The following is a 288,358-nucleotide window of genomic DNA, read 5'->3' as shown; positions in this document are numbered from 1 at the left end:
GTCAGCGAACAGGGAAATCTAACTACGCTTTTATTTCCAAGCTAGACGCATGGCGACTAATCGCCAATTATTCGTCGATTAATCGGTTATTTATAGAACAGATTCATCATTTTGCTGCCTTTTTCCACATTTAAAATTGTCCCAATTCCCAGCATCTTTGCCTATCAAGGGTAAAAATGCAGAGATTTAAGTTGGAATAAGTCATTTAAATTGGAATAATAATACAAAAATACTCATTATATGACAACAATGTTAGTAAAGCAATACAACAGTTCTGTAAACTCATTTTAAAAATAAATGCAGGAAAGCCAAATTTCACAAAAAAATGAAAAACATCAAAATGAAAAACAGTTTGCTCATCTTAAAATTGTATTGATGTTTGTTGCCTTGAAATTTTGAGTTTATGCTTTTATGCATTAGTCCATCACAATTATCCAAAACAAATTATTTTATTTCGGACAAGAGTGATGAGATTTGATTTTTCGAATCCTAATTAATTTTAATTAACTTCTACACTTTCGACTCAAAGTAATATCATGTTTGCTAATAAGAGTGTGGCCATTTAAACGTTTTCCCCCAATTCGTTGATTAACTAAGAGAACAATTGATCATAATAAAATAATTAACAGCTGCAGCCCTATTTCAAAGAGAAATACAATTATTTATATTTATGTTCATGATCGTTCATACTGCTTATTTGCCATTCGAATATTGGAAAAAGCACATTTATGATTTTTATTCTTTTTTTCTTTTTTGTTAATGAAATCATTCATTAAACAGCTTTGAGGGCTATTTGGATTTTCTTTCCTTTGCTCAAATCTGTTGTTTGGTGTAACATTTCACGCAACATTTGGCATCTATGCAAAAGCAGAAAAAAGCGTTTCGTATTTTTCCTCGTTCTTGAACTGACCTGTTATATCCTATTTTTTTTCCATTTTCACTTCATAATTATTTATTATTGCTTCCGAACGTCTATTTGTTATTGTGTCCCGCCTCCCCTGTTGTTGAAATGAATAGTGAATGGATACTTGTTTATTTATTCATTTTCCCCATCCGGTCCTTAAATTTTGTATTCAAATCAAACTGTGAGGCATACAAATAATTACAATAAAATGATCAACTATGAGCTTGCACAACTTGATTCATTTGCATTATTTTTTACTCGCGTCATATTTCCACCCCACTTCGATCAGAACTTAAACGAAGCGATTAGTAACGTGAAAGCCTCCTTCACCCGCCCCCATGTTGGCATTATTTTCCTCCCCTGCGCGAGGTAACTTGGCACCCAAAATGAATCAGAGCCTCACGCGTGCCAGATATAGTCATATTTTTACAAAACCGTCGTTTAAAATACAACTCTGTGTGTATCAGTTTTAATTAATGCGGATTTTTTTTGTGTGTGGTGGATTTACAGAACGGCGAATTTAACGAGGTCGGTGATACGTTCAAGGTCAACCGGTTAATTTGGGTGACAGACGTTTTTTTTTTCTTTGCAATTCTTTCGTTTTATTTCCATACGTGTTTCAAATGCCTTGTTTTAATTGTGTTTTTAGTCAATTCATAACTTTGCTGCTGTGAAATGTGAATTAATCCACTGTGAAAATAATAAATGTAAATCCAATCCAATACAATTTAACTCCGCCATTTTGTGTAGGCCTGTACTTTTTTTGGCTTTCAACAATAATTATTACATTTCAACGATCGCAATAAAAAGAAGCGGTGGTTAAATTACATAAACATGTTTTTGATTTGGGAATTTTCATTGATGTACATTATTTTTATTAGTTGAGAAAACGTCACTTGACAAGCAGCGCTTTCTACTGTATCATCACACACACACACACACGCATATAAAACAAAAGAAAATATAATAGACAATCTGGCGCATCCGTTGCCACGTCAACTGCTTTTGGACCGATGCCCCAGAACCCATATGCCACTCCGCCCGGCAAATAAATAAATAAAATAAAATACAAGAGCCGTTTCATCGTGACCACCCGCGAATTAAATAGAGTAAGGCCTTACAAAGGCCCCCCTTCGATCCTTTGAACGCAGCATCCTCATCTTTACGGTTATGCAACTCGATTTAAAAAAATATATTTCCAATTTAAATATTATTCATTGTAACAGTTACATTTAACCTTTAATTTTATTTGATGCCTTTTGAACGTTTTTGCACATCACATATCCGCATTTCATTTTAATTCCGGAAATGTTCGTCACAAGGCCTCCCCACATCAAAAATGCACATCGTTCTATTGTTACATTAATAACGACAGTTGGAATATTCTATATAATATCGTTTAAGGGAGAGTAGGTGACAACATTTTCAATGCTGCCATTTCATTGCTACTGTTTTAACAACAATGATTCCCCAATTAAATTATTTTTATTTAAATTAAATTTAAATTGATGAATTCCTACTTTGTGCACGCCTTATTTTTATGTGTGTACGTGTGGAAAACAGAGAGAGAAATAGAGAGTGAGAGAGAGAGCAGGAAGAGCCAAGTCCCTTAATGTTCCTCGCAGTATAGCAGCAGGGTTCTCAGGCCAAAGCGGGAGTGGTCTGGGGAAGGGGGAAGCGGGGGTCTCCATCATCCATGTCGCCTTTATATATTTATTTTTGGGGGGAGTGGGGGGATAAGCATCTGTTCATAATCCAACAGTGTGTACACATTCAGCATTTACAATACAATACATATTACCAGTTTCCAGCACAACTTTAGTTGGCTGACGAAGCTCTTCGGATGAGGAGCGAAATGTCGACATCTTCAAAGGAGTACAGATGATGGCTGAGGAAACCTTTTCCTCAATACATATTGATTTATATTTAGAAATATTCTCATTTGTATTTTTATCCTGCACACTTCAGTCTTGTTTTCCATGTATTTATATTTTAACCCTGCACATGCACAAGCCTTACTTTCTACTTTTTCTGCATGCTATTTTTTCTCCTCTTAAAAACAATCTTAAAGTTGCGGTGACAACGTGTGTGTGTGTGTGTGTGTGTGTGTGTGTGTGTGTGTGTGTGTGTGAGTGATATCACTGTTTAAATTATCGTGTACTGTGCAGCCAGCCCACTCTCTTTCTCACTCAAACTTGAGAGTTTGTCCGACATGGCCATGAGCAAAATGTCACAAGTACAATAGTGTGAAGTCCAATTAGCCACCAGAAGACCAGATAATTATTAAATAAATCCATACAAGTGTGAGTGTGTGTGTGTGCTCTTTGCTGATATTTTTAGTAAGAACAATATAGAAAGGATGCAATAAATCAAAAATATAGCTTATATAGCTTGAAATCAAAGTTGAATTTCAAATTAGCTTTCCCCCCCAAAAAAAAAAATCATGTAAATGCCATAAAATGAACACTGGCGCGTGTGGCTGCCGCTGCTCACCCACAGAAAAACTTATCCTGTGAGAGTAAAGTGACCTTGAGAGTTTTGAAAGGCGCTTAGAAATGCAATGTATTATTATTATTATTATTATTATTATTATTGTTATTATTGAATGATTCTCGCTCCACCCGAATGACACCTTGCATCTTGAAATTTTAAATAGTCTCAAGACCCCTACCCACTTTTGAGGACTTGCACAGTAAATGAAACAATACAAGAGCGCAGAAATTTCAACTGGACCCTCCACACCCTGCCCACCACCTTTTCCAGCTCCTTGTCATATTTTCAATTCCCGAATAAATTGGTGAATGGCAGTGAATGAGTTAAGGACCTCAATGCCCCCGCGCCCCCCAAATATGGACCACTAAATAAAGAGGGGGCAAAAGTGCCGAAACAGATGAGGAGGAGGATGCTGATGCTAATGACATTCAGCAACATCTGTGTGTTTACGCACACTCAAGTGAAGAAGAAGAAGATGATGAAGAGCTGCAGGTCCTGCTCCAGGGAGAAATTCCAGGACAGGGAGGGGATGAAAGGGGGTCTTTTTGGCGGGTGGCCAAGAACGTTGAGGGGCGGGGGAGCAACATCTGGCAGATGTGCAACAAAAAACACTCTTTTTATTTTTGGACAAATGAGCACCTTGTCGTCATCCTCACGGAATGCGGGTGTGACGTGGAGGTGTGGGGTCAGTGCAAGGGTTGTGGGGTGGGGGGTCTGGCCTCAGTTTAGGAGGTTAAGTAGGAGCGTGTGCGGGAACGCAACTGGATGGGATGGTTGGGGTGAGGGGGCGGGCTTTGGTTGCTGGTCTGGACAGATGGCGTGCGCGTGGGTCCATTATGATAGGTTTGGAGGATGCCCTCGTGGTCACATGGGCAGCAGTAATTGGCCTCCATATTGACCAGTTTGCAGCGCTGAGGGGTAGCAGGGTGTTGGGGAGTCTGGGGGGGGGGTTCTCCCAGCTGGACCTGTCACATGGCATTGAGCATACCCCACTGATCACCTCCCTATACTCTGCCTTGAACCCTTCAAACAAACCCTACCTACGCTTCACCTACTTTGTCTGGATGCCTTCACAATCAGTTCTGCAGGCCCTGGAGCATCAAATGTGTCGATCAAACTGTTGCTCTAACCAATCAGATTTCGAGTTGGCAACACAAAAAGGGGTACCAAGGTCTTCTTGAAGGCACAGGTCAACGTCAGAGTTTTCGCAAACTATGATTAGTTATTCGCTAGCCAATCATAGTTTGCGAAAACTACTCTGATCACAAGTTGCTAGTGACAAGAGTATACTGGCCAGAGTTAGCATACTGTATCGGTAGCGAGCGGCATAAGCAAATATATTGATTTAATAGCAGTTTTGTCACCCCAAATTGGCTGAAGGAGTAGAAGAAACGGATTTGGTTGGAGATTTACTGTTAAAGCAATTTTCAAGACGGACTTTACAAAAAAAAAAAATGGACATACAGTAAAGTCTCGTTATATCGATATTCAAGGGAGTCCGAAAAATATCGATATAACCGGGACTATCGATATATCCGACCCTGTTTGCATGTAATTTTCTCCGTGCGTCCATAGAAATAGTATCGATATAACCGGGACTATCGAAATATCCAATATCGATATAATGAGACTTTACTGTAATTAAGAAAGGTCGGTCAGCTATTTCCCGGCTAATGGTACCCTCTAGTGGACTTGTAGTAAATCACACCACACTTTTTTCAGTCCGGATTGATTCAGACATAGCACTACTGAAGGCCTACTGATTTCAACACAAGGAAAACTCCGATTAATAGTGTTTGTAAAAATATTAATTAAAACTAACATAAAGGGGGTAAAATCCTTAGCGGCTGCAGACCGGAATTGCTGCCACGGCTGAATGTTGTGCTATCGTGGCTGATATGCTTCATAGAAAAATGGGTTTCAGAAGCTGTGTGAAGATATTTCTTTTTGCCACAGTGTGACAACAAATCCATGAACACTCTGGAACACTCATTTGAAACATGTTGCAAAATGAACCACCATGCTTTTGTAAAATGGAACCCAGAGAGAAAGAATACAATGAAAACAGCAAGGGCCACAAAATTGAGCCTTGTGGAACACCATACAGCACAGGTGTCAAAGTCAAGGCCCGCGGGCCAAATCCGGCCCGCCATATCATTTTTTTCGGCCCGCGAAAGCAAATCAAACTTGTTAAATTCCATGATGATTGCTAAAATCTGAGCCAAAATTTCATATTTTTGGATGTCAACCACAATAAAAGTCATTATTCTTGACTTCAGATTTGAAAACGAGTTATTCATTAATTTGCTGTGTGCTCTATATGTAATATTTGAAGGGATTTAACCATTCTAATGGGTTCCCCAAATTCATAACGGCCCTCGAGAGGAAACCATAACTACAATGTGGCCCGCGGCAAAAAATGACTTTGACACCCCTGCTATACAGTATTGATGTAGAACGGGACTATATTTTTCATGGACATAGAACTCTAAAATTGATGCGATGGTTAAAACCAGAAAAAAATGGATTTTCTTTGGACAACTGTATGGCCAATTGGATTAGTTTAGATCGGATTAGCCTTAATTAGTGTCGCAGTGGAGAAATTTACATTTCACAGCAGCAAAGTGATGAAAGTAAGAGGAAAGGAAGACTAATATTGACTCATACACGTAAAAATAGTTGAAACCCTGCATGAGTTACTAATCACCAAATACACTGAGGCCTATTGAAACCACTTTTTTAAAAATAGCGTGAGCTCCAAACACCTCTCTTGATGTATCTGACCAAGTTTTAGCAGTATCACCCTCCCACCTGGCATCTACGCGGACGTGCGTGTGTGTGTGTGTGTGTGTGTGTGTGTGTTTTTTTTTTTGCCGCGTGATGCCCGACTGCGAGGGAGTTAGCACTGGAGAGCGCTTCTCATCTCAGACTTGGCACGGGAAGGGTCTCCGGGTACGAGGAGAACAATGGTCTTTCCTTGGCTGCTGTCAGCCAGCAAACACACTACGCTGGCACGCTCTCAATGACGGGAGAAGGGGGGGGAAAAAAAAGGAAAAAGAGCGGGATGTTGACAAGTGGGATGGATGGGCACTCATGCACACACGCACGCGGGTGTACGCACATGCACCAAAAATGTGTGGTATCAAAAACGGGACGGGATATTGCGCAATGTCATGAATGACGCTTGTAATAATGACTGCAATGATAGAACAATAAAATGGGTGGCATCACATGAGAGTTCAGATCAGCGAGCAAAAATGATATTAGATTAGATTAGCCTTTATTAGTCTCACAGTGGAGAAATGTACAATACAATACAGTTTCTAGAATTTATCCTGTGACTGTAAAGTGTCCTTTTTGAAAGGGTTTTGAAAGGTGCTTATAAATGAAATGTATTATTATTTAATTGGATTGGATTAGCCTTGATTAGTATCGCAGTGGAGAAATTTACATTTCACAGCAGCAAAATGATGGAAAGAAGAGGAAAGGAAGAAATAGAAAAAGAAAATATAGGAGCTGCTGTAAAGGCAATCCCTCTCTTCGGCGCCATCTTGAAGTCAAAAGATCAACAAAAAAACTAAATAACAACTAATGTGACACAACACGAAAGACACAGTCATTCAATTTTAAGCACTTTCTGCACCCTTTGTTGTATGAAGCAGTTCTAGGTGAAAGAGGAGAGCATCAAAGCGTCCTTTTCACCAGTGGCTTTAACAACAGATAAAGCTGGAACAAAGCATTAACATGGAAAAAAGGGAAATTGAGCCCCCTTGTGGAATTGAAAAACATTGCCAGAGGCCATGGCCAGCGCTTTATCGGCACCCAAACAAAAAAAATAAAAATAAAAATGAACACATTCGGGAATGGCGCTCTACGTCGTGTTTTCAATACCCAAATACATTTGTGAATGGCAGTGAATGAGTTAAAATGTGATGATGATTATTTTTTGTTTGCACAATGACAACTTGGACATTCACAACATACAAATCCACTTTGATTTTAACGTTCCATATGTGAAGAAAAACAACAAATCGGTGGACCTTAGTGATATTTTCTTCTAGGCGTGAACCGTGCGTGCATCCTTATGAGCGAGGATGATGATGATAATGAGGAAGACAGGAGATGGGCTTCAAATATGTACGAGTGTGTGTTGAAAAGGGGGGTGGGCGCTCTAGAGGTAGTGGGAGTGGGAGTGGGGGGTTAAATTCTGTGACATCTGTTCATTACAACTAGAGTGTGTTTATTTTTATACAGCCACAAGCAGCGAGCTCAACTGGCACCGCTGGTTAATGTACCAGGCTCGCACTGCCAATGAAATATTCACCAGCAGGCAGAACGGGAGGAAGAAAAAAAATAAAAAAGAAATAAAAGCCAAGAGAGGACAAAAGACAGAAAAAAAGAGAAAACAAAAAGATGTGTGGCTAATGCCTGTTGTTGTTGACACGCGCAAAGCCTCCATTTTTGTGCAATTACAAAAGAAGCAGATGAAGATCTATCTATCCATCCTACCTACCTACACCCACCCCCCCCCACTCCCCCCCCCCCCCCACACACACACACGCACACACACACACACACACACACACACACACACACACACACACACACACACACATATAAAATAACCAATCTGTATGTATTGTAGTGTATTTTGGACAGCCACCCTCATTTCAAGCTCATATAACTCCAGACCCATATAATTTAGGAATGAACTACAGTAAAGTCTCGTTATATCGATATTCTCGGGAGTCGGAAAAAATATCAATATAACCGGACTATCGATGTATTTTTCTCCTTGATTTTCTCCTTGCGTTCATAGAAATAGTATCGTAATAAGCAGTACTATCGATATAACCGATATCGATATAACGAGACTTTACTGTATTTTGTTTTAATGAATGAAGAGGGACTAAGATTTCTAACGCCACATTGAATGTTTATGTAGTCCTAAAACGCAATATTCTGTGGGTCTTGCAATTTGAGTGACAATGACAAAAACCCTGGCAATGGAGTGGACATATTTTTGCACATCATCTGGCAGTGAATGAGTTCAACAAATCTTTAGTAAGTATCATGATAAATCTGACAGTCATATGTCAACAAAATAATCTCTTTTGAAAATGTGCTCTCTGACCTCCACATATATAACTCTTGGACTGATTTTTATTTTTGTAATTATTTCGCCAACATTAGGAAAAAAAATCAGTGACAGAAGGCGGGACAGATGAAGTGTCAATCATTTGTTGTGCATTGGCGGGCAAACTCATTGCTAGTTTTCAACACGTCCACTACCCCCCCGCCCTCTTTCCCTGACCTATTTCCTTAGGCGTCAGGAGTTTAGCTGAAAGTCTGTCGGAATATCCACCTCTAGTTAGCAGCAACAGTTTAAAAAGAAGGAAATGAAGTTGGGAAATGAATGATTTTAGGTTAAATTAAAATTTCAAATCCAGTGGAATAATATTGAGACAATTTTAACAGGAAGTAGGTACGCTACAGTACGCTACAGCTCCACCACGATTGTTTCTGTCCAGTGAACCGAGCGCACTTTGTACTCACAGTCGTATATCATTGCATTTTTGTAAAGTACGTAATCGTTTTTCACTGGATTTTCCAAGCTAAGCAGCTTATGATGACGTATTACACGTTTCCCTCTATTCTGGTTCTTGAAATTTCCGAATACGACAATGAGAAATGGGGGGAAAATTTGATTGAAGTTTACGCTCTTTTTGCTAACACTACAGTTTATAAAGGTGAGTAAGTTGTATTTTTATAACTCATAGAAGTGGTGGAATATATATTTTTCTCCATAACTGCCTAGTTTCAATCAAAAAGAAGCATTAGCATATACATTTCTAGAGCTCACAATTTTCTTTCCTAGTATTCAGTGACAGCCATTTTTGATATCCGACGAAATTCTGCTTGCATTCGATCGTTGATATTTGCTAATTTAGATTTTGAATCTTTGCTTGTGTTTTCTGTTCTTGTTTAAAATTTCAAAAGCTTTCCAATGGTACCTAACTTGTTCTTGAAAATCTGCCAAAAATTGAGAAAGTTATGATAGTTTCAACTGCAATAAAGAACGGTCAGAGATTTTTATTGTTTTAACTGTGTAATTACAGGCAGAAGATCCCCTCATATTTCGAAAATTAAAAATTCCATTATTTCCTTATTATATGTCACAGAACAATAATCTAGACAACATTTGAAAGCTATTTAAAGGACAACCGACATCACTTTTTTGTTTCCTAAGTGACATCAGAAAAACGTTTTATAGCATCTAAAATACCCAGAACACACAGTATGATATTTTTAGTCAAATGCAAAACACCAATAAAAATGACTTAAAGTGTCCAAAAACTACTTCAAATTGAACCCGGAAGTGGCCAGTTTCAGAAGGTCCCGCCCCCTTGTTCGTGTCACCCCAAGACGTCTTGCTGGAGAATCAAAACTGGCTTCAGATTCGGAGAATATGCTTTCTTGTTACTCATCCAGTTATGAATATGATTCAAATAGTTCTGAAGAGGAAAGCATACATGTTTGCAATCGATTAAAGAATTTATTCCGGTCATTTTGATGCATCCGGAGAGAAATGTAGTGACAAACTCTTTAGTACTCACAGTACCCAAAAAAAAGGCAGAAGAGGCGACAAAGCTCCGTGTAAAGATCAACACAAAGTTTTCAGACCAAACAAAGTACCGCAAAATGCATTGAGGTGATGCAAGGTATGTCCTTTCTCGGTTAGGGGCATTCCTTTAGTGACGTCATGTACAGACTCGTCACCAACTCAAAAACAAGACTTCCGGAATATTCAGCGCGATTCTTAAAACGTAAAATATCGCTATATGCAATGGAATCTTTGTAAAATACGCTCAGTGGAAGTCATTTGAAGCGATTTTACAAATTATAGACACAACTTGTCGTCGGTTGTCCTTTAAATGCACTTTAATATGGTATTAGAAAACGTGTGATGAATTATTATTGAAACATTTTGTCACATCTCTATAGGAAGACATTTGGAGTTGTTAGAAAGTTCCGATCGTACATCTCCTGAAAGACGACGCAGATTCCAGCCAATAGTTGAGGACAAGCCCCCTCTAATGAATATCTGATGTGCAGATGCACAGGATCTCTTAATTCCCCCTTAATCCCCCCCCCCAGCCCAGAGTGTCCTGAGCCTGTTAATCACAACCCTTTAAACCTTTAATCTGTGGCACTCCAACACGCCGACCTGCCAGCGCCCCAATGCACCACCTCGAAACCCGTCGTAGGAGGGACCCCCCCCCCCACACCCACCCCTTGCGCAGACACATGTGACATATTGAACGCCCGCAGCCAGATTCTTCCCCATGAGCAGCATTCCAGAGCAGGCCTTCCCGCGGGAGCGTTGGTAGTCCGGAGAGGTTCGGGGTGGGGGTGAGTGGGGTCTGTCAGTGGCGTCGAGGGCGGGGTTGTTAATGGTAACGTGTGCTCGGTCACGATGATTGGATTAATTCTCTTATGCTACTTCAATGGGGAGGTGGGGTCGGTGAGGAGGGTCTTTCACAATGTTCATGGAATTGGAAAAGTGTCACGGGGAAATGATGGAATAGGCAGGGATTTTTTTTTTGGCAACAAATCAAGCAATTTTTTAAAGTACAGTAAAGTCTCGTCATATCGATATCGGATATATCGATAGTCCCGGTTATATCGATACTATTTCTATGCACGCACGGAGAAAATTACATGCAAACAGGGTCGGATATATCGATAGTCCCGGTTATATCGATATTTTTTCGGACTCCCTTGAATATCGATATAACGAGACTTTACTGTATGTAATTATCTCAAGTGTATACAGACGCTCCCCAATTTACGAACATTCGAAGTACGAGGTTACGGGGCCCCTTGGCAATAGTCTCTGTAAATTTGGTATACAATTTCATTGCTTTGCGGATGACACCCACCTCTATCTCTCCAGCAAACCCGACGCCTCTCTTCCACCTTCTTCCCTTTCACTCTGCCTCTCTGAAATTAAATCCCGGTTTACCCATAACTTCCTCAAAATTAACAGTCAATTCGACCGTTTCTACCGCCGATCATGTCAAAAGCCAATGTAGCTCCCAGAAAATGCACAAGATGGCGCACAAGCTCTGTTGGAAATGGGTTGATTTGTCTGCTGGGAGTTTGTGTCAACTAGTATCTAATAGTAGTCTTGGTGTAACACACAACGATTCACCATTGCGTTATTTGTGTGTTTTCCTTCTAATTTCGCCATCAACACGATTGTCATGATGCTAAAAGAAATGTTAAATAATTTTGTGTGTTCTGGATTTTGGATGGGAGAAAGGTGCGCATTTCTCCCCATCCAAAGCAGTCGAGTTGGGCGACCACTAATTGACTGAGACTGATTGAGAAGGTGATTGCAACCACCTGGTAATGGCCAATTGCCGCTGGGATCTGATTGGCCAGAAGCTCAGGTGAAGCACCTTTAAAACTAGACTGAGCCAGTCACTTTGAGGAGGAAGAAGAGGGACAAAGGACAACCTGGAGAGCAGTGTTACCTGGGGCCTGCCGAAAACTGATATCAACTTCAAATAAAGAAAACTCACAATACCCTTCCTGTATCTGGCTGAGTGAACTTTTATCAACTTTCCACCTGCTTGCTGTCTCGCCGCACGACAACGATGTTTTCAGACCAAAAAAGTACCCAAAATGCATTGTGTGTCGCTTTCTTAGTCAGGGGCGTTCCTTCACGTCACGTCAGGAATCGTCACCAACTCGAAAACAAGACTTCCTGAATATTCAGCAGGAGTTTTAAAACATCAAATATAGCTCTATGCGGTGGAATCTTTGTAAAATACGTTCAGTAGAAGTCATTTGAAGCCATTTTACAAATTCTGGACACAACGTATCCGGAGACGTCGGTTGTCCTTTAATGTTAACACAACAAGTCCTCAATCTAAATCCATCCTGACTTTCAAATGTGGTGAATAAAGGTTAAATACGATACTTCACACTTGAAATAGCGTTCCATCAAAAGTTTACCACCGTTGGATTGTTGTGTTTGTTTCCTCGAGTGCCAAAAAAGGAAGTAAATCCTTCCTCCTCCTTCCACCGTCGTAGATTAAAGGGATTAGCAGCCAAGGCGAGCCGCTAAAGCCGGCTAATTCTCACCCGAGCTCACAGCACAGGGAGAGACGAGGCTAACGAGAAGCTACGAGACGCCGTCGAGTCCCCTTTGGAGCAGCTGTGCTACGTGGCGCTGCTAATTTAACTCTATTAGAAGTAAAAAAGTTTTACAGGGGAAACTTTCTTTGACTCTAAACTTTTTAATCTCTACAGTTATTTATGATTTGAATACTGAGCGCTTTGCTTTATGTATTTCTGTCCATTTCCTCTTCAAATTGTTTCTTTTATTTAATTCCCAGCTGCATTTGTTGTTGACGCGAGCTGTCGCGCATTCTGTTACATGGTGATTTGATTGTTTTTTTTCTGTCAAATGTAATTAAATTAAGCGGCTTTTTTTTTGGTGCCCTCAATTTACAATATGCATAAAAATGAAAAATATATATTTACAGCATGGTTGGTGATAATGTAATTTCCTCTTGTATGGGGGAGAGTCCAGTAAAACAATACCAAATGCTACACTAATTAAAAGTGTTTTATTGTTTTTGTTTTTTGATTGTCTTGAGACAGTTGGCATTCGTTTATTTATCGTATTTTCCAGTGTATAAGGCATACCCAAAAGCCGTGATTTTTTTTTTTTTTTTTCAAAAGATGACCCTACACACGCGACACATTTATCACAGGTATGCATTTTGGAGAAGCTGGCACGTGTGCATTGGTCTCAGTGTATTGCAAAGACAATAAAAGTGAGTGGGCGAAAGGAGAGGGGTGGGGGCATGTTTTGGGCACACGCTCTCCAGCAGGCAGCGGACAATGTGGGGCTGGCAGAGGGGCTGCTTGGTGCCAGGGGGAATAAAGTGCCACATGGTGCACTCTTATGAGAGGGAGTGGGAGGGGCGAGCCCTGGAGGCGGGGGTGTGGGTGACGGGGGGGTGGGGGCAGTGTATGTGCACAAGATGCATCTATTTAGTGTAAAATATGAAGAGAAATGTGCCGCAGGAGGTGGGCAAAGTATGGTGCACGAAAATATTTGATTACAATACAATAAAATATACCTGGCTGGCTATCTATTTGCTATCTATTAGCTGTCTGGCTAGCTAGCTAGCTAGCTATGTAACTGGCTATTTATTAGCTATATGGCTGTCTATCTATCTATCTTTTACCTATCTGTTAGCTAGCTAGCTAGCTTTATATCTATTTGAGTTACTTCCAGGTTGAGTGAACACTGGCGCATGTGGCTGCTGCTGCTCACCCGCAGAAAAACTGATCCTGTGTCTGTAAAGTGACCTTGAGAGTTTTGAAGGGTGCTTGTAAATGAAAGGTATTATTATTATTATTATTATAATACAATGCAATACATGTTGATTGATATAGTGCTTTAACAACAAGTGAAGTTGTGACATGGACAGCTATCCTATACAGGACATAAAACAGTCACAAAGATAGTAGAAAGCAGCAGGGAGTAAAACGAAGTCTAAATAGTGCTGAGTCAAATGTCAATATTGCCAATGCCTAATTTGCCCCACCCTCACTGCAATTAATTATAGATGAATCAATCACTTGCTTCAACAATTCAAGGTATGTATGTATGTATGTATGTATGTATGTATGTATGTATGTATGTATGTATGTATGTATGTATGTATGTATGTATGTATGCAAGCATGCATGTATATATTTATTTTTGTGTATTTATTCATTTATTTATTTGTTCATGTATGTATGTACATGTATATATATTTATTTATTTATGTATTTATTTATTCATTTGTTTGTTTGTTTATTTATTTGATTGTGTATTTATTTATGTATTGATTTATGTGTTTACTTATGTATTTATTGTATGTATGTATACAATTATCATTATGTATTCATTTATGTATTCACACATTCATTCACTCATTCATTCATGTATTAATTCATGTATTTATTCATTCATTTATTTATTTATGTGTTCATGTATATATGTATGTATTTATTTATTTTACGAAAGGGGCTGTTTTTTCCTACAATGTATCTGCCATTTTCATATAAAATGATTATCAATGCTACTCAGCATTTTTTCCCCACAAATATTTTGTATGTGAATTTTGCATTTCAACACACGTCAATCAGCGCATGTTTTCGCTCTTTGTCATCCATATTACCAATGAATAAAGATACAAATCAAATGTCGAAAACTAAAACTAATCCAATTTCAAAATGATGAATATTCTAAAACAAAAAATAAATGATAAAGTTGTTTGTTTGCCCCCCCCCCCCCTCTCATCTCTTTTTTCCAAACCAAATGGAGCACCAGAGCACCAAGTTTGCTCAGCCCTGATGTCAAGTATGAAACTGATTGTGTGTGCGTGTGTGCGGAGAATGGTTGAGCACACCATGGGGGGGGGGGGGGGGGGGGGGGTTAGTGGGGGTGGGGGCAGTCCCACTTCTCTTCTGAATCTTAAATTCCTCAACATCTGTTCAAATCTTCTTGGGTTGCAATGTTTTTTTTTTACGCGTCTGCGTGTGTGCACGCTCGGCTGAAGGTGCTCCTTAATGAGACGCCGGCTCATTTTCTGTAACATACAGGTGATGCCAGGTGCCCGAATGCTAAACAAGGCGATCGCCTCAAAAATCTGCCGCCAACCTCCACGAAAAGTGTCAAACGTGAGTTTCCACAACAACTAGGTCAAATAAACGGCCCAAGAGTGAATACACTCGAGTATTTTTTGTGTATGTACACAGCACAGATTGGAAGATGTGGGTTAGCATTAGCATCCCACGTGCACGTGTGAATGCAAAATGACAACGGGACATGAAATATTTACAACGCGCTCTCTGGAGTGAGCGTGACGGGTAACGGCAGCTGCGCGAGACTTTTGATGCCGTGTTTCGGCGCGTCGCTCTTCTGTCATGTTTACCAAAATTACGTTGTTTTTTTTAATTAGGCTGCGATTGCTTTCCACAAACAAAATATTAGCCGCGTTAAAGAACGTTTGTTGACAGCGCCATTCTGTGTTCTTAGAAGGAATCAAGAGCTCTACATGTTTAGACTTTCCGAAAAAGAAGAGAAACTATGCTGTCTTTTTTAAGCTTTTCCATATTATTAAATGCGTATTCTTTCACTCATTCACTGGCAGACGACGTGCAAAATGGTTGCACTCCAGTGCCAGGGTTTTTGTCATTGTCACTTGTATACTAGGACCCACAGAATATTGAGTTTTAGGACTGCATAAACATTCCATACAGCGTTAAAAACCTTTGACAATCGTCTTTCATCAGGAAAAAAATAGTTAATTCCTAAATTATATGGGTCTGGAGTTATGAGCTTGAAATGGGGGCGGCTGTACAAAATACAATCCACACATATTGATTTATATAGCGCTTGAACAACAGCTGAAGCTGTGATAAGCGCTAACATGCACAAAATGCAAATGTTGCCCCCTCGTGGAAGGGAAAAACATTGTCAGAGGTCTGACCAGCGCTTTATCGGCACCCCCCCCCCCCCGCAAGAAAAACCAAAATCCTAATAAATTTGGGAATGGCAGCTCCCCTACTTAAAAACATTTGCATTACGAACAACGGTACATCCGAACATTTTTGCCGATATGTCGAAAAAATGTTTGGACAGAGACGCTGTAAGATAGATTTTGTATTGCGCGCCGTTTTCCAAGTAGTGCTTCTTTCCGCCGCTACTACAAACGTGACGCTTTCCTTTGCCCAGTTCGTCACAGTGCCAGAGTATGTAAACGTTATCCCAACATGCTAAAAACATTTACATTAGTACAAACCATTCCAGGTTACTTATACAAGCTTTAAACATACTTATATAAATCTTAAACACAATTAAATGTATTATTATTATTATTATTATTACAGTAAAGTCTCGTTATATCAATATTCTCGGGAGTCGGAAAAAATATCAATATAACCGGACTATCGATATATCCGATCCCGCGGGCATGTAATTTTCTCCTTGAGTTCATAGAAATAGTATCGTAATAAGCAGTACTATCGATATAACCGATATCGATATAACTAGACTTTACTGTATTATTATTATTATTATTATTATTATATAGGCCTTAAACATACATTCCATACAAAATATAGCAGTGAAGCAAATTATGAACAAATTCACCTTACGAACATATCTTGTTCGGAAGTGTCTGTATATAAAATCATTATTATTATTATTATTAATACATTTCATTTATATACAGCCTTTCAAAACTCCCATGGTCACTTTACAGTCACAGGAAAAGTTAGCTAGCTAGCTACCTAGCTAGCTAGCTAGACAGCTTATCGACCCTGATTCTTCGGTTTTAGAGTAGTGTGAAAAATGTAAGAGACCCTTGGAAGAAAAGGTCTGGACACGCTTAGTCGCAAGTGTCAAATGGACATACGTTGAAAACAACAATCTCGCTAACCCGGTGTCAGTCTCGCGCCACCTTGACTCCAGGCTTGCCAAATTTGTGTCACATCCGATCAGCTTGTCATACGACCCGACGCCAAAGTCACGCTGCGGTAGGAGGCCATCTTGAGAAGGTCAAACCGCAGCTTGTGACTTGGACTTGAAAGACAAGTGGGAGGCGGTTGTCGTCCTCCTTTCGCAATTAGCGGCACAATCGAGTTTATGAGCTCTAATCTGACAACGTCTAGCAGCACCGTCTCCCGCCGAAGCCCCTCACCTCTGCCTCTCCTTCCCTTGATGCCTGCTGGCACTTTGGGAGCGGTGCCCCACCAATCCCTTCGCTACCCCCGCCCCCCCGCCTCCTTTTCTGGATGCCAGCCGACGGGCCTCGCAGTGTGGCACGCCATCTGCTGCCGCCCGCCCCGGCAACCCATCCTACCTACCCCTCCCCTTCATCACTGACTCGACTACACCACCTTCACCGCCCCAACCCCTGCAGACAGCCGTTACCCACAATCCTCCTCAGCCTCGGCGCATCGAACAGGAGGCTTTCGCACAGATCACTTCACCCCTTCCATGCCCCCGCCAGAGAGGAGGACGATGAGGAAAGTGTGTGCGCGTGTGTGTGTGTGTGTGTGTGTGTGTGTGTGCGCGTGTGTGTGTGTGCGTGTGTGCGTGTGTGTGTGTGTGTGTGTGTGTGTGTGTGTGTGTGTGTGTGTGTGTGTGTGTGTGTGTGTGTGTGTGTGTGTGTGTGTGTGTGTGTGTGTGTGTGTGTGTGTGTGTGTGTGGCCGCCTCTCGGGCAAAAAAAGAAATAAAAAAAAACGCATCGACAAATAAGCATCTATTTTTAGTTCCTAGAAAAGTTTTATGTTATATTTGGTTCAGAATATCACTGACTACATTTTTAAATTCTATATCATATAGCTCATTGTTTCCCAACCCTGATTGTGCCAAAACACCTATTTTTCCAGACACCAATTTTTACATAAATGATAAAAGAAGAAAAACATGTATGATACAGATACATGGCGATGGCATTGATATTCTATGTGTCAACCATGGGGAATCCATCATACATTAAATGCTAGCTGCTAGCATAGCGGGCATCAAGTACATTATAAAAAATTGAAGAATGATATTGATATGACGGTATATAAATACGATTTAAATACATTTCGAGAGAAATACTGTATACATCACCTAGGGGCAAAGGTTAGCTGCTAGCAAAGCTAATGTCACTTTTATTCGTCAAATTTTGAATCACTGTACAGTGATACCTCAGTTTACGAACCCCTTGGTTTACGAACTTTTCGGTTTACGAACGTTAAGTTTATGAAAATTTTACCTTGGCATACGAACTATTTTTCGGGATACACACGGCGCTGCCACAATGAGTGATGTGTCGTTCGCGAACGAGCCCGTTCTCCTAAAATTAAATGGCAGCCGGCTTGTTTTGGTCCTCTATTCCCCGCCCCCAGTTGTCGGTTAAAGCCACATGATTGGTCAAGAAGGCAGCAATGAGGGGGTGGGGGGGGGTTACAGATAGAGAGAGAGTGAAGCCAATCTCCAAAAAAGAAAATGGCTACGTTCCTCCTCAAGTGTTTAATGCTGATGAAACCGGCCACTCCGTTCAATTAAGCCATCAACGACCATCACAAAGGTAAATAAAATGACTTTTTTATTCAGTAGTTTATTTCTTAATAATAATAATACCATAGCACATTTATTATACATAAAATAAGGTATATTTGGTGTAGTTTTAAGGCTTAGAAAATAGAAAATTATGTTTTATGGGGACCTGAGAACGGATTATTCTCATTTTAATGGTTTCCTATGAGAAATTCATTTTTGGGATACACACTTTTCGCCTTACACACTCTCTCTGGGAACCAATTAAGTTCGTAAGTCAAGGTATCACTGTACTGGATTTTTTTTAAATTCTTTTCATTCCATTTAGATTCATTTGTGCCTAAAGAATGCCAATATCATACTATTAACATGACGAACATACTGATATTTGGTACTACGAACATTCACACGCTAAGTATGGATGTTTTTGCTCATCAAAGTCAAAATACGACAGCGACGGCGGTAGCAGGAGCGCTGGGAGGGGGTAGGCAGCTTATTCTGCCTCTATCTTTTGTGTGGAGCCTCTTTGCTGGCACGCTATCCATCAATGAGCGCAACATTTACTCTTTGGATCAGAACCAACGTTACCAGATATCTCGCTATCGCTCTTCCCCGCCCCTCACTCTGCTCAAACACACACACAACAGCCGCATTAGTATTCAGTTGCCATCCAAGGGTTTTATTTCCTGTTCCCATCCCAAATTCTCCTGCTCTGTGTTCGGGGGGAAATTTTTTTTTTTTTAAATCGACGCTTTGACGTGGCCTCTTCCACACACTCAGCCGATGTTAATAATTTATCCAGTGAGCTGGTGCAGAGCTGGCTGGCATCCAGGCCCGCCGTCGCCACTCAACCTCTATTTATGACACCGTGTGTATGAATACGCGCATCCGACGTGCAGGAAAATTTGCATCGGCAGCCATGAGATGGAAATTTGAAGTTTAAAAAAGGGCGACATGTGCTTTTTGTATTCCTGGTCCAGATGGGTCTGGTTGCTGTGTCATTTCGCTTCATGTTCACTCACACAATGTGGGCTTGTGTGACTGTGTGCTGATTGCCAAATTTCAAAATAAAATGGTATTAATAGCTCACGGCTAACAGGTTATTTCTGGTCCAATGTAGGTGCAATGTTGGTTTGTTTTCACACATTTGAAACAGAACATTATACGATGCGTTCACAACAAGTACAGTGATACCTTGGCTTACGAACTTAATTGGTTCCCAGACAGAGTGTGTAAGGCTAAAATTGTGTATCCCAAAAATTAATTTTCCATCGTAAACCATTGGAATGAGAATAATCCGTTTCCAGGTCCCCATAAAACATACTTTTAAGCCTTAAAACTACACAAAATATACCTTATTTTATGTATAATAAATGTGCTATGTTATTATAATTAAGGAAATAAACTGTACTATATAATAAAGTCGTTTTATTTACCTTTGTGACTAGATGGCTAGATGGAATGGAGTGGCCGGTTTCATCAGCATTAAACACTTGATGAGGAACGTAGCCTTCTTCTTTCACCATCTTGAGGAATGATCCCTTGTAGGTGCTTTCTCTGCGATAATTTTACCTAGTTCCTCATCAATAGTGTTCTGTTTAGCTGGGTTGATAGCTTTTTGCATCAAGGGTACAGATAACTTGTGCGGGTTATTTGTGGAGCATGATTGATGGAATATTTTAACCTTTCAGTCTACACTCTGCAAAGTTGAAACAAGTCCAAATTTCACTGTCTTCTATCCATTTGCTCATTCTCTCTCTGTCGTCTGCCTGTCTCTTTAACAAAAACCTGAACAAATTCGCGAATTGCGCTCTATGTCATATTTTCAATTCCCGAATAAATTCGTGAATGGCAGTGAATGAGTTAAGCGAGCGCAAAAAAGGGCAAATATTTTGGACTCCTCCCAGGCCCTCAAAATTTATATTACAGTAAAGTCTGGTTATATCGATATCGGATATATCTATAGTCCCGGTTATATCGATACTATTTCTATGCACGCACGGAGAAAATTACATGCAAACAGGGTCGGATATATCGATAGTCCCGGTTATATCGATATTTTTTCGGACTCCCTTGAATATCGATATAACGAGACTTTACTGTATTATAAAGTACAGATTAAGGGTAGAATATATAACCTATCTATAAGTAAACATATCCGAGGCCTGCCAAGCTCCGGATTTGATCGCTCATCGGATCTTCTCACACGGCAAAAAAAAAACACGTCTGCCGGCGTGCAACCTGCACTGTCATTTAGCTTTTAAGATGGCGGCGGGTCAGCGCGCCAGACGGTGTTGGCGCGTGTGAGCAAGCAGCGATGGACTCGCACGTATGCAAGGATGTCTATGAGAGAGGGGAACGAACACCCGCACACACATATGACTCATATGCGTACGCACACCCGCATAGCGATGTTGACAGGTGGCTGCGGTAAAGAGGTGGTCCCTGAGCTGGGGTCCGCCTGTCTGAGGCTGCGGCAAAGAGGAATAAAAAAAGCTCCCGGCAGCTGTCGCCCTAATTCCTCTAACACGCTGCTTGTGCTCTGATTAGAAAACAGATCTGGCCTCTAATTTACTCCTGACACCAACTAATGCGAAAATATCTCAATCGCCACGGAAGAGGCGGGCAGCGGCCACGGGTGTGGCGGCAGCTGCGGTCCGGAGCGAGCCCAATAGGTCAAGTGAGACGCCTCACCAGGGGGCGCCGCCTGCCAACTTCCTGGAAACATCCACGCTTGATTTATTCGCCTTCTCATTTGTTGTCACCTTTGGCAAGGCATTTTGATGACCAGCCTGGAATGTTTAGAAATGTTCCTGCGGGAGCCCAAAACTCTTTGCGCAATTTTTGAACGAGCCAATTCGACAAAATTCTGCAAAGATGTTTTTTTTTTCCTCTCGCTATGTTGTCGTTTTGATGCGAACGGTACTGGATGTATAGTGGGATTGAACTGGCGATTTTCCCGGCTTGGATAGGGATACCTCAAATTTGCAGTATTGGAGGCCAAAAATACATTATTTCTTGGCGCACCTTTAATGAATAGAAAATGTTTTCCAATTATAATATATAAATAGATAAATACATAAAAGTTTTCCAAATACAGTGAGACCTCAACTTATGAACGGAATTGGTTCCCAGACAGAGTGTGTATCTCAAAAAAGAAATTCCCATAGGAAACCATTAAAATGGTAATAATCCGTTCCCGGGTTTCCATAAAATACACTTTTCAACTAAATAAGCCTTAAAACTACACATAACATACCTTATTCTATGTATAATAAATGTGCTATTGTATTGTAATGAAAGAAATGCACTGCACTGTGTCATAAATTCACTTTATTTACATTTGTGATGGTCATTTATGGCTTGATGGAATGGCGTTGGAGGTCGGAGGTCAAAGGGAATTGCTGTTTGGAAAGAGAGGCACATTACATGACGACTGTAATTAAAGAAATAAACTGTGCTGTAAAATAAAGTTTTATTTACCTTTTTGATGGTCGTTGATGGCAAGATGGAAGGAGAGTCACCTTCCATAAGGACTGTTGGTAACTTAACCTCTGGTGCTGTTCGGTTGTGTGCTTCCGCCGAAGATCACTCCGCCAGCCGTGGTGGGTGTGTATTATGAAAATAGTGCTTATTATAAGGTTTAATTTTCATAAATTTGACGTTTGTAAGACAAAAAGTTTGTAAGTTGAGGTGTTTGTAAGTTGAGGTCTCACTGTATAAGGCACACCACATTATAAGGCGCTATCGTAGTACACCTGTGTATAAGGCACAAGGTCATCTTTGGTAGAAAAATCAAGGCTTTTGGGTGCGCCTTATATACCGGAAAATATTGTACATGTAAGGCAAAATACTATCGCAATAATATCATAACTGCAAAATTTACAACATATATTGCATATCTTAACTTTTACACAGTCAAACTGTATGTAGTCAAAATTAAAATAGAGCCAGAGAATGTAAATAGAGGAACTGGAGCTAGAGTTAGGCTTTTTAATCCGGCCCGCCGAACTTGTCTAAATTATAGTAAAAACAGTGTCTGAAACTCATGACAAAAAGCTAGCGGACACCAGGGCAGACAACTATGAAAAGTTGCTGGCCCCATATTCCAGGTATCCGCGAAATAGTATGTAAATGCCATATATTGCATATTCCGTGAGACAAATGTATGAACTGCTAAGGGCTATTTTTCACGTTTGAAAGAAAGTTAATAAATTGGGTTGTAGTGTTCTTACTGTGCTGCACACACTATATTTAATGCTTTATACACTCCCTCCAAATGCTCCTGGCCTGGCCGACCCCTCTGTCAAATTTTAGAAACCATTATGGCCCGCCAGTCAAAAAGTTTGCCCACCCCTGAACTAGACCATATAGAAAACCATATCATACTTTATGCGTAGATGCAAAAAAAGTTGTAGCAATAAAGAATTCCAAAGTGATATTCACTTCCCACAGAGGAACATGAGGAGGAGGTGTCATGCTGTGTGTGTGTGTGTGTGTGTGTGTGTGTGTGTGTGTGTGTGTGTGTGTGTGTGTGTGTGTGTGTGTGTGTGTGTGTGTGTGTGTGTGTGTGCGTGCGTGTGTGTTTTTTGACGGGTCCAGCCCAGCAGGGGGTAGAGGTGTGATGCAAGGGAAGTGGGAGGTGACAACTCAGTGTCACATGATGGCACACTAGGTGTCACCTCACTCGGGACCACCAAGACCCGGAGAGACAGACAGACAAGAAGGCGGAGAGGGGTGTTTGGGGGGGGGGGGGGGGGGGGCGGCCATCTTGATGCTACACTAAAATGGGCAAAAGTATTGTGACAAAATGCCCTTTTTCACCCTCAGGGAGCTGACGAGAGTAAAAAGGAGTTGGTTGTATATAAGCTACATGTTTTTTTTAAACTCATTCATAGCCAGACGATGTGCAAAAATGTGTCCACTTCAGTGCCAGGGTTATTGTCATTGTCACTCAATTTCCAGGACTAACAGAATATTGAGTTTTAGGACTTTATAAACATTAAATGAAGCGTTCGAAACCTTAGACTCTTTTCTTTCATCAGAAAAAAAAGTTAATTCCTAAATGATATGGGTCTGGAGTGATATGATCTTGAAATGAGGGCGGCTCTCCAAAATAATAATAATAATAATAATAATAATACATTTCATTTCTAAGCACCTTTCAAAACTCTCAAGGTCACTTTAGTCGCAGGATCAGTTTATATGCCAGTGAGCAGCGGCAGCCACATGCCTCAGCGTTCACTCACCCCAGAAGTAACTCAAAGAGACAGAAAGCTAGCAAGCTAATAGATAGCCAATAGATAGCTAACAGATAGCAAATACAATGCAATACATGCATATTGGTTTATATAGCGCTTTAACAACAGCTAAAGCTGGAACAAAACGCATACAGGGGAAAATAGGGGAATGCTGCCCCCTTGTGGAAGGTAAAAACATTGCCAGAGGTCTGGCTCGCGCTTTATCGGTATCCAAGCAAGAAAAAACAGCGCTCTACGTCATATTGTCAATACACGAATAAATTAGTGACTGGCAGTGATTAATGTGTATTTCTACTTTTTTTTCTCTTTTGTGACGACTGTGTGCGTGCGTGTGTGTGTGTGTGTTAAAAATCCTCTTTTTTTATTTCCTCTTCTGTCTCTTCTATGGGTCCCAGGGGACTTGCTTGGCATCTCTCCCTACTTTTAATTCTCACTCAGCAAACTGCTGCTGTCTGAAGGCAAGCTGGCATCATACACACACACACACACACACACACACACACACACCATTGCGCTGGCATGCTGACGCCCTTCTTTCCCACTCGTCACCTCCTCAAAAAGACACGCCACGAAAGAAGACAACACACGTATCCTTCCCACGTCTGACTCCGGTGGGGCATTTTTGTGTCATTGTGTGTGTCGAAGAAGAAGCGGTTAAACACACACACACACACAGCAACGAGAGGTTACAAGTGGAACTCAAAGAGACTAGTGCAAATATACACACACACACACACACAATATGCGACTTGGAATACAAATCTAGCGTGATAGCAAACACTAAACGCGCTCGGCGAGCCCTTCAAGCGTACAATCAAGGAACTAAAAAGACGTTATTGGTTCATCGCCATCCATTCGAGCTTCGATGTTTCTTTCAAAATAAAACATCAGAAGGGAAGCTCTCAAACACACAAACACACACAAATACACTTCATCAAGCCCGACTTCAAAAGCGAGGGATGAATAAGTTAAGGATAAGACTGATGGGGGATGAATAAATAACACGATGGGAACCAAACAGGAAGCAGGAAGCAGGAAGGCGGTCGACTCGTGTCTCATGCGCGCCTAAAAACAGAGTCACGCAAAACACATGCACACCCTTCCAATCGCATTTATCGTCGTCTGATATCCAGCGGCGCCATAAATAAGGTGGAGGAATGTGCATGTGCAGCGTTCGCTCACCGGACTGATTGACTTAAAGGACAAACGACACCTCCGGACAAGTTGCGTCCATTATTTGTAAAATCACTTCAAATGACTTCTACTGAGCGTATTTTACAAAGATTCCACCGCATATAGCTATATTTTACATTTTAAGACTCGCGCTGAATATTCAGAAAGTCTTGTTTTCGAGTTGATGACGATGCCTGACATGACGTCACGTCAGGAACGCCCCCTGACCGAGAAAGTGACACACAATGCATTTTGGGTACTTTATTTGGTCTGAAAACTTCGTGTTGATGGCGAAATTAGAAGGAAAAACATAAATAATGCGATGGTGAATCGTTGTGTGTTGCACCAAGACTACTATTTGATACTAGTTGACACAAATTCCCAGCAGACAAATCAGCCCATTTCCAACGGAGCTTGGGCGCCATCTTGTGCATTTTCTGGGACGCTACATTGGAGTCCTGATGGCTCAAAATGATACGAAAAGACTTCTTTAATCGATTGCAAATATTTATGCTTTCCTCTTCAGAACTATTTGAATCATATTCATAACCGGATGAGTAACAAGAAAGCATCTTCTCCGAATCTGAAGCCATTGTTTTGATTCTCGAGCAAGGCAAGACGTGTTGGCGTGACATCACGAACAAGGGGGCGGGACCTTATGAAATTGAAACTTTCTGAGGTCAATATGAAGTAGTTTTGGGACACTAAGTCATTTTTATTAGTGTTTTTCATTGGACTAAAAATATCAGCCTGCGTGTTTTGGGTATTTGAAATGCTATAAAACGTTTTTCTGATGTCAGTTCGGAAACAAAAAAATTGTGTTGGTTGTCCTTTAAAGTACTGTAATGTAGTGACTTTAGCTGCCATTTGCGGCTTTTTTTTTTAGGTTCGAAAAAAAATCCCTGCGATTGGCTGGCAACCAATTCAGGGTGTCCCCCGCCTCGTGCCCAAAGACAGCTGGGATAGGCTCCAGCACCCCCGCGACCCTAATGAGGAATAAGCGGTACGGAAAATGGATGGAAAAAAATCCGTGACCAAGATAACCGAACCGCGAATTCGCAAGGGGTTACTGTAGTTCAGGATGCCACCCAGCAGGGGGCAGTATAACACAGGCATATAGGTATGCAGAGTCACAGGCGTAATTTGGCTTTCTCCTAAATCAGCTGAGACAATATCGATTTGCCGTTTTCGTTTTTATGTGTGTGTGTGTGTGTGTGTGTGTGTGTGTGTGTGTGTGGACAACTATAAGATAAGCAATTTTATTTTTTTAAGAGGAGGGGGGGGGGGGGGACAAGGCGTGAGTATGAACACACATACGCAAATGAAGCGGGGTTATTATTATGTTGCTCATCAAGCAAGGCGCAACGCGGACATTAATAAGCTGATGAATATGCATGCAGAATTTGTTAATTAAGCTAATTATTCCGCCGCAAAATGCATTCGTCTTCCAAGGACATCTTCCCCAGAATTCCAACCTGCTACGCTCATTAGTCATGCGATAGTTTACACCGGGCGGTGGGACAAGAGGTGGCGCAGGGAGGGGCCATGAGGGGGGTGGGGGCGGGGCGTGAATGTGGGAGGGAGTTTTTGACACAATATAAGGTCATCGTGGCTTTAAAGGAACGTGGCGACAACCCCTGAAAGGCGTATAATGGAGTTCTAATGGCAGCTTGGCCATTCATCACCCTCTCAAAAAAAAGTGAGAGGTCAATGAGAACGACTAAAAAAAAAAAAATAACAGGGGGCGGGGCTTAGGGGGGTTTCGCTTACAGTCGGATGTGCCAGACATTGGCGCAGGCTAATTCCCCCCTCTTCGCTGCTTTTCCTCTAATTGCTTATTAAAACCCTCTTAAATGAACTTTTGGTGCCAACTTTCCAACACATTAATTAATTGTTGGAGCCAATTAAGTGTCGCTGCGTAAATGAGCTTCAGCGCAAATGGTCCTGCAGGGCTCCTCTGTCAGAGCCGCCCCACCTCACCCCCCTTCTACACACACACAGAGCTACTCACCAGAACCACCAACATGGCCGACTTGTTTCCCCCATCAGCACCTCTGCCTTAAAGCAACGTCTGCACGGGGAGTAGAGGAGCTATGTGATGAGGCCTGGTGGAAACGTTGCATCATGCAGAGGACGACTCTGGAAATGTCGGAAGGAGATTGGAAACAAATGAGTAGTCATTGACCACGTTTTTCTACTTCTTTCATTCCTTTCATAACTTTGCTGCTGTGGAATGTAAATGTCTCCACTGCGAGACTAACAAATCCAATCCAATCACCTCAAGAAAAAGAACAATGTCATGATGTGAGATCTCAATTTCAATAGTAGAATTAACTCACGATATGATATCATAACAGCAGCAAAATCAGAATTTTGATCCGATACCTTGTTACATATTTTATCAATAATATCAATACAAGGTACAAGATAGCAATTGTGCAATGGCGGAAGAAAATAATGTTTTTGTAAACAATGCTCTTTGTGTATCATAGTGGCAAAAATTCATGTAGCTAAATCAGTGGTGGGCCATCAGGGCCTGCAAGGCCTTCTCTGCTAGCCTAAAAATATCTGAATCACAGACTAAGGTTAACTCATTCATTGCCATTCATGAATTCATTCAGGAATTGAAAATACGACGTAGAGCACCATTCCTGAATTTGTTCCGGTTTTGCGTTTTCTTGATTGGGTGCTGATAAGGCGGTGGCCATGGCCTCTGGCAGTTTTTTCTTTTCCGCATTTCTGCATTTCCATTTTTTTATGTTAGTGCTTCATTCCAGCTTCAGCTGTTGTTAAATCGCTATATAAACCAATACACTTTTTTCTACTTATTTCTTTCCTTTTCATAACTTTGCTGCTGTGTTACAGTTAGAGTGAATGCTGGCGCGAATGGCTGCCGCTGCACACCCGCACAAAAAAAAAGTCCTTATCCTGTGACTGTAAAGTGTCCTTGAGAGTTTTGAAAGGCACTTAGAAATTAAATGTATTATTATAAATATGTATGTATTGTTTTTTGGACAGCCACCCTCATTTCAAGATCATATAACTCCAGACACATATAATTTAGGACTTAACTTTTTTTAGGACGAAAGAAGAGAGTCTAAGGTTTCGAATGCTGTATCGAATGTTTATGTAGTCTTAAAACTCAATATTCTGTGGGTCTTGAAATTCAAGTGGCAATGACAAAAACCCTGGCATTGGAGTGGGCATTTTTGCACGTGTGGCAGTGAATGAGTTAATTATATTTTGTCCATAATTCTAAATTGTTCATCGTAAAAAATCAAACAGTTCTTTCTTCAAGTCACAAGTTATTTCCTGGCTAACGGAATCCTCTAGTGGACGTGTGGTGAATCACACCACACTCGTAGCTATGGATTGATTCAGACATAGCACTACTGAAGGCCAATGGTTGACATGCACGGCCATCCACTGAGCTAAATAAATTCACCAAAATAGCATCAACAGCTTTCAGGGTACAACTTCCTGGATGATAAACCTGCCAGAACATCTCATCCAGACTTGGATTTATTCCAAAAAGCAGGAAGCCGTTATCCCGGATTACGCTCGTCGTCTCCTGACCTGCCGTCTGTGACATCAGCGCACATCTGCACCTCCTAAAAACTCCCAGTGTGGCATCGCTGCCGTGGAGCGAAGGCAAAATAATAATGTGTGTGTGTGTGTGTGTGTGTGTGTGTGTGTGTGTGTGTGTGTGTGTGTGTGTGTGTGTGTGTGTGTGTGTGTGTGTGTGTGTGTGTGTGTGTGTGTGTGTGTGTGTGTGTGTGTGTGTGTGTGTGTCATGGCAGACGCTTCTATCAAGCAAAACTATAAAGTTCAGAGCGAAGTGAGACACAGTTAGGGTGCCGATAAAACAAACTGTGTCAGTCGCAGTAAAGAATATTTCACTGCTGGGAATCATGGCGGACATTTTTAAAGGGGGGAGTAGATGACAACTATTACGTGACTTCGTTTGAACAGAATTATTGATTAAAGAAGAGATGGATAATGGAGAAACAGACATCTGTACTTCTTTGAAGGTGTCGGACGTTTCGCTTCTTATCCAAGAGGCTTCGTCAGCGAACTAAAATCTTTTTGCTGGTAGTTTTGGCCCTAACCGATAAACATTTTAAGGCAAAAATTAGTGCATCCAAAAGATAGGCTGCCAAATGAAAAACAAAGTAATGTACTTTATTCAATACATTGTAAAAATGAAAATTGTAAAGAGCAATACATTGGGGAGACTAAACAAATTCTCAAAAAAAGACTATCAACATCGCAGGGATAATACCAGTGGCCCTCAATCTGCAGTACATATGCACCTAAAAGCTAGCTACCACACATTTGACGACAATGAGGTTAAAATCTTAGCAAAAGAAAATAGATGGTTTGAAAGGGCAGTAAAAGAAGCTATTTTCATAAGACAGCAAAAACATTCACTAAATCGCCATGGTGGGGTGAGGTCCAATTTGGATCGTTCCTACAACCGACTTCTTAGGCAACATAGGCTTAGTTATGCTGATGAGGTGATACCAGATCAAATGGGGCAATCAGGCCAGTCGTAGACCGCATACTCAGGCAGGACAATAGAAGTAATCAGTCAGGACAATACACTGCTTACTTCACTCCCCCCAACCTGAGAGCAGAGACCAATCTTAACAGAGTCCGGGACCACCACGTCCGGACAGTAGGGATGTATATGGGGCCAAAACTACCAGCAGAGATTTTAGTTCGCTGACGAAGCCTCTTGGATAAGAAGCAAAACGTCCGACACCTTCAAAGAAGTACAGATGACGGCTGAAGAAACCTTCTCATCGATGGACCACTCCTGTCTGACTGAGAGCTTACACGAACGAATTATGGAAAGGTGCATCATGGCATGACCAATCGAGGAGACAAACAGGCCCTTGACCTTGATCACAATGAAACATTACAGTAATGCGCCAGTCAGCCATCTTTGTTTTTTCCCCCCTGTATTATAAATCACCTTCCATCATCCTAAACGAATTAGCCGCCAAATGAAATACGCTCACTGTCCAAATCTGCATTGTTTGAAGAACAACTACGGAGATTGTCGCTAAATGCCATTCAAAGCATTAGCCATTAGCTTTTGTTCGTAGTCAGCTTTTAACAAATCGCACCAATCATCTTAGTTGGTAAACACATTTGGGCCAACGAGGGAGTCCATCTTGTTGAAAGCAAGACACTTGACAGCTATTGTTTGCGAAGCCCGTCGACAATTGCTCAAAATGGAGGCCACGTTCCATTCCTGTGTGCGGAATTGAGACAACATGCTCCAACCTGGCACGTTTATATGCATTCAAACCCCCCCTCACCCTTATAAGGTGCCCTTCTGATTGATGGCGCACGCCTCCTTCTCTCCACCCTGCTGATTTATTCGCCCGATCTCCGCGACTTGGCAGCGGCAGTGCCATCTCCTCCCTACAGACACATTCACTATTATTTCCAGTCCCGGCGGGTGAAGGCATCAGACAGAAACATACACAATAGTCACGCACGCGTGCACAGCTGCACACACACTGTCTGGTGTTACATGCGCATACAGCGAACTGGTGCTGGAGGGCAGGTGAGCTGCTCAATGAATGCATCTTTCACCCAGAGGCCTCAGCTGCACGCTTTGGGCCAAGAGGGCTAAGCGTCTCTGTTAGCCTGCCAAGTGAGAAGCTGGTGTTTGTGTGAGGCCAATCCACATACAGACACACACACACACACACACACACACACACACACACACACACACACACACACACACACACACACACACACAATGTACCTACACGCAGCCAGAGTGCATGCAGCTGGCAGGCTTGCCAATCAGTAGTTTATGATGCTTGTCTGCCTGTCAGGAGGACCATAAAGAGATCAAACCTCGCTTGATATTCAGAAACAATGCTACTTGGTGCTTTTTATAAAGTCATTGTCACTTGAACAAAATTTTATGATGGCAGAAAGTTTTTAAAGTTGTATTAATATTAATAGCCCTGTCAGGGTTATTTTGTCAACGTTTCATTAAAGGAAAGCCTACTTGTAACTAATCAATATTAAGACAAGTCAGCGGGTCGTACCTGAAGATGCTAAAGCTAAGGAGCTAACGGGCTTTCGGTTTCAAAGAGAAGCAAAACAAGACTGACAACGAAAACAAGAAATGGAATATCTAAAATTTCTTCAAATAGAGATATGATATCTCTGTCAATTAAAAATAAATACATACATATTATAAAAACGCAGACTATCAATGTGGAGGCCGGGCGCCTATGTTTGAAATACGCACCGTTTCCGGGTTTACTTCCGAGTGACCGCTGATTCGTCCACACACTCACGTGACCACCATCGCGTACATGTTTATAATAAAAAAATATATTTCGTTTATAAGCCCCTTTCAAAACTCTCAAGGACGCTTTACAGTATTCGTTTTTTAATTATTTTTTCATAGAAGTTAAGTCTCACGATTTGGTTGGAAGACTCCCGATTTTGACCACAATACTCACTTGATAAAGCAACTATTGACACAATACAGACAGTTCATTTGTAAGGTGAAACAAAAGAAAATGTAAAAAAACTAAATAACTTTTTATACTGATTGAACGTATAAACAATGAAAGCATTTTTATGTACTTCTAATTTACACTTTTGTAACGCTCACATTATTTTAATACACACCACAGTGACGCGAGTACAAAAATCTCCACATTTATGATTTCTGTATGTACTGCGGTGTAGTCAGAGTAATTGATTAGTTTGACATATTATATATTTTTTTTAAGGGACTGTGATTCAGTAAGTTTGTCTGGGTTACAACTTGCAGAGAGAAAAGTGCAGAATAAATTTAATTGGATTTAAAAGAAGAAATATTAAAAACACAAGACACTAACACTTAGCATGACTTCCTTTAATAAACTCAAACAAAACATATATTACAAAATATTTGCTTTCCTCTTCGACAGGTGAAATGTACTTGTTTGAAGAGAACCTTTGACCATTTTCTTCAAATGTATTATTTTCTTCATTTAGAAAATAACTGCACAAAAAAAAAAGATTTTTTTGCACACATACAGGGAGGCAAAGAGCAGCTTTGTCCAGGAAAAGCACTTGAAGTCTTTTTTTTTTTTACATGACTACACTTCACCAAGCGGGAATCCTTGTTGCCGGGCGACTTATTTTAGGTTTTAAAGAGCAGAGCACGAGCGCTACTTGCATTCTTAATAAGGCTTCTCACAAAACCAATGTTACTGTTTTTTTTTTTTTTTTTAATCGATGGCAAGTACAGAGCAGCATCAGAAAAAAACAAACAAACAAACAAACAAACAAAAAGCATTCGGCCTTGCAGTTTGCACCATTCAGCTTTCAGGCAGAAGATGAGGGAGCTAAGCAAAGCGTTTTTGCCAAATAACTTTACCCCATTTCCAGTGGCAGACAAATGCGTAACCATTCAAAAAACAAACAAACAAAAAAATCAAGGAACTGATGATATCAGCAGCCCACATCCTCCTCAGATGATTCTAATATTCACTTCCTATGTGTTTCTCTCAGTAATGAAAGTGTGCTCAAGTAGAGGATCAGTGGGTAGTTCCATGGGAAAACCGAAGGTCCTGATCCTTGAGGAACTGTGCTGCGTTAGAAGAATCACTAAGAGCGCTCGGGGCCTCCGTTGCGGACGGGGCCCCTTTGCTGAACCCTCTGTGTCAGGTGACATACCCTCAGTATCGGAAGAGGCCCCGTCTGAGATGAGCTGGAGGAGAGCCGCCGCCATTTCTGATGTGCTGATGTCTTGGCTCAGGCAGGGGGACCTGGGGGCCGGGGGCAGTGCCGGAGGAGAGGGTGGACGTCGGTCACCACGTTGGAGTGCAGGGTGGGTGCTTAACGGGTTTCTTTTGGATATATCTGGAAAGGAAAACAAACGTTAGCAGTCACCCCCAAGGACGCGAGGGCACGCGTAGTCCCTACTTTAGCCACAAGAGGGAGCCGTTCAAAAGGTATACTGTACAACATGCAGTCATTCTTGTGAGCTTGAACTAATAATCCAATAATCATGTTAGTATAACATAGAAATTGATTTTTAAGTGAGCATCTTTAGTGGGAAATATTGGTACGAATTTGTCATTAGAATATTTTTAAAGCAGCAGGAGTGGGCAATGAGTGAGAATGGACAGGGTGACAATTACAGCACCCTGAAAACCAAATAAAAGGGTGACTGCTGTCTGGAAAAAATTAAATAAAAACTAATCTGCTTCTCCTTCATGGCTAACCACGTTTATTCATGTTGAGGGGAAGAAAAAAAAACGTAAAAATGGTGTGTGGGTCAAAGTAAAAAGAAGCACATGCATGTAAGGTCTCTAGATTGAAAATATTTATTTCCACTTGATAACTTACGAGTGTGTAAAATGGCATGACAGTCTGAAGATATCTGCAGCTGAGAGGTTTTGGGTGAAGGGGGCGGAAAACATGACACAGAACCAATGAGTGTGAAGAAACAAGGAAAAGTGGGAAAAGGTGAGACGGATGAGGTTGGGGGGGGGGGGGGTGTAAATGGATTTTTTTGTAAAAACTTTCTACAAATGAATGACACTTGACTTTGTGGTGCGTTTATTATATACACCAGCCAGCTATCACCAAGTGCAGCAAACCGTTACCTCGGTAACGTGAGGACACTTTTTGTTATATACATATTAGGGAGTGGAAAATTTAGAAATTTCAGGGAGTTAAAAAAAAAGGTGCCAAAATCATTTTCCCAATTAAAAATAATTATGCCGATAATTTCACCAGAACACACAGTACAGTAATCCCCCGCAGTTTTGCATCATCCTTTAGTTCTTGAGCAGGGGTTTCTTTATTTTTATGTAAGCTATCTTCTTCCTGAAAAACTGTTGACTATTGAAAAAATGGCAAATCAATTACTTTGCACAGCTGAATGCAAACACTGCAATCTTGGTGCTGTTTTTGGTGTGGAAAAAAAAATGTAGCTCCAGCGATACTGCTTATTTTTAATGGAACAAGAAATGAGAGAAAACAGGTTTGAACTACACACACAAACACACACACATGCAGTGTAACGACTAAACAAATAATCAATTGTCAAATTAATAGTTCATTATTTTTGATAATGGAAGTGTATGGATACTTTTATACCTTTTTTTAAATTTAAAACGTGTCCCAAGTGCTCTGAATTTTTACTTGAAAATAGTAAACACCGTGCAATTTGACTCATTACTGATTACTTTTGTATTGTTAAATTAAAAGAAACATGTGCTTTTACTTTGAGAAAACAACAATTGACATTTTTGCCATCTCTCGATGATGAAGAAATCTTACCGGATTATCAAATGTGGCGTTTTTTTAATTTCATGAAAAGTGAATGGTTTGAAGATGAGAAATTTAACTGTATACACACTGAAGTGATAATAAGGCATGCCAAATGTATTATGATAAGTATAATAATTATAAGTATAATAATTAGAATTATTATACTTATAATAATAATTTTTATTATTATTATTAATATTATTATTATTTATTTCCTGCCTGGGAATATAATTTTTGTTGCGAAAGATCATGTGACCCAACACTGGGTTTTCTATTGGCCATTTCCTTTGTGACGTGGCAACGCGTTTCAAAACATGGCTTGGTTTCCTATCCCTCACAAATAGCGGGGGATTACTGTATGCCTATTCTGTTGATAGAAATCAAAAGTAATAATACTTTTTCCTTGTCCTACTGAAGTTCCAAGTGACGACATCTGCCCGTGTCACCTCCTACAGACTAAAACCAGACTTGCCCTTGCGCTCAGTTGCGGAAGCAGACGCGGCGCGAGAAAGAGCCTCCCCCGACTGGACGCCGTTGCTGCTTTCGTCTGCCTGATCCTCGCCCTGAGGCTTCATGATGTGGCCCAGGATAAGCGCCAGTAGGTTAGCCTGCTCCTCCGGGAGTTGCGCCGCGTCCCCGGAGGCCGGGGACACCTCGGGTGGCTCTGAGGCCGACGCGCCACCCTGGTGATGGTCGGAGACCTCGCTGAGCGCCGACAGCGACTGGCTGAGCGTCTCTGCGTTGGACAGGTTAAGGAGTTGGGAGACCTGTTGAAGGGAGATGTCCGTCTGGCCTTGGAGGAGGTTGAGCAGCAGGGTCATCTCGGTCTGGTTCAGTTGCTCGGCGGCGGCTCCCAATGCTGGACCCACGTTCGGAGAGACATTATTAACACAGGAAGATTAGCTCAGGCTTATTTTTCATCTCATTGATAGAAGTCCAAAATGGCGCCCGAGTAGGCAGCCATCTGCAAGTACTCTCATGAGCCTTGCTTTTTTTAAAATTGTTTTATTTTTGTGTTTTCTTTTGTCACTTTGAGTTGTTGTGCGTCATAATATTAATAATAATATTAATAATAATAATAATACATTTCATTTCTAAGCACCTTTCAAAACTCTCAAGGTCACTTTACAGTCACAGGATCAGTTTTTCTGCAGGTGAGCAGCGGTCGCCACACTCAACCCGGAATAACTCAAATAGATAGAAAGTTAGCTAGCTAGCTAAGAGATAACTAATAGATAGCTAGCTAGCTAGTTAGATAGCGAACAGATAGTAAATAGCTATCTAGTTAGATAGCGAATAGATAGCAAATAGATAGCTAGCTAGGTCGTGTGGAACAGATACAGATTTCTTTTTCAGCATTTTTGGCCACGACACCGCTGAGCGGTTGCGCCTTTTCGGCAGCACGAATATGTCAGCACCGTTTTTGATTTGGGAGGAACGCCGGTGGCATTTGACTGTGATGGCTGGACAGCTCTCGGGCCATTGTGCTTTTTTGCCCCTGTAATGGGTAGCATTTTCACAGCCCCGCTATGTTCAGCATCAGGAGCTTTGATGCGGATATGGAACTGTCGCGGTTCGGAATTGAAGCAGATTTACGTGGGAAAGGAGACAAGATAATTTCTTTTCATCAATGGATGCTACAGCTTCGCGTTTGCTTTCAACATTTAGCTTGTAGCAGATGTGTCCAATCCACCATGACATCCCTGATCCACTGGTGAAAAGACGCTTTGATCATCCTCTTTCATCTAGAACTGCTTCATACAACAAAGAGGGTACAGAAAGTGCTTAAGATTGAATGAGTGTCTGTATCTTTTATGTTGTGTTTCATTATTCTTTTGGATGTTTTGATTTCAAGATGGCGCCGCGAGAGTGGCTATTCCAGCAACTCCTGTATTTTGTTTTTCTATTTCTTCCTTTCCTCACTTTGCTGCTGTGAAATGTAAATTTCTCCACTGCGAGACTAATAAAGGCTAATCCAATCACATCCAAAAGTGGGGGGAAAAAAACAATCAGCACAAAGAGAGCAGCTTCCATCAACTTGAAATTTCCTACACAATGTAAAAATTCTAATATATATTTACCTGACAAATCATTATCCTGAGCCACGGCCGAGGTTGGCTTCCCCTGCGCAGGAGGGGGAGGGGGAGGCGGCGGGGGTGCCAGCGCTCCGGCTGGACTCGTTTGCGGACGACTGTTCTCTCCGCTCACGGTGCCTGAAATGTCCTTTCGGGGTGCTTTGGGCACGTCCTCGGGCAGCCCGCTCTGACGCGCACGCCGCCGCTTCTTGCTCCATAGCTCGTGGCAGTCTTGGTGATGAGGAAGACTAAAGGGGTGGGGGCGCAGGGGGGAAGCACAGTATTAAGAATTTAAGCACTCTATCGAAAAAGTCCGTGTCTACTGACTCTGGTGGCGGCATGTTGTTGGGGTCCACATCGGACAGGAAGTCGCTGTTGAGTGCCCCTTCTGAAGTGCACCGGCGTGAAGGGTCCAAGGTCAGCATTCGGTCCAGCAGGTCAAGGGCAGGAGTTGGCAAGCTGTAAAAAAAAAAAAAAAAAAAACACAGGGAGGGGTCTTCCAGTTGTGCAATAGATGACGAATCCCGTTGGGCGCAACTTTAGACAAGGACGTACAAAGCAAATTCCTCTCGCAGGCGTCGTCTGTATTGTTTCTTGGGCTTCATAGTGTTGAAGAGGGGGAGCTTGATCACGTCAGGCCAGGCTGCGGGGCAGGGGGAGCCACACAGCCGACTGCAAGGCGCATAGAGAATTATTTTACAATCAACCAAACATTTAATCATCAATCTTGGTTGGAAAGTACAATGAATTGTAAGATATTGTTCGTCACTTCAAATATGCACATCTAACCTGCATTCCTATGGGTTGACAAAAATCACTATAAACAAACTCAAATTACAAGCTCGCGTCATTTTCACCTTTTCTTGAGCGAAGTCTGACGCCTGGAAATGCTTGGGAGTATTCCTCACGACCTGGTTTTCTTTTACTTTTCACACTTTTTGTTGCTTTTTCTCCGGCAGATGCCATTACATGACAATGATAAAAACGATGCGAACTCTTGACGCAATTCATCTAAACGAAGCTAACAGATGGCACTGTGTTGATCGCCTGTTCTAAATTTAGATACAAGCCTTAGCAATCTAGTGTTTTGAATGAATGTTGGGCTAGCTATTAGCTGGCTAGCTTTCGAGTGAACGCTGGCGCGTATGGCTGCCGCTGCTCACGCACAGAAAAAACGGATGCTGTGACTGTAAAGTGACCATGAGAGTTTTGAAAGGCGCTTATAAATGAAATGTATTATTATTTACTATTTTGACCATTTTGACTTATTGTTTTTATTGGAAACTGTAATTTTGATAAATAAACCGTAAACTGCAATGGGTTAATGAAAACCGTACTCATTACGGCAGAACCGGAGTAGCTGGCAGGTATACCATTGCAACCTCAGCCATGCTATACTCACTAGAGTTGTACTACTCAAAAACAAGACAAATTATATTCCCAAACATATATCCAATATTATTGCAAGCTAGTCCATCGCCATCCATCGCCGCCTCAATATGACCAACCTGATGAGTTCGAGCTGCAGTAGCTCCTGATTGGCTTGAAAGATGGGCTTCTTGGTGAACAGCTCTCCTAGAATGCACCTGAGCCGCCAGAGGCAGAGATAGTAAAAAAAAAAAAATGCGTCAAAATATAATACAGACTACGCAAAGAAATAAGACCCCCGCCATGGAATTATTTTTTTTTTTGATTATTATTAGTTTACACTCACCCACAACTCCATACGTCGATGGCCGGAGAATACCTCTCCTCCCCCAGCAGCAGCTCAGGTGGGCGGTACCACAGTGTGATGACTTTGTTGGTGTAAGGGCGACTGGAAATACAGAAAGTGTCAAAAAGAGTAACAGTGGCATCTATAGGCGAGTCGGCGGTACTGAAAAGGGAAGCTGTCACGGCCCAGAGGAATCTTAATGATAATAACCTACCTCTCTTCTGAATTATAAAGTCGAGCCAAACCAAAGTCAGCCAGTTTAATCTGCCCTCTAAAAGAAAAATATGAGCACATTTCATATTGAGAATAAGCCACAAAATATTTCCTTTTTGTGTGAGTTGTACCTGTTATTGAGCAATATATTAGAACACTTGATGTCGCGGTGCAAGAAATTGTTCTTGTGGCAGTAGTCCAGACCCTCCATCAGTTGGCGCATGAAGCTTCGGATGTGCTCGTGGGAAAACTGGACCATGCCCGACTCCAGCAGACCCATAAGGTCATGGTCCATGTACTCAAAGACCAGGTAAAATGCTCCTAATTTTGTGACAGATTAAAAAAAAAATGATATTTTAGTATGTTCTGTTCAAATCTCAACTGAAAACGTTCTATGTGGAATTTGCAGGATCTCCATACGCTTACTGACGACCGTTCAACAGGAAGTATAGTGGCTTGAAAAAGTATTCAAGTCTCCAGATGTGCAAAGCTGGTAGAGATACACCCCAAAACACTTGCAGCCGTAATTGCAGCGAGAGGTGGCAACATTTTTCAGTTTTTATTTAAAAAAAAAAATGTACAAGCCATGAATAATTTTCCTTCTACTTCACAATTGTGAACTGCTTTGTGTTGGTCTTCACAATAAAATATATTTATGTTTGTGGTCAGAATGTGATCAAAATGTGGGAAAGTTCAAGTGGTATGAATACTTTTTCAAGCCACTGGAGTTTAAATAGTATTACCTGTTTACTTTGATGTACAAGTTACAAAATGAAGACATTTGCACAAACAACATCCAGAACAAAATATTCTGACTTTGGTGAGCTGATTGTAACTCAAGGAGTCCAGATTGCAGCTTGTCACAAATACAATCTGGTCTTTTTGTCTTTTTAAAAACAGTTGCTCCCAAAATGGATTCACACGTACACTCATTGACCAAAAATATGGAAACAATAAGCTTTTGCGCACTTGCTAAGTGCTCATTGACATGCGTGTTAGTCGAGATCCATTTCAAGTGCAAGAATTTGAGAAGATTAACACTAATGGGACCCAATCTTATCTTTGGTAGCAATCACTAAATATTTTCGCCAAAGACTTCATAAAGGCAAGTGACACCGCAGTTTTTTTCACCACTTACCTTTGTCCTTTTTAAAGTCAAGAGCGTCCTGCTTGTCAGTGACGATCTCCTTCATATTGACGACACTGCAGTGTTTGAGCTGACGCAAGATCTTGATCTCGCGAATGGCCGTAATGGGAAAGCCCTCCTTCTCGTTGTCTAGGCGTACTTTCTTCAGGGCTACCAGCTCGCCTGGCGACAAAGAATGTGTACCAATTACGAGTCTGCGCGTGGCGGTGGCGACGACGACGGTCTTACCCGTGTCTTTGTCCTTGGCCTTGTACACTTGGCCGTAGGTGCCCTCTCCGATGATGCCGATGATGTCAAACTTATCGACACATCGCTTGCCCCAGTCGCTCTTGGTGTGTTTGCGTTCGCCATAGCGAGGGCAACAAATCCTGCAGGCGGTTATAAAAAAAAAGCGGTTTGAGAAAATTCAGGCACAGGTCGTACACTTTATTCCAACGGAAACCTAAATTTGAAATTGCACTTTTTTTGTGGGCTTGATAGTAGAGAAACTCACTTTGGTCTCTTTTTAAGGGCGGGCAGTGGGAGCGACAATCCCTGATGGGAGGCCAAATGGAAGGGTGACAAGTCACCGCCGGGCAGGGTGGGCGGCAGCGGGAGGTCGATGATTGACGGGCGGCTGCGGGTTTCCTTCTCCTTTCTGGATCCTCGCTGAGGATAAGTGGACTTCTTTGGGCTGAACAAGGAAGAGAAAAGAATCGTTATGTCCAGGCACAAAAGGAACTTGCAGCCATATTAATTTTTCTAATGTTATCCTGCCTGTATCTATGCTACAATTCCAAATGTATTTACTGTATTTTTTGGTGTATAAGGTGCACCCCCATTGAGTGGTGTAATTTCAAATGTTTTCCATATATATAAGGCGCACCGGATTATAAGGCGCACCTTCAATGAATGATAAAAGTTTTACAAATATATGTTCTGCATAAATATCTAAGTATTTCAAATATAAGGCACACCACATTGTACGGCGGTATTATAAGGCTAGGGTTACACACTACTACTTCTACAGGAGGGAAATGGAGTCGGTGGCTGCTGACAGTAGTTGTCAGACCTGTTGTGGCTCACCACATACTTCACATATAAGGCGAACCCTCATATAAAGCGCAGGGTCAACTTTGGAAGAAAATAAAGGATTTTTTTGATGCTCCTTATACACAGGAAAATACACTAATTAGATTATTTTTCCTCTGGGTGATCCTCACCTGTTCTGAGAGTTTCCCAGCAACAAAGGGGGCAAAGGCAGGGGCGGCAAAGTGGAAGCCTTGTGGAGCGGTGTCTGTCGAGCGGGACTCCGCGCGGGGACGGGAGCGGGCGATTTGGATGGGGCGGAGGGCACGGGAGGCAGAACTTTAGCGTCAGCATGCTGGGGCTTAGGCGGTGGTGGAGGCGGTGGAGTTGAGGCGGATAAAGCGGGAGCCTCGGTGGGTGACGGTTCAGGGGGAGCAGCTGGAGAGAAGGTGGTGGAAGCCAAAGGTAAAGGGTCAACCACTGCTTCCTCCAAAATGGGTTCTTCTTGCGGTGAATGCACAGAAGGCAATGGCTGAGATTCATTTTCTTTAGAGTCTTTTTCCTGTTGCGGGTCCTCCGCTTTAGGTCGCGAGGAGGAAGAGGAAGAAGAGGCTGCAGGTTTCTGCGTGGCGGGGGAAGCGGCGCCGCTACTGCAGGCACGAGCTGCCGCCGCCGCCTCGGCAGCCTGGCGCTCCTTCTTCCTGCGGCTGAGCTCGGCGCCCAGGCTGGAGTTGAGCGGCAAGCGAGTGGCAGGGGGCGAGCGGCTGGCAGGCCGGCTGCTGTAGGAGCCGGCGCCCAAGGCCGCCGCTGGGGGGCCGTGCCGTTTGTTGCGGGAACGGGACGAAGAGCGATGAGGGGCGAAGAACATAGGGGATCGACTTCGGGAACGGCCGGAGCGTCTGAAAGGGAAAGTTGGAAACTTTATCAAATGAAGAAAGCAGATTCACAAGTAGCTCAACCGTGTTGAAGTTATCGTCATACATATTCGGTCACGCTTCAATTTGCCCGTGAACTGTTTTTTTTTTATTGCGCACCAAAAAAAAATTCAAAAAAAAAAAACACCTAAAACAGAATAATACAGTGTAGTAACTTTATAATTTCTTTAGGTATTTCGTCCATCTTTTTTTTTTGGGTCCACAATTTGAATAACCTTATCTCCGATTGGCTGAGAAGTTATACTTGAAAAAAAAAGCATGCGTAGACCTTAACAGGCCTCAATTCCAAGTACAATATTTTCTGCACTATGAACTGACTTGAGAGTTTTGAAAGGCGCTCATAAATGAAATGTAGGCATGTGCACCTAATAGAAAATATTTTTTTCAAAAGCTGACCACCCACCTCATAATCCGGTGCGGAAAAGGTTTTTAAATATGTCATTCGTTGAAGGTGCGCCTTATAATGCGGTGCACCTTATGTATGGAAAACATTTTAAAATATGTCATTCGTTGAATGTGCGCCTTATATTCCAGAAAATAATTCTCCAAATCCAGGGGTCGAAATTACTCCACTGTTTTAAACAGCATTACCCACCCTCAAAACGTAAGATAAAATGGCTATGGGACCGGTCAACTACTTGTGCAATCAGTTGTTTTTCTCTTGAATTTGTTTTACAGGATTTTAGAGGTACAGTAAAGTCTCGTTATATCGATATTCTCGGGAGTCGGAAAAAATATCGATATAACCGGACTATCGATATATCTGATCCTGCGGCATGTAAATTTTCTCCTTGCGTTCATAGAAATAGTATCGTAATAAGCAGTACTATCGATATAACCGATATCGATATAACGAGACTTTACTGTATTTGAAGTCCTCATTCAATTTTTTTATTCCAAAAATGGTCACCGCTTCTCAGATTTCCTTGAAATTAACTTAACAACCAACTACAGGAGTTACTATGTCAACAACTGGTGAAATAAATACTACAGACTCACTATCAAGGCAGAAAGTAGCTAACTAGCATAGCTCACATCAGTTCATCTCCACCATGACGCCATTTTACAAATTGGTCAAACTTAACTCGTTTGTATTTGAAATGTGCTGTTTTTGCCAATTTCTCAATTGTGGGACTATTAAAGGCTTTCTGATTCTGATTGTTTTGGTCACCAAATGGACTTCAAGCAATCAAAATTGAACTTGAAATGGTGTTTGAGCACCCCTCCCTAAGTAGCTATAAAAAGCCTGTGTCGTCTTATTTACTCCAAAAAGGTGAGTTTCACAACCGAAAATCCCATTTATATTTGCTTACTCCAGGGTGACTGTACTACTGTGATATTTATGCTAATATTTTGGCTAAAACTCAGTCGAACCTCTTGTGACGGTGTTTTGTCTGTGTTGGAATATTTAATGAGAATGAAAATTTAGTTAAGTGTCCTTGAGAGTTTTGAAAGGTGCTTAAAAATGAAATGTATTATTATTATTATCATGTGTTGATGTTTTATGATCCACTTATTTGTACGTACTTGATTGACATCTACATGCAATTACAAACCCCTTACGCGCTGGCTAAAGCAACTGGAAACATACTTACCGAGACAGGGGGCTGGGGCTGGTGCTGGAAGAGCGTTGTGCCGGATAGGGGCTGATGGATCGCCGTCTTGAGTAGGGACTGCTGTCCCGCTCAAAGCTGGACGACCTGTGTCTGCTGCCGTAGGGGCTGTCCGATCTCTGCCTACTGTGCCGGGTCATGTCCCCGTAAGGACTTGGGCACTGCTGGGTGACCTTGCGCCTGGTGTAGCCATCATCCAACATTGGCCCGCCAAGGGGGCTCTCTGCCCTTCTGGGACTGGGTGACAAGGCAGCACTGGGAGCTTTCCTGCGAGGGCTACCTCGACTCGACTTGCCTTTGGGGCTGGACTTGTTGCTCTTGGAGGACTTGCGGTGGCTCCTTTCTCCACGTACCTTTTGAGAGTCGTTGTGAGCGCCTTCTAGCCGCGCCTCTCGCCTTTGCTGCTTTTCCTTACGTGATTTTCCGGAACGGCCGCTTTCCTTGCTACGTGATGATGATGAAGATGCAGAGGTACTACCTATGCTAACCATTGTGTTCATCTGGGAGAACATGGGATCTCCTCTTTTAAAGTCAAGCTCCTGCTGGATGTGCCGCTTGGATGATCCAGAAGATAGCAATTTCTCCTTGCCTACGTCGGACGCGCTCTTGTCACGGTCCTTGTTGCTTTTCTTTTTGTAGCCTCGTGCTCCATTACCATGGGTTCGAACTTTGTTAGGGTCCTTGGACTTTTTCCGGGAGCGTCTGTGGCTCTTAGTCTCACGGATGGGTTCTTCCATGACGAATTCGGGCGATGGCTCAAGGCGCTCCATCACCACAACCCTCTCAGGCAATCTGGTGCCAGGAGGGTCCAAGAAGGTGTCTGAGTCCGAACTAATATCATCATACTCCACCAGGGGCTTCATCAGGACGCTAGGGGGCGCCGTGCGGCTCAGCGATATATATTCGGGAATCGTTGGTGGTATCACTGGCGATTCCCGAACTTTTGTCGACTTATGTCGCTTACGTTTTGACGAGGCCATCAGAGATTTGCAGTGCAACTTGCCCTCTTTGCTGGTCATGTCTCCCGCAGCTGTTTGGAAGGCGGCGTGAGCAAAGCCGCTGATGATTGATTCCGGCTTCTTCTTGGTCCCATGGCGTCGGTCCGAACCAGGCATCCCTCAAGCCGGCGTCGGTACCACCTCTCCCGCGGCTAGTCCTGGGCGGTCGAAGCAATACATTAACCGCCGATTCAAGTACAAATTATAAAGTGTTCCTAAGCAAACAAGCATAAACGAAAATCAACACAGTAGGCCGCTGTCGTCCAGTTGGCCTCTTCGGTCAATGTCGATTCATTCCACTAGAAGTGTCGTCCAAACTCGACAAAGTAGATGAATATCCCACCGCTTTTCTCCGGGGAAACACAATAATCACTAGGAGCGAGTGCGTAAATGAAGTTTTCCTACCAAACGTTGGAGCATTTTGTTGTCGTCTTCCCGTCCAACTTAGCTAGCACAGCTAGCTAACGCTGGGCCAGCTAGCGAGGTGAGCCGTAGAAAAAGAAAAAAAGTCTCCTTTGTCAAAGCGGTCCTTGTCCGGTGCCAATTTGGGGAAAGGATTATTGTATTCCACAGAATTACTGTTTTAGCGTTCACAAATTAGAAAATGTCTTCACTTTTAAAGACGCTCATCTCTCGAAAATGAAAACTTGACCCGGTTGGTGCTGTTTACATATTCCCTTTAATGTAAGCTTTATCCCCTTTTAAATCCAATATTGATAAGAAATCATAGTTTTTTCGTGTGCAGTAGATGTTCCAGTTTACTATCGATGGCTCTGGAAATCAACCAGGCCTATATTTAGGGCGATGCTAATGGATTTTAATAACATCCACAGCCCTAGCCGCAGGAGACTACAAACGCCATTGTGGCTCCTGTGACTAGCAACTTCTGCACACGAAGGATTACACCGGAACTCGACATTGTGTCAATCAAAGACGTTTACCAGGGACAGCCAATCATCTTTAAGAACCCGCCTATTTTCCCGTTGGGGGAGTGACAGTTAGAGACGGCCATTTTTGGAGGCGTAATCAAACATACGATAAAAATGCAGAAGCTGTAATTCAGGTTAAAAAAGTACTTTAGATTCGTTTCTTTTTTTTATTGTATTAAAGTTTAAAAAACATAATGTGATCTTCATAATGAGAAAAACTATTACCACAAATTCTCATTTGTGTAGTATAAAAGATTTCAATTAAGACACATACGAATGCCGTTAATAAACTAAGATAATTTTAATAATTTTAAAGTTTTTAATCTTGGAAGAAAATTAAAAAGCACAAAGTGACTCGCAATATGACGAGAGATAGGGCGTGGTTAGGGACAAACTAGAAGTGACGTATCACACTGCAATGAAAAAGTTGCAAAGAACCTTTCGGCAGCGGGGGTGGAGAAAAAAAAGTTTGAATCAAGTCAGTTAATATGCAACCGTTGAAATATGTCATTCGTAAATCAAATACGTTATACGTCATCTATAAGAAACATCTAAGAGTATGACGAATGAATGCAATTGGGCAATGCTTGAACGAGTTTTGATGTCCCCACGCGCGGATATATAATTAATTATTAATATGTGAATTTAAAGCAGTTCAGACAATGGGTGGGTGGATATTGTTCATATATAAATCCATGCTCACAAGGCAATAAAATTTCCAAACAACGATCGTGGGAAAGAAAGCCGTTGGAATCAATGCAGCAAGCACCGTGATGATTTGTGTGCAATTTCTGATATGACATCAGAAATAACAATTTCAGCGTCAATATTTGTGATTGTGAAAAAAAAATGTATTATGGCTCTTCTGATGACTCTACAGGCTAGACATTGCCACGTTTTTATGAACAATAGAAGTAAATTTGAAAGGAAAATCGAAAACAACATAAAACTCTGAAAGCAAGTTGAATAAGCAATGTCAAAAATATTACTCCATACCCAACAATAAACAACATCTAAGACTTTTAGTTATGCGAAATAAAAATAAAACACATAATCAGCACCGAAAAAGACCACAGCCGCATTTGACAGTTTCGATGCTAATTGGCTGTCTCCTCGCAATAGGGCGTGGCCTAATACAAACAAGGAAGTAGTATTTTCCATACCAATAACTAAAGTTCCTGGTGGAAAATACATGTTTTACAATCAAACCAGCAAGCATGAATGCGTTATTTGTGTTAGCAGGAAACAAATGCGGACTTTGACAATGTATGTCATTGTGGAAAAGGGGTGATTTGGCCCTCATTTTAAATATTTGAGTCGTGCACCAGTGGGCTACTATAGTGTAATAAAAATGACACGAATTGGTGAATAATATTCTGTGTGGACGTCCACTTTAGATTCCTTTGTGATATATGAGTGTGCGTGGATGGGAGGGAGCGAGTGAGAAAAGGAGAGAGGGAGGGCGAACCAAAGCCAATAAGGGCCTATTCCGGCTACTGCCCGTCCACACGGCGTTTTATTTTTATTTATGCCGAGAGAAAATCTGTTACTCGCGTTAGTAGGCCAGTCCGTGGCTTCTAAAAGCCAGCTACCGTCTCCGGGGAGGACGGTAGCATGATAGCCGTGGATGGGAATCGGCTGGAAGTGCGTCCCCGTCTGCTGCATTCCGACTGCGCCCGCACCCGAAGCCACAGAGTCGGCAAGCGGCGGCGTCCGACATGGGGAAGGAGGTGAACGGCGTCTCGCGGAGCCGCTTTGAGGTGAGTTCACCTGGGTCCCTTCAAAACCTTTGACACGCAGTTGCATCACGTCACAGAACCTCGTTGAGGACAACCATTATTATATTCGTGGACGAAAATAATAACCAACGGCGACATTGGTGCGGCTCAAGCACCGTTTGGGATTAGCTGCAGTGCTTTGTGCTAACAACAACAAGGCCTTGGCTGACTTGTCAAATCGACCAGGAGGATACTAAGCGGTATAAATGTCGGCTCTTGCTGTTGTTGTCGTGTGATGCGTTAAATGTCCCTGGATTTCTTTTCCTTTTTGCGCCATCAAAACAAAACCCTGCCAAGCTACATAGACATCAACAGCTGACCGGAAAATCACAGTACATATCGACGTAACCGGTTTTAGTTTACAATTTCAGTTCGTATTGGTGTGTTTTGCACGAATTTGAGTTTTTTTAGCTGGGGTTTGTGCTGCTGGATCATGGGTTTGGTTTAACATCTCCAGTCCTGATTGACAGCCGAACGTAGGCCAAGTACCTCATGAACGAGGGCATTTATTTAACAATAAAGAGCACAACCACTGTTTGTGTAAACGTCAGTGGTGCCCTTGCGGTTGTAGAAAAAGTAAACTTGATTATCTACTTGCGTTAGATGTGTTTTTTGTCTTTATTCGGACAACAACTTTTTCCTAAAAACTGCGGCAACGTCAGTGTTGCGTTCGGCCCTCAAGTGAGCGTTGGGATTATGTATTTTGTTATTGTGTATTTGTTTGAAAGAAACAAATGCGTGCAACAGATGCAGGCCGTTGTCCTCCAGCCTGGAGAAAACAGCTGCGAGCTAAACCAAGCTAGCGCACAATCAGCAGGCTAAAATCCATGTCTTCCTTCAAAGTAAAAGTTCAGGTGTCTATTTTAGCAAATGGATTTCCGGTTTGGTAAGATCTATTCTTTAATAGAAATGTATACAGCACAGTGTTTGTGTACATTACGTGTTGAATTCCTAATTGAACAATGGTTTATTATTGGAAACGGTCTTTTAAAATCACTGCTGTCATTTTGTTTGTTTGTTTTTACTTGCACAAATGGGTTTAGTTTGGTATTTTCTTTACTTTGAATATAATAGCTGGCCTTTTCTGTTGTCATGTCAAATGTTATTTGTGTTGCAATACAAATTTAAATGCAATACATGCATGTCACACTTTACCACACAAGAAGAGGATTAAGCATACATTTTTCAACTGTATGTAAGTCTGATTTTGATCGGTTTAATGTCTTTGTGGTGTTGCTTCGGTATGGTTCTGCAGCAAACCGTTATTGGCTTGCTTGAGGATATGGCTCTATTGGCTTTTATGTCTGTTTCATTCAATGACCTCAGCTGGCCTGCCAGAGAAAGCATAACACTCACATTCAAGCAGCGTCGGGTTCATTTTATGTTGGATTACAAAGGAGCGGCTGAGGGGGGAGGGGAGCCAATGTCTGCATGTCAACTGTGGAAAGAGTCGTGGATTATTTGGCCAGGGAGCACAATCCGAGCTGTCAGAGTCAATTTGCCCTAAATCTAAATAACAAAAATATCCAAGCAGTCGGTGAATCTGTATCCATGCAGTATACATGTATGTATGCATGTATTATGCACGTTCTTTCAAAATGGACATTGGCTGACTCTGACCTAGATCCCTATACATTTTTAACCGCCCTTTTTACACAACTACATTAATAGATCTGTGATCTTTAATTTACTCTTCAGTAAATTTTCAACTGTTTTGTGCACCTCGCAGATGTTCACAAACAGCGACGAGGCTGTCATCAATAAGAAGCTACCCAAAGAGCTGTTGCTGCGGTGAGTCTTGTTGATTTTTAAGCAGATAACAGAAATGGAATACATATTCTTCACATTTTTTTAAACTATACTAGGCTATGTTAAAATGTTTGTGACATAAATGCCCTCTGGCGATGACATCAACCGAACATAAGGATGCACATTTCTCCCTATTCTCAAGCGATCCCTGGGTGCTTCATTAAAACCAGACGCCTTTAGGTTATACAACATTCAAATTGTTTTCAGACTCAAGGGGTGAGGGGGAAAAAATAAAATGGCTAAGCCTCTTAGCAAAATGAAGGCCGTAATTCAAGCCTCTGTCTCACTCGGCCATACTAGCTTCAATACCTCCAAACTATTACACTCTTCACTGGCTCACAGCGTCCTATTGTGACGTTAGCAGCCCGTGAAGTTGGTAGATTGAAAGGTGACCTTCACTATGGGATAATATAGTGTGTGTATATATATATATATATATATATATATATATATATATATATATATATATATATATATATATATATATATATATATATATATATATATATATATATATATATATATATAGTATAAGGCGCACCTCCAGTGAATGGTGTATTTTCAAACTTTCCATATATAAGGTACACTGGACTACAAGGCACACTTTCAATGAATGAAAAACAGTTTTCCACGTATAATATATTAAAAAAAAAATCCAAATATAAGGCACACCACATTATAAGATGCTACAGTAGAGACTGGGATTACGCACTACTTCTTCCACAAGGGGAAATTGAGTCGTTGCGAGACCTGTTGCGGCTCAATCTGACTTCACATATAAGGCGCACCGGCGTATATGGCGCAGGGTCATCTTTTGAGGAAAATGAAGGGTTTTGCGTGTGCCTTATACACCAGAAAATACGGCACGTGTGGTAAAATAACAAGTTTTGACTTTTTTTTTTCAGTTATTTTCAGCGGTTTTGCAGTATTGTAAATAACTTGTCCTCTTCTTGCCTATCTTGTAGAATCTTCTCCTTTCTGGATGTGGTGACGTTATGTCGCTGTGCTCAAGTCTCACGGGTGAGTAAATGGGCATATAATCGTAATTCTACTTTTTTTATATATTGTGTTCAATGACAACTGTCCGTGTATGCCCTCAGTCCTGGAATGTTCTGGCTCTGGACGGTAGCAACTGGCAGCGGATCGACCTCTTTGACTTTCAGCGGGACATTGAGGTGGGCTTTGCTTTATTTGGCAACTGGGCGCGTATGTGCTGATTATCGAGGTGAATGAGGAGACATTTTGTGTGAGCGCGTGTTATTTGTATTTATTTGTATTTTTGTTCCTGCAGGGCCGAGTGGTGGAGAACATTTCAAAGCGATGTGGAGGATTCCTGAGGAAACTAAGCCTACGGGGGTGCCTCGGTGTGGGCGACAGCGCCCTGAGGTAAGAAGCCAGCCTGGAAGAGGAGAGAGGTGAATTTAAATGTTGCTGCTTTTGTGTCCCATGTGAGTTGTTGTTATGTGTGTGTATTTTTGTAGGACGTTCTCACAGAACTGCAGGAACATCGAGCTACTCAGTTTGAACGGCTGCACCAAGATCACTGACAGGTATCACCTTCACAAATTATCTTGAGGTAGGGACCATGTATTGGATTGGATTGGATTTGCCTTTATTAGTCTCGCAGTGGAGAAATTTACATTTCACAGCAGCAAAGTTATTAAAGGAAGGAAAGTAGAAAAACAAAATACAGGAGTTGCTGGAAAGGCAGCCACTCTCACGGTGCCGTCTTGAAATCAAAATAACTTTTTTTTTAATTGCCTATATTAGCAAAAAAAAAGTGTAATTGTGGCTTCCCAATATGTTTTTTCTTTGTGGTAATAGTTTAAACCAGATGATGGTGAACTTAAAGGACAACCGACGTCTACGGATAAGTTGTGTCCATAATTTGTTAAATGGCTTCAAATGACTTCTACTGAGCGTATTTTAATAAGATTCCACCACATATAGCTATATTTTACGTTTTAAGACTCGCTCTGAATATTCAGGAAGTCTTGTTTTTGAGTTGGTGACGAGTCCGTACGTGCCGTCACAAAAGGACCGCCCCCTGACTGAAAAAAGAAACATTGTAGCAGTCCTTCCATCACGTCAATGTATTTTGCTGTACATGTTTGGTCTGAGAACCATGTTGCACCTAAAAGCCACCAGAAGAGGGCATCCAAGCTCCATATAAGGAATTTATCAGCCTGTGGAAGCGGAGGTGGCCACTGGATGTCACCATTTTGTGCCTCTTTTTTTTTTGGATGAGAGATTTTCCCCCAATGTTGCCTCAAAATGGCACATATAATTCTTTAATCGATTGCAAACATGTATGCTTTCCTCTTCAGAACTATTTGAATCATATTCATAAAATGCCCAATTCGCAGCTCAATTTTTTTGCAGATTTTGGACACCTTTAGTCATTTTTATTGGTGTTTTGCATTTGACTAAACATATCGTACTCCATGTTTTGGGTATTTTAGATGCTATAAAACGGTTTTCTGATGTCAGTTAAAAAAACCAAAAAGTGACGTCGTTTGTCTTCTAAATATTCATCGGGACTATTGGGGGTGTTTGCTGATTGATGTTTATATAGCAAAACATGGTTGTCCTCTTCTCTGCAGCACATGTAACAGCCTGAGCAAATTCTGCCCAAAGCTGAAGCACCTGGACCTCGCTTCCTGTACCTCAATCACCAACCTATCGCTCAAAGCCCTCAGGTGCGCACTACAATTATTATATTGCTTGTATAAATAAACATTGTCACGCTATCATTTTCCTAAGGCCTTATAGACGCATTCGCAACCAAATCCAAATTGGATCCAGATAATTTGTTATGGCCTCTGATGGATGGACAGAACACATTTGATCTGAACACCTATGTTAATAAGAGTCCTTACACCGTAGCAGGGATGCATCTGGGCCCTTGCGCCATTTACGCATTTTGACAGCCACTGGCGCAACTTTGTAACTCCACAAGTCTGTCACGATTAGCGCATCTTGTTACATGTTCTGCACCACATATGGCATAGTTCTGTGAAAATAGCTAAATAAACTAATTTACTTTAACAGCAATTGTAAACTGTTCGTTTTCCTTCAGAGGTTTTAACTTTCGTTGTCTGCCATCTTGCCTTACAGATATGTAGCTGGCTATCTGGCTATCTTGCTAGCTATCTTGCTGGCTATCTAGCTGCCTTCCTAGCTAGTTACATCTATTTTCCTATCTATTAGCTATCTAGCTAGCTATGTATTACCTATCTATCTAGCTACCTAGCTATCTATTAGCTAGCTGGCTAGCTTTCTGTCTATTTGACCAACAGAAAAACGTATCCTGTGACTGTGACCTTGAGAGTTTTGAAAGGCACTTATGTATGTATGTATGTATGTATGTATGTATGTATGTATGTATGTATGTATGTATGTATGTATGTATGTATGTATGTATGTATGTATGTATGTATGTATGTATGTATGTATGTATTATTATTATTATTGTCGTTATTATTATTATTATTATTGTCATTATTACTATTGTCATATTACTATTACTATTATTATTATTATTATTATTATTATTATTATTTATTATTATGCGACCCCTTGAAGGGAAAAGCCGAAAGGAAAAGAAGAGCTTTTCCGTGATCCGCCTGAAACTGCCAAAAGAGCTAATCGAATGTTCATTTACCCACAGTGCATTGCAATATTTACATCGAACAACTGGCCCCCCTTTTTAATTTCCCAAATGCATCCCTGCAGTAGCTCTTTTAATCATCAGATTGGTGCTACAAGTGTAAAAGAGACCTGGCTTTACAAAATGGCTTTCTTTGTCTTTCTCTGTCACTTATTCCCCCCCCCCCCCCCCCCCCCCCGCTCCTTATTCAAACAACCACTAGTGAGGGCTGCCCTTTGCTGGAACAGCTCAATATCTCCTGGTGTGATCAAGTCACCAAAGATGGAATCCAGGCTCTGGTTCGGTCCAGTCAGGGTCTCAAGGGTCTTTTCCTGAAGGGCTGCACGCAGGTGTGCTTGGACCTTTGCCCCCTTTTTATGTTCAGTTTCACTTTTGATTCTGTGAAATATACACATTTCCACCCCCCCCCCCCATCTTTTAGCTCGAAGACGAGGCGTTGAAGCATATCGGGGCAAACTGTCCCCTGTTGGTGACGCTCAACTTGCAGACATGCTCAGTAAGTGCAGTCTAGTATGAAAACAGAATATGGCTGATTGGAAGCTAACGTTACTCTAAAGCATAAATTCCAAAGCTAACGTTGTAATCTAATTTACAAAGCTAGTTTATGAATCAAAGTTTTAAAGCTAACGTTGGGATCTAACATTGGAACGTGGCCTTACAGTGACAGAAAAAAACATGTCTGAAATACGCTAGTCAGTTGTTAACGTTATGCTAGCCTTGGCTAATGCTATTGCTAGCTTGATTCAACAGACTGACGGCTCAAGACAAATAAATGTGGTCAAACGCTCTTGTCTTCCATTCATAAGTCATCAGATGTGTTATAATTTTGGGATCAGACTATAGGATACGGTATTTTGAACTGTTAATGCATTTTTTTTTCTCATATTTTAAACCACATTTCCTGTATCCACGAGTAGCAGATCACAGATGATGGCCTCATCACTATTTGTCGAGGCTGCCATCGTCTTCAGTCGCTGTGTGTATCAGGTTGCGCCAACATCACGGACACCATCTTGCACGCGCTCGGACAGAACTGCCCCCGCCTCAGGTAACTCTCAAATCCAACTCCAAATCAAATAATGTGTGATGAATGTAAGTAACATTGATTACTTCTGAGTTATTATTTTGGAACTCAATCCCATTTTGCCTTATTTTATTTCCATATTTTTTTTAGAATATTAGAAGTGGCCCGATGTTCTCAACTTACAGACGTGGGCTTCACCACACTAGCAAGGGTGAGTTTAATTAGATTATGATATAGAAATGATCACTATATATTAGTGGCGAGCCGTGGATTTCATCGCTAGGCCTTCAGTAGTGCTACATCTGAATCAATCCAGACTAAAAAAAGTGTGGTGTGATTCACTACAAGTCCACTAGAGGGTACCATTAGCCAGAAAATAACTGACCGGCCTTTCTTAATGACGTCCATTTTTTTCTTGAAAAGTCCGTCTTGAAAATGGCTTTAACAGTAAATATCCACGCAAATCCATTTCTTCTCCTTCAGCCATTGTGGTTTCACAAAATTGCTATTAAATCAACAGCTACCAATACAGTGTGCTAGCTTTGGCCAGTATGCTCTTGTGTATGCTGCTTGTGATCAGAGCAACTTCTGCAAACTATAGTGACTAGCCAATCATAGTTTGCGAAAACTCTGATGTTGACAAAGAAGGCGCTGGTACCCCTTTTGCGTTGCAAACCTGAAACCTGATTGGTTAGAGCAACAGTTTGATCCACACATTTGATGCGACAGGGCCCGCAGAACTGATTGTGCAGGCGTCCAGGTAAATTTCTGACCCTGGTAACAAATAAAGGCTAAAATGTGATTGGTTAAATGCTTAAATATGAAAACACACATCTGGAAGCAGCGCAACAGGGGAAAAGTAGTGAAAGGAAGCTGAAAGACAATTTGGAATTATTTCATAAGAATTCATGGACAAAATAAAATTATCATCAGTTCGTGATTCAGATCTCTTTAGGCCAGCAGAGAAGGCTTTGCAGGCCTTGACGGTCCGCCACTGCTATATATTGATTATTTGGCGCAGTTTTAGATGCGGAAACACAATTTTGAAGTAAACGGTCTATTGAATGTCTTTATAGAATTGTCACGAGCTCGAGAAGATGGATTTAGAAGAATGTGTGCAGGTAAGTGTTATGCTTTATCGTTGTGGTATGCATTTTCGGGAATTTGTATTGTAGTTCATGCACCGCTGCGCAGATTCACGGATTCCACATGGCTTTTTGTCAAGTGTGCTATGATGATTTTTCCTTCTTCCTCTCAGATTACAGACGGAACGCTCACCCAGCTTTCGATCTACTGCCCTAGGCTGCAAGTTCTGGTGAGTGTCGAGCTCATCGTTTGCCGACTCATAGCCGCGCCGCAGTCACCGAATTATTCACCCCTTCCCAACACCCGCAGAGTCTGTCTCACTGCGAGCTCATCACCGACGACGGTATCCGCCACCTGGGGAGCGGGCCGTGCGCCCACGACCGACTGGAGGTGATCGAATTGGACAACTGCCCGCTTATCACCGACGCCTCGTTGGAGCATTTGAAGAGCTGCCACAGTTTGGATCGCATCGAACTTTACGACTGCCAGCAGATCACTCGCGCCGGTATCAAGAGGTTAAGGGTGAGTGGCATATATTATGTGTTTCATTGCCGTTTTATGAGGAATGAAAGAGTTAAAGGAGAAATTGCTGTGATAACTCAAAAGATTAAATTAGTTTCTGTTTGGAAGAAAACCTCATAAGAATTCAATACAAAAAAAAGTCAAAGTTAGCTTTCTTGTCAAATATGCTAATATGCATGACATACAGCACAGATGAAATTACTGTCCTCTCGGACCCAGCATGCAAGGCACTTATAATGACTTTAACAAACATAATAAACATGAAAATTTGCCGGGAGAGGGGAGCCGCTGCGTGTTCACGCGCCGCCATCTTGGGAAAAACAAACACAAAAAAAAAAACAACAAACAGTATAATCTGGGTCATATGAAATCTCAATACAATGATCAGTTATGATTTTTAATTGGTTAATACTGTATATTTATTTTATGTATTTCTGAACCAATCAATGTATTTTACTAGCTTGTTATTTATTATGGATTGGATTAGCTTTGCAGTGAAAAAAATTATATTTCACAGCAGCAAAGTAAGAGAAAGGAAAGGAAGAAGTAGAAAAACAAAATACAGGAGCTGCTGTAAAGACAGCCACTCTCCCGGCGCCACTTTGAAGTGAAAAAAAAAAAACAATGTTAATCTCTATTTTTTAACAATATAAATTGCTTTACATGTTTAGAATCTAAATATTTCACTGCATTTTAACTCATTTACTGCCATTCCCGAATTTATTCTGGACTTGAGAATATGACGTGGCGCGCCATTCCCAAATTTTTTTGGCGGGCATGCCGATAAAGCGCTGGTCACACCTCTGGCAATGTTTCCCTTCCACGAGGGGGCAGCATTTGCCTTTTGTACTGTCGCCCCCATTTCAAGCTCAGATAACTCCAGACCCATATAATTTAGTAATTAACTAGAGATTAAAGTCTATTCTTTCCTACGCTGCATTGAATTTACACTAATTAGTCCTAAAACTCAATATTCTGTGGATCCTGCAATTTGAGTAAAAATAACAAAAACCCCTGGCACTGGATTGGACACATTTTTGCACATATCTGGCTGTGAATAATAATAATAATAATAATAATAAATTTCATTTCGAAGCATCTTTCAAAACTCTCAAGGTCATTTTACACTCACAGGATCAGTTTTTCTGTGGGTGAGCAGTGGCAGCCACACGCGCCAGCTTTCACTCAAACCGGAAGTAACTCAAATAGATAGAAAGCTAGCTAGCTAGCTAAGAGTTAGTGAATAATCACTCAACCTCGAAGTAACTCAAATAGATAGAAAGCTAGCTCGCTAACAGCTAATAATAACTCAACCCGGAAGTAACTCAAATAGATAGAAAGCTAGCTAGCATATTTGGATGAAAGGGTAGATTTGACCGAACCTGCCGTGGTGGTTTGAAGTCGAATAAATGAGTTAATGAGAAAAATTCCAATTGAAATATAAATAAAATGAAAAATCTTAGATGATGAATTTAAATGAACAGAAAGCATCCGTTTAGTGCAGGAAAACAACACAGCATTCGGGATAACCTATTTCTCTTTCATTCGTAGACCCACCTGCCTAACATCAAAGTTCACGCGTACTTTGCCCCCGTGACTCCTCCGCCTTCGGTGGGGGGCAGCCGCCAGAGGTTTTGCCGCTGCTGCGTCGTGCTATGATGCAAAAGACATCCACATCCACCCACCCCACCTCCACCGCGGAGTCCCTCCGATTCAAGCTTCTCTCCCCAGGATCCCCCCCTTGGTCAAACAGTACATTCATTGCTGCTTCCCAGTCACTTTACAAGCTGCAGAGAGACCAAACAGTGCAGGGTAACACACACTCCACACATTCATTTTTTCATGCTAATGTTTAGCATGTTCACCTAAATAGCTGCGAGGTTTGGATCTCATCTCCAGCCTTTCTGTGTTGGAGTTTGCTTATTCCGCCTCGGCTTAGGTCTGGCTTTTGTCCCATGTTCTGAAAATATGTTACGTTTATTGAAGACTCATAGGTGATAATGTGAATAATGGCAGAAGGTATCTGACAAATAACCGGATTGGAAATTAAAAAAAATGGAATATTGCGATCGCAATTTAACTCATTCGCTGCCAGACATGTCCAAAAAAGTGTCCACTCCAGTGCCAGGGTTTTTGTCATTATCACTTGAATTGCAGGACCCTGAGAATATTGAGTTTTAGGCCCACATAAACGTTCAACGCAATGTAAGAAACCTTAAACTCTCTTCTTTCACCAAAAAAAAGAGTTAATTCCTAAATTACATAGATCTGCAGTTATCTGAATTTGAAGTGAGGGTGTCTGTCCAAAATACAATGCAATACATACATGTTGGTTTATATAGTGCTTTAACAACAGATGAAGCTGGAACAAAGTGCTAACATGGGGGGAAAAAGGGAAATGCTGCCCCCTTATGGAAAAAAACACATTGCTGGAGGCAATGGCCAACGCTTTATCGTCACCCAAGCATGAAAAAAAAACGAATAAATTCTATGTCATATTTTCAATTCCTGAATAAATTCGTAATGGCAGTGAATGAGTCAATATTCTGTGAATTCAAGTGACAATGACAAAAACCCTGGCACTGGAGAGGACACATTTTTGGACATGTCTGGCAGTGAATGAGTTAACCGCGAAAAACGAGGACTTACTATAGTTCTAATTTTGACAAATAGGGTGAAGGCCATGAGAATAATCTATACATTTCCCAATACATCCCTTTTTGAAATTGGCTACGCCTGCGAATCCAGGCTCCAATTCCCTAAAGTCGAGGTCCATATAAGGTGCACCGCATTATAAGGGGCACCTTTAATGAATGATATATTTTAAAACATTTTCCATGCATAAGGCGGACCGGATTATGAGGCGCATGGTCAGCTTTCGAAAAAATATTTACTTTGAGGTGCGCCTTATAGTGCAGAAAATACGGTACAGTGATGGCTTGTCTTACGAATTTAATTGGTTCCCAGACAGAGTGTGTAAGGCGAAAAGTGTGGATCCCAAAAATTAATTTCCCATAGGAAACCATTAAAATGAGGATAATCCGTTCCCAGGTCCACATAAAACATAATTTTCTACTTTATAATTTTCTAAGCCTTAAAACTACACAAAATCTACCTTATTTTATGTATAATAAATGTGCTATGGTATTATAATTAAAGAAATAAACTGTACTGTATAATAAAGTCGTTTTATTTATCTTTGTGATGGTCGTTGATGGCTTGATGGAATGGAGTGGCCAGTTTCATCAGTATTAAACACTTGATGAGGAACGTAACCTTCTTTCACCATCTTGAGGATTGATCCCTTGTTGGTGCTTTCTCTGCGGTAATTTGACCTAGTTCCTCATCAATTGTGTTCTGTTTAGCTGAATTGATAGCTTTTTGCATCAAGTGTACAGATGGCTTGTGCGAGTTGTTTGTGGAGCCTGATTGATGGGATATTTTAACCTTGCAGTCTCCACTCTGCCTTTGAACTATCAAAGTTGAAACTCTCTCACTGTAGTCTGCCTGTCTCTTTAATGTTTAAACTACCCCCCCTCACTGCTGCGTTCTTGACCAATCATGTGGCTTTAACCGAAGACTGGGGGCAGGGAATAGAGGACAAAAACAGTCGGCTGCCATTTTGTTGTTAGAAGAACGGGCTGTTCGCGAACGACACATCACTCATTGAGGCAGGTCTGTGTGTATCCCGAAAAATAGTTTGTATGCCAAGGTAACATTTTCATAAATGTAACGTTCGTAAACTGAAAAGTTTGTAAGCCAAGGGGTTCGTAAACCGAGGTATCACTGTACTTCGAATTTGATGATTGTCCGGTGTAACGTTAAACATGATCACCACCAGTTTTTCCACAAGTAATCATTGCTCCCTAAATGACCAAGATACAAAGCCTCATCAAATTTTGCATCACTATATTGTAAAACGACCGCCCAAAAAATAGAATTTTACTACTCTAGTTCTCAATGGCTGAATGTGTACCCCAGCGATTGACTGGCGAGCAGTTCTGAGCCGACCACCATTGTCACCCTTGATAGGTCGCAGTGGATAACCAGTTAAAAAAATGGATGAATGGATAAATGTTAGGTTTAAGATTTAAAAAAAATGGAAAAAACTAACAACAAACCTATTGACCTTTTTCTTCAACATCCAATCATAAGTGACCATCAGAATGCACTTTTCTGATTGGATCACTCAACACGGCCCCACCTGGAAGAACTTTGTTGTTGAAGTTCGTTTTTGTAGAATGTATATGGCGGACAGGGCGGATGGGGATATAAAGCGATGCCAGGAGTATTTAAAAACATTCCTGCTGTGGATGGCGAAAGAAAGCAGAGCTTCTCATCTCACATCCTGCACTGTTGGAAAAAGTCCAGAGTCAGCGTCTGGTTCCTACCCCCATTTTCTCAAAAAAGTGACAACAGCCAGTGAACAGCAGCAAAAAAATGTATTGAAAGAAAAAAAAAGCAAGCGATCTTTTGCACCTATTGGGGGAAAAAAACATCCAGAATGTTTACAAAGAAGAACATTTTGTAATACTCCACTCACTGGTTACACACACTGAGGTTGTCCCTTGTCTATGCTGTCTTTATGTGCGTCATTGGCGAGGTGAAGGGGGACTGGAGAAAAAAAAAAAAAAAAAACTATTTTTCTAAAACAAAAAGCAGCACACATTTGGGGGACTGAAAAAAATGCCAAATGTTGCATGTGACACCTATTTTGTATTTTATTATTTTTTTTGAAACCCGGGTGTACAGTACATCAGTGAGGACTTGGGGAGTTTCGACAGATGACATCATCGAGAAAAAAAAGACGATGAAAAAAAGATGACGACTGGATTTAAAGGACAACCGGACTCCATTAAGGACTTTGTATTTTTATCATTGTCGTAAATCTCCAGGCCAGGTGCAATTGTAAGTAGGATTTTTTTTTACTCGCACTCTTCCCAGATATTACTTCTCATATGTCCCTGAATTGAAACAACTCCTTGGGGCATAACAGATGGAATAATTATACAGTGATACCTTGGCTTATGAACTTAATTGGTTCCCAGACAGAGTGTGTAAGGCAAAAAGTGTGTATCCCGAAAAATAATTTCCCATAGGAAACCATTAAAATGAGAATAATCCGTTCCCAGGTCCCTTTCAAACATAATTGTCTACTTTCTAATTTTCTAAGCCTTAAAACTACACCAAATATACGTTATTATTTACCTTTGTGATGGTCGTTGATGGCTTGATGGAATAGAGTGGCTGATTTCCTCAGCATCTAACACTGCATGAGGAACGTAGCCTTCTTCAATCACCATCTTGAGGAATCATCCCTTGTAGGTGCTTTCTCTGTGATAATTGTATCTAGTTCCTCATCAATTGTGTTCTGTTTAGCTGGGTTGATAGCGTTTTGCATCAAGTGTACAGATGGCTTAAGCGGGTTGTTTGTGGAGCCTGATTAATGGGATATTTTAACCTTGCAGTCTACACTCTGCCTTTGAACTATCAAATTTGAAACTCTCTCACTGTCTCTTTAATGTTTAAAACACCCCACCTCACTGCTGCGTTCTTGACCAATCACATGGCTTTACCCGAAGACTGGGGGTGGGAAATAGAGGACAAAAACAGTCGCCTGCCATTTTGTTGTTAGAAGAACGGGCTCGTTCACGAACGACACATCACTCATTGAGGCAGCTCCGTGTATGAAAAAAGTTTGTATGCCAAGGTAAAGTTTGTATAACAAGGTAAAATTGTCATAAATGTAACGTTCGTAAACCGAAACGTTCGTAAGCCAAAGATTTCGTAAACCGGGGTATCACTGTACTTTATTTCTATATGTTGGCTTATTTTCTGCTATTCCCCTACACCAAATTCCCTAAACTGAAATGTGTAACGTTAAAGCCTCATCGGTGTTCCTAAAATGGATTGAAGGAGGCAAAACAAGCGTCAGTCAATATTCTCATATTTTTTTTTTTTTTTAGGATAATGCAAAGCAGGATGAGCCTCATGTAATCCCGACGTTTTGTTCGAGCGGGGGCTCTACGCGGAGGGGATTAGGGACCGTGTCAAAATGGCCGCCGTGTACTCCCGAGAAAGGAAAGCGGGATTGATTTTCCTTTGGCCCCATGTGTCAATATGAGAAAAACGCCTTAAGGAGCTTGCGGACCAAAGTGTCAATGCTCATTCTGAAAAGCTTGAATCAGCCCACTGACCCACGTGTCAGCTCTAACTCAGAAAAAATAGAGGAAGGAAAATGCAATGGAGTCTTTTTGCCCATGCGTCAATGCTGCTGGTCCAAATGTCAATACTGACTCTGAAAATGGAAGGAAACTTCTGGTCAATCCGTTAACGTGAATTTTAACGATCGTGAAGCCTAATGGAGTCCGCTGGCCTTATGTCAACTTTGGAAGAAAGTGGAGGCGGCGTGACAGATCTTGTGTCAATGCTAAGAATGGATTTATTGGTGGGAAAAGCACAAAAGAGCCTGTCGGGCTATGTGTGAAGGCTAACTCTTGACTGGTGTTAAGATGTCTGTTGTCGCCGCTCACTTTGAAAAGCATCAAGGCAGCTCACAGAAAGCTAGCCTTGAAAATTCCAGTCAAATCGGTCTTGGCTAATGCGTGAATGCTAACAGTTGGCTCGTCAATTAGCCCATGTTTCGACACTCACTGTTGTGAAGCGAAAGTGAGTCCACTGACCCTTGTGTCAACATCATCACAAAACAAACACACGGTTGGTCCCCCCCCCCCCCTTGCATTTGAAAACGTTAATTTAGCCACCACCCGGTTCCCCCAAAGCAGTACACCTTCTGTATTGAAATCTGGGCGCTATTTAAAAAAATGACAATGACTGTAGTTCATGAAATTACTGTAAATCTTTTCCTTTTATTTTTTATTTTTTATTTTTATTTTTACAATTAATCGATATAAATGAATATGTCTGTATAAATAAATATATACCTATATTATTAAGGTTGGCGTAGTTTTGTCACTCAATCCTCGGGTTGTTATATACCCTCATATGGCCACGAGATGGCAGCATTGAACTTGTGTGGAATCGTGCTATCCATTCAGACCACCCGAGTAAAAAAACTGCTAATGAAAGCGCCATTGCGAAGAATGCCACTCAATTGTTGAGACCCCCCAAAATGTCACGTCAGACCATTCGAAACCTTTTAGATAAGGTTCCTGACCACAAAACGTGGCAATTTAGCTTAACTCATTCACTGCCAGACGTCCAAAAATGTGTCCACTCCACTGCCAGGGTTTTTGTCATTGTCACTCGAATTCCAGGACCCACAAAATATTTAGTTGAAGGACTACATAAACATTCAATGCAGCGGAAGAAACCTTAGACTCTCTTCTTTCATCATAAAAATGATATGGGTCTGTAGTTATATGAGCTTGAAATGAGGGCAGCTGTCCAAAATTCAATGCAATACATAATAATAATAATAATAATAATAATACATTTCATTTACAAGCGCCTTTCAAAACTCTCAAGGTCACTTTACAGTCACAGGATAATTCCATAGATAGCTGATATAGATTTGACAGCTAGCTAGCCATCTGATAGATACTGTAACTAGCTATCTAGCTATCGGATTGATAGCTAGCTATCGAGCTATCTCAGAGATAATTATCTTGCTATCTGCTAGATAGCTAGTAATCTAGCTATCTGATAAATATTGGTTTATATAGCACTTTAACAACAGCTAAAGCAGGAACAAAGCGCTAACATGGACAAAAGCCAAATGCTGCCCCCTCGTGGAAGTGAAAAAAACATTTCCAGAGGTCTGACCAGCGCTTTATCGGCTCCCACCCTAACAAGAAAAAACAAAACCCGAACAAATTCGGGAATGGCACATCACGTCATATTTTCAATTCCCGAATAAACTCGGGAATGGCAGATGATGTGCAAAAATGTATCCACTCCAGTGCCAGGGTTTTTGTCATCTTCACTCAAGCAGGACCAACAGAATATTGAGTTTTAGGACTATACAAACATTCAATTCAGCGTAAGAAACATTAGATTCTCTTCTTTCATCAGAAAAAAATGAGTTAATTCCTCAGTTATATAGGTCTGCAGTTATCTGCGCTTGAAATGGGGGCGCCTGTACAAAATACAATGTATACATATTGATTAATAGAGCGCTTTAACAACAGCTGAAGCTGTAACAAAGCGCTAACATGAAAAAGGGGATATGCTTCCCCCTTGTGGAAGAAAAAAACATGGCCAGAGGTCTGACCAGCGCTTTTTTAGCACCTCCTGCAAGAAAAACTGAACACGTTTGGAAATGTCACTCCACGTCATGCTTTTATATTCCCAAATAAATTCTGGAATGGCAGTGAACGAGTTCATTGCTTCCGATGAGAAAATCATCCTCAGACTTAAATGTCCTACTTTCATGGTCCCACTGCGACATGAACGTTTTACATAGTCCATAAATTTCATCTGACAGCCAATTATCCTTAACTCTTTTTTTTGTGTGAGCTGTGTATCTTCCTATATGTAATGGAATGTGATCTAGCGTCTTGCTCTGCGGCCTTCTGCTAGCAACGGTGACGTCCATCATCGTGACGACGATCCCTTTCCTGTCTCCTGAGTCCTTTTTTGTCCCACTTTTGTTTTCTCAGACAAGCTTCAAGGAGAATTCAAAGTGTGTGTGCTTGTGTGTAGGCACGTGTGTGTGTGTGTGTGTGTCTGCAATTCTCACGGATATTTTGCGCGGGAGGATCAGTTTGCAGCTCACGCAGCGGCTGTCTGCAATCGTTTTTGACAGCAACCGTTTGACTTTGCAACTATTTTACCTGAATTGATTTTTTTTTTGTCAAGACAGCTTCATATGGCAACAAACTAGGAAAAAAACACTTAAAGGACAACCGACACCTCCGGCCAAGTTATGTCCATAATTTGTAAAATCACTTCAAATGACTTCTACTGAGCGTATTTTACAAAGATTCCACGGCATATAGCTATATTTTACGTTTTAAGACTCGCGCTGAATATTCCGGAAGTCTTGTTTTTGAGTTGGTGACGATTCCTGACGTGACGTCACTGAAGGAACGTCCCTGACCGAGAACGCGACACACAATGAATTTTGGTCTCTCATTGGCAGTTTGCATTGGAATTAAATACAATCCGTCTCTTTACGCGCTCTTGGTTTGACGTTTAGTTTGACATCAAATTTCAAGTTGGGGGAGGAAAGCAAAATCACTCTTGATACAAGGAAACATTATTTATTTCATTCATTCGTTTTCCAGACCGCTTCATCCTCATTAAGGTCACGGGGGACACCCTGAATTGGTTGCCAGCCAATCACAGCACACAAAGACAAACAGCCGTTCGCACTCACACCACAATCTAGACTATTTATTTATTTATTTATTTATTTATTTATTTATTTATTTATTTGTATTTATTTAGTTGTTCTTTTGTCTATTTAGCCTTTTATTTCTTTATTTAATGTTTATTTATTTTTCTGTCTTTATTTAATTGTTGATTTATTTATTTATTTACGTATTTATTTTATTTATTATTTTTCTTTTTTTCCTTTTTTGTCTTTATATTTCTATTCATTTGTATTTACAGTAAAGTCTCGTTATATCGATATCGGATATATCGATAGTCCCGGTTATATCGATATTTTTTCGGACTCCCTTGAATATCGATATAACGAGACTTTACTGTATTATGTTTGTATTGATTTATTATTTATCGATTTATTATTCTATTTAGCCTTTTATTTATTTAATTAATTGATTTATTTGTTTATTTTATGTATCTGTCTTTTATTTATTTATTTGTATTTTTATTTGTGTTTATTATATCTTTATTTTTAGTATTTGTATTTATTATGTTATTTAGCTACTTACGTGTCTATTTAGTCTTATTTATTTATTTAATTTGTTTGTTTGTTTATTTATGTATCTGTGTTTTTTTATTTGTTTTTGTATTATTTCTTTGTATTTTTTTTGTTTTATGTATTTTTTTCTTATTTTTTTATTTAGCATTATTGTCTGTTTATTTATTTATTTATTTATGTCTATTTAGTCTTTTATTTTGTCTTTTATTTATTTATTTGTTTTTTTGCTTACTTATGTATCTGTCTGTCTTTTTTATGCATCTGTATTATTTATTCGTATTTATTTTATTTATTTATTTATTTGTTTATTTATTTGTTTATTTATTTATGTATTTATTTATCCATCCAAATCACAAACAAAAATCGTGGGGCAGCCGTTCATGTCATGCGAATAAGAAAGCAAGAGCAATCCACTTGACACTTAGTGAGTAGTATGTACGTTTTCTCTATTTGGTGCTGACGTGCGTGCGTGGCGTTTCGTGGCGCGGTTGTAAAGCCACCTCACCAATAGCGCGACTCGTACGCATGAGTGGGCGTGTCTCGCGTGCACTCGCACTCACCGATTTTTTTTAGTTTTATTTTTACGCGCTCCATACGTGCCCAACCAAAAAGGGCAAGACAACCAACCACAAAACAAGACGAGCCACACACGACTAGCTTGATTTGGGATAATTTGTCAACCAGCCTGAAGTGATATTTTGCATCTTTTTTCGGGTGTGAGGGGGGGAGCGCGCAATGCGGGATTAGATGTGCCATCCACGGCTGGCGTGATATTCCCGCGTGGCTCACATAACTGTATTGTTTTTTTTTTTTAATATTCGTGTGTTATTTTTATTTGTTTTTATTTAGTTTGTGTCTTTTACTCCAATCAGTTTAACCATGACAGACATCAATGAGATGGAGAACGACTGTCACATCCAACTGACTAGCCATCCGCTGCCGTCCAAGGTAAACGAACGCGTGCACCCACACACGAACACACGCTCACACGCACACACACAAAATTGACCAATTTGTTACACTAATGGAGTGCCAATTTAGACTCCAATTTAAAATTATTATGCGTGTGTTTGCTACCTGCTCTGGTGTTCTTGCATCGTTTTTTAAGAGTATCACAGATTTAGGTAGTTGATTAAGAAACGTGACAAATTTGACAATAGTAGCGATCGGCGGTAGCATTGTCGTTGGCTACCAGCAATTGAGACAACTGAATTTGAAACAAAATGCTCTTTATAAAGTCGGTTCACAATTTAAAGTGTTTTTTTCGTATAAACGTTGTAGTACGCCGTACATTATTTGAAATTATATCAAAAAATGTATAAATAACTTTTACGTTGACAGGCATGGTCACTCTGTCCTCATTGAAATGAATGGAAATATGATTAATCCGTTCCATCTTTTTGATACATCCATGTATCCATCCATCCATTATCTGTACGGCTTATTCCTCAATAGGGGGGTGGCGGAGTCTATCCCAGCCATCTTCGGGCACTAGGTGGGGGACACCCTGAACCGGTTGCCGGCCAATTGCAGGGAACACAAACACAAACAACCATTCTCTCTCACACTCACACCTAGGGACAATTTTGGAGTGTTCAATCAATCCTATGCAAGTCGGCGTGCTAATCACGCGACTACTAGGCCACCCTACCTATTAATTAATTAATTAATTAATACACAAATTTATTTATTTATTTATTTATTTTTTTTAATTTCTTTGCACTTATTTTTATTTATTTATTGAGCTATTTGTTTGCTTATTTAGCCTTTTATTTAATAATAATAATAATAATACATTTTATTTATAAGCGCCTTTCAAAACTCTCAAGGTCACTTTACAGTCACAGGATAGGTTTTTCTGTGGGTGAGCAGCGGCAGGCACATGCGCCAGCGTTCACTCAACCCGGAAGTAACTCAAATAGATAGAAAGCTAGCTAATATATAGATCGTGAGGTAGATCGATAGCCAATAGGTAGCTAGATAGCTAATATATAGCCAGCGAGATAGCCAGCTAATAAATAGCAAATGGCTAGCTAGGAAGATAGCCAGATAGCGAGCTAGCGAGACAGCTCCATAGCCAGATAAATCAAAAGAAGTGAAAAGAGTAAAAAAGAAATACAGTAAAGTCTCGTTATATCGATATTCAAGGGAGTCCGAAAAAATATCGATATAACCGGGACTATCGATATATCCGACCCTGTTTGCATGTAATTTTCTCTGTGCGTGCATAGATATAGTATCGATATAACCGGGACTATCGATATATCCGATGTCGATATAACGAGACTTTACTGTAACAATAAAACCATTGGCGTGCTATAAAAGCTTATGTTAGCATCAAAATAAAAGTATTGCAATGCTTGATGTTTGTTATTTATTTCATTTGTTTATTAATGTATATGTGTCTTTTTATGTATTTTGGTATTTTAATTCTATGCCATTCATACTGATTGTGCATTTTTTCGCTAAATTGTCCGGTTGTCAGATCAAAAATAGTTTGTCTTATCATATTTTAATTTCCTTCTAAATTATATGAGGATAGAAATACCAAAGTATCCTGCTTTCATCCAAGCATTGTATTCATATCATGTTTAATGGGACCAAGATGATAGAAAATATCATTGCGATCATAATTTCTTCCTAAAATTCATGCTGTGCGCCAATGACACGTTTTTTAGCTTCTTCTCTCTCTCTCTCTCTCTCTAGCCACGGGTGCGTTGCCAAGGCTGGCAGACGCGGACGAGCGATCGCTCATTGTTGTTATTTTAGTTCGTTGTTAGAATATAATGGGAGCGACTCATGCTGCCGTTTATAGTCCAGTCGCTCGTCTTCAACCGGAGTGCTTGCCTGCTTGATCTTATGCGCCGCTTCCTTATTGGATGGGGATGAATCACTCAAGAAAATGAAAAAAAAATGCTTTTTTTGCGACACATTAGGGATGATAAATTTACAAAATTTGAAGAATACACTAAAGTCTCGTTATATCGATATCGGATATATCGATAGTCCCGGTTATATCGATACTATTTCTATGCACGCACGGAGGAAATTACATGCAAACAGGGTCGGATATATCGATAGTCCCGGTTATATCGATATTTTTTCGGACTCCCTTGAATATCGATATAACGAGACTTTACTGTAATTGAAAACTATTCATATATTCTTTGTAATTCTCTATATAACCGAACCTGTGATCCCAAAACATTTTCATATTGCATTGTAATGACGGACTACAGAGAATTTTACTTGCAAAAACATTGAAAGTACACCCAAGAAGTAGTGCGTACCCCCAGCCTTTACTGTAGCGTGTAATAATATGGTGTGCCTTATATTTGGAAACTTGTATATACAGTGATACCTCGGTTTACAAGCCCCTTGGCTTATAAACCTTTCGGTTTCCGAACGTTACATTGATGACAATTTTACCTTGGCATACAAACTTTACCTTGGCATACAAACTTTTTTTGTACACTCAATGAGTGATGTGTTGTTCGCGAACGAGCCCGTCTCCTAACAACAAAATGGCAGCAGACTGTTTTTGTCCTCTATTCCCCGCCCCCAGTCTTCGGTTAAAGCCACGTGATTGGTCAAGAACGCAGCAGTGAAGGAGGGTGGTTTAAACATCAAAGAGACCGGCAGACGACAATGAGGAGCTTGGGCGCCATCTTGTGCTTTTTCTGGGCGTTACATTGGAGTCCAGACGCCTCAAAATGTGACAGAAGGACTTCTTTAATCGATTGCAAACATTTATGCTTTCTTCTTCAGAACTATTTGAATCATATTCATAACTGGATGAGTAGCAAGAAAGCATCTTCTGCGAATCTGAAGCCACTGTTTTGATTCTAGAGGAAGTCAAGACGTCCTGGCGTGACGTCACGAACAAGGGGGCGGGATCCTATGAAACTCGGCATCTCCGAGGTCGTTTTGAAGTAGTTTTAGGACACTTTAACTCATTTTTATTGGTGTTTTGCATTTGACTAAAAATATCAGCCTGCGTGTTTTGTGTATCTTAGATGCTATAAAACGTTTTTCTGATGTCAGTTAGGAAACCAAAAAAATGGTGTTGGTTGTCCTTCAAAGCTAGTTTCACTTAGCAATCTGAAATTTGATGAGCATGTCTATGATAAGCAGACCGACAAATATCCATTATCCAAGCCGCTAATCCTCATGAGGGTCGCAGGTGTGCTCAAGTTTATCCCCTCTGTCTTTGAGCTTGAGGCGGGGTACTCTCTGATGGATACTCGACCAATACATGCAACTAAACGGCCGATCATTTCAGTTTGCTTTATTGCATGTCTTCGGAGCATGTTTGACGACTTCTATGGCGCCATGCTTCTTTATATCGGATCATATTTCCGCACAGTGGAGCTTGAACACTGAATTATGTCTGCTGTATGACACATTGATTGGCTTTCTGTCGATGAGAATAATGGGCTATTTCAGATCCGTGGGGGTCTTTTGTGGAGAGGATGCCCTTACGTATTGATTGATAACACTGAGCACATTGCGCGGTTGCCCCACAGGGGGTGCTCAGTACCCCATATTAAGGAGCTAATTCCATCTCAGCTGTCAACATACAATAGTCGCGTGAGATGACCTTCGCCGACGGAGCTAATGGCGAAACGGAAGTCCAGAGGAGAGCTCTTTTCTCTCCAGCTTGCCATGGATTTGATTAATTGTAATTGAGACGCTGGTCTCCAGTTCTGTGGTCATTTGTTGTAATGGACAGAGACATGGCACGATGCTTTTAAAAAGCACCGTGGATTACGCTGACCGAGACCTCGGATTCGCTGCGCTCAAAATATCAAAGGCAGCCAGTGCGAATAAGCACATCGTGAAATGGATCGCTCTCTCCGACAGTTATACTCAGCTAACTTTTCCCATGAACGTTATATTAAATTGACTTCAAGGATAATATACCAAGTGTCCAAAATTGAATCTTCAGCACTTCTGTCTATTCACATTAGACTGCGATTCAGATATTTTTAGGCCAGCAGAGAAGGCCTTGTAGGCCCTAACAACCCACTACTACAGTATAGTATCATATTCTCTCCCACTTTATCATTCTGGTTTACAGTTTTAATTTGATGAGCAAAACCCTTGGTTGTAACATTTTCTTATTTTTCATTTCATATAAAAAACACTTAATTTGTTCAACCAAATAAGCAAACCGTGTTATCTCCGCGATGGCCTATTTACTTCTGATGAAGCGTCACTTAAACCATTTTACTGGGGAAGTGATGCGTGATGATGTTCCGCTTTTTAATTCAAGCGTGTCCATACCACAGCTTCATTTGCATTCATGGTAAGTGAATCGTCATAAAGCTGCCGTGTTTTGTTTCATGTACACACACACACACACACACACACACACACACTAGTAAAGTAGCATTATTGGCAAATGGCTGTCAGCATGCTCGCAATCCGCTTATCTTTCTGGATCGATACGACCGACCTGCCGGGGCCTCTCCAGTGTGATTTTTATGGAATCCGTCATACGGGAGCCTCCATAGCAATCGAGGTTGCTTTTTTGTCCATCCGCCTGACACACAGGGTATTTTTTTAATGCCCTTTCACAACACCTACCACGGAGATTTACAACACCGGTAGCTGCTGTTGGTTGATGATAAACCCCATTTGATCACAACGGCCCAGTCGCCTTCAAGGAAATGATATTTACACATGTGAGCCTCGCCCCAACACCTCCCATGAGTGACCGGGTTCACCGAGGGGATTATCTGGTTCAGCCCTGTTTGTAACAACGCTAGCTATAAACCAGGGGTGTCAAACTCTTTTTTTTTTTTTTTTTGCTGTGGGCCACATTGTAGTTTAGCTTTCCTTTCGAGGGATGTTACGAATTTGGCACGCCAAGTACGTTTAAATGTACTCGAAAGCTAGCTATCTGCTGTCTATCAGCAATCTAACTCACTAGCTGGCTATTAGCTAGCTATTTTCTGTCTACTTGCTATCTAACTAACTCGATGGCTATCTAGCTAGCTATCTATTTGCTCTCTATCAAGCTAGCTATTAGCTAGCTAGCTAGCTAGCTATCTAGCTATCTACTATTAAGTAGCTAGTAGCTAGCTTGATTTCTATCTATTTGAGTTATTCCGGGTTGAGTGAACGCTGGCTTGTGTGGCTTGTTTGCTGGGCAAAATGCTCAGAAAAATTATGTTTTTGTGAAAATACTATTGTCCAGCAGAACAGTGCCTTTAACTCAAATTTCCATAAATTCCTGTGGACTTGCACAATATCTTCAAATATCAGTGAAAATCTCTTCTAAAGTCTGATACTTCTTATGGAATTCCTACTTTTATCTAGAGCTGATCTTGCTACTTCTTTCCGAGGTTTTATTTGATTTGGGACTCGTGTTCTTTTCATCCCACGGTGCTTGTAACACGGCAGAATGAAACTGCAAAATTGTTCTCCTTCCCTCCCATGAGCCCAGTTCGATTTTTCTTCAAAAATGTGCAGCTTTTTACCCTTCTTTTTTTCTGAGTCCTCACAAGCCATTACAAAAAGGTGTGTGTGTGTGTGTGTGTGTGCGTGTTTGTATTAATACCCTAGTGAGGACCGCTAACATTTTATACCATATGTAGTGAGGACATTTTGACAAGTGAGGACCTTTTGGCCGGTCCTCACAAGTTTTTCATTCTACGGGCTTCAAGAGGGTCTATATATGCATCTGTTAAAGTTTCAGAGAGGTCCTCACGAATTCATCCAAAATGATTTTTTGGCGTGTGTGTTTATCTGTGTGTCTGCGTGTTTATTGAGAGGAAAAAGTTCATACCACAAAAAATAAAACAATATTTTTACAAAATTCACTACAGGCGTGAGGACTTTGAATGTAGCCATTCACAAACCTCACGCCTGCTGTTATTTCAGTTTCAAATCCACTTTTTATTTCTTTGTTTTTAAATAAGTTGAAGGGGGAAATGGGGTGACATTTAGTGTTCAAATGTAACACTAGTTCTTCTCTAAACTTATCAGCAACGGTGCTCCACACTCCTTATCTGGAGTTATCCGGACCTCACAAAACCATTGAAACAGGAATTTGTGTGTGTGTCTGTGTGCCTGTATAGTTACAGAGACTGAAACGCTCGCTGTCATTCATGCGCAGTAAGAGCGTTGAGAACTTCTTCCAGCGCTCCTACAGCGACGCCCGCTTCCCCCCCGAGCTCATCACGGACCCTGCGCCGCCATCGTCGCCCTCACCGCCCCCGTTGGAGCCGATGCCGACCGGCTCGCCCATTGGAAGCTCACGGCCCTCACCTTCACTGTCGCCGTCGGTCAGTCCCAACCCTTCCATCGCCTCCCATTCGCCCTCGCTCAGACTGTCCCCGTTGTTGCCCACCAAGCCCCCCCAGCCAGCTCAGATCAGGCACTGCTTCCACAATTATGTCTTTCGTAAACCAACCAACTGCCAGCTCTGCAAGAACATGATTCTAGGTGAGTCCGCCATGATATCTTGACTCTTATACACACACTCTCTTCATTCTCATTGACTTATAGATATGCAAGAGGGTAGAAAATTTCTATTCTTATTTAAAATATGAAATTACAGTGATACCTTGGCTTACGAACTTAATTGGTTCCCAGACAGAGTGTGGAAGGCGAAAAGTGTGTATCCCAAAAATTAATTTCCCATAGGAAACCATTAAAATGATAATAATCCGTTCCCAGGTCCCCATAAAACATAATTTTCTACTTTCTAATTTTCTAAGCCTTAAAACTACATAAATTATACCTTATTTTATGTATAATAAATGTGGTATGGCATTATAATTATATAATTTGTATGCCAAGGTAAAACTTTTCATAAATTTAACGTTCGTGAACCGAAAGGTTCGTAAGCCAAGGGCTTCGTAAACCGAGATATCACTGTACTCTTCTGCTCTCAAAATTCACATTTTTTTCCCTCCTACCATGCATGGTGTCTTCATTGTTATTACGTGATGGATCATCCGACCCTCCTGCAGCCTTCTTCACTCACGCTCTCCCCGTCCAGCTTCTAATCAGCCCATCAGAGGAGTCAAAGAAGCACTCATGTACAATTAGGACACAACTGGCCGAGAATAAGGAGTTAAAAGCGCTTGGGAATCATTCACAACAGCGAAGATTGTTGTATTGCAGAGCTTGTGATGGAAACGTAACCAACCAATCATTTCCCCTCTCTTGCTTCCCGCATAGGAAACTCCAAACAGGCTTTGCGGTGTAAAACGTGCAAGCTGGCGGCACACCTGTGGTGCACTTCAGAACTCTCGCAGCAGCCGTGTTACGGAAAGGTGTGACAAAACACACTCACACAGGATATGTTTACTACGCAGCATCAGGGGTTGTGTGCGATAAACTACGATACAGGAAGCCATTGGAGCAAAAGAGGCTCACCTTCCTGTAACTTAATCCTTTTCCAACAATCACATGTTGCTAAATGGAGCCAATACCCAAAGATGCAAATGTTACATTGCTTCGAATTTTAGATCAGCACCGCTTTTGAGTAGAAAATAACGATTTGGTGATGAACCTTGTCTTGTTATGTTGAAAATGAGGAAGTGAGATGTTAGAATTTTATAATCGTTAGCTATGACTTTTCCTTGCCCGTTTTAATAAAAAAAATGTCAGGACTTTTTACATGAACAGTGCTCAAATATATTAGAGGAACCAGTGGCGGGCTGTGGATTTCATCTATGGGCCTTCAGTAGTGCTATGTCTGAATCAATCCACACTGAAAATAGTGTGGTGTGATTTACTACAAGTCCACCAGAGGGTACCATTAGCTAGGAAATAACTGGCCAACCTTTCTTAATGATGCCCATTTTTTTCGTGAAAAGTCCATCTTGAAAATGTCTTTAACAGGAAATCTTCAACCAAATCCAATTTTTTCTTCTCCTTCAGCCATTTTGGGTTGACTAAACCGCTATCAAATCAACACATTCTATTTGCTTATGCAGCTCGTTATCGATACAGTGTGCTCGGATAATGGATTTTTGTCGGTCTGCTTGTCGTATACATGCTCATCAAATTTCAGATCACTAAGTGAAACTAGCTTTAAGGGGTTAAATTTTTTTCAATAATTAAAAAATGATTCTGTTATTCTTTGAACTTATAACGTTTTAGTCTGTTTGACATTTTTCAGTCATATCGCTGCTGAGTTTCCTAACAATACATTAATTATTGACATGTGATACCAAATGGTCCTAATATTATCCAGTGGCAGCCATAGATTTCATCGCTAGGCCTTCAGTAGTGCTATGCCATTTTTCTTGAAAAGTCCATCTTGAAAATGGCTTTAACAGTAAATCTCCAACCAAATACATTCATTCTCCTCCTCCAGCCATTTTGGGTTGACAAAATTGCTATTAAATCAAGACATATTTGCTTATGCAGCTCACTACCGATAGATACTGTGTGCTAGCTCTGGCCGGTATGCTCTTGTCACTAGCGGCTTGTGATCAGAGCAGTTTGCGAAAACTCAGACTTTGACCAGGTCCTTCAAGACGGCGTTGGTACCCCTTTTAGGTTGCCAACTTGATATCGGATTGGTTAAAGCAACCGTTTGCTCAAAACATTTGATGCGACAGGGCCTGCAGAACTGATTTTGAAGGCGTCCAGGTAGATTTCTAACCATGGTAACAAATGATGGCTTAAATGTGATTGGTTAAATGCTGAAACATGAAAACACACACGTAGAAGCAGCGCAAGAAAAGGAAGCTGAAAGACAAATTGGAATTATTTAATCAGAATTAACAAAATATAATTAACATCAGTCCTTGATTCAGATACTTGCAGGCTTTGAAGGTCCGCCACTGAGACGACGAACACATACCTAGAGTAGTACACCCAAAAAAAAAAAACATGGTGTGAGCTGTGTATGCAAGCTCAAGCGTGAACAAAGACTAAACACTGATTACCTCACGAATGCGTTCTCCCTTGCATAATGTGACAGAGTGGCTCATTTGCAAGCTGAGGCAGCGATGGTTATTTGCTTAATTCAGTGTGAAATGACAGCTTGGTGTTAAAAAGCCCCACGTTGCAAGTCGCTGCTACAGCCGACTGAGATGTTCCTTGGCGCCAGTGCGTTTTCCATTTGAGAGAATCTCTTCAAATGACTCGGTTAAAGTCTCCCGTAATGGAGGCGTGAGGTGCGGGGGGGGGATGCTTGAAGACAGGATTAATGGAAGCCGAATAAAAAAATCATTACGCTCTGTGTTCTCCTCCGTTAGTCAGGCGCCTTCAAGCGAAACTTCAGCTCGCCCATGCTCGTCTCCGAACAACTAGCCGTTGTCAAGGAAGTCCAGCACAGTCAAGGTGAGTTTGTGTGTTGTTACAAATACAGCGATACCTTGGCTTACAAACTTAATTAGTTCCCAGACAGTGTGTGAGGCGAAATGTGTGTATCCCAAAAATTAATTTCCCATAGGAAACCATTAAAATGAGAATAATCCGTTCCCAGGTCCCCATAAAACATAATTTTCTCCTAAATAGGTCTTAAAACTAAACAAAATATATCTTATTTTATGTGAAATAAATGTGCTATGGTATTATAATTAAAGAAATAAACTGTAATGTATAATAAAGTCGTTTTATTTACTTTTTGATGGTCGTTGTAACTTGATGGAATGGAGTAGCCGGTTTCATCAGCATTAAACACTTGATGAGGAACGTAGCCTTCTTCTTTCACCATCTTGAGGAATGATCCCTTGTTGGGGCTCTCTCTGTGATAATTTTACCTAGTTCCTCATCAATTGTGTTCTTTTTAGCTGGGTTGATAGCTTTTTGCATCAAGTGTACAGATGGCTTGTGCGGGTTGTTTGTGGAGCCTGATTGATGGGATATTTTAACCTTTCAGTCTACACTCTGCCTTTGAACTATCAAAGTTGAAACTCTCACTGGCGTCTGCCTGTCTCTTCAATGTTTAAACCACCCCCCCCCCACTGCTGCGTTCTTGACCAATCAACAAAAGCGGATACAAATACAGTAAAGTCTCGTTATATCGATATTCAAGGGAGTCCGAAAAAATATCGATATAACCGGGACTATCGATATATCCGACCCTGTTTGCATGTAATTTTCTCCGTGCGTGCATAGAAATAGTATCGATATAACCGGGACTATCGATATATCCGATGTCGATATAACGAGACTTTACTGTATCATACATCAGTAGCAAATGACATTAAAAGTAGCTGACTTGTCCTCAAACAGGCCACCATACTGTACGAAAGGTCAACACATGGGTTCATTTGTCACTCCGAATCAGACTTTAGCGCCTGGCGCTGTCACTTCCTTTTAAGTCTCGGTGCCAGCATTACCCCGCAACGTCACAGGAAGACAGGGATATTTTAAAATCAATGTTTTGAGTATTCGTAAGGGATGATTTCTCAAGAAAATAATAATAATAATAATACTAATAAATATAATAATAATAATAATAAACACATTTCATTTATCAGCGCCTTTCAAAACTCTCAAGGTGTCATCATGATGTCCAGCTATGTCGTTTGTTTAGCATAAGCTAACAAGAGGGCTTCTGGATCATTTTGTTCCGTTTGGCGGAATGCAAAATGGCTGCTAATCTTCTCCAGCTAACCTTAGCTGTTTGCTAAATCAGCCTGTTGACGTTTGGTAGAATGCAAAATTGCTAATGCTAATGCTAATCTTCTCCAGCTAACCTCAGCTGTTTGCTAAATCAGCTTGTTGACATTTGGCGGAATGCAAAATTACTAATGCTATTGCTAATCTTCTTCAGCTAACCTTAGCTGTTTGCTAAATCGGCTTGTTGAACCACTGCGATTCTTTATTGAAAGCTAAAGTTCACAACAATCTTTGAAGACCACGGTGCCACCTGGTTGGATATATTCGACTTTTTGCTAAATGAGCACATGACAAATGATTGCGAGCCATTTTTTTTATCGGAGTGCCATCTGATGGGGCATTGTCCCATTTTACCAAAATTGAAATTCACCATGATCAATCTTTGACTTTTTTTCATAATTTAACTCATTTAGTTATAAAAACACCTGATCGGGAAACAGAACACAATTTTTATAACAATAATAATAGTAAAAAAAAAAAAAAATTTCATTTATAAGCGCCTTTCAAAACTCTCAAGGTCACTTTTCAGTTACAGGATGAGTTTTTCTGTGGGTGAGCAGTGCCAGCCACACGCGCCAACGTTCACTCAACCCAGAAGTAACTGAAATAGCTAGAAAGCTATCTAGCTAATAGAAAGCTAATAGATAGTCAGCTAGACAGATAGCTGGCTAGCTAGCTAGATAGCCATATTACTAATAGATAGCTAATAGTCAGCTAGACAGATAGCTGGCTAGCTAGCTAGATTGCCATATTACTAATAGATAGCCAGTAAGATAGATAGCTAGCCAGCCAGCTAGCTAATAGATAGCAATTTTTTTGGATAAGACGATATAAAAAGCAGCCTTTGGCCAATAAACGGTTTTACGATTTGTGCCTGAAATGAAACCATGCCGATTTTTTGTCCCATCTTGATGCTTTCTCAACTTTTGGCTCCTTTCTCAAAGTCATAAGTGGGTCAGCCCAGCTAAATTTAGACTCCCTACACTATTCTTCCTCCCCACGCTGACATGCATGCACTAAATGGCCACCGTTTTTCCCGTGTGTTTGATTTCAGAAGTGGTGCGGGCACGTGTGGACCCGGTCTACGCCGCCTTGCGCTACGGGACGTCGCTGGCGCAGATGAGCCGATCCAGTTTTGGCAGCATGTCGGATTCGCCGACGCGCAGTTTGGTACGAGATTAGGACAGAGAATATTGAGTTTTCGGACTACATAAACATTCGATACATCGTTAGAAACCTTAGACTCTCTTCTTTCATCAGAGTTAATCCCTAAGATATATGGGTGTGGGGCAGCTGTACAAAATACAATACAATACAATAGATATTATTATTGATTTCGATAGCGTTAACAACAGCTAAAGCTGTAACATGGACAAAATACTACTACTACTACTACTACTACTACTACTACTAATACTAATAATAATAATAATAATAATAATAATACATTTCATTTATAAGCGCCTTTCAAAACTCAAGGTCAGTTCAGAGTCACAGGATAAGTTTTTCTGTGGGTAATCAGCCACACGCGCGATAGAAATAGCTAGCTAAATAGCTAATAGATAGCTAGCTAGCTAGATAGCCGATAGATGGCTACCTAGACAGCCAGCTTGATAGATAGCTAGCGAGATAGATAGCCGATAGCTAGGTAGATAGATAGCCGATAGCTAGCTAGATAGATAGCCGATAGCTAGCTAGATAGATAGCCGATAGCTAGCTAGATAGATAGCCGATAGCTAGATAGATAGACAGCCGATAGCTAGCTAGATAGATAGCCGATAGATAGCTGATAGCTAGCTATCGATGAAAAGGTTTCTTCAGCCGTCATCTGTACTTCTTTCAAAGAAATACAGATGACGGCTGAAGAAACCTTTTCATCGATGGACCACTCCTGTACGACTGAGAGCTTATACAGATGGATAGCTAACTAGATAGCTAGCTGATAGCTAACTAGATAGATAGCTGATAGCTATCTAGATGGGTAGCCAGCTTGATAGCTAGATAGCTACGTAGCCAGCTTGATAGCTAGATAGCTACGTAGCCAGCTTGATAGCTAGCTAGCTAGATGGATAGCTAGATAAATAAAAATAAGTGAAGAGAGGAAACTATTCACACACGCCACCTTTACTTCAGCGCAATGACCAGAGTGGGCGGGAAAAAAAATATTTTTGGGCCACTTAACTACTCGAAATTGAAAATCTCAGAATCTAATGTGGATTTTACTATTCAACGCGTAACACATCAAGCAGTACAAAGATGATGAAATCCAAGAAACATTTTCAACAAAGACTTTTCAACTCCTAACTATACTTTGAAGCCATTAACATGTAGTATGTTGCTTGTTGTTGATCACAGGGTGAGGTGGGTGAGGAGAGGCAGGGGAGACAGTGCAGCATGGATGACGACGTCCCTCAGGAGGCAGGAGGTAATATCGCCGCAGTGTGTACTCATGCATGCGTTCACACAGCTTTGAACATGTTTGCGTGCATTTCATTTACCTTAAGCCACAACTTACATGCTAATGGTCCAACTGACACATTCAAAACACATATTTAATGTTATGTACAGTAATTGGACTTCAAAATCCACATTTGTTGTTTTTTTTCCCCCATTAGAAAAACTATAGGGCTGTATTTCTAATACATGTCATACATATCCTGCTGAATAATTCGAATAAAATAATCGTAAAATAAATCATGTAATTGCAATTTTTTTTTCTCCCCCTCAATATTTCAATGCAATTAAATAAATGGTTATTTTTTTCATGTCTACCTCCCATGTATAGTACTGTATATTTATTTCTTTTTTTGCAAACACAAGCAATAAATTAAATCATTCACTGCCAAATGTGTCCACTCCAGTGCCAGGGTTTTTGTCATTTTCACTCAAAATTCCAAAACCGACAGAATGTGAAGTTTTAGGACTTCATAAACATTCAATTTAGCGTTTAGAAACTTTAGACTCTCTTCTTTCATCAGAAAAAAAGAGTTAATTCCTAAGTTATATGGGCATGAGGTTATCTGAGCTTGAAATGTGGGTGGCTGTCCAAAATACAATACAATACAATACAATACATATTGATTTATATAGCACTTTAACAACAGCTGACGCTGTAACAAAGCACTAACATGGACCAAAGGCAAATGCTGCCCCCTCGTGGAAGGGAAAAAAAATGGCAGAGGTCTGACCAGCGCTTTATCAGCACCCAAGCATGGAAAACGAAAACCCGTACAAATTCGGGAATGGCAGTGAATGAGTTAAACTCTATTTCAAATGCCAAAAAGCTACATTCCACAAACATTTCCACGCCCAGCACACATGAATGTACTCATCACGCGTGTGCGTGTCTATTTCCAGCCATGTGTTTCCACACAAAAGCGTTGTCTTGGCATGTGTTCACACATTTTCTATTCCAGACTCGGTTGCTGCCGACATTGAAGTGGAGAAGGATCAAGACGAAGGTGCCAGTCAGGCTGAGACGCCTGCTGAGGTGCGCATGTGTGGCACAGCTGATGCCACTTTTTGCAGTTTATTCAATGACTTCAATAATAATTAAAATTTTCCAAAATTAGTCACATTTGAAATGTCGAGTGTAACTTGCTATCTAGCTGGCTAGCTATTAGCTATCTGGCTGTCTGGCTAGCTATATCACTATATCTAGCTATCTATATATATCTAGCTAGATGTCTATTGGCTATCTATTAGCAAGCTAGCTAACGTTCTATCTATTTGAGTTACTCTCGGGTTGAGTGCACGCTAGTGCGTGTGGCTGCCGCTGCTCACCCACAGAAAAAAATTATCCTGTGACTGTAAAGTGACCTTGAGAGTTTTGAAAGGTGCTTATGAATTAAATGTATTATTATTATTATTATTATTATTATTATTATTATTATTATTATTGTACAATTACTTTCATACCGGTCAACCGGCCGTATTTTAAGAAAAAAAATTGAGCCGTTAGTAAGGTCACAGTATCTCACAGGTTGACATGTACAGTGATACCTTGGCTTACAAACTTAATAGGTTCCCAGACAGAGTGTGTAAGGTGAAAAGTGTTTATCCCAAAAAACTATTTCCCATAGGAAACCATTAAAATGAGAATAATCCGTTCCCATAACATAACTTTCTACTTTCTAATTTTCTAAGCCTTAAAACTACACAAAATAGACCTTATTTTATGTATAATAAATGTGCTATGGTATTATATTTAAAGACTGTAAACTGTAATATAGAATAAAGTGGTTTTATTGACCTTTGTGATGGTCGTTGATGGCTTGAAGGAATGGAGTGGCCGCTTTCATCACCATTAAGTTAGGAGGGAGGTGTTACGGTTTCCGGGTCTGCTGATTCCCACATAAATCCCTCCTTCCTCTTTTCCAGGTGCCTCCGAAACGTATCGAGGTGCATTCCATGCATACTTACGTAGCGCTCTACAGCTTTCTGCCTCAGGAACACAACGACCTGGAACTACAGTGAGTCATTTGATGAAAAATGTACGCCTGACTTCATCACTGAGTACACTTTTTAGGGGAAACGGGGGCTCCCATGATGACTAATTTAGCATTTTAGAGTTTGTACTTTCGTCCCTTACTCTACTTTCCATCCACATTCCTAAAATATAAATATCCTTTAAAGCTTTTTCAGGTAGCCCACAAGCACTTTTCTACTATTTAGTACTTGACCTTTTGTCCCACATTTCCAGAGTAATTCAACTGCCCTTTGCCAAGAACTTTTTTTTCCCCTGCGGACTTGATATTTCTCCTCCTTTTATGTTCTTATCACAAATCCTTTATTCATCTTTCTACTGTCCTCAGAGTGTCTCTTTTGTCCTTTTTTTTCTCTTGCCTTATCATTTCCAGCCCGGGTGATCGGGTGCAAGTCACAGACGACTCCAACGAGGAGTGGTGGAAGGTGGGTGATGAGACTGAATCGGTCATTGAACCATTGAAATGAACTCATTCACTGCTTGACATGTGCAAAAATGTGTCCAATCCAGTGCCAGGGTTTTTGTCATTATCACTCGAATTTCAGAACCGACAGAATATTGAGTTTTAGGACTACATAAACATTCAATACAGCGTTAGAAACCTCTTCTTTCATCAGAAAAAAAGAGTTAATTCCTAAATTATATGGGTCTGGAGCACTGCTTCTTAACCTGGGTTCGATCGAACCCTCGGGCCCACTTGGCCATCACTTGCTGCAAATGATCACATGACATTGCTTGCCCAATCAGTGTTGTAGGAAATGTAGTTTGATTTGTAGTCAAAATCTATACTTATCTTTTGACATATCATTAACTTTTTCATGTTTTTAATAAATACTGTACTTTTTTTTCTAGAATTTGTAAAAAAGAAAATTATGAAAAAGAACTATTTTTCACTCATGAAGGGTTCGATGAGTGTGCGTATTTACTGGCTAGGTTCCCAACCTCCAAAAAGGTTAAGAACCACTGGTCTGGAGTTATATGAGCTTGAAATGGGGGCAGCTGTCCAAAATACTATGCAATACATACAGAATGGTTTATATAACGCTTTAACAACAGCTGAAGCTGGAAGAAAGCGCTAACATGGAAAAAAAGGGAAATGCTGGCCCCTTGTGGAAAAGAAGAAACGTTCTGAGAGACCATGGCCAGCGCTTTATCGGCACCCAAGCATGAAAAAAATTAAACAATAAATTCGTGAATGGCGCTCTACGTCATATTTTCATGTATGTATGTATGTATGTATGTATGTATGTATGTATGTATGTATGTATGTGTGTGTGTGTGTGTGTGTGTGTGTATGTATGTATGTATGTATGTATGTATGTATGTATGTATGTATGTATGTATGTATGTATGTATGTATGTATGTATGTACGTATGTATGTACGTACATACGTACGTATTTATTTATTTTGTCACCGGCAATATTGAATAACTCATAGAGTAACTGTGTTCCTGTTGTTTTGGCCTCCCTCAGGGTAAAAGCGGCGACAGGGTGGGCTTTTTCCCCGCCAACTTTGTGCAGCGAGTGCGTCCCGGCGAGCGAGTGTGGCGCGTCATCCAGGGAACATCCACCAGCAGCTGCGGGAGAGGACACATGGTCGTTAAGGAAGCGCAGGTAAGCCATCCCACAGGTTCTGCTTTATGTTCCATTTTATGAGCCCCTACTTTCCTTGTGTCACCGTCACCATGGCAACCAAGTGATGAAACTTTGAGCTGCTGCATCCTTAATTGCACCCACACGCAAATCCCCATCGGTTTGGAGTTTTATAGTTTTTGGTTTTGGTATGGAATAAAAACAGAGGGGTGATAAACATTCTTGTCGAATGGAAATGTTGTTTTCCATCGGTGTATATTCCAATATAGATTCAGCCAAGCTTATAAAGCACAAGCTAACACTTGAGCAGGAAGCTAAACGTCCACCCGTGAGTCATTGGTAAAGGGTTAACTTTATTAGCATTAATAATAATAATAATAATAATAATAAAAATAATAATAATAATAATAATAATAATGGTGATAGTACATAGTAGTGGTAGTCAATAATAATAATATATAATATAAATAATAATTAGTCATGAATAATAAATAACAATAAGTAATAATAAACAATAAGACAAGACAGATTAAAAATGATCAATAATAATAAATAACACATCATAAGACAGTGGCTACCTGAGATTGTACAAAAGTTAGAAACCCAATTAACTAAGACCAAATATAGTAATAATAATCATAACCATAATAATAATAATAATAATAATAATAATAATAATAATGTTAATAATAATGTTTATAATAATGTTAATAATACTACTACTACTAATAAAAAAATATGTAGTAGTGGTAATCGATGATAATAATACAATAATTAATAATTAATAATTAAATAAGACTAAGTATCAATAAACAATAAGAAATATTAATAAATATTAAAACACATATACACAAACACAAATACATAATAATGAATAATAATACATACATCATCAGACAGTGGCTAACTGAGATTGAACAAAAACAAGAAATCCAATTAACTAAAACCCAATAATAATAATAATGTTAATAATAATCATGATGATAATAATAAATAGTTGTGGTAATCAATAATAATAATAATAATAATAATAATAATAATAATAATAATAATAATAATAAAAAATAATTAGTAATAAATAATACATAATACTAAGTAATAATAAACAATAATCCACAACAAGAAATAAAAAATAATCCATAAACAATGAGTAATAATAATAAATATCCTGTATTGTGTTTTTCTACTTCTTTCTTTCCTTTCCCCTTCCTTTCATAACTTTTGCTGCTGTGTTACTTCCGGGTAGAGTTGGTGCGAATGGCTGCCGCTGCTCACCCATACAAAAAAAAAATCCTGTGACTAACGTGTCCTTGAGAGTTTTGAAAGGTGCTTAGAAATTATTATTATTATTATTATTATTATTATTATTATTATTATTATTATTATTATATAATAAATGCATCATAAGACAGTGGCTTACTGAGATTGTACAAAGGCAAGAAATCCAATTAACTAAGACCCAATTCAAAGCCCACCCACACCTCATCTTGCTAAATATAATAAATAAATAAAAATAAAAAAGCTCAACTGATACTGCCTTGAAGTTTGTCTTCATTTTTTGACAGCGGTCTTTGACGTATGAGTCATGAATTTGTCTTTTGTCAGATCTGCGTGGGCAAGTGTGAGGACGGCGACGCCTTGGTGAAGCTGAGCAGTGGCAAAAAACGAGGCCTGGTGCCTGCACAATCCATCGAGGAGATCTGATCTCAAGTGGACCACGAACAAAAGGTTCCGACCCAAAAATCTCCTCACTGTAAGTCTTAACGGAGAGCAAAATGGACTCTTTTTTTTTTTTTCACATTTTGGGCCACACGATTCCTTTTTCCTTTCCGCTTTGCTGCGTTTCACTACTTCATGTACATTTTAATTCAATTAGAATTGAAGTGCATATTGAAGCGAAATGTTCATGTTCTAACCGGTTTAATGTTGCCGTAGTTTCGGTCATGCATGGTAAATATCCAAATTACAGTGATACCTTGGCTTACGAACTTAATTGGTTCACAGACAGAGTGTGTTAGGCGAAAAGTGTGTATCCCAAAAATTAATTTCCCATAGGAAACCATTAAAATGAGAATAATCCGTTCCCAGGTCCCCATATAACATAATTTTCTACTTTCTAATTTTCATTTTCTAAGCCTTCAAACTATCCAAAATATACCTTATTTTATGTATAATAAATGTGCTATGGTATTACAATTAAAGAAATACATTGTACTGTATAATAAAGGCATTTTATTTACCTTTGTGATGGTTGTTGATGGCTTGATGGAATGGAGTGCCCGGTTTCATCACTATTAAACACTTGATGAGAAACGTAGCTTTCTTTCTTTCTTTCTTTCTTTCTTTCTTTCTTTCTTTCTTTCTTTCTTTCTTTCTTTCTTTCTTTCTTTCTTTCTTTCTTTCTTTCTTTCTTTCTAATTTTACCTTGTTCCTCATCAGTTGTGTTCTGTTAAACTGGGTTGATAGCTTTTTCCATCAAGTGTACAGATTGGATTGGATTTACCTTTATTCGTCTCACAGAACATAATTGATGAGGAACAGAAATTGACATTTCACAGCAGCAAAGTGATGAAAGGAAGAGGAAAGACGGCTTGTGGGGGATAATTGTGGAGCGTGATTGATGGGAATTTTAATCTTGCAGTCTACACTCTGCCTTTGAACTATCAAAGTTGAAACCAGTCCAAATTTCAGTTTTCTATCCATTTTGTCACTCTCGCTCTGTCGTCTGCCTGTCTCTTTAATGTTTAACCACCTCCTCACTGCTGCGTTCTTAACCAATCACGTGGCTTTAACTGACGACTGGGGGCGGGGAATAGAGGACCAAAACAAGCCGGCTGCCATTTTCTTGTTAGGAGAACGGACTCGTTCGCGAACGATACATCACTCATTGTGACAGCTCCGTGTGAATCCCGAAAAATAGTTCGTATGCCAAGGTAAAATTTTCATAAATTTAACGTTCGTAAACCGAAAAGTTCGTAAGCCAAAGGGGTTTGTAAACCGAGGTATCACTGTAGTTTTTTTTTAAGTCTTGTTTGGGATGAACGTTTACTCCTACTATGCTACTGTATTTTAATGGTGGCCTTGATGTTTTTTTTGGTAGGTAGTACTAAAAAGTTTTAAACAAACTATTCAAGACAGATGGGTGACACGAAAGTTGTTTTGCTTCTCTGGCATCAAATTTTTCCAATCATTTTGATGATTCGCCATGAAAAGGAGGCACGAAGGCCCATTCATCGCTTCTTGCGGCTTTTATTGGCATTATACTGTAAATTTGTTTTTTCTCAACTCAGTTTGGGAAAATAATGTTTTTCTAATTTAAAAAAAGGACAACATTTTAAAAGAATGGCAAAAAAAGAAGACAAAATTAGATGTTTTTCATTGGACCAACATAGCCCGAAACCTTGTTGCCTTGTTTGCTCTATGATACCCTTGGTAAAGACACAACACATTATTTAAGTGCCGTCTAATGAACTGAATTTAAAGGACAACCGACGCCTACGGACAAGTTGTGTCCATAATTTATAAAATCACTTCAAATGACTTCTACTGAGTGTATCTTACAAAGATTCCACGGCATATAGCTATATTTTACATTTTAAGACTCGCGCTGAATATTCAGGAAGTCTTGTTTTCAAGTTAATGACGATGCCTGACGTGACGTCACGGAGGGAACGCCCCTGACCGAGAAAGCGACACACAATGCATTTTGGGTACTCTGTTTGGTCTGAAAACTTCGTGTTGGTCCATGTTGATGGCGAAATTAGAAGGAAAACACATAAATAACGCGATGGTGAATCGTTGTGTGTGACACCAAGACTACTATTTGATACTAGTTGACACAAAATTCCACACAGACAAATTAGCCCATTTCCAATGGAGCTTGGGCGCCATCTTGTGCATTTTCTGGGCGCTACATTGGAGTCCAGACGCCTCAAAAGGAGACGGAAGGACTTCTCTTAACTCAGTAAAGTTGCAAACATTTATGCTTTCGATACCTCGGAGAAAATTCAGAACAGGGTCGGATATATGAATCATATGAGTAACAAGAAAGCATCTTCTTCGAATCTGAAGCCATTGTTTTGATTCTAGAGCAAGGCAAGATGTCCTGGCGTGACGTCACAAACAAAGGGGCGGGACCTTCTGAAACTCGCCATCTCCGAGGTCATTTTGAAGTAGTTTTTGGACACTTTAAGTCATTTTTATTGGTGTTTTGCATTTGACAAAAAAATATCAGCCTGCGTGTTTTGGGTATTTTAGATGCTATTAAACGTTTTTCTGATGTCAGTTAAGAAACAAAAAAAATGGTGTCGGTTGTCCTTTAAGAAGAAAAAAAATCAAATTAAAAAGGGGGAAGGTAAAGATAGACTTGCGAGGATGAAAATCCATTTTGGTCTCATTTCCATGCAAAGGATGTTATGGCACGCAGACCGTTTGTATAAGCTGAAAAAAAAATCAAGTAAAAGTACCGAATGACGAATGACGTGTGTGCCGAAGCGTACGCTCAGACGGTGTGTGCGCAGATCCTCTGAGTCATCACCGATCCAAAGTCACTCACCGCTCGGCTTCCCGTCGTCTTGCTTTTATGTGGGAACGATCACCGATCAACACCGTTCCCGACGTGAGGCCGCGTCCTGATTCTTTCATCCTGTTAGCTTCTCATTTTTACCTACTGATTGTTGTATTCCGTTGAACTGTGAAGACATGAGCACAACCGGATTAAGTTCAGATGTGTTCACATTGTAGCGTTCTAAACACCACTATTTTGCTTAGAAATAAAATGTATTATTATTATTATTATTATTATTATTATTTTGTCAAATGTTCTCCACATCCTTCAGATGTGCTTAGAATCTTTTTTCCCTTTCAATAAATGGCTCAAAGTTCACCGACTCTGACTCTCCTTGATTAACTCATGCCATTCACAAATTTATTCGGGAATTGAAAATAGGACGTAGAGCACCATTCCCGAATTTGTTTGGGTTTTGTTTTTTTCATGCTTGGGTGCCGATAAAGCGATGGCCATGGCCTCTGGGGTTTTTTTTTTTTTTTTCCACAAAAGGGCAGCATTTCCCTTTTCTCCATGTTAGCGCTTTGTTCTAGCTTCAGCTGTTGTTAAAGCGCTATATAAACTAATATGTATGTATTGCATTGTATTTTGGACGGCCGCCCTCATTTCAAGCTCGTATAACTACAGGCTCATATAATTTAGGAATTAACTCATTTTTTTTCTGACGAAAGAAGAGAGTCTAAGGTTTCTTTTCCATGTTAGCGCTTTGTTCCAGCTCCAGCTGTTGTTAAAGCGCTATATAAACCAATACAGAGACTCCTCTACTTGTGAAAATTCAAGTTACAAACAATGGTACATACGAACATTTTTGCGGGTGTGTCGAAAAAATGTTCCGACAGTGATGCTCTAAGTTAGTATTATTTTGTATTGTGAAATTGAACTTTATTTTATTTATTTATTACGTACATGTACATTCTGTGTTTGTGTGTGTGTCTCTCTCTCTATCTCTTACATATATATAGTATTCTCTCCAGTTGTACATCTTCATATCCTTATAGAGCATATACATTAAAGTCTCGTTATATCGATATTCAAGGGAGTCGGAAAAAATATCGATATAACCGGGACTATCGATATATCCGATATCGATATAACGAGACTTTACTGTATTTCATGAAATGTTTATTTTTCAGTACAAACCAATACAGGTTACTTATACAAGCCTTAAGCATACTTATATAAACCTTAAACATACTTATACAAGCCTTAAACATACATTCCAAACAAATTATAGCACATAAGCAACTTATGAACGAATTCAACTTACAAACGACCGTTCGGAACCTATCTCGTTCGTAAATTGGGGAGTGTCTGTATGTATGTATGTATGTTTTGCATTGTATTTTGAACAGCCACCCTCATTTCAAGCTCATATAACTCCAGACCCATATAATTTATGAATTAACTATTTTTTTCTGATGAATGAAGAGAGTCTAAGGTTTCTTATGCTGTATCGAATGTTTATGCTGCCCTAAAACTCAATATTCTGTGGGTCCTAGAATTCAAGTGACTGTGACAAAAACCCTGGCACTGGAGTGGACACATTTTAAATGCAGCTGCAGTTGAACTGTGGGTCACCTGTTTGCTGATTTAATTTGTTATTTTTCCTTTTATAGTGGGTCCACCGCTTACTCACACACAGACACATACAATTGCCAACATGCCAAATTGCAGCTGGCTAGAAAATTTAGATGCAAAAATACAGCACAGAAAAATAAATGTCGCTCAGGTAATTACATTTTATGCAAATACAGGCGCACGCACACACACACGCACACAGATCGAGACACGTCAGTGATAGCAGTTGACAGAAGCGTCAAGGAAAAACCTTTCATTAGCCTTTCAAGCTCACCCACACACGCATGCACATGGCCGTGCAAACACACTCATACACAAGCTCGCATGCGAACACAATCTTTTGTCTTGGCCATTAAGCTGTCAAGTCGTAAACAATAGACCTCCTTCATGTGCTCCCGTGCAAAACTAAGATTTAAGTCTTGTTTCTTTTTAGGAATAAACCATTAAGATGACATTATCTTTGTAATGAAACAACTTGGTTCACCATTTGTTGTCTTGTAAGGGTATTAAGAACGTTTTTTGTAAAAAAAAAAAAAAAAAATAGACATTAATTTGTCATAGTACTTTTTTCCCTCGACAATTTAATATCGCAAATAATTATTATTAGCTGTAACCTGCATCCAAAAGTAAAACATATTTATACTAAAGCCATAAAAAATATTTTACATTTAAACTGTGCAACCTTTGACAGTTTCTGCCACCTGTCATGAGACTCAACTCCCTCCCAGCCCTGTCCCCCCCGCCCCTTCCCACTGCCACACTCACTGAACTCTGATTACACGCGACATGCTGTACTATCATCCTGAACTATATATTTTTTCTTATTTTTCTGCAAGACCTCACTTCAACCTTTTTTTGTTTTGCTTTTGCATTACGACACCATGTCACTTTACATACGACACTACCTCACTTTACATATAACGCTACCTCACTTTACATTCACAAATTACATTGTCTGTTGTCAATTGTCTTTCTTTTTTATCCACTTTATAAGTGCCTTGCACGCTGGGTCAGAGAGGACAGTCATTTCATCTGTGCGGTATGTCATGCATATTAGCATATTAGCATATTTGACAAAAAAAACTGACTTTGACTTTGAACTTTGTTGGTGAATTTTGCATAAATAATTATACTGAGATTGGAATCAGTGTCTTCAAAATGTGGGTATATCAGATTAGCATTAGCTAGCTACTCAGTATAGGGTAGGATTGGATTAGCCTTTATTAGTCTCGCAGTGGAGAAATTTACATTTCACAGATGAAAGGAAGAAGTAGAAAAACAAAATACAGGAGTTGCTGTAAAGGCAGCCACTTTCGCTTCAGATTATCATTAGCTAGCTAGTTCCTGGATTATTTAGAAATATACAGTACAGTATTTCCATTTGACACTAATTACGGACACACACACACATAAACACGTTTTTGCCACATAGTGGGGACTAGGCGATTTGCCCCATGAGAACCCAATTTTAAACATGCAAAAAATATATTTATGAAAATGTGATTTTAGGAAACATTTTTAGAACATATGCTCAGTCAGAAGTCACCTTCAAATGGCATAATTCTTGTTTTAGTTTTTTTCCTGATTTTGGTCACCTCGTGGGGACTTCACAAATCATGTCACACACATCATTCAAACTTAACGTTGGTTCACAGGTGGATTAGAAGACTTCATAAGTAGTTGTTTTAGACAAGAAGCACGACTTTCGTCTTGGCTTAAATGAGTCACAAAGGCTTTCGTGGTCTCGAGTCAGTTAATTCACTTTACTTTGTTTATGGCTCTGCGGCATGGGCACAAAACACACACATACACACACACACATCCGCACACCATCTCTTCTTTATCTTTGTGACGGTCTGTAACGAGAAACAATCGAATTAGCATGTCCACTAGCGACTTGTTTGTCTGCTCGTCGGTCGATGTGACGTCGCGATGCATTTACTGGACACGTTTGTTTTTATCTTTGTACACTTGGAAATGAACGCCTTCGAGTGATGACTCGTTTTACCGGCATGATGACGTACAACGTCAAGGCTAATCTGCGTTGCGGTCATATGAGACTAATAACCACCTGGAAACATGAATGACCAATCTTTTCCATTGTAGCTATTCGCTGGCTAATGGCTATCTATTCGCTGGCTAGTGGCTATCTATTTGATGGCTGATAGCTATCTATTCGCTGGCTAATGGCTGTCTATTTGCTGGCTAACGGCTGGCTATTTGCTAGCTAGCCATTAGCTATCTATTCGCTAGCTATTAGCTATCTATTCACTAGCTAGGTAGCTTGCTATCTATTTAAGTTACTCCGGCAAATAAAACGACTTTATTACCTGTAGTGTATTACCTAACTATCTAGCTAGCTAGCTGGCTAGCTATATAGGTGGCTACCTATCTAGATAGATGGCTAGCTATATAGATGGCTACCTATCTAGCTAGCTATCTGTTGGCTATCTATTAGCTGTTATATGGGCTTGAAATGAGGGCAGCTGATTAAAATACAATGCAATATAAACAATGGCCCGTTTCCACAGGCTGATTAATTCCTTACACGGAACTTTGTCACCCTCATCTGCCTCTTTTTGGTGCAACACGAAGTTTTCAGACCAAACAAGTACAGAAAAATGCATTGACGTGATGGAAGAACTGCTACAATGTGGCATTTTTTTCTGTCAGGGGCGTTCCTTCAGTGACGTAGGGTGAGGACTCGTCACCAACTCAAAAACAAGACTTCCGGAATATTCAGCGCGAGTCTTAAAACGTAAAATATAGCTATATGCGGTGGAATCTTTGTAAAATACGCTCAGTAGAAGTCGTTTGAAGCCATTTTACAAATTATGGACACAACTTGTCCGGAAATGTGACTTTAGATGTGCTTGTCATCCTCTTGCTGGCCTCAAACTGCAGTCTGAAACAAAATCCAGTCTGGTTGATTGCGCTTCTTACCCCTCATCATCAACTCGCTACTGCCCCTCACAAAAGGGTGCTTAAAAGCATCGATCTCGCACAAGAATCAACGACCCACCGCTGAAAAACTAGACTTTTGTTGTCATGGCGACTGCTTGTTCGCCTAAACACGACGCAAGGAAGCGGCACGTAGCAGGACATAAAACAAAAAAAAATAGATAACATACAAAATGAAACAATTTAATGTTCCTCCTTGACCAAGTACGCGTGCAGGCGAAATTGTTTTGAATGACTACTTTGTACTCCCCACTAGAAAAATGATGTAGTCCAGAAGGTCATAGAGGTCACGGTAAAACCAGCCAAACGTTTTTTCATCACGATGCTCGTCGAAAAAGCGATTGAAGTAGGTTAAGCATAAAAGCGTCACAGCTGAAATTAGATTGTCCTCCAAAATAGATGACCCAAAAGTGCTCCGCGCCCTTCACTCCCCTCGATAAACGGAATGCATCCCCAGAAATGAATCAACTTTTTGCTTTGTGTGATAATGCACTTTCGGTGCCAACTAATTGTTGGATTTAGACTTTTGATTTTATTTTTTTTGCTCACAATTGCCGTGATTGGAATACACAACGTGATAGTAGACATAGAAAATGGAGAGCAAAAACTTCTAAATGCACCTTGAAGCAGTAATTCATACTTTGGAGTCAGCCAATCCTCCATGAAGCGTCTCCAGCTGGTCCAGAATGCTGCTGTTTGCCTCTTGACTGGTACTTGTGAGAGGGAGCATATAACCCCTCCTACTCTGGTATCCCTTTACTGGCTCCCTGTACATTTTAGAGTTCTTTTCAAGATCTTATTTGTCTTAAAATCCTCGCACGTCCACCCTTATACACCTTTGACGCCTCAGGTGTGCTGATCAGACATTATTAAACGTTCCAAAAACTAAACGGAGGCTCAGAGGGGATGGAGCCTTTTTCCGTTACTGGTGCCACATTCTGGAAAAAAAAAATGAATTTGACACCTCTCCTTTAGACAAAAGATTCCAATTTGTTCCCAAATGCTTTTTGAGTACGTGAGTACAGAAATGACAACTTAGCATTTGCTTTGTTTCACGTGTCAGCCACCCCCAAAGTGCCAGACATTTTGTGACTCAGCACTTAGTCACGCGCCGTGCCGCTTTGTTATTCGGATTAAACAAGCGTGAATGTGTTGGAGTCAAAGTATAGGACAAGTGCCATTTTCAAGCAATTTCTTATATTTATTTTAATTGGGTCAATACCATTTTTGTACATTTGCAAACACGATTCTCCGTTCTTAATGACAACGAATCATTTAAGCACAAATTAAAATATCAATGTATATCCAATACATTTAACCATCAACAACCGAAAAAGACCCAATTTCCCCAAAAAGAAATTAAGTTGGCTTCAACTCAGCCCTTGAGGGACGCCACCTCACTATGGACGGGCGGCAGTCGCTTGATGTTGAACAGTTGACGCAGGTTGACCTCTGGGTCGACCAAGTGCGGGACTTTGCGTTCGTTGAAAAGGCCCGACAGGTTCAACTCCACTTTGGCTCGGCGGGAGATGCGCATGCGGAGTGCAAACAGACGGTTCAGGTTGTCCTCCACCAGGGGCAGACGATTGCCATTCAAACGTTTCTGCCAGGTCTTTTTGGGGCGTGGGCGATTCTGTCCCATAACATATACATACATTATATAATTTATACACGCTGTATATACACACACATAATTTATATAATATAAATATAACATATACACAGATACTGGCATAAACACACATATACACACACACACACACACACACACACACACACACACACACACACACACACACACACACACACACACACACACACACACACACACACATACACACACATATACACACTGGCATACACATATATATACTGGCATACATACATATACACACATTTATATACACACACACACACACACACACACACACACACACACACACACACACACACACACACACACACACACACACACATATATATATATATATATATACACACACACACACATTGAACATACACATAATAATAATAATACATTTAATTTATAAGTGCCTTTGAAAACTATCAAGGACACTTTACAGTCACTTATTTTTTTTGTGCGGGTGAGCAGCGGCAGCCATTCGCGCCAGCGTTCACTCTACCCAGAAGTAACATATGTACGAAGTAACACACACACACACACACACACACACACACACACACACACACACACACACACACACACACACACACACACACACACACACACACACACACACACACACACACACACACACACACACACACACACACACACACACACACACATATTTTTGTTCAGGCACATTTTTGGGGAACATTTTTGAATACCGTACATTTAAGGATTTTTGTCATCATTTACCTTTTGTTTGCCAACATCAGGATCATGTCGAAGCAAATGTCTGATCATGCTTTCCTGTGTGAAATATGCGCATGTTTAAATTTAGCATTGAGAAACACCACACAGCATTCCCTTAAAGGTCTCAATCAGCTTTTTCCCCAACACAATCAATCAAAATCTCGCATTTGCCTCTAAAGGTTATAGGTCAATTTCCATACCCGCATGGCAAATGTGCGCGGGCAGTCTGGGAAGGAACATTTGTACTTGAAGACTTTGAGGTGCATCTTGCGGATGTGGTGCTGGAGATTGAAGGTTGTGGAGAAGTAAGCCTGGCAGTTTTCACGGGGGCACGCCAACACCGGCTTGTGCGAGGCGTGGACCCGCTTGTGACGCCGCAGTGCGTTGCCCTTCTTGAAGGCCTTTTTGCACACTTGGCAGGTAAACGTCACTAAAAATAAACATTTACATTGAATTTCCTTTTACACGTATTAGTTTTTTTTTTTTTTTTACTTTATACCTACATGGGTGTTTGACCATGTGTTTCTGAAGCATGGTCCAACTTGAGGCAACAACCTGACAGTTCATCTCCACGCAGCGATAACCTACAATAAAAATCAGAATCAGAAAACCTTTAATAGTCCCACAATGGGGAAATTTGCAGAAAAATCACATTAGACACTCTCCAACTTACGAATGAGATACGTTCGTAAAGTGAATTCGTTCGTAAGTTGCTTCAGTGCTATATTTTGTATGGAATGTATGTTTATGGCTTATATATGTAGCTTCAAGCTTTATATAAGTAAGTTTAAGACTTGCCTGTATTGATTGTCCTGTAAACATTTAATAAAATATTTGCTCTATAAAGATATGTACAACTGGAGACAATACTACATATCAATAATTAGCTATCTAGCTGGCTATCTAGCTATTAGCTTTTCTAGCTGGCTAGCTATTAGCTTTTCTAGTTGGCTATCTAGCTATTAGCTTTTCTAGCTGGCTATCTAAAAATTAGCTTTTCTTACTGGCTATCTGGCTCGCTATCTAGCGAGCTATCTGGCTATCTAGCTAATTTAAAGAAGATTCTTTACTTACAGTGTAGGTGTTCAAATACCTGACATGTTTCGGCGTCTACTTCCGCTTTAAATTAGATATCAAGTAGACAGGATGAACTTAGTACAACGAATGGCTATCTAGCTATTAGCTTTTCTAGCTGGCTATCTGACAGGCTATCTGGCTGGCTATCGAGCTAGCTATCTATTATCCTTTCTGGCTGGCTATCTATTATTATTTTTTTTTTTTACTTTGTTACTTCCAGGTTGAGTGAACGCTGGCGCGTGTGGCTGCCGCTGCTCACCCGCAGAAAAAAACTTAATCCTGTGACTGTAAAGTGACCTTGAGAGTTTTGAAAGGCGCTTAGAAATTAAATGTATTATCATTACATATGCTACTACAAAAATATTCGTTTGTAACTTGAATGTTCGTAAATAGGGGAGTGTCTGGATACACTTTTTGTACACTTTTTTGATACGCTAAAGGATTGACCACCTGCGTGCTTCTTTTCATGGGCATTTCGGTCCACACGGGAGTCAAACATGGCACCGCATTCCTTCTTTGAACACCTGCGGGTGATGATAAAAAGTAAATGGACTTCATTGATGTTTTTAATACGGCTTGATACACCATAGACTTTAACCAAAATGGCTGTAGTATGGAGTAAAATGTCACTCCACTTAAATAATTGCCAACAATGCGTTGGTCATCTTGCACATTTTAATCATGATATCTCTTACAGGTTCGTTAAAGTGACAGATTGTCTCAATGGGCATTTTTTTCCCTTAATGTTTTAGCTCAAAACGTACTTGAACTTGGCAGCCAGGCCATGTTCCTGAAGGTGCACCTTGAAATGAAATCTCTTCTTGAAAGTCTGGGAACAGCCAGTCTGAGGACACTGGAGACATTGACAAGATCAGGCTGGACATTTCTTGCAACGATGATAGCATGTTGGTTATATAGCGCCCTCTGGCGGAGATTACCTTGAAGTACTTGTCTTTCTCGCCGTGGGCATAGCACATGTGCCTTTTTAGAGTGTCTTCCTGGAAGAAACTCTTGGTGCAGGTTTCAAACTCGCATCTATTTTGCGAAGAGGCAAACGCCACACACGCATATGTATCACGTTTATTTGTACAGCTATATTTTTTTAATCACAACAGAGTCTCAGATTCACAAATCCATTACTGAAAATTACATTGGTCGACCGAAACAGAACACTATCTTTTCACAACGTTTTCATCTGAAAAAAAATTTGGTTTCAAGCAATTTCAAGGCAATAAAAAACGAAATTTGAAAAAAAAAATTGAAAGTTATGTAAAGTGGCTTACTTGAATTGTTTATCACCGCCATGTTGCCTCATGTGGCGACTGAGATGTGATTTCCGTGTGAATCGACCACTGCAGCCACTCACTGTGCACTGCCACGGACGCTAAGTACATTCATTTGTCACAAAAAAAAACGTTAAGTCATCTTTACCAATCTTATATTACATGATTTGTTAAAAGTTCTTTCTTACAACTCCGGTGTGAATTGCTTCGTGTTGCTGTAGCCTGCTCCGCTTGGAGAAAATAGCGCCACATGATCCGTGGGGACATTTGAACTGCCGGTTTACTTGTGGACAACCATCTAAAGCTTCTATCTCACACATTTTGCTCATGTTTTTTTAAACCTTTGTCTTTTACAATTTGATCTTACGAATATAATAATTGAGCAAGGTTCTTGCCTTTTTATAGCTTCTTAATTGGCTAAGTGGCACCAGCAGGTGAGAGTCTCTTGCTTGGACATCATTCTGTTCATTAGGGTAATAGAGGTGTGTCGTTCGCGAACGAACGGACTTCAGAAGCCGGCTCTTTGACGCGAACGACCGGAGCCGTCTCTTAATAGGGAGCCGATTTAGAAGCTGATTCCCCCCCCCCCTTTGGTGAAAGCCGCACGTGATTGGTCACAATCCGTGGTAGAAGACAGAGGGGAGGGTTTTACACACACACACACACACACGCACATCACACGCACAACACACGCACACGCTCACACGCGTTGAGTATGTTCGGAGAAATACACGTTAAAAATGATATAATGTATATATTTGCATTAGTAATTCCTTTTACATATGATTATACATAATGTTTTGGTAGTAAATTAATTCAAGCAAACAAAAAAAATATTTGGCCATTTCGGAGCCGAAAGAGCCCGAATTTCCATGAGAACGGAAACCAACACGCGCATGCGCATGCGCAATCGGTACTCGCCTTTTTTTGTGACGTGTAAAACAGGTGGTTTGTATTACGCCAGTCAAATCAAGCGAGACCCGGAAAAGGAGCAACACCCGGAAGTACAACAGAGCACGTAATGCCGGTATGTAATCAACTTTTCCTCGCGCATTTCGAGTACCAAATTGGTACTGTGTGGTTGCATCACTGCTGTTTGTTTGTTCTGTGTATTATTATTCATTATTTTCTGGCTATCATAAGAGTGGTACAGAGAAAATATAACTTTTCAGGCTTGACGTGCAGGTAAGTGCCTTGCATGTAGGTAGGTGCTAATGTTTAGACATCGATTGCATTGAATGGTTGCACTTACTGTCAATGGTGCATTAGCAAAGGTAAATTAAACTGGTAGCTTCTTTTGAAATCCCCCCCATCCCTCAATAATCTCAGACCTCATCGCTAAATCCAATAACTCCTCCTGTTATATATTCCTCAATATCCACTGGAATCCTCTCTCTCTTCGTGCATATATGTGTATATGGAAAATATGTGTTAAAGCTTTTACCTGGATGCTGCTTTTTTTTCTTCTTTTTGTTACACTAATTTTAAGGAAAAGAAGTTTTACTAATTTTAATTTAGAATTCGTTGTGTGGTAATCAAAGTTTACTTGTTGTTTTACCGTAGATACGGTAGTTACGTTTATAAATATACACACCGGTTGGATTTTTTTCCTTGACCTTTTTTTGAGATGATTCTTTGTTTTTGTACTTTATATATTTTTTTTTTCGTAGCACTCATGTTGTACTCTGTGTTGAATATGTTCAGAAGACTATAAATAAAGCTATTTTGTGCTTAAGATTGAATGACTGTCCTTTTTTGCTGCTGTGAAATGTAGACTAATTTAATCTAATCTATTACTTTTTGTCTCACTCCATGTTGAGTATGTTCAGAAGAATATAAATAAAGCCATATATTTTTTTAAAAGATACATTTTATGTTTTTTTTTTACATTTTGTTATTCATTTTACATGTACTTTTACCTTATTTTTGGTAGTAAATTAATTCAAGCGAGGAAAAAAACAAACAACCCATTTGGGGAGCCGAAAGTTCTTTTGGCACCAAACAGGGCCGGAATTCCATCACTATTAGGTAAGGCTGTGAATGGTGACACTAATTACATTTAACTCAACTCTTCAAATATAGGCTCTACTAGTAAATGTTCCTTATTTTAAAAAAAATGTCATGATTTTCACGAAAAATATCAAATATCTTGAATTCAAATGAATTACATTTGAGTTTCGACATTTAGTTTTATTTGTATATTTTTTAAATTACTATTTAAAAAAAACACATTCGTGGGGAATTTTCATCAAATGGTGAGTATTTCTAATTTATTTGAATGTTATTGTGCCGATAACCATTTTATATTTGAGTTCGTGGGGTGTGATTTACTTCCGGGTTGAGTGAACGCTGGCGCTTCTGGCTCCCGCTACTCACCGGTAGAAAAACCTATCCCGTGACTGTAAAATGTCGTTGATAGCTTAAATCAACGACATATAATCACTTATAAACGAATTATATTATTATTATTATTCGTATTATTATTATTATTAGTAGTAGTAGTAGTAGTAGTAGTACATATACTGTGAACGATTTTGCGATGTGTAATACCACTCTTTGTCCAGCAGAGTGTGCGGTAGCTTTTAGCAACTAGTCTTTCAGGCACGACAGTACCGACTGTAATGTATTCTTTCGCCCCAAAGTGGGCGGATCCCTTGGCTTCCCCACGTTCCCTGGCACGCCGCAGCGCCCTCTTCCGCATACCGCAGGCACGTTTACGTACGCACGCGCACGCTGCGGAGAGATACTTCCGCGGTGCTGCGCGTTCTCCTCCCGCTCGGTTCTTCTTCCCCGCTGATCGTCACCATCTATCCTCTCATCCGTATTGATCTTCGCCAGCGTTGAGATAGAGAGGGACAAAATGATGCTCCCATGTGATCTTTATATCTAAATGTCTGCTGACGAGAAAGAGGAGGGGAGATGATAGCACCAGGCGCAACGTAGCTCTTTGGTCTTTTTACATCCTTATTTTTATTTTATTTCACAAAATTTTCTCCATTCTATGTGCTTTCGGTGACGTTTCGTGGGGCCTGGATGCGGTGACCGGTGGGAATGTGTGACGACCATGCTGGTGGTGAGGTGCTTCTTGGTCTTTGCTGCAGTGGGCGAGCGACTGGTGGTGGCAGGTAAGAGGAGACACGATGATTGGCAGGCGGATGGGGGGGCTTGGTGGAGTGTACACAGTTGTCCAGTGCTACTCTCTTCACCCACTTGCAATATAGCCTCAACATTGTGCTTCAATTAAATGGCGACAGGGTGTCCTGGAGGTGTTGTTTTTTTGCTGCATAGACACATTACGACTGCAGCCCCCTGATGTGCAAGCAACTCCTTGTTTTTAAGCCAATGGGGATGCACCGCCACAACTTGTGCAGCACGGCTTCAATGTGTTTTAAGCTCCATTAAGTCTCTGAGCTAAAAGTGACCATATTGGATGGTAGTTACCACAGTAGGCAAAACGGTGCTGCGTTTGAAGACATACAGTACTTTCTGTTGGTTCTTGCTAGGTATGAGTTAATGGTGTATGTTAATTCAACAGAAGACAGTTAACTCATTGACTGCCATTGACGAATTTATTCGGGAATTAAAAATATGACATTCATGAATTTGTTCAGTTTTTTTTTTCATACTTGGGTGCCGATAAAGCCATGGCCTCTGGCAATGTTTTTTTCTTTTCCACAAGAGTGCATCATTTCCCTTGATTTCCCATATTAGCACTTTATTCCGTCTATAATCCAATATGTATGTATTACATTGTATTTTGGACTGTCGCCCTCACTTCAAGCTTATATAACTCCAGACCCATATAATTGAGGAATTAACTCTTTTTTTCTGATGAAAGAACGGAGTCTATGGTTTCTAACACTGTATTGAATGTTTATGTAGTCCTAAAACGCAATATTCCGTGAGTCCTCGAATTCAAGTGACAATGACAAAAACCCACTGTTATTTGTTTCCCTTTTTTCTTTAACTCATTCACTGTCAGACGATGTGCAAAACTGTGTCCACGCCAGTGCCAGGGTTTTTGTCATTTTCACTCAAATTGCAGGAGCGTCAGAATATTGAGTTTTAGGACTACATAGTGTAAATTCAATTTAGTGTGAGAAACCTTAGACACTCTTTTTTTTATCAGAAAAAATAGTTAATTCCTAAGTTACATGGGTCTGAAGTTATCTGAGCTTGAAATGAGGGCGGCTGTACAAAATACAATATGATGTAGACATATTGATTTATATAGCGCTGTAACGAAGTGCTTAACATGGACAAAAGGCAAATGCTGCCCCCTTGTGGAAGGGAAAAACATGGACAGAGGTCTGACCAGCGCTTTATCGGCATCTCCGCAAGAAAAAATAAAACCCGGACAAATTCTGGAATGGTGCTTCACGTCATGCTTTTCAATTCCCAAATAAATTTAAGAATGGCAGTGAATTGTATCTACTGTTTGCCCTCCAGGTGTAAACGTGAACCCAGGCGAAGATGGAGCCACCTGGGATTGGTCGTCATGGTCCGGGCAGAGGACGGAGGCCAGCGAGACGACAGGCCAGGTGACCTATCCCAAACGTCTCGTACAGAGGACTGAATCAGAGGAGGAAATGGCTCACGAGCACCTGGACACCAGAGTGAAAAATAACACACAACGCACCTCGGTGAGTTTGAGATAAGGTGTTGCATAAGTGTGCACACCCTTTTATGAGTCTGGTTACTGTAGCAGTTTAGATGTTTTTTTTTCTTCATCTAAGAAATGTCTTTCGAGACAAGCGTGCTTTTGCAAGTGCAGTGATACCTCGGTTTACGAACCCTTTGGCTTATGAACTTTTCGGTTTATGAACGTTACATTTATGAACATTTTCAGTCTTCGTTTAAAGCCACGTGATTGGTCAAGAACGCAGCAATGAGGGTAGGTGGTTTAAACATTAAAGAGACAGGCAGACGACAGTGAGAGAGTTTCAAATTTGCTAGTCCAAAAACAGAGTGTAGACTGCAAGGTTAAAATATCCCATCAATCAGGCTGCACAAACAACCCGCACAAGCCATCTGTACACTTGATGCAAAAAGCTATCAACCCAGCTAAACAGAACACAATTGATGAGGAACTAGATAAAATTATCACAGAGAAAGCACCTACAAGGGATCATTCCTCAAGATGGTGTAAGAAGAAGGCTACGTTCCTCCTCAAGTGTTTAATGCTGAGGAAACCGGCCACTCCGTTCCATCAAGCCATCAACGACCATCACAAAGGTAAATAAAATGACTTTATTATATAGTACAGTTTATTTCTTTAATTATAATCACATAGCACATTTATTATATATAAAATAATGTATATTTTGTGTAGTTTTAAGGCTTAGAAAATTAAAAAGTAGAAAATTATGTTTTATGGGCACCTGGGAACGGATTATTCTCATTTTAATGGTTTCCTATGGGAGATTAATTTTTTGGAATACACACTTTTCGCCTTATACACTCTGTCCGGGAACCAATTAAGTTCGTAAGCCAAGGTATGTCCATCTTGACATGTGTGTGGGTGATGACATCAAGATGACAGCCTGTCAGTCTCCTTTTCGTTGTTCAAACAGCTACGCAACATGGCGTCTATGCAGAAAGCTGTTTTTTTTCTTTGTTTTTTTTTTCCACCCCTTTATTCGGTGAGGTTCCCCCGGAATGTCAATGCGGCTCGCATCACTGCCTTCGCTCATACCGCCTGATTTGCTTCGCGTGCGAGCTCGGTTGCACACAGGCTTTCTCTCCTGGTTTTTCCGTGTTTTCCGTGTGTTTACCGTCACAACGTATCATCGGGGGGGGGGGGGGGGGGGGCAGGGGGATTCATTTACTCAGTGATGCGTTAAAGTATGTCCCCATTAATTATGTAGAGGGTCCATACTAGCAATGAGACATAGTAGGAGCAATTTGATATTACTTGAGTCTCGGCTACTTCCTGTCACATGACACGTGTAATTTGAGGCGGTCCAGATGTGCAGAAATATTGCACAAGTCTCCTCTGGGGGCTGGGAGCAATTTTTTCTGTTAAATAAATAAATTATGATTTGAAAACGAACATTTTTAAGTAAGTAGACGTCAAAAAGTGAGTGGTTCTAAATGAAAAGCTTTGAGTTGTTTAACTTTTGCTGCTGTGAAATGTAGTGTCGTCAGTGAATTTTTAGTACAATTAATCTTTGAGAAATGTGCTTTTAGCGTTGCTCTCAGTGCTGACATGAATGTATATTATTATTATTATTATTATTATTATTATTATTATTATTATTTGCTAGCTATTCGCTATCTGGCGGGCTGGCTAGCTATCTGGGTGGCTAGCTGGCTATCTGGCTAGCTATCTATTCACTATCTAGCTGGCTGGCTATCTAGCTAGGTATCCGTTGGCTATTGATTGGCTAGATAGCTAGCTTTCTATCTATTTGAGTTGCTTCCGGGTTGAGTGAACGCTGGCGCGTGTGGCTGCCGCTGCTCACACGCAGAAAACTTATCCTGTAAAGTGACCTTGAGAGTTTTGAAAGGCGCTAATAAATGAAATGTATTATTATTATTATTATTATAAATGTAACTTTCTCCACTGCGAGACTAATAAAGGCTAATCAAATCCAAAAGATAGCATACTGTTGTTAATGGTGTTTTACAATATTTTACGGTATTTTCGTACCTTCAGTGGACAGAAATAACAAAAGTAAGCGACATTGACTTATCATCAATATTTATAGCATTGCACAAAAACTATTGATAAACATCAATTTGTCATCCAACTTTTTTTGGAGTGTGCTACTCAAACCAGACCCATAGGACCCCAAATCTAATAGTCATAAAATAACCTCTAGTCCTCTCGAAGCACTGCTTGTAAAGTTAAAAAAAATCCTTACTTTGTTGCTTTTGTCACAGTTAAACTGACTTAGAGTAGACTGGAGCAGGCTAAAACAGAGCGGTTTTCTTTACAGCAGCTCCTGTACTTTATTTTTCGACTTCTTCCTTTCCTTTCCTCTTCCTTTCATCACTTTGCTGCTGAAAAATGTAATGTCTCTACTGTCTCTACTAATAAAGGCCAATCCAACCCCAAAAAAATAGAAGAAACATAGAAATGTCTGCACTCACCCGCAAATTGAGATCCCTGCTTTTGCGTTTAAACTCTTAAAACGTTAGCGGTCAAAGTATCATCACCGTTTCCTTAAATGTGGACACGCTTTATGTATGTGGGCTGTGATCTATTTTACTTTGTGTCGGAAAAGCCAAGTGAGTCACTGCCGCCTCCATCAAAGCTACCCCCCTCTCCTCCCGGCGCTGTTGGATAGTCATTTAAGCGTCAAGATGCTTTTAAAAGCGCTATCGATTCTCTCGTATTATTCATGCCGTTCGGTCAAATAGAAATCTTTAATGCTTTGACGCATTAGCGCACTGTCTCGTCATTGATTGACGCCACCCCCTCTCCCCTTTACCCCCAATATTCTTTTTCCAGGTTGTCCACGTGGCGCAGAGCTGTTTCCAAGTGGAGGCCTTTGGACGTACATTCACGTTGGACCTGGAACTCAACCAGTTAGTACTGCCTCCTCAAGCTAGTTAGCATGTACATGTCAATCAACATGTTAACCTCCTGATAGAGATTAGACAGAATAAGAAGTTATCATATTTAAAAGTTTCATGCTGTTATATGCTTAGTCAACATCTGTGACTCGAATACACAATTGAAGCACAGAAAACCTGGGGTCATTCTGAGGTCAACAGACACAGCAAGTTAAACTTCTTCATCTAGGACACAGGTGTCAAAGTCAAGGCCCGCGGGCCAAATCCGGCCCGCCACATCATTTTTTTCGGCCCGCGAAAGCAAATCAAACTTGTTAAATTCCATGATGATTGCTAAAATCGGAGCCAAAATTTCATATTTTTGGATGTCAACCACAATAAAAGTCATTATTCTTGACTTCAGAATTGAAAACGAGTTATTCATTAATTTGCTGTGTGCTCTATATGTAATATTTGAAGGGATTTAAACATTCTAATGGGTTCCCCAAATTCATAATGACCTTCGAGAGGAAACCATAACTACAATGTGGCCGCGGCAAAAAATGACTGACACCCCTGATCTAGGAGATCTGGGCTTGGACAGAATTTAGGACTTGGGAAACTCCTTTATCACTGAAGCACTTTACGACTTGAAACTCCTTCACAGGAAGAGCTCATTAGCCAGTTTACAAATTGATCAGTTCATGGAAGAGACGATGCTTTATTGCTTACAGCTGTTCGCGCTTAGAACGCCCAGGGGCGTGGTGTTCGAATCGAGAAGACTATGTTTTACTAATGTATCACTGACATTTGCATATACTCTCAATAAATAGCTTGCCAGAAGGCTGCAGAATTTAGGCGTCTGTCATGAATGGCTACGTCTCCTGCCGGCAGTTAAAAGACAATCTTTCTGGGTCCGAGCCTTCGTCCACAGTGTCTGATCGAACATCTCTGACATCACCGCAGATGTTTCGCTTTTAAACACCCTCACATGTCTTCTATTTGCAGTCACCTGCTGTCCTCGGACTACGTGGAGCGCCATTTTACACCGGACGGTCGACCCTCGCAGTCGCCGGTAAGAGGCAGAAAGAGCAAAATGTCAATCACAGTTGGGGGGCGGCTTGCTTTTCTATGCACGCTCGCCTGGTTTCTGGGGTTGGGTCATGTGACGTTTGTATTTTGAGACCGTGTGCTTTCTGATGTCAATTTCAGTCCAACGGCAGGTGGTGGCACTTGACAAGTTGGATAAAAATAATTCAATAAAAAAAATCTAAAAATAGTATTTTTCAGCTTAATTTGTATTTCCAAAAATTCAGTAGCACCAAAAGGGTCCGAATCAAATTAATCATAACTAATTATTCCCACTAAATTAGATTAAAAGGTTCATTCATGATGCCACAGGGTTCCTGTAAAGTAATGAAAAGAGGGGGGGAAAAATATTAAATTGACAATATTTGAGGCATCTCTATCAACAATGACATTTTTTTCCCATTCAATGAAATGCCCAAATATGAAGCAGTTGTTTCGTGGATTAAAAAAAAGACACACAAAAATGTCAAAATTGTTTATTTATTCATATAATAATAATAATAATAATAATACATTTCATTTATAAGCATATAAATGTCTTTGTTTTTATTTAGTTGTTATTTTTTATTTGTTTTTTTTTCTAGTTTATATATTGATTTTAATTTATATTTCTTTATGTATTTGTGTATGTGTATTTATTTGTTTATTTATCTATTTATTTTTATATTTGCCTTTATTTGTATTCATGCATTTGTTATTTATGTATTTAATTGTTTATTTGTTTATTTATGTATTTATATTTTATATTTGTATTTAATTTTTTTAAATGTATTTTTATTCATACATTTGTTTATGTATGTATTTATTTGTTTCTATGTATTTTCATGTATTTATTTTTAGTTATTTTTATTTATTTATTTATTTATTTATTTATTTATATGCAGGGGTATCCAATAAAATGGCCACACAGTCTATTTTAGGATCCACGTTTGATTTGAGGATGTTTTTATCCATTGTCGATATTATTCATTGTCACGTTATCCTATTTTTGACTCCAAAAGTCGTCTCCCGCTCATCGATGAGAAGGTTTCTTCAGCCGTCATCTGTACGGCTGAAGAAACCTTCTCATCGATGGACCACTCCTGTACGACTGAGAGCTTACACAGACGTCTCCCGCTCATCCATTTTGTACCCTTGGATGCTACGTTCGCTACTAGAAATGCCAAAACCACCTGCTCTGAGATCTCATCTTGTGGAAATAACATTCAAATGATGTCCACGGAGGATTACACATACTTTTGTACTAGCCAGAAGGCATGCTAATGTTGCGCTTCACCGCCCAACTGCTACGTCCTGCTGACCAATGGCGAGTCTGTCTCCATGGCAACCAGTTAGCTCAGCAGCGTCATTAAGTTCTTGGCAGCAGAGAGAATAAGGGATGCGGGTAGAGCATGGAGGGTGGGGGGTGTTCCCGTGCGCTGTGAGTGGCTGGAGGGAGGCAAGTATAAGGATGGAGGGAGATGGAGTCCTGCGTGGAGGGAGGCCAGATTGTGGCGCCGCTTGACGGAGGCGTCACGTGACAATGCAGGGGACGTGGGAGGCGCGATCCATTTGGGGGACGTGCGTCACCGAATTGGGCCTTTCCTTTTGAAATAGTACGCCTCCATTTGATAAGCGCCATGATGGCCTCGTTCGTTGAAAAAGTCATCCAAACTTGCATGGAAACATTTTGCATGATGGAAAAGGTGTCTAAATCTTCAACTCTCAATAATAAACATTTTCCGATTTCTGTCGCCTTCCATCCATCCAGTTATCTAGCTAGCTAGCTAGCTATTATTATTATTATTATTATTGTTATTATTATGTGCTTTGTTTTATTGTTTTTATTGTAAAATGTCCTTGGGTGTTTTGAAAGGCGCTTGAAATAAAATGTATTATTTTTATTATCATTATTAGTTCGCTAGCAAGCTACCTGGCTAGCTGTCTGTCTAGTTCGCTATCTGTTCGCTGTCTGTTTTTATCTCGCTATCTAGCTATATATATATATATATATATATATATATATATATATATATATTGGGGGAATACTTTGTTTTTAAAATATATTTTTTCAGTTTTATGGAATATTTTCTTCCTGTTTTCAGAAGAAATTTAGTTTCAGTTTTTCTGATTTGTTGTTTTTTTTTTTGCCAGGGGGCAAAGGTGGTGGGTCGGGTAGTTTAATGACAGACCTAAGCTTATTCCAAAAAACAAAATTCCATAAAAAAGAAAACTAATATTTTCCGAGTGAATGCACTGTGTCACGGTTTGCAAGGTGGTAAAGTTGGTGGATCCCAAAAAGCAGGCAGGAGGGAGCAGTCGGTTGTATTTGACAAATTGTATTAAAATAAAGTCAGCAGGAACTAAATCTAAAACATCAGAGTCATCTGAACAGAAAAGTACAAAGTATCAAAGAAAATCAACAACAGACCTGAAACAAACCTGACGGTGTGCAGCAAACACATTCACAGTACAATGACCCGACACGTAATGGTCGTGCCGGGAGTCCTTTTAACTGCCACTGATTGGAACGTCCAACACCTGTGCAGGTGCAGGCGGGGCCTACAGCGCCACCCGTTGGTCGCCAAACAGATCGTGACAGTATGCTTCCGTACTTTCACACTCAACCTAAATTAATAAAATAATTTTTTTGTTTCACTTGAACACAAGCAAGACAAATTGTGACACACTTGTATTTAAGTACCAAATGGTTTCCCGTGTTGATTTATTGAAGCAGAGTTAGTGTGTGTGTGTGTGTGTGTGTGTGTGTGTGTGTGTGTGTGTGTGTGTGTGTGTGTGTGTGTGTGTGTGTGTGTGTGTGTGTGTGTGTGTGTGTGTGTGTGTGTGTGTGTGTGTGTGCGCGCGCGTGTGTATGTGTGTGTGCAATACCCGTACCGGGGAAAACCTTCATGTTTGTATGTGTCCGCAGGGAGGTGAACACTGTTACTACCAGGGACGCTTACGAGGTGTTCCGGAATCCTGGGCAGCCCTCTCTACCTGCCACGGCCTTTGGTATGCTCCTTCTCCCCCACCATTTCCATTTTGACCTTATATACACTTTATAACATATTTATGTTGTGTGTATGGCCCTTTTTTTCCAATTCAAAGTGGGATGTTCTCCGACGGCAACTTCTCATATGGGATTGAGCCTGTTCGCAATGACAACAGTGAGGTAAATAGTACTCAAAAGTCAAACTCACATCCAACGTGGGCCAAAAGTATGAAGTGATGTCGTTTTCTTGATACCTTCCCCCCCTGATACTAGCCTTTTTGTAGCTCCTTATAGTGCGGTGTGCCTTATATTTGGAAACCTTTTATATATTATATTTGGAAAAGCTTTTTCATTCATAACTATAAGGTGTACCTTATAGTCCGGTGCGCCTTATAGACCGGAAAATACAGTTTAGACGCTCCCCAATTTATGAATGAGATACATTCTGAACAGTCGTTCGTAAGTTGAATTTGTTCGTAAGTTGCTTCAGTGCTATATTTTGTATGGAATGTATGTTTAAGGTTTATACAAGTACAGTATTTTCTGGACTATATGGCGCACCTTTCAACGAATGACATATTTAAAAACATTTTCCGTACATAAGGTGCACCGCATTACAAGCGGCACCTTCAATGAATGACATGTTTTAAAATGTTTCCCATAAATAAATATTTTCTTTTATGTGTGCCTTATAGTGCAGGAAATACGGTATGTTTAATGTTTGTAACGGGTTGAGTGAACGATGGCACGTGTGACTGCCGCTGCTCACCCGCAGAAAAAATATCCTGTGACTGTAAAGTGTCCTTGAGAGTAATAAAATATATGTTACAACTGGAGCGAATACTATATATGTTCCTACAAAAATGTTCATGTACCGTTGTTCGTAACTTGAATGTTCATAAGTAGGGGAGTGTCTGTACTTCCTTTGCTTAAAATGATTCTCCGACTTCCTTTCTTCCAAAGACTCCAATGCAACAATAGAATCACTTTGTTTTGATTTTCGACGCAAATCATTTGATCGAAGACAACCGACCGGAAAGGACATGCGTGAACTCTTGTGAAGAGAAGCGTTTCTGATAATGCACAGATGCATGTATTTTTCATGATGCCTTAAATAAATAACAAAAAAAACATGAAAATGGGCCAAGCCTTTTATATGCATTTTTATGGGGGTGATGGCGGTGGTCATCTAATGTCATTTAATTGTGTTCTGTTGTAGGAAAATGGTGCCCACCTTATCCAGAGAATGTCAGATTTCAGGCTCTCCCCACGTTGCACAGGTAGATGCCATCATTTATAGTGCATTTGGCAACGTCTAAAATAGTCCCTTGTGTTGCCTTTATACCGTTTCATCCCCCCTCCCCATGTTTTTTCCCCTTCCTTGTCACTTGGCACCATTCCTCCATATGTAAAAGCCCCTTGTACTGTGATCCCGATTTTTTTTTTTTTTTTTTTTTATGCGATGAAGGTGCTAATTACTTTCCTAATGACTTTGCTAATGAACTGCATGTGTGCATGCACGCTCAAAGATTGCACGGAGGACAAAGAATGGGATGGCAGAGGAGGTGATGAAGACCAAAGGGGGGTACTGAAGCAACAGCAGGAGGCGCCGGGGGTGTTAAGGCGATCCAAGAGGTTTGCGCGCAGACCTTCCGTGCAGACCGAGACCAAATATATCGAGTTGATGGTGGTCAACGACAACGACATGGTGAGCGTTTTTGGTCTGTGGATAATAACGTGTTCTTCCATCATGGTTTGGTTCGGGGCAGTCACAAAAATGGACTAAATCCGACTTCAACAGACAGTTAGGCACCACCATACCCACTATTGAAGTCTTGCACATTGCGCGGAAAATCCTACGGGACCCTCCGCACCCTGCTCACCACCTTTTCCAGCGACCAATCAATGCGCACCAAATCCAGCAGACATTTAAACAGCTTCTTCCCCCGTTGCCATTGACTGTAAACAGTACCATGGCTTATGAACTTAATTGGTTCCCAGAAAGTGTGTGTAAGGTGAAAAGTGTGTATTCCAAACATTAATTTCCCATAGGAAACCATTAAAATAAGAATAATCTGTTCCCAGGTCCCCATAAAACATAATTTTCTATACTTTCAAATTTTCTAAGCCTTAAAACTACACAAAATCTACCTTATTTTATGTATAATAAATGTGCTATGGTATTGTAATTAAAGAAATAAACGCTACTGTATAATAAAGTTGTTTTATTTAGCTTTGTGATGGTCGTTGATGGCTTGATGGAATGGTTGGGTGTTTGCATAAAGTGTCTCAAGGAGCTCTTGGTTGTTTATCTTAGAAGTTGTGATATTGCAACAGCAACAGATGCAGGCAGACACACTAGAAACTTCATTAATAGCGTGTTCCTTTGCTTGTATGTTGTCTTCAAATTGTACAGATAGCTTGTGCGAATTATTTGTGCCGCCTGATTGATGGGATATTTTAACCTTGCAGTCCACACTCTGCCTTGGAAATATCAATAAAGTCAAAAGTTGAAACGAGTCCAAATCTCACGGTTTTCTATCCATTCACCATTTCATTTTTTTTACTTTTTTTTTTTTTTTTTGTTCCAAGCTCTGTCGTCTCCCTTTTGTGGGCGTGTGTGTTTTCCCATTAGAATCATTGTAGCTCAAACTTCTGGAACTACTATCTGCTTGATACTTTGCACATTGTCCATCTTCTTGGAGCTAATGTATGTCATTTATACATACAGTACTATATGTGTGCATACGAGTGACATTTCATCCATCTGTGCATAATTTGTCCCCTCACAGATTGTACAGCTGCGACGCTCCGGCAGCCAAACGAAAAATTTTGCCAAAGCGGTGGTCAACATGGCAGACGCAGTACATTGACGTGCACCCACACACACACACACACACACACACACACACACATACATATATACACACACACACACACAGAGAAGCAGACATGTTGTTTTTTTGTACCTTATTTTGACATGATTTTTTTTTGTATGCAGATCTATAAGGAGCAACTAAACACAAGGATTGTGCTAGTTGCCATGGAGACATGGACCTCAAAGAATATGATGCCGGTGGTGGAGGACCCGATGACCACGTTGCAGAACTTTATGAAATACAGACGGGATAATATCCGCGAGCAGAGCGACGTTGTTCAATTTTTCTCGTGAGTGGATTGAGTTTGAATGTGGTGCAGGTTCAGTGCAGGCCACATGTTTTTTGTTTTTTGTTTTGTGGTCGCTTTTAGAGGACGCACATTTCAAAGTGGGCGCAGCGGGACGGCATACACGGGAGGAATGTGCTCGCCGACGAGGGGAGGGGGCATCAATGAGGTGAGGCAACTTTGTTTATGTCAAATTGATGTAAAAAAATACGTCAAATTATTAGTTTTTTTTACAGTTTTTTTTTTTGCCATTCCCGGATTTGTTCAGGTTTTTTTTTCTTGCGGAGTGGGTGCCAATAAAGCGCTGGTCAGACCTCTGGCAATGTTTTTTTTGTCTTTTCTTTTCCACAAGGGATTAGCATTACCTTTTTTTCCCATGTTAGCGCTTTGCTTCAGCTTCAGCTGTTGTTAAAGCGCTATATAAATAGGCATTGTATAGCATTTTGTAAAGCCGGCCCCATTTCAAGCTCAGATAACTCCAGATCCATATAACTTAGGAATTAATTCTTTTTTTTATGAAAGAAGAAAGTCTAAGGTTTGCTACGCTGCATTGAATTTAATGTCATCCTAAAACTCAATGTTCTGTGGGTCCTGGAATTTGTGTGAAAATGCCAAAAACCCTGGCACTGGAGTGGACACATTTTTTTGCACATGGCTGGCAGTGAATGAGTTCGATAGATAAATAGCTAGCTAGATAAATAGCTATATAAATCAATATGTATGTATTGCATTATATTTTGTAAACCCGCCCCCATTTCAAGCTCCGATAACTCCAGACCCATATAACTTAGGAATTAACTCTTTTTTCTTGATTGGATATGTCAAATATACTATCTACTGTAGCGCCTTATAATGTGGTGTGGCTTATATTTGGAAAACTTACATATTTATTTATATTTGGAAAACTTTTCATTCTTTGAAGGTGCGCCTTATAGTGCGGTACGCCTTATATATGGCAAAGGTTTGAAAATACACCATTCTTTGAGGGTGCACCTTATACTCCAATGTTCCTTATACACCGGAAAATACATCAATTTCTGTTTTTTTTTTTTCTTCTTCTTCAGTTTGGGAATGTTGGCGCCATGGCCATTACTTTGTGCCAGAGCCTGGGCCAGAACATTGGGATGACGTGGAACAATGCACGTCACTCTGCAGGTATGATGGGATGCTGAGAAAGCACGTTAGTATTGTTAATCTATGACGCTAATGGACCTGTGTGAGACACAACGTCTGGTCCTTCTTGGACACTTAAAAATCTTGAACTTGTCCTGCTTTTTTTTTTAAATTCCGCAGGAGACTGCAGGTGCCCTGACACCTGGCTGGGTTGCATTATGGAGGACACCGGGTAAGATTTCAAGAATGAACCCTTTTTGACATTTTTTTTTGTTGCTTCCATTCATTGAAGAATGTACTTCCTCTTCTGGTACTACGGCCATACAATAATAATAATAATACAGTAAAGTCTCGTTATATCGATATCGGATATATCGATAGTCCTGGTTATATCGATACAATTTCTATGCACGCACGGAGAAAATTACATGCAAACAGGGTCGGATATATCGATAGTCCCGGTTATATCGATATTTTTTCGGACTCCCTTGAATATCGATATAAAGAGACTTTACTGTAATAATAATAATAATAATAATAATAGTTGTAATTGTTCTAGTTGTAATTGTAAGAGTGGTTATAGTTGTAATTGTAATAGTGGTAATAGTTGTAATTGTAATAGTTGTAATAATAGTAGTTGTAATAGTAGTAGTAATAAAAAATGTAACAGTAATAATAATGTAATAGTAATAATGGTAATAATAACAATAATACATTTCATTTTGGATGCGTATTGTATTGTATTGTTTGGGTGGATGGATGGATTTGATTTTTAGTTCAGTCAGAATGCTGCAGTAATCTTCATTCTTTGTAGAGGATAAAGAATATGTGCCGATGATTGCTGTATTATCTGTTACAAGATTGCAATGCAGTACATCTTGATTTATATAGCGCTGATGGTGTAATGCTAATTATTAGCTTAGAATGCTAAGAAGTCTCTGATTTTGTTTTGAACCAGACATTTGGGGTAGTATTATTATTATTCTTTTTTTACCTTTTCCTGATATTAATTTCTTCATACTTCACTTAGTGAATCAAAACAGTAGCCTGGTGCATTTTCACCAGATGGCACAATACACAATTTGATGAATTTGAGTAACATTTGTACTCCAGATGGTTCCATTTCTGTCACATTGTAACATAACGCCCACAACGGCGACATCATGTTGTCTTTGCGCTGTGTTCCTTTTGAACAATGCTCTTGATGTTTTTTTTATGTGCTTTTAACGTAGATACTATCTGCCACGAAAGTTCTCTCGCTGCAGTGTCGACGAATACATCCAGTTCTTGCTCCAGGGAGGTGGCAGCTGCCTCTTTAATAAGCCCAACAAGGTGAGAGGGCCGCGATATCTAGCTGGGTAGGTTCCTAGCTAGAGATATAGCTAGCGATATCTCTTTAGCTAGCAACGTAACGAGAAAGATATAGCTAGCCATATCTCTTTAACTAGCTACTTAGCTAGAGATATAGCTAGCAATATCTCTTTAACTAGCTACCTAGCTAGCAATATAGCTAGCTATATCTCTTTAGCTAGCTACCTAGCTATAGATATGGCTAGCTAGATACCTAGCTAGAGCTATAGCTAGCTATATCTCTTTAACTAGCTACCTAGCTAGCAATATAGCTAGCTATATCTCTTTAGCTAGCTACCTAGCTAGAGATATGGCTAGCTAGATACCTAGCTAGAGATATAGCTAGCTATATCTCTACCTAGATACCTAGCCAGAGATATAGCTAGCAATATCTCTTTAACTAGCTACCTAGCTAGCAATATAGCTAGCTATATCTCTTTATATAGCTACCTAGCTAGAGACATGGCTAGCTAGATACCTAGCTAGAGATATAGCTATCTACATCTATTTCTATATCTCTACCTAGATACATAGCTAGAGATATAGCTAGCTATATCGCTTTAGCTAGATACCTAGCTAAAGATATACCTATATCTATTTCCCTAGCTACCTAGCTGGAGATATAACAAAGCTATATTTCTTTCGCTAACTACCTTGCTAGCTAAAGAGATATCGGTATGTGCCAAAATGAGCTTTAGTTCTCTAATGCTTCAAAAGTATTTGTACATTTTGATTTGTACATTTCTCAGCTGCTGGATCCTCCAGAATGCGGCAACGGCTTTGTAGAACCTGGAGAAGAGTGTGATTGTGGATCGCAGGTGGTGAGTATAAATCTATGAATGCGATACTATTCCAAAACAGTCATGCTACATTTTGTGTGTGTTTGTGTGTGGCGACAGGAGTGTGCCCGCAGTGGAGGAAACTGCTGTAAAAAATGTACACTCACCCACGACGCCATGTGCAGCAACGGACTGTGCTGCAGTGGCTGTAAGGTGCGTTTAACAAGAATTTTATCGGAACGATCATTCAATTTTCATCTTAGTTTTACTCCCTGGTGCTTTCTACTATCTTTGTGACTGCTTTATTTTCTGTGTAGGATAGTTGTCCATGTTAAATCAATATGTATTGTGTTGTTTTTGCCGTTTCAGTACGAGCTGAGAGGCGCCGTGTGTCGAGATGCCGTCAATGACTGTGATATCCCAGAGACTTGTACTGGAGACTCCAGCCAGGTAGCTGCATATATAATGTCACATTATATGTAATTAAAAAAATTGTAAGGATGTTTAACTTTTCTGTAATTACATTTCATTAGATTGGTACACCTGAACCTCTAAAACAAAATATAAAATCCACCTCTACATCCAATTTTAATTGAACAAGCACAAACAAAAAGTGTGTTTTTGTTTCTTTCGTTGCCATACTTGTTATTTACGGTGAAGAGTCGCTAAGGATAATCTTTTCAAGGTGTACTAAATATCTAAAGTACTGTTGATGGCCAAAAAAAACTTGATGGATAGACAACGCGATAAAATTGCCTGCTAACTAGAAAATCTGTTAATCGATGTAGCTATCTAACTATCTAGCAAGGTAGCTAGCTAGGTATCTCACTAGCTATCTAGCTAGCTATTTATGTAGCTAGATATTTAGCTAGCCATTTATGTAGCTAGATATTTAGCTAGCGATTTATTTATCTAGCTAGCTATTTATGTAGCTAGATATTGAGCTAGCGATTTATCTATCTAGCTATCTAGCTAGCTATTTATCTAGCTAGCTATTTAACTATCTAACTCATTCACTACAAAAATGTGTCCACTCCAGTGCCAGGGTTTTTATCATTTTCACTCAAATTCCAGGACCCATAGAATATTGAGTTTTAGGACTACATAAACATTCAATGTAGCATAAGAAACTTTAGACTCTCTTCGTTCATTAAAAAAAAAAGAGTTAATTCCTAAGTTATATGGGTCTGGAGTTATTTGAGCTTGAAATGCGGGTGGCTGTACAAAATCGAACACAATACATACATACTGATCTATATAGCGCTTTAGCTGTAAAATGGGCAAAATAATAATAATAATAATAATAATACATTTCATTTATAAGCGCCTTTCAAAACTCAAGGTCACTTTACAGTCACAGTTTTTCTGTGGGTCAGCAGCAGCAGCCACACGCGCCAGCGTTCACTCAACCCGGAATAACTCAAATAGATAGAAAGCAAGCTAAATGGCTAGCTAGCGAATAGATAGCTAATACATAGCTAGCTAGGTAGCTAGCTAGATAGCCAGCTAGATAGCTAGCTATATAGATATCTGTGTAGCTAGATGAATAAAAAGTAAAAATACATTTTTAGAGTGTGTATGGCTTGTGAGTAACACCACTCGCGCGTCTCCTCCCGCAGTGTCCTCACAACGTCCACAAGTTGGATGGCTACTCATGTGAATGGAATCAAGTAAGCACTGCCTTTCAACAAATCCCCTTCACCCACACTTGTTTTTATTTTGACCGTATGCTTTGTTTTATATCTTCAGGGTCGCTGTTATGCCGGACGATGTCGCACTCGAGACGGACAGTGTCGGGGGCTCTGGGGGTTCAGTAAGTAACTATACTTGTGAGTTGTGTGTGTGTGATTAATGTTCTCTTATTTTGCTTTTTCACCGATTAAGACTCAGCGGACAGGTTTTGTTATGAAAAGCTCAACGCCGAGGGGACCGACAAAGGGAACTGTGGTCGGGGTCCCGGCGGCCAAGGCTGGCTTCAGTGCAACAAACCGTAAGTGAAGCCCATTTTTAATTATAGAAGAAAAAAAACAGCTTTTTGGGGTACAAAATGGAGTTGATTGGATCGGTTTTGCCTTTATTAGTCTCGCAGTGGAGAAATTTACATTTCACAGATTGTTTAAAAAAATGGTCAAGGAGTTAAATTGGAGAAATCTGGATTCTAAATTTGCAATTTCTGTATGCCCCCCGCCCCCCCACTTTACATGCACATTTGTCATTTTTAGGGATGTTTTGTGCGGCTTTCTGTTCTGCGCCAACATCAGCACAAAACCAAAATTTGGCGACCTTCAAGGCGAAGTGACCAGCTTTACCCTTTATCATCAAAACAAGTACCTGGACTGCCGGTGAGTTTTGCTCGACTTGGGTTCTGATCCAGCACGTGAGGGAAAAAAAAAACAGTCAAGGTTAGCTTTCTTGTCAAATATGCTAATATGCATGACATACAGCACAAATGAAATTACTGTCCTCTCTGACCAAGGATGCAAGGCACTTATCATGACTTTAACAAACATAATAAACACGAAAACGCCAATTTGCCAGAAGAGGGGAGCCGCCGAAACAAATGTTGCGCTCTTATTTCAGGGGCGGCCACGCTCTACTTGAAGATGGTTCCGACCTGGGCTACGTGGAAGACGGCACTCCTTGTGGACCCAACATGATGTGTTTGGAGCGACGCTGCCTCCCGGTGGCGGCCTTCAACCTCAGTAGCTGCGCGGGGTCCAACATGGGACGCATCTGCTCAGACCACGGGGTACAACGACACCCAGCAGGCAGAAATAGTCGATGCAAGATAATAATTTAGCACGCCGATGTGTATGTGGAATGTCGCGGTTTGGAATTGAAGCGGATTTACAAAGAACAGGAGATGTGATACAATCTGTTTTCGTCAATGGAGGCTACAGCTTTGTGTTTGCTTTTAACATTTTGCTCATAGCAGACATGCACATTTCACCATGATATGCCTGATCCACTGGTGAAAAAGACGCCTTGATCGTCTCCTCTTTCAGCTAGAATTGCTTCATATAACAAAGAGGAAAGCAGAAAGTGCTTACGATTGAATGACTGTCTGTGTCTTTTGTGTTGTGGCACATTATTTGTTATTTTGTTGTTTGACTTCAAGATGGCGCCTTTACAGCAGCTCCTGTATTTTGTTTTTCTACTTCTTCCTTTCCTTTATTCATAACTTTGCTGCTGTAAAATGTCACTTTCTCCACTGCGAGACTTAATAAAGGCTAATCCAATTTACCGTCTCCTGTTTTGAACAGACGTGCAGCAATGAAGTGAAGTGCATCTGCGACCGAGACTACACCGGCAAGGATTGCAGCATCTTTGATCCCATTCCTGACCCCACTGTCCCGACGGGACCGGAAAAGAAAGGTGAACAGCATCTTGATAGTTTCTTCCTGTAATTTTGCATCCTTGTCATTTCACCAACCCTGACATTTGCATTTTCAATGTTTTCATAAGCCGTAGTAGTCACCCCGGTACTTGAAAACGTCATTTTTGACAGTGACAACTAATTTCCTTTCCAAGAAACAGGATGAAAAACAACTACATTTTGCACCTTCTACGTCTCTCTTATTTTTATTTTTATTTTATTTCATGATGTTATTTCTTTCCTCTTCCCTCTGCGCAGGTCCCAGTGGCACCAATATCATAATAGGCTCCATCGCGGGTGCTATTCTCCTGGCAGCTATCGTCCTCGGAGGGACAGGATGGGGATTTAAGTAAGAGTTCCTGCATGAATGTTTTCTTGCTGTCTGATATCAAGCTAGCTCACTATCTTGGTAGCTCGATCGCTATCTACATAGATAAATAACTAGATAAGAATAGCTAGATAGATTAATAGCTAGCTAGATTAATAGCTAGCTAGCTAAATAGCTAGATAGCTAAATAGATTAATAGCTATCTACATAGATAAATAACTAGATAAGAATAGCTAGCTAGATTAATAGCTAGCTAGCGACATTAATAGCTAGCTAGCCCGCTAGATTAATATCTAGCTAGCTAAATAGCTAGATAGCTAGATAGATTAATAGCTACCTACATAGATAAATAACTAGATAAGAATAGCTAGCTAGATTAATAGCTAGCTAGCTACATTAATAGCTAGCTAGCCCGCTAGATTAATATCTAGCTAGCTAAATAGCTAGATAGCTAGATAGATTAATAGCTAGCTAGATTGATTAATCGCTAGCTAAATTGATTAATCATGAGATTAATCGCTAGCTAGATTAATCGTTAGTGAGATTGATTAATCGCTAGATGAATCGCTAGCTCGATTGATTAATCGCTAGATTAATAGCTAGCTAGATTGATTAATAGCTAGCTAGATTGATTAATCGCTAGCTAAATTGATTAATCACGAGATTAATCGCTAGCGAGCTAGATTAATCGTTAGTGAGATTGATTAATCGCTAGATGAATCGCTAGCTAGATTGATTAATCGCTAGATTAATAGCTAGCTAGATTGATTAATAGCTAGCTAGATTGATTAATCGCTAGCTAAATTGATTAATCACGAGATTAATCGCTAGCTAGCTAGATTAATCGTTAGTGAGATTGATGAATCGCTAGCTAGATTGATTAATCGCTAGATTAATAGCTAGCTAGATTGATTAATAGCTAGCTAGATTGATTAACTGCTAGCTAGATTAATAGTTAGCTAGATTGATTCACAGCTAGCTAGATTGATTGATTAACAGCTAGCTAGATGGTTTAATAGCTAGCTAGATTAATAGCCAGATTAATAGCAGGCCAGCTAGCTAGCCAAATTGCTAGTTGGATAAATAGCTACCTTGATGGACAGATTTTCCAGCTAGCAGGCAATTTCATCGCGTTGTCTATCCATCAATTTTATTTTGGCCATCAACGGTAGTTTATCGAGATATTTAGTACACATTGAAAAGAGTATCCTTAGCGACTCTTCACTGTAAATAAACTTTGTATGCACACCTTTCCACAGGTCATTGTCATTTATGTATTTTCTCTTTTCTCTTTGTCAAACGCTTTGTGGATGCAGAAACATTCGTAGAGGAAGGTATGATTTGTCTCTTACATTTTGTCACCTTTGTTTTGTTTTGTTTTTACCAAAAATGACAATGTTTGTCTTTCAGATCTGGTGGAGGATAAAACGTTCATCATTAGTCCCTTTGTCTTGTCCATATTTTGTCTTCTTCTTCTCATTGGTCGCACGGTGTCCTCGTCCACGTTGGAGGCTCAAAAAAGGGAACAACAACAAAAACAAAATGTCTTCCACTCCTGTTCCTGTTTCTCCGGTCCTCCTTTTGTTGTCACCCTTTATCCTCTTTCGTGTGCGATCACACCGGGGTCTTCCTCAAACATCAGGATACGGAAAGCAAATCAGCCAAGATGTCTGCACTGCCTACCTGGACCACAGACTTCTTTTAATGCCATTTTTTTAAAAATAGCTTGATGTGTAAAATAAGCTAAAAATGTTGAAGAGGTTCATTCCCTGCCACAACCTCGAGATTTTACATACAGTTCCTCCACTTTAAGAGTCTGGACTGGATTCAAGCTTGATTGGATTTTGACTGAATAAGGACTGCATCTGAATGGGTTGAGTCACAGTTGAATGGACCTTTAATTGGAATGGTCCTGATCCAGATTGGATCTGGATTTCGTCTGGATTTACGGGATCTGTACTTGATCCGGACTGAGTATGGTCTTCATCTGGACTGAAGTCTGTACTTGATCAAGGCCAGATCTAGATTAGATCAACACTTCAGATGGACGGACCAGGTCCAGATCTGTACCTGAATTAGACCTGGACCAGAAGTAGACTAAACCAAGTCCGGTCCTGCTCTAGAATGTATCTGGACCAGATTTGGATTTGATCTAGATTGCAAGAAACGTTTCTGGGAACCAATTAAGTTCGTAAGCCAGGGCATCACTGTATACAGTATACTGTACATCAAAATCAACCATCATCTCATGCCTAGTCTGAAATGAATCTGGATTCGAACTAGAGTCACTCTGGAGCATAGCTGGATCTGAATTTGCCCAGGACAAGATCTGGAACATATGTGCAGCCTTACCAACACAGTGAAATATCCAAGCATGTTTTCCAAAGAAGAATTTGAGGACGTACAAACCGTTTATATCCCGACTGCCATCCGACGGGTCCGAGTGGATTCGTTTCAGGAAATTTGAAGGATTTTTTTAAAAAAAGAAAAAAATTGGAATCAGTGGTTGGGAACAGCGCTTATCTGGTAATACCGGACTGTGCATTTGACTGACTCTTGTCTGTACTCAACACCTTTTTACTCTTTGGACATTTCAACCAAATGCTTGCTGCGTTTTTAGTTGTAAAGAACAGAAGAAGAATAAGTCCACGTCACTCTCGAGCCTTCGGCTGTTTCAATGAAATATCAAGTTCAAGGGGAACGTCACCATCAGGATTTCTCTTTGTTTGCATTCATGTTTGATGAATGGAGTCCATTTTGCTTCATTAGTAATGACTTCCCATCGTCGCGTTAAAGAGATTAATGTGGGAGCTGTTCTTCCTGATAGGAACTTGTTATTGTGAAAAATTAGTAGGATTACAAACAAAAAGTATTTCACTTAAAGGACAACCGACGCCTCCCGACAAGTTGTGACCATAATTTGTAAAATCAATTTAAATGACTTCTACTAGAGTGTATTTTACAAAGACTCTACCGCATATAGCTATATTTTTCATTTTAAGACTCACGCTGAATATTCAGGAAGTCTTGTTTTCGAGTTGATGACGATTCCTGACGTGATGTCACGTCAGGAATGCCCCCTGACCGAGAAAGCGACACACAATGCATTTTGGGTACTTTGTTTGATCTGAAAACTTCGTGTTGATGACGAAATTAAAAGGAAAACGCATAAATAACGCAATGGTGAATCGTTGTGTGTTGCTATTTGATACTAGTTGACACAAATTCCCAGCAAACAAATCAGCCCATTTCCAACGGAGCTTGGGCGCCATCTTGTGCATTTTCTGGGACGCTAAATTGGAGTCCAGACGCCTTAAAATGAGACGGAAGGACTTCTTTAATCGATTGTAAAAATGTATGCTTTCTTCTTCAGAACTATTTGAATCATATTCATAACTGGATAAGTAACAAGAAAGCATCTTCTCCGAATCTGAAGCCATTGTTTTAATTTTAGAGCAAGGCAAGACGTCCTGGCGTGGCGTCACGAAAAAGGGGGCGGGACCTTCTGACCCTCGCCTTTTCCGAGGTCATTTTGAAGTAGTTTTGGGACACTAAGTCATTTGTATTGGTGTTTTGCATTTGACTAAAAATATCAGCCTGCATGTTTTGGGTATTTTAGATGCTATCAAATGTTTTTCTGACGTCTGTTAGGAAACAAAAAATGGTGTCGGTTGTCCTTTAATTTAGTTTGGGATAATGTCATTTTTTTCCGTTTCATGTTAATCATTTTGAAACCCATTTTTTAAACAATGTTTACATTGAAAATCCACATTTTTTTACATAGAAGCTGACATTTGGCTATTTTTTGGAGAGTTTTATGAAGACGTAAACAAATACTAAATAAAAATGTAGTTAAAAAGTCTCTAAGCTATTAAAAGCTGATTCACGCTGTCAAATTAAACATGAAAGGAAGAAATATACCATGTTTAAAATAACCAAACAATTCCCTAAAAAGGCACAGAGAATCAACAGTACTGTATCAAACTTTGATATGTATAACAACAGAAAATTGCAATCGCTCCTCCTTATTTTGACAAGAATCGCCAAAGAAAAAGATGCCGGCAAAACAGGGTTGCCAAGCTATCATGTGGTGTCATGCGTACAACTTTTTTTTAAAATTTACTTATATTTTTGAGGTCACGAAAGTATTTCACCTGTTTGTGTAATTTCCTACTAAATTCTCACAAGAACGCTGCCATTTTGGGTCCCTGAATGCATCACGTCACGCAGTGACACTGTCACCAAAATAATGAGCTATGTAAATATGTGCAAGTTGTGATGAATGTTAAGATGCGCTGTATGGTTGAGGGGAATCATTCTGATGACTTTTTTTTTTTGGGGGGGGGGGGGCATTGTCGAGCTGGCTGTCATGGCTACGTGTGCCGCCATGACAGTGAGTGTGCATGAACTCACTTATTTTGGGTGGATTTTGAGCTTTGCACTGTATGATGCACTCATGTGGCACATACTGTATTAGGAATCAAGAGAGCGTATGTAATGTCATGTGCAGAGCTGCTATCAATCATCATTTGAAAAGAGAATAAAAATATCATATTTTTAGATGCTTTTTGAATTTAGATAAAATAAAAAAAGGAAAACCCTTGCGGGTAGAAACGACTAAAGATAAAAATAATACAATTCTATCGTTGTGTTCTGTCTTGCTGCTTACAAACAGTTTGTTTTCGCTTTCTCACTGACAGATATTTTTCTAATATGAATTACCGGTATATAAAATTCATGAAAACTTAGCTACATTAAATAGTATGAAAGTAAATAAATATTTTGACAATTATCTATTCTGGAAAAAAATGAGCATGTACATAGTAAGGCGCTTTTGCCCCCCCCCCCCCCCCCAAAAAAAAAAAAAAAAAACACCATATATAGTAAGGCATTTTTACCCCGAAAAAAACAACCATGTATAGAAAGGCGTTTATAGCCGAAAAAATGTGTTTTTAGCTGAAAAAAACGTCCATGTATAGTAAGGCGTTTTTATCCCCCCCAAAAACGACCATGTATAGAAAGGCATTTTTACCCCGAAAAAAACGACCATGTATAGGAAGGCGTTTTTAGCCGAAAAAAACGACCATGTATAGTGAGGTGTTTTTAGCCGAAAAAAAAACCATGTTTAGTAAGGCTTTTTAGCCGAAAAAAACGACCATGTATATATAGTAAGGCATTTTTAGCCCAAAAAAACGACCATGTATATATAGTAAGCCGTTTTAGCCGAAAAAAAGGCGTTTTTAGCTGAAAAAAACGTCCATGTATATATAGTAAGGCGCTTTTAGTCGAAAAAAACGACCATGTATAGTAAGGCGTTTTTAGCCGAAAAAAACGACCATGTATAGTAAGGCGTTTTTAGCCGAAAAAAACGACCATGTATAGTAAGGCATTTTTAGCCCAAAAAACGACCATGTATAATAGTAAGGCGTTTTTAGTCGAAAAAAACCACCATGTATAGTAAGGCGTTTTTAGCTGAAAAAAACGTCCAAGTATAGTAAGGTGTTTTTAGCCGAAAAAAACAACCATGTATAGTAAGGCTTTTTAGCCGAAAAAAACGACCATGTATAGTAAGGCATTTTTAGCCCAAAAAACGACCATGTATATATAGTAAGGCGTTTTTAGCCAGAAAAAAACGACCATGTATAGTAAGGCGTTTTTAGCCAAAAAAAATGACCATGTATAGTAAGGCGTTTTTAGCTGAAAAAAACGACCATGTATAGTAAGGCGTTTTTAGTCCAAAAAAACGACCATGTATAGTAAGGCGTTTTTAGCTGAAAAAAACGACCATGTATAGTAAGGCGTTTTTAGCCGAAAAAAACGACCGTGTATAGTAAGGCGTTTTTAGCTGAAAAAAACGACCATGTATAGTAAGGCGTTTTTAGCCGAAAAAAACGACCGTGTATAGTAAGGCGTTTTTATCCGAAAAAAACGACCATGTATAGTAAGGCGTTTTTAGCTGAAAAAAACGACCATGTATAGTAAGGCGTTTTTAGCCTGAAAAAACGACCATGTATAGTAAGGCGTTTTTAGCCGAAAAAAACCACCATGTATAGTAAGGCGTTTTTAGCTGAAAAAAACGTCCAAGTATAGTAAGGCGTTTTTAGCTGAAAAAAACGACCATGTTATAGTAAGGCGTTTTTAGCCGAAAAAAACGACCATGTATAGTAAGGCGTTTTTAGTCCAAAAAAACGACCATGTATAGTAAGGCGTTTTTAGCTGAAAAAAACGACCATGTATAGTAAGGCGTTTTTAGCTGAAAAAAACGTCCAAGTATAGTAAGGCGTTTTTAGCCGAAAAAAAACACCATGTATAGTAAGGCGTTTTTAGCCGAAAAAAACGACCATGTATACTAAGGCGTTTTTAGCCGAAAAAAACGACCATGTATAGTAAGCCGTTTTTAGCTGAAAAAAAACGACCATGTATAGTAAGGCGTTTTTAGTCCAAAAAAACGACCATGTATAGTAAGGCGTTTTTAGCTGAAAAAAACGACCATGTATAGTAAGGCGTTTTTAGCCGAAAAAAAACGACCGTGTATAGTAAGGCGTTTTTAGCTGAAAAAAACGACCATGTATAGTTAGGCGTTTTTAGCTGAAAAAAAACGACCTGAAAAAAACGTCCAAGTATAGTAAGGCGTTTTTAGCTGAAAAAAACGACCATGTATAGTAAGGCGTTTTTAGCCGCAAAAAACGACCGTGTATAGTAAGGCGTTTTTAGCCGAAAAAAACGACCATGTATAGTAAGGCGTTTTTAGCCGAAAAAAAACGACAATGTATAGTAAGGCGTTTTTAGCCGAAAAAAACAACCATGTATAGTAACGTTTTTAGCTGAAAAAAAATGTATAGTAAGGCGTTTTTAGCCGAAAAAAACGACCATGTATAGTAAGGCGTTTTTAGCCGAAAAAAAACGACCATGTATAGTAAGGCGTTTTTAGCCGAAAAAAACGACCATGTATAGTAAGGCGAAAAAAACCCACAATGTTTTTAGCCGAACCCTGCAAAAAAAATTCGTCCACCATGTATAGTAAGGCGTTTTTAGCAGTTTTTAGAAAAAAACGACCATGTATAGTAAGGCGTTTTTAGCCGAAAAAAACGACCATGTATAGTAAGGCGTTTTTAGCCGAAAAAAACGACCATGTATAGTAAGCGTTTTTAGCTGCGTCCAAGTATTAAGTTTTTAGCTGAAAAAAACGTCCCAGTAAGGCGTTTTCAGCCGAAAAAAACCACCATGTATAGGCGTTTTTAGCCGAAAAAAACCATGATAGTAAGGCGTTTTTAGCTGAAAAAAACGTCCATGTATCGTAAGGCGTTTTTAGCCCCCAAAAAAACGACCATGTATAGGAAGGCATTTTTACCCCGAAAAAAACGACCATGTATAGTAAGGCGTTTTTAGCCGAAAAAAACGACCATGTATAGTAAGGCGTTTTTAGCTGAAAAAAACGTCCATGTATAGTAAGGACCATGTATAGTTTTTAGCTCCAAAAAAACCACCATGTATAGTAAGGCGTTTTTAGCCGAAAAAAACAACCATGTATAGTAAGGCGTTTTTAGCCGAAAAAAACGACCATGTATAGTAAGGCGTTTTTAGCTGAAAAAAACGACCATGTATAGTAAGGCGTTTTTAGCTGAAAAAAACGACCATGTATAGTAAGGCGTTTTTAGCTGAAAAAAACGACCATGTATAGTAAGGCGTTTTTAGCCGAAAAAAACGACCATGTATAGTAAGGCGTTTTTAGCCGAAAAAAACGACCATGTATAGTAAGGCGTTTTTAGCTGAAAAAAACGACCATGTATAGTAAGGTGTTTTTAGCCGGACCATGTATTTAGTAAGGCGTTTTTAGCCAGAAAAAAACGACCATGTATAGTAAGGCGTTTTTAGCCGAAAAAAACTGAAAAAAACGACCATGTATAGTAAGGCGTTTTTACGACCCCGAAAAAAACGACCATGTATAGTAAGGCGTTTTTAGCTTTTTAGCCGAAAAAAACGACCATGTATAGTAAGGCATTTTTAGCTGAAAAAAACGACCATGTATAGTAAGGCGTTTTTAGCCGAAAAAAACGACCATGTATAGTAAGGCGTTTTTAGCTGAAAAAAACGACCATGTATAGTAAGGCGTTTTTAGCCGAAAAAAACGACCATGTATAGTAAGGCGTTTTTAGCTGAAAAAAACGTCCAAGTATAGTAAGGCGTTTTTAGCCGAAAAAAACGACCATGTATAGTAAGGCGTTTTTAGCCGAAAAAAACGACCATGTATAGTAAGGCGTTTTTAGCCGAAAAAAACGACCGTGTATAGTAAGGCGTTTTTGACCTAAAAAAAACCACCATGTATAGTAAGGCGTTTTTAGCCGAAAAAATCGACCATGTATAGTAAGGCGTTTTTAGCTGAAAAAAACGACCATGTATAGTAAGGCGTTTTTAGTCCAAAAAAACGACCATGTATAGTAAGGCGTTTTTAGCTGAAAAAAAACGACCATGTATAGTAAGGTGTTTTTAGCCGAAAAAAACAACCATGTATAGTAAGGCGTTTTTAGCCCGAAAAAAACGACCATGTATAGTAAGGCGTTTTTAGCCCAAAAAAACGACCATGTATAGTAAGGCATTTTTAGCTGAAAAAAACGACCATGTATAGTAAGGCGTTTTTAGCCGAAAAAAACGACCATGTATAGTAAGGCGTTTTTATTCCAAAAAAACGACCATGTATAGTAAGGCGTTTTTAGCCCAAAAAAACGACCATGTATAGTAAGGCGTTTTTAGCTGAAAAAAACGACCATGTATAGTAAGGCGTTTTTAGCCGAAAAAAACGACCATGTATAGTAAGGCGTTTTTAGCTGAAAAAAACGACCATGTATAGTAAGGCGTTTTTAGCCGAAAAAAACGACCATGTATAGTAAGGCGTTTTTAGCCCAAAAAAACGACCATGTATAGTAAGGCGTTTTTAGCCCAAAAAAACGACCATGTATAGTAAGGCGTTTTTAGCTGAAAAAAACGACCATGTATAGTAAGGCGTTTTTAGCCGAAAAAAACGACCATGTATAGTAAGGCGTTTTTAGCTGAAAAAAACGACCATGTATAGTAAGGCGTTCTTAGCCGAAAAAAACCCACAATGTACAGGCGTTTTAAGCTGGCCTTGAACCCTGCACCGCTGAGGTGGTGAAGCACTGCACTAACCATTCGTCCATCAGGGTGCCTTCATTTGAGTGACCCTGTCGGTGGTGACTAGCATTCTAAAAAAGATTATTTTTTTTTGTAAACAGTTTTTAGTCCCCAAAAAAACGACCATGTATAGGAAGGCATTTTTACCCCGAAAAAAACGACCATGTATAGTAAGGCGTTTTTAGCCCCAAAAAACGACCATGTATAGTAAGGCGTTTTTAGCCGAAAAAAACGACCATGTATAGTAAGGCGTTTTTAGCTGAAAAAAACGACCATGTATAGTAAGGCGTTTTTAGCCGAAAAAAACGACCATGTATAGTAAGGCGTTTTTAGCCGAAAAAAACGACCATGTATAGTAAGGCGTTTTTAGTCCAAAAAAACGACCATGTATAGTAAGGCGTTTTTAGCCGAAAAAAAACGACCATGTATAGTAAGGCGTTTTTAGCCGAAAAAAACGACCATGTATAGTAAGGCGTTTTTAGCCGAAAAAAACGACCATGTATAGTAAGGCGTTTTTAGCTGAAAAAAACGTCCAAGTATAGTAAGGCGTTTTTAGCTGAAAAAAACAGTCCATGTATAGTAAGGCGTTTTTAGCCGAAAAAAACGACCATGTATAGTAAGGCGTTTTTAGCCGAAAAAAACGACCATGTATAGTAAGGCGTTTTTAGCTGAAAAAAACGACCATGTATAGTAAGGCGTTTTTAGCTGAAAAAAACGTCCAAGTATAGTAAGGCGTTTTTAGCCGAAAAAAACGACCATGTATAGTAAGGCGTTTTTAGCCGAAAAAAAACGACCATGTATAGTAAGGCGTTTTTAGCTGAAAAAAACCACCATGTATAGTAAGGCGTTTTTAGTCCAAAAAAACGACCATGTATAGTAAGGCGTTTTTAGCCGAAAAAAACGACCATGTATAGTAAGCCGTTTTTAGGTGAAAAAAACGTCCAAGTATAGTAAGGCGTTTTTAGCTGAAAAAAACGTCCAAGTATAGTAAGGCGTTTTTAGCCGAAAAAAACGACCATGTATAGTAAGGCGTTTTTAGCCGAAAAAAACGACCATGTATAGTAAGGCGTTTTTAGCCGAAAAAAACCACCATGTATAGTAAGGCGTTTTTACGTCCAGCCGAAAAAAAAGGCGTTTTTTTAGTAAGGTGTTTTTAGCTGAAAAAAAAACGACCATGTATAGTAAGGCGTTTTTAGCCGAAAAAAACGACCATGTATAGTAAGGCGTTTTTAGGTGAAAAAAACGACCATGTATAGTAAGGCGTTTTTAGCTGAAAAAAACGTCCAAGTATAGTAAGGCGTTTTTAGCCGAAAAAAACGACCATGTATAGTAAGGTGTTTTTAGCCGAAAAAAACGACCAAGGCGTTTTTAGCCGAAAAAAACGACCATGTATAGTAAGGCGTTTTTAGCCGAAAAAAACGACCAAGTATAGTAAGGCGTTTTTAGCCGAAAAAAACGACCATGTATAGTAAGGCGTTTTTAGCCGAAAAAAACGACCATGTATAGTAAGCCGTTTTTAGCTGAAAAAAACGTCCATGTATAGTAAGGCGTTTTTAGCCGAAAAAAAACGACCATGTATAGTAAGGCGTTTTTAGCCGAAAAAAACATCCATGTATAGTAAGGTTTTTTAGCCGAAAAAAAAAACGACCATGTATAGTAAGGCGTTTTTAGCCGAAAAAAACGACCATGTATAGTAAGGCATTTTTAGCCCGACAAAAAAACGACTGTTTCGTAAGGCATTTTTAGCCCTAAAAAAAGACCATGTATAGTAAGGCGTTTTTACCCCGAAAAAAAACCCCACCATGTATAGTAAGGTGTTTTTACCCCCCAAAAAACGACCATGTATAGTAAGGCCTTTTTGGCGCGAAAAAAACGACCATGTATAGTAAGGCTTTTTTGGCCCGAAAAAAACGACCAAGTATAGTAAGGCGTTTTTACCCCGAAAAAAACAACAATGTATCGTAAGGCATTTTTACCCCGAAAAAAAACACCATGTATAGTAAGGCATTTTTAGTCCGACAAAAAAACGACTGTTTCGTAAGGCATTTTTTAGCCCGACAAAAAAGACCATGTATAGTAAGGCATTTTTACCCCGAGAAAAACGACCATGTATAGTAAGGCGTTTTTACCCCGAAAAAAAACGACCATGTATAGTAAGGCATTTTTACCCCGAAAAAAAACGACCATGTAGTAAGGTGTTTTTACCCCGAAAAAAACAACCATGTATAGTAAAGCGTTTTTAGCCCGAAAAAAAACAACCAACAAAACAACCAACAAAAACAACATAAGGCGTTTATACCTTGGAAAAAACGACCATGTATAGTAAGGCGTTTTTGACCTAAAAAACCAAGCATACCTATTGTCCGGTGGACCTTATAGTCCGGAAAATACGTATTTATTTATTTTTACCAGGAAAAATATTCATATTCACATCAAATATTACCATTTTGAAATACATACACCTACACCTCTAAAAACATATAGTAAGATTGAATTTTGTATTTAAAATAAAAACCATATTTCAATGTAAAAATATTTATAGAAAACAAAGCATAGAAAAATACATTGGGAAAATATATAACGTCGCTTCCTTATCAGACTTAAAATAAGCAATAAATTACACGGAATGAACACGAACGATTGCAGATGTACGATCGAATAGAAAAACATTTTTTTTTTTAATGGACATCAAGAGATACTTTTGTTCCAATTCAACAGGTCAGTCGAAAAAAAAAATACTTTCAATAAAGGCTGATGACAGCCAAGTAGCATCCACGTCAATCGTCCATCTGGATTAACATGATGAGGTTATTTTCTTTCCCGGGTTCAAAGTTCATTCCGGTACCTCACCCATGTCCCACTTGGTCTTGGCCTCCTGCCACCACTCGGACAGGAGTGATTCCTCGTAATCCCCGACGCCCTCGAACTCCACGTCGGGCCGCACGGAGCGTTGGGGGGAGGCTTCTGTTTCCGCAATCACCTCACCCTTTGAAAAGCCGCGAGAGGATACAATAAATACGATCAATTTGGGGTGCTTTTCTCTCTCTCTCAAAGCGTCAAACTGGAATTGTGGGCTGCCTCTGAGCGGTAAGCTGAAGAGTTATGTGGTCTGGGCGTTCCGCACCTCCTGACCACATACCACATGCTGCCGCTACAATGCTACTATGCTAAATGCAAAAAAAGACAAAGAAAAAAGTTCTCATCCTGTGGCTGTAAAGTGTCCTTGAGAGTTTTGAAAGGCGCTTAGAAATTAAATGTACAGTGATACCTTGACTTAAGAATTTCATTGGTTCCCAGACAGAGTGTGTAAGGCGAAAAGTGTGTATCCCAAAAATTAATTTCCCATAGGAAACCATTAAAATGAGAATAATCCGTTCCCAGGTCCCCATAAAACATAATTTTCTACTGAATAAATCTTAAAAATAAACAAAATATACCTTATTTTATGTATAATAAATGTGTTACGGTATTATAATTAAAGAAATAAACTGTGCTGTATAATAAAGTCGTTTTATTTAACTTTGTGATGGTCGTTGACGGCTTGATGGAATGGAGTGGGCAGTTTCATCTGCATTAAACTCTTGATGAGGAACATAGCGTTCTTCTTTCACCTTCTTTAGGAATGATCCATTGGAGGTGCTTTCTCTGCGATAATTTTATCTAGTTCCTCATCAATTGTGTTCTGTTTAGCTGGGTTGATAGCTTTTTGTGCAGTGAATGAGTCAAAAGAGACATGTGAGACAACACAAAAGACACAGACGGTCATTCAATCTGTGCTGTCTATTATCTATCTATCTATCTATCTATCTATCTATCTATCTATCTATCTATCTATCTATCTATCTATCTATCTATCTATCAGCTAGGTAGCTAGCTAGCTTCCTATCTGAGTTATTCCAGGTTGAGTGAACGCTGGCGCATGTGGCTGCCGCTGCTCACCCACAGAAAAAAACTTATCCTGTGACTGTAAAGTGACCTTGAGAGTTTTGAACGGCGCTTATAAATGACATGTATTATTATTATTATTATTATTATTATTATAAGCACTGTATCTTTCAGTGTATAAGGTGCGCCGGACGATAAGGCGCACCTTCAATGAATGAAAAACATTTTCCAAATATAACATATAAATATATAAAAGTTTATAAGGCACAGGGTCATTTTTTGAAGAATATCAAGGCTTTTGGGTGCGCCTTATACACCGGAAAATACGTTACATTATTTGTTTTCTCCTCTCATTCCTGTTCACTGTCGAAACTAAATGAATACGAAACATAATTATGCATTATGTGAAAATGTGATCGTGTAAATACCTCGTCCTCGGTTTGGAGGTAGTTGAGAGCAAACTGCAGCATCTCTTCCTGCTTGGTTGTCTGATTGAAGTATCTGGAAGCCTCCTGCAGACGGAAACCAATTGATCGAATAATTATGTCCACATTTTTGCTTATGATATTAAGATTGGAATTCTTCATTACTCAGCCAAAGCATATAACACTCAAAAAAAGAGAAAGAGAATGAGCAAATGGATAGAAAACAGTGAAATTTGGACTTGTTTCAACTTTGATAGTTCAAATGCAGAGTGTAGACTGCAAGGTTAAAATATCCCATCAATCACGCTCCACAAATAACCCGCACAAGGCATCTGTACACCTGATGCAAAAAGCTATCAACCGAGCTAAACAGAACACAGTTGATGAGGAACTAGATAAAATTATCACAGAGAAAGCACCTACAAGGGAACATTTCTCAAGATGGTGAAAGAAGAAGGCTACGTTCCTCATCAAGTGTTTAATGCTGATGAAACCGGCCACTCCATTCCATCAAGCAATCAACGACCATCACAAAAGAAAATACAATACCGTAGCACATTTATTATACATAAAATAAGGTATATTTTGGTTATTTTTAAGGCTTAGAAAATTAGAAAGTAGAAAATTATGTTTTACGGGGACCTGGGAACGGATTATTCTCATTTTAATGGTTTCCTATGGGAAATTAATTTTTGGGATACACACTTTTTGCCTTACACACTCTGTCTGGGAACCAATTAAGTTCGTAAGCCAAGGTATCACTGTATTATGTATTATATACAGTAAAGTCTCGTTATATTGATATCGGATATATCGATAGTCCCGGTTATAGCGATACTATTTCTATGCACGCACGGAGAAAATTACATGCAAACAGGGTCGGATATATCGATAGTCCCGGTTATATCGATATTTTTTCGGACTCCCTTGAATATCGATATAACGAGACTTTACTGTATTATATATTTTATGTTGGAGCTAGCAAAAGGTGCGCAGATCGCTAATTTTCGCACTGACGAGGGGTTAACGGGGGACGCCCAAGTTTTAAATTGACTTACGGGTCGCGGCAGGAAGTCGTCGTCGGCTAGGCCCCACTGTTCCCGGTAGAATCGGTAGTACTCCACGTTCTGACGCATCACCTGGTCGCTGGGGTCGAACAGCATGTAGCTAGCGGCACACGGGGCGGCGTTCTTGACGTCGTTAACTGGAGGCGAGCCGGATGGAGAATCATAGATTACATAACACATTCCAGAGAGAGAGAATGAAAGAGAAAGTCTTACGTTTATAATATGAATACTGGAGATAGTGGTACATGGTGGCTACAAATTTGTCCACCATGAAACCCCCCACGCTGGGCGTCAACTGCTGCTCGCAGCCCACTTTGCATCTTAGCGCCTCCAGGTACAGATCTGAACACAAACATCGGTTGGTGAAGAAATATAATTACTTTAAATACTTATAAACGTGTTCCCAAAAAAACCCTCATCCTCATTCGCATTAAAAAGGAACAACTGTTGACTCTTAATGCAGGGCCCTATTTGGCCCCAGAGCTGCCAGTTGAAGACCATTGTCTTAATCTTAACGAGTCAATGGCAAATGTTGCTGTGATTAAAAAATGGATCATGAAGCCAGTGGACAGCTGAATGAAACAACTTGAATAATCATATAGGTAATATAGGAAATATTAATATCAAATATAGCTAAATATTATCGAGACCCCCCCCCCTATATAAATACAATCAGACCCCACCTGGAAATCGTAAACATTTGCAAACAATTGACACCTGATAAAATACATTTAAAAAATTACTTTAACTTCAAAAAATATTTTTTTTCATTAAAAAAAAATGCTTATATTCTTATTTTAACAAACATTTCCAATACTGTTGTAAACTGTGCGCATTTATTTTCATTTATTCATTTCATTTCTGAATGGGTGACCAGAACGTATGCAAGGTCTGTTATACAGTATACTATTTATTTTACAAAATAAAATACATATAACGTATTATATATTTTTAATATGTTATATGTATTTTTTTTTTTTTTATATTTCTAATTAACTCATTCACTGCCAGACAATGTGCAAAAATGTGTCCACTCCAGTGCCAGGGTTTTTGTCATTTTCACTCAAATTGCAGGACCCACAGAGTTTTAGGACATACACATTCAATGCAGCGTAAAAAAAGCGTATACACTCTTTTTTCCATCAGAAAAAAAATGAGTTAATTCCTAAATGATATTGGTCTGGAGTTATCTGCAATGGAAATGGGGGCGGCTGTCCAAAATACAATGCAATACATACATATTGGTTTATATAGTGCTTTAATAACATCTGAAGCTGGAACAAAGTGCTAACATGGAAGAAAAAGGAAATGCTGCCCCCTTGTGGAAAACATAAAAAAATCTATTAACTAGCTATTAGTTAGCTTTCTATCTATTTGAGTTACTTCCGGTTTGAGTGAACGCTGGCGCGTGTGGCTGCCGCTGCTCAACCACTGAAAAAAAAACTGATCCTGTGACTGTAAAGTGACCTTGAGAGTTTTGAAAGGCGCCGAGTAATCAAATGTATTTTTTTATTATTATTATTATTTTGTTCTCACGACAGGAAGTAACTAATTTGTGTGAATATGTGGTGTGTCCGCACTCACCAGCCAGCGTTGGATAGAAGTCCTTGACCTCGAGGATCTCGTACGACCCATCGCAGGCGGCCACGCACGTGTCGTACGCACCAAAGTAGGAAGCGAGCGCCTGCTCCATGTGTCGACCGCTGCCGCTAAAGTCGCCGCCGTTGTGTAACGTCACGCTCTTCACGAACACGCTCTAAACACAATGAGCTCCATTTTCATACCCGGAGAAAAACAGGCTTTGGATTGCAATCATCGGAATAGTTACGTAGGGTCGAACCTCGTATGGCTGCTCTTCGTGGTCGATGAGATAGGGGTCCACGTCCACCAGTGTCTTGTAGTAGTTCATGTTCTTGACAATCTGGGGGTCTTTCGGGTTTTTTTTCAGGTAAGTGTGGGCCGCCGAAATGGCTTTTGGCAAATTGTTCAGCTGTGAGAGAAAATTATAGATACATGATGATGCATTTATGCTTTATCAGTAAGGGAACGCCGCGGTGTCAGTGTAGAGTGTTTCGTCGGGCGCTTAACATGGACAACTATCCTATAGAGCACATGTGTCAAAGTCAAGGCCCGCGGGCCAAATCCGGCCCGCCACATCATTTTTTTCGGCCCGCGAAAGCAAATCAAACTTGATAAATTCCATGATGATTGCTAAAATCTGAGCCAAAATGTCATATTTTTGGATGTCAACCACAATAAAAGTCATTATTCTTGACTTCAGATTTGAAAACGAGTTATTCATTAATTTGCTGTGTGCTCTATATGTAATATTTGAAGGGATTTAAACATTCTAATGGGTTTCCCAAATTCATAACGGCCCTCGAGAGGAAACCATAACTACAATGTGGCCCGCGGCAAAAAATGACTTTGACACCCCTGCTATAGAGGAAATAAAGCAGTCACAAAAATAGTAGAAAGTTACAGGGAGTAAAACTAAGATCAAGTCGGAATCATGCTGAGTCTAATGCCGTTTATTTATGGTTTTATTGATGATCTTTTAATTGTAGTGTCCTTGGATGCTTTGAAATGCACTTGTAACTTAAATGTATTATTGTTATTATTATTATTGTTATTATACAAAGCACAAGTGAATTTTGAGACGGGTTTCAACTCATTCACTGCCATTCACGAATTTATTCGGGGATTAAAAATTATGACGTAGACATTCCTGAATTTGTTCGGGTTTTGTCTGTTTTCATGCTTGGGTGCTGATAAAGCGCTCGTCAGACCTTTGGCAATGTTTTTTCTTATCCTCAAGGGGGCAGCATTTCCTTTTTTTCATGTTAGCGCTTTGTTCCAGCTTCAGCTGATGTTAAAGCGCTACATCAACCAATATGTATGTTGGACAGCTGCCCTCATTTCAAGCTTATATAACTCCAGACCCATATAATTTAGGAATTAACTTTTTTTCTGATGAAAGAAGAGTCTCAAGTTGTTTTTTTTACGCTGCATTGAATGTTTATGTAGTCCTAAAACTCAATACAGTATTCTTTGGGTCCTGGAATAGATATGACAATGACAAAAACCCTGGCACTGGAGTGGATACATTCATGTCTGGCTGTGAATGAGTTAAAGATGGGCAGCGAGCTGTTGTTTAAGCGCGATGTAAATCAATATGTTTTGTATTGGGTACACCCGTACCATTGAATGAGACGGTTTTGATTGACAGTCAGGAATTTGCATGTCACATTTATGATATAACGTACTAGCAAAACAATTACACACTCTTCTACTACATGCCAATCAACCTGTTTATTTATTTGATTTTTCTCTTTGAGATTTTTAAGTGGAAGTGTGCCTAATGTTTGGGGGGGGGGGGTGCCACATCAGTCCTCCAGAGAAGTTGGAGCACAGTGGGGGATTGTTTGAAGGAGACGTGGCATCGGCTCAACGAATTGCCCGGCAGGTCACCCCAGAAAGCTGCCTGGAACTTTCCTATCACAATTTTTCCGAAATCCGCTCTCACCTGGAAGTACGCGTACTGTATGTATCGATAAGGGGTCCTTTTCTCAAAGCTGTCCAGGAGGTCTCGACGCGGATAGGCGAGTTTAAACACGGGCAAGTCGCCTTTGCACTTCTTCAGGCACGCCGCTCGAAAGACGATGTGTCTCATGACTCGGAGATGCCCGTCGTCTCCGTCGTCCCCCCGACTCACGGCGCTGCAGTTGCGGCCACAGAACGCCTCGCTGTCCCGCAGCAACCGATGGAGCCTGAGGCTGTGCTCCAGGTAATTGACACTCTCGGCCCAGTTGCGCGCCGTGTACTGCTGCATCGCGTAGTCGAACGTGGAGTCCAGTGGCGTCAGCTCGCCGGCGGGGAAGCTTCGGAAGCTGTACTTCTCGTATTGGGCCCGAACCAAGAGCAGGAACGAGGATAGAAAAGCAAACGCCGTGACCAAGCCGTGAGAGAGCATCGTCGGCAAGCGTCTCTCGCTCCCGGGACGGGAGTCGCGGAAAAGTAGCGTCTGGATTCACTCTGGAAACTTGTGTCTTTGACAGACCGTAGATAGGCAGTGAGACGACTCAAATAAAACCTCTTCCGAGTACTCCTTCAAAATAAAGAAAATAACGTCTTAATAACTACCCCAAATCCAGACCACAATTTGTTTCAATCGTTGCTATTTTTGTTAAGTACATATTTAATCGTTTATTAAATAGCTTGTGTGCGACGAAAGCTGAAAATAACCACAAATAGCTTGTGATTATCTTGTATTTTGAAGGAGGTTGTTTATTTCTGTCTTTACTCGTGCTGCGCGAAGCTTGACAAAATAGATTCTCGTGGCTGGATTACACGTTTGCAACCACATCAACAGCAACGTCATTAATATCGCAAAAAAATAAATATCTTAAAATAGTTTACACGTAGAACATTGTAGTATAAATTCCATAAAATAAAACACGTGGGGTTAACCTATTTTGCGAAATTTGTTGAATGTTATTTAATAATTTTGTGTAAACGGTGGTTACATTTTTACACAAATGAAATGTTTTCTGAATAAACCTCTGTCGATTTGACAAAACCTATGAAACTCATTTTTATTCCTTTATTTTCCCTTTTTTTTTGGGGGGGGGGGCTGTTATCAGTCTCAGAAATAGTTACACGTTTGCACAATTCCATTAAGGGCCATTCCCCTCTCCCCCTTCTCTCTTGCAGCCACGACGACGAAGATAAGTAAAGTTTGATGGAAAACCAACATGACGGGAAAAGGACGTTCAGTCTGCGTCCTTCAAAATAAAGACTAGGCGCGCTCAGTCGATCAGTAACAACCTTGTAGCTAACAGTCTATCTAGTTTAGTTCAATTAATATGTGGGTGACTTCCAATCACATCGATTTATGTGATCAGTGATTTGCATTATTTGAGAAACAGTACAGCTCGACAGTGTAAAACTTTAATTACGTGTTATTTTGAAATTCGTCAATGGAACTAACTTTTGATTGTTATCCTGAGTGTTTTCTCAAGATGTACTACTGGCTGGTTCGGTTCTGCAGCGTCAGATTGGCCTTGCTCCTCTCTCCCTAAAGTCGAAATGTTTCTCCTTCTGTTTTTCCTCCACGTCACCGCCGTGAAATGTCAGCCCGAATTGTCTCCCCCGCTGGACGTCGTGGTGGAACGTTACCACATGCCAAAACGATGCCCCCGCGAGGTCCAAACAGAGGACTTTGTTCGGTACCACTTCAACGGAACCTTTGATTCGAACGGAACGGTGTTCGACTCCAGGTGAGTTTTTTCCCGTCATTTAGGATTGGTTTGCGTTTAATCGCCAAAGTTTGAGCTGCGAATGTACGTCTGGGTGGCTTTTAATATAAGTAGCGATGTCGCAATAGTTAACTTGTAATTTGTGTTTTTTTTTCCTGAAAAAATAATTTTAATTTCTTTTTTGTTATTTTAATGTGCAATTTTAATCACTGATGCATAAACATGTCAGGCATCTTTTTAAATTTACAAAATTTGTGAAAAAATGTCCCCCCTTTAGTCAAGTATCGCATTTAATAGTATTGTTTTGTGCAAGGATTTGAGTTAATTTTCTAAAGGTAAGAATTTTTAGCCCCTCACCTTAAATACAACCCCAAAAATATATATTTTTTGTTATTTTCAACAAATATATCTGAAACGGAATGAAAACTATCTTTTCAGATGTATATAATTTTACCTAGCCAACACATTCAATATATAATTCATTAATTTAATTCAAAAATCAAATTCATTTAGTTATTAACTTATTCACTACCAGACAATGTGCCAAAACATGTCCACGACAGTTCCAGGGTTTATGTCATTGTCACTCGATCCAGGATCCTCACTTTTTATATCAGAAAAAAAGAGTTAATTCCTAAATTGTATGGGTCTGGAGTTATATGAGGATGAACTGAGGGCGGGTGTCCAAAATACAATGCAACACATAGATACTGGTTTATATAGCGCTTTTACAACAGCTGATGCTGGAACAAAGCGCTAACAAGGAAAATCCTCTTGAGGATAAGAAAAAACATTGCCAGAAGTCTGACCAGCGCTTATCAGCACCCAAGCATGAAACCCCAAAACCCGAACAAATTCGGGAATGGCGCTCTAGGTCATATGTTCAATTCCCGAATACATTTGTGAATGGCAGTGAATGAGTTAATTTTACATATATTTGTTTTCATTTTTGCACTTACATACAGTCACGTCCGAGGAAAGGCGATGATCAGTCAGGTGGGGGTCGGCCACCTCATCCACGGAATGGACCGCGGCATGCTTGGCGCCTGTGTCAACGAGCGCCGCAGGATCATCGTCCCGCCGCATTTGGCCTACGGGAGCGTAGGAACAGGTAACGCTCGTACAGTGGCGAGATGTACAAATACCTGAGTGCTTATTTTTACTTCCTACATTAAAAATGAGTACAGTGATACCTTGGTTTACGAACTTTTCGGTTCACAAACGTTAAATTTATCAAAATTCTTCTACGAACTTTTTTTCGGGATAAACACGGAGCTGCCACAATGAGTGATGTGTCGTTCGCGAACGAGCCCGTTCTTCTAACAACAAAATGGCAGCCGACTGTTTATGTCCTCTATTCCCCACACGCAGTCTTCGGTTAAAGCCACGTGATTGGTCAAGAACGCAGCAATGAAGAATTTTCTACTAAACAGTAGAAAATTATGTTTTATGGGGACCTGGGAACGGATTATTCTCATTTTAATGGTTTCCTATGGGAAATTAATTTTTGGGATACACACTTTTTGCCTTACACCCTCTGTCTGGGAACCAATTACGTTCGTAAGCCAAGGTATCACTGTAATTTTGCTGTGCTTTTGATCTTTTTTGAAATGGATACCCCCGCAGGCGGCGTGATCCCACCAAATGCCATCTTAGTGTACGACGTGCTACTGCTGGACATTTGGAACCCCCAAGACAAAGTCCAAATCCGCATACTCAGCAAACCTGAGCGATGCGTTCGCGCCGCCAACGCCTCCGACTTTGTGCGCTATCACTGCAACGGCACCTTGCTAACCGGGAAAACTTTTCTATCCAGGTAAATGGGTGTCTTTCTGTTGTTTTTTGTGTATTTTTAAACAATAACTTACATGCGTCTGTGTTTTAGCCACGCCAACAACACAACCTACGATACGTATTTGGGGCAAGGTGACCTGATCGAGGGTATGGAGGAAGGCCTGCTGGGAATGTGCATCGCAGAAAGGCGCATCATCATCGTCCCGCCATTTCTTGCCTACGGAGAGAGAGGACACGGTATGAAAAAGCCGCCATTTTGTAACCTTGAGCGAAACTCTCCGTGTATGTTTTTTTTTAATATGTAGTAACTTGGGTTGTTTGATAGCCGAAACAACATGAATTATATATTTGACTTAAATTCTATTTTTTTTTTTAATGATGATGACATTAATGCTCCCTCTTTGAGACTTTTTATTATTAACTGTGTTCATTTGGGGAGTATTTGTTTTCATTTACATTTCATCATCCATTTTGTGAAACAATGCATTGCTTTTAAATGAGACACACAAGTGAAAGGTGGATAAATACAGGTAACATCCGACTTGCGACTGAGTTCCGTTCCGACCAAACGGTCGTAAGTCGAAATCCATTCAAAATGTTGAATAGAGACTCGGAGGCTAAAAGACTCGCAAATTTCCCCCCCTCTGGTGCCATCACACGGTCGATTGCTGAGTGAGATGCTGGCTGCCAGGCCAAAATTGTCCTACGCGTTACTGGCCTGCTAGCACGTAGCGTTGCCAGGCGTTGAATTAAAAAAAAAAAAAAATAGGGTCTAGACGTCATGGTCGTAAGTACGGGTGGTCGTAAGTCGAGCTGGTCGTAAATCGGATGTTAGCTGTATTATATTGCTCTTAAAATATTTTTAATGTCTTATCGTCTGTATGCTATGTTTATAATGACATGTTTTTTAAATAGCATCTAAGCTAGCATCTTAGAAACATGGCGCGTTCCCTACCAGGAAGTGCGGTTCCCCCCCAGGCCACGCTGGTATTTGAGGTCCTGATGGTGGACGTATTCAACAACAAAGATGACATCACGGTTGAGGTCCTGGAAGTCCCAGACAACTGCGAGCGGCGGAGCGCCGCGGGGGACTTCATCCGCTATCACTACAATGGCACCTTCCAAGATGGCACCAAATTTGACTCCAGGTGAACACCCATCAATTCGACTTTTGTCACAAAGTGTCAACACTGGCTTGAACGATGACTCAACAGGTCGACTTTGTTCCTTCAGTCTGTTGATAAAAAAAAAATGTGTTTGTGCGTCAGCTACCAGAGGAACAGCACATACAATACATACGTGGGGCGAGGTTTGGTCATCGCGGGCATTGATCGAGCTCTGGAGGGTCTTTGTATGGGCGAGAAGAGGAAGGTGGTGGTTCCACCTCACCTGGCGTATGGAGGAGAAGGCGTCAGTAAGTTTGCAACAGTAAGCCTATGTGTACGCGTATATACACTGTATATTTGTACTGTCTCAGGTGATCTCATCCCCGGCTCGGCTGTACTGGTGTTCCACATCCACGTGCTGGATTTCCACAACCTGAAAGACGAGGTGCAGGTAAAAGTGTTACACCGACCCCAAGAGTGCATCGTCGGATCGGGCAGTCAGAAGAACGACTGGCTGCGTTACCGCTACAACTGCTCACTGATGGACGGCACGTCGCTGTATTCCTCGTGAGCGACACCCGCTGTAAACTTCCTGCATGGACTCACTTTGCTACTCTTTACGTTTCCGTGGCAACAGCACGAATGCCCGCATGGCATCAAGGTTTCCACACACACAACCAAAGTGGACTTGCGAGTTATTTTTGAAGGGAGGATCTTGAATTGTCTGTCTGCGCGTGCGTGCGTTCACATAGGGACCAACAAGACTCGCCGTCGGTCACCACATTGGGTTCCAACGAGGTGATCCCGGGCCTGGAACAGGGTCTGATGGGCATGTGCGAGGGTGAAGCCAGGGAGGTGGTGGTCCCGCCGCACTGGGGTCATGGGGAAAATGGAGGTCGGAAGATTCAATCCATTAGAAAGTGCCATTCTCATGGGGGTTGAGGTACGTATCTCATGATGTGTCCTGTGTTTGGACGGCAGCCGGCGTGGTTCCGGGCAGCGCCGTGCTGTTTTTCCAGCTGGAGCTTGTGGAGCTGCAGAAAGGCGTCCCCGACGGCTTCATGTTTGTGTGGTTGGGGGACGTCCCCGAGCCCCTGTTCAACGCCATGGACATGGACGCTGATGGACAGGTTCCCCTGCAAGAGGTAATCGACCACCCCGTAACTAACCCGTTCCTTCATGTTAGGGCTGAACTTTTTTTGAAAACAGACACGTGTATGTTAAGTTGCCATTTTAATTTGATACATGGATGGAGTGTTACCGTATTTTCCGGTGTATAATAATAAAAATAATACATTTCATTTATAAGCACCTTTCAAAACTCTCAAGGTCACTTTACAGTCACAGGATATTTTTTTTCTGTGGGTGAGCAGCGGCAGCCACACACGCCAGCGTTCACTCAACACGGAAGTAACTCAAATAGATAGAAAGCTAGCCAACCAGCTAATAGCCATTGAGCTAGATAGCGAGCCAGCGAGCTAGATAGCTATATAGCGAGCCAGATAGCTAATAGATAGCTAGCCAGCTAGACAATATAGCTAGTTACAGATCTTTTTAGCTAGCTTTTGTATCACTAGCTAGATAGATATCTATAGCTATGTACAGTAAAGTCTCGTTATATCGATATCGGGTATATCGATAGTCCCGGTTATATCGATACTATTTCTATGCACGCACGGAGAAAATTACATGCAAACAGGGTCGGATATATCGATAGTCCCGGTTATATCGATATTTTTTCGGACTCCCTTGAATATCGATATAACGAGACTTTACTGTATTTATTTAACTATTTATTTAAAGGACAACCGACACCATGTTTTTGTTTCCTAATTGACATCAGAAAAACATTTTATAGTATCTAAAATACCCTGATATTTTTAGTCAAATGCAAAACACCAATAAAAATGACTTAGTGTCCCAAAACTGCCATAAAATGAGCTCAGAAATGGCAAAATTAAGAAAGTCCCGCCTCCTTGTTCGTGACGTCACAGCAGGATACACCGTCACAAACTGCCCTGCTCGAGAATCAAAACAATGGCTTCAGAGAGTTCAGATTTGCAGAAGATGCTTTCTTGTTACTCATCCAGTTATGAATGATTGAAATAGTTCTGAAGAGGAAAGCATAAATGTTTGCAATCGATTAAAGAAGTCCTTCCGTCTCATTTTGAGGCATCTGGACTCCAATGTAGCTCCCAGAAAGTACACAAGATGGCGCACAAGCCATCCATTGGAAATGGGATGATTTGTCTGCTGGGAATTTCTGTCAACTAGTATCAAATAATAGTCTTGGTGCAGCACACAACGATTCACCATCGCGTTATGTGTTTTCCATCTAATTTCGCCATCAACACGATGTTTTCAGACCAAACAAAGTACCCAAAATGCATTGTGTGTCGCTTTCTCGGTCAGGGGCGTCAGGAATCGTCACCAACTCGAAAACAAGACTTCCTGAATATTCAGCGCGAGTCTTAAAAAGTAAAATATAGCTATATGCAGTGGAATATTTGTAAAATGTGCTCAGTAGAAGTGATTTTACAAATTATGGACGCAACTTGTCCGGAGGTGTCGGTTGTCCTTAAATACAGTAAATGGTCGCACCCAAACGCCTTCATTTTCAATACAATTATCTTCATGACATATGGGTGTAAAAATAAAAATCTATAAAACAATTTCCACCGTGTTATAAACATATCTTTAAATCAGAAAATGATACCATGAACATCTCGCCCCCTCTCGCAGTTTTCGGACTTCATTATGCTACAAGTGCAGCGGGGCAACGGCCGCCTTAGACCCGGCGTGCCGCCAGATGCCATTATCCTGGACATGTTCAACAGTCAAGACCTGGACAAGGACGGGAAGATCGTCGCCCAGGAGGTGACGATACAAACGGATGAGAGGGATGAGTTGTAAATCGGAGAGTCCACCCCCCCCCCCCCCCCCCCCTCCAAGTCCTCTGAGCTACCTGCACACTGTGATGTCCAACAAGCCACTATTTTTGGAATATTGATAAGGACGTAATATTAGGTACACCGCCATTGTCAAACTCTGAACCTACAAGGTGGAAGCGGATCATCGTGATTTTCTAGCGTTCTTGTATTGAATGTTGTGCTTAAAGAAGAGTCTAAAGGGAGTATTTTTGTGAGATATTTTTTTTCTTTCCTCAACTGTCATTTTAACTCATTCACTGCCATTCACGAATTGAACATATGACGTAGAGCGCCATTCCCGAATATGTTTTGTTTTTTCATGCATGGGTGCCGATAAAGCGCTGTCCATGGCCTCTGGCAATGTTTTTTTTTTTGATTGGGTTAGCCTTTATTAGTCTCGCAGTGAAGAAATTTACATTTGACAGCAGCAAAGTTATAGAAAGAAGAGGAAAGCAAAGGAAGAAGTAGAAAAAGACATACAGGAACTGCTGTAAAGTCTTTTTTTTTTTTAAAGACCCTTCCACAAGGGGGCACCATTTCCCTTTTTCCATGTTAGCGCTTTGTTCCAGCTTCAGCTGTTGTTAAAGAGCTATATAAACCAATAGGTATGTATTGCATTGTATTTTGGACAGCCACCCTCATTTCAAGTTCATATAACTCCAGACCCATATAACTTAGGAATTAACTCTTTTTTTCTGATGAAAGAAGAGAGTTTAAGGTTTCTTACATTGCGTTGAATGTTTATGTGGGCCTAAAACTCAATATTCTATGGGTCCTGCAATTCGAGTGATAATGACAAAAACCCTGGCACTGTAGTGGACATATTTTTGCACATGTATGGCAGTGAATGAGTGAAACACGTGCTAAAATGACATCACATTCATGGAGGGCTGACTGTTTTGTGTCCAGTTATAGAATTGGTTAAAAATTTAAAAGCCCCATGTTCTGCAGTTTGCATCATGCTTAAGTATGCAAACGAAGATGTAAAAAAAAAAAACGAAAAAGTTCATCGGGGAGTGTCCAAGTGTCTCTTGAAATCAAAATGGGGTTACTTGTTTCCAGTGAGGTAGAGAAGAACGGCGTTGGGCACATCCAGGGTCTCGTCCTTCAGCAGCACAATATCGTAAGAGTCCAAATATGACTGCTTCCGCTCCTCCACCTAAACAAGACCGTCGCCATCAAAAAAAAAATAATAATAATAATAATATATATATATATAAAAAAAATAAAAACAAATCACACCTTTAAGTGTGTTAATATTTGGTAGACTAAAAGCAACTAGATTGTGTGCTTGTATGAGTAGTCTTGTGAGGACCACTAACATTTTATACAATACGTAGTGGGGACATTTTTGACAGGTGAGGACCTTTTGGCCGGTCCTCACAAGTTTTTCATTCTCAAGGCTTCTAGAGGCTCTCTATATGCATCTGTTAAAGTTTCAAAAAGGTCCTCACAAATTCACCCAAAATGATTTTTTGGTGTGTATTTTCATTTCACTTGGATACACACACTTTTTACTCACTGTGTGTGTTTATGTGTGTGCATGGTTAATGAGGAAACATTTCATACCACAAAAAGTACGGTGGTCCTCACTGCTTATCTGGAGTTATCCGGACCTCACAAAACTTTTGAAACAGGAATGCGTGTGTGTGTACCATACGTAATGAGGACATTTTTGACAGGTGAGGACCTTTTGGCCGGTCCTCAAGTTTTTCATTCTAAAGGCTTCTAGAGGCTCTCTATATGCATCTGTTAAAGTTTCAAAAAGGTCCTCACAAATTCACCCAAAATGATTTTTTTGGTGTGTATTTTCATTTCACTGGGATACACACACTTTTTACTCACTGTGTGTGTTTATGTGTGTGTGTGCGCGCGTGGTTAATGAGAGTGAAAAGTTCATACCACAAAAAGTCAAACAATATTTTAACCAAATTCACTACAGGGGTGAGGACTTTGAATGTACCCATTCAGAAACCTCACTCCTGCTGTTATTTCAGTTTCCAGTCCACTTTTTATTTCTTTGTTTTCAAAGAAGTTGAAGTGGGAAATGGGGTGATGTTTAGTGTTCAAATGTAACACTAGTTCTTCTCAAAACTAGCAACGGTGGTCCTCACTCCTGATCTGGAGTTATCCGGACCTCACAAAAACATTGAAATAGGAATGTGTGTGTGCGTGTGTGTGTGTGTGTGTGTGTGTGTGTGTGTGTGTGTGTGTGTGTGTGTGTGTGTGTGTGTGTGTGTGTGTGTGTGTGTGTGTGTGTGTGTGTGTGTGTGTGTGTGTGTGTGTGTGTGTGTGTGTGTGTGTGTGTGTGTGTGTGTGTGTGTCTGGCCTCACCTTGTCATTGAGGAAGCCAATCTTGAGGACGTTCTCCATGTCATGCACGCCGTCGGCCATGGTCAGGTCGCCCAGAGAGTCTCCCAGCAGGAGCACGTTGGGTCGAGCTCGAAGCTCCTGGAAGTGACCCGTGTTGAGCAGCGCGCCCTCCCGTTTATTGTAGATGTGGATCAGGTCTCCCTTGAAGGCCCTCAGCACCCCCTGGTGGGAGGGAGGACGTCGCAACCTTAAAATTTCAAGCTAGTGGAGTCGAGTTGAGCAATGGTATTTAAATCATTCACTGCCCTTCGCGAATTGAAAATATGACGTGGAGCGCCATTCCCCAATTTGTTCGGATTTTGATTTTTTTTGGGTGTGTGCCGATAAAGCGCTGGTCGGACCTCTAGCAATGTTTTTACCCTTCCACAAGGGGGCAGAATTAGCCTTTTGTACATCTGTCCCCACTCTTTCGTCTTCCTTTCACAACTTTGCTGCTGTGTTACTTTCGGGTGGCGCGAATGACTGCCGCTGCTCACCCGCACAAAAAAATCCAGTGACTGTAAAGTGTCCTTGAGAGTTTTGAAAGGCACTTAGAAATTAAATGTATTATTATTATTATTATTGTTATTATTATTAGTAGTAGTAGTATCAGACCCATATAACTTACGAATTAAGTATTTTTTTCTTCATTAAGTCTTTTTTTTTTTTCAATTCGGGAATAGCGTTCGGGGTTTTTTTTTCTTGTTTGGGTGCCGATAAAGCACTCACCATGGCATCTGGCAGTTTTTTTCTTCTCCAATGAGGCAGCATTCCCCTTTTCCATTTTAGTGCTTTGTTCCAGCTTCAGCTGTTGTTAATAATAATAATAATAATAATTAAAAAAAAAATAATAATAATACATTTAATTTATAAGCGCCTTTCAAAACTCAAGGTCACTTGACAGTCACATGATACGTTTTTCTGTGGGTGAGCAGCGGCAGCCACACACACACACACACACACACACACACACACACACACACACCCAAGTGTTCACTCAACACAGAAGTAACTCAAATAGATAGAAAGCTAGCTATCTAGCTAATAGATGCAATAATAATAATACATTTCCTTTACAAGCACCTTTCAAAACACTTCAAGGTCACTTTACAGTCACAGTTATGCAATCTTAACGACTTTCCCTAATATGTATGTATTGCATTGTATTTTGGACAGTCACCCTCATTTTAAGTTCATATAACTCCAGACGCATGTAATTTAGGAATTCACTCTTTTTTTCTGGCGAAAGCTGAAAATCTAAGATTTCTTACGCTGCATTGAATGTATATGTGCTCCTAAAACTCAAAAGTCTGTGGGTCCTGCAATTTGAGTGAAAATGACAAAAACCCTGGCACTGGAGTGGACACATTTTTTCGCACATCGTCTGCCAGTGAATGAGTTGAGTGAGTTCCCCCAGCTTGAATTTCAAGACAGGTTTTCAAAACTCACGGCCTGGTCAAAGTCCATGTAGTTGGAGAAGACCTTGACGTTGGTGTGGAAAACTCCCGCCTGGCGGATAACCTCTTCCAAAATGTCTCCGATGCCAGCCGAGAAGATGAGCAGAGGGATGCTGTGCTGGTGCAGGTGTGAAAAGAACAGCTGGTATCCCTCCCTGTAACACCGGCCCACATTTGCATCAGCTACATCAATGTATTTAACTTTTTTTTTACAGCTTTGTGTTTGCATTCAACATTTAGCTTGTAGTAGACATGACATTTAAATCACCATGACGTCCCTGATTCACTGGTGAAAAGGATTCTTTGATCCTCTCCTATTTCATCTAGAACTGCTTCATATGACAAAGAGGGTGCAGAAAGTGCTTAAGATTGAATGATTGTCTTTGTGTTGCCATATTATTATTTTTTTTTTTTTTACTTCAAGATGGTGCGGCGAGAGTGGCTGCCTTTCCAGCAGCTCCGATATTTTGTTTTTCTACTTCTTCCTTTCCTTTCCTCTTCCTTCCATAACTTTGCTGTGGTGAAATGTAAATGTCACCAAGGCTAATCCAATCCAATCTTTTTTTTCTGGATACAGTCAAGGGCAATGATGACTTAATGTTATCACATGGTGGTACCCAGATGCACACTTAATGGCCGAAATAAAATTAAAAAAAGGAATAAAAATATGGGAAATCATTGATGTTTTTGGGATTAGAATTTACTCCAAACAAATCAAGAGTGTAAGCATAATAATAATAATCATAATCATGACAATAATAATAAAACATTTCATTTGTAACCGCCTTTCAAAACTGTCAAGGTCACTTTACAGTCACTGGATCCGTTTTTCTGTGGGTGAGCAGCGGCAGCCACATGCGGCAAGCGTTCAAGATTTCTTACGCTGCTTTGGATGTTTATGTCGTGCAAAAACTCAATATTCTGTGGGCCCTGCAATTTGAGTGAAAATGACAAAAACCCTGGCGCTGGAGTGGACACATTTTTGCACATCGTCTGGCAGTAAGTCAAATAAATCAAAAACTAGCTAGCTAGCTAGCTAACAGATAGCCAGCTAGCTAATAGATAGCCAGCCAACTAGCTAAGCATTAGCATGTGTGTGACCTGAGCTTGGCGTCAGACTCTCGCACCACCGTGGCCAGCAGGTCCTTCCTGATCTCCTGCTGCACCAGCAGCTCGTGCGCTTTGGTCCACCTTTTGGTCGCAAAAAGCACAGACGACGGATGAGCCCCCGTCCGTGTTCATCACGTCGGGCGGCGGCGGCCATTTTGAAGAGGAGCGAGCGACTCACCACTCCACCATGAGCGGCAGCTTCTCTGCGATGGAACGTGACGAGTCGATCTCAATGGGGTAGTAGGTGTTCAACAGATCTTTCAACTGAGGTCAAAGAAAGATAAATACCGCATGAAAAAATGCTTTTATGCTTGTTGAACTGCATTGGCCAACTTAATGACTTCATTGAGGTACCTTGTAAATTGCTAAAACACATTATTTTATTTTTAAATCACAAAAATATATATTTAAAAACAAATAAAGCAAAAACACAGTAAAAACAGCCTGCCTAGTCTACAGTGATACCTCGATTTACGAACCCCTTGGCTTATGAAATTTTCAGTTTACGAATGTTAAATTTATGAAAATTTTACCTTGGCATACGGACTATTTTTCGGGATACACACGCAGCTGCCACAATGAGTGATGTGGTGTTCGCGAACGGGCCCGTTCTCCTAACAAGAAAATGGCAGCCGACTGTTTTTGTCCTCTATGCCCCGCCCCCAGTCTTCGGTTAAAGCCACGTGATTGGTCAAGAACACAGCAGTGAGGGGAGGTGGTTTAAACATTAAAGAAACAGGAAGACGACAGTGAGAGAGTTTTAACTTTGATAGTTCAAAGGCCGAGTGTAGACTGCAAGGTTAAAATATCCCATCAATCAGGCTCCACAAACAACCCGCACAAGCCATCTGTACACTTGATGCAAAAAGCTATCAACCCAGCTAAACAGAACACAATTGATGGGGAACTAGATAAAATTATCGCATAGAAAGCACCTACAAGGCATCATTCCTCAAAATGGTGAAAGAAGAAGGCTATGTTCCTCTTCAAGTGTTTAATGCCACTCGATTCCATCAAGCCATCAACGACCATCACAAAGGTAAATAAAACAACTTTATTACACAGTAGTTTATTTCTTTAATTATAATACCATAGCACATTTATTATACATAAAATAAGGTATATTTTGTGTAGTTTTAAGGCTTAGAAAATTAGAAAGTAGAAAATTATGTTTTATGGGGACCTGGGAACGGATTATTCTCATTTTAATGGTTTCCAATGGGAAATTAATTTTTGGGATACACACTTTTCACCTTACACACTGTCTGGGAACCAATTAAGTTCATAAGCCAAGGTATCATTGTATTTCATTAAAATTGTTCCAGGAAGTTTAATGTAACCCCACCCACCCACAAAACAAATAAAGATCACTCCCAAAAAAAATGTGAGACATTAGGTGTGCAAATAAGGAAACCTCATGTAACAAAGGACATATCTGTGAATGTGAATCCAACTTTCCTCCCACCTTTCCTTTGCATTCTTCAGAGATTAGCTTGCTGTTGTCGAGAATATCTGTGAACATAAACACAAAACAATTTCTTACCCACTGAGTCAACCATTTATCTTACATATATTAAATCCCTCACGTGTACTTACTGTGACAAGTGGGACATCTTTTACCATTAAACGCAAATCTCGTTAGAGTCATATCAAAGTCCGAGATGACCTATTAGAAGACATAACAACATCAACTTAACTACCCATTCATTTTAAATAGTTCTTGTTATCATTTGTGTGGCGGCTGAGATGGAATGCTAAGTGGCTATATCATAGACTGATCGCCAGCCTTTATACTGTTTTTGTAGTCTTATGAACTTCATTGTTTCGCATGTCATCAGATGTAAATAACCGGTGTCTGACCTGTAACGTGTTTGAACCCGCTTTCTGCATGGACTGGAGGATCTCTTGGACTCTCTGCGGGTCCCTCATACACACAGAGGGGTTGGACAACTCGGGGATCTGAAAATAAAGTTTATTTTATATTATACGGGCCAAGGAGTGTCACTTTAACATGCAAACGGCATACTCGGTAGTAAGCTGATCACAAAGTACAATGTCACATGGTTGTATAAACCGAAAAAAACATGAAAAAATCCTACATTAATACGAATTTCCTAAATACTTAGTCGGTAAGTCAAAAATCGCGTTATACCCTTACGACAGCAATTAGCTTGAGGCTATCCTACGAATACGAAGACTAAGGGAAGGGAGCTCGAGTAGCATTCATTTCGGGCACAACAGAGTCACCCCGTATAATATTCGAGCTAGAATTACCATGTCCAGAAAACTGTATGTAAACAGTTTATTTCGAAGAAAATGCGTTTAACTGGAAACAATGTGAGGGAAATGACAGCGCTTCAAAGTTTGCGTCGAATGAAAGCGGGCGGGGAAAATGAAGTTTTATTTGCAGGCGCTTGTCAGTGACGTATTGTCACATGACCAGGAAAAAAAGTGACGTCTTCTTTTGGGGTCCTGCTTGTGGAGCGGTGATGGTCACGTGACAGAGAAAAACGTGACGTAATAACCTAGTCACGAAGTCCGAGTGGTTCATATTCCACCAGATAAATCAACGCTCCTCGGACACCGGAAAAGGATATAGTATTCAATTAGTTAGTTGAATCTGTTAGTAAAACAAATACGGAAACTAAACATGCGCATGCGCAAAGAGTACTTCCCTTCCCCTGCCTCTTTTATGACGTGTGAAAACACGTGATTTGTATTACGCCAGACAAATCAATTCTCCTTGATATCGGAAAATGATAAATGAAATGGGTTGCGTGTGTACGTAAAACAAACAAATAAATAAAATAAATACGATAAACTGCAAAAAGCACACAAGACCACGCAAATAGAATTATAAATACGGAAAAATAAAGAAGCGCATGCGTACATAGTACTTCCTTTTCCCTGCCTTTTTTGTGACGTATGAATACACGTCGTTTACACTGCATTCGTGATGGGAATTCCGGCTGTTAGGGAGGGATTTGTAATAATAATAATAATACATTTCATTTTTAAGCACCTTTCAAAACTCTCAAGGTCACTTTACAGTTACAGGATTTTTTTCTGTGTGTGAGCAGCGGCAGCCACACGCGCCAGCGTTCACTTCACAAACCGCAATACTGCTGGACGTCTCGTTGATTCTCTTTGATTGACGGCCCACCATTAGTAACAGACCTTTCGAGGTTTTCTGAGTTTTTGTCACACATGGAATCACGACACGCAATCATAATACCAATGACTATTTTAATCTTAAATCTCTTTTTTTCGGGGGGGGGGGGGGGCAAACACGCGCGCACACACACACACACAACGAAGCAATGCAAAATCTCATGAACTTGGTCTGAGTTACAGCAATAACAGTCTAACGAGAACAAAAAAGTTGTCATTTTGCTGTATTTTATTTTCAACTGGAACCATATTTCAGAAATCCAAATCAAAGTGCGAGGGTGACTTAAAAGCCCTTTAAGACTAATAAATGAGCAAAAATATTCTTTTGGCGCTTTAGGAATGGTTGGCTTTGTAAAACATCTGACAGATTACTGGAATGCCTTCATTACACCATTAAGGAAATATAACAATACATACAAAGTACAATGCCAAACTTGTCATAAGGTGTGGAATGAAACAATGTCTCATGAGTTCATCTGTGATAACGAAGAAGCGGTTATGGCACTGCAAGTGTTGTCGAGAATATCTGTGTTAACACATGGAGAAAAAAAAAGATATAGATATAAACAGCTTTGTTATTTATATACAGACAGATAAAGATAATCTCCGCGATATTATTTTGGTATCACCACTCATATGAACAATACATTCAGTGCATTCCCTCACACACATTTATACAATTTATACACCTTCTCGAAAATAATAATAAAAGTGGGTGAAAACACAACACAGCCCACCTTTTGGTTTGGTGAGAGCGGTGCGTGTTCCAATTACAGTATGTGTCAAAGAAATGAAATCAAGAAATGGCTGGTGACACAATTTTTAAATGCGGATGAGCACACTACACAATTTCAGAAGCAGTTTGTAAGAAGACTCATTTCCAAGTTGACACCCCCCCCCCCCAAAAAAAAAAAAGACAAAAATCTAACTCAGTGCTGAGCAAGATATTTTACTTGGTCGTTTTACGCAATAGATTCCAATTTAAGCACACTTCTTGGTGGAGAAGTGCGTGGAATGAGTCCACAAAACAAATTTGTAGACAGCCCCCAGTGCAAAATGACACTTGTCAGGCGTCGTCCATCGATGAAAAGGTTTCTTCAACCGTCATCTGTACTTCTTTGAAGGTGTCGGACGTTTCGCTACTCATCCGAAAAGCTTCATCAGCGAACTAAAGTTGTGCTGGTAACTCTGGCCCTATATATATATATATATATATATATATCCTATATGTACCTATATATATATAATTATTATTATTAATAATACATTTTATTTATAAGCGCCTTTCAAAACACTCAAGGTCACTTTACAGTCACAGGATATTTAGGGTGAGCAGCGCCAGCCACACGCGCCAACGTTCACTCAACCCGGAAGTAACATCGAGTAAAAAAAAATGGCTGACGAAGCTCTTCGGATGAGAAGCGAAATGTCCGACACCTTCAAAGAAGGTACAGACGACGGCTGAAGAAACCTTTTCATCGATGGACCACACCTGTACAACCGAGAGCCTATACAGACGTTTGGCAAATACAGTAAAGTCGCGTTATATCGATATCGGATATATCGATAGTCCCGGTTATATCGATACTATTTCTATGGACGCATGGCGAAAATTACATGCAAACAGGGTCGGATATATCGATAGTCCCGGTTATATCGATATTTTTTCGGACTCCCTTGAATATCGATATAACGAGACTTTACTGTATATATAACCCCCTAAAACTATCATAAATCGCTCCAATCAAACACGGTGATAACTGATCAAGGAATTGTGCCTAGACTGGAATGCTCTTTTCTCATTTCTTGTCCTATCTTGTCTGGTCCTACAAGAGTCTATCGGACTGTCAGTCTTGTATATCGATGGAACAAATTCAAGGAATGTCATAACAGCCATGGCAGATGAATTCCAGATCCCAACATTGATTTCTATTGAAATAGATGCAAAGGAGAAGATCCGTAAAGTAACAAATAGACATCAGAACGGTGGCAAAGTGGTTGAAACCAATCCACAAAGTGACGGCTTACGATTCAGCACTCGATCTGCGATTGCAGCTGCCGGCGCAGCGTTAGCGTACGGCGGTGCAGCTGCTGCATCTGTTGCATGCGGTCCCGTTGGCGCGCCAGGTTCTGAGGCATGGGATAGCGCTGGCAGCCGTAAAGAAAGCGGTAGGGCACTCGCACGTGGCAGGCGGTGGCGCGGCACCGCGGTTGCGGCATGGGAGGGAGTAGCATCCAGCGTCTGCGTTCGGCGCAGTAGCGGTACGCTTCTTTGCGGTACTGCTTGTCCACGTCGTCGCTGTTTTTCCAGCCGCCGATGATAAAGACGTCGTCGTCGAAGTGGCAGATGGCGGCGCCCTCGATGCTGGTCACCTCGGGCGGAAGACTCTCCAGGATTTCATCCGGGACGCGGGAGCTGATCTTCTGGCGCGCCGCCTCGTCACGCATGCCGTAGCTTTTGGGGCAGCAGGACGCCGTGTGGTAGAAGTTGGTGGCGGCCACGGCCATCTGGAACACGCAGTAGTTGTCCACCAGCGGTAACGAGTCCACGTCCTGCCATTGGTGGCTATCCGTGTCGTAGCGGGTGGTCACCGTCTTCAGCCCGTCGTCTTTGTCCGTGTCGACGGGCGTGCGAGCCGTCACGTAGACGTAGCGGTCCTCCACGCTCACCGCCTTGACGTCGCGCAGGATCTTGGGCGCCGATTCCAGGTTGTGCCATTTGTCCTGCTCGGGCTCGTATACGCTCACGTCCTTGAAACCCGGGCTGAAGTTTCCATGGCCGCCGATGCTGTACAGGATGTCTTTGATACAGGTGAGGCCGAAGGAGTGTTTCCGGGTCGTCAGGTTGCTCACCTGCTCCCAAGTGTTGTAGTTAGGGTTGTAGCGCTCCACCGTTTTGGCGAATCCCGGCTCCATGGAGCCCGCCACGTAGACGTGCGAGTCGGTGGCGGCGATGGCGTGACCGTCCAAGTGGTTGTGAATATGCGGGAGGTTAACCCAGCGGTCCTCGTAGATGAAATAACCCACGCATTCGCTTAAGTAGTCGCCGCCTTCCGACACGCCGCCCACCACCATGATGACGTCCATGTTTTGGCCGAAGCGCGGCTGGAAGGACACCACGAACGAGGACCAGAGCTCCAAGTCGGCTAACTTGAAGTTCTCGAAACGGATGGCGTAACCTTCCACGGCCTCCGAGACAAGACGTAAGCACGCCTCGTTGGCCGCCACCAGGCGCTCGTTCTTGACCACCCGGGTCAGGTAGGTGGGTTTGATCTGGGGGAGCCTGAGGAGGCAGAAGAGCTCCTCAAAGTAGCCGCCGCGCTCTTCGGGCATCTTCTGCACCCACTTGACCACCGCCTCGAACAGCACCTCCTCCGAGTCCACCGTGATCTGGTCGTCCGACAGCCAATTGCGCACCAGGTGGAAGGGCAAAGTGTAGAATTCCTCATCCTGGATCACCTTGTGGAAGTTGCGGCGGATCATGTCCGCCGCTCGCAGGGCCAGCTGGTCCAGTGTGTACATGTGCGCCAGACTGTGCACCGCCACACAATTGGTCAGGCTCAACTTCTTCTTGAGGAACTCGCCGCAGAAATCCTTCAGCTGCACCAATAGGAACCTGGAAACAATTGGATTTATTAGTCTTGCAGTGGAAACATGGACATTTCACAGCAGCAAAGTGATGAAAGGAAGAGGAAAGGAAGAAGTAGAAAAACAAAATACAGGAGCTGCTGTAAAGGCAGCCACTCTCGAGGCGCCATCTTAAAGTCAAAAGAACAAAATATCACCTCACAAAGACACAGTAATTCGATCTTAAGCACTTTGTGCAACATCCTTGTGATATAAAGCAGTTCTAGATGCAGCAGGAGCGTCTTTTTCACCAATGGATCAGGGTCATCGTGGTGAAATGTACACATCTGCTACAAGCGAAATACTGAAAGTAAACTAAAATCTGTAGCTATTTGCTATCTATTAGCTATCTGGCTGGCAAGCTAGCTATCTAAGTGACTAACTAGCTAGCTATTAGCCATATGACTGTCTAGCTCTCTATCTAGCTATCTATTAGCTATCTACGTATTAGCTAGCTAGCTATCTAAGTGACTAACTAGCTAGCTATTAGCCATATGACTGTCTAGCTCTCTATCTAGCTATCTATTAGCTATCTACGTATTAGCTAGCTAGCTAGCTATCTAAGTGACTAACTAGCTAGCAATTAGCCATGACTGTCTAGTTCTCTATCTAGCTATCTGTGTATTAGCTAGCTAGCTATCCATCTATTTGAGTTACTTCCGGGTTGAGTGAAGCTGGCACGTGTGGCTGTCACTGCTCACCCACAGAAAACGGACCCTGTGACTGTGAGTTTTGAAAGACGCTTATAAATTAAATTGATTATTATTATTACATATACGTATGGAAAATACATCTAAATCACGGGTCTTTTCCTTTCTTTTATACACTCATGTTGACACACAGGTAATTATCATGGAAGCTAATTATCATGGAAGCATTCCAGAGCTACCGGAAATGTGAAAATGTGAAAGCTCGTGTCTCGTTTTTTAAAGACATCTTAGGGTGTTGCAGATATGTCCAAAACGGTACCTGTCAGCTAGCTCCAGAACTTCATGCACGTTGGAGGTGCTGACGCGAATCTCTCCGGTGTACATATACTGGATGACACTCTCCACCGTTTCGGGGTCGGGTCCCATCTCCGAGCTCCACTCCTTCATGTCCACGCGGCCAGAAAGCGACTCGGAGAACTGTCCGCCCAGCAGCGGCGTGAAGTAGTCGGTGGCGGCGGCCAGCACCGAACGATGGGCCGCGAACTCGCACGTCTGGACGCCACCGGCCGCCGCGCCGCTGCTGAAGGCGAGCGTGACGTCGCAGAACAATCCCTGCTTGCGTTGCGCGTTCTGCCGCCGTGACAACTCCGAGCAGTGGGAGGACGACGCGAAATCTTCGGCCTCTTCGGTGTCGCCATCCGCGGCCAGGGAGCTCGGAGTGCCGCAAACGCCCCCGCTTCCGCCGCCACTTCCACCACTACTCCCACTACTACTACTACTCCGGACCGACTCCTCCGGGGTGGGTGCCGCCGCTGCCATTCAGATGACCAGACGTAAAGCAAAAACGGAATCCGGCTCGTAGAATCAGACGACGACAGGCTCACGACAAGAAGTCAAAACCGGGCGCCACATTGAAGCACTCACACGATTTACGGAAGTCGGCCGTCGCCGGAATGCTACGAAACTAGCTCAAAACAACCTGGACTTGTTTGAATAGCTTTCGCCATATAATTCTTTCCCCGCGCGATGCTTTCGAGAAATACGCATTTGGGGTGATATTTTTTGTCTCTTGTCCGTTTTCGAACGTTCACGAAGAGAATCGTAAACCGTTCACTGAAAACAACGCTGACTTCGCCTCAGACTGAGCTACTGACAGAAAGTGACCTGCGCAGTGAGGAAAGCACGTCATCAACGGATTTCCGCCATGGAAGAGTCGTTTATTTATCTATTTACCTGTATTCTTATTCTCCATACCAGTGTTTTCCTACCTTTTTTTCGCCAGGGCACATTTTTTTACATTGGCAAAATTTTGTGACACACCAATCAAAAACAAAAATTCTAAAATGACACCATGAACAGTATATTTAATTACAATATAATTTCTCAATTTATTTATAGTCAGTCAGTGTGAAACTTGGGCCTGTTTAGATGAACACAAGGGCCCGCATCCGGGTCAGAATCGTGTACAGGGCAATTCGGAGTTTGCAGTTGCCCTTTTTAAAAGACTTCTCCGTGGGGGAACGAGAGAATCAGGTACGTGTTGCCACACGGACCAATATTAATATATTAATTACCCAGTCTTAACAGCACGGACACCGGACATTGCCGTAATATTTACAGGAAATGATTAATAAATGTTCTATACAATTTTACATTTTATAAAACTAGTGTGCCGAGGCACATCAGTTGAAAATCACTACTCCATACCATGTCTTTAATTATAGATCTATATATAAATCGATTCCAAGTCTTTGTGATGTCACATAGTACGTTACTTAATTTACTTCATAAATAAAAAACACACGTAACCGGGGAAACCACTTGTTTACTGGCACTTTTAATTCCACAAATATTAACACAGTACAGAGGCACGTTCAGCTCACACGCAAGCATTGCCGTTATCAAATATCAAATTGATTGACATGTTTTCCTAAAGAGTGATATTCATGATAAATAACACTGGTTAACAGCAAAAAAAAATACTCCGAGATGACATAATGTGTGTCTCAATCGATTTGTGACAAGGATGTAAAAATAAGTCTTCACTTTTTTTCCCTTGCCCAGCACGTCTTTGAGATGTATTAATTTCTGACCGACAATCCCAATTCTGTTTTTATTTACCGCATCTCCACAGACCTGTTTCTGAGCCAAACCATTCAGTCAGAATTATATATATATATATTCCATATTATTATTATTATGGGGGAAAAAAAGGTCAGATTTGGAATCAGTGCAACAAATTCATTCATTAAAAAAAGAAATTGCAATCTCTGATTTAAATTAAAAAAAAAAAAAAACAATCTGTGGAATTTATATCGTAGCGGAGCACTCATATCGTATCATTTCATGTAGTTATTTTACATCAATTACCCGTGAACGACTTGCAGCAATGTATGGTCCCCTTTTGCAACAAATAGCTATGACATTAAGGACTATTAAAATACATTTCTGATTAGTACCACCAGTAGACATAAATAAAGCTATTATCTACAATGCGTTGTCACATTAATATAATTATTATTACTATTATTGCACTACATGGTCACCCTGTGTAACAAGCTCAAGATGCTAATGATCCTAAAATTGCACACTGAGTGGAGCTGCACATAGACATGAAGAACATGATGGATGATTTAAACTGCTTTGATTTGACAAAACCAGACATATCTAAGAGGATCTTCAGTGTTGCGCGTTTTCATTAGTGTCTAATACCGACAATTTAAATGGCAAACCATTTCAAGCAGTACATGTGGTTTGTAGCATAATACATTGATGACATATGCCAAATCTTCAGCGTTGGGTAAGAACGGGTCCTACATGGACATGTGTTCCGGGAGCACGTAGGAGATGTCGTCCCAAGGGTGACGATACAGACCCTGCCTTAGCCTCTTCTGATCCAGGTAGTGTCCTAAAAATAAAGACCATTTTGTTATCATTAATACTTATTCCACCATTGATGTCCTTCCTGGTTTTTCGTACCAATAAATCCCATGCTGCGTCCTAAAACGAAGATGCCGTTCAGGGCGCCGATTTCCACAAACTCGTCTGCTTCATCCCTGCGGAAAAAAAACAAATAATTGTGAGAATAATTAAAATTGAGTTGCGTCCTTTTTTAGGTTTAATGAAGTCTGTTTAGCTTAATGCTCATAGACTCGCTATATCGCAACACATTTGGCAACTGATCTTTGATAATAATAATTATACATTTGATTTCTAAGCGCCTTTCAAAAATCTTAAGGTCACTTTAAATCAGTTTTTTTTCTTTGTGGGTGAGCAGCGGCTGCCACACGCACCAGCGTTCACGCAACCCGAAATAACTCAAATAGATCGAAAGCTAGCGAGATAGCTAATGGATAGCTAGCGAGATATTTAATAGCTAGCTAGCTAGCTAGCAGCTAGCCAGATAGATAGCTAATACACAGCAAATAGATAGCCAGCTTGGTAGCAAGCTAGGTAGTCAACCAGATAGCCAGCTAATAGACAGCAAACAGATAGCCAGCTAGGTAGTAAGCTAGGTAGCCAGCCAGATAGCTAGCTAATAGACAGCAAACAGATAGCCAGCTAGGTAGCCAGCTCATAGACAGCAAATAGATAGCCAGCTAGGTAGCACGGATCCAACTTGGTGGTGCTAATTGACTACCTAGTAAATCCACCACAGGTTCGAAGCAAGTCCACAAAGGCCACACCGATGAAGCCGTCCACATTCAGGATCAAGTTGGGTTTCTAACACAAAACAGAGTGTTCAAAAACACCAAATATGGTGACAGGTTAAAAGAGACAAAGACGGACGGGATCTTACTTTCGAGGTGGTGATTTTCTCCACATCCAGAGCGTAATCCAGCAGCTGTGTGGAGGGGAAATGCTGCTTCACAAAATCCTTCAAGATCTGGACCCGCATGTCAGGATTGTTAATCTAAGATGGATAACACACACACAATGCCCAACACACCCTCAAAAATATGACACACTAAGCGATGCAAGCCGTTGGTGGTGCTACTCACAGATTTGACCCTGTGGCCGATGCCCATGATAAGCTTGCCGTCCTTTTTCATCTTGTTGACAAACTCCATGGGTAGCATGCCGCTGTCAAAGGCTTTGCTGAACTGCTTGGCTGCGGCATCCAAGGCACCTCCAAAACGGTCACCCTGTGAAAGAAATAAAACACAAAATCACAAAAAAAATGTTGTCATTAGAAGTTACTTGATCTATATATGATGTATACAGTGATACCTCAGTTTAGGAACTTAATTGGTTCTCAGAAAGTGTGTGTAAGGCAAAAAGTTAGTCTGCCAAACATTTATTTCCCATAAGAAACCATTAAAATGAGAATAATCCGTTCCCAGGTCCCCATAAAACAGAATTTTCTACTAAATAAGCCTTAAAACTACACAAAATATACATATTTAATGCACAATAAATGTGCTATTGTATTGTAATGAAGGAAATAAACTGTACAGTATAATAAATACGCCGGTGTAAGCTCTCAGTGATACAGGAGTGCTCCATCGATGAAAAAGTTTTTTCAGCCGTCATCTGTACTTCTTTCTTTCCTGTGGTGGGGTCTTTTCGGTCCGATAATAGCAAAAGTACTCCACTCGATAACAAACCAAGTCTGCACTCAAAGAAAGGTGGTGACGAAAACTAGTCCGCCAGCCACCGTGGCGCTGTGTGGTTTGATTCGTCCGCCGAAAACTAGTTTGTATGCCAAGATTATATTCTCGTGAATTTAATGTTCGTAAAGCGAAAAGTTCGCGAGCGAAAGCGTTCGGACACTGAGGTATCACTGCGTGTGTATATATATATACAGTAAAGTCTCGTTATATCGATATCGGATATATCGATAGTCCTGGTTATATCGATACCATTTCTATGCACGCACGGAGAAAATTACATGCAAACAGGGTCGGATATATCGATAGTCCCGGTTATATCGATATTTTTTCGGACTCCCTTGAATATCGATATAACGAGACTTTACTATATATATATATATATATATATACATACACACACGCACGCACGCACGCACGCACACACACACACACACACACACACACACACACACACACACACACACACACACACACACACACACACACACACACACACAGTACAGAGGGTGTCTTACAATGGTGAGCAGGCCAGAGGTGAGACTTGAAATCAGATCTTTGCCAGCTCTGGCACAAACAATGGTGTTGTGAGCGCCGGATACTGCCGGTCCGTGATCGGCTGTCACCATGAGACACATCTCGATGAACTGGCAGGCGTATCTGGGCAGCCTGGAGAAAACATCCCGGATTATTTCATTGTTGCCTCAGTCGTTGGTCTCAATTCGACGGATAAATACACGGACCTCCTCTGGAACCACAGAAGCCCCAGAGTGCCCCCCAGGCCAATTTCTGACTTGAAAACTTCTGTGATGGGCATGCCAGCGTAGATGAGCTCCTGCCCTCTCTCGTCGCAGATGCTGGTCATGAAAGACGCCGGTTTGCGGATTAGACCCAGTTCCTGTCGCGTAAACGCACATGAGAATAACTTTTTCATACGGAAGATGAAGTCATTGAAAATGGACACAAAGTATACGCATTTTACTGACTCGTGCCCAGGAGTAATCCATCGGAACTGTGGGAGGGGGAAGCTCCGGTGCTGGTTGGATGACTCCTTTGCCCACCAGATCGTCATATACAGACCTGGGTGGATGGAATATTGGCTTTTAACTCAGTCACTGGCACGCGATGCGCAAAAATGTGTCCACTTCATCCACAAAATATTGAGTGTTAGGACTACATAAACATTCCATGCAGCGTAAAAAAACTTTAGACTCTCTTCTTTCATAAAAAAAGAGTTAATTCCTAAATTATATGGGTATGGAGTTATATGTGTTTGAAATGATGGCTGTCGTCCAAAATACAATGTAATACATACATATTGGTTTATATAGCACTTTAACAACAGCTGAAGCTGGAATACAGTGCTAACAAGGAAAAAAGGGAAATGCTGCCCCTTTGTGGAATGGAAAAACATTGCCAGAGGTCTGACCAGGGCTTGATCGGCAGTCCTAGCAAGAAAAACAAAAACCCGAACAAATTCGGGAATGGCGCTCCACGTCATATTTTCAATTGCCGAATAAATTCCAGACCCATCTAACTTGTGAATTTGTCTTTTTTTTTCTTGTTTGCGTGCCGATAAAGCGCTGGCCATGTCCTCTGGAAAAGTTTTTCCCTTTCGCAAGGGGGAAGCATTTCTGATGAAAGAAGACATACTAACGTTTCTTATGCTGAATTACGTTTATTGACTCCTATCTATTCGCTATCTATTCGCTAGCTATTAGCGATCTATTCACTAGCTAGCTTGCTATCTATTTGAGTTACTTCCGGGTTGAGTGAACGCATGTGGCTGCCGCTGCTCACCCATAGAAAAAAACTTATCCTGTTACTGTAAAGTGACCTTGAGAGTTTTGGAAGGCGCTTATAAATGAAATGTATTATTATTATTTTTATTATTATAAAAGTCAATATTCTGTGAGTCCTGGAAATTGAAAGACAATGACAAAAACCCTGGCACTGGAGTGGACACATTTTTTTTGCACATCGTCTGGCTGTGTATGAAATAACTTGAATGGTGGACGCCATGAAAAGTAACTTCTACTAACTTAATGATATCTCCCAGCTCATCAAAATTATTTGGCACAAAAGCACCGGCTTCCTTCAGAGCTTTGTTTTTGGCCACCGCCGTTTCCGAAGCCTGATTAGCGCACGCTCCCGCGTGGCCGAATTGCACCTGAGGTGTAAAAGAAAAACAACAACAAATTAAAACTCTGGCAGCTGTCTGACACATTGCTCGTGTGGCTTTTACCTCGGAGGCGAACATGGTCGCGCACGTCCCGATACACCAGCACACTACAGGCTTGGTGATCCTTCCTTCCTTGATGGCCTGGCAGATCTTGTACTCTTCCGTGCCGCCAATCTGCAGCAAAGCAGCTAATCAGGACATTCTTCCGATGACACAGAGGGTCCAATCAGCGGAGCCCCTTCGCCTCCTTTTACCTCGCCCAACACGACGATCATCTTTACTCCTGGGCTGTCCTGGTAGCGCAATACGTGGTCGGTGAAAACAGAGCCTGGGTACCTGTGGCACAATCCACATTTAGCCACATTGAGATTTTAAACGCGCTTAGAAATAAAATGTACAGTGATACCTTGGCTTACGAATTTAATTGGTTCCCAGACAGAGTGTGTAAGGCGAAAAGTGTGTATCCCAAAAATTAATTTCCCATAGGAAACCATTAAAATGAGAATAATCCGTTCCCAGGTCCCCATAAAACATAATATTCTACTTTCAAATTTTCTAAGCCTTAAAAATACACAAACGATACCTTATTTTATGTATAATAAATGTGCTATGGTATTATAATTAAATAAATAAACTGTACTATATAATTAAGTCGTTTTATTTACCTTTGTGATGGTCGATGGCTTGATCGAATGGAGCTGCCGGTTTCATCAGCATTAAACACTGGATGAGGAACGTAGCCTTCTTCCTTCACCATCTTTAAGAATGATCCCTTGTAGAATTGCTTTCTCTGCGAAAATTTTACCTATTTCCTCATCAATTGTGTTCTGTTTAGCTGGGTTGATAGCTTTTTGCATGAAGTGTACAGATGGCTTGTGCGGGTTGTTTGTGCAGCCTGATTGATGGGATATTTTAACCTTGCAGTCTACACTCTGCCTTTGAACAATCAAAGTTGAAACTCTCACTGTCGTCTGCCTGTCTCTTTAATGTTTAAACCACGCCCCTCACTGATGCGTTCTTGGCCAATCACGTGGCTTTAACCGAAGACTGGGGGCGGGGAATAGAGGACAAAACAGTTGGCCACCATTTTCTTGTTAGGAGAACGGGCTGGTTCGCAAACGACACATCACTCATTGAAGCAGCTTCGTGTGTATCCCGAAAAATAGTTTGTATGCCATGGTAAAATTTTCATAAATGTAACGTTCGTAAACCGAAAAGTTCGTAAGCCAAGGGGTTCGTAAACCGAGGTATCACTGTATTATTATTATTATCATTATGATTATTTTTTAAAATATCAAATGTCAGGAGCCCTCTTTGATTACCCACCTGTCCCCACCAATGGCCACGCCCTCAAACACACCGTCGGTGGTGCGCGAAATGATGTTGTTGAGTTCGTTGGACATGCCGCCCGAACGCGACACATACGCAACGCTTCCCGGCCGGTATAGTTTAGAAGCCAGGATGTTGTCCAGCATGCCTCCCGTGTTGCCGATCTTGAAGCAGCCCGGCTTGATGCCGCCCACCTGAGGTAGGATAATTGCGCTATAAATTTGCACCGATGAAATGTATTATTAGTATTATTATTATGCAAATTTCCCCATTGTGGGACGAATAAAGGTTTTCTGATTATTATTATTATTATTATTATTATTATTATCCAAGCATGGAAAAAAAACAAAAGCCAAACATATTCGGGAATGGCAGTGAATGTGTTAAAATGTTGCTAATTGCCACATGCTGGACAATTGTCAAAACCACACATTTGTGGTTGTAGAAAGTAATAATTCATTACATCATTTATTACATGATTTATTACATTATTGAACAAAAACACATTCCGACTTACTGTTGCTGGTCCAATGATGGTGATGCCCTTTTCATCGGCTACCTTAATGATCTTCCTTGTGTGGGCTTCGGGGATGCCTTCCGCTATGATGGCGATGGTATGAATCTAAACAATTGGATTATTGGGGAAAAAAAACAAAATAAGTGACTGACAGGAATACATTTTCGTAGGGTGAGAGAAAAAAAAAACAAATGTGTACCTGTGGGTACTGCATGGTCTCCATAGTGCTATCAAAGGCCGATCGCAAGGATGCAAAGCTGATAACAACGTCAACATCCGGGTGCTTCTTCATAGCGTCGGCCATGTTTTTGTACACCGGGAGGAGGATCTCTTTATGGCCCCAGTAGAACTTTTGCTTGTGGTCTCCGCTGGAAGACAAACTGGCTTTTATAGGATTCTGATATGTGACCACTTCACCTCATTTCTTTTTTGGTGTTTATATCAATCAATAAAAGACTTTCGTCATAGCGTCCTTACGTGAAGGGGTAAACCATGGCCGCCACGGAAGGATCATCTCTGGAGCAGACGTAGTCAAAATCCAACATGCCCTGCACGGCACGCGTCTGCATGCCCCAAACGATGGACTTGGTCTGCTTGCTGAATAGCGTGGTTGCCTTGACTGCAAAGGCACACATCTTAGAAAATGTCACATGACTTGCCGTCCACGTCCATATTTATCATTGGCGTAAAATCTGACAATTATTGTCAGGTTCCAGTGAGAACGAGGACTGCAGGGCGGTTCATGTTTCTGAAGACGGAGCTAAAACTCATCTTTGGTTCCAACTCACGGTCAACGTGTGCTTATTTGTGTGCAATATACAACGAGGAGGTTTCCGTTGGATTTTCTCACCAACAGGAGCTGCACTTTTCACTTTCGTTGCTGGCAAGCTCTCAGTTTTCCCTTTGTTCTCGGAGAAGGAGGCTGTGCGAGTGGATGCCGGGGTCTGAAAGTGGGAAAATTTGGCATTCATGTCACTGTTGTTCACGTCACATACTACAAGCTATGGGGCACCTTCAATGAATGACATATTTTAAAACGTTTTTCATACATAAGGTGCATTGGATTATGAGGTGCATGGTCAAAATATTTTCTTTTAGGTGTCCCTTATAAAGCAGAACATACGGTAATTCTGAAATTATATGGGTCTGGAGTTATATAGGATTGAAATGGGGGCAGCTCTCCAAAATACAATGCAACACATACATATTGGTTTATATATGGCTTTAACAACAGCTGAAGAAGGAACAAAACAGTAACATGGGAAAATAGGGAAATGCTGCCCCCCCTGGGGAAAAAAACATTGCCAGAGGACATGGCCACCGCTTTATCAGCACCGAGGCATGAAAAAACAAAACCGGAACAAATTCGGGAATGGCGCTCTACGTTCTATTTTCAATTCCCGCATAAATTTGTGAATGGCAGTGAATTAGTTAAAAAAAAAAACTAATAAATAGCTTAACCAAGTATCCATATTTTCTTCTATTTTAACTGTTGAACTCGTGGTATGACACAAGCAATACATGGGGACGCACGCCATCTTTAATGGAAGCCCCGTGGGGAAAACTTGAAGCCTTTGTGAGAGCGGCCACAACAATTCGAGTCACGTGACAGAACATGAAAACCTCTCAGACAAAAGAGCCACGGGGGACTCAAAAAGGAGGACAAAGCGCCACGGTGGCCCGCTTTTTTTGTGTGTGTGTGTCATACCGACGTGCTGCCGCTGGAGTTGAGCAGGAAATTGGCAGTGTGAGCGGCGACGGGAGGCTGGTTAGGGATGGGCCGATGACCCAGTGCCATGCCCACGATGGCCGTCATGTGGGTTTCTGTGCCAAAAACGTGGATGGGGATACCGGTGGTCTTGCCTGCGACATTGGGAATCATTTTGGAAAAGAAAAAAATATATTATTATTATTATCATCATCCTTAACTCATTCACTGCCATTTCTGAATTCATACGGGAATTGAAAATATGACGTGGAGCACAATTCCCGAATTTGTTCGTGTTTATGTTTTTCTTGCGATGGGGGGGGGGGGGGGGGGGGGGGGGGGGGGGGGCATAAAGTGCTGGTCAGACCTCCGGAAAAATTTTTTATTTTCCACAAGGGAGCATAATTTCCCCTTTTTTCATGTTAGCGCCTTGTTACAGCCTCAGCTGTTGTTAAAGCGCTATATAAATCAATATGTATTGTATTGTATTTTGTACAGATGCCCCCATTTCAAGATCAGATAACTCCAGAACCATAAAACGTAGGAATTAACTTTTTTTCTGATGAAAGAAGAGACTCTACGGTTTGTAATGCTGTATTGAATGTTTCTGTAGTCCTAAAACTCAATATTCTGTGGGTCCTGCAACTTGAGTGAAAATGACAAAAACGTGTGACCAATTGACCTGTGAATAGGTCATAAACTGATCGTGTTTTAGTTTGGGATTTATATTTCATACTGGTTATAATCTCCATTTCAATTTTCATGCAACATGATCATAATTCATTTTTTTAAATGTTTTGTTTTTAACTATATCAACTTGCCGACTTCTCCCATCACCCGGAGACCCTCCTGGTAATTGGGACCACCGCGCCTGACGAAGATGGCCACTTCGTGTTCTTTGAGAGGCACCTGGTAGTCTCGAATTGCTCGAACAATTCCCTGAAAATTACAGGAAGGCCATAATATTAGTGGGTTGCGAGTAAGCAACTAAGTGATCGCGAGTCACCCGCATTCTCACCTTAAACGTCGCCGCCACGTTTGTAAAGTTGGCGATACTCCCTCCGATGATCAAAACTTTGCCTGGGAAATCATCAAAATACTCCAAGCCTTTAATTACAGAAAGAAAGAAAGAACAGGCGCCATGTTGGACGTTACCGTCAGGGTGCTTCTGGCGGGTCATGAGCGAGAGGATGGTCTTGGCGTAATCGTACGTCTGCTGTTCGCTCGGCGCCCCCGAGTATTCGCCGTAGTTGGCCAGTTCGTCCACGCCGCCCAGGTCGCAGATGGTGTCGCTGTGAGATCACCCGCATATTATCGTAAACAAACAAGAATCATCAATGGCGCGTTGCAAAATAGGTAGCGCAAATAAATAAAAACCAAAAGAAGCACAGAGGGATTCATTAGTCGTGGTTGAGGAGACATCTTATATCCTCGAACAGATGGAACATTTATTTTGGACTTACTTATTTTAATTACCTCCAGTTTCACAAATTTGATCTCGCTTCCACCTATTTCCTATTCCTATTCCTATTTCAAGATAATATAACAACCATTTAGGAATGATACAACAGGGAGCGAAATACGGTCCACTCATGTTTTTTAAGATTCTTTTGATAGACAGAGATACCTCAGCTTACAAATTTAATTAGTTCCCAGAAAACATGTGTAAGACGAAAAGTTCGTTTTCCAAACATTAATTTCCCATAGGAAACCATAAAAAAATGAAAAGAATCCGTTCTCTACTAAATATGCCTTAAAACTACATAAAATATACCTTATTTTATGTATAACAAATGTGCTATTGTATTGTAATTAAAGAAATAAACTGCACTGTATAATAAAGTCGTTTTATTTACCTTTGTGATGGTCGTTGACGTTGTTGCCTGTTGGTGATATCCCAGTGAAGTTGCCGTGCTTTGTCGGTGATAATACCCGCACTCACAATGTCCCCTGCTAGCTGCTTTTTGTTAATCCAAATCAAACACCTTTAGCCACACGCAGCAATGGTCGACTTAGCATACTGGCACTGGGACGCTAAGTCAAATAAACGCACACCTCGTTCGTGTTTTTCGATGATCTCCTTCTTCTGCTTGACTGTAATTTTCTTTTGTATCCTCTTCGGCTTAACACTAGCCTGTGTAGGGGTCTTTTTTGGTCCCAGAATAGCAAAAGTAATCCACTCGATAACAGACCATGTCTGCACTCAGGAGGGTGAAGAAAAGTAGTTCTTCAGTCACCGTGGCGCTGTGTGGTTTGGTTCGTTTGCCGAAAATTAGTTCATATGCCAATATTATATTCTCGTGAATTTAATGTTCGTAAGGTGAAACGTTCGTAAGCTAAAGCGTTCATAAGCCGGGGTATCACTGTATTACAGTTATTCTTTGATGATTATTTTTCATTAATTGAAACTCTTGGATTGGTGTATGCAAAACATAAATGGCTCTTATAGCATCGCAAAAACAACAAATCTCTTGAAGGAATTCGCTGAACTACCTGTAAACGACAGAGGCTCCGCCCCCTGCCACCATGGTCCAGATCCGCCCTTGCGGGTTTAGTAGGGTCAGTTTGAGGCTAGCGCCGCTCTTGGCGTCCAGGTCGGCGATGTAGGCCTCCTGTGAATGAGAAGAGGGCAAGGGGGGTGATGGTTGGATGGTGCACTTGTGCCTAATGAAGTGGCCTGCGTCCTGGGTGATTGTGGACCCGTGGAACATTCATGTTTGATTTTAACAGACAGACACGCTAACATCTGGTGCCTAGGAAGAAAACACTTCAGATTCTAAAAGATGACTGCTGTACCCCATAGCCCCCCCCACCCCCTCGAGCCAATTAGAGCGTCCGTCTGCTGCTACCGCCGCCGCCGGGTGAGTCAGTCTGAGACGAACGAGCCCAACAGGTCGCAGTAGATTATTTTAACAACAGCTGCACATGCCAAGAGTATCAAGAATTTAATACACATACAACATTTTACCATTCATTACACAAATATTTGTATGACAGTATTATTATTCAAGTTTTAAAATAGTTTCCCCGTATATCTACATGTGTAGAGTATAAAAGTCAATCATGAATTATGCATGTCTTTCTTCAGTATATTAGCATTTTTTGTTAAAAATAAATTATACAATAAAAAATGCATTAACAATTTTAGTTAGGGCTATAATTAATAAATAATTACATTTTTACACAATTCTGCATTGATATCACTACAATTACCACACACACCTTTACACAAACAGATTTAGACTGAAACACACACACACACTATATATATATATATATATATATATATATATATATATACATACACACACACACAGTAAAGTCTCATTATATCACATATCACAGGGAGTCACCGAAAAAATATCGATATCACTCACTCACTCATCGATATATCTCGACTCTCTGTTCTGCATCTAATTTTCTCTCGTGCGTGCATAGAAATAGTATCGATATCTCTCTCTCGGGACTATCGATATCTCTCTCTCTCTTACTCTCTCTATCTCTATATCTATATATATATATATATATATATATATATATATATATACATATATATACATACACACACGCTGTATATACACTAACACACACACACACAAACACACACAGGTATACACAAACACACAGATATATACACAAACACAAACACACACATATACACAAATACACACATACATATATACACAAACACATGTATACACAAACACACACACGCACACACACACACACATATGCACATACATACACAAATACACACATACATATATACACACACACGCACATATACACACACACATACAGTAAAGTCTCGTTATATCGATATTCTCGGGAGTCGGAAAAAATATCGATATAACCGGACTATCGATATATCCGATCCTGCGGCATGTAAATTTTCTCCTTGCGTTCATAGAAATAGTATCGCATAGTAAGCAGTACTATTGATATAACCGATATCGAACCAAACGCATATGTACAAACACACACACATACACACAAACATATACACAAATACACACGCACACACACATATATTACAATTATAAAATGGGGATGTTATCAGTTGAAATCACCTCAGGGTAGGCCTCCCGGCCAAAAGGTGGTGGAAATTCCACATCTCCCCACTTGGCCTTGCAGATATAGTCTGCCGTGGCATCGATCTTTGCCGCCATGTCCAGCACGTAAACGCCATCTTTAGTGACCACTGCGCCGAGAAGGAAGGGGGATGAGAAAAAGTGACACATTCACCTATGACTGAAAACAGTGTGAGAAGCAAAGAGGTTTTTCTTTGTCGCCAATTACCAGCAGCAAACAGCAAGCACATCAAATATTTACTTTGTTCTGTCTTTCGGGTTGGAAATGTAGCAGAATATGAGTCAAATGTCATCAAGATACAGTCGGTTAGCATTAGCTTTTTGGAGATCTAATATGATATCGTTCAGTTTGCTTAATCCAACAATAAAAATCAAAATAAAAAAACCAACCGAGTGGGTTGATCTCGAGGTACGTGAAGAACAGTTCCTCATATAGGTTGAAAAGTCCGACAATGAACTGGGCCAGGACCCTGTCATGAAAAAAAAAATGGAACCATTTCCATAAACTAATATAACTTCGGATATGATCTAAAATGTAAGAAGTTATGATGACTTCCTCATAAGGTTTACGGTGTTGTATGGCCTTTCCAAAATTCATCGTTCATCAATTTGAATGAGCGCCAATCGTGATCGGGATTGTGTTTATAAATCTGCCAATCAAAAATGGAAGCAAAAATGAAATAGTCATTCAACAAAAGAAACAATAGATGATTGTTCTTTTTCTTCCACAATTGTATTTCTTAAAATGTGTTTATGTGTGCGTACAATGTATTTTCCTTCTGAACAAGGGGTGAGTATCGATGTCAGCCTGCTGTCAAAACTTTGTCTGACCCAAGCGATGCAAGCCATCGTGAGTCAGCTTCCCTTGTGTGCTTTGAATGGGGGAAAAAACGGTGATGTGAGTGAAAAAGGGTGGTGGTGCGGTCGAGAGTGTGTGAGTGTATGTGTGTGCGTGTTCCGTCAATGTCAGCCAAGACAGTGAACGGCAGTCATAACGAGGAGTGCCGCCGGACAGACGGACAAGAAAGGAGGGGGCCGATGTGCTGTATCACAGCCATCAAAATAAATGGACGTGCCGCGAATCCAGAGCGGCCTTGAAGGAAGGCTGGCGGGTGGAGTCAGATGAAGGGGGGGGATAAAAAGCCAAGGAGAGAGTTTGTCATTTGGCTAATGGAAAGCACTTGCGACCCCACCCCCACCACGTCACAGTAGTTCTTCTGTGAGAACGCTGACGCCTTCAATACTGGAGGACTGAATAACAGCGAGGTGAGCGTTGGTGTTATTTTCAATCTTCTTGGCTTCCATTTGTTGTCGCAGAAAGCATATTGGACACTCACACACATACAAATATACATACATTTGTCTTACGAACTTAATTGGTTCCCAGGCAGAGTGTGTAAGGTGAAAAGTGTGTATCCCAAACATTAATTTCCCATAGGAAACTATTAAAATGAGAATAATCCGTTCCCAGGTCCCGATAAAACATAATTTTCTACTTTCTAATTTTCTAAGCCTTAAAACGACACAAAATATACCTTATTTTATGTATAAATAATGAGCCATGGTATTGTAATTAAAGAAATAAACTGTACCATATAATAAAGTCATTTTATTTACCTTTGTGATGGTCATTGATGGCTTGATGGAATGGAGTGGCCATCTTGAGGAATTATTCCCTGTAAGCTTTGGCAGCTTTATCGTCACAACTGTCTGCCTCACCATGACGAATGACACTATGAATCCCTGTACGACGCCGAAAGTTCTCGAACCATCCGTGGCTAGCCTTGAATTCTTCAATAGATGACGAACTTCCAGGTTGCCTCTTGACGATATCCGAGTGAAGTTGCCGTGCTTTCTCTGCGATAATTTTACCTAGTTCCTCATGAATTGTGTTCTGTTTAGATAGGTTGATAGCTTTTTGCATTAAGTGTACAGATGGCTTGTGCAGGTTATTTGGGGAGCCTGATTGATGGGATATTTTAACCTTGCAGTCTACACTGCCTTTGAACTATCAAAGTTGAAACGAGTCAAAATGTCACTGTTTTCCATCCATTTTGTCGCTCTCTCTCTGGCGTCTGCCTATCTATTTTTATTTGCAGCTCTGTGTTTCTGTAACCGCCACCACTCACTGCTGCGTTCTTGACCAATCACGTGCGGTTTTAACTGAAGACCAGGGCGGGGAATTGAGGACAAAAAATAGTCGGCTGCCATTTCCTTGTTAGGAGAACGGGTTCGTTCGCGAACGACACATCACTCATTGTGGCGATCCGTGTGTATCCCGAAAAATAGTTCGTATGCCAAGGTAAACTATTCATACATTTAACGTTCGTAAGCCAAGGTGTTCGTAAACCGAGGTATTACTGTATCTAAAAATAAATAAATACAATAAAATTGTAAAAAATGACATCATCACTCACTGCCTCTTGTCGTTGGGCACGTTGGCGAGCAGCTGCTTGCTCACCGCACCCTCACTTATCTTCTCGTCCACGCCAACCAGTAGCTTCTTGGCCTTGGCGTCTACGTCGCCCACGTCCACGCCACCCTCGTGGTGGAACAGTACATGGTCGCCCTCGCGGGTGGCGTAGATACACACGTAGAACTCTTCTTGCTAGATGCCATCGAACAGCATTGCATCAATGTAATTTTGGCCGGATCGTCACGATAATATTACGGCACGACCAGGGATTTACTTGCTTATGTGGGACGAAAGGTTCAATGAGGAAATTCTTGAGAACGCCTTTGGCTTTTCCCACCTGAGGATGACGCACAAAAATCTGGTGTTAGCACACAATGCTATATATACAGTATAATGACCAGTACAATACGTGTTTGCATGTTTTGTTCAGGTGGTTTGGTGATTTTTTTTGGGGGGTGTTACCCAAATTGCAAATTATATTCACATGTACTTTATCCAGTTCAATTTTAGTCATTGTCCAATTACGGGGTAACTTGTCAAAGGGAGTTGAGAAATCTAAAAATGTCGTAAAATTGTGTGAAGCCACATCATCTGGATCGCATCGGGATTACTTCATTTTCTTCAGTCCTATTTTTGGGGACGCGTTGCTGTGAAACAAAATGGCAAGGAAAACAAGACATAACAAAAAGAATAGTGTGACGGATTCCTGGGAGAAAAACGTCATCCTTGCTCGCTCCGAGGGGTAAGCCAAGCGAAGTTGGCTCATTTGGCGGAGCTGTCGCCGCGTTTGTGTTTAAAGGCCAACAGGCGCTGGCAGCGCTTTCACAGACAAGGGTGGGGGTAAGGGGGGGGGGGGGGGGTTGAATAGAATAATGCGAGGAGGGTCCTTTACAATATCATTCAGTATGTTGATGGCCTATTCAAAACGGATACAAAATCAGTACAGACACGCCCCTACTTATGAACATTCAAATTACGAACAATGGTACATACTGAAGGAAATAGATCTATCAATACGAACATTTGTTTGTAGTAACATATGTAGTACAGTAAAGTCTCGTTATATCGATATTCAAAGGAGTCCGAAAAAATATCGATATAACCGGGACTATCGATATATCCGACCCTGTTTGCATGTAATTTTCTCCGTGCGTGCATAGAAATAGTATCGATATAACCGGGACTATCGATATATCCGATATCGTTATAACGAGACTTTACTGTATTTTCTGCAGGTGTACATGTACTTATCTTTCTCGAGTATATATGTTATTAAATGTTTATTTTTCAGTACAAACCAATACAGGTTACTTATACAAGCCTTAAACATACTTATATAAGCCGTAAACATACATTCCATACAAAATATAGCACTGAAGCAACTTATGAACAAATTCATTTTACGAATGACCGCTTGGAACGTATCTCATTCGTAAATTTGGGAGCGTCTGTACAGATTATGTATACCAGCCTTAAACATACTTATATAAGCCGTAAACATACATTCCATACAAAATATAACACTGAAGCAACTTACGAACAAATTGACTTTACGAACGACCATTCGGAATGGATCTGGTTCGGAAGTTGGGGAGAGTCTGTACAGGTTACTTATACAATCCTTCAACAAACTTATATAAACCTTAAACATACTTATATAAGCCTTAAATATACATTCCATACAAAATATAGCACTGAAGCAATTTATGAACAAATTCACCTTACGAACGACCGTTCGTAAGGTGGGGAGCGTCTGTATTCTATTTTCTGGTTTGCGTTTGTTGACAACTATGAGTTTTTCATGCGGTGCGAACTAGATGAATTCACATTCAATCCGCATGCAACCAGTGGCGGCTTCATTCATCTCGCTTTACGGCTTCACGCTTGTCATGTTATAAGTGATGAAATATGTACACACCCGCACCCACACAGACTCGTTTACGGGACATGGGATTTTGAAGAAGCGTCTTGTTATTTTATCGCGCGAAACCATATCAGGGTGATGGATGCTATGTCTTGACGGTTCTCTTGACGATCGGGTGGAAGCGGAATATCGCTCGTTTATAGCCGAACGTAGCGAATGGGTCCAAAATGTAAAAATAGGAGGAAAGGGATGGATTCGGGGGGGCGGGGGATGGCGACAGGAGTTATTGTCTTAAACGGATGACGTACCGTCGTCTCTTTCATGAGGCGGCTCTTCAGCCAGTCTTTAACGCCCTTCAGGTCCAGGTTAACGCCGACCAATCCCAGCTTGCCTCGCCTCTTGATGAGCTGGTCGGGTTTCACCACCAGCCTCTGCATGGAAATTTATTTAAAGGTTGATCAAACTAAACAACAGAGATTCAATCAGTGGAGGAACGTCAAGGTCTGCAAAGCCTTCTCTGCTGGCCTAAAAATATCTGAATCACAGACTGATGTTAATATTTTTCCATAAATTTTTAATAAATAATTCCAATTCCAATAATTCCAATTTGTCTCTCAGTTTCATTTCATTACTTTGCCCCTGTTGTGCTGTTTCCAGACGTCTGTTTTCGTATTTAACTCATTTAATGCATATCACAAATTTATTCAGGAATTGAAAATATGACGTCGAGCGCCATTCCTGAATTTGTTCCGGATATAGATAGCCATTTTTTTTATTTTTTATTTTTTTTAAGCATGTGGTCCACATAGGATACAGATGCATGTTCAATTTCGGTTCCGAGCTTCCTGCATGTTCTCCCCAAACCTGTTTGGCTTTTCTCCGGGTACTCGGACTTCCTCCCACCTTCCATAAACACGCACGACAGGTTTGTTGGGCATTCAAAGTCATCCTTAAGGTGTGATTGCGAGCGGGAATGTTTGTTCCGCAACCCTTTGTTCCGCAACCCTTGGATGTGCGTGAAAAATAATTCCACCTTCATACACTTTTTTTTTTTTTTTTCAGGAAAAATTCAATCTTTAAGCCCGATTCAAGATACTCATTAATTTCAAACAGATCAATTTCTTAAAGAGCGACGGGATTCTTCACCAGAAAGAAAAAAATCACCAAGTCATTCCTGTTCAATCCTAAATGGATTCCCCCTCCCTCACCCCTGAAACAAGAAGGAGACGCTTTTCCTTCCACCAACAGGCGAATGACTTATGACAGTGAAGCCATTACTATCTGGGCCCTCGCCAGTGACGAAGAAGAGGACGACGAAGATGGGAAAGACACGACAGACGGTGAAAGTTAATGCAATTTCCTAATCAATCCTCGGGTAGCACATCGCTCGCTCTCCGCTTCCATATCTGCCCTCTGCATCACCATCGGACCCCAAGACTAATTCAATTAACGTTCCGCAGCAAAGGAGTTTTTGTGACCAAAAAAACAAAAAAAAAAAAAAACAACAACTTAGATTTATTATATTGAAATATTTTGCTTCCACAGGTTTGGCGTACATTACCTAGCTGGCTATCTATTATCTATCTATTAGCTATCTAGCTAGATGGCTATCTATTAGCTATCTATCGAGCTAGTTGGCTATCTAGTTAGAATCAGAATCAGTATCAGAAAACCTTTATTCGTACCACAATGGTAGCTGGCTATCTATTAGTTGTTTGTTAGCTATTTAGCTGGCTGGCTGGCTATCTATTAGCTATCTATCAAGCTAGCTAGCTATCTAGTTAGCTGGCTATCTATTAGCTGTTTGTTAGCTATCTAGCTGGCTGGCTATCTATTAGGTATTTATCCGGTTATCTGGCTATCTATTAGCTATCTAGCTAGCTAGCTGGCTATCTAGTTAGCTGGCTATCTATTAGCTATCTAGCTATCTGGCTGCTATCTATCCAGATAGCTACCTATCAAGTTAGCTGGCTATCTATTAGCTGTTTGTTAGCTATCTAGCTGGCTGGCTGGCTATCTATTAGCTATCTATCCAGCTAGCTAGCTATCTGGTTAGCTGGCTATCTACTATCTATATTTTAGCTATCTAGCTAGCTGTCTGGCCATCTATCCAGCTAGCTAGCTAGCTGGTTAGCTGCTTGTTAGCTATCTAGCTGGCTGGCTGGCTATCAGCTATCTATCGAGGTAGCTGGCTATCTATTAGATATGTATTAGCTATGTAGCTAGCTAGCTAGCTATCTATTAGCTATCTATCTGGCTAGCTAGCCAACTATTAGCTAGCTAGCTGGTTATCTTGCTATCTATTAGCTATCTATTAGCTAGCTAGCTGGCTTGCTGGTTATTTATTAGCTAGCTAGCTAGCTTTTTATTTATTTGAGTTATTCCGGGTTGAGTGAACGCTGGCGCGTGTGGCCGCCACTGCTCACCCGCAGAAATACTTATCCTATGACTGTAAAGTGACCTTGAGAGTTTTGAAAGGTGCTTAGAAATGAAATATATTATTAGTATTATTACAAAGCCGCTGCAACTCCTCTGAGGAATGCTACGATGCTACACAACACCCGACGCTCCCCAAAAAAAAAAAAAAAAAAAATGGGATCATTTTCTATCCATATGTGGCGTATGTGTGACAGTGAGAGCTGGATTTATAAAATCAAGTTATCATCCAAACCTCTGTAAGCAACCAGGGATGCTCCAGCGCCAGACGGTCCAGGTCGGTCTCGGGGGTAACGTTAGCATAGCGGAAGCGGTTCTGAACGGTTGCCGTTGTGTGGATGTGCTTGTAGAGGAACTCCTTGCCCGTTTGCTCTGAGATGGCTTTGGCGGACATGGCTGCTTGAAGAGATCGGGGCCTAATGAGATGGATGAAGGAAAGAGAAGTTTCGGTGCGGGAAGCAGAATAAAGATCAACACCAAGTTTTCAGACCAAACAAAGTACTCAAAATGCATTGTGTGTCGCTTTCTCGGTCAGGTGCGTTCCAGAAGTGACATCACGTCAGGCATTGTCATCAACTCGAAAACAAGACTTCCTGAATATTCAGCGTGAGTCTTAAAACGTAAAATATAGCTATATGCCGTGGAATCTTTGTAAAATACGCTCAGTAGAAGTCATTTGAAGTGATTTTACAAATTATGGACACAACTTGTCGTGGAATTTCACAAGTTTGATTTGCCTTCACGGGCCGAATAAAATGATGTGACGGGCCAGATTTGGCCCGCGCGCCTTGACTTTGACACCAGTGCCTCAGATAATGCTTTGCTGACATTGTGCCTGTTTTCTTAAAAATACAGGATATAATAGACATAGTTTTCGGTGAAATTTGAGTGATATTATCCAAATCATGCAGCATTTCGAACATTCACATTGTAAGGTTTCCACTGTCCGACGTCAATGTGATGTCACACAAGCACAAGGGTTCAATCAGTGACTTATCGAGGCTGTATATTTACAGATACGCTATCCTTACAAATTTGCTCATTTGTTTGATTACTGCATGTTATTACCTAACCCGATTTTACAACCGCTGATCATTTCTTTCGGAATCAAAGCCAATAAGCGCCTTTTATCCTAGCGATGGAGCATCTGGTCTGCTTTATTTCACCAAAAGCATCACTATTCCTTAACTTGGCATGATTAATAGAAGTACTGTGACACTATTGATTATCACTAAACTGGCCTCGCTGCTTCCTACGCCAAGAACACGATGCCAGTATGGATGGAAACAGTTTGTCCTGGAACAGAAGCCATTCATGGTTCAAGAAATCACTGACTTTAATTAAAAAGCTGATGGTGATGATGAATAATATTTAACAACGGCATGATGGATGACCAGGTGGACCATTTACGACAGATACAGAGAAACACGAGTCGACTGAAATAGTAAATGATCATGTTTGGAGATATTATAAAAAAAATGGGAGTTAACAAGAATTATATCCGATTCCATTCATTCAAAAAGTGGTTTAAATAACCACACAGTTTCAAAAGGCGAGTCAAGCTAAGTTAACGAATGGTATGACTCAAATATTTGAAAGTAAGCGTAACAGCGTCTGACGTCAGAGTAGTTTGATTTGATTCTTTGGCCAACGCGGAAAATAAGACCTCGCGTAAAGTAATAAAACGATACGAACCTTCCGTTAAAGTATGGTCTTGCGGCAGGGTTCTGGTGAGGGTTTCAACACACGATATGTGTCAGTTTCTCCGCGGCTGGGCTTTTCGCTTTGACTCTTAACCAAGCAAGCGGCACCGCAGAATGAGAAGAGCTTGCGCTCAGTTTTGTCTTCCGCCTGCCATCTCTGCCGAGGGAGCCATCAGATAGTCCCTGCCCTCTGATTGGCTAGATCCTGACCTGATATATTGACGCATTCACTTACTGTTGGATTAAAAAATACCTCGTCATTTGTGGGACGTGTTTTTATGCAGAAAATGTCTCATTTTATATATTTTAAACACAAATACAAAGTGGGATATATTAAAATACAAATAAAATCCATAAAAAAATTGTTTCGTTTCTATAATTGATTTAAAATATCTTGATTTTTAAAAGTATGTGGAATAATCATGGACTATAGAATGTTTCACTATTTTTTGTCATGGCTCAAGCACGCCATTATCAACTATAAGGAACAATTGACAACAATTGACAATGATTGGTTGACAATCTTCTCGACATATTGTACTCAAAGGAAAGGTTGGTGGAAAGGGGCCAATACACACTTGACCCATATTGGTTGAGATTACGCTGTTCGGGTGACTAATTCAAGACCTGCCTTTGCACTGGGTGGAAAGTTGTATTAAATCAGTGACTCCAACCACGACAACGCGGCACGGTTTGTCATAACATCACCCAGTTTCACTTAAACTACTAAAAAATATTACCCGTTAATGTCAACGATGTATTCAGGCAGAACAATCAAATACTCTTCCACAAAATTACATCAGGCTTATCCAAAACGGCGTTGTGTTGTACTGTTTTCACTAACATTTTTTTATGTGTAGCTGGTGTGAGAGAAGAGGACGCACAAAAGCGGATTAGATGGGTGACACTGATTCGCTGTGTCGACCCCTGAAGGGAAAAGCCGAAAGAAAAAGATTTCGTCTCCAAACGTAAATACTGTGGTGCTTTAGCTCAAAATAGAACTTGGAAATACAGGTCAGAAATAACTAAGTACTGTATAGCAGCCCTTGGCCGGGGTGGGATTTTGCATCACTTTAACACAGATTTGTATGTTGCATACATACTCGTAGTAGTTCCTGCGGAACAAAATTTTCCACCCAAAACGTACTTTTTATGTACATAACATTAATGTAGTACATGTTTAAATTCTAACACTTTAGTCTCGAGTGACCTCTGCTGGTCATAAACACGAAAACACAAAGTACTACAAAAAAACGACAGAAAGCGACATTGTGGAGCAACACATCTTTATTCCGTGTACAAAATAAGTGCAAAAATAATTCTTCATTCGAGCTCCACAGTTGGACTTCCAAACCCCCAAAAAATTACATTGAAATGTAAATTTGTTGTTCAACCTGGCTAAAAAAAAACTGACAAAGATTTGGATTCACAGCGCTTTTTTTAGTGATAGTGGCCTGAGAGGAAGAAATGCCCTTTCAAAATAATTGCATAGTGCAAACTCATAAGGAAGCATCTTTGACGCACGTGTCGGCCTAATGCATTTTAATGCGCAGCTTTGGCCGATGTGCTAGCTAGTATGACAATCATTTCAATGACTAGCAAGTCATTTTGACTAAGACAGCTTTAAAGCAACTCGAGATGGTGTACCACGATGTAAATCTGGGATTGGGATGCACGCAGAGTACATCATTTCCACTCTAACAATAAGTTAGCTAGGATGCTAGGTCGATCATAGGCCCCAAAAGTGTGTAAGAGCAGCTTTAGTGAACTATATGAACTATATTGACGCCATCATGACCTATGTAAACTTGAAGGCTTTTTGGGTCGTGTCAAAGGGGAGTAGGAAAAAAAAAGTTTCGGCTAGCTACATTCGAAGCCCTTTAAACTCCAATTTTGGAATTCATCAACCCACGCAAAACGTCTTCACAAGATGGTGCAGTTTTTCTTCTTCTTAGGATCCCTTTTGCCCTTCTCGGCGCTCCTGCGCTTGTAGAAGCTGGAGAAGAGGGCGGCGGCGCAAATGGGCTCTTTGAGCTCTAGCATCCACATCCCTTCGCCGTAAAAGCTCAGCGTGCCCAGTTCCAAGTCGGTGACAGGTTCCACCTGCTGTAACACAAGCATCTGCAGGAGGTCCAGACCCGTTTGGACCGGTTCCACGCCCTCGGCGCAGCCCAGGGTGATGTGCGCACGGCTGCCCAACGGCAAGGAAGTGGCGCCGGGAATGGAAGACTCCGCCTCCTTTTCGGCGTCGGCAGGCCATAGCGCGAGCTGCTCGTCAGTGAGGCTGACGCGGGCGCCGAAGGTGCGAGGCGTGACAAAAAGGGCGCTCACGGCCAGATCGAAGACGGAGCCGTATAATTCGGACACTTCCTGAAAAAAAAGGAAGAAGCCATCAGTGTCTAGATGGGTTACATAAAGCTACGCAAGTTTTGAAATGGGTACAAATATTTTTTTTCTAACTTCATGTCTGATTGAAAAAGTGCACCTATCCATTTTCCTTGCTCATATTACAATCACCAAATGTTACTTACCACTTGCAAAATTACACCTTCAGAAGATTACTATCGTCGTAATATGTCTGACTCTGTCTGTTTAGTTTTTATTTAATTAAAATATGACGTTGAACGCCATTCCCAAATGTGTTTTGGTTTTTCTTCCGGGGGTGTTTACGTTATTACATTGATAAAAGATCTGTTGTAAATCACTAAGCTACTGTATTGGTTAAATCAATTCTACACATTTATTAAACAGCTTATTTTTCTTAAATCATTTTAATATTGAACAATTCTAACTTGCTATAAATACATTTAACACGTTTTCAAATACTTGATTGTCCTGTCCTGGGCTGCTCGCTGGACTCTCTGGAGGAGGTGGGCAACAGACGGACGCTTGCTAAACTAAAAGCTATGCCGGACAGCCAGAGACTGTTACACCAGCGCTGCAAGAAGGAGAGATACCGCCGCTCGTTCTTACCGACTGCTGTCAGGCTTCTCAATTATCACGTGGAAAAAAATTGCATTCTTGTACTGTAAACATGGCTTGATGCAATACAGCTACATATATCACTATACTTTTCTTGATATTTGCACTATGTACAGTTTTTTTTTTAATGAAACGGTTTTGCACATTTCAGTATACATCTCAGTCTGCTGACATTTTTATTTTACTATGCTTAGAATATGTTGTTTTGCTATCTTTTCAACCCAATTGCTGCTGTGGACTGCAAATTTCCCCATTGTGGGACGAATAAAGGTTTTCTAATTCTGATTAACGCATTTAAAAAACAAATTACAATGGACATGATTTCTGACTACCGTATTTTCCGGTGCACCCCCAATTAATGGTGCATTTTCCCCCCATATATAAGGTGCATCTTCAATGAATGGAAAAGGTTTTCCAAATATAATATATAAATAGATAAAAGTTTTCCAAATATAAGGTGCTACAGTATAGAGACAGGGGTTATGCAATACTTCTATAAGGGGAAATGAAGTCAGTGACTGCTGACAATCGTTTCGAGACCTGTTGTGGCTAAATATGACTTCACATATAAGGCCCACCTGTGTACAAGGCGCAGGGTCATCTTTTGAAGGAAATCAAGGCTTTTGGGTGTGCCTTATACAGCGGAAAATACTTTAGATGGAAAATAGTTGCAGGCCATTTAATAAAAAAAAAAAATACCCTTACTGGTTTCTCTGCATATTCTTTGGCTCCTTCTGCCTTCCCGTAGTCACAAAATTTGGTGGTGCAGTGAAGGCTTCCTTTGCCTTTGAAGTACTGCTCCAGAGGAATTTCCTGCCCTTCTTTCACCGACGCTGCAAAGACACAAACCGCAAAATGACAAATAAAAAAAATATATATATATATATAAATCTGCCATCTGATTTGTGGAAGTAAAAATTAAAGACAGAGCAAACGGATTCCCTCACAGCCAACCGCGTTCTTCTTGAAGTCGTCCATCGCCGTCAGGAAGTCGCTGCCTGTCGACCTGAGCTGATCATGCGCAGGTGTCAACAGGAACCAGGCGAAGAAGAGCGGCAGGCGCACCTCCTCCAGTTGCCGCTTCATGCCGCTAATGGCGGCCGGCTTGCGTCCGCTCAGCTTGGCGAGGCGCGCCGTGTCGGCGTTCCATTCCGTGCGCGGCGTGAGGAAAACCACCACCATCCGTTGCTCCCGAGCCAACTCGCCCAGACGGGCGAGGCGCTCATGGGTGTGGTTGGTGTCGTCCACCACCACCAGCACCGAAGCGGTGTCGGCGCAGCAGGCCGCCACCGCCTCGTCCAGGCGTTGGCGGCCGTCCCCCGCGGGGTCGCCGTTGTCGGCGTAATCGTCGGCGCAGAAGACGCAGCAGTGGTCCTTGTAGGTGTCGGCGAAGGCGCGAGACAAGAAGGTCTTCCCGCTTCCCGGAAGGCCATTGATGACCACCAGGGTGCGAGAGCGGCACAGGGCGGCTTTGGTCTTCTCGTTTTGGAGGATGGCGAATGACAAGGAGCCGGCGGCGGGAAGCGGCGGCTCCTTGCCGGGCGTGGGGTCCTCCGCCTCGGCTCCTGCTGACTCGGCACTTGTATCCGGCTCGCTTTCGTTCTTTGCTTCTGCAGGGGGCGCTATTTCAGCGTCAACATTTTTCAAGGCTTTCTCCACTATGGATGTTTCAGCTAGCTTCTCTGTGGGCATCTGAGATAGCTTCTCAGTGGCCATCTCAGCGAGCTTCTCAGTGGCCATCTCAGCGAGCTTCTCTGTGGGTATCCCAGCTAGCTTCTCTGTGTGTATCCCAGCTAGCTTCTCTGTGGCCATCCCAGCTAGTTTCTCAGTGGCCATCTCAGCGAGCTTCTCAGTGGGTATCCCAGCTAGCTTCTCTGTGGCCATCCCAGCTAGCTTCTCTGTGGGTATCCCAGCTAGCTTCTCTGTGGCCATCTCACCTAGCTTCTCTGTGGCCATCCCAGCTAGCTTCTCTGTGGCCATCCCAGCTAGCTTCTCTGTGGGCATCTCAGCTAGCTTCACTATGGGCATCTCAGCTAGCTTTTCTTGCGCCATCTCAGCTAGCTTCTCTGTGGCCATCTCAGCTAGCATCTCTGTGGGCTTCTCCGTGGCCTTCTCAGCTGGCTTCTCCGTGACCTTCTCAGCTGGCTTCTCCGTGACCTTCTCAGCTGGCTTCTCCGTGACCTTCTCAGCTGGCTTCTCCGTGACCTTCTCAGCTGGCTTCTCCACAGATTCTTCAATTTTCCCTCCACCATTTTGTGCCTGAGTCTCCTTGACAACTTCCAGTTCCTTAACTACAGCCTGTACTTCCTCAAGAACTTTCTCCTGAACCTTCTCTGGGCTACAAGGCTGCAGTTCGTCTGGCTGCTGTGGCGCGGCCTTTTCCTGGGTTGCCGGCATCATTTTCTGAGCTTCTGGAACTGCTTCTAGAACTGCTCCTGGCACAACAACGGGCATCAGTGGTTCGGTTTCGGGGCTTTCACGTGGAGAGTCATCTTGGACAGGAGCGGTGTTGCTTCCGACCGCATCACCACCGGCGTTTCCCACTGGTTGCTGCGTCACCGCCGGAGCGGGCTGCGTCACCGCCAACATGTCGGAAACCTCACGGTTGTTTTCAGGGTCCATTTCGGGCTTGAGAGGGTCACAACTTCACAAGAACAAGTATCTTAAAGAATACAGAGGAAAACAATGATGAATTGTCAGCCATATTCATCTATCTATCCAATCGTTGAATCATTTATACCAATGATTGAGGCAGAATTTGAAAAGATATATACAATGAAAAGTATACAAATGACAGGGGGATGTGGACCAAGTAAGAAGACAAAAGTATCACTTTCATACAGAATGGGAGGACATTTTTCACATTGACGTTTTCAAAGTGCGTTTGTCTCGTCTGCCAGTGGGAGTAAACGCATGTATGGCAAAAATGGACATAATCATGTCGAGTTGTGTAACATATGCGGTTAAACATCAACATAAACTGCAAGAATCCTCGATATATTTATCAATAATTATAATGGGTAGATTATTTTGACTTGGTCAGAATAAAAGAGTCAAAAGGTAGTCCCCATTTTTTTAATGATAATGACGGACACCTGGCGTCAGACTGAAGAGCGCCATCTAGCGAACGACTGGCAACCATTTTGATTCTTCAACAAAAAATTCTGCTTAGTTTACCAGATGTGCGAACGTGTCGTGCCAATAGCCGAAAATCGTTTCTAAAAGTTTTCCGAAAGGGATTTAGGCTTTCACTTTCAAACGAAACAAACCCGAAAACAGGTCAACAATCACGCCCGTTTCTACCCAAAAATGAAGGTTACACGAACATTTTCCCATTTCGGTCAACATATCGATGCCAACAGCTGCTGTGTGGGTGACGTAGTGGATAAACCCAGCTACCGTCGTTTCCACGACGATAGAAACTCCACGATTTTGAAACATTGTGTCTTTAAAAGAGACAAACGTGTCAAAAACCGTGAATAATTACACTTAAAAACCGACAGGGTAGCGGCGTCCATGACACACAATTAACATGCCAGTCAACCACGCTGATTAGAGCAAATGCTAACTACAAGTCACGTTTTCGCGTAAAAGTCCCCCCCCCCCCTCACCGTCAAAATACAAAAACAGCATAAAAAATGAACGCCATAAGAATGTTTTGTAGTTGTTGCAGGTGTATAGCGTTCCAACTTACCACCATTCGGTCCGGATGATTACCACGCGCTCCTCGCCATACAATGACAAGTTAACCTGACACGCCCACGTACAGGCTCAGCTTCTTCTTCAAGGCACAAGTGCACGCACGCATGGCATCGTGGACGCGCACGTAGGGCGGGGACTAAGGGCACGCCGTTCACAAACCGGAAATGGGGATAATATGTATGAATCAATCGAGAAATTGAAACTTTTTTTCGATTGTTTTTGTTGACGCAATTTAATAGAACTATCGAAAAGAATATCTTGTTAATAATTGCAATAACAGTAATTATAGATTATTAACCACTTTTCCCGCATACACTTTTTTGTTTCTAAGCAGTTATAGATGAAAGAGTGATCAAACTTCTTTTCACCAGCGGATCAAATACGTCCTGCTTAAAATGTGCACGTTTGCTACAAGATACATTAGGATTTGATTGGATTAACCTTTATTAGTCTCGCAGTGAAGAAATTTACATTTCACAGCAGCAAAGTGATGAAAGTAAGAGGAAAGGAAAAGAAGTAGAAAAAATATAGAACCTGCTGTAAAGAAGGGTACTCTTGCAGCGCCATCTTGAAGTCAAAACAACAACAAAAAATTAAATAACAAATAATGTAACACAACACAAAAGTCCACGCAGTCATTTAATCTCAAGAACTTTCTGTACCCTCTTTGTTGTATGGAGCAGTTGGATGAAAGTGTCCATTAACAAAAAACAAACAATCATAGATGGAAATGAAATAGAGGCCTTTCTACTGCAATTTTAGATGAAAAATTGGCCACATGACACAACATACACCATGAAAAAATGAATATAGTTTTCCATGACAACATTTTGCCTCAAAATAGCATATTCATCACTTTGCTGCTGTGAAATGTAAATTTCTCCACTGTGAGACTAATAAAGGCATATCCAATCCAATCCAATCCAATCCAATTATTCCCAAACATATTTGCAATAAAAATATTACGATTGATCAACTATTGCGTTTATTTTATTTTTTAATAAGAGGAAGCGTCTTTTAACCTTTTTTTAATCTAACTTTATTGAGTTATTTTTGTTACTGATGTTGAATTTACACAATTTTACATATCGTGTTCGTTTGAGATGAATAAATAATAAATAATAATAATAATAATAATAATACATGTCATTTATAAGCGCCTTTCAAAACTTTCAAGGTCACTTTACGGTCACAGGATAAGTATCGAATCAAATCATCTGCGCTAGTGTCCTACATATTCTTTACTGTAAAGTTAGCAGATTTTGAGGAGGGATGGATGGGCATTTTCCCCCTCTTGCTTCTTTATTTTTGAGGGTCTTTGGGTGGATGGCGCGGGGGCTTCTGCTGGTTCCAGAAGTCAGCGCAGCTGTCCAAGTATGTGAGGCAACCCTGGATGACATCATGCAGTTGCTCACCGTTCCTTGTCTTTCCTTTCCTCAAGCCTGCAGATCAGAATTCACCTCAAAGATGACTACGTGGTTGCCAAAGAAATGCTAGCTTGCTAGCTAGCTACCTAACAAGCCTAGATTAAACGGATGGATCGACATCCAAACATTAAAGGACAACCGACGCCGCCCGACAAGTTGTGTCCATAATTTGTAAAATCACTTCAAATGACTTCTACTGAGCGTATTTTACAAAGATTCCACGACATATAGCTATATTTTACGTTTTAAGACTCGCGCTGAATATTCAGGAAGTCTTGTTTTCGAGTTGATGACGATGCCTGATGTGATGTCACGTCAGGAACACCCCTGACCGAGAAAGCGACACACAATGCATTTTGGGTACTTTGTTTGGTCTGAAAACTTCATGTCGATCCGTGTTGATGGCGAAATTAGAAGGAACACACATAAATAACGCGATGGTGAATCGTGTGTTGCACCAAGACTACTATTTGATATTCGCTGACGAAAATTCAGAGAAAAAAAAATCAGCCCATTTCCACGGAGCTTTGTCGCCATCTTCTGCCTTTTTTGGGTGCTACATTTTCCCCCCCAGATACCTCAAAATGACCCGGAATAAATGCTTTAATCAATTGTAAACATGTATGCTTTCCTCTTCAGAACTATTTGAATCATATTCATAACTGGATGAGTAACAAGAAAGCATTTTCTCCCAATCTGAAGCCATTGTTTTGATTCTCGAGCAAAGCAAGACGTCTTGTGTCACACCACAAACAAGGGGGCGGGACCTTCTAAAACTGGCCACTTCCGGTTTCAAATTGAAGTAGTTTTTAGACACTTTAAGTCATTTTTATTGGTGTTTAGCATTTGACTAAAAATATCATACTGCGTGTTTTGGGTATTTTAGATGCTATAAAACGTTTTTCTGATGTCAGTTAGGAAACAAAAAAGTGACGTCGGTTGTCCTTTAAACACACATTTCATTTGTTAAAATTCCGATTAATAACAATAATATAAAACATAAATGTTTCTAAGAGCTTTTAGTGAAAAATGAAAAAAAGAAAAGAAACAACGACAACAGACATACCTTCATCCTTTAACAGGTTCTCCAGATATTTCCTGTCCTCATAAAACTCTCCCAGGTATTTCTTGCTTTTACTTTCTGATTTGAAGGTGTGTAGTTTCTTGGATTTTGCCATCTGCTGTGTGAGATTGTTTGCGTTGATTATCGTTGTATGTAGAAAGATGACAAATAGATATGTGACTACCTCTTTATCTTTTTGCTGGAGTTCTACTTGAAGCTTCTGTTTGATGGCAGCAGGGACTGAGTGATGACATGGGTGATTATATAGACAAATATAGACAAAATATCGAGACATGTCTTTTAATCAGGTTAGGCAGGTGCTCTTAGCTGTTCATTGATGAGATTATATGGACATTTTGGACAATTCTATGCTCCGATTGTAGGTGTAGGTCACATACCGGTGACGGCGTTCTCAATGGCCTCTTGAGATTTCTGGATGCCCAGCTTGAACTCGTGGATTTGTGGGCGCAACTTCTGCCCTTGGTGATAAAACACTAAGGCAAATTCAAATTCCCCTAAGCAGTACAATGCCTCAGCCTTCTGGTACAACCCCTAATATTAAAAAAATATTTATTTCAAACAAGTTTCCTGTGACGTTGACAAAAAAAATACATACCTCATAAAATGAATTGTCTTCTTGAAGTGAAGCTTCGGCGTCCCCCAAGGCTTTTTCATACTGACCCATCTTTAGGTAGCACTTGGAGCGACCCACGAAGCAATATTTATCTTCGGGTTTTAGTGTCAGAGCCTGTTATACAATTCAGATACAGTGAACCCTAGTTTATCGCGGGAGATACGTTCCAAAAATAGCCCGCGATAGGTGAAATCCGCAAAGTATAATGTAGTCAGCTTTTTTTTTTTACAATGCAAAACTGTACATACTGCAAAATGAGACAAAAAAATAAAACCTCTTTTTTAATAGTTTTAAAAATGGTGTTGTAAAACAATATTTTGCTGCGGCGCCTATTCGTCCTGATTCCGCTGTAGCGTCTTTTACTACTGAAGGAGTCTTTCTCCGAGAGAAGAACATTTTTATCGGTAGTTGTTGGCATTTTTTCTTTTTTTCGCAAGATTTTTATAAACCGACATGGCCCGGTTTCTAGAAGCACAATGCTCCATGAGCTCTTCAAAGCGAGTGTGTTTGATTTTATCCTGCTTTGTTTGCAGTGTTTCTTTTACTTTGTTTGTTTGTACATTTGCATGCCGTTAATTAATAAAAAAATCCGCGATTTTCCCCTGAAAAAAAAGCCGCGATAAGTGAACCGCGAAGTAGCGAGGGATCACTGTACACACTTTCAGAACAGTACGTCATGGCTAACAAAAATTTGACAATTTAGGAAAAGTATATTTTAAATACTTGGGCACCCCAGAAAATAACATTTTCATTTGTTTAGCATTGAAATCCTGAGATGTAGTTTAGAAAAACAGTTGAATTATTTTCAAACTATAAAATGAAAATGGTCAGAAAAACGACTAAGAAGGAATTTTTACGATGAAAATAGTTGTGCAAAACGTTTTCTTTTTAATCTGTCCATTTTTATTAATCCACGTATTTAGAATGTAAATAAGTTTCAGATAGCGAGCACTCACCGTGCTGAATCTCTCTAATGCCTTCTCACATTCGCCCTTGAGTAGCAACCACTCTCCATCCGCCATTAAGGTAGAGAAAATACCTTTAGGCTTCGGATTTTTGCACTGGGACTCCGTTTCAGACATTTTTCCCCGGAGAATTTGGCTTAAAAAGCGGGAAAATAAACCCACAATTGTAGGCGAAGAAGCGCCCCTCGTACTCGGTAACCCGGCAACCGCGTTAACAAGACCTTAAAGCGCCATCTATTGTAAAATATACGGAAACGCAGGCTTTTTTAAAGCGTTACTTTCAGCATGTACAATAAATCATGACTATTTGTGGAAAATGATGTGCTGCCACACTAAAGAAATAAAGTTAGATACTATACCGTGATAAGTAACTTGTTCTGGTCACCGGTGGAGCCTAATCTACGTATATACAGTAATCCCCCGTTTTTCACGGTAAATGGGAGGCCAGGATCACCCACAATAGACAAAAATCCGCGAAGTAGGGTTTGACCCATGACATTGATCTAGGCAACCCACTTGATTAGACTGATCAAAGAATAACCCACGGGGTAAGACCTTTGAGTCATTTGGGGGAAAAACAATACTGCGATGCATCAAGGGACATGATAATCCAACCGTGATATAGTGAGGGATATATCTTCACATCCATAGCATTTCTCTTAAAATCTTGGATTATCTGAAAACTATTATCCTTTTTATTTATATAGTTTTTTTTTCTATTTGTGGTTACACTCTAACTTAATAAGTTAAAAATATTACCATCTTCTAGAATGATGAAACATAGTTCTACAATGAAAACCAGAATAATTCACGATAAAAAAAATGCATGATCTTTTCAATACAGAACTTGTTTTCCTACTTGGTTCTAATAAGATGAAAATAAGGATAGATGAGGCCTCGACTTTATTGACACGGTTGATAAAAACAAAAACGTTTCACTAAAAATGACATTGACGCCTTGATTTCTCCCACCTTATCATTGTGAACAATACACAACATTCGAAACATCTTCCCATCCTTTCGTTGTGTTGCATTTTAATGGTGGAAAAATTATTATTTTTCATGTGTAGTTGGTTGGAAAATAAGCGGTTACTGGCGCGTCCAAAACAAAACAAAAAAAAGACAATAAATATCAAAATACTGTAATATACCGGTAGTCCAAAAAATAAGCCCTAACTAATCACAAATCAAAAGGATACATTCCAGTCACATGTGCAACGCAGCAATGTGTGGATGGCAACGTCAAATATAAAAAGTGTTTTATTTCAGACATACAATGGCCACTCCCACTGGCGAGGATACCATTTCACGACCGTCCCTATCAGATACTTCAAATCGGAAAAACGGACATTGCAGTTTCATGCAGAACGGGAAAGTCGTCTTTTTTTCCCCCCTGCGTGGACCCCTTCAAAATAAAATAAAAATAGAGTAGCTGCACGACGTTCACTTTAAAGGTCTTTCATGTTTGTGTTTGGTTGTTGCGTTTCTGTACGTGTGGTTGCATTGAGTCAATGGCGGAGATGACAAGGCTCCGTATCTGCTCAAGGATACGGGCGGCGGGTCAAGAAGGGCGGCGTGCGTCAACAAGTCCTGACATCGTGCCGGACTAGTGGGAGAGCGGACCACTTAACCGAACTGGAAGAAGAAATTTCCTGGTCCGGACGCTGAAAGGTAATCACAAAGTCCATTGTGTGATGGATGGGTGCGATGTAGACGAGGCATTGTATTTTCCGGTGTATAAGGCGCACCCAAAAGCCTTGATTTTCTTGAAAATATGACGGTGCGCCTTATATGTGAAGTAATATTGAGCCACAACGACTATCAGCAGCCACCGACTCCATTTCCCGCTGTAGAAGAAGTGCATAACTCCAGTTTCAACTGAAGCGCGTTATAATGCGGTGCGCCCTATACATTGATACCTCAGTTTACGAACCCCTTGGCTTATGAACTTTTTGGTTTATGATAGAGATTAGAGAATAAGAAGTTATATTTAAAAGTTTCATGCTATTGTATCAGACACTTTACGAACATTACATTTATGAAAAATTTACTTTGGCATACAAACTATTTTTCGGGATACACGCGGAGCTGCCACAATGAGTGATGTGTCGTTCGCGAACGAGCTTGTTCTCCTAAAAGAAAATGGCAGCCAGCTTGTTTTGGTCCTCTATAAATTTGGACTTGTTTCAACTTTGATAGTTCAAAGGCAGAGTGTAGACTGCAAGGTTAAAAAATATCCCATCAATCAGGCTCCACAAACAAGCCATCTGTAAACTTGATACAGAAAGCTATCAACCCAGCTAAACAGAACACAATTTACGAGGAACAAGGTAAAATTATCGCAGAGAAAACACCTACAAGGGATCATTCCTCAAGATGGTGAAAGAAGGCTACGCTCCTCATCAAGTGTTTAATGCTGATGAAACCGCCCACTCCATTCCATCAAGCCATCAACAACCATCAAAAAGGTAAATAAAACGACTTTATTATATAGTACAGTTTATTTCTTTAATTATAATACCGTAGCACATTTATTATACATACAATAAGGTATATTTTGTGTAGTTTTAAGGTTTAGAAGATTAGAAAGTAGAAAATTCTGTTTTATGGTGACTTGGGAATGGATTATTCTCATTTTAATGGTTTCCTATGGGAAATTATTTTTTGGAATACACACTTTTCACCTTACCCACTCTGTCTGGCAACCAATTAAGTTCGTAAGCCAAGGTATGACTGTATTTGGAAAACTTTTGTAGATTTATATATGATATATTTGGAAAACTTGTTTTCATTCATTGAAGGTGCACCTTATATATGGAAAAAGTTTGAAAATGCACCATTCATTGGAGGTGCGCCTTATACTCCAGAAAATACAGTATTTTACGCCACCGGATTCTCTTACCTTCAAAACTAAAACCTCCTGGACCGCCGAAAAACGCCTTGAAAATGTTGTTGGCGTCGAAATCTACCGTGAGATAACACATGAGTTTTCGCAAAATGGCCGCTGCGGCATGCCATAAAGGAAGCCGCCTCCATAGTTGGCGCGCACTTACCGCCCATGTTCATGCCTTCGTCCTCCAGGTCCTGTCCACTGTCGTAGCGCGACTTCTTCTTGGGGTCCGACAATACGCTGAAGGCCTCGCCCACCTCTTTGAACTTCCTCTCCTCTTCCTTTTGCACCTCCGGGCTAGCGCTGCTATGGCGATCTGAAAGGGGGTGAAGATCACAGCGGGGAAGAATTTTAAAAATAAATGAAAACATAACATCGAATGTGTGTGGGTGGGAGGGTTGAATATAACTCATTCACTGCCATTTACAAATTTATTCGGGAATTGAAAATATAACAGAGCGCCATTCCGAATTTTTCGGGTTTGGGTTTTCTTGTTTGGGTGCCGATAAAGTGCTGGCCATGGCCTCTGGCAATTTTTTTTCCACAAAAGGCAGCATTTCCCTTTTTTCCCTATGTTAGCACTTTGTTCCAATTTCAGCTGTATAAACCAATCTGTATGTATTGCAGTGTATTTTGGACAGCCACCACCCTCATTTCAAGCTCATTTAACTCCAGACTCATAATTTAGGAATTACCGTATTTTCTGCACAATAACGCTATCTAGGTGGCTTCCTAGCTAGCTATCTAGGTGGCTTCCTAGCTAGTTATTTGCTATCTAACTAGCGAGCTAGCTATGTATTAGTTATCTATTAGCTAGCTAGCTAACTTTCTATCTATTTGAGTTATTTCAGGTTGAGTGAACGCTGGCGCATGTGCCTGCCACTGCTCACCCACAGAAAAACTGATCCTGTGACCTGTAAAGTGACCTTGAGAGTTTTGAAAGGCGCTTAGAAATGAAATGGATTATTATTATTATTATTATTAAAAGAAAATATTTTTTCAAAAGCTGACCGTGCGCCTCATAATGCGGTGCGCCTTATGTATGGAAACTATTTTTCAATTATGTCATTCGTTGAAGGTGCGCCTTATATTCCAGAAAATACTCTTTCTTACGCTGCATTGAATGTTTATGTAGTCCTAAAACTCAATATTCTATGGGTCCAGAAGTTCAAGTGACAATGACAACAACCCTGACACTGGAGTGGACACATTTTTACACGTCTGGGCAATGAATGAGATCATTTGAGTGACACACCTGGGTGATGTAAGAGTGCCCGTTTGCGGTAAGCCTTCTTGATCTCGTCCTCTGTGGCGTTCTTGTCCACGCCGAGCACTTTGTAGTAGTCTTTTCGCTTGCTTTTCTTCAGCTCCCGCTGTGCGTGTTCCAGCAGGTGCTTGTGCTCTACAACACACACACATACAAAAAAAAAAAAAAAATGTGGAATTACTGTATATCGACCTATAGTGTGGGCTTTCCATTTTGTGCTATTGCATGCCCTTAAAATATCCTTTGCCAATAGCTGTTGATCAATTTTTATAGAATGAGCAATGAGTAGAAAATGAGCAAATAATTCCAAATATGTCCCCGGTGTATTTACAGCCCAGCAAAGTTTGCTTCTTACCTTTTGTCTTCTCTGTCTTGTACACTTTCTCGTAGTCACGAACCGCCTCTTCGTACTGCTCCGTGTCCATGTAGCTGCAAGGTCAAAAATGGACAGGGTGTAACTTGATGGTGAAATAATACACATTTTTTTATTAACTCATTAACTGCCAAAAGATGTGTAAAAATGTGTCCACTCCAGTGCCAGGGTTTTTGTCATGTTCAATATGCCCTTTGTGGAAGGGGAAAAACATTGCCAGAGGTCTGACCAGCGCTTCATCGGCAAGATTAAACCAAAATTAGGTAATAGTGCTCTACGTCATATTTCCAATTCCTGAATACATTCGGGAATGGCAGTGAATGAGTTAAGATGAAAAAGAATCAATAACAGTAAGTGGTGCTTTCTACTATCTACTATCTTTGTCTGCATCGAATCCATCCTGTGTTCTTCCATCACAGTTTGGTTCGGGTCCGCTACAAAAATGGACAAAATCCGACTTGAACGGGCAGTTAGGACGACGGAAAAAAACTTCGAGGACTTGCACACTGCGAGAATCCAAACAAGGGTGCGGAAAATCCTACTGGACCCTCCGCACCCTGCCCACCACCTTTCCCAGCTACTCCCCTCAGGCAGGCACTACTAATCCATGCGCACCAAATCCAGCAGACATTTAAACAGCTTCTTCCCCCATCGCCATTAACTCTCTAAACCACAGGTGTCAAAGTCAAGGCCCGGGGGCAGAATCTGGCCCGCCATGTAATTTTTTTCGGCCCGCGAAAGCAAATCAGACGTGAAATTCCACGATGCTTGCTAAAATCGTCGCCGAAATTTCATATTTTTGGATGTAAACCACAACAAAAAAATATCCTGTGACTGTAAAGTGTACTTGAAAGTTTTGAAAGGTGCTTATAAATGAAATGTACTATTATTATTATTATTATTGACCTCAGATTTGAAAAGTAGTTAATTAATTTGTTGTGCGCTGTATATGTAATATGTGGAGGGGATTATACATTCTAATGGCTTCCCCAAATTCATAACGGCCCTCGAGAGGAAACCATAACAACAATGTGGCCCGCGGCAAAATATGACTTTAACACCCCTGCTCTAAACAGTAATCCAAATAGAACTGTATAGTGTCTCTTTTCAATTTTTTTTTATGATGATACTAGTGCAGCGTGTTCTACCGGAGACAAATTCCTTGTGTGTTCTACATCCTGATTCTGATTATTTTCTGGATATGACAGCTGTCAAGTTCTTTTTACAACTTCAGCTGACGAAGCCTCTTGGATAGGAGGCGAAACGTCCGAAACCTTCACTTTTGTACAGATGACGGCTGAAGAAACCTTCTCATCGATACAACTTCAGCTGTTGTTAAAACGCTATATAAGTCAACATGTATTGTATTGTAAGTAAATTGAGTACCTTTGCGCTCGTCGCAAATAGGCCTTAATGTAGGTCTCATCCAACTTAATGGCTTTTGTGCAGTCTTCAATGGCCTGTTCTACTTTCTTCAGCTGAAAGACAAGAAACGGAAATGTGATTGCCCGATTGGGGATGATCTGACATGGATTTAACTAGGCGATTCTCCTCCTTCCAAAATTGCAAAAAAAAAAAAAAATGCCACCAAACACACAAATCCTGGATCGCCAGATGTGCAGTTAGTAAGCAGTTAAAATCATTCACAATAATAACAACTGCAATCAGAGCACCTACCTTGGAGCCCACAGTGGCTCTGTTACAGTACAGCTTGGCGTTGGTCTTGATGTTGTTGGGGTCTATTGTGAGCGCCTCGGAGTACAACACGTAAGCGGCGTCATAGCTGCCTTCCTTAAAGGCCTTGTTGCCCTCTTCCTTCTTGGCCTTTAGCGCCTTAGCGTTCTGAACAGAAACATGAAAAGGCTCCACAACAAAGTATTGAACCGACGATGTAAATTTTTTTCCCAAAAAAACTCTCCAATACTGACCCTACAGGCAAGCCGTGCTTTCTCGTGGTCCGGAGCCATGCGAAGGGCCTGCACAAAAAACTGGACCGCCTTGTCGATGCAGTCCTCGTAGTACAGACAAAGGCCGCGGACGTAAAGCGCATCCGCGTTGGTGGAGTCCATTCTTAAAATGTCACTAGGAGTACAAAAAAAAAAACAGAATTTCAAACATTCCCGGGTGTAAATTTACCGCAAATCTGAAAAGTAGTCCCAGACGGCGCCCGAGTAGTTATTGTTTCAATGTTTTTTTTGGTCACTTTGTGCCGCGGCTTGGAATTGAAGCGGATTTACGTGGGACAGGAGATGCGAGACCCGTTCTTTCCGTCAATGGATGCTACAGCTTCGTGTTTGCTTTCGACATTTAGCTAGTAGCAGACATGCAAATTTCACCATCCCTGATCCACTGGTGAATAGGACGCTTTGATACTCTCCTCTTTCTTTTTGATCCTCCTGCTTCATACAACAAAGAGGGTGCAGAAAGTGCTTAAGATTGCCTTTTGTGGTGTGTTACATTATTTGTTATTTATTTATTTTATTTTTTGACTTTGAGATGGCGCCGCGAGTGTGGCTGCCTTTACAGCATCTCCTGTATTTTGTTTTTCTACTTCTTCCTTTCCTTGCCTCTTACTTTCATCACTTTGCTGCTGTTAAATATAATTTTCTCCACTGCGAGACTAATAAAGGCTAATTGTCAGAGATGTTAAATCAGACAATGTGGACGAAGGCCCAGAAAGATTGTCTTTACTGCCGGCAGGAGACACAGCCATTCATGACAGACGCGTGAATTCTGCAGCCCTCTGCCGAGCTATTTATTGAGAGTCTATGCAAATTTAAGTGATACATTAGTAAAACATAGTTTTCTTGATTAGAATACCACGCCCCTGGGCGTTCTTAGCGCGAACAGCTGTAAGCAATAAAACATTGTCTCTTCCATGATCTGATAAATTTGTAACCTGGCTAATGAGCTCTTCCTGTGAAGGAGTTTCAAGTCGTAAATTGCTTCGGTGATAACGGAGTGCCTAAATTTTGTCCAAGGCCAGATCGCCTAGATGAAGATGACAGTTTAACATGCTGTGTCTGTTGACCTCAGATTGACCCCAGGTTGTCTGTGCTTCAATTGTGTATTCGAGTCACACATGTTGACTAAGCATATAACAACATGAAATTTTTAATTATGAAAACTTCTTATTCTCCATCACTAATCCAATCCAGTATTTGTCATCACTGTGGTGTCAACGGACCTGGCCACGGATTGAGCTTCCGGGTAGCGTCCCAGTAGGGCCAAGCACTCGGCTTTCAGTATCTTGAACCGATGGCATGCCGAGGCCGACTCCAAAGCTCGGTCCATGCAGAAGGTCACCTGTAGACACACAGGATGACAAAAAAGTCACAAAGTCCCACCCTCAGTGAGGGTCTTTAAACTCACCATTCGGTAGTCTCGCTTGTCAAAGCCGATCTCTGCCATCCGCTCGTATTCCAGGATGGATTCGGCGCACTTGAGCTGGAAAAGTCATTTAGGGGGAGAAATCTTTTCATTTCCAATTCTAAAGACACTTTTGTGTTTAGTACAATCCTAAAACATTTACAGTAGTGCCTGTACTTAGTTTTTCTACTTCTTCATTTCCTTTCTTCTTCCTTTCATCACTTTGCTGCTGTGAAAAGTAAATTTCTCCACTGCGAGACTAATGAAGGCTAATCCAATTTTGTATGGGATGAACACAAATGATGAAATAGAAAATGGCTTCAATTCCATTCAAACAAGTACTAGAACCAACTGACCTCCTGCTGGGCTTGGCTATTGTCTGGTTCCAACTCTAGAACCTTCTGGAAGCAGCGCGACGCCGCCATAGCGTTTCCGAGGGACAAATGGCACTTGCCCTCTCGTAGATGCCCCTGTGAGCCACAAAACATTATTTGTGAAACAAAACAAGACACGAAACGCTCGTTTTGGCGCTAAGAGTTCCTCAACACACCTTCATGAAGGAATTATCCAGCCTCACTGCTTGCTGGGAATCCTCCAAAGCCTCACGGTACCGAAAAAGCATCATAAGCGTCGCTGCTCGGTTGCCGTAGTAACTGGCATTCTTTGGACACATGTCTTCATGCAGAAAAAAAATATCCAAAAGTAGAAATGAAATTATCTCGACCAAGAACGTAATGGCAAGATTAAATTACTATCATGTACCGATGGCCTTGGTGTAATAATTGAAGGCTTCTGCATAATCCTTCTTGATGTAGAAAGCGTTGCCTTGCTCTTTGTAGCCATCTGCTTCTCTGCGGAGGAAAAAAAATATGTATCGATTAGCGACTGGTTTATGGATTAAAAAAAAAACATTTAATTTGGTCTGAAAAATTGTGACACGCAGCAACAAAGACTTATGGAAACAAGGAGCAAGAACTGTTCAAATGGAATGCACAATTTGATTGGTCGGTAGCATCTCATGGGGGCCTGTGTCTGCAAGAAGCAGAAATTTAGGAGAAAGTTCAATGTTCCCCATTGAGGCCAGCAGATGCATGTCTGCTTAAAACGTTTGCATTAGCACACAAGGCTGAAGGGAGTAAAAAAAACATATTTTGGGGGATTTTCCATGCTCAGTCATTTTCCAGATTTTTCTGAAGGGGAAACCATTATTGTGGTTAATCAAATTAAAACATCTGCTTTATTTTTGGAAAACAGCGATCAACCATGTTGCCAATTTTCTGGTATGGTACGAATAAAACCAAGAAAAAAAATATGATTAATTTCTTTTTACATGCTGTCGATTTGAAATATTGGGAGGGGGAATCAGACAACGGGTACACTGTTGAGTGTGTTATTCAATCTCAGTAGCTCTAAACATGAACATACACTAAAAATCTTAGTAGGCAGTAGCACCATTAGTGACTGGACTTTTAAGTTTCATTTTCCACTGCTGACTTTCACTTTTTAAAGTGTAAGAGTGTGACCGGACATGGACAAGATCCAAGTAATGCGTTCACTCGTTGGCTAAACATAGAAAGCTGCCAATGAACACATGACACCAAGCACGCCGCTCGCTCACTCAACTCACAGTGGCTGACTGCCATGACTTTTTTTGGAAAAGCCTGTCATTGATTGTTTGAACGTCATGACCACTCGCAACTTTCGAGAAGGACCTTCTCGCAAAAGGAAAATAAAACCACGAAAAATTAAACTGATAACTTCACCAAGTTAGTGTTAGGCGCACGGAGGCTGTCGGTAAGTAAGTGGAGGACAATAACACCAACGACTCCATGTAGCCAAATCGCGGCTAGCTTTGCTAGTTTCCGTGACACGATGCCGCAAGTCGGAGGCGTCCAGGTTTTAAATAGAAGTCAAAAACGTCGCCGGGTTTATATTTCGGCCGCTGTCAGCACGTCCTACCGTTCCAGTTCGTCGTCGCTGAGCAATTCGATGTCAGGATCCATGTTCACATTATCGTACTGCTCCGCCGCCATTTTGACGTGAAAGTGGAGGGGGAGGGGTTACATGCTGCAGTTGTTCTGACGTCATCGCAAACAGGAAGTTATTCAACTCGTCATGTTCAATAAAAAGAAAATCCGCAAATGGGCGACATTGTTGATGTTTTATGCTTGTACAATAAAATTATACCATCTTATAAGTCTTCAATATGTTTTAATATGTTTTGAGTGCCAAGTTCTTCCGCCCCCCTACGTCACGACAACTCTCACTTCCGGTCTCCGAGGTTTGCGTAAACATACAAGTCTGCGTCTCCAGACATTTCATATTTTATGTTATATGTTTGATTCGATCTTGCACACATTGGATTTTTTTGTTTGTTTCAAAGATACGCTTTATTTTGAGCTATTTATTCCATGACGTTAGTCATTCGTTATGTTACTGATGCTTTGTGGGAGCTAAAGCTAAGCTAGTTTGTTGACACAGAGAGCCAGTGTTTATCGACTCAGTGTTTGTCAGCGTGATCCTTTTTGTCCGAGAGCAAAGAGTGGAACGTCGTTATGGGCAAAAGCTGCAAAGTGGTGGTGTGCGGCCAGGCTGCAGTTGGCAAAACGGCCGTGTTGGAGCAACTACTATACGCCAACCATGTCCCAGGTACTGATCCGTTATCACATTACCACAAGCCCATCTATTATTTGTTTGTGAAGCAATCACTTTTCAGTCAGGAGATGGATTCTAAACCTTTGTGTGTTTTTCATGAGCTGAGCAACGTATAGATCAATGTACCGTGCATGGTCTTACTCATATTTTGTTAGGTTCAGATCCGATGGAGACACTGGAGGACATCTACATCGGCTCCATCGAGACCGACCGGGGCACCCGTGAGCAAGTGCGTTTCTATGACACCCGTGGTCTTCGCGACGGCATGGAATTCCCTCGCCACTACTACAGTTTCGCCGACGGCTTTGTGCTTGTCTACAGCATCGATAACAAAGAATCCTTCAAGCGCATGGAGGCCCTCAAAAAGGATATTGACCGGCACAGAGATAAGAAGGAGGTAGATTTGTACTTTTTGCATTATTGTGTACGTTTGTTAACTATTAAAGGACAACCGACACCTCCGGACAATTTGTGTCCATAATTTGTAAAATCACTTCAAATGACTTCTACTGAGCGCATTTAACAAAGATTCCATCGCATATAGCTATATTTTACGTTTTAAGACTCGCGTTGAATATTCAGGAAGTCTTGTTTTTGAGTTGGTGACGATTCCTGACGTGACGTCACTAAAGGAACGCCCCTGACCAAGAAAGCGACACACGATGCATTTTGGGTACTTTGTTTGGTCTGAAAACGTCATGTTGATCTGTGTTGATGGCGAAATTAGAAGGAAAAAACATTAATAATGCGATGATGAATCGTTGTGTGTTGCACCAAGACTACTATTTGATGCTCATATTCCCAGCAGACAAATCAGCCCATTTCCAACGGAGCATGGGCGCCATCTTGTGCATTTTCTGGGCGCTACATTGGAGTCCAGACGCCTTAAAATGAGACGGAAGGACTTCTTTAATCAATTGCAAACATTTATGCTTTCCTCTTCAGAACTATTTGAATCATATTCATAACTGGATGAGTAACAAAAAAGCATCTTCTCCGAATCTGAAACCATTGTTTTGATTCTCGAGCAAAGCAAGACGTCCTGACGTGACGTCACGAACAAGGGGGCGGGACCTTCTGAAAGGGAAACTTTCTGAGCTCATGTTGAAGTAGTTTCGGGACACTTGAAGTCATTTTTATTGGTGTTTTGCATTTGACTAAAAATATCAACCTGCGTGTTTTGGGTATTTTAGATGCTATCAAGCGTTTTTCTGATGTCAGTTAAGGAAACAAAAAAACTGTGTCGGTTGTCCTTTAAAGTGAAGTTTAACTAATAAAAAAACATATGTATAGTATGACAAATATATAAGTATAACAAAGTAAGCTGAAAAATACTGTTGCGGCTGTGCAGGTGACCATCGTGGTCCTGGGTAACAAGCTGGACAAGCAGGAGGAGCGACGCGTGGACGCCAATATGGCGCAGAACTGGGCCAAGAATGAAAAAGTACGCCTATGGGAGTTGTCGGTGGCCGACCGCCGCACGCTCATCGAGCCTTTCGTGTACCTGGCCAGTAAAATGACGCAGCCGCAAAGCAAGTCTACCTTCCCGCTCAGCCGTAACAAGAACAAGGGGAGTGGGCCCACGGACAGTTAAGGGACGCCATGTACAGAATCGGGAAGCGGATAGCAGTGTATTGTTCTTCCTGTAAAACATTTTTTTTTTACACATACATTAAATGTTTTAGATCATTGTGCTTTCGTGGAAGGTCTTGTCGGGACGCGATTCGCCTTCTCTGCTTGTTAAGTGAGACCGTGCTCATTTATTCCCAATAATCTATACTCTTCATTTATTAGCATATCTGTTGGTCTCATTGCTTTACATACTGTTCATATATATGGATATTGATTTTCTGTCCAATCAAATGTTAGTCTAATCTGTCTTTAGACGTCCGAGTCAGTTGTGCAATTTGGGCAAAATCTGAGTTAGACAAACTCCAAGTAAAGCTGGAGTGAAATTGGAAGGAAAGAAAACTATTTGCCGGTGTGTATTCTGCCGTTTTTTTTAATGGAACAAACAGTCAATCACACACTTGTAAAATGAATACTCTGATGCAACTCTACACTTACTTGCAGTTTTTTTTTCAGGGATCAATTCTTAAAATGTTTTTTGGTTGTAAGTAGTACCTTCAAAATTGAGTTTGTTATTATCCCTTTAAATTACATTTATTTGCATGTTCAATAAACCAATGACGTACTGTATTCGTGTCTGAAACCTGTATTATTTTTGTCCCTGGACCAAATATTTATATATAGTATTTATATTATCTATTTGTTGTCTATTAGCTATCTGGCTGGCTATCTAGCTAGTTATCTATTAGCTGGCTGGCTAGCTTTCCATCTATTTGAGTTACTTCCGGGTTGAGTGAACGCTGGCGCACGTTGCTGCCGCTGCTCACCCACAGAACAAATCCTGTAACTGTAAAGTGAGCTTGAGAGTTTTGAAAGGCGCTTATAAATGAAATATTAGTATTATTAGGATTACGATATTATTACTATCTATTTGCTGTCTATTAGCTATCTGGCTTGCTGGCTATCTAGCTAGCTATCTAGTAGCTGTCTAGCTAGCTCGATATCTTGCTAGCTATCCGATGGCTGGCTAGCTTTCTATCTACTGTATTTGACTTACTTCCGGGTTGAGTGAACGCTGGCGCTGCTCACCCACAGAAAAAAACGTATCCTATGACTAAAGTGACCTTGAGAGTTTTGAAAGACGCTTATAAATGAAATATTATTCTTAGTATTATTAGTATTATGATATTATTATTACTATCTATTTGCTGTCTATTATTAATACATTAGTCTAATTATTATTATTATTATTATTATTATTATTATTATTATTACATGTAGTATGTATTATGTTCAATTAATATGATTTTAGCCAGAAGAGGGCGCTCTGGTATTAGTCGTTTCATTTGGGAACATGCTCAAATTCAAGGGTGCAAATGCAATTTATTTACCACTATAACCTCTACTACAGAATTTGTCGGGTATTCAACTCTGAATTTTAAATTGATTGATTGACTCACAAAACAATCGAAACACATACCTGTCAAAAACCAAATATGAATGATCGCTTCCAGGAGGTGTTTTTAGGGCCTCCGGGGGGACGTTGAAAGTATTACACAAGGTCACAGATGTTAACGGAGTGAAAAATGACGCTCTCGTTCCGCCGTCGCGCTCACCGCCTGCAAAGGTTAATAATGCCAGATGAAGAGAAAACCTCAAGTGGAACATTTATGAAGCGTTATATTATTACACGCCGCGCAGTCAAACTACCTCCCCTCCCCTCTTACGCACTCCCCAAGAGGGCAATTTCATCTCTTATGTATTTCACACTTTGTATTTTATCCACTGTATATTTCTACAGTGAAATAATGTCTATTTTTCAGTTTCAATGTTGCTGGTTATAGTAGAAAATCGTTAAAAAAATTAAGTGAATAAAATACAATGGTGCCATAAACAACAACATGAAAGGACACCATTTTTTTGTTTCCTAACTGACATCAGAAAAACGTTTTATAGCATCTAAAATACCCGAAACACACAGGCTGATATGTTTAGTCAAATGCAAAACACCAATAAAAATGACTTATAGTGTCCCAAAACTACTTCAAAATCCGGGAAATTCCGAGTTTTAGAAGGTCCCGCCCCCTTGTCCGTGACGTCACGCCAGGCTTGCCTTGCTCGAGAATCAAAACAATGGCTTCAGATTCAGAGAAGATGCTTTCTTATTACTCATCCAGTTATGGATATGATTCAAATAGTTCTGAAGAGGAAAGCATAAATGTTTGCAATCGATTAAAGAAGTACTAGCGTATCAATTCGAGCCGTCCGTACTCCAATTTAGCGTCCCAGAAAATGCACAAAATGGCGCCCAAGCTCCGTTGGAAATGGGCTGATTTGTCTGCTGGGAATTTGTCTCAACTAGTAATAACTAGTAAATAGTAGTAACTACTAGTAAATAGTAGTGGAATCTTTGTAAAATACGCTCAGTAGAAGTCATTTGAAGTGATTTTGCAAATTATGGACACAACTTGTCCGCAGACGTCGGTTGTCCTTCAAGGAAACAGAGACCTAGAAATAGACTGTAAAGTGTCCTTGAGAGTTTTGAAAGGCGCTTATAAATGAAACGTATTATTGTTATTATTATTATAAATAAAAAAATTATACCAAGAAACTGGCTCCAAGTAAACAAGTGAACTGTGAAATGTACATTTCCTCCACTGCGAGACAAATAAAGGCTAATCCAATCCAAAATGTCAGTTCTGTTCTGATGACATCATCGAATTATCTGTTCTGCTTCTTTGCGTTTTTTTTTTTGCGTTTTTTTTTTTGTGTGAGCAGATAAAAATGTTTGGTTCAGGGAGACGTTAGAGATGGAGAATGTGGGATCCACGTGGTATCCTCCTTTTTGATCTATTCCACGTGTGCCTGGTAATTTATTGTAGAAGCGATTAAGATAAGGAAGAAGATAACACGATTGATCCAGGCTGGTAAAGGGCATCAAGATGTCCTCGTCGCTGGCCCTTGCTTGAGCGCTACACACATGCACGTGTCACGTGCACACACTCACGCGCGCACACGGACTTGAGTGTTGCCCTTGACGACAATTTGGAATCATATCAAACACACGACGGACAAACTATTGTTAAAATGTGAGAGTTTTGAAATGCGCTTATGAATGAAATGTATTATTATTATTATTACATTCAATTGAATGAATTCAGGTGCTGCCTTCAGGGACAATCAGAAATCAAAATACTTTTCTGACAAAGCATGAAATCTAATTACAGTAAAGTCTCGTTATATCGATATCGGATATATCGATAGTCCCAGTTATATCGATACTATTTCTATACACGCACGGAGAAAATTACATGCAAACAGGGTCGGATATATCGATAGTCCTTTGAATATCGATATAACGAGACTTTACTGTATAACACCCTGAACGATGAATTAATCTTTCTTCAACAGTTTTATCTATGCGGTACCTTGATAGACAGTTCAAAATCATTGCCCCCATTCCACAATAACCTCAATTAAAATCTGGTGTTTGGATTTTACCCACACAAAACCAACATACACGCACAAAAACCCATGAATGAGCTTTTAAGAAGTTCTAAAAGCTTTTTTTTTTAATTTGCCCAAAATCCACCGGGTACAAGCTCTCTTCACGTCATGTCCCGCTTGTCGTCGCCGTGACGATGGGCCGATTGATACCCTGAACGTGGGATGGATTGGTCGCAACCCGGTCACCCCTGAGAAGGCCTGGGACACTTTTGGATATTTTTTTTTTACTGTCTTATTTTTCTATATTTTAAGAAAAAAGGCCTTGTACTTAAAAAAACAACAACAATAATAAACAATAACATCATCTAATCTTCTATGGTACACAGAACAATATTAACTCTGATAAAAGCTCTATATGTTCTCTATGGGGTTTGTTTCTTCACTGAACTTCTCCAAGACAGAGTGAGGCTGGGTGCTTCTATTAAAAGGGGGAGAGATGGCGGAGACTGGCTTTGTTACGACAGATCTCACACACACACACTCACACATACATACACCACACACACGACTATACATATTGCACAATGAGAGAAAAAATGCATAGGATGTGCTTCTGTATGCCAACGAGAGGACGAGTTGCCACCTTGTGACAGATGTGACAGACAGGTGTGCATGGCGTGAGGTTGCTATTGCTTTAAAATGTCAACCTGGTGATCACCTGATTATTATTTTAATGTTTTGTCTATAGGAATCAGATTTAAGGTACTTTTTTGGGGTGGTTGCCATGGTTACACTGTGCTTTTTTTTTTTAAAGGGGGGGGGGGGTTCCTCCCACACACCATGCAGCGGCTATCAATCAAAACCCTCCTCCTCCTGCTCTTCAGCGGTGGTCCATTTTTCAATTGGTGAAGTTCGGGTGTTTCCGAAAGGATATGAAGGGATCATCACGTGGATCCGTGAATGTTTTTTTTTTAAAAGGGCATCAGGTGAGTTTGCGATTTTCAAAGCGTGGGATAGCGAACCTCCCTCAAGGGGGGAAGAAAAAAAAAAATCACAGATTGAGATCAGAGCTAAGAAAATTGAGACGTTTTGTCAATGTCAGAGTGTGCTTAGCAGAAAAAAAGTGCTTTCTGATAGAGTAGCCGAATTTAGCGACATATATATATACATATACAGATTACGACCGAGTTCCATTCCGACCAAACGGTCGTAAGTCAAAATGGTCGTAAGTCAAAATCCATTCAAAATGTTGAATGGAGACTCGGAGGCTAATTGACTCGCTAACTCCCCTTCTGGTGCCATCACACAGTCGATTGCTGTACGAGAGTGACATGCTGGCTGGCTGGCCAAAATTGTTGTACGCGTTGCCGGCCTGCTAGCGCGTTGCGGTGCCAGGCGTTAGAATTAAAATTTTAAAAACAGGGTCTGGAGGTCATGGTCGGAAGTCGAACCGGTCGTAAGTCGGATGTTATCTGTATATCTATACAAATATATATATATATACTCAGATACATTTGTCAATATAGTTAAAGCTACAGTAAAGTTACCTTAGTGTATTTTTAAAGTCTACGCTTTCATTTATTTACCTATTTTCTCTCTGCTATCCCACCATTAAGTCTTCATTTGCCGAACCAATATTTATTCCACATTAGCTATCTAGCTATATAATTAATAGCTAGCTAGCTAGATAGATAGCCATGTAATTAATAGCTAGCTAGATAGCTATATAATTACTATATATCTAGGTAGATAGCGAGCTAGCCAGCAAGATAACGAATATATTGTATTGTATTTTAGACAGCCACCCTCATTTCAAGCTCATATAACTCCAGACCCATATAATTTAGGAATTAACTCTTTTCTTCTGGTGAAAGAAGATAATCTAATGTTTCTAACACTGTCGTGAATGCTTGTCATCCTAAAACTCAATATTCTGTGCGTCCTGGAATTCAAGTGACAATGACAAAAACCCTGGCACTGAAGTGGACACATTGTTGCACATGTCTGGCAGTGAATGAGTTAAGCTTTATACCAGACAAAGCTAAAGTTAGCGTAGCACATTTAAAGGTGAAAAATATTTTTTTTTTACCCCCCCATGTTCAGACTCCGTGGACTTTTGAGTCCCTGTGTGTGACTCACAGTGTTGATGGTGTTTGCTGAAGTTAGCTTAGCACAAAAAACATATTTATCTTTGCGCATAAACTGTCTCACCTTCTTCGAAGTTCGCACCCCTCAAATACTTGCGTTCACATCGAACAAACTAACATTTGCTTTGTATTTGTCATGTTGCTTAGTTTCTCTGTCTCACGCTTTGAAACGCGCTCAAGTAAAGGGAACTTATCTTAAACGTACAGCTAGCCTGGTCTACAAAACGACACGGTAACAGCCATAGAGCCCCCTGCACCCCCCTAATCCTGTTTCATGGCTATCAATGTTGGCCTCGCTCCCTCACCGGTGACCATCGGAATAGGAAGAAGGTGCGATGGGGGCGGATTGCCACTTTTCCTTAAGACAGGCTGACTGCATAGTTTGGTCACACAGATAAAGGGGACACCAAAGGGGGGACAGCGAAGTGGGTGGGGCATTAGTACGGGGAGAAGATGATGGGCGCGTGTGCAGGCCGCAGAGGCCCCGGAGCGGGTCGGAAAAGTGCGGGCGTGAGGAAGGGCGTCTGTATGAAGGCAGCGGAGGCGGCGGCCATGGGGTGGCGCAGCGCTAGCGGGTTGGTGGCCACCGTGCAGAGAGTGGGTGGGGTGAGGGGGCTGGGCAGGAAGCCCGTGGTCAAGGTCTTGGTCAGCTGCTTCTGCAACGCTAGTTTGGTCTGCAGAACATACACAGAGGGTCATACAAGGAGGGTGCAGTGATACCTTGGCTTACGAACTTAATTGGTTCCCTGACAGAGTGTGTAAGGTGAAAAGTGTGTATCCCAAAAAATAATTCCCCATAGGAAACCATTAAAATGAGAATAACCCGTTCCCAAGTCCCCATAAAACATAATTTTCTGCTTTCTAATTTTCTAAGCCTTAAAACTACACAAAATATACCTTATTTTATGTATAATAAATGTGCTATGGTATTATAATTAAAGGAATAAACTGTATTGTATAATAAAGTCGTTTTATTTACCTTTGTGATGGTCGTTGATGGTTTGATGGAATGGAGTGGCCGGTTTCATCAGCATGAAACACTGGATGAGGAACGTAGCCTTCTTCCTTCACCATCTTGAGGAATGATCCCTTGTAGGTGCTTTCTCTGCGATAATTTTACCTTGTTCCTCATCAATTGTGTTCTGGTTAGCTGGGTTGATAGCTTTTTGCATCGAGTGTATAGATGGCTGGTGCGGGTTATTTGTGGAGCCTGATTGATGGGATATTTTAACCTGGCAGTCTACACTCTGCTTTTGAACTATCAAAGTTGAAACAAGTCCAGATTTCACTGTTTTCTATCCATTTTGTCACTCTCTGTCGTCTGCCTGTCTCTTTAATGTTTAACCCTCCCCGCCTCACTGCTGCATTCTTGACCAATCACATGGCTTTAACCGAAGACTAGGGGTGGGGAATAGAGCACAAAAATAGTCGGCTGCCATTTTCTTTTTAGGAGAACAAGCTCGTTCGCGAACGACACATCACTCATTGTGGCGCTCCGTGTGTACCCCAAAAAAATAGTTTGTATGCCAAGGTAAAACGTTCATAAATGTAACGTTCCTAAATCGAAAAGTTCGTAAGCCAAGGGGTTCGTAAACCGAGGTATTTCGTAACTTTTTTGGGGCTCAATCATGACAGGATATTGTGTGTATCCCACTGACCTGCGAGGAGAGCGACGTGAGGCTATAGTGGCCCAAAGCTTTCTTCATGGCCGACATAGCCGTGCCTGCACAGCCACTCCATCGCATGCTCTGCGGGGGGCACTCGGGTCAGTAAAGAGAAGTTCCAAGGGACTCAATTACATTTCGGACATTGGGTCATCATTTTAGTCGTTACTCTGACCTACTTAGAATCGGATGCATGATGGTTATTTTTATGATCATAATTATTCGTCTCATTATTCTTTTTATGACTTGGCATTTATCCTTCCATTCCTTCTTTCGTGGAGGGTCCGTGATGCTCACCGCTAAGTTGGTCTGCTGGCTCTTGCTGTGTGGAGTAAATTTGGGCTTGGGTGGTTTTCCTGCCATTCGATCCTTGTGCCGTCTGCTGTTCATGTGCTGGGAGAAACAAAAATTTGAAAAAACAAAACGATCATCAGCCGTGTTGGCGTTGATGAAATTAACTCATTCACTGCCAGACGATGTGCAAATATGTGTCCATTTCAGTGCCAGGGTTTTTGTCATTGTCACTCGAATTCCAGGACCCGCAGAATATTTAGTTTTAGGACGACATAAACATTCGATACAGCGTTAGAAACCTTAGACTCTCTTCTTTCATCATAAAAAGAGTTAATTCCTAAATTATATAGGTCTGGTGTTATATGAGCGTGAAATGAGGGCAGCTATCCAAAATACAATGCAATACATACTGTAAAGTCTCGTTATATAGATATCGGTTATATCGATAGTACTGCTTATTACGATACTATTTCTATGAACTCAAGGAGAAAATTACATGTCTGCATGATCGGATATATCGATAGTCCGGTTATATCAATATTTTTTCAGACTCCCGAGAATATCGATATAACAAGACTTTACTGTACATATTGGTTTATATAGCGCTTTAACAAAAGCTGAAGATGGAACAAAGCGCTAACATGGAAAAAACCAAAATACTGAAATGAGAAGGCGCACGTGTGGCGGCAATGATGACATGGGTCGTAGCCAAAATGATGAAGCCGGCTGGTCTCATTGAGTCAAAATGCATACATCACGCACATGCCACGCGGCACTGCAACAAATTGCTTTAAAAACAAATAGGACACATTGTTATGTTTTCATTAGTCTGCCTGAGGCATCATTAGGGTCATGCAAGATTGGGATTTTCATCAGTGGGTTTTTTTCAAGATTGGGTTAAGGCTTCAAAGGAGAACTGCGGTTTCAAATTGGAGCTTTCAAGGTTGTTTTTAGGTTACAAACAAAGCAGAGGGTTTCGAAATAGATTTTGGGTTTCAAACCTTTGGTGGGATTTAGGAGTGCTACGGGAACTCAATCTATTTTTTTTTAGCTTCCGGTACGCAGTCAAGTGATGAGAATGTTTCACTAGTGATGGGCAAGTGAAGCTTCATGAAGCACTTGTGATCGTTTTTGACTCCCCTGAAAGGAACTCTGTTTAAAGATGCAGTGGATTTTAAAGATATTTCCTTTGCACTAGCCATCATATTTAAACCAAGAAGACAATCCGGAGGAGTAAAAAAAAAAAAAAAAATCACAAATTCTTCATGAAGCTTCATTTTCCCATTACTACTTTTCACATCCAGCGCCGAGAAGACTTACGTTGGACACTCAGATGTCAATTTTGCTTCGGCTAATCTGTTTTTTTGATTCTGTCTCACCTGGGTGAGTTGCGTTTCTGAGTTGACAAAGATCTCGCACAGTTCGCATTGGAAGCTCTTGTTGGAGACGCTCAGGCTGCTTTTGCTAGCCAGCCTCTTGCTCTTATAGGTGGCGCGAGCGGCCGCCATCCTGCCGCGCCGACGGGGCAGCACGGTCTGACCCTCCAGCATCAACTTGTGCTTCGTACCTGAATAGGCAAAACATGATCAACGCAACCAAAAACGGGAGAAAAATGTTTACTATTATTATTTCAAGTGTGTACCGCTGTTGTGGGCTTCCAGCTGTGAGGTGGAGTTCATCGTCACTTTGCAGACAGGACAGTGGAGGTGCGCTTTGCTCTTCTTGCCATCCTCGTCTGTCTGTGATTCTCCGTCGCCGCTGGTTGGTTCTGCCCGGCCGCTCAAGCCGGGCTCCACGGCTTCTGTGGCATCCGTTGCCTCTGGGCCACCAGAGTCGGAAGGCCCCTCGGAGAGCTGCGGGGATGGCGAGACCTGCACCGGGGAGAGCGCCGCCAGTTCACCAGTCGACACATCTGACACAGGTGTCAGCATGGCAGAGCTCCTGGGACTCTCTTCACTTTTGATGTCCGTGGATGATGGTTCCAGGTCTGAATGAAGACCTGCAGGAACGTATCAAGAAACAAGAGTTTGTGAAGACCACAGCTTGACTTTTTGAATTTTGAAGTTGACAAAAAAAACAGACTGTCTGACAGAACGACAGACCCACCGACCAACCGACCGACTGACGGACCGACTGATGGACCTTTCGACAGACCGACCGACAGACCGACTGACAGACCAATACTGACAGACCGACCGACCCACAGACCCATAGACCGACAGACTGACAGACCGGCCGACATACCGACCGACCAGTAGACAGACAGACAGAGCGACAGACAGATAGCATTTGGGCAAATACAATTTGTTAACATTTGATAAGAACTGCACACCCCTTTGACAAGTAAAGTATGTCCAAGAAGAACAGTTGCGAGTGGGCAACGGGACTCTAAAATGACCATGTCAAACTAAAATGGAACATTTTCTGTCTCCTTTTGGGACCTATTAGTATTATTGTTATTGTTTTTAATCGCTGAACTCATAGTTGAGATGCCAACCAAAGTTCAGGTAGGTCAGTGAAAGTGACAGAGTGTTCAAGGGTCCTAACGTCTATATTCTAGCAGTCCACTCTGGGTGTCGGTGTGGAACATATCCATTGCATCCCTGGCTGATATGTCACGGATGTTCCACGCAACAACTCTCCTTGACATCTCCAGCCTCACCCAGGTCGAAAGAGTCTTGACTTCTACCGAATACCTTCATTTCATTTGTTGCGCTTACTCCTTTCCCCGCCATTGATTTTTTTTTCTCCCTGAGTAAATTCATCATTGGAGATAAGCGGTGTTACCGCCACGGAAAATGAACCTACAGAGGAGCGAGATTACAACGTAATGAGACTCCCCCCCCCAACCCCCAAGGGAGGGTTCGCAAGCCTCCTGAGTAGTTGTGATAGTGATCCTTGGATCAAGCAAGTGGGACTTTTAAGTTCTTAAAGTACTTACCGTATTTTCTGGTGTATAAGGCGCACCAGCGTATAAGGTTCAGCCCCAATGAATGGTGTATTTTCAAACCTTTTCCATATATAAGGCGCACCAGCCGGGGGCGCACATCTTCAATGAATTAAAAAAACGTTTTCCAAATACAGTAAAGTCTCGTTATATCGATATTCAAGGGAGTCCGAAAAAATATCGATATAACCGGGACTATCGATATAGCCGACCCTGTTTGCATGTAATTTTCTCAGTGCGCGCATAGAAATAGTATCGATATAACCGGGACTATCGATATATCCGATATCGATATAACGAGACTTTACTGTATAATCAAAATCAGAAAGCCTTTAATAGTCTCACAATGGGGAAATTAGCAAGATAATTTATAAATATATATATTTTTTTCCAAATATAAGTGTCAGAGATGTTCGATCGGACACTGCGGACAAAGACTCGAACCCAGAAAGATTGTCCTTACTGCCGGCATGAGAAGCAGCCATTCATGACAGACGCCTGAATTCTGCAGCCCTCTGCCAAGCTATTTAATGAGAGTACATGCAAATTAAAGTAATACATTAGTAAAACATAGTTTTCTTGATTAGAATACCACACCTCTTGAGTTCTAAGCACAAACAGCTGTAAGCAATAAAACATTGTGTTTTCCATGAACTGATAAATTTGTAACCTGGCTAATGAGCTCTTCCTGTGAATGAGTTTGAAGTCCTAAATTACTCCTGTTACAAGGAGTTTCCCAAGTCCTAAATTCTGTCCAAGGCCAGATCTCCTCAATGAAGATGACAGTTTAACTTGTCTGTTGACCTGATTGACCTCAGGTTGTCTGTGCTTCAATTGTGTATTCGAGTCACACGTGTTGACTAAGCATATAACAGCATGAAACTTTGAAATATGATGAATTCTTATTCTCTATCAATAAGGCACAGCACATTATAAGGCGCTATAGTAGATGCTGGGGTTACTACTACTACTTATTACTTCACATATAAGGCACACCTGTGCATAAGGTGCAGGGTCATCTTTAGAAAAAGAATCAAGGCTTTTGGGTGTGCCTTATACACCGGAAAATACGGTCATTTCTCAGAGAAAGTCGTAAAGTATTCCGGTTTTGGATAAACAAAACTGACATTCTCTGAAATTTCGTATCAATTTAAAAAATCACAGCTCTGAGTGAAAAATCCGTGGGAAGTGTTGATATTGCGAAATAAACAGAATCTTTTCTGAGTGCCAGGGCTTGGCGATAGGTCGCAGACACGCCGGCCAGATTGGCAAACTGTCAACGCCAAGAGGAGACGATTGGCAAGTGCCGGCGGCGAGGCGGAAGAATGTGACCGCTCGCACCTCGTTTATGGATCGTCGGATCAATGTTGCGCAGGCTCCTTTTGTTTTGTTCTCGGAAAAGCGACACCACAATGAATCCACAGTTGAAGAATTTAATTAAACGAAACCGAGTTTTATAGTTAAAACACGGCGGATTGATCCGGCTGATGTCGAGCATCATTACGTACACCGCAGTTAGTGATCCGAAGAATTGACGAGGGGGCTTACGATGAAATCATCATTAGCGCGGATTTCCTGCCACGAGTCCATCGAAGATGACTATGATTGATGGTTGTCATCACCGTCTGACACACGCCTCCTTCATGCCTTCCCCCGGCCGACGCTCACTCGCCTGCCAACACTTTGTCGTTTTTGATGGCTCCTCTTGAAAGGTGATATGAAGATTTGAATCACACGAGTCTTCCATCAGTAAATTTGAGAGTTGGATGGTTCTGTGATAAGCAACGTGAAATCTGTGATTGAGGCCGAATCCAAAAATCCTCAATGAACTTATTCACTGCCAGACCATTTTGTTTATTTTAGTTACCCAAAATCAATTAAAGGTCAACTGCTCCAGGTGAGGCTCAAACTCACAACCTCGGTATCACTCTGTAAGTCATTGTCTTATAAGTACCACACGCTAACCGATTACGCCACTGGAGCTACTACTGGCACTTCAGCAAAGGACCCTTTGTTTTTGCGAATTCTATTCAATTTTTGGATTTTTTTTAACTCATTCACTGCCAGACGATGTGAAAAAATGTGTGTCCATTCCAGTGCCAGGGTTTTTGCCATTCTCACTCGAATTGCAGGACCCACAGAATATTGAGTTTTCGGACGATATAAACATTCAATACAGTGTCAGAAACATTATACTCTCTTCTTTCATCAGAAAAAAAAGAGTTAATTCCGAAGCTAAATAGATCTGGAGTTATCTGAGCTTGAAATGGGGGCATCTGTACAAAATTCATTACAATACATACATATTGATTTATATAGCGCTTTAACAACAGCTGAAGCTGGAACAAAGCGCTAACATGCACAAAAGGCAAATGCTGCCCCCTTGTGGAAGGGAAAAACATTGCCAGAAGTCTGACTGGCGCTTTATCGGCACCCTCAAGAAAAAGCAAAACCCGAAAAAATTCGGGAATTGCGCTCTATTTTTCAATTCCCGAATAAATTCCAGAATGGCGGCAAATGAGTTAAAAATGTATTTTTTTCCTCTCAAAATATTTACTATTGTAACACATTCTGTAAAACATAGTAGTTTATTTCTGACAAGATAAGAATATGTTTACTATTTTATTATTTTATTTGTGGTTTTATTGTTCTATGTATTGTTGTTTTATTGTAAAGTGTCCTTGGGTGTTCAGAAAGGCTTGTAAATTAAATGTATAATAATAATAATAATAATAATAATAATAATAATAATAATTATAATTATTATTATTATTATGTTTTATCAAAATAATTTAGGCCAGAATTTCAACAGTGCCTGTTTATTTTTTCCTCCCCAAAATTGTGGGACTGCAACAGCTAATTTCTTTAATAATAATAATAATAATAATAATAATAATAATAATAATACAAGCTGTAAAACAACAACGCCAAAGAATGCTTCATTTAACAGGAAAGAGAAACGCAGTGATTCATGTGGACACGTCTTCCAAATGCCAAAAAGCTGGGTTTGTCAGCAATTAGCAGCTAACGTCACATGGATGATGAGACGGCCGATGATGTCGGTGAATTAGAGCCGTTGAGAGGAGCAGGTGTGTTATTGGCTACCAGGGTGTTTATTACAGGCTGGCAAAATGGCGGCGGCTGCCTGGCGGTGGCTCGCGCGGCCGCATTTCAATTTCACGTCGGGCCAATCACGCAATTATCATCTTCATAAGAGCATAACAAGCGGCTTATCGACTTCCTCTCTGGCGCTTTGCGACTCCATCCATTTTTCCCCCAGTGCGGCCAAAATATTAACTTTGGTGTTATCTTGTTCACCTTGTCCTTTCCTCAAGGAGATTTCTGCCTGTTCTTTTTATCTTTATATCATTTTCTCCATGATGTGAAAGAGCAGTTCATTCAGGCCTGACTAGTTTTTAAGGTCAACATTTGTGAGATGAGTTTGAAATTAAAGTGTAGTGGAGTCATAATAGATTATTGGCACAAGGTTGGACGTGGGCTGTGAATAGCGAACATCTGCGCATAATTGATGCCCATTGAAATGCTTTGTGGGGTATTTCCACTGACGCTTTTTGCTAGCCTCCAAAGTGAAATAAAAAAAATGCTATTTTACATTGAATAACCATTTTATATGAACAGAAAATGTTTAAAAACAGTGAAAAAAAAATATTGGGGGGGTTCTGTAAATATGCAAATCCGTAAGTGTGGAAAAGATAACATGGGGGGAGGCAATCAAAAAAATATGTATGTATTTATTGATGTATTGATGTATTTATGTTTATTTATGTATTTATTTATGTATGTCTGTATTTATTTATTTGTTTGTGTATTTATGTATGTTTATTTATGTTTAGTTACGTATTTATATATGTATTAATGTATTTATGTATTTATTTATGTATTTATTTATTTATTCAATTGTGTATTTATGTATTTATTTATGTGTTTATTTATGTCTGCATGTATTTATTCATTTGGTTGTGTATTTATTTATTTATTGATGTATTGATGTATTTATGTATTTATGCATTTATGTATATATGTATTTATTTATTTTTTTATTTGTTTGTGTATTTCTGTATGTGTTTATTTATGTTTAGTTATGTACTTATTTATGTATTTATTTATGTATTATTTATGTATGTATTTATTTACAGTAAAGTCTCGTTATATCGATATCGGATATATCGATAGTCCCGGTTATATCGATACTATTTCTATGCACGCACGGAGAAAATTACATGCAAACAGGGTCGGATATATCGATAGTCCCGGTTATATCGATATTTTTTCGGACTCCCTTGAATATCGATATAACGAGACTTTACTGTATTTGATTGTGTATTTATGTATTTATTTATGTATGTATTTATTTATTTGTTTGTTTGTGTATTTATGTATTGATCTATTTATCTATTTATGTATTTATGTATATATGTATATATGTTTATATGTATATATGTATATATGTATAAATGTATATATGTATATATTTATTTATTTATTTGGATGATTATGTATTTATTTGTGTCTTTATTTATGTTTGGTTATGTATTTATGTATTTATGTATTTATTTACAGGATGGAATTGAGCGACTTCTTACATACTTGTTCCCTCCTCTGAGCTGGGATCCACGACTGGAGAAGGCGCCACAACTTCCGCCATCTTAATCCTGTCCCGCTTCCTATCCCGCTCCCTCCCGCCGGACGATGACTCGCCAGCCCGTCGCTGCCTGTTCTTCTGCGCTTCGATGGCTTTCAGCTTGCGCGTGTGCTTATGACCTTTGTAGTGAGCCTCCGCCTGGTTCTGCAGCACAGGAGAAAGAGAGAAAACGGCTCGTCAGACAAGAACATTTTAATCGATGTAATATCTTTGCAGGAAAAAAAAAACACACAAAAAAAAAACACCTGGAGGTGTGGGCCAGCATTGTGAGCGGCGGTCTGTTCCCGCCTGATAACGGCGGCAGGCACGCCGGGAGGCCAGAGGTATAATTGCACGTGAAGTACGCTACAAGAGCACACAACTATAGCCTATCAACGTGCACAGTGAGAGGGCCGCTTCTCAATGCCAGACTCACGCTTGTCGCACAGTGTCTTGCCACACCCACATATGCGCATACACCCCCCCCCCCCCCCCCCCACACACACAAAAGGAACGACATTTCGGCTGCTCACATCTTAATCGTAGAGCAAAGCAGAGTCCAATCAGAAGAAATCAATGCGAAATTACTATGTGGAAGCTGAAAAAAAACTAATACAAGGACCAGTGCATTGTGGGAAAAAATACAATTCAGTATGAGGTAAACAAGGCCACATAGGAATTTGTTTACAACTTTGTTTTTCTTTTTTTAGTATGTCTTGTCACGGTATCTGCAACATCTCAATGGAGCTCAGGTACTTTTAACAGGTACAGTGGCCAAGTGGTAAGGCGTCGGTCTCGTAAACCGAAGATCATGGGTTCAATCCCCATCTGTACCTCCTGAAACACCTCCAATTCAACTGCATTGCTTTGTCAGTACACAATCAGACCGAAGCGGGTTTGTTTTAATTTAATTAAACTCATTCACTGCCAGACGTGCAACAAAATGTATCCACCAGCGCTTTATCAGCACCCAAAAAAACATAACCCGAACAAATTCAGGCATGGCGCTCTGTCACATTTTCAATTCCCAAATACATTTGTGAATGGCAGTGAATGAGTTAAATGCTTTCTTATTCTTATATTCTCTTATTATTATTCTTATTCTATATTTTTATATTCTTATATTCCTATATACTTATATACTTACATTCTTATATTCTTATAATCTTCTTATCCCATGACTGTAAAATGTCCTTGAGAGTTTTGAAATAAAATGAATTATTATTATTATTATTATTATTAGTGGTACTGATAGTAGTAGTAGTAGTAGTAGTAGTAGTAGTGACTGTAAAGTGTCCTTGAGAGTTTTGAAAGGTGCTGAGAAATTAAATGTATTATTATTATTATTATTATTATCATTATTATTATTACATATTACAGTAAAGTCTCGTTATATCGATATTCAAGGGAGTCCGAAAAAATATCGATATAACCCGGACTATCGATATATCCGACCCTGTTTGCATGTAATTTTCTCCGTGCGTGCATAGAAATAGTATCGATATAACCGGGACTATCGATATATCCAATATCGATATAACGAGACTTTACTGTATTATTATTAGTAGTAGTGGTAGTAGTGATAGTAGTAGTAGTAGTGATAGTAGTAGTAGTAGGAGTAGTAGTAGTAGTATCTTATGATTACAGCATTTAGTCTTTACCCACAATGCAACACTCCTCCCAGGCTTTTTTAACATACATCAACTTGCATTGCATTTGTTTTTGCTCGGGGACATAATCAGGCTGCGGTTATTTTTAGCCACCAAAAGTGGCCATCAAAAATCAAAAAAACGTGCTAGCTGCTTGTGAAATCAAGCCAAAGTAGCACTGCTATGTATTTTGGCTAGAGACAATCACAGGCAGTGTTTATTAAGGGGAGGTAGGGGGTGAATTTGGGGGAGGGGCAGTGTCACCGGTTACGTGGAGACTCAGCTGGCGGCAGAATTGCTCGCATCACAGCAATGTTTGAAGCCTTTTCACAGCACATTAGTCACAGCATGCTCGGCCATGACAGCCACTTTATTTATAGGCCTCTTCATCATGCAAACCATGCGCGTTATTACATCCCACAAGCACCGCTGCTCTTGCTGCTGATGATGATGATGTTTCCGTTCAATTCCAAATTATTCAAAAGACAATATGGGGCACGAATTCCTGATTTTTTTTCTTTGTTTTTGCTAATTAACTGATGCCTTGGCTGTGTCGCGTCTCTCGGGTGTTTTTTTCTGGGCGCACACGAAAACAATTGAAAATGGCTACGGTCTGACATTTGGAGGTTTCAATTCTAAATTGTTCCAACATATCATATACAGTAAAGTCTCGTTATAACGATATCGGATATATCGATAGTCCCGGTTATATCGATACTATTTCGATGCACGCACGGAGAAAATTACATGCAAACAGGGTCGGATATATCGATAGTCCCGGTTATATCGATATTTTTTCGGACTCCCTTGAATATCGATATAACGAGACTTTACTGTAGTTACATCATCATAGAAGAATTATAATTGTAACAATAGCACCGGTGGGGATTCAACTCGTGATCTTCTGGTTTATAAGACCAACACCTTGCCTCTAGGTCACTACATCGGGTTGTAAGGCACCTTCAACATCTTGCACATTGCTCCATTTACTACAAAATGGTCTCACTGAAATTCCAATAGTGTAAATACTGTAAAGTGACCTTGAGAGTTTTGAAAGGCGCTTATAAATGAAATTGATGAAACGGTTTCTTCAGCCGTCATCTGTACTTCTTTGAAGTTTCGCTTCTCATCCAAGATGCTTCGTCAGTGAACTAAAATTTTGCTGGTAGCTTTGGCCCAGTATAGATATTCCTACTGTGGTGGCGATGCCAGACCTCTGCTATGATAGGTCCCTGCTCTAAGGTTGGGGGGAGTCGAGGATTATTCCCAGAGGCTACACTGATTACTTCTATTGTCCGGACTGATTATGGTCTATGACTGGCCTGATTGCCCCATTCACTCTGGTATCACCTCATCAGCATAACTAAGCATGTGTGGTAACGATCTAAGAAGTCTGTTGTAAGCACGATCCAAATTAAAGGGTGAAGGGTTTTGCTTTTCTAAAAAATAGCTTCTTTTACTCCCCCTAAGAAATTGACCTCTGATAGATAAGAAGTTATCATATTTAAAAGTTTCATGCTTGGCTGGCCAACCAAACAAAAGGCGCAGATGGCCTGTGGTCAATCTACGTTTAACAGACACAGCAAGTTAAACTGTCATCTTCATCTAGGACATCTGGCCTTGGACAGAATTTAGGATTTGGGAAACACCTTTATCACCGAAGCAATTTACGACTTGAAACTCCTTCACAGGAAGAGCTCATTAGCCCGGTTACAAATTTATCAGTTTATGGAAAAGACAATGTTTTATTGCTTACAGCTGTTTGCGTCTAGAACGCCCAGGGGCGTGGTATTCTAATCAAGAAAACCATGTTTTACTAATGTATCACTTAAATTTGCATATACTCTCAATAAATTGCTTGGCAGAGGGCTGCAGAATTCGAACGTCTGTCATGAATGACTACGTTCCCTGCCGGCAGTAAAAGACAATCTTTCTGGGTCCGAGCCTTCGTCCATAGTGTTGAGTGGTTGCTAGCTTTTAGGTGCATATGGACTGTATATGTACTATAAATGAAAAGTATTATTATTATTATTATTATTATTATTATTATTATTATTATTATATAGCTGCAACTGGAATTTTCTCCCCAAAACTATTACGTTCATCTATTTGCGATGAGCATCACACCTCACACACCTGAATTACATGCGATCAGCATTAAACTACTACCAAAATGTCTCCTTCAAAGGGCCTGTGAGAAATTAGGCAGTTGAAACGGCAGAAAACGTTGCCCCTTTCTTCTTCTCTCTGAAGATTTTAGCCCCGATATCTGCCAGTTTCTGTGCATATGCATGAAACGACCTGAGACATGTGACTCACTCCATGCGTGTGTGTGTATGTAAACGCTTCCTGCTGAGCCTGCTGATTGTTTCTGCTAGCGGCTGATAAACGGAGGCTGTGCCTGCTGTCTAATCCCTTGTGCCAAAGCAACACACACATAGTTTCTATATTTACAAGAAGCTACAGTAGTGGATGGCCCGGAGGCCGAAAAAACAAACAATTGTGGCTCCCTGAGGCAAAAGGAGCTTTGGCTATCGCGTCTTAAATGTTCATTTATTTGCTAATGCAACTGGAATGAAACGCGTCCATACCGTGGAGTTAAATCGCAGATGGCAAATGTTGCAGGAGATGATTTGTTTCTTCTTGAGGGGCTGCGGGACACCAAAAGTGTGGTTGATCACCGCCTTTTGGACAGGGTCCATCTGAAAGAGAAGCAAATTGAATTAAGGGATAATTCCATTCATCTATTTTCTGATCTTTACCCTCAAAATGATCGCGGGATCTGCTGGAGCCGATCCCAGCTGTCTTCGGGCAGGAGGTCGGGGACACCCTGAACCGGTTGCAGGCCATACACAGGGCACATAGAGACCAACAACCCCCACACTCACAACTGAGGGACAATTTCGAGTGTTCAATCAGTCTGCCATGATGTTTTTGGAGACATGGGAGGAAATCGGAGTACCCGGAGAAAACCCACGCGGGCCAGGGGAGAACATGCAAACTCCATATAGGAAGGCTGGATTCAAATGTAGCATCATCTTCACTTTACTAGTCCCTTTGTCACATCTGGGCTCAATTACTATAATGTGCTTTCTTTTGGAATCAGCCAATCCTCCATGAAGCGTCTCCAGCTGGTCCAGAATGCTGCTGCTCGCCTCTTGACTGCTACTTGTAAAAGGGAGCACATAACTACCGTATACACTTGCCTCAAAACACACTTGTACTCTTTGGCATTCGACTCAGCATGATTCTGACTTGATCTTGGTTTCACTCTGTGGTGCTTTCTACTGTCTTTGTCACTGCTTTATTTCCTGCATATGATACCTGTCCGCAGAGCCCAAAGCACCAAAAGGGGGGTAGGCAGGGTCCAACAAAACAACAGAGCGGGATACTTGCACGCATTGTATCGTCTGCCTGGCTTTCTGGGGCTGCAGATAGATGCTTAGAAAATGAACACACACATTAAAAAAAAAAAATAAAAAAATGGGACACACCTGGACACTACGCCGACTTTAAACGTGAATTATTCATAACCAGGGCACTCAGAAAGTGCAGACCTGCATCAAGGCTTTGTCACCTGTGAAATTATTCGCTCCGCGGAAACCATCTTGGCGCTTTCGGGCGAAAATGACATCAACCCGAAACCCTCCTTCAGCTGGAAATTGGTTAATATAAGAAAAAAAAACGAACCTGGACTTACTACTAGTCCAAAAAAGAAAAGAAAAACATAATTGTGGACTTAAATGTAAGTCGGACATTTTAGAAATTCATCCAATCGTCCATTTTTTTGGACTTCTTTTTAAAAAATAATAATAAAAATAAATTTGGTACATTGTGCTATGACGCATGACGATGTTTGATGGGGACCTGGGAATGGATTATTCTCATTTTAATGGCTTCCTATGGGAAATTATTTTTCGAGATACACACTTTTCGCCGTACACACTCTCTCTGGGAACAAATTAAGTTCGTAAGCCTAGGTATCACTGTAGTGATGCTCAGTTGACATCTGAGACAATGTGATTTTGTCGCCACGAAAAACAAATCCAAATCCAACTGGACTCTGCGCACCCTGCTCACCACCTTTTCCAGCGACTCCACTCAACATACCAAATCCAGCATACATTTAAACAGCTTCTTCCCCTGTCACCAATAACTCTCTGAACAGTAACCAAAATTATGATACTAGTGCAGCGTGTACTATCGGGGTCAAATTCCTTGTGTGTTCTACATACAGGTAACATCCGACTTACGACCAGCCCGATTTACGACCACCCGTACTTACGACCACGGCCTCCAGACCTATTTTTAACATTTTAAGAGGGGGGGGGGGGGGGGGGTTTGCGAGTCATTCAGGCTCCGAGTCTCTATTCAACATTTTGAATGGATTTCGACTTACAACCATTTCGACTTACGACCGTTTGGTTCGGACGGAACTCGGATGTTACCTGTACTTGGTTCTGATTCTGATTCTGAAATGGCAATCTAAGAGTTACGTAACATCACTCACCGTGTTGAAGTTCGGGAAGAGGCTAAGCGGCGAGGAGCCGTTGAGCCGGAACGGCAGCAGGTGCTTGAGGTCCAACTGAGGTTGCAGTGGGCGTCCGGCCACGGGCAGCGAGGTTAGAAGTGGCCCACCTTGTCCCGATGTACCTGAACACCCCCCCCAAAAAAATCGACAAGTCATAAGCAAAAGAGTAATAAGACGATTCATCCGTTTTGGCTTGATTTGAAATACATTTGGTCCAATTTTTTGGATGCTTTGATGCACCCTCAGCTGATGACCAAAACACAATGGAAGCGCACCACCAATGCCCTACATGTACAAACACACAAGCGCATCATTTCATTACAGACGTCAAGCAGCGAGAAAGTGCCGAGGTACGAGCTGAAAGGGGGGCGGGGGGATGAGGGAGTATCGAATTTCAAATGGAGCTGGGATGAAGAGATTTGTAATTTTCCGCTTGGTCGCGTTTCAGTGCGCCGGTGCGCCGCGCAGGCATTTACACGTGCGGTAGGATCAATCATCGAAGTCGGCCCCCGGGTCAAAGGAAAAGGAGGTTTGCATCGCTCTGTGATAACTTACAGCACAGACCCCCCTCAAAAGAAAAGCAATCAGTGACCTCACAATAAGAAGCCAAAGTGTACCATTACAGGTACGAGGAAACAATCTGATAAAAAAAAAAAAAGAATTCAACGTTTTTTATTGCATATTTACCCACATTGAAGACTCTGCGTTGTTTTTTATTAGGTACTTTTTACAAACGGCTACTCACGGGTGCGTCTTGAACATCCCCCTGGAGACCAATAAAGTTTCTTGAATGGAATTTAAGGCGACAATAACTCAATGAAGCGGCGGCAGGATGTTGGAACAGAGAGTGGGGGGGGTTTCGTATCTTGCTCAAGGACACTATGGCATGATTACAATACCCGAGGGTTCGAACCCCTTAACCAAAATCAGAATTTGGAGACAGTAACATCAACCTATGTTCCTAAGTAGAAATGTGAACGTAACTTCGACACTGGCCTTTTATACTAACACAAAACACAATGCTAACATGCTCTTAACACAAACTGATCATGTTAATGACACGATCTGATCACGTGACTTCAGACGTGCTTGATCACATGACTTCAGATGAACTGTCAGTCTGATCAGGTGACTTTAGACCAATCCGATCAGGTGACTACGGACAGCTTGATCAGGTGAATTCAGACGATCTGCTAGTCTGATCAGGTGACTTTAGACGATCCAATCAGATGATTGCAGATGGCCTGATTGGGTGACTTCAGACGATCTGCCAGTCTGATCAGGTGACTTTAGACGATCCAATCAAATGATTGCAGACGGCCTGATCAGGTGAATTCAGACGATTTGTCAGTCTGATCAGGGGACTTTAGACGATCCGATCAGATGACTGCAGACGGTCTAATCAGGTGAATTGAGACGATCTGTCAGTCTGATCGGGTGACTTTAGATGAACCGATCAGGTGACTATGGACAGCTTGATCAGGTGGATTCAGACAATCCGATCAGGTGAATTCAGATGATCTGATTTGGTAAATTCAAAAGTTTTTATTTTTTTAACGGGCCAAAGACAGGATGACTAATGGAGCCCAGATACCTCAATATCGCGAATCAATTTACCCTAAGTTAAACAGCAATAAAATGAAGCCGATGTACTGCACCTTATTTCAAAATCTAATTACACAATCGTGAATAATAACAAATATCAATCATTCAACCAAAATTTCCTTTATGCCTCAAACAGAGACGACCGCTGATCATCTGAGCCACATTGTTGTGAATATGATACCTCGTGGAGATTCCACTTGGCGGTTTTTATAGAGTGCGGCTTCCAGCAGCTCTGGTGAACTTGGAAGGGAAGACAGTTATCAGCCGATAAAGCTCAGCGACTCCCCAGGCAGCTTATTAAATCAGCAACCGACGCATTTGCGAGTCTCGAGAAGAGGATGACACGCAGCAAACATTTGCCCAATGGAGAGTTCCCGCCCATTTCGGTTTGTGTGTGTCGGCTCATTGCAGCCTACAGCTACAGACAACCTCCTTCTTTCATGATGCGACATCGTCTGTTCATTCCACGCCATATTTGTTTTTGTCCAAAATGTACCCAAGTCCTCAAAGCAAAATGTCCGACTTATTCTTCTTCTTGGCCATGGACCTAAGCGCTGGTGAGTCACTATTTGGTTACACAACAGCCAGCGTCACGCCGCCTCTGGTGGATGTGCGTGTGTGTGCGTGATTCATTGTCATACATGTGCGTGGGACGGAATGATGTATTCAAATGTGTCTTAGATTTTGGTACAAGTACAGTCAAACCTGGGTTTTTGACCATAATCAGTTCCGGAAACTTGTTCGAAAACCGATTTGGTAAGAAACCGAAACATTTCCCATTATAATCAAAGTAATCAATGTCTGTTTTTTAAAATCGATTTTAAACAATACAAATGCGTCGTCTCACAATGGAACGTTACACGAGGATAATGCGTCGGTCACAATGAGACGTGACAGGAGGTGTGACGACATTTCTACACGGCTGTCATCGAATTGAGCCTGTCTTCTTCAAACACGGTTTGGTTCGGGGCCGCCACAAAAATGGACACAATCCGTCTTCAACGGACATTTAGGACGGCGGAAAAAATCATTGGCACCGCCCTTCTCACGCTCGAGGACTTGCACGCTGCAAAAATCGAAACAAGGGCGCGGAAAATCCTACTGGACCTTCTGAACCCTGCCCACCACCTTTTCCAGCTACCGATCCAAGCACACCAAATCCAGTAGACATTTAAACAGCTTTTTTCCCCAAGCCATTAACTCTATAAACAGTAACCCAAATATAACTGTATAGTGCCTTTTTGCTATTTTTTTTATGGTGATACTAGTGCAGCGTGTTCTACCGGAGACAAATTCCCTTTTAAAAAAAGCTTCTTTTTGATAACAAAGTGAAATCTGCTCATTGGCCAAAAGACAAACTATTATGCAAAGTTCACCAGCATTTCATTTGACTGCCAAAAGAGCCGCAAAGTGACTGTTAGCGGCAAGCGACGGCGCACGCTGAGACGCGGGGTCACCCTGGGAGCCATTTTAGACGGACGACATTAGCCCCGGCCGTCACTTTTAATTAACGACAGATGCTTTCCGCCCTCATTCTCCGCTCACGTAATAACTGGCGGACCTCAAGGTTGGATGTGAGCGCCGTGATAACGAGGCAGGAAGCTCAGGCTGATATCTGGCACGATCAGAGATACATGCGCAGGTGTGTGTGTGATCATCATGCACGCACAATTACAGTCTGCTTGAGCTATCCAGTAGCATTTAAAAGTATTTGTATGCAAAGTACGTGCTGTACCGGGGAAGTGGGACTGCGTTACTGGATTCCAAATCTCAGCTAGGCAGTCTCTTAGTTACATGATCTCATGAAGTCGTCACATGTAGCGGTGTCGCAGCTTGGAATTGAAGCGAATTTAATTGGGACAGGAGACGTGAGACAACTGACCCCGACGGAATGCTCGGCCAGTCCACTGTTATATATAACAACAGAAGACAAGGGAATGTGTGGTTCAGGATGAAGTTGTCAAACTTCACCAAAATAATAACCAATGTTCAAAAATATCACCAATGTAGATTCTGTGGAACTGTCGCGGCTTGGAATTCAAGCGGATTGCGCCTTTTCGGCAGCACCGTTTTTGATTGAAAGGGATGTCATTTGTCATTTGACTGTCATCGCTGGACAGCTCTGGGGCGATTGAAATTTTTTTTGCGTATGTAATGGGCAGCATTTTGTTAAGCGGAAAGGTCGGTGCTCTTGGACAGTCCACGGTCGGATGGACGGTCGCAGCTTGGAATTGAAGCAGATTTACAATACATTGGACAGGAGATGAGAGACAGTCTCTTTTCGTCAATGGATGTTACAGTTTTGTGTCTTTGCTTTCAACATTTAGCTTGTAGCAGATGTGATCATTTCACCATGACGTCCCTGATCCACTGGTGAAAATGATGCTTTGATTCTTTCATTTTTTATCCAGAACTGCTTCATACGACAAAGAGGGTACAGAAAGTACTGTTGTCATATTATTTAGTTTTTTTTTGTTCTTTTGACTTCAAGATGGCACAGCGAGAGTGTCTGCCTTTCCAGCAGCTCTTGTATTTTGTTTTTCTACTTCTTCCTTTCCTCTTCCTTCCATAACTTTGCTGCTGTGAAATGTAAATTTCTCCACTGCGAGACTACTAAAGGCTAATCCAATCCAATCCACGGACACTTCTGATAATATTTGAACAAGGTCACGACTGTACGAGTGCGCATACTGTTCCCCATCAACGCCGACTTTGTTGGGCCTGTTGTCGGCGCGGTAACAGAATCTCCTTCTCCAGCGCCGAGTCGATATAAATAATGAGTTTTGTCAGGCAAGCAGCGATTCGCCACTGAAGCCAACTTGGGTGCGAGCGCCAGGCCCATCTGTCAAGCTGATACAATAAGCTCCGAGCCATCCGCAAACAAATTGCTCCACCCCTCCCCCACGTTTGCCGTACAGCCCCGTCAGGCGACTTAGCCGCGGGCGCTAAACTCCTGATGTTACACGGGGATACAAAGCAGATGGGACATTCCAACACCTCAATGGGCAGCTAGTGATTGTGATTGTGTTTTTTTTTCAGTCGTCTGTATCTGCCTTATAATCATTATAATTATTTTATTTATTTATGACTGGTTCATTTATTTGTATTCATTTTTCCATGTATTCATTTAATTCGTTTTGTTGTGTGTTAAAAATAACGATTTTGAGAACATTGGAATGTTTTATCGGTGATTTTCTTGTGGAAATCCTGATGCGGCCCAGCCTCACTCAGACTCTGCCTCCAGCGGCCCTCGGGTCAATTGAGTTTGAGACCCCTGCTTTAAATGAAATCCTCAAGCGTGGTCAAGGCTAAATTAAACCACTTATGTGGATTAAAAAAAGAGGAAAAACAACAAATGCATGTATTGGGATTAGCCAGAAAGTTTTTTTTTTTTCACATTTTACGACATGGAGAAATGCACTCACATGAGAATTAAATGTGTGGAACTAAAAGACCCGTAGCTGTCATAAATTAGTCTTTTTTGTGGGGACCAACAGCAGGTGAGACAATCTATTGGAATGAGAAACCAAATGGCAAAAAAAATACTGTAAAATAATGAGGATAAAGTTTGGTTTGATGCTGGAAAACAATTAGCCTTTTGCTGCATAACATCGACATTTTCATTACTTGCGGCCTCGGGTGTAGCGAGGAGGTAATTCCTTCCGACCTATCCCATAATTGCTTCAAATCAGCCTCGTCGCCACGGTTATACCAAGTTAGAGTCCAGGTTAATCTGCGGAACATCTGCGGGGCTTTACGTTTTTGTTTCTTCACAATTTAGGGAGCGCGGGAATGTAAATTGTTTCAACCGCGTGCATTTCAAATCACCTTTTCGCATTTAACGCATTGGAAATGCCATTAATCCGCCCCTCCATCCCCAAAAATGTTGTTATATAAAATTATTTGACCACATCAATTGAATAGCCATGGTGGGGCTCTTTCTGTGATGTTCATTTTAGTCACTGGGGGGCAGTGTTAGCACCACACAAATATAATTTGCACAGAGGATAAAGAATATATGACTGTGAGACCCTGTTATTGGATTGGATTGGATGTACCTTTATTGGTCTCGCAGTGGAGCAATGTACATTTCACAGCAGCAAAGTTATGAAAGGAAGAGGAAATGAAAGAAAGAAGTAGAAAATGAAATACAGGAGCTTCTGGAAAGGCGCCATCTCGAAGTCACATAAACAATTATCTTGTTTTACGCAACCACTAATGGTCAACCATTGCTAAAATCATACTGCAAACTGAATATTACAGTATTTAGCGCTAGCATAACACTAGTAATGATAACCCGTTTTATGCAGAAGCTACGTTTTACTTTTCCCATTAGACCGTGCTTACAACAGACTTCTTAGGTCGTTGCCACATAGGCTTAGTTATGCAAATGAGGTGATACCAGTGCTAATGGGGCAATCAAAGCCAGGCATAGAACATTAGAGGTAAAACGAAAGATAATAAGAATTAATCAAATTAGATTGAGGCAGTAGTCTACTGCTCCCCCAATCTTAGAGCAAAGGTCCGGCAACGTCAGCGTTACCAGCATAACTTTAGCTCGCTGATGAAGCTCTTCGGATGAGGAGCGAAATATCCGACACCTTCAAAGAAGCACAGATGACGGCTAAAGAAACCTTTTCATTGGTTTTCCCTTTCAAGCGTCGCCACAGATTGCCACGTGACTTATTTGATATTGATACTATGATTCATCTTCAACTCGGGATGTTACTAAACAGTTTATAGCGTGTTTTTTTGTGGCGTTGGAAGGCAGCAAGTGGACTTCCTAGCTTCCATCTGTAGCTTTTACAGAAGGGGAAAGGCTGTGTTTGACATAAACTGTGAAAAGGGGCTCTTGTCGTCACACTCTCGCTGGGACTCATCACAGAGGTCGCTTACCTGTCTCCCACTGTAAACAGGAAATGAATAATTCACATGGCAACAGCATCCAGAAGATCTTCATCGCCAGCTAATGAGAAGTCAGTCACCGAGAGAAAGTCTCAAGGTCCTTGAGCTTTGAAGTAAGGGGCAGTAGCATCGTGAGGAAAACTGTGAGGGGTTTATTTTTCCATGCTGCTTTGATGTTACTATCAGCATATAACTTCCTGAATTGCCAAAAATCAACAATTGCACACTCGCTGAGAAATCGTATATATGGCAGAGTTCAGAAATGCCCCTAAATGGTCACATTTCGTGCCTAAAATTTCAGACAGATCGAGTACAAACAAACAAGATATTGTGATGATGCAAGTAAAATACAAAAGGCATGCAAAAGTCTACCGTATTTTCCGGTGTATAAGGTGCACCGGAGTACAAGGCGCACCCCCAATGAATTCTGTATTTTCAAACTTTTTCCATATATTGTATAAGGTGCACTGGAGTATAAGGTGCACCCCCGATTAATGGTGTATTTCCAAACTATTTTCCATATATAAGATGCACCGCAGTATAAGGCGCACCCCTAATGAATGGTGTATTTTCAAACTTTTTCCATATATAAGGTGCACCGGAGTATAAGGAGCACCCTCAATTAATTATGTATTTGTAATTTTTTTCCATACATAAGGCACCCCGGAGTATAAGGCGGACCCCCAATGAATGGTGTATTTTCATACTTTTTTTCCATGGATAAGATGCACCGGAGTATAAGGTGCACCCCCAATGAATGGTGTATTTTCAAACTTTTTCCACATATAAGGCACACCGGAGTATAAGGTGCACCCCAATGAATGGTGTATTTTCAAACTTTTTTCCATATATGACGCATTGGAGTATAATGCGCACTCCTAATGAATGGTGCATTTTCAAATTGTAAGGTGCACCTAAGTATAAGGAGCACCCTGAACGAATGGTGTATTTTCAAACTTTCCACATATAAGGCACACCGGTGTATAAGGCGCACCCCCAATGAATTGTTTATTTTCAAACTTTTTTCCATATATGACGCATTGGAGTATAATGCGCACTCCCAATGAATGGTGCATTTTCAAATTGTAAGGTGCACCTAAGTATAAGGAGCACCCTCAACGAATGGTGTATTTTAAAACTTTTTCCACATATAAGGCACACCCGTGTATAAGGCGCACCCCCAATGAATTGTTTATTTTCAAACTTTGTCCATATATAAGGCAGACTATAAGGTGCACCTTCAATGAATGAAAAATGTTTTCCAAATATAATACATAAGTATATAAAAGGTTTTCCAAATATAAGGCACATTACATTATAAGGCGCTATAAGGTTACGCACTATTTCTTCTATAAGGGGAAATGGAGTTGGTGGCTTGTGAGACCTGTTGTGGCTCATCATTACTTCACATATAAGGCGCACCTGCGAATGAGGCGCAGGGTCATCTTTTGAAGAAAATCAAGGCTTTTGAATTCGCCTTATAGACCGAAAAATATGGTACTTCAATTCAAATTAGCAAGCGTTGGGTTTAGCCTCATATTATTAGCTTCGGCTAACGCATAGAACGACTAAGATTAGTGACGTACTGATGAAACCAGAGAGCTAAATCGAGGCAAAATTATAAAACAGAGGCACTAATTCCAAAACAGATGACATAAGCAATTTTACAGAACCAAAAAAATTAAATCCAGGTGAGTCTGGGCGTAATTTGCATTTGGACTATGTGGGTCAAAGATTGGATAGCACCTACCCACGTATTCATCCCGTTACATCTACAGCAGCACATGGGAAGCTGCAGGTGAAAAAGCGGGAAGTTGCCGGTTGAATCTGCAGGGGTAGCTGAAGTGATTGCTTTCCCCAGCTTCTTATCGCCGCACCACAAGGTGCGCTTCTCACAATTATTACACTCGAGCCACATTCACACACATGGCTACACTTCGATATGCCTTCATCCGCCTGGCCACTCATTTCTAGCTCTCTTCTGGAGCTGGTGAAATCCCGCCGGCTCATTCAGATCCTGTTATGCCTCGGCTCCATCAAACGCCTGTGCAATATCTCAACGAATAGCGTCGGACGAGCACCTTGGTTGTTTTTTTTTTCCCAACGGCATTAACATTCCCGTGTCAGGTTAGGGTGGTTTCAAGCAGGACGTCCGTAACGGCTAGACTCTAGCCGTTAGAGTAACATCGTAAGATGCGGGGTAAGGTATAAGCGGAACTATTGGTGAGCTCGCTAGCATGTCGATACAAGAGCAGAAGAGGTTAGCCACTTTCAAAATGAGTTTCTGACCATAGATGAGCTTTGGGACAAAGTCCAGAACACAGAATATGAATGAGAGATGCTTCAAATTGTTCAACTTCCAAGATGTCAACACCATCACTGCCTATATTTTTAGCTTCTACTCAAAAACTGTGTCAAAGTCAGCTTTATTATCAAATATGCTAATATGAATGACATACAGCACAGATGAAATTAATGTCCTCTCGGACGAAGCGTGCAAGGCACTTAAAATGTGGCTAAAAAAGACAGACAATTGACCACAGACAATACATGTAATTTCTGAATGTAAAGTGAAGTAGTGTCGTATGTAAAGTGACGTAGTGACGTATGTAAAGTGAGGTAGTGTCGTATGTAAAGTGACGTAGTGTAGCAATGCAAAAACAAACAAAAAAAAAAGGTTGAAGTGAGGTCGTGCAGAAAAAAAAACACGAAAAAAAGAGTTCAGGATGATAGTACAGCGTGTAGCTCAGAGTTTGGTGAGTGTGGCAGTGGGAAGGGGAAGGGGGGGGGGGGCAGGGCTGGGAGGGAGTTGAGTCTCCTGACTGCCTGGTGGCAGAAACTGTGCTGCTGCCAAATCCAAAACGAGCAACTCCTCCAACGATAGGGATCTGTTTGTCATTACAGCAGATTACAAAATAAAATTTCACACTCAAGCAAGATGAGACTGTGCTTGCAATTTTTGAACTCATTGATTGCCAGATGATGTGCAAAAATGTGTCCACTCCAGTGCCAGGGTTTTGTCATTGTCACTCAAATTGCAGGACGCACATAATATCGAGGTATAGGACTACATAAACATTCAATACAGCAGAAGAAACCTTAGACTCTTTTCCTTCATCATTTAATTCCTAAGTTATATGGGTCTGGAGTTATCTTAGCTTGAAATGTAATACAATATAATACAATACAATACAATACATATTGATTTATATTGCGCTTTAACAACAGCTGAATCTGTAACAAAGCGCGAACATAGACAAAAGACAAATGCTGCCCCCATGCGCAAAGTAAAAACATTGCAAGAGGTCTGACCAGCGCTTTATGAGCACCCAAACTTTAAAAAAAAAAACAGATAAGGAAGTGGGCCATAAAAAAAGTTAGAGGATAAGCAAAAGGGAGGGAACAAAGCAGATTTTTGACAAGTACAGATTACAAAGTAAAATCTTAGAAAGAAAACAACTGGTGTCTATCTCTCCTCCTCAACAGGTTTTGGAGAACATTATTCCGCTGAGATGCTCCCGGCGACGAGCAAGGAATAAAACTAACATCTCCTCCCCTCCGTCAGCCGAGCCTGCCGACAGACGACAAAGCGAGCTGTCGCCTCTAGCTGAAAAGTGGAACTTCTTCTTGCGTCTCGGGGACGCCGGCGACAAATGGTGGCATCTCTGTGGCGTGCCCCCCTTACCGCCTCCAAACTCCCTCTGGGGACCTTGGCAGATCTCAAAGACGGATTAATCCTGATGCGAAGTTGCTGAAGGCTCCTCGATATACTTGACGGGAAGGATAAACTGCAGCGGGATTGATGAGGATCCCACGGGGCGGCCATCTTTTTTTTTTTTATGGGGCGCTGCCCTCGATTAAATGGTCATTATTTCAAATCTTGATTGGATTTACGGCGGGGTATCTGTTCCACAAACGGCAAACAGCAACACGGACAGTAATACCTTGGCTTAAGAACTTCATTGGTTCCCAGACCGTGTGTAAGTCGAAAAGTGTGTATCCTAAAAAATAATTTCCCATAGGAAACCATTAAAATGAGAGTAATCCGTTCCCAGGTCCCCATAAAACATAATTTTCTACTTCTACTTCTACTACTTCTAAGCCTGAAAACTACACAAAATATACCTTATTTTATGTATAATAAATGTGCTATGTTATTATAATTAAAGAAATAAACATCTACATTCATCTATACATCCATTAATTCATCCATCCATCTATCCATTCATTCATCCTTCCATCCACCTATCCTTCCTTACTTCCTTCCATTCATTCATTCATTCATATTTCCATCCATCTGCACGTCCATTCATTCAGTCATCCAACCATCTATCATTCATTCATCCTTCCATCCACCTATCCTTCCATTCATTCATTCATTCATTCATTCATTCATTCATCATTCATACATCCATCTGTATGTCATCCAACCATTCATTCATTCATCCTTCCATCCATCTATCCTTCCTTCCATTCATTCATTCATCCATCCACCCATTCACATTCGTTCATCCTTCCTTCCATCCTTTTATCCATCCATCCATTTATTCATGTATCCATCCATCCATCCATCCATCCATTCATTCAACATTGGAAAGTGTATTTCTCAACATGTCAATTTGCAATTTTTTGCACCATTTAAAAATGGCAGATTTTCTAAAATTAAAATACATTTTGTCTTAAATATGAACAATGCTGTAATTCCGTTTTTAGGAAAAAAAAAAAACAATTTAGAAAATGCCAGAGAATTTTCGATCGATGTGTGCGATCCATTTCTATTTTGTAATGTCATCAACATAAAAAAAATAAGAGAAGTGTTCAAGGAAAAATGGTGTTGTCATTTCATAAAAAAAAAAAATCTGTATGTAAAAACCACATCAACTCGCCTATTGTGTACATTGACGCGCGACACACAAAAACGCTTTGCTGACCTTTGGCTGAAATACGCCCACATGCTGTTCGCTTGCTCGGGTATGCGCCTGCCAGTCGAGACAAAGAGGATTGGATGTTAATCTGCCTTTAACTACAGCAGGGTGGGATCCCAACGCCGCAGACAAGAGGGCTAATCAAGACACACAGAGCACCGCAGCGCCACCAATTACGTCTGATCGCTGACTGGAAGTCAGCCAAATCATTCCAGAAAATTGCTGGCTGACTTCAAATCGCTTTGTCTTCGACGTATTCAAGGTAAAGTTCGCTCTAGGGGGAATGGACTCTAAACATTCAAAATAGGATTAGAGTATCGAGACGGGATATTGGTTTCAAATCAGTGTTTCCAACGTGTAAGTGGGATAAAAAAATATGCAGTGAAATTTTACCTTGGCATACAAACTATTTTTCGGGATACACACAGAGCTGTCACAATGAGAGATGCGTCGTAACAAGAAAATGGCAACCGGTTGTTTTTGTCCTCTATTCCTCGCCGCCAGTCTTCGGGTAAAGCCACGTGATTGGTCAAGACCGCAGCAGTGAGTGGGGGGGAGGGGTTAAATATTAAAGAGACAGGCAGACGACTGAGAGAGTTATAACAACAGTAAAATTTGTACTCATTTCAACTTTGCTAGTTCAAAGGCAGAGTGTAGACTGCAAGGTTAAAATATCCCATCAATCAGGCTCCACAAATAACCCGCACAAGCCATCTGTACACTTGATGCAAAAAGCTATCAACCCAGCTAAACAGAACACAATTGATGAGGAACAAGGTAAAATGATCACAGAGAAAGCACCTACAAGGGATCATTCCTCAAGATGGTGAAAGAAGAAGGTTACGTTCCTCATCAAGTGTTTAATGCTGATGAAACCGGCCACTCCATTCCATCAAGCCATCCACGACCATCACCAACCACTTTATTATACAGTGCAGTTTATTTCTTTAATTACAATACCATAGCACATTTATTATACATAAAATAAGGTAGATTTTGTGTAGTTTTAAAGCTTAGAAAATTAGAAAGTAGAAAATCTTGTTTTATGGGGCACCTGGGAACGGATTATTCTCATTTTAATGGTTTCCTATAGGAAATTAATTTTTAAAAATTAAAAAAAAAAAAAAAAAAATGCTGCCCCCTCGTGGAAGAGAAAAACATTGCCAGAGGTCTGACCAGCGCTTATCGGCAAGATTAAACATAAACTCGACCAAAATTAGGGAATAGCGCTTTACGTCATGTTTTCAATTCCCGAATACATTTGGGAATGGCAGTGAATGACTTACATTGCCAGAGGTCTGACCAGCGCTTTATCCTCCTGCAAGAAAAACCAAAAACCGAACAAATTCGGCCATGGCGCTCCACGTCATAAATTCTGGAATGGCAGGGAATGAGTTAAGGACTTCTCTCATCTCCCGTTATCGTAAATCATCAAGCGGTGGTGAGCTAATTACGGAGTCGTACAAATTTGCAACGCGGGAATCAAATGCTATTGTTCCCTAGATGGGAGGCGGCGGAATGGGGGTAGCGAGAAGGGATGGGGATGCGAAGCCATAGCTAGAAAGACAACCTTATCAGCTTCTGCACAGCGGGAATGAAGGCGCCTGCTCTGATAAAAGAGGAAGCTTTATGAAAGATAAGCCCGCTGTAGACACAAGCTAAGCTAAGCCTTCAAACTGGAGCCGGTGTGCCGAGGACTGACTGACTGAACGATAGCCATTTTGTGTGAAAGGTACAGACAGATCAACTTCTACAGTGGTAGTATTCCAAAAGAGGTAAACTAGAGTAGAATTTTCTACCCGCGTTTAGACTGTTGTCAAGTTCAATGTGAAAGTCAAGTCAACGCAACGGTGGGCCGTCAAGGCCTGCAAGGCCTTCTCTGCTGGCTTAAAAATATCAGAATCTGTATTGAAGCGTTTAAACAATCACATTTTAGCCATCATTTGTTACCATGGTAAGAAATCTATCTGGACGCCTTCACAATCAGTTCTGCAGGCCCTGTCAATGAAAAGTGTCAATGAAACTGTTGCTTGCTAGTGCCTGCTAGAAGGCACTGGAAACGTCAGAGTTTTCGCAAACTAGGATTGGCTAGTCATATGATTGGCTAATCACTAGCCAATCAGAGTATCACAAGCCGCTAGTGATAAGAGCATACTGGCCAGACCTAGCACATTGTATCTGTTGCGAGCTGAATAGGCAAAAATATTTTTTGTGTTGATTTAATAGCGTTTTTGTCAATTCACAATGGCTAAACAATACACAATGGTTGAAGATATACTCTTCAAACCATTTTCAAGTCAGACTTTTCAAGCATAGATGGACATCATTAAGTAAGGTTGGACAGCTCAGAAGCTAGCGAAAATAGCAAATAATATTGCAATTTTATCAGGTTATCATGAATCGACATGGTCATAGTAAAAATTTGAACAGTTTAAAGATATCATTTCTTACATTTTTTCAAGTTATTTCCTGGCCAAAGGCACCCTCTAGTGGATGTGTAGTAAATCACAACACAAACTAGCACTACTGAAGGCCTAGGAGTGACTTGCACGGCCAGTCACTGAGTCAACGTAACAAGATTACTGCTCTGTTGGTTAGCAATCCAGCGATTTCCTCTTTTATTTGTCTTAACAACTACAGTAAAGTCTCGTTATATCGATATTCAAGGGAGTCCGAAAAAATATCGATATAACCGGGACTATCGATATATCCGACCCTGTTTGCATGTAATTTTCCCCGTGCGTGCATAGAAATAGTATCGATATAACCGGGACTATCGATATATCCGATATCGATATAACGAGACTTTACTGTACTTTTAAAAATCATCATTTACGCAATTTTTTTCAAAGCTTTTATTTTCTTGATCTCATTTATTTGTCAACGACTTCCTTTGTCTTTTCACATACTTCCACTTGCTCTCCTTGAAGTCTCTTACGTTTGTTTAAAGTCAAGGTCAGAGCTTCGAATCATAGGCCACTAGATGCTCAAGGACGCCGATCGGGACTGCGTGTGCGCGCACCCACACGCACACACACTCACACAAACACACACACACACGATGTATTCAGGAGCATCGGGAAATTTTATAAGTTACCATGCTTTGCCTTCAAGGCCTGTGTATTTAGCCTTAGCGCGATAAAATAAGTGCCACTGCATGTGTGCGTTTGTGATGGAGGGGTACCATTACTCATGTTGTCACCACCCTTGCCCCTCCCCCACCGGGCCTCACACATACGTGCATACAGCTCGCGGCATCCAGAAGCCGTCACTTCAACAGCACGACGGCCAATCAAAGGAGAGACGTCACTTCAGACCAATGAGTACAACTGTCACTCACAGTCGCCATTTTCTCACCAAACAAGGGGAAGTTAGCCGACGGAGGGGAGACCCGGGCGCCGCCAGGGGTCACGTATGAAGGATGCATGCACGGATATTAATAGAGAGCGGATGTGTCGACACTACGGCACTGCAATTCATAGCAAAAGTATATAGATATAGCAATAGAAAAGTAATGAAAATCAACTACAATCACTGAGACAGTAGGTGGCGCAATAAAATGCCAATGATTGAATGGATGGGGGTGAATGGGAATAACTCGTAATTGGATCAGGGTTGTAAACGTTAACTCATTCACTGCCAGACATGCAAAAATGTGTCCACTCCAGTGTCAGGGTTTTTGTCATTGTCACTCAAATTCCAGGACACACAGAATATTGAGTTTTAGGACTAGATAAACATTCAATGCAGCGTAAGAAGCCTTAGACTCTCTTCTTTCATCAGAAAAAAAAAAGAGTTAATTTCTAAGTAATATGGGCCTGGAGGTATCTGAGCTTGAAATGGGGGAAGCTGGACAAAATACAATACAATACAATACAATACAATACAATACAATATTAATTTATATAGCGCTTTAACAACAGCTGAAGCTGGAACAAAGCGCTAACATGGACAAAAGACAAATGCTGCCCCCTCGTGGGAGGGAAAAACATTGCCAGAGGTCTGACCAGCGCTTTATCGGCACCCAAGCAAGAAAAAAAAAACCAAAGCGTAATAGCGCTCGTAATGGCGCTCGTAATAGCGCGTAATAGCGCTCTACGTACTATTTTAAATTACCCCGAAAAAAAAATCGGGAATGGCAGTGAGTGAGTTAAAATAATCAAATGTTTAGCTAATTGTTTTCTAATTTATACCCTACATTTGAAATGTTTTTATATTTTAGGTGCTTTTTTATTTGATATTTTTTTTATATTTTAGGTGCTTTTTATAATGCAATATATAAAATAATCATTTTGATTTGTAATTATATTTAAAATAAAAAAAAAGGATTTTACTTCCATGGAAATTCAATTGAAAAATAAAGAAATATTCTAAAACTATTTTGATTGAACTTTGAGATTTTTTTACAAATCAATCACCATTGAGAGTTTTGAAAGGCACTTAGAAATTATTATCATCATCATCATTCTTCCTCCTCTTATTATTATTATTATTATTATTATTCTTCTTATTATTATGATTATTATTATTGTGATTATTATCATAATTATTTATAATTACAACATAAGTGACACTAAAATATAATTACATTAAATTATAGATTTTTTCATTTTTTTTCATGATCATATTCATAATTAAATGTATGTTCATGCTGTAAAATCATTTAATTCCTTCATGATCATATTTATAAATAAATGGGGAAAAAAATCAAAGCGCATCCCCATTCATTCTTGTACAACGTGTCAGCTAAACTGACAATAAATGATCCGCCATTTTACAGCTCGTCGCGACCACTCGCTTGGATACATAGAGACTTGCTAATTACCAACGAGGAGCCACATGAAAGCGAAATGGGGGTGTGAGAACGCCTTGTAACGCCAGCGACGTCTCCTACAAAGAGCCTGCCAAAGCACAGAACATCAGCGTCCGCTGATGAGTTCCCCCCCTCCCCAAAAAAATAAGGAAAAAAAAAAACACTGCCATCACCTGCATCGCTTTTGTCTCCACAGGGACGCCGCAAACTACTGTACAAACACCGAAATGTGTGAGAAGAGCAGCATTGAAAAATAGACACCGAAAACCCAGACAAGAAAATAACGCGTTTAACGTACAACACTTGAGTTAGGGTGACAGTAATTATGACATGCTTCTTTTTTATGATCATGATGCTGCATTTTTATTTTTTTGATCCATGCTGCTAACACGGATATGTTGCTAACACACTTTGAGCTGTTTGTCGAGCTAATAAAACTGTGTCTGTATGAGAGAGTGTGTGTGTGTGTGTGTGCATGTGTGTGAGAGCAGCCACCTTCACGCCTCAGGCCCGACAACGATGAACTCGGAGGTTCTATAGGTTCATCCATCAACCACCATCGCATCTGATTATGTTTTTGCACGTGCGCTTTTTTTGCCATGCACACACACACACACACTTCAAAATATACACACATAACACACACTAGAAGTGGACCGTAGTGCATGTAGGTAGAAAGACAAGAACATTCACACTGTAAAAGTGGATGTCAAGGGTTGAAAGAAAAGAACAAAAACACACTAAAAGTAGGATATGCAACAGAACAGACACACACACACCTACACGTTTTTAATGCATGATGGGGACTGGGTGTGTGAAAGATTTACCCCGTGGGCACCCAATTTCAAATTTGAAAAAAAATATATTAATGAAACTCGTAAAATGTGATTTTAGGACATTTTTTTGTAAAGGCTGTAACTGCTATGACATGGCTAGTTGATGTAGCATATTTTGCTAATGCTAATACTGATGTCACAATTTTGGAATATACAGTAAAGTCTCGTTATATCGATATCGGATATATCGATAGTCCCGGTTATATCGATACTATTTCTATGCACGCACGGAGAAAATTACATGCAAACAGGGTCGGCTATATCGATAGTCCCGGTTATATCGATATTTTTTCGGACTCCCTTGAACATCGATATAACGAGACTTTACTGTAGTTGTAGATGTGGATTTAGTTCGGTGCATTTCGTTCCAAATATACTGAGTTCGAAACACACACACACACACACACACACACACACACACACACACACACACACACACACACACACACACACACACACACACACACACACACGCACATACACACACAAACACGCACTGTAAGTGGAATTATACACAGTGTAATGCAATGTAAAGATGGAACACAACACACCGCACTCCCTCGATTGTTCCCGTCACAGCCGATCTTCGTAAACAAGCGAAAAACAAGCGTTTACAAAAGTCGAAAGGCAGCGGCAAGAAGCATTGTTGCTTTTTGATTACCCCCCCCTCTCTCAAGCTCCCCCCCCCCAATTTGTTCCATCTCACTCCTATTTAAAGCAGCGGAAGTGGAAAACGGTGACATGAAAAGAAGACACAGTTTCTCTGCTTAAAGATCAAACCGGAACTGGCCAACACTTTGTCTTTGGCCATTCCTATAAAAAAATATAATAAAAATCAAAAAATAAATATAACATACAAATAAAACAATACAATGCAATACAACACATATTGATTTCTACATTGCTGGCAATTTTCATTTTCGGCACCTGTGATACAAAGCTATCTATTCGCTCGCTATTATCTATCTATTCGCTAGCCATTAGCTATCTATTCGCTAGCTAGCTTGCTATCTATTTGAGTTACATCTGGGTTGAGTGAACGCTGGCGCGTGTGGCTGCCGCTGCTCACCCACAGAAAAAAAAAAACATCCTGCGACTGTAAAGTGACCTTGAGAGTTTTGAAAGGCGCTTAGAAATTAAATTTATTATTGTTATTATTATTTGTATTATTATTATTATTATTAAAAGTTTGCGCTAGCTAGTCACCATTCTACTTTTATTCAAATCTCTGCTACTTCTTATCACCCAGGGCAACAAGATGTACAATCACATGAGCTTTACAGCCCGGTTTTACTTTTATTATATTAATTTTTTTTACGAGGACAAACACTAACTAGTCAGCTGGCCACTTATGTCATTATATATATATATATATATATATATATATATATATATATATATATATATATATATATATATATATATATATATATATATATATATATATATATATATATATACAGTAAAGTCTCGTTATATCGATATTCAAGGGAGTCCGAAAAAATATCGATAGAACCGGGACTATCGATATATCCGACCCTGTTTGCATGTAATTTTCTCTGTGCATGCATAGAAATAGTATCGATATAACCGGGACTATCGATATATCCGATATCGATATAACGAGACTTTACTGTATATATATATATATATACATATATATATAGTATACATATATATTTTTTTCCTATTTGGGCATCTGCCTTTAAGAGGCGTGGCCTAGTGAATACCTGGACGTAAATTGTGGGCGACATCCCATGCAAAGCGGCAACCGCTTGAATTGGACGAATGTTTTTTTAATTCTTGACTGGTTTAAATCGATGTCTAGACGTGTTAATCTTGAAAAAAAGATTGTGAATTAAAGAAGGCAACAGCTTATGCCATTAAATCAGATCATTTGGCGCAAAGCTCTCTCATAGGCCTTGGTGTAACTTTAAAACCCCCTACCCTCGCCCTCACCATTAACTACCCACCCCCAAGTAATTACCTCCGTTTGAGCTCAGGACCCGTTTAATGCAGATTACCCTCGCCGATCAACGAGAAGATGGAAAATGGCACCCACTCCCCAAGGGACAGGGCTGTAATCAGCCCTCCCACAGCCCGTCAAGTCTGATGCCCGCCCGGAGGGGTGGCAGGAGGGCATTCCATTGACCCCCTCCCGCCGCCCACCACCCCCTGTTTGTATAACGCTGCAAAATCAACTGCTCGCGCGACTATTGTGGCGGCATCCATTTTGAAAGTCGACAGCCGTTTTCTGGAGAAATTTGTCATGTTCACACGAGCAAAACGGGACTACGGGGGGGGGGGGGCATGATTTTTCATTTTGTGACAAGAAAAGATGAAGAAAAAAAAGGCCCGAGTGACAAATGTTCACCTTTGTTGTCTCAGAGGTCACCTTGCGTCAACAAAGGGGGGGAAAAAAGCAGATACTATCCCAAATCCAACAGATGTTGCGATTGTCAGAATCATAAATACAACAATCTTGTTTATTTTTCACATTTTTTGAAATTTTCTATATATTTCTATTGTTTTAAATATGACAATTTTTACACGGTGACAACATACAATTCATCTGCGTGATTCAATGGCCAATTGATGAAAATCTTATTTAATATCTTTCAGCACCATATTTATTGAAAACACCCAAACTCAACGAAGCCTTAAAAAATAATGAGCAACACCTACAAGTCGATTTTCATTTTTATCAATTGATTGATTGCATATTCAATCTAAAAATGTTTTATTTAAAGGGTCAAATGTCAAGTCATCATTTTAATAGCGAGTGACTTTTTATTATTATTTTTTTTTCAAGGAATATGATCAAGATTAGTTCATAGATTAAAAAAATAGGTAATTAATATTTCATTAATTTCAACGCCCCCCTTTCAAATGTGATTCCTGACAAATTGGCGTTTTCGTGTTTATTATGTTTGTTAAGTCATTATAAGTGCCTTGAACGCTAGGTCCGAGAGGACTGTAATTTCATCCGTGCTGTATGTCATGCATATTAGCATATTTGACAATAAAGCTGAATTTGACTTTACTAATCAGTGATATTAACTAAATGGTAATTTGATAAAACGGTCATTTTATTTCTGATTTTTAATGCAACATGTCATGATTGATGTCAAATATTTGACATACTTTTGATGTTATTTTCTTGACTGAATGGAGGTTAAAGTTCCTATTGTGGCTCAAGAGAACCAGGCCATGTTTTTTTTGTAATCACAATTTAAATACAAAATTTGCGAAGAGGAGAAAGTCACTGGACTTTTTATGTGTTTTCATATTTAATAATTCAAAAGCGGAGGACTCACCGATAAGCATGGCGGCGGCGTGTCTGTGTGTCACTCGCATGTACTTCACTGCCTCCTTGGGGAGCACAGGTGTTTACAGAGGCGTTCCTGCCTAGCGTCGGGGTGTCCCCTCCCGGGTTTGATGTATCCGTGCCGCGACAACTGAGCCCAACCGCCCCTCTCTCACCTCCCTCCACAACTGTCGGCGTCCAATCGCCGGGAATCCTGCGGCGTATCCTCCGTTAAAATCCCCCTCCCGCTGTCTCCCGCTCGCGACTCGTCTTGGCTTGACAGAGCTGAGGAATGAATGAGGCGGAGGAGAGGAAAGGCTGGCGGAGCAACCAGGACCACCTCTCTCTCTCTCTATCTCACTCTCTCTCTCGCTGACTCCCCTCACTCTCTCTGTCTTTCTCCCTCGTTTGCCCTCTCGCTACCTGGACAGCATGACTTTTTTTTGATGAGTAATGACAATTTTATTTCTCTACATGAGCGTTTAGCCTTATTTATAGCAGTTACTTAACACATACACACACACACACACACACACACACACACACACACACACACACACACACACACACACACACACACACACACACACACACACACACACACACACACACACACACACACACACACATTCCTGTTTCAATGGTATTGTGAGGTCCGGATAACTCCAGATAAGGAGTGAGGACCACCGTTGCTGATAAGTTTAGAGAAGAACTCGTGGTACATTTGAACACTAAATGTCACTCCATTTCTCACTTCAACATCTTTAAAAACAAAGAAATAAAAAGTGGACTTGAAACTGAAATAACAGCAGGAGTGAGGTTTCTGAATGGGTACATTCAAAGTCCTCACCCCTATAGTGAATTTAAAGTTAAAATATCATTTTACTTTTTGTGGTATGAACTTTTTCGTCGCATTAACCACGCACACACACACATAAACACACACACAGTTGGTAAAAAGTGTGTGTATCCAAGTGAAATGAAAATACACACCAGAAAATAATTTTGGGTGAATTTGTGAGGACCTCGCTGGAACTTTAACAGATGCATATATACACCCCCTAGAAGCCTTTGGAATGAAAAACTTGGGAGGACCGGCAAAAAGGTCCTCACTTGTCAAAAATGTCCTCACTACGTATGGTGTAAAATGTTCGTGGTCCTCACAATTCTAGTCATACAAACACACACACACACACACACACACACACACACACACACACACACACACACACACACACACACACACACACACACACACACACACACACACAATTTCCACTCATTTCCAGGTTAGTGCTACGATGTGAAATTACGAACCAAAGCCACGATGTAACATCGCTAAGTTATGTTACGTTGCAATGCTATGTTATCGAGCTATGATGTAATATCGCAATATAAGGGTATGAGGTAATACGGCGTTATGCGCTTCAATGTAACGCTACAATGCTACAATGTAACGCTACAAGGCAATGATACAATGTAAGGCTACAACATAACACCACAATGTAACGCTAAAAGGCAACGCCACAATGTAACGCGACAAAGAAACGCTACAAAGAAAAAGAAAAACATTTTGCAGAAAATACGGTATTATCATTTCTGATGTGGCTTTTACCTTGTTCGATAGATACCCCCTCACAAGCCTCCCATCCAGCTTTTAGCTGCACTGTATCAACACCCCCAACCCTTCTCTTTTTGGCTCAATAAAAATCACCGAAGCGTTGACATCCATTATGTTGGTACAGCCGCTGAGGTGAATCGCAAGTGAAGTACAAAGAAAATCCAATCATCTCAACGTCCGCTAGTCGTGGCTATAAGAAACAACATCTCGGGCCGAGCAAATAAAAAGCGTCGTCTTTGGTTGTTAGCAGTGAGACGACTCAGCCGACTTGGGTTGCCAAGAGCTGAGTAACCACAGTGATTAGAGAAGGTTAAGTTACCGCAACACAATCCAGTGCTGGTAAAGGGTTCTAGCATGCAAACATCAACGTATCGATGAAAAGGTTTCTTCAGCCGTCATCTGTACAACTCTTAACGAAATCGCCATAGTGGTGTCTTACAACAGACTTCATAGATGGTTACCACATAGGCGTAGTCATGCTGATGACGTGATTCCAGGGCAAATGGGGCAATCAGGGACAGTCATAGACAATAATCAGTCAGGACAGAAGAAGTAATCTGATTTGCTTCAGTGAATAGTCCTCTGTTCCCTCCAACTTTTGAGCAGGAATCTATCAAAGCGGAGGTCTGGCACCGCCACCTCTGGACATTAGGGATATTATCTGGCTAGCTATCTAGCTAGCGATCTTTTAGCTATCTAGCTGGCTAGCTACCTATCTATTAGCTAGTTTTCTGTCTATTTGAGTTACTTCCGGGTTGAGTGAACGTTGGCGCGTGTGGCTGCCGCTGCTCACCTACAGAGAAACATTTATACTGTGACTGTAAAGTGACCTTGAGAGTTTTGAAAGGCACTTATAAATGAAATTTATTATTATTATTATTATTATTATTATTATTATTATTATCATTATCTGCCACTGCTCACCCGCACAAACAATCCCGTGACTGTAAAGTGTCCTTAAGAGTTTTTAAAGGCGCTTAGAAATTACATGTATTATTATTATATATAGGGCCAGAGCTACCAGCAAAACATTTTAGTTCGCTGATGAAGCTTCTCAGATGAGGAGCGAAACGTCCGACACCTTCAAAGAAGTACAGATGAAGGCTGAAAAAACCTTTTCATCGATGGACCACTTCTGTGCGACTGAGATCTGACAGACAAACATTGACGTATTTATCATGTATGTGCCTGCTACAACTACATACAACCATAAACACAACTTGCAATTAGACTTTTGAAAATATGATCCGGACCACCTGTTATGACTAACTGGCTCTCATTGACAGGTGCAGATCCGATTTCATTGTTTTTGCGCTGCCAAGACCTGACCAAGTAAATCGAGTACAATTCATAACTTCCTCTTCAAAATGTCAACTATCAATAAAAAAAAAATCAACTGCTTTGAATAGCATTGCAATGAGACCGCATAACTGCTGAAACGACGTGACTAACTTCACCGAGTGACAGGAAGACTTACAGTGGCTGGCATTAGCACTGAGCGCAGGCCAAAGTAAACAAAAGAGTGACAGACGCTAATGGGAGACAGATGGCACCCGAACGCAACACTCACACTATGTTTGCCTTTCATTACTGACACGCTCTTGTGTGTGTAATCAATATATATCGTGTATATACACCATGTACCGTAGCATATAGTAGCCAAGGGATGTTTATTTTCTCAAAGAGAGAGAGTATTAGGCATCTGTGATGTATATGATTGAGGAGTTAAGGAACAGGTGTCAAAGAGAAGGCCCGCGGGCCAAATCCGGCCCGCCACGTCATTTTTTTCGGCCCGCGAAAGCAAATCAAACTTGTTAAATTCCATGATGATTGCTAAAATCTGAGCCAAAATTTCATATTTTTGGATGTCAACCACAATAAAAGTCATTATTCTTGTCTTCAGATTTGAAAACGAGTTATTCATTATTTTGCTGTGTGCTCTATATGTAATATTTGAAGGGATTTAAACATTCTAATGGGTTCCCCAAATTCATAACGGCCCTCGAGAGGAAACCATAACTACAATGTGGCCCGCGGCAAAAAATGACTTTGACACCCCTGAGTTAAGGTGTCTGTCACATATTGATGGGAAGATCTCCTCTCCGTGAAACATTCAGCTGCATTTTTTTTCTGTTTACATGTTGCCATATTTAAACATTAATGTCAAGGACTTTTTCTTTCCGATGGTTGTAATTTGTTTCACAGTGTCTATGGTACTTGAGCGGCCGATTTATTTATGTCAGAGATGCAATGCTTCTACATGAGGGAGGGTTATGTTTTTGCCATGTACATTATGAAGTAAGGCTAATAAATAAAATCCTGATTTATAAATGCCATGATTTTTTTTATCCATACAATAAAATATGTGGAACGTCGCGGCTTGGAATTGAAGCGTATTTACATGGGACAGGAGATGTGAGACTCTCTTTTGGTCAATAGGATGCTACAGCTTCGTGTTTGCTTTCAACATTTAGCTTGTAGCAGACATGCACATTCCACCATAACGTCCCTGATCCACTGGCGAAAAGGATGCTTTGATCCTCTCCTCTTTCATCTACAACTGCTTCATACAACAAAGAGGGTGCAGAAAGTGCTTAAGATTGAATGACTGTCTGTGTCTTTTGTGTTGTGTCATATTATATGTTATTTAGATTTTTTTGTTTTGACTTCAAGATGCCACTGTAAGAGTGACTGCCTTTTCAGCAGATCCTGTATTTTGTTTTTCTACTTCTTCCTTCCTTTCCTCTTATTTTCATCACTTTGCTGCTGTGAAATATACATTTCACCACTGCGAGACTAATGACCCGAAAATAATACTAAATAATAATAATACATTTCACTTATAAGTGCCTTTCAAAAGTCTCAAGGTCACTTCACAGTCACAGGATACGTTTTTCTGCGGGTGAACAGTGGCAGCCACACGCGCGGCAGTGTTCACTCAACCCGGAAGTAACTCAAATAGATAGAAAGCTAGCTAGTCAGCTAGCTAGATAGCCAGCCAGCCATTAAATAGCCAGCTAGGTAGCTAGCTAGCCAGATAATAGATAGCTAGCTAGGTAGCCAGCGAGCCAGCTAGATAGCAAATAGATACAGTAAAGTCTCGTTATATCGATATCGGATATATCGATAGTCCCGGTTATATCGATACTATTTCTATGCACGCACGGAGAAAATTACATGCAAACAGCCAGCGGTTATATCGATCAGCTTGAATATCGATATAACGAGACTTTACTGTACTTAAAGGGATTATTCCGGGTTTAATATGGACAAAAACAGCAGACTGTAAATGGCTGCTTCAAACCAAAATGGCTGACTTTGATCGGGCATGCAGATGTGAGACTTAAGTTATTTTGTGGAAACCTAACGTACTTTCCTGCACACTTAAAATCATCAGTTTTGTTGTTTTTTTATTAGTCAATGACAATAATAAAAGGCAACCATTTGCATTTTTGCACTTGCAGCTCCGGAAATCCATCAAGGATAAGTAATAAAGCCATTTAGACAGTGATAGCGTTTTTTTTTTTTTGTTGAGGTGATAATGTTTTACAGCGCTGGATGAGATGGCATTCAAATAAATCAGTGAAATGATTCATGGGCTGGCAGGCGGGCCCGTCTTCTCCGACATAATGTGCTGATGCAGAGAGACTTGCCCTGTTTACATAAGCGCCCCGATGTGGTGGGCGAATGCAGCCAACTGTTCCAAATATAAACCTGGAAGATTCTTCAATGAATGGAAATACACGGTAGACATTAGTCACATCCGCACCTCCACATTTCGCGTTACAAGTAACCATTCGTATAAGGCATCGGGGGACAGGAAGTGAAAAGTGAAAAAAAAAAAAAAAAAGATTTGGGCATCACTGCCATTTATGACTTTACAGGAGGACAAATGGGAGGGAGGGAGGGAGGTGGGAGACGCTGCTGGGTTCCCTCGCATCTATAATTCATCAATGAGTGTTGTCAACAAGGGTTCATGAGTGGATGAGGAGGATGTGAAGACGAAGTCAATATTGACTGAGGGGAGCCTGAGGTGAGACTTTATTTTCTTTCAGGTGAAATTGAATTTTAAACTGCAAAAAATATCTGCGTAGCATCATTGTACGTATATAAATTTTATCCGTGGGACCTACGTGACTTGGATTTCGGTACAAGTACAGTCAAACCTCGTTTTTCGACCATAGTCCGTTCCAGAAAAATGGATTAGGTTGAAAACCGAAACCTTTCCCATTATAATCAATGTAATCAATGTAAATAATGTAATCAATGTCTGCTTTTTTTAAAAATTGTGATTGAACAATACAAACACGACTGCTCACAGTGAAAAGCTATGCGAGGTAAAATGTGTCGGTCACAGTGAGATGCGATACAAGGAAGTGAGGGTAGTCGAGTGGTGCATTCAAGTGTGCTCAGTTATGTTGAGAAGCAATTTTCAGTTATGTTGAGAACCAAATTTTTGGTCAAAAACGGAATTGGTTGACAACCGAGACGCCCGGAAACCGTCGTTTGACTGTAATAATAATAATCATTATCATCATCATCATCCATTTCATTTCTAAGCGCCTTTCAAAACCCCCCTTGGTCACTTTAGTCACAGGATCAGTTTTTCTGCAGGTGAACAGCGGCAGGCACACGCGCCAGCGTTCACTCAACCCGGACGTAACTCAAATAGATAGAAAGCTAGTGAGCTACCTAAGAGCTAGCTCAAAATCACTCAACCCGGAAGTAACTCAAATAGCTAAGAGTTAGCTAATAATTACTCAACCCGGAAGTAACTCCAATAGATAGAAAGCTAGCTAGCTGTACCTCAATCCTTACCCCCCCCCCAAATGAGGAGGTGCGGATTGTTCAATGGAAACACAGAAATATGGTTGTACTCTGGCAAAATCAGAGGCCTCACATTAGACCCTGGAACATCTGTGAAAGGCAGTCAGTGGATGTCAAATGCGATACAATTTGGTTCTTAAAAGATGTGGCTGGCTGAAAAACTAGGTCACGTCGCATCCTATGCCAGACACCAAACTCAGCGTGGATAGCGACTTCATTTCAAAAGGTCATAAAAGACGCATAATATAAAGGACGGCAAATGTCATCGCTGCGTAGGATTGAACATGTATGTTTTATTCTCCGTTACGCAAACCCAACATTCTTATGATTATTTTCTTGTATTTGTATTTGTGCGCGCTGTAGGGGTGTTCCCACATCTCGTCCCTTCCTGCAGGCCGCCTGCCTGTCGGGGTGCATGAGGGCATCGCCTCGACTTAAACATTGACGAGCAGCGACAGCCTGCACTCTGACTGGGAGGAGTCTAGCCGAGCGAACCAAATGTGCCAGCGCCAGTAAACACATGCGCAAATAAACAAACGCACGAGTATACATGATAGAGAATACAACAGAATAGAAGTTATCATATTTAAAAGCTTCAAGGTTAGTTGGCCGCCGAACACATGGCCCACAATGGAAGCACAGAGTTCAGGATGATAGTACAGCATGTAGCGTGTACTCAGAGTTCGGTGAGCGTGGCAGTGGGAAGGGGCATGGGGGGGCAGGGCTGGGAGGGAGTTGAGTCTCTTGACTGCATTTATTATAAGTGTATTATGTTTTTCTATTCCGTACAATCGGGGTAACAGCCTAAGTGGTAGGGCGTTGTTACAAATAGCGAGGTCTGCTGCTGATATGTGGCGTATTCAGAAATTCCGTCTGATGCCCGTTTACTACTTTAACAACACGCGCTAGCTTACGTCTGTGTGTGTAACTCTCAGTCGTACAGGAGTGGTCCATCGATGAAAAGGTTTCTTCAGCCGTCATCTGTACTTTTTTTGAAGGTGTCGGACGTTTCGCTTCTTAACATTGACATTAGGGATATATATATAGGGCCGATACTACCAGTAAGACTTTAGTTCGCTGAAGAAGCATCTTGGATAAGAAGCGAAACGTCCGACACCTTCAAAAAAAAGTACAGATGACGGCTGAAGAAACCTTTTCATCGACGCGCTAGCTTATCGTTAATTTAGCCGATGAACAAAGTCCATTGAAAAATGGCCATGGCAGGATGAAAAGGAGGCCCAAATTGGCAAAGAGCACGGACAAAAAATGATGGATGGAATAACCTAGTTCAAAAAGAAGAAGAAGAAGGTGACGTGAAGACAAGCGCTGACAAACGGTTTGACAGAAGCGAGCTAACGGCGGCACGATGGCTGACAGACTCCAGAGATGGAATCATGAATAGCGGCAGTTGACAGGGAGTCAATGCAGCGGCGACACAATAGACGGATCGGAGACTTGTGTCAGCAAGAGTGTAGTCGCGACTTTCCTCTTATGTTGATTTTGTTTTTCTTTGATAAATGAAAACTGCCCAAACTGATCAGCGCCGTCCTCGCAAGCTCAATCATGGACGGACAGGACATACTCGAGATCTTTTCGGTGCAAGTCACCCATCACCAATTTCATCACGACAACTGACAGGAGCAGTTATTCACCCGTATAGATTATGGATTGAGGGATAGTGGGAGAAAAAAAAAGCATTGTGTCACATATCCAATGACCACTAAAAACATTTTTTTTTCAAGTGACTGATAATATTTAACTCATTCACTGCCATTCCCGAATTTATTCGGGATTTGAAAATAGAACTTGGAGCGCCATACCCGAATTTGTGCAGGTTTTGGTTTTTATTGCCGGGGAGGGGTGCAGATCAAGTGCGAGTCAGACCTCTGGCAATGTGTTTTTTCCCTTCAACGAGGGGGCAGCATTTGCATTTGTCCATGTTCGTGCTTTGTTCCAGCTTCAGCTGTTGTTAAAGCGCTATATCATTTAATATGTATGTATTGTATTTTGTACAGCTGCTCCCATTTCAAGCTTAGATACCTCCAGACCCATATAACTTTGGAATTAACTCTTTTTCTGATAAAATAAGAGAATCCAAAGGTTTCTTACGCTACAATGAATGTTTATGTCGTCCTAAAACTCAATATTCTGCAATTTGAGTATTACATATTATTATTATTATTATAAATTCATTAAAATGTTCTACTTTAACTCATTCGCTGTCATTCCCGAATTTATGACGGAGAGCGCCATTCTTGAATTAGCTCAGGTTTTGTTTTTTTTCTTGCTTAGGTGCCGATAAAGCGCTGGCCAGACCTCTGGCAATCTTTTTTTCCCTTCCACAAGGGGGCAGCATTTCTCATTTTTTGATGTTAGCAGTTTGTTCTAGTTTCAGTGTTGTTAAAGTGCAATATAAACCAATATGTATGTATTGTATTTTGAACAGTCACCCTCATTTCAAGCTCTCATCTAACTCCAGACACATATCATTTAGGAATTAACTGTTTTTTTTTATGATGAAAGAAGAGAATCTAAGGTTTCTTACGCTGCATTGAATGTTGATGTCATCCTAAAACTCAATATTCTGCAATTTGAGTGAAAATGACAAAAACCCTGGCAATGGAGTGGACACATTTTGCACATATCCGGCAGTGAATGAGTTAAAGAGAAATTTTCATAACCTATGAGAGAATTACCTTTTTTCCCTTGGAGAATTCCAGAGTGGTGTGTACATACGTGGAATATTCATGAGCAACACACACACACACACACACACACACACACACACACACCCGCGCAGACATACACATTCACACAACCCGCCGGACCTTGACTTGACCTCCAATCTATTGGTCGGGGATAATAGTGCTTGATTTACTCACGTACTCCAGAGAGCGCACTGCTATTCACAGTGTCTGTCCATGCTATGGCTACATTGTGTAGCGGGAGAGAGTGACATCTTATAATTGGAAAAAAAAATTAGAAATTAGGCTTATAGGCGTACTGACGGAGTGAGAAGCGATTGACTTGCAGTTCAAATTACATCCACATACAAACATACAGTCTCTTATGTACGAAAAAAAGGCCCTTTGCTGGTTAATCCCGGCGGGCCTATAGAGAGAGGGGATGCTCTAATCCTGTTATCAGGCCCAGCAGATGTGTTGAGAGAACAATAAGCGGTAGCGCAACCCCTCCCCCCACCCCTTTATCCTCCCTCCCGAGGAGGTCATGAGAGCCAAAAGATGACTCTTCACACTCATTTGTTTGCGCTATTCAAATCCCATTCTGCTTGGTGGAGCGCGGTCCCAGTGTGTATATGGAGAGCTAGCGCAGTGTAGCGAGGGTGAGGAAACTGACCTCAGGAATGCTCCAAAATAATAGCGTCCAGACGTACTAAACACACATCACAAAAGGTTGAAACAAGAATACTTCCTGGAACATCTGATCATCATGACATCTACAAATATATTCACTTTTAACATTGATGATACCCAAATGGTGCATTATCAGGCTGTCTAAATATAAATAATCGAGATATCAAACTGCTAATGTTTATTTGTCTTGTTGGACACATTTCTTCCACTGTTAGAAGTAACAAAAACATTAACTATGATGGGGAGCTCAATGGAATACAGTAAACTCTCGTTTATCGCGGGAGATACGTTCCAAAACAAGCCCGCGATAGGTGAAATCCGCAAAGTACAATGTAATCAGCTTCTTTTTTTTTTCACAAGGCAATACTGCAGAATGAAACAAACAATAAAACAATACAGTAAAGTCTCGTTATATTGATATTCAAGGGAGTCCGAAAAAATATCGATATAACCGGGACTATCGATATATCCGACCCTGTTTGCATGTAATTTTCTCCGTGTGTGCATAGAAATAGTATCGATATAACCGGGACTATCGATATATCCGATATAACGAGACTTTACTGTATTTGGAATTTAAAAAAAAAAAATCAAGGCTTTCGGGTGCATCCTATACACCGTAAAATACGGTTATATATTGTTTCTCCTGGCTAACTTGATGAACCACGTCAATATGACTTAGTCATGATGACTTTTATAAACAAACACTGAGAGTCCAGCTTTTCGTACTCTGCACAAGTGCAAGCGTGGTTGGAGTTACATATTACATGCGTTTACGCCACAAACAGGCATTAAATGTCTAGTTTTAGCCGGCAAATTGTCAGGTGCATTGGAGGCGTGGAAAAGAATACCCTCAGTCTGTCGGAATGCCTTACGTAGTGCAGCCAAATTTCCTCAAGTGACGCTTCAAACTCAAGATCCAGATGAATACATACTCTGGACTAGCTCGACAGACCATGTCAATGTGACAATGTGATTCAGAACATTGTCACATTGACATGGTCCGTCGAGAGCAAAAATAATGATAGATGCAGGTCAGCATCACCGGAAAATGACAGCATATTCACCCCGAAACGAAAGGTCAAGTAAACATGCAATAATGACCATGTGTGTGCATGTGTGATAGGATGCTACGGGTCACAGGCTTCCAAAGGCAATTTCTCAATGCTTATTTTAAGCGGAGCCAGAGTCGGGCTTCATTTTGGCCGCTTGCCCCAAACGAGGGTGCTGATTAAAAGCTAATTATATGCTACAAATTGGGCCTCGGGTGCGCACGGGCTCTGCTAATTTGACACACAGCCCCGGACTTTGGACCGGACGCAAGCCCGCGAGGCGTCGTGCAATGTCCTCCCTCTGTTTTGCCGAACAGGCAAAGGGAAACAACGTGTCAGCTACGATGAAAGCTCAGAGTTTTGTAGCAGTCTTAGCACGCATGTATTTTTTAACACATGACCTTGGTTGTTCCAGCGTTCAACTTCTCTTAGAAAATCAAGCATCTACTTGTCGTTGACTCCCTGACATCCTTTCGGCGTGCTCATGACCTTTACCGCAGGGAGCCGGCAATAACGCACGGAGAGCAAAACTAACGTGTCTCATAGCCAATAGCCTCTCGGCCATCTCGCAGTCGTTGGCTATTTGAGTCTCTCAGTGACTGTTTTCGCTCAACTACTTATTTTCTTAACCACTGCTACTCACTATAAGCGCCTCAATAAAGCCTGATGCGTTTTAGAGTCTCACCGCAGATGCGTTGGTATTATTTATGAGCGATGAACGCAGCCTCGCGGTTGGGATTTATATTCTCATTATTATTTTTCGCTCTTGAGTGCCAAAAAGATGTACATAAATTGTACCATATTTACGCCATATTTCATGCTGAACAGAGCGGGCTGAATCCCATTTACATCTAATGCCATAATCTGCACAACTTCAATGTACCAATGGACTGGAATATTTATTTATTTGGACTGGAATATTTATATATATATATATATATATATATATATATATATATATATATATATATATATATATATATATATATATATATATATATATATATATATATACACACACACACACACACACACACACACACACACACACACACACACACACACACACACACACACACACACAGTGATACCTCGGCTTACATATTCTTACAAATGCTTTAGCTTACGAACATTAAATTCACGAGAATATAATCTTGACATACAAACTACTTTTCAGGAAACACACGGCGCGCCACAATGGCCGGCGGACTAGTTTTCGGCGGAAGAAGACCAAAACACACGGCCGCACAGCGCCACCGTGGCTGCCGGACTACTTCTCCATACCCACTTTCTTTGAGTGCATTCAGTGCAGATGTGGTTTGTTATGGAGTGGATACCTTTTGCTTTTTTGGGACCAAAAAAGACCCCACCACAGGCTAGTGTTCAGCCGAAGAGGACACAAAACAAAATTACGGTCAAGCAGAAGAAGGAGATCATCAAAAAACATGAACGAGGTGTGTGTTTGTGTGACTTAGCGTCCCAGTACCGGTATGCTGAGTCGACCATTGCTACGTGTGGCTAAGGGTGTTTCTGGGTTGTCGAAGCAACGGTCTCAGGCAAAACTAGTTGAAAAACTCAGTTGAAAAACTAGTTGGGGACAGTGTGTGAGGGTATTATCGCCGAGAAAGCACGGCAACTTCACTCGGATAGCATCAAGAGGCAACTACATCAACGACCATCACAAAGGTAAATAAAACGCCTTTAATATACAGTACAGTTTATTGCTTTAATTACAATACAATAGCACATTTATAATACATAAAATAAGGTATTTTTTTGTGTAGTTTTAAGGCTTATTTAATAGCAAATTATGTTTTATGGGGACCTGGAAACGGATTATTCTCATTTTTAATGGCTTCCTATGGGAAATTCATTTTTGGAAGACACACTTTTCGCCTTACACACACTTTCTGGGAACCAATTAAATTCGTAAGCTGAGGTGTCACTGTATACATATAACATTTGTAGAAATGTGTCCTTCTATAATACTTTGACGTTATGTAAATGCTCTGTGCAAATCTGATGAGCATTATTTATATCATATTAGTAACATATTTGCATATTTAATGCATTAGTGTACCATATTTTACATACACGATGACCTAATTTATTGCATTGTACTATATTTGTATATTTCATGCTATACGGCGGTTATGCAACACATTGAAATCATTATCCATAATATTTAAATAATTTCGTTTTAATTTGCCATATTTATATTACGGTTATTATTCTGTAAATTACTTTCTATACACAATTATTTGTAATTTTCTATTAGGGAGGGGGCTAATTCCAAAAACAGCCTAAGAATGTCCATCTATAGAGGTTGATGCCCAACCCCGATGGCGTGTAAGTGGGTGTCGACATTTGCGGTCAACTTGACCCGTAGGGGTGGTGGTGGTGGTGGTGGCGGGTATTATGTTCGGACCAGATTCAATGTCGGGCAAGCAGTGAGACAAAGGCAAAGAGTCACACCGCCGGTGCTTGGGCACATTGTCGAGTAGCGAGGGAGGACAACGCCACATGCTCACCCTGGTGTCAAGGACGCCATTCCATCACACCTGGAGCACACCAAAAGAGGACTACGAACCTCTTCATCCGTCCCCTGCCTGTCTTTATTATCGGCTCAAGGCGGCGGCGGGCCAGAAAATGCCTGTGGTACAACACAACAAACCTGCATCTGCATATTCCAGAGCCCGTTTGGCGTCTGCCCCCAGTGAATAAATTAATACATGAATAACAATGACAATCTTCTACTCTAAATGTCGATATGTGTGTTGTTTCTTTCGGCTATTTCTTGCTCGTTTATTTGCATAAAGAAGTGACGTACCGAAAGTGCAAAATTATGTTTTGTCTTTCATATCACAGAGGTTTAAATTATATACACTACATATGGTAGCGTTAATAATCATCTGAGACTGTTCATGTACTTCAGTTGTTGCTGCTGTTTTGGTTAGCAACAGAGTTGCAATGCGCTCCTCAGTTAACTTTTTAATGTCGGGGTATGTTCTGGAAGCATTACAGTTAGCGTATTTTCCAGTGTATAAGGTGCACACAAAAGCCTTGATTTTCTTCAAAAGATGATGCTGCGGCTTATATGCAGGTGCGCCTTATATGTAAAGTCATATTGAGCCACAACAGGTGTCGCAACAACTGTCAACAACCACCAACTCCATTTCCCTTTGTAGTAGTGTAGCGCCTTATAATGTGGTGTGCCTTATACATAGAAAACTGTTATATATTTAGATATTTATATGTTATATTTCGAAACTTTTGTCATTCATTGAAGGTGCGCTTTATCGTCCGGTGCGCCTTATATATGGAAAAGTTTCAAAAATACACCATTTCATTGGGGGTGCGCCTTATACTCTGGTGAGCCTTATACACCGGAAAATACTGTTTTTTTTTTCTTGATGCCAAAATGATGGAATCTATTTATTTTTAAGGAACTAATATACATTGCCAGTTTAACCCAAATGATAAACTGCCCAAATTATTGACTGTTGTAAGTTGACAGGTTTTTATCTATGAACCTGATTTAATGAAAAAAACGCTTCACTACAATGTATCTATGCTGACATTTGGGAAACCGGCAAAGCATCCAATTTGTTAAAGAATTTCAAGGGTTTGTGCACAGGTGAAAGCACTCCAACCGACAAAATGCGATGCGCTCCTTTCCTTGCTGCCCCGCTACGTTTCTCGGATCAGCGGATCTCCGGCGCGCCGGCCTTACGGGACCACCGACCTTTTCCCGGAATCTGAACTCACTGTCACGAAGAGGGCAACCCCCGGGGCAGAGCAGGGACAAGGAAAGCGAGTGGGTCGGGTACAAAGTGCACGGCACTCATTAGCTAGGTTGCATTAGCAAGATGATAATTCTACATTTACAGTGATACCTTGGCTTACAAACTTAATTGGTTCCCAGACAGAGCGTGTAAGGCGAAAAGTGTGTATCCGAAAAAATAATTTCCCATAGGAAACCATTAAAATGAGAATAATCCGTTCCAGGTCCCCGTAAAATATAATTTTCTACTTTCTAATTTTCTAAGCCTTAAAACTACACAAAATACTGTATACCTTATTTTATGTAGAATAAATGCGCTGTGGTATTATAATTAAATAAATAAACTGTACTGCATAATAAAGTCGATTTATTTACCTTTGTGATGGTCGTTGATGGCTTGATGGGATGGATAGCTTTTTGCATAAAGTGTCTCAAGGAGCTCTGAGTTGTACATCTTGGAAGTTGTGATATTGCAACAGATGCAAGCAGACACACTAGAAACATCATTAATAGCTGGTTCCCTTGCTTGTCTTTTCATTTGAAATTGAACTGATGGCTAGTGCGTGATATTTGTAGAGCCTGATTTGAACATCAAAGTTGAAATGAGTCCAAATTTCACTGTTTTCTATCCATTTTCATCACTCTCTCTCTGCCGTCTGCCTGTCTGTTTAATGTTTAAACCACCTCCCCTCACGCTGCGTTCTAGACCAATCACGCGGCTTTAACTGAAGACTGGGGGCGGGTAATAGAGGACAAAAAAATGTCGGCAGCCATTTTCTTTTTTGGAGAATGGCTTCACTCTCTCTCTGTCTGTAACCCCCCCCCCCCCCCTCACTGCTGCGTTCTTGACCAATCACGTGGATTTAACCGACGACTGGGGGCGGGGAATAGTGGACCAAAACAAGCCGGCTGCCTCTTTTTTGAGGAGAACGGGCTCGTTCGGGAATGACACATCAGTCATTGTGGCAGCTCCGTGTGTATCCCAAAAAATAGTTCGTATGCCAAGGTAAAATTTTCATAAATTTAACGTTTGTCAACCGAAAAGTTTGTACGCCAAGGGGTCTGTAAACTGAGGTATCACTGTATTTTGTTGTCCAGGGTTGGCGTCATAGTCAGGATTCAGATTCAGTTCGGTACCTTGTTTTTAAGGTGACATGGAACATGTCCCTTATGTAAAACGGGAAGAGAAAAGTCATTTCCCATCGATGTGAGAGAAGAAAAGAGAGGAAAATGGCACAAGGCGACACACCAAAATAAAACTCAGATGCGCAAACGCATTGGTGCAGAAAATCCTCGCCTTTAATCCAATCCGTCACGCTTTATTAAAGCAGCGGCGCGGCAGAGGAGATGGCATCAGACGGGCGGCCATGATGACGAGTGCTCGCCCAACAGGCACGGCAAATTTAACCCCGCACATCCCCCCCATCCTTCGCCGAAGAAAAAAAAGGGAACACATCAGAAGAAAATGAGATATGGAGGGCCGTGAAAAAAATGCTAATTCCTTCTACTCCTCCCTGGCGAATCCCGTTGATGCTACACACGCACACACACACGGACACTATGCTAGGTCAAATTGGGCCTCTCCCCCATCATCATGTCATCATCTGCTTGCTTTCCATCTGCCCGACATATGAACAAGCATGCCAGGGCACATTTTATACGCCACACGGGAGTCTTACTGCAACACTCCTGACAGCGCTAATCATAAATGAATAAGTCCTCGGTGCGTCCCCCCCGCTAAACGGCTACATGCGCATACGTTTGCGACTATATTATGAAAGGGAATGGATTTTACGTAAAGCAACTTCTGACTCATTGGGTAATTCCATTGGCGGGCCTTGAATGTCATTCTTAGGCCTTCAGTAGTGCTATGTCTGAATCAGCTGCGAGTGTGGTGTGGTATTACTACACGTCCACTAGAGGGTGCCATTGGCCAGGAAATAACTTGTGACTTGAAGAAACTTAAGAAATACTGTCATTAAACTAATAATTCCATTGGCGGGCCTTGTATGTCATTCTTAGGCCTTCAGTAGTGCTATGTCTGAATCAGCTGCGAGTGTGGTGTGGTATTACTACAGCTGTCCAACATCCATGATGTCCATCCATTCTTGAAAAGTCCCACTTGATAATGGCTATAACTGCAACCAAATCCATTTCTTCTTGTCTTTCAGTTATTTTGGGTTGACAAAACCACTATTAAATAAATACGACAATATATTTGCTTATGCAGCGTGCTACAGATACAAGCCAATCATGTGATGGAAAACGTCAAGGTCGAAATATCCATTAGGAAAAAAATAGTGTTCATATTGCCTGAAAGGCAAAATTGAGGGTGGATTAAAAAAAGTGTGAAATGACAATTTAATCACTTAAATAATTTGCAGAATATTTTAGCCCATAGCACAGCCTTTTTGATGTTTTTACTTTGCTTTTAAATGTCTTGAACTTCTTCGTTTATAAATCCGTTAAAATTTTCTACCTTAACTTATTCACTGCCATTCCCAAATTTATTTGGGAATTGAAACTAAGACCATCTCCAATTAGTTTGGGTTCTGTTTTTTTTCTTGCCTGGGTGCCGATAAAGTGCTGGCCAGACCTCTGGCAGTGCTTTTTCCCATCCACTAGGGGAACCATTTCCCTTTTATTCCATGTCAGTGAAACCAATACGTATTGCATTGTATTTTGGACAGCCACCCTCATTTCAAGCTTATATAACTCCAGACCAATATTATGTTTATGTAGTTCTAAAACGTAATATTTTTGCGTGTACTAAAATTTGAGTGTCAATGACGAAAACCATGGCAATGGAGTGGACACATGTTTGCACATGTCTGGCAGTGAATGAGTTAAAATATGAGATGTACATTGAGTTAGCTTGTGTGTGAAATGCGCGATATGAATAAAGCTCCATTGCCTTTAGTGGAGACAATGGACAGCTTTGTCGTGCATGTGACTTTATGGAGTGTGGCTGCTGCACATGTCCAGCCAGCATCAACGCCAGAAGGAGGAAGGGAGCCCAGACCTACTGTCAGCTCAGTGAAGCAGACTAGTGAGCCAATACACGCCGACGTATTCAAAGAAACACATATTTTATAGATTTTTTTGGTTTTTTTATCCGGTGAGGTGGAATTTATGAATCTATAAACACATCTGTAAGTATGCGGGCTGACACAAACACATATTTACTTAGTTTTTCCACAGAGGATGACTAAGAATATCGAAAGCACACACACACACACACAACACGGAGGGGCAGAGGAGCTGAGGACACAGCAGGGCGGCGGGCAGCCTAGGGGATTCAGCAGAAGGTGAGTGGAGATAAGGCAGCGCGATTGTGACTGTGTGTCAGAGAGAATCTGCACACTGGGATCGGTTCAGCGCGGCTACATGGCAACACATGCGCGTTTACATCACCTGCAGTATCGACGGAACGCTCGGCCAAGGTGAGCTCACGTCAATATACTGGTTGAATATTTAACAGCAGAAGACAAGAGGTGGTTCAAGGCAAAGTTGTCAAATTTCAACAAAATAATAACCAAAGTTCACAAATGTCACCCATGTATATTCTGTGGAATTGTCGCGGCTTGGAATTGAAGCCAATTTACATGGGACAGCAGATGTGAGACTGTCTGTTTTCGTCAATGGATGTTACAGGTTTGTGTTTGCTTTCAACACTTAGCTTGGAGCAGACGGGCACATTTCGCCTTGATGTCCATGATCCACTGGTGAAAAGGACGCTTTGATCGTCTCCTCTTTCATCAAGAACTGCTGCATCATCCAATGACTGTGTCTTTTGTGTTGTGTCACATTATTTGTTATTTAGTTTTTTGTTGTTGTTTTGACTTCAAGATGGCACCGCGAGAATGGCTGCCTTTACAGCAGCTCCTATATTTTGTTTTTCTACTTCGTCGTTACGTTCATCTCTTTGCAGCTGTGAAATGAAAATGTCTACTAAAGGCTAATCCAATCGGATACAATCAAGCTCAAATTCTTATTTTAAAGTCCTCTGGAAATGACCCTAAAATGGCTGCTTCAAACCAAAATGGCTGACTTCGATCAGGAAAGCACTGGTGAGACTTCTTATGAGTCCACTTGAAAAGACTCCATGTCGCAAGATCTCTCGAAAATTGTCTTAACATGGCCACTTCAAACCAAATCAGGCACAGCTTGACATTCCTGCTAAGTTTCACATTGCTAATAGAAAATTCTGTATACTTCACCGACATTTATATTGCCCTACCCAGTGCAACATTTTTAAAAATGCTCATTAGTCAGCATCTGTCAAGTACTTTTTGTGGATCAACTCATGCTAGGCTATATGTTATGTTGCTAAGTGACATAGGCTCAATATTCCACAGCATAAATAAAAAACAAAAGCTGTATGAAGCTCACCTTTGTCGTTTGTCGCCTTGCTCCTCCCTTGTCTGTTCTGCTTGAGCTTCCTCTGGTGCGACTTGCCGTTGTAGTGGATCTGCGCCTGCGCCGCCGAGTTGAGCTGAATGTTGCAAACGTCGCACATGGTGTAGATTCGTTGTTTACGTTCCTTCTTGGGCCTGCGAGCGCGGCCTAGCGGGGGCGGCCGGTCGGCTACCGTCGCCTGGTTGTTGTCCTTGCCATCCACGGGCGTGTCCGACCGGTCCGTCTCAGAGCTCAGCAGGGCAGGTTGGTTGAAGGGGCGCTTCATAGCTAGATAGGAAAGGGGATAAAAAATACAAATGAGAACACCAGATGGCGCTACTTTTCTCAGACTCAGAGTATAATAATAATAATACATTTCATTTAGAAGCGCCTTTCAAAATTCTCAAGGTCACTTTACAGTCACAGGATAAGTTATTTTGTGGGTGAGCAGTGGGAGCCACACGCGGCAGCGTTCACTCAACTCGGAAGTAACTCGCCTAGAAAGCTAGCTAGCTAGCTAATAGATAGCTAACATATAGCTAGCTAGGCCTTCACTCAACCCGGAAGTAACTCAGATAGAAAACTAGCGAGCTAATCGACAGCTAATTCGATAGCTAAGTAACTCGGCGAGAAAGCAAGCTCGCTAATAGATAGCTAGCTAGGCCTTTACTCAACCAGGAAGTAACTCAGATAGAAAGTTAGCTAGCTAATAGACAACTAATAGATAGCTAAGTAACTCGGATAGTAAGCTAGCTAGCTAATAGATAGCTAACAATCGCGCCATGTGAAAATTCAATCTTAACTCATTCACTGCCATTCCGGAAGTTATTCGGGAATTGAAAAGGATATTATGGAGCGCCATTTTCGAATTTGTTCTGTTCCTTTTTTTTTTTAGCACTTTAAGCTTCGGTCTGACAATGTTTTCCCCTCCAGCAAGGGGGCAGCATTCTCCTTTTTCACAGCCGACCCCACTTTCTATGCAGATATCTCCGGGAATAAATAAACTAGAAATTAACTTTTTTCCCTGATGAATGAAGAGAGTCTAAGGCAGGGGTGTCAAAGTCATTTTTTTCCGCGGACCACATTGTACTTACGGTTTCCTCTCGAGGGCCGTTATGAATTTGGGGAATCCATTAGAATGTTTAATCCGCTCCACATATTACATATAGAGCGCACAACAAATTAATGAATAACTAGTTTTCAAATCTGAAGTCAAGAATAATGACTGTTATTGTGGTTTACATCCAAAAATATGGAAGTGTGGTTAGGATTTTAGCAAGCTTCATGGAATTTCACAAGTTTGATTTGCTTTTGCGGGCCGAAAAAAAATTATATGGCGGGCCGTATTAGGCCCCCGGGCCTTGACTTTGACACCTGTGGTCTAAGGTTTCTTACCCTGCATTGCATGTTTATGTTGTCCTAAAAGTCAATATTTTTCACTCAATTTGAGTGAAAAATGACAAAACCCCTGGCACTGGAATGGACACACATTAGCACATCCTCTGGCAGTAAATGAGTTAAAAGAGTTCCTTTAAAAAAAGACTCAAACTTCTCTTCATCACATACTCAATTTAAAGGTATAATTGTCTTAATTCTTCCTTTCAGAAAAAAAATGACTCTTCTTCTATCGTACAATATTCACATGAACAACCTTAACCATTTTTATTTCATTTCAATGTTATCTTTTTCAAGTGCATATTCTCTTCCACACAATGCAGTCAAAATATTTATTAAAATATATGATCATAAATATGGTTTTACTTCTATTTGAGGCTGAGGTCGATTGACTTGTTTAAACTACAAAACGGACGTTGACAGTGAACATGACATGAAATCCTTGTGACAAAAGCTGTAAAGAGCTCAGATTTTCCAAGTTTGCGCATGTGCAACCTGAGCCACGTTCCGGACGAAGCAGCAAAAACAAACGAGAGACAACATGGAGGAACATGTCAAGAGTGAGAGCAAACCTGGCATTTACCACAAGGGGGAGACAGAGTGCTTCAAGGTGACTGTGGACTGATGTGACCCCGCTTCATTTTTGAACACAAATAACAAATATGGCACGGTAGACAAACGGGTGGAGACGATGGGCCCAAATTCTTCTTCTCGTTGACCGACAGGCACATTTAAGCACTTCAATTCATTTTTTCTGTGACAAGTGAGATTTTAGTTGATATCATAAATGTTTGTTGATTGATAAAGCAGTATCAATGACCTGCTAAAAAAACAATCATAATAATAATAATACATTTCATTTCTAAGCGCCTTTCAAAACTCTCAAGGTCACTTTACAGTCACATGAAAAGTTTTTGTGAGCAGCGGCAACCACACGGGCCAGCGTTCACTCAACCCCGAAGTAACTCAAATAGAATCGTAAGACAAATAGATAGAAAGCTAACTAGCATGCCGATAAATAGCTAATAGCTAGCCAGCCAGCCCGATTGTATTGTACGGTACAATAAATATATCACAAGAATTAAACTGCAATCAAATGAGAGTCGTTTTTCAAAATAAAAGAAAAGTATATTTAATAAGTATTTAAACATGAATAATCTTCTTTTGCTTTCAGCTTTTCCGTTCAAGGGGTCGCCACAGCGAATCAGTGTCCTCCATCTACAGAGGTTTGACAACAATAATAATAATAATAATAATAATAATAATACATTTTATTGTTATAAATAGTACATTTAAAAACTGTCAAGGATACGTTAGAGTCACGGGATAAGAACATTTAACTCATTCACTGCCAGACGTGCAAAAATGTGTTTCACTGCAGCGCCAGGGTTTTTGTCATTGTCACTCGAATTCCAGGACCCGCATAATATTGAGTTTTAGCACTACATAAATATTCAATGCAGCGTAAGAAACTTTAGTCTCTCTTGTTTCATTAAAAAAAGAGTTAATTCCTAAATTATTTTGGTTTGGAGTTATAGGAGTTTGAAATGAAGGCGGCTGTCCAAAATACAATGCGATACATACTAAGTAGTTTATATCGCGCGTTCACAGGAGCTGAAAGTGGAACAAAGCACTAACATGGAAAAAAGGGAAATGGAAAGGGACAGGGAAAAAACATTGCCAGAGGCATGGCCAGAGCTTTATTGGCACCCAAACGATAAAAAAAAACGAACTAATTCGGGAATGGCGCTCTACGTCATATTTTAGATTCTTGACGAAATTCGGGAATGGTGGTAAATGAGTTAAAATACAGTTTTTGGTGTGTTCGGATTAGAGTGATTCCACCCTCGCCAATTCGGTCAAGTGTGGGCGTAGTAGATGGGCGTTGGGGGGGGGGGGGTGCCTCTGTCAGGTGGGCTCGTGGTCACAGCTGTTTGAATGAGAAAGAAGAATGGAGAGCGCTCTGGTGTATTTTCGGATGTGGTTGCCGCAGACGCCGTATCGTAAATGTTTTGTTGTGGGCTTTTTTTTGGGGGGTTGTTTTTCTATTGCACAGCTTTTGGAAAGTCATTCATAAATGGGATGTCAGCCGAATGCAGTGGAGCCAAAAGATGTCGAGGAAGTGTTGAGAGTCTACAAGGGTATTGACATGTCAGTCAATCATCATGTAGGATGACGGAAAATAGATTCCAATGTGAGAAACGCCCTCCCTAACCGCTTAAAATTCCAGGGCATCTCCTTGAGTTCCCCCATCGGGCGTGTGCGTAGATTTGCGTGGTTGAAGACCACAGACATGTTCCTCATTCGATGCCAGGGAGCACAAAACATCTGACGTGGGGCGTTTTGAGTGCTCGCACATGGGCAACATGAATAGTGGCTTTTCATGGCCGCTGCCCGCTCTAATGTCTTTTTCAGACCTCGGATGTGTATGTGTGTGTGGTTGTGGTATTTCGGTGAATAACGCAGACACGCAGAGGCCGGGTGTATTTCAGGTACAGTCGAATTTTATTTATTTGTTATGACAGTCGCTACATGTCCCTCCAAAATAAAGTAAAAACAAAAAATCAAATTTAACTCATTTACTGCCATTCACGAATTGATTCGGGAATTGAAAATATGACGTCGAGCGAGCGCCATTCCCGAATTTGTTCTGCTTTTGTTGTTTTTTTTTCATGCTTGAGTGTCGATAAAGCGCTGGCCATGGCCTCTGGCAATGTTTTTTTCTTTTCCACAAGGGGGCAGCATTTCCCCTTTTTCCATGTTAATAATAATAATAATAATAATAATAATAATGCATTTAATTTCTAACCGCCTTTCAAAACTCTCAAGGACCCTTTACAGTCACAGGATTTTTTTTTGTGCGGGTTAGCAGCGGCAGCCATTCGTGCCAGCGTTCACTCTTCTCGGAAGTAACCTTTGTGTAAATGTGAGAATTTTGAATATTCCTTTGTGTAATAAAAAAGAAATAAAAAAGAAAAAACAGCGACTGGTGGTCTTGATTTTCATTGTTTTTTTAATCTTCACGGGGGCGACAGGACAGTAGCATCGCTAGCATCGAGCCATGATTCTCTTTAAACGGACCGCGGCATTAGCATTAGCCTTTGTTCGAGCTTCAGCTAGTGTTAAAGCGCTATATAAACCAATATGTATTTATTGCATTGTATTTTGGACATGTTGGCCCTCATTTCAAGCTCATATAACTCCAGACCCATATAATTTAGGAATTAAGTATTTTTCTAATGAAAGAAGACAGTAGTTGCGAGACCTATTGTGGCTCAATATTCGTTCACATATAAAGCGCTAAAAATGTCCAAATACAGAGGAAACTTGTTTGTGTAGCCAGGCCTATGCTAACGTCTGAAAAATCTAACTTGGGATCCTTCAGTTAGCGGCCACACGCTACAACCACTCCGCCGCAACTACTCTTGGCCTGCTGACGCTGTAAAAAAGTTCCATTTTATTGGCCGCTCGTGGTCTCAATGGCGCAAATGTCCCAATAAAAGGAGATATAAGTGGGATGGCCAAACACTGCTTCAGCACTCGGTACTCCACTGGGTGTGTCCATGTGTCTGTTGGGGGGGGGGGGGGTCAGTATTATTATCCCGGGATTAACAATCGTGTCTGTGTTGGCATGCGATCTGCCCTTTGCAATAATCTGCCGGCGCATCAGCCATTCCCACTGCCAACACACTTGTCATTCATGTTTCCAGACTACTCCGCTAACAAAGACCCATAAAATAATTAGCATCACCGCAGAAGATGCACAATAATGGTTTACGTAAAGGCATCCGTGGTGTCTATCAATAAAAATGTTTCTGTACTGCTTTGAAGGTGTCGGACGTTTCGCTCCACATCCGAGAAGCTTCGTCAGCGAACTAAAATTTTGCTGGTACCTCTCCAGAGGTGGCGTTGCCAGAAAAAGAGGTCTGGCACCGTTTCTGATCATTTATAAAAATGGTCAGAAAATTTTAGTTAGCTGACGAAGCTTTTCGGATGAGGAGCAAAATGTCCGACACCTTCAAAGAAGTACAGATGACAGTTTAAGAAACCTTTTCATTGATGGACCGCTCCTGTCTGACTCAGAGCTTACACATACGTATCCGTGAGGTCTGTCCATACGAGCTTGTTAAAGATACTCTGTGTTAAAGAAAAAATAAAAATAATAAAATAAAGAAATATGGCACTTTTGCACATATCTTCAGTATAACTGTTGAGAAATTATTCAAAATCAGGTTGAGGTTTGTGTGTCATTGACTTTGTAATCAGAACAGAACTGCACACCGCTGAGCCTGGACGAGTAGGCAGTGGTTGGAAATGAATAACTCCCAAAAAAGAAATTACAACATTTTTGGATGATAAACAAAATGTGATGAATAGTCATAAATCACACATGCATAATGTCATAACACTGCTTGCAGATATGTGTTATCTGGGTCAGAAGCTGCATCTCACTAGTCACCGGGGGTCGTTCGCCCTGTGATGGATGGACTGCTGTTACACACGTATACAAACACACATGCACACAAAAACACACACGTGAGCGCACACATCCTCGCTGCCTCAACCTGTGTCATCGTCAGCCTCACCGCAAACTATGGCCCGACTTCCATTTTCTGTCATCGGCCAAAAGAGCTAGAGAATAAACCTATTAACCGAGTTAAATAAGGCTAATTATGCAGCACACTATTAATAATCGCTAGGTCGTGGTAGCGTGCCCTTCCTGTGTGTGTGTGTGTGTGTGTGTGTGTGTGTGTGTGAGAATCAATGAGAGGCAAATTTTGAAATTGGGTCCCCACGGGGCATACCCTCACACACCTCGTCCCCATCAATGTTTAAAAAAACGTATGTGTATGTGTGTGTGTGTGTGTGTGTGTGTGCGTTAAATCAGTAATAATAATAATAATAATAATAATAATAATAATAATAATAATAATAATAACAATAATACATTTAATTTCTAAGCGCATTTCAAAACTCTCAAGGACACTTTACAGTCACGGGATAAGAATTTTTTTTTTACACGCATAACGAAAGTGTACGTTTACACAAATTCCCAGCGGACAAATCAGCCCATTTCCAACGGAGCTTGTGCGCCATCTTGTGCATTTTCTGTGTGCTACATTGGAGTCCAGACGGCTCGAATTGATACGGAAGGACTTCTTTAATCGATTGGAAACATGTATGCTTTCCTCTTCAGAACTATTTGAATCATATTCATAACTGGATGAGTAACAAGAAAGCATCTTCTCCGAATCTGAACTCTCTGAAGCCATGGTTTTGATTCTGGAGCAAGGCAGTGTGTGACCAATAGTGACATCACGAACAAGGGGGCGGGACTTTCTGAATATGCCCAGTTCCGAGCTCATTTTGAGGCAGTTTTGGGACACTAAGTCATTTTTATTAGTGTTTTGCATTTGACTAAAAATATCAGCCTGCACATTTTGGGTGTTTTAGATGCTATAAAACGTTTTTTTTCTGATGTCAGTTAGGAAACAAAAAAATGGTTGTACTTTTAGTATTGTTGTAAAGCACACAATGTCTTCTGTACATACTGCATCTCTATTACTTGGCATTATGATTACGGCATTTCACAGAGTCATTATAAAACGGCGATGGGGAAATGAGATGGCAAAGGAAATGGCAGCCGAATAGGACAGCAAATGTTGTCGTAAGAGGTAGCCCATTTTCACCTAGCAACACAATCTTCAGTCAGCAATGGCCGTTATCAGCCCATTTACCCATCATCTCACTCAATTATCAACCCTGGTAGAAGAACACTCATTACGACCAATTTTATTCAACACAGGAGAACGACTGCAGAAGTAGCCACGTTCATTTTCAAGTGGGGAGTTTTCTACATTGTTTACAAATGCAATTTTGACCGATCCGTGATAAGGATATACAATCTGTAGCAAAAAAAAAAGATGGAAATGAGATATTATATACCGTTTAAGGCTTGAAGAGCAGGTCTGATTGGACATACTGCCTACCAGATGGAAGCCATCTACAGTACAACTACCCCATTTGGAAAAAGAGGTCATTCAGCTCCAGAGGCGCAATCAGTTAGCGCGCAAAAACTGCGCACGGAAGACTAGCAACGTGACGGGAGTTTTCAAAAATGATTGTGAGAATGATGAGTATGGTTGGAATGGTCATTTCAATTTGATTACAATGCACCTTTTTGAAAGCATCGTATGATGGGTGTGAGATAAGTTTGATGTTGCATCCTTCCGGAGCAAATCATTGAACATTTGTTAACTTGTTTACACCATAATGCTACATATCCCTGCTAGCATAGCAGAAGAGGAAATAAACACCCGCGGGTAGTTAAAATTAATTTAAAAAATAATGTATAAAATCAAGAACCAATATTCGAGATGTATTGCAAGTAAATATGTACACTGTCAATGAAAGGGAAGAAAAAGATGAGGAGTGTATCAAGAAATAGAGATAGTGCAAAGGTTACACCCACAAAAACCCCCATTTATCTAGTCAGTGACTTTCTCCGAGCGAAGGGCGGTGGATTAGTGACAAGTACTGGCTTAGCCTGCAATTCAAAGCATTTTCCATGCGTGATTAACATGCCAGTCAATGGGGTTGGGCGTGGGGGGGGGGGGGGGGGTTACACAGACCCCCCCGGCCCATGTCATCGCTTTAGCATGACAGATCATTCAATACCCAGAAAGTCTGTAAAAAATGCTAGCTTATTCTTGGGAACTTTGTGTCTTCAAATATTGCTTGATTTTGTGTCATACTACATTGTATGCACAAACACACACATTCACAAACACACATGCACACAAATAAATAAATAAATAAATAGGTACATTAAATAAAAAAAATAAAAAATAGATTAATAAATAAATACATAAATAAATAGGTGGGTCAAAAAAACACAAAATAGATAAAGAAAACAAATAATTAATTAATTAATACAAATTAAAAATATAATAATAATAATAATAATAATAATAATAATAATAATAATAATAATACATTTTATTTATAAGCGCCTTTCAAAACTCTCAAGGACATTTTACAGTCACAGTAAAGAATTCACAGTTGGATTCAAGAGCTGTGCAGTACCAGGATAATAAATATAAACAGGGTCTGATTGTGTTAAAAGCGAGACTTTAATGAAATAAAATAAAATAAATACATAATAAAAATAAACAAATAATATTAAAAATAAATACATGAATATGTAAATAAATAAATAAATAAATAAATAAATAAATAAATAAATAAATAAATAAATAAATGATAGGAAATAATAAGAAATAATAATACCTTTAAAAATAAATAAATACATACGTGGATCGATGAATACATACATTAATAAACATACAAGTACATAAATACATAAATAATTAAAAATATATAAAAATCAATAAAACATCCCATGTAGTGCGTATGAGAAATACAGTATGCACATTTTAAATGTAGAACAACCATGTAATAGCAATGCACATTTTATTAACACTTTTAGGTCAAATGGTTTTTAAAATTGCATTTTCTGTGTAGTTCTCTCTCGTTTCTATTTATAATTGTATTTTATTTATCACATTATATTTGTGACTGTATTTTATTTATTATAGTACCTGTCTGTGACTGTAAAGTGTCCTTGAGAGCTTTGAAAGGGGCTTAAAATGAAATGTATTATTATTATTATCAATACTCAACCTCTTTGACATTTGTCACTAATGTCTGACAATGTGACAGAATCAGATCAAATCAACAAACGTCAGACATTGGGCAAAGTGTGACACTTTATTTTTAGGATGCTATTATATGAAATGCATCTAGAAATATATAGACAAGAGAAAAGACCTCTTGCGCTAAGCTAGCGTTTCATCTTCAGAGCGGAGGCTTAAGGCTGCAGTTTAAAGGGGGGGATAAAAGACCACAGGCAGCTAATGGTCCTTCACACAAGTTGAGAATGAGACAATAATCAAGGTCAAAAGCCAAAGACGGCGCAAAGAAGCCGGGATTTGGCGGGTATGCCACAGCTGTAGTGATACAACAAGTTGAGCTAACTATTTTTTGTCGAAGAACATGAAGAATTAGCAGGAACATATCTCAAAGGTTAATAATAATAATAATAATAATAATAATAATAATAATAATAATAATAATAATAATAATACATTTCATTTATAAGCGCCTTTCAAAACTGTCAAGGTCACTTTACAGTCACAGGATCAGTTCTTCTGTGGTTCACTCAACCCGGAAGTAACTCAAATAGATAGAAAGCTAGCAAGTTCGCGAAGATAGCTAATAGATAGCTAGCTAGATATCCAGCCGGCCAGATAGTTAGATAGCTAATTGATAGTTAGCTATTTAGCTAGCTCGTCAGCTAGATAGCTAATAGATAGCTAATGGACAGCAAAGAGGCATGAACATAACATTTAGGAGTAGCAACCACAGATATACCAGTACTGGTTTCCTTATTCACTGTTCGAACAAAGGAGTCGATAAAGTTTTATTTTGTAAAAAAAAAAAATAATATTCGCACACAAAAAAAACATTTGCTCAACTATACGCAGGGTGAAGAAGCAAAAACGATGCGACAGACGTCCTCATTTAGCTTCATTACCCGACCTATAATGCCTTCATACTGACACACGCACATAATAATAGTCATTAACATCAAGTTAAAAAAATAAAATAAATAAATGCCGTTAGATGAGGTCATTTTGTGAAAGTGGCTACGAGGGACAGTGACCAGCCTTCCTATTTGTGCTTGTTTTTTGAACTTCATCCATGCATGCCAGGCCGATCTGCTGAAATTTGAAGGTTGACTTGTTTAATGCTGCGGCATTTGCATGCGTGATGCTCACGCCCACACATCACTAATTTTACACCCCCCCCGCATTTCAAGCTCAGATAACTCCAGAACCATATCATTTAGGAATTAAATGTCTTTTTTTCTGATGCAAGAATGGAGTCTAAGGTTTCTTACACTGCTTTGAATATTTATGTAGTCCAAAAACTCAATATTCTGTAGGTCTTGCAATTTGAGTGAGAATGACAAAAACCCTGGCACTGTAGTGGGCACATTTTTTGCACATCGTCTGGCAGTGAATGAGTTAAAAAAAATTAAAAAATAAAATATCATTTGCAAAAATAAATTGTCCTTTGCCGAAAACTGCTAACCAGTAGCTCCAGTGGCGTAATCGGTTAGCGCGTGGTACTTATAAGACAGTGACTTACAGTGATGCCGAGGTTGTGAGTTCGAGCCTCACCTGGAGCATTTTATTCAAACTCACTCATGCTTTTCTTGATCAAATTTTATCTTTGCTAGTTGATGACCTGCGATCACTGATACACCCACAACAAACACACAGATATGCTCTAGTGGCGCAATTGGTTAGCGTGCAGTACTTATAAGACCGTGACATGTAGAGCGATGCCGAGGTTGTGAGTTCAAACCTCGCCTATAGCAGCTAATGTTTACATCAACCACAGAATATCAGTGGCAAAAAAAAGGTGTTTTTATTAACTCATTCGATTTGGCTGTAGTGATACAATATTTCGATTAACAAATGTATTGAGGGATTAAAAAAAATGACATACAGCGCCATTCCTGATTTTTTTCTTTTTTTTTTTCATGCTTCAGTGCTGATAAAGCGCTGGTCGTGGCCTCTGGCAATGTATTTTTTTCTTCTTTTCCATAAGGGGAGCATTTCCCTTGTTTACCATGTTAGCATTTTGTTCCAGCTTCAGCTGTTATTAAAATAACTACAGACCGATATCATTTGTCTATGTTATCTATTAGCTTTCTATTAGCCATCTATTTGCTATCTATTAGCTACTGTAATTGGCCGGCTAGGTAGCTATCTGGCTGGCTATCTATTAGTTATATAGCTAGTTGTCTAGCTAGCTAGGTAGCTAGCTATCTATTAGCTACCTAGCTTTCTAATTATTTGAGTTACTTCTGGGTTGAGTGAATGCTGGCGCGTGTGGCGACCGCTGCTAACCCGCACACAAAAAAAATCCAGTGACTGTAAAGTGTTTTTGAGAGTTTTTAAAGGTGCTTAAAAATTACATTTATTGTTATTATTGTTGTTATTATTATTATTATTATTATTATTATTATTATTATTATTATTATTATTATTATTATTATTATTATTATTAAGGAATTAACTTTTTTCTGATGAAAGAAAAAAGTGTCAGGTTTCTTAAGCTGCAGTGAATGTTTATATAGTCCTAAAACTGAATACTCTGTGGGTCCTGGAATTTGAGTGACAATGACAAAAACCCTGGCACCGGAGTGGACACATTTTTGCACATGTCTGGCAGTGAATTAGTTAATCAAAATTGTCCATCCTTACCGCCATACAAAAAAACCATCAGTGTTGCAATCGATTAACATGCAGTAATTGCGGAGTCATACTGAGTGTGAGTTTTTCTATTTTAATAAAAGGTAGGATGCAAAAGCAAGGAGGAAGTGAAAGACACATAAAGGAGGATGTAAGGTCATAACATTTGCATGTTGTTGACTTAGAACGCTTTAACATTAAAATAGGAAATGGCATGTGTTAGTCCTGGTGAGTCATTTGTGTACCCAGAGTGAGTTGTTTAAGACGAGGACACTGTTGTGATTCACTGCGGTTCCATCAACCTCCTCCTCTTTTGACTCATCCAATTTGCAACTGCCCGCTTTGCGTGCGTTTTCGTTAGTGGGTAGCAATCAAGGGCTTCACACACACACGTCATCACCATGACAACTCAGAACTACTTTCACCTTCTGAAGTAGGACATACTGTATAACTGCCAAAAACGATTGAAGACAACGTTTGTGTTTTGAAATAAGGGGCAAAGACCTGTTCAAAACGGTGAACGCTGTAATGCGCACGCTGAGCCAGTAGTACGCAATGTCACTTCACTTCACTGAAGGTTTAGTAACAATACTGTTGATAAAACGATATACAGTGATACCGCGGTTTACCAACCCCTTGGCTTACGAACTTTTCGGTTTACGAATGTTACATTTATGAATAATTTTACCTTGGCATACAAACTATTTTTTGGGATACACACAGAGCTGCCACAATGCACTGATGTGTTGTTCGCGAACGAGCCCGTTCTTCTAACAAGAAAATGGCCGCTGGCTTGTTTTGGTCCTCTATTTCCCGCCCCTAGTCATCGGTTAAAGCCACATGGTTGGTCAAAAACACAGCAGTGAGGGCAGGTGGTTTAAACATTAAAGAGACAGGCAGACGACAGAGAGTGACAAAATGGATAGAAAACAGTGAAATATGGACTTGTTTCAACTTTGATAGTTCAAAGGCAGAGTGTAGACTGCAAGGTTAAAATTCCCATCAATCAGGCTCTACAAATACCCCGCACAAGCCATCTGTACACTTGATGCAAGAAGCTATCAACCCAGTTAAATAGAACACAATTGATAGGAAACGAGGTAAAATTATCGCAGAGAAAGCACCTACAAGGGATCATTCCTAAAGATGGTGAAATAAGTCATCAAGTGTTTAGTATAGTACAGTTAATTTCTTTAATTATAATACCATAGCACATTTATTATACATAAAATAAGGTATATTTTGTGTAGTTTTAAGGCTTAGAAAATAAGAAAGTAGACAATTATGTTTTATGGGGACCTTGGAATGGATTATTCTCATTTTAATGGTTTCCTATGGGAAATTAATTTTTGGGATACACACTTTTCGCCTTACACACTCTGTCTGGGAACCAATTAAGTTCGTAACCCAAGGTATCACTGTATAATAGAAGTATGATTAGCAGTAAATGGAGATTCAGGGTTTATTATTTATAAATAGACTGATCTGCATTTGAACCTATTCGTAATGAGTTATTGGAAGTTCAAGATGGCGCCCGAGTCGGCAGCCGTCAGCAAGTGCTCTCATGAGTTAGCTTTTTTTGTGTTGTTTTTGTGTTTTCTTTTGTCACTTTGTGGAACTGTCACGGCTTGGAATTGAAGCGGTGCACGACTACTTTTCTACTTCTTCCTTTTTCCTCTGACTTTCATCACTTTGCTGCCGAGAAATGTAAATTTCTCCACTGCAAGACCAATAAAAGGGTATACCAATCCAATCCCTTAAAATATTCTTACACTTTTCATTTGAATTGTGAATGACACATCAATGAAGTTCTTCAAGTGTGCCAAGGACACACGTCAAGCTGGCTAACAATTAAAAATGTCGCTTAATGGGTCCACGTCGCTGCTATTCCGGGAGAACGTCGTGTCTCGATTAGAGAGAAACCAGAACGTTGCGGCGAAGTGGGCCAAGGTCACAAATGGCGCTTCATTTTCAGGCATTGGCGCTCCGTGTCGCACCGACACTCCACGGGCATTAGCATAAACGTCAACCTGGGAGGAAGCTTTTAGCGCAGCAAAAAGTGGCCGTCAAGGATGTATCGTCGTTTATGTAACAAGCCTCTGGGGCGTGGAGGAGAGGCGGGCTGCTCAAGTGCCCTCAGCGCTATTTATGTGGACTGCTAAAAGGCCTCAGTACACTTCACACATGATAGCATGTCCATATGTTACCGTTGAAAAGTTTGGGGTCACCATGAAATATCCTTATTTTTGAAAAGAAACTACTGTTTGTTTAAATTAAACCATTTTAAAATGGCAAGTTGCTGAAATATAATTCCTTTAAAACGGGAGTGTCAACATCTACATACGTCTGAGTCTGGCCAATAAAAGAAAAAGATTAATGAGAAAAAAGAACGCTATGAAACCGAGGAAAATAAAGTGTGACAGAGTGTAGCGAGTTTGATGTAGTAATTGCAAAGGGGGTTATGCTACAAGGTATGAAATATTACTCACTTCAAGTTAATTTAATTATTTCAATAGTAGAGTGGGTTGTTTAAAAAAAAAAAGGTGCTCTGTCAAGAGTTGATTAACTCATTCACTGCCAGACATGTGCAAAAATGTGTCCAGTGGTTTTGTCATTTGCACTCACATTCCAGGACATACAGAATATTGAATTTAACACTAAGTAAACATTCAATGTTGTGTAAGAAACTTTAGACTACCTTCTTTCATCAGAAAAAAAAGAGTTAATTTAGCTAGCTACCTTGCTATTAGCTGTCTAGCTGACTGGCTGTAAACTGGCTAGTTGGCTATCTATTAACTATTTATTTGCTATCTATTCACGAGCTAGCTAGCTATTAGCTGTCTAGCTGTAAACTGGCTATCTATTAGCTAGCTAGTTAGCTATTAGCTGTTTATCTGACTGGCTGTAAACTGGCTATTAGCTAGCTAGTTAGCTATTAATTTGCTATCCATTAGTTAGCTAGCTTTCTATCTATTTGAGTTACTTCGGGGTTGGGTGAACGCTGGCGCGTGTGGATGCCGCTGCTCACCCACAGAAAAACTTATCCTGTGACTGTAAAGTGACCTTGAGAGTTTTGAAAGGCGCTTAGAAATCAAATGTATTATTATTATTTATTATTATTATTATTATTATTATTATTATTCCTAAGTTATATGGGTCTGGAGTTATCAGCTTGAAATGGGGGTGGCTGTACAAAAGGCAAATGCTGCCCCCTCGTGGGAGGGAAAAACATTGCCAGAGGTCTGACCAGCGCTTTATCGGCAGCCCTCCGTAAGAAAAAAAACACAACTCGAACAAATTCGGGAATGGCGCTACAGTACATGTCATAGTTTCAATTCCCGAATAAATCCGGGAATGGAAGTGAATGAGTTAACACACCTACCATGAAATAAAAGTGGGAAATCTCAACTTGAGTGTGAACGTCATCATTAAATTTCAATCTCCAATGTCAACAGCATACAGACGCTCCCCTACTTACAAACATTCGAGTTATGAACATACGAACGTTTTTGTAGTAACATATGTCGTATTCTCTCCAGTTGTACATGTACATATCTTTCGACTCGTTCCTTTGAGATCGCAGTCCACGGACAAGAAAACAGGAGGCGGTTTAAATCGGACTGCGCGTAGGGACCCGTGGTATCAAAGTGTGTGTGTGTGTGTGTGTGTGTCTGGAAGAAGGGGAGGTAAACATATGGGAGGGTGAGGAGGGTGCAAATGAGGTGTGTAGGAGGAGGAAGTTAAACAGCAACACACAGAGCTCCAATGTATGCCCTTCAAGGCTGTACTGTGCCTCGCGGTAGGCACAGGGCGGCCTTCTGTTAGTTTTGGGAAGGTGGGCAGTGCGTTCAGGGTACCACAGAGACCCTCGCTCGGGGGAAGAGCAAACTGTGAGGTGGTCAGTTGAGTTGCCACGGAGTGCAGGGTTAAAAGAAGAGGGTATAAAAGTAGCTAAATGTTTAGGAGTTGGTGGAAAATTGAAACAGTTGCGTCCATAATTTGCAAAATCACTTCAAATGACGTCTACTGAGCACATTTTACAAATATTCCAGCGCATATAGCTATATTTTACGTTTTAAGACTCGCGCTGAATATTCAGGAAGTCTTGTTTTCGAGTTGCTGACGATTCCTGACGTGACGTCATGTCAGGAACGCCCCTGACCGAGAAAGCGACACACAATGCATTTTGGGTACTTTTTTTCATCTGTAAACACTGTCGATTGCGAAATTAGAAGGAAAACTACATAAATAGCCAATGGCGGGAACGCGCATAAAGAAGGGGTAAATTTACACAAATTCCCAGTGGAAAATCAGCCCATTTCCAACGGAGCTTGTGCGCCATCTTGTGCATTTTCTGGGCGCTACATTGAAGTCCAGACGGATCGAATTGATACGGAAGGACTTCTTTAATCGATTGCAAACATTTATGCTTTCCTCTTCAGAACTATATGAATCATATTCATAACTGGATGAGTAACAAGAAAGCAGCTTCTCTGAATCTGAACTCTCTGAAGCTATTGTTTTGATTCTGGAGCAAGGCAGTGTGTGAAACCCTGTTCCTTCCTTCTGCCTGCTTTTTTTTGGGGCTAATCACAACAGCGGGATGCGACGTTTGCCACGTCGGGATAAAATTCGGTCACAGGATCTGAAATCGGGCAAAGCTTTGATTCATTATAAAAACTGTTACTAATATATATTTTAATACTTTTAAGTACTTTTTAGGAGGATCACTGCGACTTCGGTTGACTGGATTTGTGAACTTCTTTGCAGTTTTCTGTTTACGTTGAGTGTGTGTTGTCGTTGCTGCCGGCGTTCGCACACTAAAGCTGTGTTGAACACGCGGCAGCATAAACAGTTCACTGTGCCTATGTTTGCTTACACGTACACACTGAGGGTACTGTTTATGTCCCAGGTAGCGAGTGAGGTGTGCCGTTTGAAATAGGCAATGGAGCATTGATCCTTGCTCGTCTGACTTCGGTACATTGCGTTCAAGTGCAGGCACTTTTTGCGAACTTCCCCATTGTGGGACTATTAAAGGCTTTCTGATTCGGATTTTTAATCTGTCAATTCATTGTCATTTTAGAATTACAACTAAAATATGAGGTATTTTTTAAAATTGCAAGGGGTAGGGGGAAAAAAAGTCGCATTTTAGCATGGCATCCCTCAGGGAAAGCTGTATCACTGATGCGGATCCCCATTGAGGAGTGGGGAAGCTTCTGTTGGGTCTCTCCCCAGGCGGGAAGTTTCCTTTGGGGCATGCCAGTCAACCAGGGTGGGGGGGGGGGGGGTTGCCATGGTGGAATAGGGGAGCCTGAGGCAGGTTTTGTGCAGCTGTCAGAGTCCCTTTTTGCACTTTGCCTGTTTTTTTGTTATTTTTTTTATCCCAACCCATCTTCATATATCCAAGCTCGCATGAGCCATCAACCCTGGCCAATGATGGGGGACCAAGGCATGAAGGGGGAATGAAAAAAATCCAATTGCCTTCCACCTTAGTTGGAAAAACTGAATTTCGGTTAAAGTCATAATCACTAAATAGCAAACGGCAACAAAGCTGAAAGTACCATATTTTCCGATGTATAAGACGCACCGGAGTATAAGGCGCAACCCCAATGAATGGTGTATTTTCATATTTATAATAAATAATAATAATAATAATAATAATAATAATAATAATAATAATAATAATAATAATAATAATAATCCATTTCATTTACAAGCACCTTTCAAAACTCTCAAGGTCACTTTACAGGATAAGTTTTTCTGCGGGTGAGCAGCCACAGCCACACGCGCCACCGTTCACTCAACCCGGAAGTAACTCAAATAAATAGAAAGCTAGCTAGCTAGCCAATCGATAGCCAACAGATACCTAGCTAGATAGCCATTCAGCTAGATAGTGAATAGATAGCTAGCAAGCCAGATAGCTAATAGATAACAAATAGCTAGCAAATAAAAAAAATAATAATAATAATAATACATTCATGTCACCAAATGAATGGTGTATGTTCTAAACTTTTTCCATATAGAAGGTGCACCGGACTATAAGGCGCACCTTCAATGAATGAAACATGTTTGCCAAATATATGAATAAAGCTTTCGGTTGCGCCTTATACACCGGAAAATACGGTAATAGGTCCAACCTTTGTCCCACTTTCTATTGTTCCCATCACGACTTTCATTAAAGCTCTAAACTAAATATACAAGTTGCCGTTTTCCACCCATGACAGCACCGCGTCGTCCTCCAGCTAATTGGGTATTAAGTGCGTGTTTGCACTGATAAGGTCATCTAGCCGCCAGCAATGTCGTCACCGTCGTCACTTTTAACTTGTGGAATCCAAGCGAAGGGCGCTAATGTTTTTTTTTTTTTTTTCAAGAGAGGTTCGCTAACGTTTGGACGTATATCTTGTCGTTGTGTGTAGGCTTAAAGCTTTGGGGGTTTGGCGGTGAACTTGGCTCAGCGGGTTGGTGACATCTCACAAAAAGACTCAAACGAACACCTAGATACAACTCAATGACTGGCAGGAAATTTTGAAATAGCATCCAGCAAATATTTCCGATTCTAAAGCTTACCTTCTGCTTTATTGTCTTTCATTGGCAGCGAAAAATTGGTATGTTTTGTTTCACTCTGTCCGGTTTGTTTCCTCTTATCATGTTTTACTCATGGTTTTGTTTGCTACTTTGGACCTTTCTGTTCTGATGACTATGTTGTTTGAGATTTCATTCCTGCTGACTTTATTTAATACATTGTGTCAATTACACCCTGCCCCCCCCAGGGCTGCATTTTTGGGGTCCACCACCACCACCCACCACCTTGCAAATCAGGACAAAAATAGCTGTTGGTCCCAATAGAGATGATTAAAAGTGAGTATTTTGGGGGTGGGGGTTGTGTCATTTGAATGTCATTGCATGATAAAATGTCAATGCTGCATTGCCAAATCTCTCTCTCTCTCTCTCTCTCTCTCTCTCTCTCTCTCTCTCTCTCTCTCTCTCTCTCTCTCTCTCTCTCTCTCTCTCTCTCTCTCTCTCTCTCTCTCTCTCTCTCTCTCTCTCTCTCTCTCTCTCTCTCTCTCTCTCTCACACACACACACACACACACACACACACGAAACAATGTATATTCCATCATTTGTGTCATAGTAGGAAGGCACCTGACAAGTATATTTCAATAATTTAAGGTCACTATTGCACCAGTTTTACTGCATAATAGTTATGAATTGGTCACACCACGGAGTGAACTGGCATTATTTGTCTTAATCTTAGTACAAATTGCCAATTTAATGGCTAACACTACGATTGCAATATAACGGGGGACATCGCTATCTGCAGTATTAGCTATCTAGCTATCTACGTATTCGCTATATATTAGCTATCAATTTGGCTAGTTAGCTATCTATTAGCCATGAATCTAGCTAGCTAGCAATCAATCTATTTGAGTTACTTCCGGGTTGAGTGAACGCTGGCGCGTGTTGCCTGCCGCTGCTCACCCACTGCAAAACCTATCCTGTGACTGTAATAATAATAATAATAATAGTTATTATTATTATTATTATTATTATTATTATTATTATTATGACAAGGACACTTTACAAAAAAAAATAAACGAAACAATAAACACCAAAACAATAAAACCATAAATAAAATTATAAATAATAAAAGAGATGATTAAACTAAACTGTAAATGGAATTTTAAACAGACGAATGAACTATTCAGTAATCAAATGTGGAGATATAACATTACACTGAATTTGCAGCCAGGTAAAATAATTGTATGCATGTCGTACGTATGTCAGGGTTGATGAAGTGGTATCAGGTGTATTGAATGTCAGATTATATTAATGTAATTGCGTATGACACACAACAGAGCCAAAATTGTCAACAACAGCTATCTGATGTTTTTATTTTGGCACCTCCATCCAGTATCTTGATAATCTGTTATCAAGCGCCTAAATTTGACACCGCTTAACACCCGTAAAGTGTCCTTGTATACTCAGACTTGCACAGCTTAATTCAAAAACCCCTTTCCCCCCTCGCACGAGTATAACATTTGAATGTTATTTGTCCGTATTATTGATTACAAGACACAAAACTGACACAGATATGTATGTCGGTACTCAGAAGCATGGTTTGAATCATTACAGCACAAACAGAAAATATTCCTGGACATAAACAAACTTTAAATTCATATAAAATGGAAACATAAAACCTTTTTCGTTACATTGTTTAACAGTGGCAAAAAAATGGGCGGAAGTCATATCGGGGGATTAAAATTTATATGAAGTCAATTTATGTTTGTAATAGAAACTATCATTTCTGTTCCGGAGTATAGAAACAGAAAAAAAAACATCACGATTCTGGGACAATTTATAGATGGTAACATTGCAACTTAGTTAACATTTGCATGACCACGCGACATTCATACTATTTTCTTATGGATCGATAGATGTAACACGAGTAAAATATGACTTATTTCACACAGAATTGAAGAATTTCGAACCATTTAGTGTACACCGTAAATGTATTTTCATGCTGGTTATGAACCGCATTGTGGAGCAGTTCCCTTTCCAGGTGTTGTCAATTAAAACACCTGAACCTAACGTTGTTTTATTCAAACTTGCTTAAGTGTTTATTCACAAATATATTAAATATTTTCAGCACTTTCTCGGGAAATTTAACACAAAGTTTCATTATACCGGTCGAAATGCAGTGAAAAACAACATGATGACAAAGTCCATGAAAACTTACCAACAGCGTCCAGGTGTCCGCACCTGAAGCTTCGGCCCAAGAACAGTAGTCGAAACCGGTAACCGGCACCAACACGGGAACGGGACGTCTGGTTTCGTTTCACCTGGTCTCGATTCCGTACTATCCCTCCCCGTTGGGGTGCTTGTCAGAGATGGCAAAGAAGCGACTGTATCTGTAATGACTGACCGGAGCGCCCGAAAGAAGTGAACGAAGCCATCCAGTCCGGCAGTAGCGTAGTAAGTCTCATCAGGTTGGATGCCAGAGAGAGATGACACCGGAAACAGTCTTTCAAAATGAAAGTATTTATCGTCAAGCCAGAAATGGGAAATGTTAACAGAAACGGATATGGTGATATAAGACACTTCGCTCAGTCGTTGCTGTAAATTTTATACCAAAATGCGTTTTAGAGAAAAAAAATATTTTTAAATATAATTATATTTTATGTTTTCTCATTCGGCTGTCAAATGTATTGTTTTACCTGTCGTAGTGTGGGTAAAAAAGAATCAACATGTTTCGATCATGCAACAGCTTATTGATTACTGTACCTAGCTCTCGCAGTCGTGGTTTAACATCCGGTCGGGCGCTTTCAGTACAAAAGCATCACAGCTATTATTACCTTGAAACATAAATCCCAAAGTGAGCGTCGTAGTTAAGTGATTATCTGGAACTCAATAAAAGATCAATATCGATATTTTGTGTCGAATATATTAATCTATCCACTTTTATTCTTTGTTTTAAAAAACGTACTTTGTTTATACTACTACTAGTAGTAGTAGTACTATTACTAATAATAACAATATTAATAATAATAAATTTCATTTATAAGCGCCTTTAAAAACTCTCAAGGTCACTTTACAGTCACCGGTTACATTTTTGTAATCATTATACAGGTTGTTCATCTATAAGTGACCTGTGATTGCCCGGCGACTCGTTCATTAAAAATATATTGACTTATAAAGCATTAATACAACAGCTGTACATTTACATATACAATAATACAACGGAACACATCACATAAGACATCACCCGAGTTTGGAACACAACTTTGAAACCCTAAACAGACCTGAATATAGAGCGGCTAGCCTCCCGTGGGAGGTATACATGGCTGACATTGTCACACATGAGAGGTGATGACTACTTTTTGGCCTTGTTGTCATCCTCCTTGGTGCAAAATGTGCTGGCCTTCTGACAACAAGGCATTGTAAAAATAGAATCTGGGGTCCTGAAACATAACACTTTTCTTTCCTCGCTACTTTAAACCCCTCTAAAAGAATCAGTGATGTTGTTAAATCAACATACTAACGAGCTTGTATTTACGTGTCATTTTATTGACGTGTTTTGGTTCACGTGGAGTGATAAAAGGTCAGGACATTAAAACCTGGCAGGATGAGCAGTCTGAAGCCGGGTGCACCTGCCTGCCATCGGGCTATGTCCTTTGGGTACTGACAGTTCTGCTTATAGATGCTAAGACAAATTTTACCATGACGTACCTGATCCACTGGTGAAAAGGACGCTTTGATCCTATAATCTTTCATCTAGACCCGCTTCATACAACATACAAAGAGTATGCAGAAAGTGCTTAAGATTGAATGACTGTCTTTGTGTTGTCATATTATTTGTTGTTTAGTTTTTTTGTTTTTACTTCAATATGGCGCCGGGACAGTGGCTGCCTTGACAGCAACTCCTGTACAGTGATACCTCGGTTTATGAACCCCTTGGCTAACAAATTTTTCAGTTTACAAACGTTAAAATTATGAAAATTTTACCTTGGCATACAAACTTTTTTCGGGATACACACAGAGCTGCCTCAATGAGTGATGTGTCGTTCGCGAACGAGCCCGTTCTTCTAATAGCCGACTTTTCTTGTCCTCTATTCCCTGCCCCCAGTCTTCGGTTAAAGCCACGTGATTGGTCAAGAACGCAGCAATGAGGGGAGGTGGTTTAAACATTAAAGAGACAGGCAGACGACAGAGAGTGACAAAATGGATAGAAAACTGTGAAATTTGGATTTGTTTCAACTTTGACAGTTCAAAGGCAGAGTGTGTACTGCAAGGTTAAAATATCCCATCAATCAAGCTCCACAAACAAGCCGCACCAGCCAGCTGTACACTTGATGCAAAAAGTTATTAACACAGCTAAACAGAAGACAATTGATGAGGAACTAGATAAAATTATCACATAGAAAGCACCTACAAGGGATCATTCTTAAAGATAGTGAAAGAAGGCTACGTTCCTCATCAGGTGTTTAATGCTGAGGAAACCGTCCACTCAATGCGCTATTCGACTCGATTGATACCATAGCACATTTATTATACATAAAATAAGGCATATTTTGTGTAGTTTTAAGGCTTAAAAAATTAGAAAGTAGAAAATTATGTTTTCTGGGACCTGGGAACAGATTATTCTCATTTTAATGGTTTCTGATGGGAAATTAATTTTTGGGATACATACTTTTCGCCTTACACACTCTGTCTGGGAACCAATTAAGTTCGTAAGCCAAAGTATCACTGTATTTTGTTTTTCTACTTCTTCCCTTCCTTTGCTCTTCCTATCATAACGTTGCTGCTGTGAAATGTAAATCCAATCACTGATGTAAGCGTTCACAACTGAATAGAATTTGTTATGATTTGAGTACATTTCTTTATATCTGATGAATCATGAAAGACTCGATTCTAAGATGTCTGGAAAGTTAATCGTCAAATTAGATTTTTATCTGGCCTGGGTGTCATAAATGTGAATGTATTCTATAACTTGTTTGTGTTTTTTTTAACGTTCTGTGCTGTTTTATCAACAAAAATCTGAGTATCCTTTCTGTACTAAAACAAGCTCTTTATTCATTTTTTCGATTGCAAGCTACCTGCACAAAAGTGAACCCAGGCCTCCTCCCACTCGCAGCGCTCTCAATCTCCTGTAGTGCATCAACCTGGTCGCCACGGCAACCGGTGCGCCAACCACCACGTAAGGCATCTGAGAGTTTAAAAAGCCATCTGTGTGTGACCACTCTGTCGAGCAGGAGTTTATTAACTTTAATAGCGTAAGAGCAGGCAGGCGCGTAGGAAGAAAAGACATAAATGTGTCTGACAAAAGGTTAGTCGTAGATAAAAAAAATGGCTCCATCAGTTTCTCACATCATATAGAAACTAACTTGTTAGCTAGCAAAAAAAAAAAAAATAAACAAAAAGGGACAGACAAAAAGTTACTCGCTTGGTTAATAGACTGTCTGGGAACCAATTAAGTTCGTAAGCCAAGGTATCACTGTAGTTAGTTCACTTCAAACTTGTGTGAATACCCATGTGAGACAAAGCATTTGAAAAGACTTGATGACATTATAATAAAATGAGATAAAAAAAAATATAATAATAATCACAATGCTGGGAGTTTAGCGAAGGTCATTGGCGGGGAAATGAGACTCGTCATGATCAACGATAAGACATTATATGAGAGCCAATAATTAACTCAGCCAGGGAGCCTCTTTTCATCTTTCCATTCCACTTCCTGTCTGGGCTTTTTGTCATATCAACCATCATCGTCAAATTTGTGCGCAACCGTATGATATTAATATTGTATTAACATCCAATCTTTAATGTGCTTTGCTGTTCCTGCTGACGAGTGAAGGTTACTCATGGCCTGTGAAAATGTCACAAAGGCCCCGTTTCATTTTCAGACACGTAAATAGACATTTCCCGCCAGAGCAAACCTACTTTACTTGACAGTGACCCAGCCGCTACCTTGCGTATGGAGCGTCGTGCTATCGCAACATCCATCTTACAATTATTTTGGCTGTCAGGAATGTCTCAAAAACAAATGTGGCCATGACCAGCGCTTAATTGGCACCTAAACAAGAAAAAAAATGGTGCTGGTGCGCGATGTCATATTTTCAATTCCTGAATAAATTCGGGAATGGCAGCAAATGAGCTAATACAGTGATACCTCAGTTTACGAACTTTTCGGTTGACGAACGTTAAATTTATGAAAATTTTACCTTGGCATATGAACTATTTTTCGGGATACACACGGAGCGCCACAAGATGGATGTGTCGTTCGCGAACGAGCCTGTTCTCCTAACAAGAAAATGGCAGCCGACTTGTTTTTGTCCTCTATTCCCCGCCCCCAGTCTTCGGTTAAAGGCATGTGATTGGTCAAGAACGCAGTAGTGGGGGGAGGGGCTTAAACATTAAAGTGACAGGCAGACGACAGAGAGAGAGTGTGAAAATGAGTAGAAAACAGTGAAATTTGGACTCGTTTCACCTTTGATAGTTCAAAGGCAAAGTGTAGACTGCAAGGTTAAAAAATCCCATCATTCAGGCTCCACAAATAACCCGTACAAGCCATCTGTACACATGATGCAAAAAGTTATCAACCCAGCTAAACAGAACACAAGTGAGGTGTTGGTGAGGTGAGGAACTAGGTAAAATTATCGCAGCGAAAGCACCTATAAGGGATGGTGAAAGAAGGTTACGTTCCTCAAGTGTTTAATACTGATGAAACTGGCCACTCTATTCCATCAAGCTATCGACGACCATCACAAAGGTAAATAAAATTACTTGATTATATAGTACAGTTTATTTCTTTAATTATAATACCCTAGCACATTTATTATACATAAAATAAGGTATATTCTGTGGACTTTTAAGGCTTAGAAAATTAGAAAGTAGAAAATTATGTTTTATGGGGACCTTGGAATGGATTATTCTCATTTTAATGGTTTCCTATGGGAAATTATTTTTTAGGATACACATTTTTCACATTACACACTGTCTGGGAACCAATTAAGTTTGTAAGCCAAGGTATCACTGTACCTCTATAGAGGCATTTTACTTCCGTATTTTTTGGGGTTTCTGTTAAATTTTGTTGTTTTTATTTCTCTCAAATGTGCTTTATTCCAACATTAGCTTGTGTGACGCGGCTACATTCAGACAATATAACGTAAGGTCACGCAAGGGTCGCTCATTTCCGCCTCCCTGCCAAGTCCTTGTGCTACCCCACTCTGCTTATCCTTCAATTTCCTTCCACTGTGCCAGACAACGAAACGTCTTTGACTGTGCAAACAAAATGAGCGCAAATACACACCTACACACAAAAAAACACATTCATATTAATAAATCATCGCTTGGTATTTTCATCGCCGACCGCAGGCCGGTATTTCTATGAGAGTGCAGAGTGCGCCGTTGTGGGAGTGATCACTGTTTAATTCAATCGTGGCCAATTAAATCATCTCATTTCATTCCGTCAATATGCATACTTGCACACTAGAGACTTGACATGGCGGAAGCACAGCTGCACCATTAAGTGGGCACTTGAGAAACAAAACACAAAAACATGCACGCGCACTCACACGCCCTTGATCGTTCATGTGTGTGTACCCTCAGGCTTGAAAATGAAGCATGCTATGCTAACGCTAAAACGGTCTCATAGCTCTTTTTGTGTTGAAAAATTGGAACGTGATGCCAAAGAAAGTGAGACAGAACATGCTATTCTGCAAGAACGTGAGTGCATGAATGACATTGGGTACACACACACACACATACACACACACACACACACACACAAGGGGAGT

At 40.7% G+C, this 288,358-nt stretch overlaps 15 protein-coding genes, 2 long non-coding RNA genes, 3 other non-coding genes and 1 pseudogene across 26 annotated transcripts in view; 8 read left to right on the top strand and 13 right to left on the bottom strand.

Annotated features, from left to right (window-relative positions):
* neurod2 (neuronal differentiation 2) overlaps positions 1-1,570 on the top strand; it is a 6,505-nt gene extending 4,935 nt beyond the window's left edge. For both annotated transcript variants that reach the window (XM_089019322.1, XM_089019323.1), the window contains exon 2: positions 1-1,570. This exon is cut by the window's left edge and continues 1,707 nt beyond it. The gene's annotated coding sequence lies outside the window, so the exon portion shown is untranslated.
* LOC148885374 (uncharacterized) overlaps positions 1-31,179 on the bottom strand; it is a 34,439-nt gene extending 3,260 nt beyond the window's left edge. Inside the window, exons 1-3 of one of the 2 annotated variants that reach the window (XR_016118117.1) lie at positions 31,040-31,179; positions 30,752-30,813; positions 26,974-27,101 (exon numbers count right to left, since the gene is read on the bottom strand). This is a non-coding gene — a long non-coding RNA (uncharacterized LOC148885374). The remainder of the gene's footprint in view (positions 1-26,973; positions 27,102-30,751; positions 30,814-31,039) is intronic. The other variant, XR_016118118.1, reaches the window with a different exon arrangement.
* Positions 31,180-31,848: 669 nt separating this feature from the next.
* On the bottom strand, positions 31,849-44,852 carry cdk12 (cyclin dependent kinase 12). The gene is given in 16 exon segments (XM_089018646.1): positions 31,849-32,634; positions 32,637-32,855; positions 34,747-35,133; positions 36,356-36,597; positions 36,677-36,808; positions 36,905-37,021; positions 37,858-37,935; positions 38,064-38,165; positions 38,278-38,334; positions 38,408-38,597; positions 39,415-39,585; positions 39,652-39,791; positions 39,917-40,096; positions 40,626-41,330; positions 42,962-44,135; positions 44,383-44,852. Coding segments are annotated over 15 exon segments (3,957 nt in total). The 5' UTR covers positions 44,095-44,135; positions 44,383-44,852; the 3' UTR covers positions 31,849-32,530.
* A 1,508-nt stretch (positions 44,853-46,360) lies between these two features.
* On the top strand, positions 46,361-61,679 carry fbxl20 (F-box and leucine rich repeat protein 20). The gene is made up of 15 exons (XM_089018706.1): positions 46,361-46,666; positions 48,414-48,475; positions 49,459-49,513; positions 49,594-49,668; positions 49,785-49,879; positions 49,975-50,043; positions 51,097-51,192; positions 52,366-52,492; positions 52,585-52,659; positions 53,081-53,211; positions 53,338-53,398; positions 54,264-54,308; positions 54,446-54,502; positions 54,583-54,795; positions 56,347-61,679. The coding sequence occupies exons 1-15, from the start codon at positions 46,625-46,627 to the stop codon at positions 56,452-56,454; spliced, it is 1,311 nt and encodes a 436-aa protein (XP_088874832.1). The 5' UTR covers positions 46,361-46,624; the 3' UTR covers positions 56,455-61,679.
* Positions 56,514-86,272, top strand: LOC148885371 (SH3 and cysteine-rich domain-containing protein 2-like). 2 transcript variants are annotated; one of them, XM_089018707.1, is made up of 12 exons: positions 56,514-56,607; positions 65,518-65,593; positions 71,731-72,097; positions 72,839-72,933; positions 74,872-74,956; positions 77,298-77,413; positions 78,599-78,668; positions 79,660-79,733; positions 80,624-80,715; positions 81,103-81,154; positions 82,204-82,344; positions 83,929-86,272. In XM_089018707.1, exons 2-12 carry the CDS (start codon positions 65,525-65,527, stop codon positions 84,025-84,027), a joined length of 1,260 nt encoding a protein of 419 aa, XP_088874833.1. In that variant the 5' UTR covers positions 56,514-56,607; positions 65,518-65,524; the 3' UTR covers positions 84,028-86,272. The 2 variants fall into 2 exon arrangements, with proteins under 2 accessions (XP_088874833.1, XP_088874835.1); XM_089018709.1 differs by lacking the exon at positions 65,518-65,593 and having other exon boundaries at positions 56,546-56,607.
* Positions 86,273-92,804: 6,532 nt separating this feature from the next.
* On the bottom strand, positions 92,805-96,489 carry 42sp43 (P43 5S RNA-binding protein). Its single transcript, XM_089019332.1, has 9 exons — positions 96,358-96,489; positions 96,170-96,270; positions 95,825-95,921; positions 95,651-95,739; positions 95,337-95,410; positions 94,313-94,393; positions 94,010-94,239; positions 93,813-93,866; positions 92,805-93,062 (listed from the first exon to the last, which is right to left on the bottom strand). Exons 1-9 carry the CDS (start codon positions 96,487-96,489, stop codon positions 92,805-92,807), a joined length of 1,116 nt encoding a protein of 371 aa, XP_088875458.1.
* Positions 96,490-98,896: 2,407 nt separating this feature from the next.
* On the top strand, positions 98,897-122,483 carry LOC148885369 (disintegrin and metalloproteinase domain-containing protein 11-like; annotated as a pseudogene). The gene is made up of 24 exons (XR_016118073.1): positions 98,897-99,294; positions 100,619-100,812; positions 103,626-103,702; positions 104,678-104,744; positions 107,667-107,749; positions 107,846-107,909; positions 108,949-109,009; positions 109,259-109,437; positions 110,522-110,593; positions 110,731-110,897; positions 110,979-111,063; positions 111,959-112,049; positions 112,188-112,239; positions 113,240-113,339; positions 114,107-114,178; positions 114,257-114,349; positions 114,506-114,586; positions 115,756-115,806; positions 115,886-115,949; positions 116,021-116,126; positions 116,359-116,478; positions 116,717-116,885; positions 117,400-117,511; positions 119,251-122,483. The product of XR_016118073.1 is annotated as a disintegrin and metalloproteinase domain-containing protein 11-like (transcript).
* Positions 122,484-129,359: 6,876 nt separating this feature from the next.
* On the bottom strand, positions 129,360-136,476 carry LOC148885368 (endoplasmic reticulum protein SC65-like). The gene is made up of 7 exons (XM_089018357.1): positions 135,894-136,476; positions 134,208-134,357; positions 133,952-134,123; positions 132,581-132,709; positions 132,359-132,504; positions 131,304-131,387; positions 129,360-129,976 (listed from the first exon to the last, which is right to left on the bottom strand). Exons 1-7 carry the CDS (start codon positions 136,338-136,340, stop codon positions 129,824-129,826), a joined length of 1,281 nt encoding a protein of 426 aa, XP_088874483.1. The 5' UTR covers positions 136,341-136,476; the 3' UTR covers positions 129,360-129,823.
* Positions 136,477-137,179: 703 nt separating this feature from the next.
* On the top strand, positions 137,180-144,495 carry LOC148885366 (peptidyl-prolyl cis-trans isomerase FKBP10-like). The gene is made up of 10 exons (XM_089018356.1): positions 137,180-137,646; positions 138,591-138,736; positions 139,252-139,441; positions 139,511-139,656; positions 140,378-140,567; positions 140,688-140,833; positions 140,897-141,092; positions 141,278-141,420; positions 141,507-141,670; positions 143,268-144,495. The coding sequence occupies exons 1-10, from the start codon at positions 137,456-137,458 to the stop codon at positions 143,436-143,438; spliced, it is 1,683 nt and encodes a 560-aa protein (XP_088874482.1). The 5' UTR covers positions 137,180-137,455; the 3' UTR covers positions 143,439-144,495.
* On the bottom strand, positions 140,522-141,186 carry LOC148885367 (uncharacterized). Its single transcript, XR_016118021.1, has 4 exons — positions 141,049-141,186; positions 140,889-140,958; positions 140,719-140,808; positions 140,522-140,653 (listed from the first exon to the last, which is right to left on the bottom strand). It is a non-coding gene; the product is annotated as an uncharacterized LOC148885367 (long non-coding RNA).
* LOC148885365 (cytosolic 5'-nucleotidase 3-like) lies at positions 143,257-150,788 on the bottom strand. Its single transcript, XM_089018358.1, has 10 exons — positions 150,649-150,788; positions 150,235-150,333; positions 149,971-150,040; positions 149,840-149,886; positions 148,553-148,638; positions 148,366-148,455; positions 147,257-147,419; positions 145,790-145,990; positions 144,508-144,614; positions 143,257-143,369 (listed from the first exon to the last, which is right to left on the bottom strand). The coding sequence occupies exons 1-10, from the start codon at positions 150,649-150,651 to the stop codon at positions 143,363-143,365; spliced, it is 873 nt and encodes a 290-aa protein (XP_088874484.1). The 5' UTR covers positions 150,652-150,788; the 3' UTR covers positions 143,257-143,362.
* A 1,987-nt stretch (positions 150,789-152,775) lies between these two features.
* Positions 152,776-156,997, bottom strand: klhl11 (kelch-like family member 11). 2 transcript variants are annotated; one of them, XM_089018429.1, is made up of 3 exons: positions 156,142-156,997; positions 153,574-155,161; positions 152,776-153,474 (listed from the first exon to the last, which is right to left on the bottom strand). In XM_089018429.1, exons 1-2 carry the CDS (start codon positions 156,639-156,641, stop codon positions 153,577-153,579), a joined length of 2,085 nt encoding a protein of 694 aa, XP_088874555.1. In that variant the 5' UTR covers positions 156,642-156,997; the 3' UTR covers positions 152,776-153,474; positions 153,574-153,576. The 2 variants fall into 2 exon arrangements, with proteins under 2 accessions (XP_088874555.1, XP_088874554.1); XM_089018428.1 differs by having other exon boundaries at positions 152,776-155,161; positions 156,142-156,996.
* A 642-nt stretch (positions 156,998-157,639) lies between these two features.
* aclya (ATP citrate lyase a) lies at positions 157,640-178,851 on the bottom strand. Its single transcript, XM_089018427.1, has 28 exons — positions 178,671-178,851; positions 177,211-177,391; positions 174,848-174,970; positions 172,950-173,012; positions 172,677-172,867; positions 170,650-170,729; positions 170,239-170,369; positions 168,662-168,780; positions 167,324-167,460; positions 167,187-167,248; positions 166,990-167,107; positions 166,169-166,323; positions 165,311-165,404; positions 164,938-165,079; positions 164,660-164,828; positions 164,461-164,565; positions 163,941-164,137; positions 162,869-162,950; positions 162,678-162,788; positions 162,475-162,602; positions 161,419-161,512; positions 161,176-161,330; positions 160,951-161,101; positions 159,824-159,967; positions 159,622-159,735; positions 159,463-159,545; positions 158,802-158,878; positions 157,640-158,730 (listed from the first exon to the last, which is right to left on the bottom strand). The coding sequence occupies exons 2-28, from the start codon at positions 177,367-177,369 to the stop codon at positions 158,636-158,638; spliced, it is 3,279 nt and encodes a 1,092-aa protein (XP_088874553.1). The 5' UTR covers positions 177,370-177,391; positions 178,671-178,851; the 3' UTR covers positions 157,640-158,635.
* Positions 178,852-179,953: 1,102 nt separating this feature from the next.
* Positions 179,954-185,455, bottom strand: cnp (2',3'-cyclic nucleotide 3' phosphodiesterase). The gene is made up of 4 exons (XM_089019443.1): positions 185,355-185,455; positions 182,608-184,322; positions 182,366-182,493; positions 179,954-181,048 (listed from the first exon to the last, which is right to left on the bottom strand). The coding sequence occupies exons 2-4, from the start codon at positions 184,280-184,282 to the stop codon at positions 180,602-180,604; spliced, it is 2,250 nt and encodes a 749-aa protein (XP_088875569.1). The 5' UTR covers positions 184,283-184,322; positions 185,355-185,455; the 3' UTR covers positions 179,954-180,601.
* An 869-nt stretch (positions 185,456-186,324) lies between these two features.
* Positions 186,325-190,221, bottom strand: odad4 (outer dynein arm docking complex subunit 4). Its single transcript, XM_089018912.1, has 6 exons — positions 189,443-190,221; positions 188,469-188,600; positions 188,251-188,404; positions 188,037-188,092; positions 187,856-187,970; positions 186,325-186,804 (listed from the first exon to the last, which is right to left on the bottom strand). Exons 1-6 carry the CDS (start codon positions 189,566-189,568, stop codon positions 186,665-186,667), a joined length of 723 nt encoding a protein of 240 aa, XP_088875038.1. The 5' UTR covers positions 189,569-190,221; the 3' UTR covers positions 186,325-186,664.
* A 115-nt stretch (positions 190,222-190,336) lies between these two features.
* dnajc7 (DnaJ heat shock protein family (Hsp40) member C7) lies at positions 190,337-199,434 on the bottom strand. The gene is made up of 14 exons (XM_089018911.1): positions 199,310-199,434; positions 198,113-198,201; positions 197,901-198,025; positions 197,707-197,820; positions 197,354-197,428; positions 197,169-197,287; positions 195,910-196,063; positions 195,659-195,823; positions 195,368-195,459; positions 193,964-194,037; positions 193,597-193,743; positions 192,505-192,657; positions 192,354-192,416; positions 190,337-191,115 (listed from the first exon to the last, which is right to left on the bottom strand). The coding sequence occupies exons 1-14, from the start codon at positions 199,381-199,383 to the stop codon at positions 191,078-191,080; spliced, it is 1,482 nt and encodes a 493-aa protein (XP_088875037.1). The 5' UTR covers positions 199,384-199,434; the 3' UTR covers positions 190,337-191,077.
* Positions 199,435-199,606: 172 nt separating this feature from the next.
* On the top strand, positions 199,607-202,204 carry nkiras2 (NFKB inhibitor interacting Ras-like 2). Its single transcript, XM_089018913.1, has 3 exons — positions 199,607-199,999; positions 200,161-200,402; positions 201,357-202,204. Exons 1-3 carry the CDS (start codon positions 199,906-199,908, stop codon positions 201,597-201,599), a joined length of 579 nt encoding a protein of 192 aa, XP_088875039.1. The 5' UTR covers positions 199,607-199,905; the 3' UTR covers positions 201,600-202,204.
* A 1,829-nt stretch (positions 202,205-204,033) lies between these two features.
* On the bottom strand, positions 204,034-282,994 carry znf385c (zinc finger protein 385C). Of its 2 annotated transcripts, XM_089018248.1 has the most exons (10): positions 282,802-282,994; positions 262,337-262,630; positions 222,875-223,017; positions 220,956-221,066; positions 216,682-216,880; positions 210,769-211,125; positions 210,506-210,693; positions 209,130-209,225; positions 208,827-208,916; positions 204,034-207,842 (listed from the first exon to the last, which is right to left on the bottom strand). In XM_089018248.1, the coding sequence occupies exons 2-10, from the start codon at positions 262,626-262,628 to the stop codon at positions 207,606-207,608; spliced, it is 1,713 nt and encodes a 570-aa protein (XP_088874374.1). In that variant the 5' UTR covers positions 262,629-262,630; positions 282,802-282,994; the 3' UTR covers positions 204,034-207,605. The 2 variants fall into 2 exon arrangements, with proteins under 2 accessions (XP_088874374.1, XP_088874375.1); XM_089018249.1 differs by lacking the exons at positions 262,337-262,630; positions 282,802-282,994 and adding an exon at positions 243,297-243,579 and having other exon boundaries at positions 204,038-207,842.
* On the bottom strand, positions 213,963-214,056 carry trnai-uau (transfer RNA isoleucine (anticodon UAU)). The gene is made up of 2 exons: positions 214,019-214,056; positions 213,963-213,998 (listed from the first exon to the last, which is right to left on the bottom strand). It is a non-coding gene; the product is annotated as a tRNA-Ile (tRNA).
* On the top strand, positions 217,480-217,551 carry trnat-cgu (transfer RNA threonine (anticodon CGU)). The gene has a single exon. It is a non-coding gene; the product is annotated as a tRNA-Thr (tRNA).
* Positions 272,899-272,990, top strand: trnai-uau (transfer RNA isoleucine (anticodon UAU)). Its single transcript is given in 2 exon segments — positions 272,899-272,936; positions 272,955-272,990. It is a non-coding gene; the product is annotated as a tRNA-Ile (tRNA).
* Positions 282,995-288,358: the final 5,364 nt, after the last annotated feature.

This window comes from Hippocampus bargibanti, linkage group LG17, assembly GCF_051943395.1.
Source record: "Hippocampus bargibanti isolate YZ-2025 linkage group LG17, ASM5194339v1, whole genome shotgun sequence".
Classification (NCBI taxonomy): Eukaryota; Metazoa; Chordata; class Actinopteri; order Syngnathiformes; family Syngnathidae; genus Hippocampus; species Hippocampus bargibanti.
Note: the sequence above shows the minus strand (reverse complement) of the source record. Positions and strands in the feature narration are given on the sequence as shown.

Coding starts and splice junctions, on each gene's coding strand:
- fbxl20 (XM_089018706.1), top strand. CDS start 46,625: ATGGGGAAGGAGGTGAACGGCGTCTCGCGGAGCCGCTTTGAG. Junction 49,514..49,593: donor GCTGTGCTCAAGTCTCACGG/GTGAGTAAATGG, acceptor GTATGCCCTCAG/TCCTGGAATGTTCTGGCTCT. Junction 54,503..54,582: donor GCCCTAGGCTGCAAGTTCTG/GTGAGTGTCGAG, acceptor CAACACCCGCAG/AGTCTGTCTCACTGCGAGCT.
- LOC148885365 (XM_089018358.1), bottom strand. Junction 147,420..148,365: donor GAGTCTGACGCCAAGCTCAG/GTCACACACATG, acceptor CCGGTGTTACAG/GGAGGGATACCAGCTGTTCT. Junction 144,615..145,789: donor TTGGCTTCCTCAATGACAAG/GTGAGGCCAGAC, acceptor GGTCTTGTTTAG/GTGGAGGAGCGGAAGCAGTC.
- aclya (XM_089018427.1), bottom strand. CDS start 177,369: ATGTCCGCCAAAGCCATCTCAGAGCAAACGGGCAAGGAGTTCCTCTAC. Junction 166,324..166,989: donor CCGGGTGATGGGAGAAGTCG/GCAAGTTGATAT, acceptor CCAATGTCGCAG/GCAAGACCACCGGTATCCCC. Junction 159,736..159,823: donor TCGGCCACAGGGTCAAATCT/GTGAGTAGCACC, acceptor TATCCATCTTAG/ATTAACAATCCTGACATGCG.
- LOC148885371 (XM_089018707.1), top strand. CDS start 65,525: ATGACAGACATCAATGAGATGGAGAACGACTGTCACATCCAACTGACT. Junction 72,098..72,838: donor CTGCAAGAACATGATTCTAG/GTGAGTCCGCCA, acceptor CTTCCCGCATAG/GAAACTCCAAACAGGCTTTG. Junction 79,734..80,623: donor AGGCTGAGACGCCTGCTGAG/GTGCGCATGTGT, acceptor CCTCTTTTCCAG/GTGCCTCCGAAACGTATCGA.
- odad4 (XM_089018912.1), bottom strand. CDS start 189,568: ATGTCTGAAACGGAGTCCCAGTGCAAAAATCCGAAGCCTAAAGGTATT. Junction 188,405..188,468: donor AAGACAATTCATTTTATGAG/GTATGTATTTTT, acceptor TTTTAATATTAG/GGGTTGTACCAGAAGGCTGA. Junction 187,971..188,036: donor TCCAGCAAAAAGATAAAGAG/GTAGTCACATAT, acceptor AATCTCACACAG/CAGATGGCAAAATCCAAGAA.
- dnajc7 (XM_089018911.1), bottom strand. CDS start 199,383: ATGGCGGCGGAGCAGTACGATAATGTGAACATGGATCCTGACATCGAA. Junction 195,824..195,909: donor AAGCACGGCTTGCCTGTAGG/GTCAGTATTGGA, acceptor GTTTCTGTTCAG/AACGCTAAGGCGCTAAAGGC. Junction 193,744..193,963: donor CAAGACAGAGAAGACAAAAG/GTAAGAAGCAAA, acceptor TGTGTGTTGTAG/AGCACAAGCACCTGCTGGAA.
- klhl11 (XM_089018429.1), bottom strand. CDS start 156,641: ATGGCAGCGGCGGCACCCACCCCGGAGGAGTCGGTCCGGAGTAGTAGT. Junction 155,162..156,141: donor GTTCTGGAGCTAGCTGACAG/GTACCGTTTTGG, acceptor AATTGTTTCCAG/GTTCCTATTGGTGCAGCTGA.
- LOC148885368 (XM_089018357.1), bottom strand. CDS start 136,340: ATGCTCTCTCACGGCTTGGTCACGGCGTTTGCTTTTCTATCCTCGTTC. Junction 131,388..132,358: donor ACGACTTCCTGCCGCGACCC/GTAAGTCAATTT, acceptor TTCCGTCTGCAG/GAGGCTTCCAGATACTTCAA. Junction 129,977..131,303: donor ACCTCCAAACCGAGGACGAG/GTATTTACACGA, acceptor GGCTTTTCAAAG/GGTGAGGTGATTGCGGAAAC.
- nkiras2 (XM_089018913.1), top strand. CDS start 199,906: ATGGGCAAAAGCTGCAAAGTGGTGGTGTGCGGCCAGGCTGCAGTTGGC. Junction 200,000..200,160: donor ATACGCCAACCATGTCCCAG/GTACTGATCCGT, acceptor ATATTTTGTTAG/GTTCAGATCCGATGGAGACA. Junction 200,403..201,356: donor GGCACAGAGATAAGAAGGAG/GTAGATTTGTAC, acceptor GCGGCTGTGCAG/GTGACCATCGTGGTCCTGGG.
- LOC148885366 (XM_089018356.1), top strand. CDS start 137,456: ATGTTTCTCCTTCTGTTTTTCCTCCACGTCACCGCCGTGAAATGTCAG. Junction 139,657..140,377: donor CTACGGAGAGAGAGGACACG/GTATGAAAAAGC, acceptor GTTCCCTACCAG/GAAGTGCGGTTCCCCCCCAG. Junction 141,671..143,267: donor GACAGGTTCCCCTGCAAGAG/GTAATCGACCAC, acceptor CCCCTCTCGCAG/TTTTCGGACTTCATTATGCT.
- cnp (XM_089019443.1), bottom strand. CDS start 184,282: ATGGACCCTGAAAACAACCGTGAGGTTTCCGACATGTTGGCGGTGACG. Junction 182,494..182,607: donor CAAGAAGAACGCGGTTGGCT/GTGAGGGAATCC, acceptor GTGTCTTTGCAG/CGTCGGTGAAAGAAGGGCAG. Junction 181,049..182,365: donor AAGAATATGCAGAGAAACCA/GTAAGGGTATTT, acceptor CTTTTTTTTCAG/GAAGTGTCCGAATTATACGG.
- 42sp43 (XM_089019332.1), bottom strand. CDS start 96,489: ATGTGTGAGATAGAAGCTTTAGATGGTTGTCCACAAGTAAACCGGCAG. Junction 96,271..96,357: donor AAGCAATTCACACCGGAGTT/GTAAGAAAGAAC, acceptor GAATGTACTTAG/CGTCCGTGGCAGTGCACAGT. Junction 93,063..93,812: donor CTGATGTTGGCAAACAAAAG/GTAAATGATGAC, acceptor GTTATGGGACAG/AATCGCCCACGCCCCAAAAA.
- znf385c (XM_089018248.1), bottom strand. CDS start 262,628: ATGAAGCGCCCCTTCAACCAACCTGCCCTGCTGAGCTCTGAGACGGAC. Junction 210,694..210,768: donor GCTGGAAGCCCACAACAGCG/GTACACACTTGA, acceptor TTGCCTATTCAG/GTACGAAGCACAAGTTGATG. Junction 209,226..210,505: donor CAGAAACGCAACTCACCCAG/GTGAGACAGAAT, acceptor TGTTTCTCCCAG/CACATGAACAGCAGACGGCA.